This window comes from Arvicola amphibius, chromosome 6 (genome assembly GCF_903992535.2).
Source record: "Arvicola amphibius chromosome 6, mArvAmp1.2, whole genome shotgun sequence".
Classification (NCBI taxonomy): domain Eukaryota; kingdom Metazoa; phylum Chordata; class Mammalia; order Rodentia; family Cricetidae; genus Arvicola; species Arvicola amphibius.
Window position 1 is genome coordinate 154,050,713 of NC_052052.2, and position 266,233 is coordinate 154,316,945.

The 266,233-nt window shown below is 48.0% G+C and overlaps 4 protein-coding genes and 1 long non-coding RNA gene across 10 annotated transcripts in view; 2 read left to right on the forward strand and 3 right to left on the reverse strand.

Moving 5' to 3' along the window:
• The window catches only part of Spock1 (SPARC (osteonectin), cwcv and kazal like domains proteoglycan 1), a 454,175-nt gene extending 448,791 nt beyond the window's left edge, over nucleotides 1-5,384 (reverse strand). For all 3 annotated transcript variants that reach the window (XM_038334014.1, XM_038334016.1, XM_038334015.1), the window contains exon 1: nucleotides 5,196-5,384. In XM_038334014.1, the coding sequence (XP_038189942.1) occupies nucleotides 5,196-5,384 (189 nt within the window). The remainder of the gene's footprint in view (nucleotides 1-5,195) is intronic.
• Nucleotides 5,385-106,440: 101,056 nt separating this feature from the next.
• On the reverse strand, nucleotides 106,441-221,836 carry Klhl3 (kelch like family member 3). The gene is given in 19 exon segments (XM_038334485.1): nucleotides 106,441-110,887; nucleotides 117,564-117,707; nucleotides 119,772-119,912; nucleotides 123,587-123,715; nucleotides 123,974-124,039; nucleotides 127,214-127,315; nucleotides 129,162-129,359; nucleotides 129,743-129,860; nucleotides 139,985-140,053; nucleotides 140,055-140,072; nucleotides 140,074-140,136; nucleotides 142,685-142,801; nucleotides 156,060-156,169; nucleotides 169,465-169,627; nucleotides 177,063-177,184; nucleotides 193,683-193,789; nucleotides 202,056-202,175; nucleotides 210,946-211,014; nucleotides 221,381-221,836. Coding segments are annotated over 19 exon segments (1,941 nt in total). The 5' UTR covers nucleotides 221,437-221,836; the 3' UTR covers nucleotides 106,441-110,858.
• LOC119817320 lies at nucleotides 221,074-222,979 on the forward strand. The gene is made up of 2 exons (XR_005285889.1): nucleotides 221,074-221,216; nucleotides 221,896-222,979. It is a non-coding gene; the product is annotated as an uncharacterized LOC119817320 (long non-coding RNA).
• A 9,687-nt stretch (nucleotides 222,980-232,666) lies between these two features.
• Nucleotides 232,667-235,299, reverse strand: Hnrnpa0 (heterogeneous nuclear ribonucleoprotein A0). The gene has a single exon (XM_038333889.2). The coding sequence runs from the start codon at nucleotides 235,059-235,061 to the stop codon at nucleotides 234,159-234,161; it is 903 nt and encodes a 300-aa protein (XP_038189817.1). The 5' UTR covers nucleotides 235,062-235,299; the 3' UTR covers nucleotides 232,667-234,158.
• Nucleotides 235,300-249,398: 14,099 nt separating this feature from the next.
• Nucleotides 249,399-258,149, forward strand: Idnk (IDNK gluconokinase). Of its 4 annotated transcripts, none has more exons than XM_038335206.1 (5): nucleotides 249,399-249,485; nucleotides 254,334-254,364; nucleotides 255,167-255,253; nucleotides 257,084-257,127; nucleotides 257,495-258,149. In XM_038335206.1, the coding sequence occupies exons 1-5, from the start codon at nucleotides 249,436-249,438 to the stop codon at nucleotides 257,862-257,864; spliced, it is 582 nt and encodes a 193-aa protein (XP_038191134.1). In that variant the 5' UTR covers nucleotides 249,399-249,435; the 3' UTR covers nucleotides 257,865-258,149. The 4 variants fall into 4 exon arrangements, with proteins under 4 accessions (XP_038191134.1, XP_038191135.1, XP_038191133.1 ...); XM_038335207.1 differs by having other exon boundaries at nucleotides 249,407-249,485; nucleotides 254,334-254,468; XM_038335205.1 differs by lacking the exon at nucleotides 249,399-249,485 and adding an exon at nucleotides 249,955-250,045 and having other exon boundaries at nucleotides 254,334-254,468.
• Nucleotides 258,150-266,233: the final 8,084 nt, after the last annotated feature.

Here is a 266,233-nt window from a genome sequence, read left to right on the forward strand (position 1 = left end):
CAGATCCGACGCTCTATTTGGAGCAGCTTCTTGGCTTGGGAAATAGCTTTGCTAGCATGTCCCAAGGTGCCTGGACTCCCAGAAATACCTTCCAGTCCTGTCCTGTGTAGCAGGGCTGCGAAGATCAGCGAGAGGTGGGAAACTCAGTTCACAAGGTTAGAAGAGACAAGAAGTTCTACCTCATATGCAAAGAAAGACCTAGCCTCTCTTTTCCAAGGACAGACCAAAAGGAAGGCCAGAGAAGACAGGATGTGCTTAGGCCTGTCCACCTTTGAGCTATTCCAGGGAAGTGATTATATCTACCAGTGGTCCTGGAGTTTAGGGGATTTAAGGCAGTGGGTTCATTAAAGGAGTTAGGGCCATGACTCACTGACAGCTCCTTGAGCCTGTTTAATCAAAAATGACTTTCTGCTACACTCCACCACAAATCAACCTGTGTGGTCACAAATGAATGGCCCATCTGCTAAGCCACACCACCTCTGGTCACCAACACGACCAACAAAGTCAACCCCTGTGCTAGCTGGAAGCCCCAGTGGTCCTTGAAACTCATTGTAAGTGAGATGTCACCATCAGACGGTCACTGCCCCCCATTTCTGCCTAAGAGACTGTCACATCCCACGGAGTGTGGTCCATACGCTCTCATTAGAATTATAAACCCTGGTCACTCTGTAGTAAGATAAATGCCAGCAAAAGCAACACTTCTGACACCCTGGGCTTAGCAGAGGTAATTATCCTGGAGTTAAATGTCAAGGCTGGTTTCGTGTGTGCAGAAGAAAGGAAATGTCATGTTTAGTGTAAGCAACAATATTATTTTAATCAAATCAGAAGCTCATTATTAGAAGATAAAGCCTGACACGACCCCGCCAATAAGCTGTGTCTACCTGGCTTCCCACTGCTCAAGTTCCTGGCTGAGTACCCTCAGACATGAAGTACGGGGAGACTTGCACCATGGTATGGATGGAGCTACGGACAGGGCACACACCTGAGAGCCACTCAGCCCTCTTGGTTGCGAGATCCAGGTCCCTCCACACCCTGGTATCTCTGGAAGCCTGGCGAAGAAGCTCGGCTCTCAATAAACAGGCATGGATAGTAGTAATTTTTTCATTGGATTGCTATATTAAATAATGCACAGGAAGTGCCTTGAACAATGCCCGACACACCGAATGCTCCTTAAGTGTTTGCTATTATCTATTTATGCAATGCCAAATTTTTTCCTTACAGCCAGTGGGCATTATCTCCATGAGAAAAAAAAGACTTACTAGTTTTTAAAGAATGTAGAATAAGAAAGAACTGTGAAGAGCCCAAGCTAGCGGCACGCCAGAGGTTGTAGGAGAGAAAGAATTACATTAAACCTGCGCGCTTTTATAGGTCAGAGCCTCATACGCACGAAGCAGTCAAACATTTACAAGGATGAATGAAATGTAGGATTGAATAGAAGGAACTTGGACAAAGCCAAATCAGATTTGTGGCCATTCTGATGTCTCAAACTCAAGCCGTGGGGAAGCAGGACCAGGGCAGCTGGAGATGGGAAAGGGCTGTGCGGCTCAAGACAAATGCTTGCCTTCTGCACTTCCTCCTCCTGTTGGTGTTGTTTATCAGACTTGCCCCATTCCCCATCCACCAAGCCCACTATGTTTGCTTTTAATCCTTCAAGACAAACTTGTGCTGCTGAAACACCCTTGACTATGCCATCCTCAGCTAGAGAAGCTGACTTCCCAGGGACTACACTAACGGTCTCCCCTTCTCCCAGCAGCTAGAGAGAAGCTGACTTCCCAGGGACTACACTAACGGTCTCCCCTTCTCCCAGCAGCTAACAATAGCCCCTAACTCCGAGGCTTGGAGTGGGGCTGTGTGCCTGGTTACTCTCTGCATGCTGAGGTCTGGTCTGATTTGGGCATGCTCAGGTTTTGGACATGTCGTCACAACCACTGTGAGCTCACATGTGCAGGGGCCTTGCTCACAGCTTCCTTCTTGATGCTGTCTTTGTTCAAAAGCCTAGGTCTCACTGAGTTCAAGACCAGCCTGGTCTACAAAAGGAGTTGCAGGGACAGCCATGACTGTTACACAGAGAAGCCCTGTCTCAAAAAAGGGGGGGGGGGAATAACAGCCAAGAATCTAAGGTTTTTGTCAACCTGGAGTGAGACCTAGTTCACTGAAAGTGAACAGGCTGACCAAGCCATTGCCACTCTAGCTAGGCTTTCTATATTATCTCCAGAGTGGCCTGTTTCTAGAGAAAGCGACCTTTTTCTCCCTGGCGTCTGAGGGTCCAGGCTTTTCCACATAAATGACCCAACTAAAGATACTTAGACTTGCCCCCAAAGGACATTGAGTTCATGCCACTTAAAGAGGTTAATGGCATTCAATTATTCCTGAGTCACTGTGGGGGTCAGACGACTCCAAACGAAGCATAGAAAATGCTTGATGACTGATGATGTTGGCCAATATTTTAACATCACGGGATGTTTTTAACGGCTTGCTGAACCAAATTGTCGTTCTTACAAATGGCACACTGCTAAAAGCACTAGCTTAGCACCAAACTCTGCTCCGGGGGCCTTCTTCTTCCACGCTTAAGCCTTGGACTTTTCTTCCAAACAACCATCAAGGCAGTGTCCCTAGTCACTCTGAGGACTGTCTAGTCCTTCTGTTTAAGGGATGAACCACCTGTCCTCGGAAAGGTGCCTCACCCAAATGTTATCAGAGAGGCTTCATCCAGTAACTGATGGAGACAGATGCTAATCCACGGTCAAACATTAGGCAGAGCTTGGGGAATCCTGCAGAACAGAGGGAAGGAGGGTTGTAGGAGCCAGAGGGATCAAGGACATCACAAGAAAAACCATGGAATCAACTAACTTGGGTTCATAGGGGATCACAGAGTCTGGACCAACAACCAGAGAGCCTGCAGAGGACCAACGTAGGCCCTCCACATAATGTCGACAGTTGTGTAGCTTGGTCTGCTTGTGGGATTCCTAACAGTGGGAGCAGAGGCACTTAAGCTGGCTTTTGGGAACCTATTCCTCATACTGGGTTGCCTTGTCCAACATTAATACAAAGGAAGGTGCTTAGTCCTACAGCAACTTGATATGCCATGCTTTGTTGATATCAGGAGGAGGCCTGCCCCTTTCTGAACAGAAACAGAGGAGAAGATGGGGGACAGAGGGGGTGGGAGAGGGAATGGGAGGAAAGGAGCAAAGGAAAAATGTGGTCAGGATGTAAAATAAATATATAATTCAATTAGTAAAAACAAAACAAAAAGCCTGGATGCTGTAGTTCAGCAAGTAACCTGGGTTTCACCGTCAGTCATGGTTGGAGGCGGGGAAGAATTTAACCTACTTTCTAAAAGTCAGGACCATCCAAAAAAAGAAAAAGAAAAGAAAGAAGGAAGAAGGAAGGAAGGAAGGAAAGAAGGAGGAAGGAAGGAAAGAAGACATTCATTTTCTTAAAATGCGAAGCTAAATGGGAATCAGGACTTTAGTATTCATGACAAAGTGAGGATACAGACCCACACACACCCCAAAGACCCAGCAGGCATAAGTATCTCCACTGCACCCACTCCCTGTTCCAAGGTACCCACCCAGTAACGGTGGCCCATCCTCTAAACCAAGCCCAATTTGCCCAGGTCTCTGAGAGTCCATCACGTGCCTGGCTCCTCAACTCTAGCCAAATGTAATAATTAAAAACAAAAACAAACTACGTCTATACTTCCCCCATGCTGCACTCCAACCTGGTTAGGAATGGAAGAAGTATGACGGTCTGGTCATCAAAACCATCAAGGGGCCAGAGGTGGCTAAGAGAACTTAGTGAGAGAGAGCCGTAAGCTGCCTGGTGAGGTTCAGCAGGAGGCAGATCTGCTGCGAACAGCCCCAAATAACCAGGGATACTCCGTGTATGTTTGAAAAACTCTTCCCAGAAGCTGCCCACCATCCACTCCAGAGAGGAGAGGGGGCTGAGAGAGCATATAAGCAAGTCCCCCACTCAAGGCTAAAGCTGCTTCTGCCTCTCTGGGAGGGAGCCCTGGAGTGGCTGCCATTTAGGGAGCACAGGCAAACAGGAGCCATTCAGGTCCTCAGAGACCTGCTCCCTGCAAGGCTGGAGATACTGCGAATGGGCTCTGAGAACCCAGCGGAGACAAGTGTGCAGCCAACTCTCTCCACCTCCACCTCTGTATTAAGCCATGCCCTGTGTGAGAACAAGGGGTTTGGTGGTATGGGTCCTCATATACTGCAATTTTTAAATGCCCTAACAGCTAAACAGCTAATATATATATATATATATATATATATATATATATATATATATATATATATATATATCAGCAAAGCATTTGAAGATAAAAGCTTTACTCATTATATGTCTTGGACATTCTTGCAATATTGAAAGTATCTTGGGGACAGGGATTCCTAACGTCCCCAGGAAAAGCTTGACCCCTGCCACCCAACAGTCTCTGAAGAAGCTGTGAACTGTTTCTGCTGGGGGGGGGGGGGGTGGGAGCTGTCTGCTGGAATGACTGTACCAGGCACTTCTTGCCCCATCTTCTAGGGGCACAGAGGTCCGTGGGAGCCAGGACTGGGGCGGAAGCAAACAAGAGAGGTGCCCCCCCCCCCATGCCCAAGTCTCCCCTCCATACCCCAGCACTCTCGTCTGAAAAGGGACAGATTCCCTGGGCTGCCTGCTCCTTTTTCCCCTCCACTAAAGTCCGGAAGACTCCAAACCACTGCACTGTTCCCTAACATCTCAAGCTCATTGCCATGAGAGCCCCCCAAAACCTCCCCCTCATGCCTGCCACATCTGGCTCCCTAATAAATGAGCTACACTCATCCAGTGGGGATTATTTTCTGGCACACCCGAAAGACGTCCAAATCAAGGCCGCTCCTGGGAGCTTCTCTCTGGGGCTCGGTAAAGTCAGTCTGCCATCGGGAGCTCTCAGACACATCGGGAGCCCCTCTCCCCACGCTGCTTAAGGTTCGCGCCCTGTTTCCTTGCAGACCGCTGCATCAATCCTACAAGTGTACACACCGGGACCACAGGTAGCACGCAAGAGCATCCAGCCTTCCAAGTTCTCTTTAAAGTTCCTCTCAAGCTAGACCTATGGACTGTGGACCTCCGTGGGAGGTTTGAATCTACCACCCCCTACCCCCTCACCAGCCTCCTAGCTACCCCTATTTTCCACTCCCGGGGCGGGTGGCAGCCGTACTCACGTCTCGGAAACGGTTCCAGTACTTATCACGGTCATACTGGGAGACGGTGCTCAGCCACTGGTCATTGTCTAGGAAATTGGCGTTGTTGAGGGCCGCGCCGCCTGCGAGAGCGTCCAGGTGCCGGCTGTCCACTTGGAGGAAGAAGCACCACGCCGCGGCGGCCGCGGCGAGCACCGCGATCGCTGGCATCTGGGGGCAGGGAACACGGGCGTGAGTCGGCGACAACAGGACGACCTCGAGCCCCTCGCTCCCACCGGGGTAGTCCGGGCGCCTGGGGAGCGCACCAACTGCAACGCCTGGGATCAGGGTGGCCCCTCGCACACCTGGGACGGAGGCTGTACCTGGAGAGCCCTCATGAATAGAGACAGCTACAAACGCAGAGGCCGAGTCACGGATTCGGATTCGGGGCTGCTGTCAAACTATCGAGGACCCTCTCACCTGCGTCAGTACCCCTCCCCAAACCCCGGAGGCTCAATGTGCCAGCCGCACTCCCACAGACGGGGCCCACAGCTGTGAGGCAGGGATAGGGATAACGGGGCTCTGAGCATTATCCCAGGTTTTGGTAGATGGGGGCTTTGAGGGTGCCCTCAAGCCGGGCCTCTCATTCCCAGCTAAGGCAAAGGTCTCCCTGAGCCCGGCCCGCTGCTTCTGTGCAACAGGGGCGCGCGCAGAGATGCCCCCAGGCCCTGACCCTGCCGGCCCCGGGGATGGCCTCAGGAAGGTCCCAACTACGCCAATACGCCAAGTTGGGGCTCAGGGTTCTGCGGACACGTACCTTGGGGGCCCGCTCGAGTCCCGGCGACCGAGTTGCTGGCGCTACTGTGCCGCGGTGACTGGGAAGGCTGCTGCCCGGCTCGTTCCCCTGCGCACCTGCCGCCTCCGCGCGTCCGGCCGCTTTGTGAGCCCGCAGCGCTCTGGCTCGGCTCGGGCGCGGCGTCCGCGGGCGGAGAAGCCCGAGCTCGTAGCCGAGGCCTCTGGCGCCCCCTGGCGGCTGCGCGACGCTGCGCGGACTTATCCCGGAGCATGATTCATTCCCAGGCTCTCTGCAGGACTGACACAGATTTCAGGCTGAGCGGAAGGAGGTTATAAGGCCAAGAAGTCACTAGGGTTGAGGGACTCTCAAACGGTAGGTGGTCGGGACACCTGGCTCAGAATTACTTTGGTGGAGAGGGGAGGGAACCCCACCCCGCAACTTTCTGAATCAGCATCGCTAAAGAGGGTCTCCAAGAGTCTACATTTTAAACGAGTCCCGGGTGCTTCTTGTGCACGGAATTGAGTGACTTACTCCACTCCCTCGTCCAAGCCATGCACCTAGCATCTCTGAAGTCTGGTCCTCACCCACGACCACCCGTGGGAGTCCTGCATAACCATCCTCCAGCTTCAGGGACAGGGTAGAGGTCAGAAGTAGGAGGCTGGCCTGCTCCGGCCCTCGCACCCCTTCCCAAATACTCAGCCAAGTTTTATTAAATCGGTCGGGGGGGGGGGGGGGGGGGGGGACTTAACACGTTGCCCTGCCTGAAAACCAGTACCTCCCCCGCCTGCTTTTCTGTACAGCTGCAGTCGATGCCCGTGACTGTGAGAAATATATATATATATATATATATTTATATTTATAATCTATATATTTATATTTTTATGTTTATATATATTTATATTTCTATATGTTTATATTTATATATATATATATATATATATTCCAAGTTTGTCCTCCTGTGTGCTAGACCTGCATATTGGCACTGGTTGTCTCACTCTTGACTGCCCTTTGGTGCCCAGGGTACCATTCGCGACACAGAAGCACTTAGTATCAGATGAAATCACACTTTCCAATGTGTCACCACAACGATGCGGTCAGTTGTGAACTGTGCTGTAATAGTCTGGCTATGGATGACATAGTTTAAGTTGAACTGTGGTTTGTTTTGAGCGTAGGCTCAATTGCCCCAACTGTGCACTCTGAAAAGCCGTAATAGGAGAGACGTCGGGGAAGCCCTTCACCACAGGGGTATAGTGAGTGTCTGGTATCATAGCCTGAGTGAGGTGGGCTTGGGATGGCAAGGCGAATGAACTTTACCTCGAGATGTCATTTATGCCTTCTCACATCCAGCTCTTTTATCAAGCCATCTTAATCTGCCTTTGAGCCAGCTACCTGAAGTGATTTGTCACGTCCACAGCCTTTCCTGCTCGACCCTGGGCTGCTGCTATGCACTCCTGGCTTTCTGGTCCTCAGTGCCACTCCTGCACCCGACGGGAGCGCCCTGGACTCAGTTCTATCACCATAATAGCATCCTTATCCTAGACGTCAGTATCCCCTGTGGTCTCATGCTGAGAGTCTGTAAGTCAACCCCAGGCCACGGTGGTTTGAAGGCTTGCCCCTATACGCCCTGCTTCATGCTCAGCATCTCACGGTGCCCACGGGGCTCACTGCTTCATACCTACATTCCCAGGCTTATCTCAGACTTTAACATTCATTGGACGCTCAATAAATCTGGTGATTGGATGGATGGAGCACGCAATTTCCATAGTCCTAATGTGTCTCAAAGTTTTAACCTCCCATCCCCAACCTTTGGTTCTGTGGCGCAAATCTGTGTCTTTTCTGGGAAGACCTGTCCCTGGTTTAATTAGAGGACATCTGCTCTTGGCCTGGTGCCAGCGTCACAACTGGAATTGTCCCTGTAACCACGGTGTGTAGGAAGGGCAGCCAGTACCGCACAGGCAGGAGACGGGGTGTCAGAGCTGGCCTGAGCCAAGAACGGACTTAACCTTGTAGTAGGTGAGGAGGCTGGCAGCTGGACTCCTGCCATCCGCTCGGCTGGCACTCGTGGGGAGGAATGTCAGATTCATTCGGCTGTGAGAAGCACCCAGGACCAAATCAATACTGTGCCTTGGGGCTGTATTTCTGCTCTTCACTGACGCGCGCACAGGTATGATAACTCCTTGTTTCAACACAGTCCTCACTTCCGAGGAGCCCACGTGTGTTATTCTCAGTTTAGTGGATCCTCAAACATGTGCTCCTGGCCAGACCGAAGCAGACAGAACTATCGCCACTTTCTGCTGAGAACTGTGGAGGTCGCAGAGTGACAGCCATGCCTGCAAAGTCTAGGGGTAGCACCCCCCAAGATGCTCTGCTGGCCAGGACGGGCTCCACCTGATGGAAGGGGGCACCACTCTGCTGGCAGCCTGGATCTCTTTTAACGACATCATATGTCTCTCTGACGTGGCATCTCCACTTCATTGCCTCTGCTGCTCGGCATTCAAAATGACAGTGGGGATGCCTGAGTCTCATCTCTGGCCAAGCCTGCTCCCCAGCCTGCGTCCCCACCCCGCCCCTGCCCTGCCTCAGCATCAACTTTGACCTTCTCTGCCCCCACCTTGAATGACCTCATTGTCTAGGACTCACGAATTCTGACCAGTCACCACACACACACACACACACACACACACACACACACACACAGAGAGAGAGAGAGAGAGAGAGCTGCCTCCCGGCACCTCTCAGCTGTACGGCACACTTGCCCAGGGCCTCCATCTTTCGACCACCACAGAAAATTCACCCTACACAGGCACTTCAGAGGACTCTCTCCATGTTAATGGGACCAGCTTTTCCATAGTCACAAGTGTTTGTTCCTTCAGGACAAACACTTGGCACCTCAGCTTGAGGTCCTATGCCTCCTGCTGCCCCCACCTCACCCATTCCTGCCTTCTGCTATGATCATCCGCCCTATACTCTGCAGAACCTCTCCTGCGGATGCTCTCCTCTCTGCCCACCCTTCTGCTAACAGCCTGACCTTCCCCTCAGGCCACAGCATCAGCCCTGGTCCTCAGACACAGCTTCCCTGAGCTCCCATGACCTCAAGGGCCTCAGAACTACTTCCCATCATCTTTCACCGGGCGCTCTGCAGAATGAAGTCATGGTCTCTTTCGAATCCATTCTACTTACTACTGAGTCCGTAGTGCTTTCCAAAGCCCCACCCACATAGTAGGTGCACAAGAAAGGCCGACTTAATCAGAACTGCATGCTCAAAGTTCTGCACATAGTAGGGAAACAGCCAATGCTAACTGCGTGAGCAAAGGCTCAAGTCTTAGTGGTTTTTATTTCCTTCGCATCTGAGAAACAAAGAAGCTCTCAGGTTTATGTTGGAAATTTTAGACCACAAAAACCCCTTTGGGGGAGGCTGGGCACAGTGAGAGAGACCTGGCCTTGCATTCCTGGGCCACTCTGTGGTAAAAGTGAAGCTGTAGTCTATCCTGCCCTGGGAAAGGAGGAGTGAAATAAATGCATTTCATCCATGGAAAACAGCTCACCCAGCAGGGCCTGTAATTTCTATGAACACATCGATTTCCCCTATTGATTATATGTGTTCGCAGAGTCAGGCTCACTCCATCTCCCACATCCCCACGGCCACCGCCCCCCCCACACACACACACACACGTCTTCTTGCTTTCGTCTCGTCTGAGCCACAGTGAATGGGGGACCTAGCACAGGGATGCCTGACCTCAGGCAAATGGGGATAGCACAAAGAAAAGAGGAGATGTGCCAGAACTCTAGTAGCTGATCTACACGGGTCAAAGCAGAGGGGTCCAAAATCATAATGAAAGAGGAAAATAATCCTGCCAGTAGCAGACAACGCGGCATGTCAAAGCCACCCTCATGCCATCTGATGCCAGCCTCATAGCAAGCCACTGTGAAGTGGGCATGGTAGTAGGTCTCCTTAATTGGATGAAAACATTGAGTCCCAAGTTGTATAAACCATTGTATTAGCCCATTCTACCTGAGACTGGGCAATATATAAAGAAAATGAGTTTCGTTAACTTCGTTTTGAAGGGTGAAAGTAGAAAGTGCAGAACTGAGCGCCCACGTCCGTCTGGTTTCTGGTGAGGGCTCCCATCTATGTCAAAATACAGGGGACACATGGAAAAGGAAATACGTAGTGCACAAAATCCATGTGCAGAGGGTGACCTTACTTTTTGACAACCCATTTGCTCGAGCATTCATCCATTAAAAGGGTTTTCTTTTTTTTTTCTTTTCTTTTTATTTTTACCCCAATAACCTAGTTACCTCCCAGTAGGCCCTGCCTCTTACAGCTGTGCCCTCTCAAAATTACTTCAGTGGGCACCAGACTTCCAGCACTCAAACTTTTGGGGAGATGGTCCAAACCACAGTATCACTCATCCCAAGTCACCAGGTCAAGGAAAAAAGTCAGGATTTGAACTAAGAACCACCTCATGCTGTGGCACCTGGCTGCACCTGTGCCATTTCTCACCGAGATTTGCGGTGCCCCTCACTTGCCTCAACTTGTCCACATCATAGTAGAAAGTTATTTGATATAAATTTTTGCTAATGCATAGACATGTGTGCGTGTGTGTGTGTTCTTTCTTCTCCAGGGGTTCAGTATCTGTTCCTATAAAGCATATGATCTACTGGGCAGGGTACTCGGCTGCTCTCAATGACTGTGCACAGCAAAGGACCCAGGCAACTGTGGCTCAGAAACTGAGATGTACCAGCTTACTGTGACTCACACTCATGAAGATCGTGAAGCCTGTCATCCTGGAAGAATAAAATAAGGTTTGCTTCCAGGACCAGCGTCTGATCCTCTCCCCTCTGAGAACTGGGGCTCCCCTCATCTCTAATGGTGATAACTCTCGCAAGGTGTCTGTTGAGGTCCTGTGAGGTTGCGTCTCAGTCCAGTATCTCTGCCCTCCAGCCAACTAACAAGGTGGCCAGAAATCCTGGGAGAATTTCTTCCTGGGACAAATGACTGGTAAGAGGTGACAATGGCTGGGGAGGGGAGAACCAGGCTGCACTGGGAGAAGGGACCTCAGGATCGTCCCCTAACCATTAGACCAGGAGCTACTAAGCTGGCTCATTGTGTCCAGCCAGACGCTGCTGGGGATACATCAGGGACTGAGTCAGGCATGCTCTTTGAAGGATATTTCAACAGGAAACATCTCAGTGTGTCTGCAGTACTAGAGCCAGGCTGTTCCACACAGCAAGCAAAAATTCATCTTGGTTTGACTCCTCTGGGCTGCAGCTGGTTCCCAATAAATTCCAATATCCTTGTTTCTGAAATGTTCTGACCTCCCATTCCCCAAAGGCTGAAGCAGTCATTGTCGGTTATCAAATGCATAACAATTTCAGAGAAGCTAAAGTAGCATCGGAGAATATCTGAAACAGCCTGTACCCCGGGATCATCCAGAGGGTTAAACAAGTCCACATCTGTACCGTGCTTAGAACCGTCTCCCTCACAACACATGCAGTTCAAGAGCTCCTGAAGGGATGTAAAGTCCCTGGCCTAGACCCCACAGAAGAGGCCACCATTGCCCCTTTCTGAGGAGAGACCCTGAAGTTTGCAGAGAGTAAATCACCTGCTCAGTATTTTAAGGCATCAGAACTCAAAACAATATATCCCTCCACCATGGGTCTATGCCTTGATGCTATCTTCCCCTCCCACAATAACCCAAGATGGACAATAAAGACATCACACCTCTGTAGCTAAGCCACAGGGCTCTCCAATCTCTCTCTCTCTCTCTCTCTCTCTCTCTCTCTCTCTCTCTCTCTCTCTCTCTCTCTCTCTCGCTCTCACTCCTACCCCACTTGGAAAAGCTATCCAGATCCTTTTTCTTCGTTTCGTAAGCTTTGTGTTTATTTCAAGAGAAGAAACACAGCCACATTCTCCACAGCCTCTGGGTGCCTGACCAAGCTTGGGAGGAGCTCCGTTCTCTCTCAGGGTCAGTGCCATAAGATCAGCTACAGTTTGTATGTGCACAGGTTCACACCTTAAGGCCTCAGACTCCAGGATGTAGAGTCAACAGGGAGCTTGGTCAATGCCTGAAAGGCATCACGCTGCAGGAGCCCAGCTCTACAAGGATCCCAAGACCGAGAGCAACATAGAACTGCCCAGCGGCCGCACCGTTCTGCCTCCCCACCTTCTCCGTACTCCCCGCAGTCCCCAGCACTCAGTGTTTTGTTGATAACAGCCATGCTAGAGCTGTGAGGGGATATCTCGTTATGGTTTTCATCTTCGTTGCCGAAATAACTGGGACACTGACCATTCTTTACACCCACTGGCCGTTTATATGTGTTATCTGGGGATATGTCCGCTCGTGTTCCTTCTCACATTACTAATCTTTTGCTCTCGAGTTACAGGAGTTACTTATGTATTCAAGAAGGACATTTCAGGACTAAGTCATCTGGGGTACCCTTGGAAGACTGTGGGAAGATATAAACCACCAGGACGGGGTTCTCATGGAACCCTAACTCGTCTCCTACTATCTATGGAGTTGAAAACAAGTTGAGTCAACACTCTGCCCATCTGTTTCTCTGTGTGATGGGAATGAAAGTGACATGCCTTTTTTTCTGTGACTTTGGGAAAAATAGCTAAGCGTAGCTCATAGCACCTGTACCTATACCTCAGAAGTCCTGTGCATGACGCAGTGCTCTCAATGCTGCTCTTATTTAATGCTTTTCAGCTTACTGTGTAAATCATAAGTCATGTGGATGAAGCTTACAAGGCAGGTCGGTTCATCCCTGTGTAGACAAAGACACCGAGGCCCAGGGAACAAGTTTTAAGCACTTACCCAGGCGTCCCCACTAGAATTTTTTTTAGGGTCAAAATGTTAAGAAGAATTTTTCTGGTGACACACACGTTCACATAATTTACAGATGCCTACAACTATGAAAGGCATCTGAGGCAATCTGCAAGTTCAATCTGCACCATTCACTCAAAGCATGAAGTGAGAAGGGAATTACCCATCCAGGGAGAATTGCAGGGGAGTCAGCAGGGGTCCGCAGACATTCTCCCAACATCCTCAGTGAGAGAACACTAAATCCCGGAATTTAGCATCTGCCCAACCAAGGAATATTATGCAGAGCATTAAAATGACTGCTATGAAATCCACGAAGCAACATGAGGAGATGTAGATCGAAATGATCATGTTAGAGAAGAGAACTAGGCCTACAGAGTTCTGCATAGAGTGGAGGTGAGAAAACACCTGGGGATGAGTGGCGGGTGCTGGAGCACAACTGTGGGTAATGACTTCTAGTTCTTCCAGCAGGGCCGCAATGTCGGTATTAGCCCTAGATTTGAGGACAGGGGATATCTGGAACTCGGCTGCATCACCGAGGTACTGTGTGGACCTCAAAAGATTTTATCCTGATGGTGCTGTGCTTTCTAGCTGAAAAACGAGACGTCCGTGATACGTAGCCATCAGGACAAGGGATGATGAGATGCCACAGCTGATATGTGCTGCGTCTTTATGTGTTAGCGGAGTATCCGCGAGAGGAAGGGAACCTCGTGCCTTCTGGCCAGCGTTGGGTGGACCTCTGGCTGCTTTTCTGTGGAGTCTTCTCCCATCTCACATCCTTTGATTCGCAATGCACACCCTTGTTTTGGTTTTTCTCTTCCTGTGATAAAAACACTGACTAAAGTGACGTAGGAGATGGGTCTCTTTTCAGTTCCTCCAGGATCACGAGTCCATCATCAGGGGACGCCACAGAGGCGCACTGCATCAGCAGGACAGAAGCCGAGAGTCAGGGCTGCTCCTCAGCTCCATCATACTGTCAGGACCCAGCCAGGGAGTGGTGCCGCCCTCAGCGGACAGGTCCTACCATCTCAATATAACAAGCTAATGCCCCACAGGCATGCCTAGAGGACCATCTCCTAGACTCTGCCAAGTCGACACTAAGCCACCATACCCCTTATGTCTAGATTCTGCAAATGAGGGAAGCCGTGTGATGTATTTCTTTCTGAGTCTGGCTTACTTTGCTTAATATGAAAATCTCCGGTTTCATTTATTATCCTGCAATACCCTTATTTCAGGTCTCAGCCTCAGTCTGAGGAGCTGTGGAGGCAGGATCTTGCCCATTTAATCTGAGGTAGAGGTAATAGCCTGTGGATGACCACTTTGCTTTTCTGGTCTTCACCTTGAACCCCAATATCTGTCTCTGGGTTTTTATTATTTGTGCTACACCCATGCCTTTTGGCCACCCCTCCTCTGACTACAGTGGAGGGAAGGATGATTTTGAGAGTCAGAGGCCTGAGCTCCATTAGGGCTGTTGTCCTGGTTATGTCTGGCTCAGTTTCTTCTCCTTTAAGGGGAGGGGAGAGAACCATGGTAGTGGTACTCTCCAATTCTAACACACACACACATACACACACACACACACACACACACACACACGTCTACAAGACCCTCTGCTCCTACAGTGAAAAGTTCTGTGTGCCTTGAATCAGCAGCGAAGAAAGCTCAGACAAATTGATGGGGGAAAAGAATACATCAATGTGCAAACAGCCAAATACCCTGAAAAGGCAATTTACCAAAGAAATATAAATGGTCAAACTATAAATGTGACAGCTGCCTAGCAACCATAATAAACAATTAAAATAAAATGTAATCTATCAAATTTTCAGAGTTTTAAAAATCCTAATGCCCTGGCTGACTTATATGAAGAGTTTCTCTCTTGTGCTGCCTGTGGGGACTGCTTGGTGTGACCCAGAGTTCAGATTCTTGACAGTTTTGTTAAGAGCCATAAAAATGTTGGTAACCTTTGGCTTCGTGATTTCCCCCATAGGAATGTAATCTAAAATACAATTAAGAATTTTCACAAAGCTTTATCAGCAGTGGAAACCATCTCAGTGTCTAGAAGCAGCAGACTGGCTCAGTGAACTCTAGCTCTGTAATACCACGTGGTCATCGGAAGTCATTCTGTTTAGGAAAGTGACATGTATGGAATGCAAATGACTGATCAGTATTATCGTAAGCTGGTTCTCTAGAAGCAGAGGCTGGGGTGAGGACTCATGAGGAAGTGACTCAATAGGAATGGTGGGAAGAGGGGTACAGGAGGAGAAAATCAAGCAAGAGCCACTGACACTGGTACACGCCTGTAATGCCAGCAGTGGGAAGCCTGAGACAAGGTCACACGTTAAGACCACACTAGGTTAGGTAATGAGACCCTACACCAAATACCCTCCCCCCAAGAAAAGTGAAAAAAAGAGAGCCAAGCAAGACTGTGTTCTCCACTGGACATCAGTTTCAGGGTAGTCCCCAGGGAGGTCTGAAACAGAATGGGAACCCTAATTAGTGTCCCCTGAGAGATTTGTCTCTTAGTCCCCACTAGATGCTTAGTGGCAGGTGGGAAGATGTGGGGCGAATATGATCCTTCAGGCCTGTGCATCAAGAACAAGGCTTCCGAGGATGGGTACCACTCACACCTACATCCTATCACATCCAGGTCCTGCTGTGGACCACTAGCTCAAGATGTGTTACATTTGGGCCACGCAGTGGTGGCGTACCCCTCTCGTCCCAGCACTTGGGAGGCAAAGGCAGGTGGAACTCTATGAGTTTGTAGACCTGGTCTACAAAGAGAGTTCCTGGACAACCAGGGCTCTTACACAGAGAAACCCTGTCTCAAAGAAACATAAAGGGGAGACGACGGGGTATGTTACATTTGTTTGTGCTGTGGAACATTTGCTTTAATGATGCAAAGATCTGTTGCATTCTTTTACACTGCATTTGTTTAACTCTGTGGAGCTGTGTTACTTTGCTTATCTAAAACACCTGACTGGTCTAGTAAAGAGCTGAACGGCCAGTAGCTAGGCAGGAGAGAGATAGGCAGGGCCGCCAGACAGAAGGAATAAATAGGAGGAGAAATCTGGGTTCAGAGAGAGAAGAGCTAGGAGAAAGGGAGAAGGAGAGGAGGACACCAGGGGATAGTCACCCAACTACACAACCAGCCAGAGTAAGAAGGAAAGAAAGACATTTAGAATAAAGAAAGGTAAAAAGCCCAGAGGCAAAACATAGAAGAAATTTAATTTAGTTTAAGTTAGAAAACCTGGCTGGAAACAAGCCAAGCTACAGCCAGGCATTTATAAGAATAAGTCTCCATGTATTTATTTGAGAACTGGGCGTTGGGGCCCCCAGAGAGTACTAGAAACCAACTACAAGGTCCCTCTGTCCACTCAACTTCTAATGCTTGGGTGTTTGTGTAAGGAGATGGTTACACAGCTGCTGTGTACGGTTTGTGTAAGAAGGTTACACAGCTGCTGTGTACGGTTTGTGTAAGGAAGTTACACACTGTTGTGTACAGTTTGTGTAAGGAGATGGTTACACACTGTTGCATACAGTTTGTGTAAGGAGAAGGGTACACAGTTGCTGGTACAGTTTGTGTAAGGAGGTTACACACTGCTGGTAGTTTGTGTAAGGAGGTTACACACTGCTGTGTGTGGTTCATGTAAGGAGATGGCTACACACTGCTGGTACAGTTAGTTTCAAGGTAATAAAGATTCTTGACTCCTCCCCCACGCTGTGACTACATTATTTACTTTTCCGTTTGTCCTGTTAAATTGGCCTAGAGCCATACTTTTGGAGCTCTGGGGCTGATTGCCATGCCTTTCCCAGGCTATGGTTGCTATCTGTCCACTCAGGCACACAACTGCTTACAGAAGTCCTCGGGTACAGGGACAATAGAGTGCAAGGCCTTTGTCTCCTCGCTACCATTGTGCATCAGTACCACCTCCTCCTGATGACAAGAGTCGGTTGTTCCTCTCTGCCCGTGGTCTTCTGGCACAAAAAGCCAAACTAGAAAGCAGCCATAACTGAGCTTAGAGGAACAACCCTCTACTGTGAAAGTATCCTCCTCGGGCCTGAGATCTCTAAACAGAGATAGGAACAGTACGAATGGAGAGGACAAATCCACCAAGTGGATCCTGGGAGCCAGAGCAGGCAGGACGCTGGTTCAGAGATCTGTACGTTCTGTCTCCTGTGGTCACACCACCTATTGGTTTTCAGGTGCAGACCCAGCGTACAGATAGCATCCTAAACTGGTACCTCACTACATCTCCAAAAGGCTATTTCCACTGTCATCCAGCCAGGAACATGGGGGATGTGCAGGATAAAGAAGGACCAGCAAGTACCATATGTGACCACTGACATGTGCCCCTTGACACGGACCTTGGTCCAAGGTGAGGTCATGTTGGTAGCCCACACAGGCTATGCCTTGAGCCCTGTGTTGTGCTGCTCCTGGGACCCTGCAGGCTGCATGTGGTGGCAGCAGCCAGAATGTGACATGACCTACAGGTGAGAAGCATAAGGTGTGAAAGACTCAGCAATGAAAGACTCATTTGGCCAAAGGTGGGGTGGGTTGGTGATGACAGGACCACCCACAGTTTTCAACTCGGTTTCTGTGGCTCCATCACCTGTCAGTCAATGTACAAGAGTCAGATGGGTGTTGGCCCATAGATTAGCACATGGCCACATATGCCCTAGTTTGGTCCTTGGCGTATCTAGAACATCACATGGACGGCAACGTGCATGCCTGGTGCCAACAGCTTGAACTCTAAATGAAATTATGCAACACAGAGACTCAGCACCACTTGGAAGATGGTTGACTTGGTGATGAGAGAGAAAACCCAAAATGACTTGGTTCCCGACATCTTGTTCTGTCAGTAGGCAGGAAAGTTCTCACAGAGGATAGATATGGCTCGTCAAAAGAATGAGGCTTTTGATAAATAAACTGCAGTCGGGCCAGACAGCAGACTATTACACAGACCAAAAAGATAAGCCGTATCAGTCAAATGAAAGAAGACAATCTGAAAAGCCAATCTATTGCATGACTCAAACTGAATGGCATTCTGGGAAAGATCAATCTGTGAAAATTTTTTTAATCAATGGATGGGCTGGAGAGATAGATCAGCAGTTAAGAGCACTGGCTGCTCTTGCAGAGGACCCAGGTTCAATTCCCATGCCCAAGAATTTGATGCCCTCTTCTGGCCTCCTTGAGTAATACACGCATATGGTACACAGACATGTGTAGGTAAAACACAATAAAAACAAGTATTTTTCCAATCAGTGGCTTCCAGAAAATAGGAGGAACGAGATAAATTAGTATGGAGAATTTTTATGGCAATGAGACTGACTATTCATGCTCTACTGTAGGGGACATGCCATGACACCTCTGCCCAAACCCAGAAAGACACATCAGGAGGGACCCCTGTAATAATTGGATGTGATAATTGGATGCAATACAGCTTCCTGACAGAGTGCAGGTGCCGCTCTGGCAGGCGGCACTCATGGTGGGAGCAGGCAGTCCATGCGTGAGGGAAGTGGAGTGGATGCAGGGCTTCTGTGTGCCCTGCTCACCTCTGCTCTCTCTGTAGAGCTCTCTCCACATACAATCTACCGGAAAGGTGTTTCAACCTGGGAGGACCCTAGTGTCAACACCAGAAAAACTTTTGGGAACAAAATAATGACAGCATTGCATTTAATCGGGGGAGGGAGGCAGTAAATGAATAAATATGGCGGGAAGGTCGGATGGATAACAGAACAGTAGTTAATGCTGGAGAGGGGAAGTGGATAGAAAACCAGCATTAGGTAACATGTCCTGCTTTGGTTTCTCTGTGATGAAAAATCATGACCAAAAGCAACTCAGAGAGGAAAGACTTTGCTTGGCTTACATTTTGAGATCGCTGTTCATCACTGGAGGAAGTCAAGGCAGGAACTCAAGACAGAAACCAATGCAGAGGCCATGGAGGGGTGCTGCTTACTGGCTTGCTCCCCATGGGTTCCTCTGTTGTTCTCTCTTCTTTGTTCTTCGCCCCGGAGGTTAAAAGAAAACTCAGGATGCAACAAGCCACGTGCAACCGGCTTTATTGCAGGAAGGGTGGAGCGTCTTGCACCGTGAAGGGTGGAAAGGAGAAAGAGGGTGAACACACGGCATTTTGGGTTTTTAAAGGGGACCCCCCCATGCACGTGCGTCAAACGTAACGTTATGTTACGTCACATTACGTTCTGCGCCTGCGCGCAGGATCTCTTGCGTCGGACGCTGGAAGCGTGTGCTCCTGGGAAATATAGTTCCCTAGGCAAGCGACGCTCACCTAGAGAATAACATCCTCTGCCTGCTTTCTCATAGACTCCAGGACCTCCAGACCAGAGGCAGCACCATCTGCAGCGAGTCTGGCCCTCCCACATCAGTCATTAACCAAGAAAAGGCCCCCACGGACAGGCCAATCTGATGGAGACATTTTCTCAATTGAGGCTGCCTTCTCCCAGATGTCCTAGTCAGCCTCAAGTTCATAAAAACTAACCAGCACACCACACTAATTGGAAGGGCGAGGTCTGTCTGTCAGTGAGTGATCAAATTAGCAGCTGCAGTTTGAAGAGACATGGGATTTACACAGCCTCAAAAAGTGTCTCCCCCGATATTTGATTAATGCAAAAGGAAACCCAGATGCCTTCCAGAGGATAAACTGCAGGAAGAACCTTTGCCTTGTGCTGCAGGCCAGCGTCACTTCTAACAAGACACACTGATGTCACTACGATGCCTGGAGGATGTCACTCACGTCTCTGGTGTCCTGGACGAAAACTTCATCCCAAGCATGAGACGTCATCACACAAACTAAAACTGTGGGGGGGGGGGGGGGAAAAAAAAACATCTGGCCCATAGTCCTCAGGAACGTCAAGATCATGAAGAACTGGGAAAATGGAGAAATCTGAAGGTAAGTAGCAGCTGGCAGGATGTGGGGACAGGGCAACAACCCCTGAGGTAACTTATTTCTGTCCACGGTGCTGTACAAATGGTAGTTCCTCTACAGTTAGCTATCTGTGATGCTAATATTAAAGAGAACTCAGCAAGGAAGGCAAGGGGACTCTTCTGCAAGTTAACTGTAGTGTGACATTTTAGTCTATTGGCTTTTGGGGGACCCACCACCCAGCTCCCGGATAAATCACACCTGAAGGCCTATTCTTCATTATAAACTCGTAGCCTTAGCTCAGCTTGTTTCTGGCCAGCTTTTCTCAACTTAAATTATCCCGACTACCTTTTGCCTCTAGGCTTTTATCTCTATTTCTGCATACCTTTCTTCTTTCTCTGTGGCTGGCTGTGTAGCTGGGTGGCTGGCCCTGATATCCTCCTCTCCTTGTTCTCTTGCTCCTTGTTCTCCTCCTCCCAGAGTTCTCCTCCTATTTATCCTCTCCGTCTGCCAGCCCCGCCTATCCTTGCTCCTCCCTCGCTATTGGCCGTTCATCTCTTTATTAGACCACCAGGTGTTTTAGACAGGCAAAGAATCACAGCTTCACAGAGTTAAACAAATGCAGCATAAACAAAAGTCACACCCCTGAAAATAATATTCCCCAACAGATAAAAATTAATTTTAAAAAATCCAGAAATGAAATAAAGCACACGTCATTCTGAAAGCCGAGGAGGAGGAAACAAAAGGCAAGCACTGGCCCCGAATAACAGTGACTCCTGTGAGTGTTACGTAAGCCGGCAGGACAGATAACTCAGGTAGGAAATGGAAAAAGCACAGCCTCTCCTTAAGCCAGACGGAAGCTGTACTTAGAGCCTCCGTATAAGTGCTCTTCTATTTGCACGGATAACTGGAAGTTGACAGCATTTAGAAATGATGCCGACTTTTCTCTCTCTGGGCGCAGCCCAAGATAAATTCCCCGGGCAACGGCCTATGATATTGAATCCAACGGTAATTAAGTTAACGTGCCCTGTCTTGTGTGTAAAGGTGTAATGCAGGTGGTACAAATCTTTTATTGAACTCAAACTCAATAGCTGTGTTCAATCCCTCTGTCTGTGGTGTGCGTGGAGGTGGCAGGAAATTGCGCGAGGTGATTCATTATAATTATATTCCCATGAAGGCCGGGTGTTTTCACTCCACATGAGCCTTTCACAGGGCACCTTTCATGTCACAAAGGAAATTGTCAGCGGAGTAAACAGCTGCTCAGAATAAACGCTGCGGACACACGTGGCTTTTGCTGCCCAGAATTCGTTTGCTTGCACTAAACAGGCTTTGGGGATCTCCTACCCCTGTCTCAGCCACAGGACCCAGGACACCAGTGCCTCTAAAACTTGGCACATGAGCCCGGCTGAACGCGTAGTCACCCATTTCTATAGGATCTGCATCTGTGGACTCAAAGAAAACACTTAAGGAAAAATGTACTAACCCGAGTGCATGTAGTCAACGCTAATTTGACTCAGTAAGTGTGTGTGTGTGTGCATGTAATAATTATAAACATGAATTTAAGAGGGGTGTCATGGTGTTAGAGGAGGAGAGAGAAGAGCCGTGATGAAATTACATTCATGTCTGAAATTCTTGAGAAAAAAAATAATGTTATGTACATGGGTGTTTGCCTCTATGGCTGTTTGCCGTACACACGCAGTACCTACGGAGGCCAGAAGAGGGCATCAGATCCTCTGACGTGGGAGTTATAGCGGGTTATGAGCCACCATGTGGATGCTGGGAAGCAAAGCGAGGGCTCTGCAAGAGCAGCAGGTGCTTGTAACTGCCCAGCCAGCCCTCCAGTTCCCCAAAAATACTTAAGGGGGACCTCACTTTTTTCCAAAAAGTAAAACCCAAATGTGCATACAAAGTACAACATTGAATTTGTGCAAATGAAGGGCCACACGGGCTCCCCACTGTGACCACCACCAGTCCACAGGTCCTCAGGTTCCCCACTGTGACCACCACCATCCCACAAGTCCTCAGGTTCCCCACTGTGACCACCACCAGCCCACAAGTCCTCAGGTTCCCCACTGTGACCACCACCAGTCCACAGGTCCTCAGGTTCCCCACTGTGACCACCACCATCCCACAGGTCCTCAGGTTCCCCACTGTGACCACCACCAGCCCACAAGTCCTCAGGTTCCCCACTGTGACCACCACCAGTCCACAGGTCCTCAGGTTCCCCACTGTGACCACCACCAGCCCACAGGTCCTCAGGTTCCCCACTGTGACCACCACCAGCCCACAGGTCCTCAGGTTCCCCACTGTGACCACCACCAGCCCACAGGTCCTCAGGTTCCCCACTGTGACCACCACCAGCCCACAGGTCCTCAGGTTCCCCAGCACTCCTGTGGGCACTAGTGGCTCCAAGTGCTGTGGTTGCAAAAAAAGCCTCTGTTTTGCCATACTTAAGATGTAGCTGTTATTTTGTAAGCAGTACAACATGGTGGCTTACACAGAGCATTTCTACCAACAGGCATTTTAAAGAATCTGTCGGTATCTAGGAGTGTGTGCCTATAGACATTGTGCCACTTTAGATAAGCAACATGAGCCATGAGCGTGTGTGGACTTGGATACTGAGAGACACTAGAACCAAAGATCCCCGGATGCTGAGGGATGCTGTATCCTTCTTTCCGGGGCCTTCTTGGTTCAGCCTGGGCATGGGGTTCAGTTGTGAGACTCCTGTTAGAATTACCCAAGAAATGACGGTTCTGCTCCCATTGAGGACACTAAGACAAGGGTCACAGCCAGGCTGGCTTCGCGGCCATTCTTGGAAGGGATGTCCAGCGAGGCCCTCAAGTGGGTACGGCTGAGACGTAGCATCTGGGAATACCTACAAACTTCCCTTGTTTTCTTCTTTTCTTCAAGCCAGCTTTAGTTTGGTTTCTAACACTTGAACAGGAGTAAACATTGCAAGTAAAGAGTCTTGCCCAAAAAAATCTCATTTGAAGTCTCAAACCCCGTATTTGTCTGTAAATCCACCCGCTCTGTTATGCCACCAGAGAGACAATCTCTGAGATTCTTTTAGTTCTCATACCCACCCCTCACCTCAGATCTCTAAGATCTCACTGCTTCTGAGAAGAGACAGGGTTCCCAGCTGGTCCTTCCCCAGGCATCACATATGTAAAAACTGCTCCTCACACTGAATGTCCCACCCCCAGAGCATCAGGAAACAGGAGGAAAAACACCCTGCATGGTTAGGGTTAAACCTGCTCATCCTAGCAGACATGGTAGCCGGGGTAGAGTGGCCATGATCTGGGTGTTGGTACCAGGCACCATGGCATCTGGGGCTCAGGGATCTTGGGTGGAACACTGATCTCATGCCCTGTTATGAGGGCCCATGCTATTTGGGAAAGGAGGTTTCTTCGCTCCTATAGAATTTGAATCAAGGTCATCCTCCAACAAAGGGAAGTGTGTGGGGGAAGCCTGTCTGCCCTGTAGACATCAGACAAACTCACATTTCCAAGATCAAGTATAATGTTCTGATTGGACCTTAGCCATGTACCCCCCCTTCCCCTGAGTCTCCCGAAGGCCGACACTGTCTGGCCGCAAACTAAGAGCAATAGTAACAGAGACAGTAGTATTTCCTGTGTGCCTACTACACTACTTGGCACTCATCCAGCATCTGTCAACCTCACAGCAACCCTCTTCCATGGCACCTAGGCCTTCTTTATTCAACACTGGCCCTGAAGTCCAGAGAGTTAAGGAACTTGATTGGGATCTTCCAGCCGGGAAGGGCATCATCGTCATTCTCCCAGGTCTGTCCAGCCATAGCTCCTGTCCCTTCACTCTGTGCCCTGCTCTGGATCAACTTCACCTTTAACTAGAAAAGCAAAAACAGGACCCTGGTGCTCAGTGGGTCACTGAAGGATGCTGGGGACCCTGGCTCAGCCACACATGGAGAAGCCAGACACCACCATGCCTCTTATCCAGTATTCCAAGGAAACACTGATTGCAAACACTCTGTGTCTAACCAGGTACTGCTTTGCAGTGTGCAGAAGGACCTGTCATAGCATGGTATGCAATGAAGAAAACAACGTGGATTTTATACCCTAGAAGGACAATTTTCAGGATGGAGATCATGCCTCAAAATTGGTATTTTCTTTGTTTATAAAACAGGATTGGTGGAAATAAAATGCATAAATAAAAAAATAGTCTCAGTTTCAACAAAATGACTTTTCCAAGTCTTCTTGCTGAGTGTAGGGTTTGACCAACAGACCTCCCAGCTGGGCTCCCTGAACCCTCATCTGCAACGTAATGAGCAGGTTCTAGTGTTCACCCCCATTTTTCAGATGAGGAAAATGAAGTTTGGGCCAAGGACAACACCAAAGGAACAAAACTGGGACCTGTTGGGGGAGATTTATTTAAAGAATGTGAACGTGTGTGTGTGTGTGTGTGTGTGTGTGTGTGTGTGTGTGTGTGACTATGTGTATTTGTCTGTGTGTGTCTGTCTATGTGTGTCTGTGTGTCTGTCTATGTGTGTCTGTGTGTGTGTAGGTAAGTGGGTATATACATTTCATGCCCTTCCCTTGGAGGGCAGAGACATCAGATCCCCTAGAGAGTTACAAGCAGCTGTGAGCCACCCAATGTGTGTGCTGGGAGCCGAACTGAGAGCCTCCTGAAAAACCAGTACATGCCCTGGGTTCCACTTTAGAAGGTAGGAAATTCACCTGGAAACCCTTCTTCTTTAAGAGTTTACGGTTACTGTGTGAACACACAGCTATAAACAGAATCCCACAGTGATGTAGAAGCGTGTACATGTGCCAGGTTCTTTAGAATATGGGCTGTAAATAGCAGGAGGTTTGGGTGGCTAGATTAAGATGATGCTTGAAGTTTCATTTCTCCATGACTGTTTATGTGTCTCAGAGAGACATGTGACAGAGAGCCCTCGTATATGGCGTGTTGTTCAAATATCTATTCGGGGAACAAATGGTGGGTTTTATTCCAATCTAATAAGGCAGAGCTCATGAAGCCCATCTCAGGCTGTGAAATACCCTTCCCACTGCTGGCTCCCCAGGAGGCTGCAGAATAGATGGACGTTAATATCTGAAGATTAAATAACAGATAACAGATTTGATTTGTTTGACCTAGTTTTTGAAAAAAAAAAAAGAAAAATTTTTTTTATTCATTGCTTTGTAGTAAACAGCTGAATGTCAACAGTAAGCCCACTGGAACAAGCACGGTGGCACCAGAAGCACAAAATGTGTGGGTGTTCACTTATTACAAGCTGGGCCCTCTTGAGGGGGTGTACACTGCAGAGAACCTGATAGAACTTGGCAAGGAAACAGAGTGTCCACCACTCCATCTTCAGACCTCAGCAGGGACATGGGCCCCGCTCACCACCATGCAGCTGGAGAAGACAACTCATAAAGAGAGGTGAGGGCTCCAACCACAGCCTGCTTCTTGTGGTCACAAAAGGGGGTGGGGGCTGAAGCAATGGCTCCGCAGTTAAGGACACTGACTGCTCTTCCAGAAGCCTTGGACTCAGTTCTTAGAACCACATCACAGCTCTTAGCTTTCCATGACTCCAGCTCCAGGGGATCTGATGCCCTCTTCTACCTTCTGTAGGAACCATACACACGCGTAGTATACATACATGCATGCATGCAAAACACTCATACACATAAAAATAAATATTTTAAAGGGGTAGGGATAACAAAGTGAGAATTCTGAACTCAGATACATGAAGTCCTCACAACCTTTTGAGGGAGCCTCATTTGTCCAGAGAGGGGAAATTGTCATGAAACTGACTGACCTACAGTTGTCTAGCTAATGCTGGTCAAACAAATGGTTCCCCTGACTCCCTGTGCAGCTTTGGGCAAAAGAAAGGAATGTTGGCCAGGCGGTGGTGGCATTTACCTTTAATTCCATCAGTGACAAGCAGATCTCTGTGAGTTCAAGGCCAGTCTAGTCCACAGAGCAAGTTCCAGGACAGCCAGGGCTACACAGAGAAACTGTTTTAAAACCTCAAGGTTGTCATCAAAAGGAGTAAGGCTTGGAGGATGGAGCCCTGGCTCCATGGTTAAGAGTGTGTGCCGCTCTTGCAAAGGACCAAAGGACCAAAGTTCCGTTCCCAGTACCCATGTCTGCCTGCTCACAGCCGCTCCAGCTCCAGGGCCAGCCAATGCCTCTCACTTCTGCAGGTACCACACTCATGTGCATCGACACACACTGACACACACACACACACACACACACACACGATTCAAAATGAAAAATAAATCTTTGAAAAAGGAGTAAGTTTCTCTTCAGACACAAGGTCACAAGAAGCTCTGGAATCGCTCCCTCCCTGTGCTCCTGTGTATAAATGGGGAGGAGATTCTACTTCACAGTCTGTATAGGAAAATAACCCATGCTCATCTCTGTGATGGAAGGATTGTGAATGCAGCACACTGTGGTCCCCACCAGAGAGATGTCAGCCGCTTTCCTCTGTCTCCTGGGTAGAACCCAAGTGCCTAGCAGGCAAATCGAATTCATAGACCACATATGCTTACCCCAGCCCTTGTTCACCTATTTCCTTTCAAGCTTCATCTGGTCCACCCACCCCAGCCTCTCTACCCCATCTTCACAGTGCACCTCACTGATTTGCCTATTTGTCCACCGGCCTCCCTCACCATGTCTGCTCAGTTCTTCAGGCCGGATGTTACTTAGTGTAGTCCTCTGGACTTGTTAACCGGCTTGTCTTGAAATTTAAGACCTTATACGAGACCTCTTGAGAAAACAAGGAGAGAGACTTTGTTATACCCTTTTCCATGTAGAATGGCTTATGCATAATTCTTTCAGTTGGCAGGTTTGGCGCAAGAGACCTCTCAAGTCCCCTTTTCCTCTGCAGAATTGTCTGACCTCCCCGTGTCGGTTTGTCCCTGGGAAAGCCCATCGTTTGCGAGAATAGATGACGAGACAGTGGCAGCGTGCTCCACTTCACAGCAAAGCCAGAAGCCTACAAACCTGCACAGTCTGTTCCCGCAGTCGAGCTCAACCCTTGGAAAGGAAGGGAAGAGAGAGCTTTTTACACTCGAGAGCTCAAACGAAAATATGTAAAGAAAAATAATGCCACTAGCAAGTAAGTATTGGCAGTTTCTCTGATGACAAAATTCAATTTAAGAGGCGGGGGGGGGGGCTAGACGGTTCATCAAAATAGAGCTAGGCTTCAGGAAATTAGAAGTGCTCTTCAAGCGGGTACATTACAATTTCAGAAGAAATTGTCTCCGCTATTTCTCTGCTGTGGACTTTGGGAGATAATGACGAACTTAATGTTTCTGATTGTGTTGCTAGGCAAATCAGGGACCACAGAATAATTGCAAAAGAAGGAACTAAACTCACTGAGAAAAAGATAAATCCAGCCCAGGAGATAGGTCACGAACTCTGAGGCTGGGCCAAGCCTCACACCAACCCCCACATCTCACTTCGACTTAAGATCCTTTCAGTCCAGTTCAACCCAAGCCCACAGAAGGCCCAGGTTCATCCTTAGCAAGGACTATTCCATTTTCAATAAGGTGTTGTCAAAGGAGGGAGACTTCCTGCTGTGTGACAGATGTTGTGATGGGGTAAAGCAGCAGGGAGGCCCCTTCTCTGTGAGCCAAGGGTCACTGTGCCTTCCATACGAAAATCATTTCAAGTCAAGAAAAAGGATGTTAAGCAAAAGAGTTTGTGTTTTGTCTCCTAGCAGGGAGACCCCATTAGTGTAAGTCCAGGACACCAGCATAGAGAAATCAGGTCTCATGAGCGTAAAAATAGCTGGAGGAAAGCCTAAATACACTCTATCTCATTTCACGCAAGAGGAAACTGAGGCTCTCAGACAGCAAAGGTTTTGCTCAAAGTGGCTCACCAAGCAAAGGCAGAACCTCTGCCTTCCTAGCAGGGCGACCAACTCCCCTTCCTTCCCCAGAACAGTGCCTGCCCTTCATGCAAGGTTCTTCTCTAACTTCCTATAATTCCAGTGCTTGCCAGGCAGAATCAGGGAGCTCAAGATCAGCATACTCTATGTAACAAGTTCTACCCAAACCAGCCAGGATAGACCAGATGGACCAGACAGAGGAGGAGGAGAAGGAGGAGGAGGAGGAGGAGGAGGAGGAGGAGGAGGAGGAGGAGGAGGAGGAGGAGGAGGAGGAGAAGCGGAAGAAGCGGAAGAAGCAGAAGCAGAAGCAGAAGCAGAAGCAGAAGAAGAAGAAGAAGAAGAAGAAGAAGAAGAAGAAGAAGAAGAAGAAGAAGAAGAAGAAGAAGAAGAAGAAGAGAGAAAGAAAAAGAAAGAAAGAAAGAAAGAAAGAAAGAAAGAAAGAAAGAAAGAAAGAAAGAAAGAAAAAAAGAAAATTAAATGAGAGGGAGAGATAGCTCAGTGAGTATCCTAAATTAAATGAGATGGAGAGAGAGAGCTCAGTAAATATCCCAAATGGGTGGATATGTTTGATAAATTTTATGTCAATTTGACACAAGCTAAAGTCATTTGGGAGGAGGGAGCCTCAATTAAGAAAATGAAGACAATGCATTTATAAGAGCGGGCTACTGGCAAACCTGTATGGCATTTTCTTAATTAGTAATTAATGTGGAAGGGCCCAGCCCACGGCAGGTGGTGCTCTCCATGGGCTGGTAGTCCTGGGTTCTATAAGAAAGCAAACTGAGCAAGTCATGATAAGAAAGCCAGTAAGCATACCTCTCCATGACCTCTGCATCAGCTCCTGCCTCCAGATTCCTGCCCTGTTTCAGTTCCTGTTCGGGCTTCCTTCAGTGATGGACTACAGTGCAGAAGTGTAAGCCAAGCCGGGCGGTGGTGGCGCACGCCTTTAATCCCAGCACTCGGGAGGCAGAGGCAGGCGGATCTCTGTGAGTTCGAGACCAGCCTGGTCTACAAGAGCTAGCTCCAGGACAGGCTCTAAAAAAAAAAGCTGCAGAGAAACCCTGTCTCGAAAAAACCAAAAAAAAAAAAAAAAAAAAAAAAAAAAAAAAAAAAAGTGTAAGCCAAATAAACCATTTCCTCCACAACTTCCTTTTTGGTTGTAGTGCTATATTGCAGCAAACTTAAAAAAGAAACTGACTCATACAGCGAACAATGCTAGTCTCAGAAGGCATTGCTTATTACATGAAAAATTCAGAACCAGACATGGGATACCTCCCTGTGAATTACTGGCCAAGAAGGCCCCAGAGGTGCCCTCATAACACCAGCTTGTGACATTGGTTGTCCACCATAAGTAGATGATAAGACCATATTCCTCAAGATGCCACAGACTTTGGTTGTGGACATAGAGAAATCAATCCTGAACAGACTTAGAAACTCTCTCTCTCTCTTCTGGATAGCTTCATGGTGACAGAAGGCGCTCTGTCTCCTGGCAAGAGAAGACATCAGTGATATTGCCCAGTGCTGAATCTAAATGCTGGAGTATCAAGCTGCTAGGCAAGACGTGTTTACTTGTACAGTAGTGGTAATCAATCCATCTTGACTGAATCTGAGACCTGTTTCCCCAAGAGGGAATCCATGCCTGGTACCTTAAATACTACTGTGGGATAATTCTCTTGTACACTGTAAAGATTTGTCACTTGTGTTGGCTTTAATAAAACACTGATTGGTCAGTAACCAGGCAGAAAGTATAGGCAGGGCAACCAGACTAGGAGAATTCTGGGAAGAAGAAAGGCATGATACAGTCATCAATCAGTCAGATGCAAAAGAAGCAAGATAAGAATCCCTCACTGAGAAAAGGTGCCAAGCCATGTGGCTAAACATAAACAAGAATTATGGGGACTGCAACCTCAAGGAAACTCTGAAACACAGCCTGCTACTACACAGAGAGGACCAAGAGGTGAATGACCACCCACCCAGCAGAACATCCCACTCTCTGGGCCCTTCATTCCAGGGCAAAACCCCAGACCCCTCCTCCTCCTGCCTCAACTTCTCTAGTCAGCCAACTAGTAAGTTTCCTGTAGGTAGGCTGCTCCAAAACCCCCATCCCATACATCAGACCCTGACAGCTACAAGTTCCACTCCACCCCCAAACCCTCCTATCCCAGCCCCCACCCCTGCAACCTCAGAGGAATGCTGAAACACAAGCTGCAGCCACATAGAAAGGACCAAGAGAGGAACTCCGAAGCACAGGCAGTGACTGCACAGAGCGAGCAAACCAAGACAGCAAGCCAAGAGAGGAGACCTCAGTGGCTCCCTAAAGTGAACCACAGTGACAGTACAGAGCAGACCAAGAACAGTTCCCAAAGACAGAGACAGCCACTGCAAGTATTGGACCACAAGGCAAAGACACAGCTGGCACCAACTGAAGGAAGAGATGAAAGATGCAATGAATTCATCCAAAGACCTAAAAGGCAACATGGTGACACCAGAACCCAGTGATCATACAACAGGAATACTTGATCATTCTTACTCAGAAAAAGCAGAAGAAAACAATTTTAAATGTAACTTTATGAGGATGATAGAGAGCTCTAAAGAGCAAATAAAAAATTTCCTTAAAGAAATGGAGGAAAAAACAAACAAAAAATTAGAATAAATCAATAAATCTCTCAAAGAAACCAAGAAAAAAACCAAAGAGGTGAAGCAAACAGTTCAAGACTAGAAAACTGAAATAGAGGCAATAAAGAAAACACAAAACAAGGGAATTCTAGATATGGAAAAATCCGGGTAAATGAACAGCAACTATAGAGGCAAGCATAATCAACAAAGTACAAAAGATGGAAGAGAGAATCTCAGGTGTTGAGGATACTATGCAGGAAATAGATTCACTGGTCAAAGAAAACATTAAATCCAAAAAATTCTTAACACAAAACATTCAGGAAATCTGGGACACCATGAAAAGACCAAAGCTAAGAATAACAGGGATAGAAGAAGGAGAACTTCAGTTCAAAGGCACAGAAAATATATTCAACAAAATTATAGACAAAAACTTTCCCAACCTAAAGAAGGATGTGCCTATGAAGGTACAAGAAGCTTACAGAACACCAAAAAGGCTGGACCAAAAAAAAATGTCTCCTCATCATATAATAATCAAAACGCAAAACATACGGAATAAAGAAAGAATATGAAGAACTGTAAGGAAAAACATCAAATAACATATAAAGGCAGACCTATCAGAATCACACCAGACTTCTCAATGGAAACCATGAAATCCAGAAGGTCAGATGTGCTGCAGATGCTAAGAGACCATGATGCAAGCCCAGACGACTATACACAGCAAAGCTTTCAATCATCATCAATGAAAAAAACAAGATGTTTCATAACAAAACCAGATTTAAACAATATCTATCCACAAATCCAGCCCTACAGAAAGTACTAGAGAAAAACCCCAACCCAAAGAAGCTAATTGCACCCACAAAAACACAGTCAACATATAACCTCACACCAGCAAACCCCAAAGAAGGGAAACACACAAATACTACCAATGAAAAATAACAATCACTGGTCATTAATATCTCTTAATATCAATGGACTCAATTCACCTATAAAAAGACACAGGCTAAGAGAATGGATACGAAAGCAGAATCCATTCTTCTGATGTATATAAGGAACACACCTCAACCTAAAAGACAGACATTACCTCAGAGTAAAAGGTTGGCAAAAGATTTTCCAATCAAATGGACCTAAGAAACAAGCAGGTGTAGCTATTCTAATATCTAACAAAATAGATTTCAAACTAAAATTAATCAGAAGAGATGGAGAAGGACATTTTATACTCATAACAGGAACAATCCATCAAGATGAAGTCTCAATCCTGAACATCTGTGCCCCAAATACAAGAATACCCACATATGTAAAAGAAACATTACTAAAGCTTAAATCACACATCGAACCCTACACACTAATAGTAGGATGAATATGGCATGTACTCACTCATAAGTGAATACTAGCTGTAAAGCAAAAGATAGTGAGCCTATAGTTCATGATCCTAGAGAAGCCATGTAACAAGGTAAACCCTATGTATGTAAGGAAAACATACATAGATCCACCTGGAAAGGATAAATAAACAAGATTGCCTGACAAAATTGTGAGCATAGGGGTAGGAGGAGAAGGGAAGGCAGAAGGAAAGAGTAGAGGGAGGAAGGGAGGGGGAGGATAACTTGGGGGAATGGGGAAGTCGAAATGGAAGAAGGACAGAGATGAGAGCAAGAAAAGAGATAATTTTTGATTGAGGGAGTCATGATGGGGCTATCAAGAAACCTGACACTAGAGAAATTCCCAGGAATCCACAAGGATAACAACAGTTAGGACCCTAAGCAATAGAGGAGAGAGTACCCGAACTGCTCTTGTGCCCTGTAGTCAGACTGATAAATATCTTAAATGTCACCATAGAACCTTCATCCAGAAACTGATGGAAACAGAGGCAGAGACCTACATCAGAGCACTGGGCTGAGTTCCCAAAGTCCTGTTGAAGAGTGGAAGGAGTGAGAATATGAGCAAAGAGGTCAAGACCATGATGGGTACACACACTGAAACAGTCTGCCTGAGCCAATGGGAGCTCACCAACACCAGTCAGACAGAAAAGGAACCAGCATAGATCCAAACTAGCCCCTCTGAATGTGGATGACAGTTGTATGGCTGGTCAGACTGCAGGACCACTGGTAGTGGCACCAGGACTTACCCTCTACTGCTTGTACTGGCTTTTGGGGAACCTATTCTCTTTGGATAGATATCTTGCTCAGCCTAGGGAGGGCCTTGAACCGTCTCCAAAGCAATGTGCCTTACTTACCCTCTCTGGGGAGTGAGTGAGGGTGGGGTCAGAAGGTGGGTGGAGGAAATGGGAGGAGGGGAAGGAATGGGAACTGTGATTGGTATGTAAAATGAAAAAAAAATATAGTTTGTTTTCTTTAAATAAAATAAAATAAATGATAAAAAAGAATTATAGGTTAATTTAAGTTGTAAGAGCTAGTTAATAATGAGCTTGAGCTAATAAACCAAACAGTTTATTATTAATATAAGGCTCTGTGTGTTTCTTTGGGACTGAATGACTGTGGGACCAGACAGGATAGAAACATCCGTCTACAGAATACAGCCAAAGCCCATGACTGGGGAAGTCACAGACACAAAGAGAGAACCTGCTGTTGTTGTTTTCTAAATGGTCACCTTATCAAGCTGCATCCCAAATATTCACGTTTATATCCATAGACTTGCAGTGCCGTCTACTGCGGTCAGGAAAGCTTCTTCTATGGCAGTTGGTGGTGGACAATGCAGAGACTCCTGACTGGTCACAGAGCTGAGAGTATGTGAGTTCTCAGCTGCAGCCGTAGATGGGACTTTACCCCAACCGGCGTTTACTACAACAGGTGCAAAACTCACACCCACACAAAACCCTGCGGGGGAATGCTGGGAACTATATTCATATCTGCCAGAATGTGGAAGCAGTTACGATGGCTTAAAGGTGAATGAATAAATCTACTGTGGAATCTCAAAAAAATAAATAAAAGGATCATTATTCAGCACTAAAAATAAATGAGCGAGATGCTTCATGCCTGCAATCCCGGCATTCAAGAAGCCAAGGCAGGAAGGGTGTGAGGAGTCAAGGCAGTCTGGACTAGGTGCTGAGTCCCAAACCAGCATGGACTAAGAGTAAGATCCATCTTAAAGGATCAAAAGTGTGTGTGTGTGTGTGTGTGTGTGTGTCTGTGTCTGTGTGTGTGTGTGTGTGTGTGTGTGTGTTGGTCACACAGAAGTAGAAAACTTGAGGTGAGGTATGAGAGGGAAGAGCTGGAAGGGGGGTAGGCAGGGATGGACAGTGATCACCGAAGCACAAGTGTGCAGCTGTGATTTTAACGTCCCGTAGCTTACAATTACCCCTGCATTTCAAGACAACTACAGAAGAACTTGAGGGCTCCCAACACGTGAAAACGATATTTAAAGAGAAGAAAACGCTAACTACTGCCATTCAATCGCTCTCTGCCATGTACATGTGTCAAATTATAGCACTGCAGCTCATGAGTAAGCATAAATATTAAATGTCAATTAAAATGTCTAAAAGACATAACATTTTGAAAAGAAGTGCTTCAAAGGCACGGAGGAACCTTAGACTCCTGGTAGCAAGAGAAAGAAGCCAAAGTAAGAAGTGGCATGCTGGAGAATGCAGAGATTCTGGGGACCCTAGAAAGGTCAGTGTCACCCAGGAAGAGGGAAAGCAGGGGAGGGAGGGCAGAGGGGAGGAGGCGGAGCACACGGCACTCCTAGGGTAATGAGATAACTGCGTGGTACAGCTGTGGTGGACTGTCTCATCCATTTGTCAGAACTCACAGAAGAGGTGAACCCCAATCAAACTGGGGACATGGGGACATCTGTCTACTCAGAAAATGTAGACATTCCTCACTCGGGAGCAAATGTCAACATCTAGGGAGGGTGCCACCTTCTCTCCTGAAAGCAGTGTTCTCATGAAGCTGGTGGACTTGCCCGGACACCTGCAGGGAAACACTTGAGCGTGACACAGGGAGAGAGACCTAGGTGCTGCTAGCTGCTAAGGTCCCGTAGGTAGATAGATCATCTCCTGTTTCTTTGGCCCTAACAGCCTTGTGAGAGAATTCTGAGAAAACCCCATGAATGTCTAACAGTTACGCCTACTCCACAGGTTCTGCCTTGAGGGGTCATGGGAACAGTTGGCGGACTGGGGCATGTTTTGGGATCCTACACATCTGAAGCCTATGCCAGTAATGCCAATGTTCTGGGAATAACCAGGACTGGCATACTTCTGTCTCAACTCTCTCCCTGCAGTCTTCTCCTGACCTCTAACACATATGCCCTGAACTGACCCTCTTCACAGCTGAGCTCCAGACCTGTTCCCTACCAAAAGAGAAGAAAGCACTGATCAGCCAAAGAAAAGCATCCTCCACCACCAGCCTTTCCCACCCATCCTTCAAGCCTGTTCCATAAAAACCTCCAGGTGATCCCTGATACCTCTCCCGTGTCCTATGTAATCCGCCATCAGTCTTTTCACGACTTCTGCTGTGGCTGCTGCTCTGGACTGAGCCCTTCTCATCCCCTGGCTGTGTTTCTGCATGACTCTCGTCCAGTCTCCTTGATTCTGCCCCAGGTTACATATCACAGACTCTATACCCACCCAAATCCCTGTGCCTATGAACGTGACTGTCAAGTCTTTGTAGATGTCACAGCTAATTTAAGGACCCAAGATAAGATCCCAAGTATGTTCTAAAGATCTGAGTATTTTCTAAATCCAGAGACAATTGTCCACACTATGAGAACCCAGAAGTCGGGGATCTGAGAAGAGAGCCTCGGAAGCCAGGGAAGCAGCTGGCGGGCAAAGAAGGGACCCCCAGGGCTGTGCTGGTGATGACTCCGGGCCAGTTTGTTTAGGTCACCAGTGTAAAATTGTTAGTTCCTGGCTCCATGAGGGGAAATTTGAGTGAGACGCTGCCCCCCGGACATTCTTTCTCTCCTTCCGAAGTCGTCTCTCGAGGCAAAGCTCTGGGCAAGACAGGACAGAGCTGCATGGAGCAACACAATGTCCTGCTGAACTCTGGCGTGAAGAAAGCAGGAGGTGCAGATAAGCCCCATCACTTTTTACTGCTGGAGGTTTGCCTTACTGTGGCAGAATCCCTGGTAAAGCCAAGGGGAGGGGCTTGTTTTGACTGGCAGTTTGAGATATAGCTCCCTATGGTAAAACAGTTAGGACAGCAGAGCTTGAGACAGCTGGCCACATCATGATCACAGTCAGGAAGAGAGAAATGGAGCTCACACCCTGCTCATTCTGTCCTTTGTTTGCAGCCCAGGGAATAGTGCCGCCCACAGCGGGCAGGTCTTCCAGCTTAAACAAGCCAATTCGAGACAGTCCTGTACAGGCATGCTCAGAGGCCCAGTGATTCTAGATCTTGTAAGTTGATGGTTGATAGTAGCCACCACAATTAGTTGATGGTTGATAGTAGCCACCACAATTAGTTGATGGTTGATAGTAGCCACCACAATTAGTTGATGGTTGATAGTAACCACCACAATTAGTTGATGGTTGATAGTAGCCACCACAATTAGTTGATGGTTGATAGTAGCCACCACAATTAGTTGAGGGTTGATAGTAGCCACCACAATTAGGCCATTTTGTCACTACTACCAAGTCAATAAAATAGAAACTGTCCATTTTCGAGACTTCTTTCTACAAATGTTCTCCATCCTGCTAGTCCCCCTGGATGGGGTTTTCTCTGTCCACCTGTTCTCAAAGTCATTCATAAAAATAACCACTCTGAGGCTTAATATTAATTATATACTCTTTGGCCTATTAGCTCAGGATTCTTATTAACTAACTCATACATAATATATTAACCTACTTCTATTATTTTATATTTTACCACAACACTTGTGGCTTGTTACCTGACATTTTGCTTCTTGGGTGGCTGCATGGCATCTGCCTGACTCCACCATCTTTCTCCCTGTATCCAGTTTAGTTTTCCTGCCTAGCTAGATTCTGCCTGCCATAAGTCAAAGCAGCTTCTTTCTGAACCAATGGTAATAAAACATATCATCAGCATACAGAGGGGAATCTCACATCAGAGACTGTCTGTGCTTTTGAGAAATTTGGAATTTGTAGACTTTTTCCTCCTTCTTTTGGAAGAACTTTTGGGTGGGAAGCAAATTGGATTCTTTGCAGATGTATTGGGGTGGACACATGCTCTTGTGTGTGAGTACATTCGCATGGAAGCAAGAGGTCATCTTCAGGTGTCGGTTCATAAGGAGCCATCCATCTTGGTTTGAGATAGTCTCTCACCAATTATGTGAGGCTGTGTGGTCAGAAGGCCCCAGAAACTCATGAAGAATCACTACTATGCCCAGCTTTTCACATGGATGCTAGACAATCAAACTTGGGTCCTCATGTCTATGCATCGTGCCCTTTACCAACTAAGGCATCTTCATATCACTTACCCATCTCCCAGTCTCCCATGAGAGCAATGCTGGTCTCTTCCATGTGTACAGCCACCTCTGGTCACATAGGTTCCATCTAGTCACAAGGGTTCCATGCCACAATGGAGACTCCAATGGCCAAGAATAGCATCAGCTGACCACTAAGGTCAGAGGTAACTCTGATTGAAAGCAGACCTCTTGGGGATTCTCTCACTGAAACCGCGGGAGACACTCATGCTCTGGTTGCCCAACTGCCTTGATACGCTGAAGCCAGTGTGCCTCTCCACCAGCCACCCTGTTCCCCGTGTGAATGCACAGATGCAGGACTCGGGACTGCAGGCCTATGCTGAGAGGTTCGGCTCCAAAGACATGTGCCCCAAATGAATAGACAGAGATGGGCTCAGAGTCTTGATATGTGAGAATGTGAGCTTCCAGCCAGTTGCCCAGGTAAAATTTGCTATTCATGAGTTTTATATTTGTCTGTTTAAGGATGCTCAGACATAAATGACTCTTTAATTACATGAGTCTAAATATAATCCCATCTCCTTGCACACAAATCCCACCTTTTGCCTAACATATCATTTGCTCCTGCTAATGTTAGTTTCAGAGAAAAGGCTGGGATGAGTCAGAAAGAAACTTGTGGTGCGCAAAGGGAAGACCCCTCCCCAACAAGGGAGCCCCCCGTCTTTCCTCTGAGTCTGCTCCTTTCTAAGAAAGCGGAGTGTAAGGAGACAGCAGCTGCCTAATTACAGTCTGCCCATCTGCTATTTGTGAATGCCAATGTTTTTCAGGCCGAGCAGCTTTGCCTTAAAGGGGGACTGTCACTAAGTGCAGAAGGCTCCCTATGGGGTCCTGAACTGCACAGAGCTGCACGCTTGGGTCTGAGATGGGAGTCACTAGGCAAGGCAAGACCATCAGGGCACCTGCCACTAAACCCTGGGAATGGCTCCAAGGCGTCCTCAGTAGCTTGCTCCATGTGATAAAGCGTGTCTATTTCTGTCGACGCTGGAGTGGACTGTTTACTCTGAGTCCCTGTTTGCACGTAGAGCGGATCCTGGACTCACTGGGAAGCAAGAAGAACACTATGCAGCTGAGACGGGGAAGGGCAGAAGCTGTCTAGGCAGAGGGATCTGCCTGAGGTAGCCACTAGGCTTGCTGCCACGAATTTCTTCCCAGCCACGCCCTGAGGACTCTGAGCATCCCCTCCTCCAACTACAGCAGTCTCCACATCCACCTTTGGACCCTCTCCTTGAACCTCTGCTTCTCTTCCTTCCCCTTCCTCAGATCAACACACATCACCCGAGAGAGTCGGGGAAAGGAAAGATTTCTAATTTATTTCCCTGAGCTTCAAACCTGAGACTTGCTCGTCCCTGGAATGGGAAGCACTGGTAGTCTGTGCCATCACAACCACCCAGAGGCAGCAGAGGCAATTTGCGTTTCAAAAGTAATAGAGAGGAAATTGCAGAGGAAATATTTTATGCAAATTAGCCAAGCTTAACATTTTGATAAAGGGCTTTTTAAAAAAAATGAACCAAGCAATCTAATACTCCACTGCAAATCTAAAACAAAAGAAAATTTCCAAAAGCCTGTTCTAAAGTATTGACAGCAAGAGAGATTTAGCTAGAGACATTAACCACCCCGGAAGATGGAACACTTTGGGAGCCAAAGTGCATAAGACTATTAGCTCAAAACAGCATCCATAGAGGTTTACGGATTAAGGTATTTCAATAACTTAACCAGGTCTCCCCCTCCTGGGAGGGAACACATTCCTAGGCCAGTCCACAGTCGCTGTGGCTCTCATGCTATGCTGGCAAGTGAGTTTGGAATCTGCAACCCCACAAAAGAAAGGGGGAAAGAAAAATTTTGTTGAGCATGGACTATAGGCCAAGTCACCTACGATGTGTTCCACATGGGTTGTCTCCTTTAGAAGGTGTCTTTCGGGTCCCCTAAGAGGAACAGCAAAGCGACTTAGGAAAGACACACGCTGACTATATAGTGGTCAAAGAACATTTCCCTTCAGGAAGGAAATGGCTAAGAAGAACGTGGTTAAAACTGTCCTTCAAAACTGCAGAGGGTTGGCAGGAGACTCTTGGTCAGTGTTCTAATACTGTGAAGAGACACTATGACCATGGTAACTCTTATAAAAAGGAAACATCTAATTGGGGTTGGCTTATAGTTCAGAGGTTTAATCCATTCTCATCAAGGCGGGGAGCCTGGCAGCATGCAGGCAGACGTGGTGCTGGAGAAGGAGCTGAGAGTTCTACATCCACATCTGCAGGCAGCATGAAGAGGGAGACTCTGGGCTTGGAATGGGCCTTGTGAAACCTCAGAGCCCACCCCCAGTGATACACTTCCTCTAAGAAGGTCATCGTAATCCTTTGAAATAGTTCCACTCTGTAGTGACCAGCTATGCAAATCAAAGAAGTTATAGAGGCTACTCTCGTTCAAGCCACCCCAGAAACGTTTGTAGAAGTCCATTAATACCCTTATTTATCCCAAATTCAGACTTCTGAAAAGCCCCAAGTCCACATCCCTGCAGTTCCCAACTGAAAACCGCTTAGAGGAAGGAACAACACAGGCAGCATACCTGAGTCTCTGCTCCCCCTGTAAAGGCCTAGGGGGAGGGCTCCCCAGTCCACAGGGCTTTGAGGTTACTGTGAGCTCAAGCATCCAAGTTCATGTCAAGCTTTCCCTGTAAGCGGAATACACGCTTTATACTGCGTCTCAAAACAGACAAGTGTTATGGTAATTGATGCATTGCCAATTCTCTTTGGGGTAACTGAATGCATGGGAAATTTGAGTGTTATATATTTTCTATAGATATATATATTTTCTATCACGCAGTGGATGTTAAAATCTCCTTACCATAATAAGCACAGAAAACAATCATTCTGAAAGGACGGAAACGGCCATTACCCAGCTCACATCAGATGCCCAGAAATCCCACGGGATCACACTACAGGCTCGCTCACTCATTCTTGTTCAAAAGGGAATTTTATTCTGGATACATCCATTCCATGTATGGCTGTAACCGCAGCACATGGGATCTTCACAAGAGGATGGGAAGAGCTCAAGGCCATCGTGGGTGACACAGTGAGACTCTGTCTCAAAACAGCCATTTTTACACAATCAAAAGCTGCAGATTAGGAACGTCTGATGTCATAAAAAAAAAAAAAAAAAAAAAAAAAGCACTCAACCATCTTGACCCTTTCACTTTTTCCCGGTTCCTGTGTAGCAACATAAAAGCAGAAGCAATGGACTGGGAATACCAAGAGGGGGTGAGGAATGGTGCAGGAGGGGTGGTAAATTAGGTCAAAGTACACAACATATTTATATCAAAATATCTCCACGAACCCTGTCACTGTGAACAATAAAAATATACTAATATAAGTTATATTAAAATATTCTCCATAGAAGCTAAAATGATGAACTTGGAAAATGTTGAGATAAGCATAAACCAATTGGTTCATAGCCTTAATGTATAAAGAACTTATATAGAGAGGCCTACAAGTAAGGAGCACATTTAAAGTGAGGGAGCAGTGGCAGAGCATAACCAGGGACCTGCTCAGCCTTGGCTGCTGCAGAGATTCGGGACCGAATGACTAAGGCCACGGTAACGCTGCAGCAATACCAGCAGCAAGGACAGCAGCAGAAGCACCGACTGGCAGCGTCTCTACAGATCCTCGGGAACTGCAGCTGACGACACGCTGCAGACAGGAACTTATCAGTCTGCACTACCTCTCAGGGGCCAGAACTGGGGCTCCATTTTGCAGATGAGGAAAGTGATGTTTTAACTCTTCAGTTACTTTCCTTCCAAAGACGAAGATTTTGAGTTTGTTCGAGGTGCTAAGTACTAGAAGGCTGTCTTCCCTGGGGTTTCTGTTGCTGGGATGAAACACCACAACCCCGAGGAAAGGGTTTCCTTCAGCTTGCTCCCAGGTCACACTCCACCACTAAGGGAAGTCAGGGCAGGAACCTGGAGGCAGGAGCTGATGCAGAGGCCGTGGAGGAGTGCTGCTTACTGGATTGCTCTTCAAAGCTTGCTCAGCCTGTTTTCTTATAGAACCCAGGACCTCCTGCCCAAGAGTGGCACCACCCACAAAGGGTGGGCCCTGCCACGTTAATTATCAATTAGTCAAATGCCCTCCAGACTTGCCCTGCCACAGCCTACAGATTGGCCTACATAGGTCACTCCTGTGAAAGCATTTTCTCAGTGGAGATTCCTTCTTCTCAAATGACCCTACCTTGTGTCAAGTTGACACAAAACTAGGCAGCACAGGGGCTGTGACAATAACTAAGGACACAGAGAAGGCTTGGAACAGAAGCCGAACATCCTTCCCTCCCCCCGAAACAAGTGACCAGTATTTAATTTCTTTTCATCTAATATCTTATAGGCAGTTAAGTTTTGTTTACATCTTTCCTTTGGTTCATATTCCTTACTGGAGATAAAGGACTAAGGTATCCTGCCTAGAACTCTGAAAGATAGAAGGGTCATCACCCCTGCTGTCACCCCACAAATACCCCACAAAAAGCCAGCCCCCATTTTCCTAGATTTAAAAAGGCCTCTCTCCCAGTCTTTGTGGGTTCAGAAGACATGAGCAGGTGAGAGGCTGTCGCTGCCCTCAAAGCAGCCCATGGGCTCAGGAAACCAAGGACTTTTCTTCGGGAAGATCATGAATTAATTCTTCTTCGTAGAACAGGGATTTAAAGTCACCGCACTGAGAACACTGCAACTGTCAGCTGTAAAATCACTACAGTGCCCTCGCCAGCCCTGGGTTAATGAACTGTCCTTCAAAACATAGGTGTAGCCAGAAACAATCCACAGCACCAATGAAGCAGTAACTTACCCGTCTGTGTGTGTGAACATTTATTGGGTGCCCACTGTTTGCCTGTGGGCTTTAGATATGTCCCTGTATTCAATGAGCACACAGCCTAGACAGAGACGGGTGATTAAATGGATAATTTTGCTTCTGAATGAATGTGGATGAATGTGGATTGTAAGAGACAGGTTAAATTAATCACGGGATGGCCACACAATAGAGTCCTATGTAGCCATTAGAAAGAATGATGGCGCTCCATATTCACTGACATGGGAAGAATCTCTACAGTCTGTCAAAATGGAAGAGGCCAATGGTATTGCAAAGAAATGTCTACAGGGCTTTTCTCTCTGGAAAACTGTACTATACACACACTCTCGAAGAATGTTCACCAACTTACCTATCAGTTAACTTCAGGTGAGGGCTTTCAGACAGATTTTACCTTATCTTTTATTTTCTTCTATTTTGTTTCTATAAACAGATTTCCATGGTGAAAATGAGAAGCAGTCGTTCAGCATGTTGGACTCAGGGGTGGAGATACACACACACACACACACACACACACACACACACACACACGTGCACATGCACACACCCGTTCCCGTGGGAAACACTTTCTCTATTGGTTTCCCGGAGGTGAAAGCCGGTGCCCAGGTGCCGCTCCACTTGGGTTCGCCAACAACTGTGAACCAGGCTGAACTTGTGTGAAAGCTGAAGATTTGGGAAAATAAGAAAAGATACGGGATGGTCTATGGTTGCCACCTTCAACCCCAGCGGATTTCCTCTGTTCAAAAGCAAGCTTCTTTGGACAAATGGACACATTTGTGTCAGGCACTACAATAGCGTCGTCAGGCTCCACAGCTTGCCCCCAACCCCGGATGCAGACCATCCCTCCAGACAGCACAGCACACGAAGGGGATACGAGAGGGCCACCCCAGTCCAGGGGTCCTGCCTGCTCTTACAGCCGCACAAGATTTGGGTTTTAGTTTCATTCCTCCCCTTAGGCTCTGCAGGACTATCCGCTATGTGCTCCTCTTCCGTTGGGAACTGTACCGAGGACAGCAAGAGTAGCCTCTGTCCCCTGCCACTTAGGATCTGCTGGGGCAGAAGGACAAAGACGTTCCGAAGTCAAACCCTGTGTGTTCGAGTCCTGGCTGTCCACGTTCTAGGTGGATAACCCGCTACCGTGTAGTTCGCCATACGGGGTTTCAGCCTCCCTGTCAATAAACTCAGGAGGGCGTGTGAAAATACAAGATGATGTGTGCGTGGCAAAGGGCCTGGAGCACAGCCCGAGTGAAGGCTAATTCATATTGTCATCGGCAGTCACACTCTGGAGTAGCCGTCACCGGAGACGGAAGTGCAGACCAGACCGGAGCTCACAGCAGCTCAGCCACGGAGCCTTCCCCAGCTTCACCACCTCCCTCCGCAGGACACGGCGGTCCAGGGAGACGGAGAGACAACACGCCAGACATCTCTTATGGAAATCACAGGCGCCAAGAATCCACATTGTTGATTAATTCGTGGACCACGTGGCTCAACTTGGGCAATAACAAAAGGGGCACGGAAGCAGAATGTTAATGCCCACTCCTTCTGCTGGAATATATGTAGAGGCCTGTACGTGTTGACCTTTTCCACACAGAATAGTTTATTAACTGGCCACTGGTTCCTCCCCTGCGGGGCTAGGAGGCTTTAAACAGAGAGCAGGGAGAGTGGTCGGCCGATCCAGTTTTGGGTTTGCTGAAAAGGTTGAGAGAATGTAGGAAAGCACCGGAGGACGGGGGAGCAGCTCCCACAGTGGCAGGGGGAGGATGTGAGGAGGTAGAACTACGGGGGCTTGATGCTGGTGGAGACGGATGCCTTCGCTCCTGGTCCTGAGCCAAGCGAGGCCTTCCCGAGGGCCAATTAATTGCAGGCACCAGCATCTGCCGTCAGTTCTTCAAGGTAATTAGCTCCACATGTTATCAACAGGAAGTTGGTGCCCACGGGCTCTTGAGATAATTGTTTCAGTGTTGGCACACAGTCTGCCCGCCGTGAAAGGTCACTGCACCCGATAGGTATCCACTACCCCCATCCTTCTCGTTAAATGAAGAAAGCTGTCCTTTGCCATTGTGGTTCTGTCAAGGCGTCGGGTGCAGGGCTCGGGTCACCGTGCACAGGCTTTTTTAGCTCTCCATGTTCGCTAACCCACGTCCTGTGATTTCTGGCATCGTACCATGCCTTCGTGTGGGCAACAGCTGAGAAATAGATAGGTGGACATGGTGAGAGAGGGTGTTTGTGCACAGAAGGAGAAGATAATGTAATTATATTGGGTGATCACGACCAAAACCGTTTAGGAACACACACGCATGCATGCCTGTGTGCGTGTGTGCACGCGCCACAGAAAGTTCTTCCAGCAAAGGTGGAGGATAAGGAGATCTTCCGAGTCCCTTTGCCAGGACCTGTATCTGTGTTATGACTGTGCAGGCTGGGCTGATGCTGTTCCCTCCCCTCCACGACTGTCTCCACCCAGACCTTCTCTGGAACAGTCCTCATCACCCTTACCTGCTAAACTACCTCCCCACAGCGAGCAGCATGCCTCCCTAAAGCCTGTGACTGGGATGAGGACTCAGACCCCTCAGACACGTCTGTCTGTCCTCCTACCCACCCCCTACCTTGTAGCGAGCTTCCTCTTCTTGTTCACCCCCTGTCTTCCAGACCTGGCAAGATCTGTGGTAAATGCTGATGAATGAGTTTTGAACACATGGAAGGTATGAATTTTGAACACATGGAAGGTATTTGATGATCCCTGGCTGGTAATGCGGAATTCAGGAATTGCTGCTCCCCTGAGGTGCAATTATCAAATTCCTGATTCCAAAGCAATCAAGACTGTGATTGGTTCCCAGCACCAGAGTCCCAGCCAGCAATAACACCCTTCCCAGCATGCATTGCCATCTGCATGGAAAACTACCTGTACCCACATGGCAATACAGGCTGGCACTGCAACAGGAAACTCAGACTGCAGTACTGGCTTCCACAACAGGAGCTTCTCCACCCGAATACACCCATGATCTCATCATACCAACCTGTAAATTAAGGAGGCCTCAGTACCCACACACACACTAGTTCTCCTTTCTGGGCACGCTAGTGCACGACTATAACTACCAGCACTGGGGGAGGGGGACCTCACAGGTGTCAAAGCTGCCTTGGGCTGCAGAGCAACACTTTAAGTCAAGAAAACAAAACAAAACCCCAAAATAGCAAAATAGGTGGCCTTGATCTGCCCCCTCCTTCCAAAAAGAGACTCTGGAGATCTCACCAACCTCTGAATGAATGACCAAGCAGACCACCTCTCCACCCCTCCCACCTGTCCCAGAACTCCCACCTGTCCCAGCCCTCCCACCTGTTCCCTACCCTCCCACCTGTCCACCCCTCCCACCTGTCCCAGCCCTTCCCACCTGCCCCAAATCTCACTACCCAGCCTCTGGTCACACAGGCCTCAGCCCACTTCTGAAAGGCACATAGATCCTGGATCCCAGCTCTCCTCTCCAATGTGCCTCACACCTTGTGCCACGGCACCCTTCAAAGCAGCCCTAGTCTGCCCTCACTCCAGTCCCTCTTGGATGCCAAACCCCCAAGCCACCAATGTCATTCCAGCCTGGCCTTCTCCTGCCCGGTTTTATGCTGGGTGTGAACTTTCTCCAGTTGTGCTGCCAGCTCTGACTCGCCTAACTGTCAAGGTCATGAGGTCAGGGCTGAGAGGTGGTGTGTTCGGGCTCCCTATTGTCCCAGGGTTGGCGCTCGGCAACAATAAACAAAGATCTGCAGAGAGAACAAATGATTGGGAGGCCTGGCTCCATATGACCTTGTCAGGAAATAGCAATGTTTCAGTAAGACTGCGCTCACTTCATAATGAGCACAAGCCTACTTAAAATAAGCAACTGGGAGAAGCGAGCCCTACAAGGAAGAGGCTGTTTACAGCAATGTTTCCCAACGAGTCTGAAATCTCTCATTCCTTCCCACAGAGCTCCTGGGTGCTGGCTTGGAAACCCTACTCAGAAGCATGCCTCTGTTTAAACCTTCTGTAGAGAGAAACCGACGTCTTGAAGAACACTGGGAAAACATGGGGTGGGACCCCAGCTGCCACCGGGTGCACGCCTACCCCGCCCTCAGGGCGTGGTGGGTGTGGACAAAAGCTCTAGCCTTCCTGCAGCTCGACAACTTCACAGTTCTTTAACACAGGAGGGGGAAGAGCACACTCTGTCTTCACTATTCCCATCAGGTGGCTTACACCATCCTTTTATCTCTAAGGAAGCCTAGTAGATGGGCTCAGACACCATTTCCGAGCTTAAAGGAATACATGTGTGTGTGTTTCGTGCATGAAACTACCCAGGGACGCACGAGAGGGGAGGGGGAGATCTTGAGGGAGGTGAGTATCTGCCCCCAGGAGAGCAGACGTTGGGATTAATTGGAGGAAGAAAGGGAAGCAGCTGGAGGTGGGGAAGGGGAATGTGGGACGGCAGTCTGGGATGAGAACACGCTATAAAGACATGTATGTGAAGCTCCCATGATGACACCCTGTGCTTTGCACGGTAACCTCAGATACTGACTTAACATAAGAAAGACTAGAACTGAGCAAGGTGGCCCTCGCCTCTAATCCCAATACTCAGAAGGCTGAGGCAAATGATCATGAGTCTGAGGTCAGCGTGGGCTACAGAGGAGGAGGGGACAGAGGAAAGGAAGGCCTGCAGGGCTCACACAGCTTACTCAGGTGGCCAGAAGTGCAGAACATGAGTGTTGTGGACACTGTCTCTCTGGATAAGCCTGTCCCTGCTGTGTGACAAGGACGCTATTTCAAACTAAAACAAACCTGAAAGAAGCTGCTTGCCACCAAGCCTTGAACCTGGGGAGACCCCCCTCCCATTAACAGCTCAGCTCCTCGTGGCTGGAAGAGCCTGGGGCATCCACAGCAGAGACTGCTGACAGCCCACAGCAGAGTCTGGCGGACTTTATTCTACCCCACGGGGCGACTGGGCTTCAGTTGTGTGCATTTAAGAATCAAAATCTTTTACCTGAAAACCTGGAGCTGGCTTCTTTGAAAGCCCAGAGGCCTGGCCATCGTGCATGTGCATGCCCTTCCCGACCTGCACACCCACCAATGCGCATCCCAGACCCCGCAGCCTGGATCACCTACGTGTGCACCTGCTGGGCCAGCAGGCGTTACAGTCCGGCCTTCTGTTTTGTAGACTACACACACTTTGTTCCCGGGACTACCAGAGACAGAAGAGGATCAGACAGACAGCAGAGGGATTGCTAAAGAAAGCCTGAGAACACAACAAAAAAGGTATCTTGTGGAGTCTGGGACAAGGCTTTACCACCAAAAATAAAAAGCAAGTTCCAGCAACAGAGAGAAACTAGAGACATAAATTCCCTCTAACCAGCAGCCAAATGTTTTAATATTTATGCCTAGACTTTCCCAGGCAATTTTAATTCACATTTACGATTTTCCTATGGAAAATAAAAGGAAGACAGGGGGTGCTGAATGTGAAAAAAATATATTCAAAATACCATCATTTAAATGGAACTGACTCCCTTTCAAAACAGTCTGTCCAGAGGAGCCACTGCCTCAGAGTGCTTTGTCAGTTCTGGGCTTTTCTGGCAGCCACTGAAAGCCATAAAAAGCACCTGCCGTCTTCACTCAGCTCCGTATCCATTTTCTCTGGGGTCGGAATCTAACGTGCCTCTTTGCAGGAGCAGCAGAGCTGGGGGCGACAATGGAGGAACCGCTCAGGCCGGTGACAGGTGAACTTGTTACATTATACTTCAAAGCCATGCACTGTTACAAAGAGGAGCTGTGCCACCGGGACTACAGCAGGTGAAGCCCGAAGCCCACGCTCTCCAGTCAGGCCAGCAGCAGGGGGTAGGCAGCCTACAGAAATAGCCTAGCACAGTTTTTAAAGTCCTTCAGAATTCAGCGGCTCAAGTTGGCGCTTTCTCCTATTGACAGCGGGGTTGACTGCCTAGGCTTTGTATGGAATCAGGATTAGTTTCTCACCAGAGTGAGCTCTCAAATGAGTCCACATTCCAGACAGGGGGTTACCAAACTCCCCTCTGCCCTAGATGGCCTCCAGCCTCATTCAGCACGCCTGCCTCCGCTCTTTCCCAACGGCCAGAGTTCTTGGTCTACCTGACATTTGGTCTTCTCGATGGGTGAGATTGCTTACTCTTTTACATAACGATCCCTGTGACCAAGCAGGCTAGACAAGCTGGTCTCTTAGGACAGACACAGAGGGTCCAGTTTCTCTTTGTAAGCAAGCACCTAAGTGGTCAGTGCTCACTGGGAACAAACATTTCAGTACGGCAGAGGATCTGTTAGGCTTGGGAGTCTCAAATGTGGTGAAGGAACTGTACACAGCAGGCCTACAGGAGTGGAGGGATGGAAATCAGCTTCCCAGCTGCAAGGATGGAAGACCGGGGGGCAGAACCCTCCCAAGCCCTTGGCACTGTCTGAAACCTAGCATCTGGTACTTACGGGAGGATGGTCAGGGAGACAAGACCCAAGACGCGGGTCCCGGTAGGATGAGGATGACTGTGGGCAGTGAGACAGTTGCACCTTGGAATTTGTGACCTGAGCCTCCCAACAGCCTCAAATCTAGCTGACAGAAAGACAAAGAGGGCAAAAAAATGAGGTAGGGTTTCTCAGCCCCCACACAGAGGAGGAAGCCTTGAGAACATACAGGAGGCAGCGAGTAGAGAATCCGATGTGTCCTGAGTCCTAGGGCCAGGACATCAGCGGCTACCGGATGGAACTCACATATTAACCTCAGTTGGTAACTGGACCACCACTCAAAGGCTCCAGAACAAACCACCACAGTTACCTGAGAGCCACCAAAGAAGCAGGGTGCCTTCCAAGAAGAAAGCATGAGCCGCGGGGAAAATGCTGTGATTGCTTACAGTCCACAAACACTGCCATACAAAACCAGTAAGGAGCACGTCTGAGAGAAGAACTAGCAAGTGAGCTGGCCCATCAGTGTGGCCCACATGCACCAATCACTCATTAAAGAAATGCTTTTCCAAGCCAGAACTCTCTCAGCATCCCCTTCAGGTCCCAGCATTTACGTTTGATATCAGCTAAAAGGAAATTTTCTCCCGGAGGATTAGACACATCTGCTCTGCTATTTTCGCATCAAGGGGAACAGGAAACCCAAACGGTGCCTTGATTTAGAGAAAGATTCCGGAGGCTTCTCTTTCCTGGGCTTGAGTCATTTAACTGATGCTGAGCTTCCAGATGGAAACACCAAGCAGGTAGATATGGAGGAGATGCTGCCGAGAGCTATGAACTAGCTCCTGTAGCTGGTCCCCTGTGAGGGAGGACCTGTCACAGACAGAGCATGTGAGAGAGAAGCTGAGGGCAGAGGCCAAGGTGCATGGTCAGCTCTGGTGTGGTCCTTCCATGTGCTCCCGACTCATTGCTGGAGCTATGTCACCTCTCACATGACCCTCACTGCAGCAGCGCAACCTCTGCCTGCTGCAGACCTCCTATGCTGCAACGGAGAGATGGGTCACTCTGCAATGCATTGCTTTTTCCCTACTGAAAATGCTTTAAACTCACCCCACTGTCGGAGGGCAGAGCCTGGGTGTGTTTCACTGCCCCGTGTGCCCACCATCTCTCCATCACCCCCCTGATCTAGGTCCTGTGAGCTAACATTTCTCAGAAACATCCATGTTCCTGTAAACATTGGCCCTTAACACATGAAGCATACCCTCATGTCTTCAATTCCCTTTTCCCCTTTTCTTCTACTGGGCCCATGCTGTAGGGTAAAAGGGTCAGTCAAAGAAACACACCCTGACCCTGAAACCAGAACCAATTCACTGGCTCTGAAACCAGAGCCAAACAAACACACTCTGCCCCTGACCAACTCAGCATAAAAACCATACAGTCCCTGAGCATGAACACTGGCCAATCTCTGAGCTTATTGAAGCTCAGGGATTGAAATTTGAGCAGTTCCCACACTGGAAACATTCCACCCCCTAAGAAATCCTGTATCTGTAGGTTGGGAGCTGCCTTTTCTACCATGGCAGAGGCAGTCACTCTCCTGGATTCCGCCCTCTCAATAAATCTCTTGAATGACGTTTACATAAAGACAGTCTTTCACCAGAGTGGAGCAGGGCAGAGAAGTAACAACTTTAGCAGGAGCAGACTGCTACCTTTCTGCACGGAACCCCTTAGGAGATGCAGCAGAGCTGAGCAGGGAGGAGCAGGGTTGCCACATTCCTGTGGGGAAACCATGCCCCATCAGAGCTGTAACACTCACACGTGCCCCACATTCGCTTCCTGCTCAGAGTTTGGTTTAATCAGTCAGTATAGACCAGGGCTCCCCAGAGATTCTCCAGAATGAAGAAGCCCAAACATGTTCCCACTCAACCTCAGAATTAACCTGCCACATCCCCTCCACAAAAGCCAAAACTTGCCCTCCCCCAGGACCCAGGAGCATCCCGAGCCCCTGACCCTGGTCCAGCCTCTAGCACCAGCCACATTTTGTTCATTAGTTTGTATTCGTCTGTCTTCCCTCTAGGGGAAGAAGGCAGGGATGGATCAGTTCTAGAAAACTGCTGTGCTTGGCACCAAAAGTGCTCGTTGTTGGCCGAATGGACCCACAAAGCCAGTCCGGCTGTCACCTGATTTTACTGATTAAAGAAAGTGACAGAGGGTGAGAGAAACCAGCCAGCGTCACCCATGGGGTTAGATCTGCCTCATTCTCCAGTCAGAGCCCCCAGCTCCAGGACAGAGCGTTCCTCTCACAATGACAGCCCAGAGCGCTCTGATGCATACACAGCCTCCATCCACTGTTCCTATGATGAAGATCCATAGACAGGATGTGTGGAGCAGGTCCTGTACCCAGAGCTTCTTCCCAGCATTGCCCTGCTTAGCCCTGATACTCCTAATGCTTGCTGGACACCCACATAGATATTCTCCCATATTCTCCCAAAAACCAAGAGTTACCCCCAAGAAAGTGTGCTCTCTCTCTCTCTCTCTCTCTCTCTCTCTCTCTCTCTCTCTCTCTCTCTCTCTCTCTCTCTCTCTCTCTCTCCATATAAAAAAAGCCAAACAGCCAAGCCACTAGAGAAGTCTCACCTCTACTGAGGCTGGGTGACTGCAGACTGAGCCCTGAGCCTCTCTCTCCTCCCATTTTATATTCCCCTCTAGTGCTGGGATTAAAGGCGTGTGAATCCCTAGTACTGGGATTAAAGGTGTGAGCCACCACCTGGATCTGTTTCTGCATTGATGTTGGGTGGCCTTGAATTTACAGAGATCCATCTGTCTCTGTCTCCCAAATCCTGGGATTAAGGGTGTGAGATATCACTGCCTGGCCTCTAGTGGCTTAGTTTTACCCTCTAATTCTCAGGCAAGCTTTATTTATTAAAACATAAATAAAATACCACTAATAAAATCCCTCTTTTTCTCGTCTTCTTCTAGTCTTCTGATAGTTTTCTAATTTCCAAATCTTGTATTCTAACCCCAACATTGCTGACCCAGTCCCTTCTCCTCCCCCTCATTCCCCTGTACTGTATCACCTCTATAGGCACCTGGGCCCCTCTGCTGGTCATCAGTCTCCTGGCCACGGTTAGCTTGCTTCCCAGTTCACCACCGTTCTCCCTTGACCTACAGGAGTGGATACCAGTACATCTTCCTGTTCCCAAGCTCCCCCGCCTGTCAATACCCACTATCAGAATATCTAATGTATCTTCCAAAGGGCAACTCTGGCCAGGCCTTTTCCTCATTCAGTCTTCCAGTGGGCTCCTATGAGCCCACACTGCTAGCTGAAATACAAGCGTCAAAATCCACTGCTGTGAACTGATTTTAAGGGACCTTTCCAACCACATTCCGTGGCGGCTCTGCCACATGTGATGTGCCTCCAGCCAGTAGGTCTTCCGGGCACACAGTAGGTCTTCTACTCCCACACTGATCCAAGCATTACTATTACTCCATTGCAGGCAAAAGGTTCAGCAGGAAGCAATACTACCAGGGGAACCATCCCCACATGGCACACATCACAGGCATTGACAACCATCCTGGGGGTTAGACTGAGTTCACTCATGAGGAACCTAAAACCCCAGTCAGACTGTGAAAATGGGTAATAAAGGATTCTGTTAGAATCTGAAGAACTGGGGAATGAAGTAGAACAAAACTGTAGGAACTGGTAGGCTAGAATCCTGGGTCCCATGAGCTCTAGGAGGAGGACTGACCCCTGACTAGCCCTCGGGGAAACCTCACTACATGGGAGGAATCAGTTCTTCAGGGAGCTGCCTGCTGCTCTCCGAAGTCTCCAGGGAAACAGCTTCCTGTGGGCCAGATTTCTTTTTAAGCAAAAGAAATTGGGCCTTCCCTCCATGATTCAACCGCAAGTAAGGGCCAGTCACTTCAAGGGCTTCAAATGGATCGCCCCTGTCTGTGTCTCCCCCTGCCCCCCCCCGTGGTTGGCTCTAGTCTTTAGCCTGATCCTCCCCTGCCTGGCTGGACTGGACTGGGGTTCCGAAGCTGGCATTCCAAATGCCTAATTGGGAATAATTGCAGCTCTTAATTACAGTTCACCCATTACACACCACTACCACATCTGCTTTGAGTTTTATTTTATTAAAGCAACATTTTCGAAAGCCAAAAAAAAAAAAAAAAAGGAGAAAACCGATTGGATAATCACTTGTAATTTACAGGTAAGCACTCCTACAGTGTGGTTATGTTTATGAACAAGATGTTTCTTCGATCCACTTAGTCATGAACATGCAAATGTCTTTAGAGGACCTGGGGCTTCAGGGTTCCTACACTGAGCTCAGAATTTGTCCCCCAGTAACTGAATCCTGTAACCAAAGCTGTGGTCACCTGGAAAGAATGGTGACAGCAAAACTTGGTGACGCCAGACCAGGTATTCTAAAGCGCAGGACTCCTGAAGACGGTAATAATCCCGAAGACAGGAAAAACAGCCCCACCCCCACCCTTGCTCAGACAGCACCTCCTACCTTACAGTGCATCTGTTGACAGCCCAGGCTCGCTTAATTCAGTGACTCTCGAGCTTTTGATGGTACACGAGATTTCTCACATGCATGATTTCAAACAGTTGACAAATTCAATAAATCCATCTGTGAACTCCTTAGGATTTGTGGTTCACAGGGTTTTCAGTGTTTATTTGTTTGTTTTTAATAAATAACTAAAGCGTGGAGCTCTTGCAAAGTCTCCATGCTGCGAAACTGCCAAGACAGATTCTGTGCTACTCGGCTTGGGTCTACGGACTGATGCCTGCAGCAGCTGCACTGGGCTGGACTCCAGAGAAGGAGGTAATGGCGACTCAAACTGTCCCTTAACGAGTTTAAAGCTGGACTTTCCTAATTGATGGGGAAATATTTCCGGCTGTTGGTAGGGCCCTCCTCACCAGCAATTGTTTGATATTCGTTAGCTTTGCTACACTTAGGTGTAATTCCCTGCTTTTACAATACTTGACTACAAGAGTACAGCAAAAGAAGTAAGCCATGCTACTGTGGGAAAAGTGTGCAGTGTGTGCAGTTTAGAGGGAAAAGGTGTGACTTATTTGGTGAGCCAAAAGCACATGTTTCAGGTCCTGACATGGACTTAGGCCAATCATGTATATGTTCAGTTTTTAAAAAGAGCAACAACATAAACACTTTCTTATGTTTATGTGTGACTATTAGCTAGATATAACTAATTGATAATGTATTTACCACCTCTCCCTCAGAAAAATGTACTTAAATACTAGTAAGGATTTTTATGTTTTCAACCAGTGAGAAGGGGATGCTTCCACAACTGTTAGGAAGAGACATGGATAGAGGACAGGTAACATCCAGATCCAAGCAGGAGAGGCCACCATCCCTACACCCTCAAGATGGAGACAGCTACAATTTAAACAAGCCAATTCCTTTCTTTTAGTCTCCCATTTACAGAGAATCCCAGGAAAGCTCATGTTTTAGGGCTCTCAGTGCATTGAAAGGCAAAAGAGCGGGAGGGGGGGGGAAGGGAGGATATGAGGCTGGAATAACTGGAAATGGGGATTTACTGAAAACTGTCACAGAGAAATGTTGTGCCTAAGCTTCTCTCCCCAGCCCACACAGCCAGGTGACTCACTCCACCCACTTATTTCCAAGGAAACCAAAGGTTTTTTCTCTGAACATGTACGTAAGACTAGAGAGACCGGAACTGAAATAATGTTAGTATATTTAGGTATAAAGGATTATATTAGTATCTGCAGTCCTCATCTTCTTTCTCAGTTCCCAAAACGCTGCAAGGAGTCATTCTCCTCCCAGACAGCAGATGAGGCCATTGTTACTTATAACAAAGACAGCAGATACATCTGTTTATAGTCATTACAGGGAAGCAAACTACTTGATCAAGCTAGCAGCTCTTACCCTCTCCCATCATCCCCCCACACACATCACTTCTAACACCTTTTTAACAGCTAACAGATGACCAACTAACATTTGACAAAATTCTCCAGTATGAAAAGCAGAAAAAAAAAACAGAGAAAAAGAAGTACACCTTAGTTTATTCATAAAATCTAAGATACAGCAGTCAAGAAACAAGAATAAAGTTCTGACAATTTTTAAGAGAACAGAGTTCGAGAAAGACCTTTGAGATGCATGAAAAAAAGATATATATTGAAAATTCAATGGAATTGTTGGAAGAAAAAAAGAATTTACCCTGAAAGTATTTTTCAACCTATGTTCCTCTTTTATAGATAGACTAAGGAAATGTAGTGAATTGAAGATGCAGTGCAAAGGATTTTAATGGAGTATTTAGATTTTATAGTCAGCTAAACTATCATTTGTGTGCCATGCATTGAATATGCAATGCAAAATGCTTCAAGAGAGTACTTAGCTTTTATAGCCAGCTAAGCTGACATCTGTGTGGCAAAAATTGAAGATGCAGTGTAAAAGCCATTTCAATGGAGTACTTCAATTTTATAACCATCTAAATTATTGTTTGAGTGAGCGTAAATACATTTCAGACTTGAAAGAACTCAAAACATAAACAGAGAATCTAAATCAGAAGAGCTACACTGTCCACTAGTGATTCTGTGTTAAAGCCCTGAAAAATGCACAATCAGTCCAAACTAGAAGCTGGAAGATGAAAAGTATCTAAGGAAGAGAACTCTAAGAGAAAAACATCACCACCAAATGGATATCTATGTATAATGGCTAATCATAGCTGTAAACTTGACACAGCTGGAAACACAGAACTTCAGTTGAAGAATTGCCTCTGTCAGACTGGCCCCTGAGCATGTCCACAAGACATCTTTTTTTCTGATTACTAATTGATATAGGAAGACCCAGCTCACTGTGGGCAGTACCATCCCTAGGCAGGTGAGCCTGGGTTTTATAAGAATCATAGCTGAGCCTGAGCCAGGGAGGGAGTGAGAGCCAGTGAAGAGTGTTCTCTATGTTTTCTACTGCAAGCTCCTTCTTTGACTTCCTGTCTTGGCTTCCCTTGGCAAAGAGCTATAACTTAGCAAATGAGATAAACCCTCTCCTCCCCGAGTCACTTTTGGTCACAGTGTTTATCATGGCGATAGGAAAGTAAACTAAAATACTACGTATGTGCAACTTTTACAGATTTGATAAAACTATGGAGATATCCAATAAAAACAAATAAGTTAGTAGTAGAAAATGAAGAGACCGAAATATATGTACTCTATGAGAAACATCATAAGCCTCCCGGAAGAAAGAAAAAGTGGTGATGATTGCCGTATCCCTGAGCTACATCCTACAATCATAATGAGACGACCACAGAGTCATCAACCCAAGCACAGCACCACTGTAATTTACTAGATGATAAGGAAGCAGTAATGAGGCTGGGAATGGAAGGTAAGCAAGAAAGAGTATATAATCAGCCACACCTGCTCATCTCTAAGAAAATTCAGTGATGTCCAGAATGAATGAAGAAATGAGGACGTATTAAAATATAATCTATAAATACAAGGACAATGTTTTTAAAAATTAAAGATGTTGAAAACCAGTTAACTATTTTGAGGGATTTGTGATGTTGTCTGTTCTATGAACAGATTCTTCTTTATAACACATAAACCTATCGTCCAGCTTGGACCCATTCAGCTTTCGCCTGAAGCCCAAGACATTGTGCTATGTTTCAAAGCCGGGTTCCCTTGCTACTTTTCTTACTTCACCATCACTAAGAGCTGCCAGCTCTTTGCAGCCTGAATCCAGCCAGGCCTGGCCCACAAATGAATGACCCCTTTGTTGCTCCCTATCGTAACAGGTTGAGCCATGATTTTCAACAGTAGGAGCCTTGAACAAACCACCAACTCAGACTGATCCTCATGTCTGGCCCTCAACAGGGGCTGGGAAGCCAGGCTGCTAGCTTTTTCCCCTGGCTCAACACTGAGGGCCAACTTCCTCTCCAACATAGCCTCACTGAGGATATGAAGCACTTTACAGAGTAACAATCTCATAATGGTAGTGATTAATAATTTCTCCAGAATGAACGTCACATCTTCCTTAAGCAGCCAGCAGTTAGACACTGTAAGCCTTGGGCTGGGACCCGGAATAGCCACAGCATCTCATCTCTTCCCCAGAGGTGCCAAAGGCAGTGCCATCAGTGTGGGCACCAGCTTACAGAAACAGTCCTCATGTAGAAGAGACCAGCAAGTGGACCAGGTTTGGTGTGGAAAGCCTGAGCCCAAATCCAGTCACGTCAGGATCAGGTCTAATTGAGATTAATGACCTCTCACAAGTGGCTCCAGCTATTTTATCAACAGATACCCTGCTGAGAAAACTGTTCACCGGCCTCCAGTTTGGCCAAACAGGTCCTTAGTCTTCCATCCTGACAGCTCCAGACACCAGCCCTGCGTGGGCAGAAGAAAACACCATGATGTTTTCAGAACTCTGAGAGGATGAGGAAGGAAGGGCCCAATCATCGATTCAAAGGATCCCAAGATCATAGACCTCTTTGCCCAAATGCACGGCTTCTGGGGAAAAGAAGCAATAAAGTTCTAGAAGCATCACAATCATGATTTCTGGGATTGGCTATACTTAGGCGTACCTCAGCTGCAGGAGATGGCCCAGCTCTGCCCTCCTCAACTGCCAGTGTAAAGTAACGGTCAGTGAGGGAGTCCCAGACCAGCTGGATGGGAAGAAAAGACCACCCGAGTCCAGTGCAGGTGGCGCTGTATCCTTGGGGTGGGACTGTGACCAGCCGTGAGTGCTGCTTAACCAGGGCCAGCGATAGGGGTGGCAGAGCCCTGTGCCAGACCACGGAAGTCATGGTGAGGGAGTTGGCACACGGAGGTTAGCTATGCAGGAAAGCAGAGCCCTATGCCAGACCATGTAAGTCTTGGTGAGGGAGTTGGCACACGGAGGTTAGCTATGCAGGAAAGCAGAGCCCTGTGCCAGACCACGGAAGTCACGGTGAGGGAGTTGGCACATGGAGGTTAGCTATGCAGGAAAGTTCATTCTACAGTCTGGAGAAGGTGGTGGAAGATACACTTTGTAGCAGACTTATTATCAAAGGAAGTGACCCTGGATATATAGGCTTATAAAATAGAGAGATGAATCATTTGTGAAATCATTTATTAAATATGAACCATTTTACAAACATAATTCATACACAACTTTATTTTAAAACAAACCTTGGGCTTAGGACAGAAAGATGGCTCAGTCAATAAGGTGTTCCTTAGGCAAACGTGGGGCCTGAGTTCAGGTCCCCAGCACATGCATAAAAAGTCAGGCATGGTGGCATGGTGGAATGTGCCTCTCATTCCAACACCAGGAAGGGACACAGAGATAGGAAGATACGAGGGGCACTAGTCAAAATGACAAGTGCTAAGTACAGGGAGAGCACCTGTCTCAAAAAGAAGTGGAGAAAAACTGAGGAAGACACCCAACAACAACCTCTGGTGCACCCACACACATGTGCACACCCCCACACATGTGTACACCCACACACATGTGCACACCCCCACACATGTGTACACCCCCACACATGTGTACACCCACACACATGTGCACACCCACACACACTTGTACACCCACACCTATGTGCACACACACACAATAAATAAATAGACACATAAGTAAATATTTTTAAACTTCCCCAGACCAAGTCCTTGGTATACATATAATTTTACTGCTTACTCAGAATGAAAGCATAATTGCATACTAATGATATGAACATTTGTATACTAGTGAGTTGGACATGCTTACTTATTTTTACATAAAGAACAAAATCCCAGCTGAATATTTGATACAGCAGGACACAGAGCAACTTCAGTGTTTTCCAGAGCTGGCTGGTATTTTTGTTTTATAGTTGTCAGAGCTGAGAATATTGCTTCATATACACACCTGGTACCAAATGGCAGAAGTATGTTTAGAGCCAGTGCGGTGGTTTGAATGAGAATGGCCCCACAGGCTCACGTGTTTGAATGCTTGGTCCCCTGCTGGTGGAGCTGTTTAGGAAGGATGAGGTGTGACGTTGTTGGAGGTGTGTCACTGGGCTTTGAAGTTTCAAAAGCCCACGTGATTCCTAGTTAGCTCTTTAGTTTATGTTTGTGACTGGGATGTAATCTCTCAGCTACTGCTCCCACGCCATGCCTGGTTGCCTGCTGCCATGCTCCCCACCATGATGGTCATGGACTCTAGCCCTCTGGAACTGTGGGCCCCAAATTAAACATGATAAGTTGCCTTGATCATGGTGTTTTGCCACATCATTGAAAAGTAACTAAGACAACCAGTTCAGAAATTGTTGGAAAGTCTGTCCCAATTTTAAGCCAAAAAGTCAGCAATTCAAATGGTAATTTTTAAAACCAAATATCCTAACACCAGACAACCCAGCGAGAGATTAATTTGATATTCGCATGTGAAGGATGACAGCAGGAAAATACTAAAAGGCTTTTTTTCCATAATTAAACCATTATGCTTCTATCAGGAGAGAAAATTTTTATGCACGCAATATTAATAGTGCAATTTATAGGATGTAGTCACAAATCTGAGCCGAGGTGATCCAGGCATGGCTCACTGGCATTGCATGACATGGTGGTGTGCACACTGCAAAGCACACGTGTTGTGTGCCTAGAACCAAGGCTACAGTGAAGTCACACCACACAATGAAGGTGAGTGCTGCCGGAAGCACCCAGGATTCATTTCGTGTTCAGTTGTGAATTCAGTTTTGGTCATTGCATGCTCAGAACCTTTTACCATCTGCCAAAGTGTTCACGATCCCTACATTCAGCTGTGACACCCCGTATGGCTTCATAACCCATAGATTTGAAAACTATGCTTTGTGACACAAGTCCCACTTCCTCTCTGGGGGAACCCTTCCCGGAAATAAAGTCCACGTGCTCATCCACCCACCTGAGGTGTACCAAGGTAACAGCGCCAATTCTTGCACACGGCTGGGGAAATTTGTCTCGGTGGTAAAGTTGGCACCAGGGAGTGGCTCATGCTTCACTCCTCACAGAGACACCGAGGCCAGGGGAGGAAACAGCTCCTGCCCTAGAGGCCACTTGGAAAAAAGCAGTGGCTCTGAAAAAGACCCTTCCAGACCCCTGTCTTTCTCCAGTAGGACTTTGAAAGGAAACCAAATGAGTTGGAAGGAACTGAACTCGAACTTTAGAATGACAATTCTGAGAACATTTCCAGAAGCCCCTCGTGTGGATACCGGCATGTTTCAATGTCAGCCTAAGGCCCTTTCTGCTGAGGGATGGCTCAGAATTAGTGCCACGAGGACTCAGAGAGGAGCACTGTTGAAAGTTTTAGGAAGAAAATCAAGAGGCTTCCCATCTAGTTGACCTTGACCACATGGACCAATCCTCTGCAAAGTAGCTGTTCACAGAAGCACACTACAGGGAATAAGAGCTGAGCACTCCAACAGACTTCAACACTGAAGATGCTTTTGATAGGGTAGACGGAGTAGGTTCAGTCCCAAGGCTCTGCATTGGCACCAGCAGCTGGTACTGACCCAACTTTGGGGAACAGCATTTCAGAAAAGACTGGAATTGGAACCCTACTTGACCCATTCATTGCACATGAATCCTGTGCCTGTCACCCAAACCACAAGGAGAGGAGAGCATATGACAAGGTTGTCACAGAGAAAGCCATAATCACCCATGCTCCAACTCACCTTGATCTCCCAGCCTGGCTGCTGTTCAATCCTGCGACCTCTCAAAGTGAAAACTGGAGTACCAGGCTGACTTCCTCTCTGTCACCAGGCTGGTTTCCTGTCTGTCACCAGAGCTCTCTCCCCTTAGCCTCCTCAAGAAGCTGAAGATCCCAAATCCTTGTTCCATTTCACCCTGATTGTCAGGGAACATGGGGTGTGAGTCTCGGGACACCCCCAGGGATTCCATTGAAATGTCACAACCCCGAGGAGCCTATCTGCACATTGAGAGATGAGAGGAGGTGAAGAAAGGTGACAAAGGACCACTGGCTCTCAGAGCAGCAGGGGTTGTGGTGAAGCTTTGGCAGAGGCCTCAGAAGCCACTATGTCAGACAAGCAACCCCTGCTGCATACCCAAACTGAAACTGTCCTTCTTTGGTTCTCCCTGCCTTTGCCTGAGCTCAGGGACTTGTCACCTGTCATTGGGACTATCTAAGCAGCCAGCATCCCTTCTCTTTTGCTCCCAGCCTAGTATGACACTTCTCACTCCATCCAGTCACTGTCATGCTAAGCCCTGCTTGGCAGCCATATACTTGCTGGTTACAGAAGAACCCAACAAGCTCCCTGAAGAAATGCCCATGGCTTCTGAGTCCCCTGTCCTGTGTAACGTAGATTGTTATGACTCTGCTCCACTCTACTCCAGAGAAATGTTACAGCTCTGCACAGCTTCTCCAGAGTGTAGCAATACAACTCTCTCAAGGGCAAGTTTCCCCAGCCAAAGTATTACACTAGGAACACATATCAAGTATAAGATTAGAATTACAACCAGCATAAACAATATTAAACAAGGAACATATCCTAATGTTTTAATAAACAGTCTACCTTAAGGAGTCTAAGTCTTGTATTGGAAATGGCTTGGCTAGATCATAAGACAATGGTAACTATGACTATCTAATCTTCAACCCCATCAAAGGCCTGAGAAGGGGGATAATATTACTTGAGAAGGCAGGAAGAGCAATCAAGCAGCTTCCAAAATGTGCAGTAGATGACAGAGACAACTGGCTACCAGAGAAATCACTCAAAAACTTAAAGATTATTCATATAGACATATATTCAATGAAAGAATTCCAACATTTGGGAGGCAGAGGCAGGAGGATCTCTGTGAGTTCAAGGACAACCTGGTCTACAGAGTACGTGCCAGGACAAACAAGGATACACAGAGAAACCTGGTGTCAAAAAATTAAAAATAAAAATAAAAGAAATAGAGTTTAAAATAAAGTCATGTAAAGATGAAAAACACAGAGAGAGTCTGGATACTGTATGTTATTATGTTGTCTTTAAATGATTTGATGGCTGAGGAAGGAACAACAGCTGCTAAAAGACATTTGATTACAAATGCTGCTGGATTAATACAATGTATGTATTTTAAAAATGGTTTGACTTCAAATTTTAAGTCAAAAGATATGTTACTTTGGAAAAGAGGTTTTGCTTTTGTTTCCACAGGAAATGAGAGGTTGTAGATTCATTCTGGGTTAAGAAAAATCAGGTTTGATCAAGGAAGACCACTGAGAAATCTCTGGTAGGAGCAGATGGCCCAGATGTCTGAGTTCTACATCCAGGACAGCCTCAAGACTGCTGGCTGAGATGATCAAGCCTCACAGAATAATTATGGTTAGAACTTGACCATAATTCAAATTTTTCTTTAGTCCCCATAAGATTATCAGTGCCCCAATCAGCAAGGAAGTCAGGACCACAAGGGGTTGGTCCACCCACTGAGGCAGTGTACCTGTTCTAAAGGGAGCTCATCAAATCTAGCTGGACCCAGTGTTGTGCCCATATAACTCATTTAACAATGTAATGCAAATTTCTAGTCCTTGAAAATTATTATTACCAACTGTTTAGGATAAAGAAATGCAGGTTAGTAGTTAATCACGTAGTACAATCAAACTTGTAGTCACATTAGGTATGTTTTCAAGGTCAAACTAACATATTTTAGATAGGCAGGTCATCTTCAAACTGTTGAAAGGAGAGAGCCGCTTGTTGGTTCCCCGCAACTTAGCTCCGAAATAATCACACAGAAACTGTATTAATTAAATCACTGCTTTGTCCATTAGCTCTAGCTTCTTATTGGCAAACTCTTACATCTTAATTTAACCCATCTCCATTAATCTGTGCATCACCACAAGGTCGTGGCCTACCAGCAAAGTCTCAGCACATCTGTCTCCGGCTGTAGCTCCCTGGCTTCTTTCTGACTCCGCCTCCTTTCTCCCAGCATTCAGTTTAAATTTCCCCACCTAGCTCTGTTTTTCTATAACTCTTCCATAGGCCAAAAGGAGTTCCTTTATTAACCAATGGTATTCACAGCATACAGAGGGGAATCCCACATCAAATACTTCAGAGATCTATAGAATATGGCATTTAAGGTATTTTAATAACACAAGCTCTTTTTTTGCCAATGAGACATGTCTGTTCCTGGCAGCATCAATCTACTTCAGAGAAGATAACAGACATCGAAGAAATTTCACATGAAGTTTACTTTCTTTGTGATAAAAGTAAGCCACTGGGCAAGAAAATGACCCTGTCTCAACTGCTGACAGTAAGCTGTCCTAATTAGACAACCAGGACACAAAAGAAAGTGATTGCCAAACATTGTCAAGACAAGGAACAACCACCCTTCAGAACATCCTGCTTCACAGAGAAGTCTGTCGGATATGCTAAAAATGGATGCTCCAATGTTGCAGAGAAACTCTGGGTGTCTGTCCAGGCTACCGGCTCTTTCTATCATTACTCACATTTTGTGGGAGTTGCTTGTTTGCAGTTCCTGTTTATTCAGTTAATATTATTTCCTTCTTGTGCCTCTGAGGGAGTCAAAGACTAGATAGTTATAGCTATAGTTTTCCTTATTTACCTGATATAGAAAGCAAATTATAGAAAGTAAATTAGTTACAAGACTTTGAACTCACCAAGTTAAGATAGATATGGAGTATTTTCTATGAATTCATCAAACACAAATGGACTAGACATTTTTAATGTATTTATTGCCTGTATATATTGTATTATTGTACTTATTGTATATAGTTTTTCTTATATTAGTTATAGCCTTGTTTTTATTTTAGAGAAAAAAAAGGGAAATGCAGTGACATTGCATTTGTATTTTAATAAAGCTTGCCTGAAGATCAGAAAAGTAAAACAGCCGCACTGGCCAGCCTTACAGAAAAGGCAGCAATGATTAAACACACCTTTAATCCCTGTAACCACACTAATTTGCCATAGAAACCAGGCGGTAGTGGTGTACACCCTTAATCCCAGAACTAGAGAAGATTATAAAACAGGAGGAGACAACTCTCAGTCTCAGTCTTATTCGGAGGTTTCCTGGAGGCAGGATCACCATTTTCAGTCTGAGGTCAAGGTAAGAGCCAGTGACTGGCTGCTTTGCTTTTCTGGTCTTCAGGTTGAACCCTAATATCTGTCCCTGAGCTTTTATTGGTCGTACTTCAAAGCTCCACTCCTAAGAAACCCCATATAATTAACTCTGTACCGTCCAGTTTGGAGTTGCCCCTTTTCCACCCTGGCAGAGGCAACCACTAAAGCATGTCTATAAGGCTGTCCAGTGTGGCTGTTATGCTTTTCTGATCTTTAGGCAAGCTTTACTTATTAAATACAAATGAAATGTCACTTCAGAAATTTCCAGGGTGAAGATTTTCAAGGTAGAGACTGGTAGGATCTCAATTCCTGAGCTTGGAGAAGTTCAGAGATTGGTTGGATTTCATGCTTAGGGATTGGTTGGATTTTATGCTTAGGGATTGGTTGAATTTCATGCTCAGGGGTTGGTTGGATTTTATGCTTAGGGATTGGTTGGATTTCATGCTCAGGGGTTGGTTGGATTTCATGCTTAGGGATTGGTTAGAGTTCAGTTCCTGAGTTGGTTAGGGCAGGATGTATTTCCTTAGCTTTGGTCTCAGGGCCAGGGTGTTCTTTCACTGGTCCTCTATAACCCTACAGCCTCTGTGGTCCCAAACCCAAAGCACTTCTCTTTCCCCACACTTCCCCATAGGAAGACATGCCAGCAAGAACTCCCAGGACATTCTAGAGTCTCTCCACCTGGCACTCTTCCTCCCTCTGCCTAGGCAGCACGACATGGCTTCCCGATAAACTGTCCTCGGTGTCACCTCTCTCCAGAGTGAGCTCCTCTTTGCCAGGAGGATCCACAGCACAAAACACCCTCCTGTCCCACTGGGCTAAGGCAAAAGGACCATGAATTTACACCTAACCTGAGTGAGCTGCTGTCACCAAAACCAATCCACCTTCCCCGCCTCACACCCAGAGAGAAAGGCCCCGCTAGTGGCTCATAGTCCAGTACTGTGTCCCCTTGTATCTTGTAAGGGATTATAGTCATCCCCATTTGAGGGACAGAGTTGAGGAAACTGGGGCTTAGGGAAGAGATGAGAGTCACAATCCCAGCTCCAGATGGGAAGCAGAAATCCATATTTCCTGGCAACCCAGAACATTTTCTGAGGTCTCCCATACTGGAGCAGGGCACCTCTCACTGTGGAAAGTGCCATCTGCCCCAGTCCCTCGCATGCAGGACCTTATGGTACAGTGGTCGCCTGGGCCAGGGACTCCTTAGATGCTGTCCTCTTACCCCTCCTAGCCTAGTCTCAAACTTGCTCTATAACTAGGGCCAGCTCTGGACCCCTGCCCTCCTGCTTCACACTCTCTGAACTGTGAGATCACACATGACCACACCCAACCTTCTCTTCCTGTTCCTCCCCTTTCCTGTGAGCCCATGAGTCGCCCCAAGAGCAGCTCGGATCCAGAGATCTTAACTCACCAAGGCTCCCTGGTCTGTGGAGGACATCGCTCTAAGAACCATACGCCAAAGGCCAGAAAGGAAGACTTCGTTGAGTCCGGACAGAGAGCCTGAGAATGCCTGGATCCATGGCATTGCCTTAGCCTCCCAGAGCCAGAAGCCGGGAAGGCCACTGGGAGAGAGCTTTTAATTACCTGCAGGTGTCCCAATTAAGCAACATTGCCTCCCCAATTAGCAGTCCTTTCCATTGGAAATCATTAGGCTTAATTCCATTTCCCAAGAAACATCTTAATCAAGCAAGCTCTGTCCCCAGCTCCTGAGGCAGCTGGGCTCCATCAAGAAGGCCTGCCCTGTCTGGTGGGGGAGGGGGATGCTAAATGGGGCTTTGGATCAATTTTCCAATTAAACCCATTCTTTTAATTATGCTGTTTTCTGATGTTTATCCAGACCAAGGGATAACTTGCTTCTTAACTCCTGTCTGAAGGGAGAGTATATGTTACAAAGGAGACAAATCTGTGTGTGTAATATCAAAAACATCTCTTCTATTAAAAATATGTGTGATGGAGTTGGGGAGACGGCTCAGTGGTTAAGAGTTGGTAAGTGGCTGCTCTTGCAGAGGACCTGGGCTCAGTTCCCAGCACCCACATGGTGGCTCACAACCATAGATCAAGTACTCATACACATAAAAATAAAACTTCATAAATCTAAAAAAGAATGAATATGTCCAAAACACCATGCTGTGCCAAGCACAGCCACTTACCAAGACATAGTGACTTCACTGTCAGTCTGGCAGAGCTCCAGACCCCCCACAATGGTTTGGTTTGTTTTCCTGAGTTCAAAATTCGTTAAAATTGAGAGGAGAAACTGGAAAGGGATCCTTCCAGATGCTGGTGGCCAAGTTCTCAGTGTTGGGATCCAAACCTGTTCCGTAGGGGGAAGAGGAGGACAAAGTCCCCCATGTGGGAATGGAACTATGCTCTGCTGTGAGTCACCCCTCAGTGTCCTGCTGACAAAGGCTGCATGGCTAATAAGAGCTCCCTTCCCCCTGTGTACAACCAGCCTGAAATCTTTCACTCTTCTATGTTGACCGTGCGACTCTCCTCTTCATCCCAGGCATGGCATCCTCACCATGGGTCGTCTCCTCTCCTTTGGCTTCCTTCTGGTAAACTCACTCCTCCGGGAGAGAACCAAGGAGAGGAAAACGGACAGGATGGAACTGCTTCAGTGGCAACCTAGAGAGCCCCTGGGAAATGTACGTGCTCGTACCCTACAAATACATCTTAATTTTCGTCCGAGACACACCATGAATTTCAAATCTAATTCTGTTTCTTTTTGCTTTTTTCATATCCATGTTAATTGCATTCCCATAAAATTGAGGAGAGAGAAGAACCTCTCTCCTTGGTACTAAATTTAATACGGGCACGATTAGAGGTGTATCTGTCCCTGTCGCTTGGAGAGCATCGTGCATTAGCCCTCCCAAAATCAGATTAGCACTGCCCCACCCCCGCTGCTCCTCCAGTCTTGCGTGCATGGCTGGGCCCGTGCAATTGCCCTCCGCTGACTTTCCCAAGTCATTTACTCCTCTAACTTCGTAATTCATTACTGTATATTTTTAAACTTTCCAATCAATTTAATTCATTATTATTCAGCTGTCAGTGACAAACATCAGGTCCCCAGGACTGTCACTCTGACCCATCAGAGGCTGGAATGTTTCCTTACACTGTCCCCACAGCTCGAAAGACTCAAGTCAACTCTTTCACGTTGGCTTTCACCATTCCGTCCATCTTTTCACCTGGCCAGTCCTGCGGCTTGTTAAAATAGTCTCTCTTTTCTCTGTGTAGGAGTCCAGATGGGAAACATTTCCCACCAACAAGCCACAATTCACCGCTGAGTTCAGTATTAAAGCTTTCAGGTTGGGGGAAGTAAGATTCTTTATCCTTCACAAAGGTCAGCCCTTGGAGCCCACCACAGAAGACCAGAGGCCACACCTTACAGCCCACCACACCACAGAAGACCAGAGGCCACGCCTTACAGCCCACCACACCACAGAAGACCAGAGGCCACACCTTACAGCCCACCACACCACAGATGACCAGAGGCCACGCGTTACAGCCCACCACACCACAGATGACCAGAGGCAGCATCATGCAACCCAGCCCTGCTTGGGCCTCTGTGCTGGCTCCAGAGGCCGAGCCAGGGAAGAACTCCAGTAGTAACTGTGGAGTCGTCTTAACCTGAAGGCTTCTTTACTGTACTCCAGAGACAGCTGCAAGGCGTTCTTGCATTATCGTCTTATCTCTGAGAGGATGCTGCCCAAAATTCACAGAAAACTAAAATTTAAAAGAAGCAAGTTTTCTTAAAGTGCACACTGCTAGTAAGTGACAATGTCCAGGGCACACATCCAATTGGTCCTATCCTAATGTCCTCAGAAAACTCAGAGAATACAAGAGAGGAAATTAACATCGAACTGTGGTTTGGTTCGTGTGTACTATACCTCCAATAAACAACTACCTCATTAGTTCGGCCTGACTCAATGAAAGTTCTGGTTTGGGATGAATCTATTTCCCTCTGTTTCTTAGATTTCTAATTTGAGCATTGAGGCAGTTGACTGGATTACAACATGGAAAATCTCCAACTCTTAAAGCCCAGGATTCTAGAAATAGGTCTTATATATTGTGGCATGAATGGAGATTTAAAAACAGAGAAGCCTTGAATATATATATATATAAAGTCCACAGCATACATGTTCTCTCTTCCCTTGCTGGACCTGTGGTAGACATTACTAATGAGTACAACCTCCATCCTTGCCAAACACACGTGTTGCTTCCAACACATTTACAGTAGGAAGCAACTGGCTGAGGCAGTGGCGCCAGGGCCAACCTGCTTACCAGCTCCAGTGCTAATGGTATTGTTTTAAATAGGAAATGGCCCCACAGGCTCAGATGCCTCAACACGTGGTCCCCAGTTGGAGCCTTGTTTAGAAGTACATCACTGGAGACAGGCTTTAAGTAGCCATAGCTTAGTGCTCTTTCTCTCTCTCCCTCCACCCCCTCCCCCCATGCTTATGGTTGAAAATGTAATCTTTCAGCTCCCTGCTCCAGCCTCCTGCTGCCATGCCTCCCCTGCTATTACGGACTCTCCCTCTGTGGAATCACCAGCCACCGTAAACAATTCTTCCTGTAAGTTGCCCTGGTACGGTGTCTTGTCACAGCATCAGAAAAGTAACTCATCCATTAGCCAACATCCACAAAAAGTAACTGATCCATTAGCCAACAGTCACAAAACAAAAGGTAACTGATCATTATCCAACATTTACAAAGGAGGAAACTGAGACAGAAAGGGGAAGAGGCTCAGTAGCCATCTGCTAAACCACTAATAAGCCCAAGATCTTGGGTGTAGGTCCTGAGGATCTAAACACTGAACAAGACATAGCCTTGCCCAGGGATGGTACCACCCACAATGGGCTGGGCTCTCCCTCACTGATCACTAATTGAGAAAATGCCTTACAACTGAATCTCGTGGAGGCATCTCATCAACTGAGGCTCCTCCCTCTCTAATGACTCCACCTTGTGTCAGGTTGACCACAAAAACAGCCAGTACAACTGACCCCTTGTCAATTTGACACACAAACACACCACTATTAAACCACAACCCTTTGTTTCTTATTCATCCCCAAGATCTCACTTTAAAGTCATAAATAATTAGGGGGGAGCTTTTTCCGAGACGGGGTTTCTCTGTAGCTTTGGAACCTGTCCTGGAATTCACTCTGTAGACCAGGCTGGCCTCAAACTCATGGAGATCTGCCTGTCTCCGCCTTAAAAGGATAAATAATTTTAAGAGTCTCACAGTCTTTACAAATTCAAACACATCAAAATTTCAGTCTTTAAAATATCCACTCTCTTTTAAAACTTCAAGTCTTTCATCTGTGAGCTCCTTTAAAAATCAAAATTAAATCAAACATCTTCTTCAAGAGGGGAAGAATCAGGCATCACAATCTGAACTAAGCAAAACCAAAGTCCAACAGTAGAAATAGCTCAATGTCCAATTATATAGGATTCACTTATGATCTTCTGGACTCCTGCAAAGGGCTTGGCTCGCTTCTCCCCTCTGCCCTCTGCAGCACCACACCAGCTTGTCTTCTAGGCTCCAGCGGGGCTCCACTGCTGCCTGATGATCTTGGTGGTCTTCCCATGGCACTGGATCTCCAAGACGCTGGGGTCCCTTAACTACAACTGGGCTGCCTCCACCTATAGCCTCTCATAGGCTCTCTTCATGGTGCTAAGCCAACTTCTTTGCACTACCCCTTTCGTCCTGGGCCTTCAGCTGCTACTGAGGCTGCCTCTTCACCAATGGCCTCTCCTGGGCTCTCATCATGCCAAGCCTCAGCTGCTCTCCATGACCCCTTCCTGCCTTCAAAACCAGTACCACCTAGGTGATATTTACATATCACCAAGTCCTGCTGCCAACACAAGTTACAACCATGGCTGCCTCTGAAACACAGCTTCTCTGTGCTCTCAGGAAAGACGTCCCAGAAGACTTCTCCTCAGTGATGCTGGTCTCTTCGTATTCACCACTAATTTCCTAGCTCCAGTCGACCAGCAGCCATTGTCCCAGTATCATAAGGTTTCACTTTAGTAGTTATGTATTAATATCTGTGTATTAATATTAATTACTGATTCTTCAGCCTCAGCTAACTAGAACCACAGATACTTTTTTTTAGTTGTTTTTGTTGAGCTATATATTTTTCTCCACTCCCCTTCCCTTCTTCTCCCCTCCCCCTTTCTACCCTCTTCCATGATCCTCATTCTCCCAATCTACTCAGGAGATCTTGTCTTTTTCTACTTCCCATGTAGATTAAATCTATGTATATCTCTCTTAGGGTCCTCTTTGTTGTCTAGGTTCTCTGGGATTGTAATTTGTAGGCTAGTTTTTCTTTGCTTTATGTCTAAAAGCCACTTAGGAGTGAGTACATATTTGTCTTTCTGGGTTACCTCACTCAATGTGATGCAGAACCACAGATTCTTAATTCAAAATAACAAATGGCTGTAATAGTCTTTAATCTTCCCTCTGAAACTTCACAAGCCACAAGTGCTCTGCACTGCTCTCAGAATTTTTATCTTCCAAGTTCCCACAGAACATCCCACGGAGCTCTTAACACTCGATGGCTCTTCTAGCCCAAATTTTCAAAGTCCTCCCTCATCCTTCCCAGAACATGGTTAGGCCTGTCCCAGCAAAAACCCCCACACCAGACCGAAAGGCAGTTGGGGAGCGTGGTAGTTTAAATATAATTATCCCCTCATCTCATAGGGAGTGGCTCTATTAAGAGATGTGGCTTTGTTGGAGTGGGTGTGGTCTTGTCAGAGAAAGTGTGTCACTGTGGGGCCAGCCTTTGAGGTTTCCTATGTTCAGGATACTCCCCCAGTGTCTCTGTCCACTTCCCTATTGCCGCAAGCAAGAGGTACATGGACTCCCAGCTACTCCTCCGTACCAACGTCCTGTCTTGCCTGTACCATGCTTCCCGCCTGTGATGATAATGGACCTGACCTCTGAAACCGTAAGTCAGCCCCCTCGATAGGTTGTTTCCCTTGTATGAGTTGCCATGGTGATGGCGTCTTTTCACAGCTGTAGAGACCTTAACTAAGACAGGGATTTATTTAACTTACACTTCTAGATCAAAGTCCATCACCGGAAGAAGTCAGAACAGGAATTCAAGCAGGCCTGGAACCTGGAGGCAGGAGCGGATGCAGAGGCCATGGAAGAGAGCTTCTTACTACTTGCTCAGTAGGCTTTTTTATAGAACCCAGAACCACCAGGCCAAGGATGCACCACCCACCATGCGCTGGGCCCTCCCCCAATGAGCACTAACTGGGAAAATGCCTTGCAGCTGGATCTCATGGTGGTGGGGGAGGTCTCCTCCACTGAGGCTCCTTACAGCTGGCTCTCATGGTGGGGGTGTCTCCTCAACTGAGGCTCCTTCCACTCTGGTGGCTCTTGCTTCTGTCAAGTTGACAGAAAACCAGCCAGTAGAGAAGCCATGTGAAGGATAGAAGGCCCAGGGAATTCAGTGTAAGAGGTGATGAGAAGAAAGGAGAGAGAGAAGCCGTAGGAAGTGGCAGAGGGGAGTTAAGGCAAGGCATAACCCCCAGAATCTCCTTGGTAATCTCCCAGAAATGGCTTCACACCCTGCTTCTCTTACCAACTGTCTTGCAGGAACCTACAGAGTTTTGTACATGGCCGGGACTGGGGCTGGGGAAACCACGGGACTGGGCTACCTCCTGTCACTCCTCCGATGCTTTCGCTGCCTCGTGCCAATTTTTCAAATGTTTGAAATGCTCTGCTTGGTCTCCCCCAGTCCCTCCAGCCTGATTGTTTTCTTTTAAAGCGCTCATTTCTTTCCCATTTCATTTTCTTTCATCTGCAGCCCGCTATTAAGGTTGTTTTCCCCACAGCTATTTTGACACCAAAGCAGCTTAAGCTGTTCTCCTAATTAGCTGTGATATATACACAGCGCCCAACACGCCCCACACCATGGCCTTCATTCCACTTATCCCCCTGGCTCCCCACACAGAAGAGGGAGTGCTCCCTCTACATGCCCTTCTCTTTCTTCCTTCTGGTTCCCACAGCGCCTCCTATCAGATCTTTCTCTCCATGGTCAGGACCTGCACCGCTGAGCTGCCCAGTGATGGCAAGGCCAGAGCTACTACTTCCGCAGAGTGAGGCACTGCCTCCATGAAGGCCCCAGGAGATGATACTCCACAGTGTTCATAGGCTGTGCCTAGCCCAGTTGTCATCAGAGAAGCTTCAGCCAGCAACCAGTAGAAACAGATGCAGATCACAGGCAAACAGTAGGCCAAGCTTGGGAAAACACTGCGTAGATGGGGAAAAGGATTGTAGGAGCCAGAGGGGTCAAGAGCACCACAAAAGAAAAACCCACAGAATCAACTAACCTGGGCTCATAGGGGCTCACAGAGACTGACCCACAACCAGGGAGCCTGCATGGCTCTGATCTAGGCACTCTGCATATATGTGACAGTTATGTAGCTTGTTCTTCTTGTGGGACCCCTAACAGTGGGAGCAGGGGCTGTCCCTGACTCTGTTGCCTGCCTTTGGAACTATATTCTCACCCACTGGGTTACCTCATCCAGGCTTCATAGGAGAGGAAGTGCCTTGTCTCACTGTGACCTGATATGCCGTCACTGGCCGATATCCATGGGAGGCCTGCTCTTTTCTAAATAGAAATGGAGGCTGGAGAAGACAAGGGGAGGCAGGGAGAAGGGCCGGGGGGGGGGGGGGCAGGTGCAATGTAGAAAAATAATAATAATAACAAAATACAAAAAGTCCCTATTAGAGTGCACACAGATGTGTAGCTGTCAGGAACAGTTGTTACCATTAGAACGCACACAGGGACGTTAAGCAGTGGTAAGCAGTTGTCACAGAGTTCGAGTTGGGCTTTCTTTGAGAGTTAACAACCTCAGATGAACTAAGAAACCTCATACACAGGAGACACAGAACTAAGACAGCAAATGCAAGCCCCATCCCAGCTCGATTTAAAAAAAAAAAAAAGGCGAGTTGGAAGAGTCAACACCTGGCCGGGGGTAGTTGGGAAGGCGAGGGTCCCTAACAATGAGCAGCTCAGAATTAAGACAAAATTCCAGTGTGTGTGTAAGCCATGTGGAGGCAGAGTGTTGACCTCACGGAATCTGAGGGTCTTAGATTCTTCTACTGCCTCCTAAACACACATACACATGTACGCATGCGCGTGCGCGCACACACACACACACACACACACACACACACACGCACGCACGCACGCACGCACGCACAAGCACACACCAGTAAACCCCTCCACGGGCTGGACAATTAACTTGGGATTTTTGTAACAGGCTGGCACAGCCCCAGTATCAGGGAAAAGAAGAAGCAGAAAGAGACACCAAGATGCCATGCTGTCTCCATGTCCCACCTCCTTTCTTGAACTTGGTGGTAACAGATCACAAGAACTCCTCATTGCCTTATTCCAAGCACCCCCTACCCTAAAACAGACAGCAGGCAGATAGTGGCTTTGCCTTCCCTCGTGAAAAGGTTGGTTTGGAATCACCTAAGAGATATTCCATCCCACCCTGCCCTTTTGTCCTGGCGGCATCCCTGGGCTGCCAGGAATCCCTGATCCGGTGCAGTGGAGTTCCATCTGGACTGAACCTTCATCTGGCGATGGATGGAGCTAGAGACGGAATCACCTAGGAGACATGCCTCAATGTGTGTCTGTGAGGGTCCCCAGAGAGGTTGAACTGAGTTGGATAACCCAACCTAAATGATTCAGGACCCCATGGGCTGGGGATCTGGATTGAATTAAAAGGAGAGATAAAGAGAGGCAGAAGGAGAGAGGCAGGAAGACAGACACGGGGGTGGGGAAGAAGAGAGAGAGAGAGCAGCAGCAGCATCTTTCTCTGCTTCTTGACTACAGATACAGTGTGAGAAGCTGCCTGCTGTTCTCGACAGGTGATGGACAGTATCCTCTGAAACCCTGATAAACTAACCCCTCCTTTGGTTAATTCCTCTCTAGACCCAAACAAACCTGAGGCGCTTCTGAGGTTAACACTGCTACAAGATCCTGCGTGCTGTGCAGGGTGACACCCGGCCTATTTAGTTTCAAATTGCCACAACTCTCTACCCGGTGCTCCACCGTGTGCACAAACGTGGTGTCTCACAGCACCACGGGGCATCAAACCACTGCCCTTTAACACGCTAAGGAGTCAGCACATGGTTCACAGTGTGACCAGATGTGGCTTGTGGAATTGCCTGTCCCTTATCCTAAGAACGGTTCCTATAGGTCACGGCTCCGGCCCCATCTGCTCCTCAAAAGCACCAGTTCCCACAGGGGCAACCATCAATCTCGCATGGAACAATCAGGGTACCAGAAATTCACACTCCACATCCTGGTGGCCCTGATTCTCACGCTCTGCCACACCCTCTGCCCTTTCCAACAGAACCTGGACAAAACCCAGCTCTCTCCTCAAACATGCTTTGGGCTTTTCTCCAAAGTTACTGATTTAGAAAAACATGTCTCAGATGAGTTGCTCTAGTTAGGAAGACAAACATAAAGAAACACATTAGTGAGTGGCAAGGGTTCAAAAAGGAAACAGGTTGAAGTGAAAGGGAGTAGGGGTGAGAAGAGGCTCCCCTGCTTCTGCAGGGCTCAGGGAAGGCCTTGCTCCGGGGTCTGGAGAGATGCCAGCTTGATTGTTTGATTGACACCTAGCAAACAACATTCCAGAAAGAGAAAAACTCACCTGCAGAGGCTCCAGGTAGAAATGCAGTTACAGATTAGCAAGAAAACCAGAAGGCCATGTGCAGAGATGCTGTCAAGAGGGACAGAAGGTACGTGGAGCTGCTATCCAAAGGGACACTGTAGGAAGTTCAGAGAGCTGGAGACCACATCTGGTAGGAAGATATGAGCCATGCATCAGACGGGGCTTTAACTCTGGGATGGTGGCAATCAACGTGAGCTATAAGCAACAGAGAATGACGGGCGGGGAAGTTAGGAGGCTCCCGCCAGGAGAAAGTGAACAATGATGAAGACCAAAGATGCCAGTGGATGAGGGAAGAGAAAGCCCAGACAGGGAGCCTCATCCTCTGCCCTTTTCTCCATGGGTGCCCCAGAGCTTTCACTTCGATCTCCAGCGCGCTCGCGCTCTCTCTCTCTCTCTCTCTCTCTCTCTCTCTCTCTCTCTCTCTCTCTCTCTCTCTCTCTCTCTCTCTCTTTCTGTCTCTCTCTGTCTCTCTCTGTCTCTCTCTCTGTCTCTCTCTCTCTTCTCTCTCTGTCTCTCTCTCTCTCTCTCTCTCTCTCTCTCTCTCTCTCTCTCCTCTCTGATTCTGCACTTCTTAAGGCAATGAGCCCATTTCATGTATGTCTGTGGCCCCAGAATCTAACCCAGTGCTTAGGCAGGAAACACATTCCCATAAAATGAACATTTCCATTCTTACAGTGTGTGCTAGGTGCTACAGAGGTGACCATGGTAGCCCATGCCCTAGAGAACATAGCCCTGGAAAATTGTGCCACTCTAGGGTGGTTATGAAGTCTGTACTTGCCATTTTGCTGGGGCTCGAATCTAAGTTTCATGTGTAGACAGGTAGGTAAGAAAACAACACTTCCCTGATGATTGAGCACAATCCAAGATAAACACTTAATTTTTCTCTTTTTCCTCTCATTTATGCCCACTCACATAGTTGGGTGTCCACACTGAAAGTCAATAATTAATTATAAGATAAAATCTGTGCCTTCATCAGACTTATGTTTTAGGAGGGAGACACCAACTATCATAAAATGCAAGCAAGGGAAATATAAAAACAAGATATCCATAAAGATAGGATAAGGAGACTACACAGTTACTGAAGCTGTCAATGTAGGATAACGTTTAAATCATAAATTTACATATTTTTAATTTAAGAATAAATATCACACGATTATCTCAACGGATATAAAACCTAGACTTGGCAAAATACAACACTGCAATTTTTTAAAAAAAATTAACTGATTAGGAATAGAAAAAGACTTCCTGAACATAGTAATAAAAAGCCTCTGTAAAACAAAACTACTTACATCATATTTAATGGTCCAGCAAATGGGTGTTTTCCTCCTAAGGTGAGAAGTAACGGAAGGATGCCCACTCCTGCCAGTTTTATACAGTATTATATCAGATTGCTAAACAGGACAGAAAAGGAAACAAGAGTGGCCCAGACTGTGAAGGAAGAGCTGAAACTGTGTTTGCAGACAGAATGGTCTTCCTGTGTAGAAATCCCTGAGGAGCCCACCACCAGCAACAACAAACACTAGTAAGCCAGCTCAGCCATGTTACAGAGCCTAAGATCAGTGTTAGAAAGCAGTTCTGTTTCTACACACTGGTAATGAACAACCCAAAACTTGAAAAGTTAAGAATACAAGTTTATGTTAGCATCAAAAGAGACAAAAGTGGCATTGAGAAGAACAAAATACTTAGAGATAAGTTTAATAAGTACAAAACTTTCACTCTGAAATTTTTATTTGAAAGAAATGAAGACCTAACTCCACCAAAAGGCACGCCCTGTTCATGAATCAGATGGTATTTTTATGATGGTGAGACTCCCCCCAGCCATGTACAGATTTTGATGCAGTTTCTTCACACTCCCAGCTGGTTTCATTTTAGAAACTGACAGGTTGATCTTAAAAATCCCCCATGAAAATGGAAAACACCCAGAATCTCCTAAGTTTTTGAAGCATGAGAGTCAATTTAGAAGAAACACTTCCTGATTCCAAAACTTGCCACCAACGTTATCAAGACAAATCGTTTATGCCCAAGAATGTGCACATAGTTTGGAAGAGATCTGAGATCCAAAAATAAATCCATGCATTCATGGTCAAATAATTCTCAATAAGATTCTAAGACAGCCCAATCGGGAGAAAAAAGCTGTCATTTCAACAAATAGCGTGTCAGTACTGGGGCACACAATAGCCCTGTGATGGCCCGGTTCAAGGAGTGGAATTTGAGTCTTCCTCACACCATATGAAAAAATTAAATCAAAAGGATAGAATATCTACACACAAGAGACAGAGACCTATATAACCCGTAGGAGAGAATGCAAGAATATTCACGATATTGCATTATGACATTAAATGCCATTAAATTATGACATAAAATACACAAGCAATAAAAGAAAAGGTCAGTTTTGGACTTCCGTAAACTCTTTTGGCTCCAAAGGACACGAGAGACAACCCTAAAAGGGATTAAATATTTGTGAACATCTTCTCATGCAGAATTTACATTTTAAATATATAAAAATGTGCTAAATTTCTTGGAAACCAGAAAACGTAATTCCAGAAAGAGCTGAAATCCAGGTGAGTATGGCAATGTGAATGCCTGAGGGTTTGAGGCCAGCCTGATCTACAGAGTAAGTTCCAGGCCAGCCAGGGCTACCAGGGAGAGCCTGTAAAACAGACTAAACAGATCTGCACAAACAAGCAAAGAAGATAAGCCATCGGCTGATTGACGTGTTACACGATGACTAGACATGAGGAAAATGGGCAGACAGATGCCGCTCACATGGCATCTTGGGCCTGAATGGCTGGTAGTCAAAAAGTTAGCTGATAAACGTCAGAATAGGAGTAAAACTATCAGGCGATTCATGCTGGCTGGCACAGCTGCTTTGGAAAATCATCAATAACTTCCTCAGAAGGTCAGATGTAGAGTCACCATTTGACCCTAACAATTCTCTTCTTCAATAGATGCCCAAGAGAAATGAAGTATATGTTCATTCGAAGATGTATAGAGGATTTTTTAGAGCTTTATTATTCTTAATTTCCAAAATGTAGGAACAACTTACATAGCTATTCTACTGACGAAGGCACAGATAACCTGTGGCCTATCTAGTCAACGAAACAGTATTTAGGTTACATCGTCACAAAGATGAATCTTGGCAATACTAGCAGAAGAAGCCACACGCAAAAGACCATGTATTACATGAAGTGTCCCGAAGATGCAAGCAAGTGCGAGGTTGGTGTGTCTCCGTTATTATCTATGCTGTGAACAGACACCATGACCAAAGCAGCTCTTGCAAGGAACCATTTTAACTGGGGGCTTGTTTACAATTTCAGAGGATTCACCTATGAGCCGCATGGCAGGACAAAGGTTACGGTGGCAGGCATGGTGCTGGAACGTAGCTGAGAATTGACATCCTGGTCCACAAGCAGCAGGCAGACTGAGAGACACACGGGTCCTAGCATGGGCTTTTGAAACCTCAAAGCCCACCCCTAGGACACACTTCCTCCAACAAAGCCACTTTCTAATCCTTCCAAAACAGTCCAGTCGCTGTGATAAGCCTTCAAATATAGGAGCCTCTGGGCCGTTCTCATTCAACCCACAAAAGCTAAGAGCATGGAGTTTCTTTCTTTGGGGTGATTAAAACTTCTAAGACTAACTGCAGTGATTCTTTCTCAGTTCTGGATTATACTAAGAAATCATGAATTGCACACTTTAAATTGACTGATTGTGTTTTATGCAAATTATATTTCAATGAAATTTATTACAAAAACAAAGGAACAAGGAAGTGAAGAGATCTAATGGTATCAGAATCCGAAAAGCAGAAGGAAATTCAGCCAGAGCAGACTTGAGAGGATAAGTCTCCCAATCTTACAAACAGTTTCAATCTACGGGCTCAGGAAACTCAAGCAAACCCAAGAAGGAACAGTGCACAAACAAACCCCCCTCAAGTCGTGACTTAGTAAAGACACCACAAGACCAAAGACAGGACGCAAAACAAGAAAAACTGTCAAAGGGAAATGACAAAGAAAATGAGTGCAGCAGACAGCTGAGTTGTGGGCAGAATGGCAAGGGCCCATGCACACACCAAAGGCAGCTCCTGTAGTCTAGATCTGAAGAACTCAAAAAAATGAAAATCAGGTTTTCCCCCTAATTGAACAAGGAGCAGTGAGCTTCGTGGGGGGAAATCTAGTAAATGTTGTGTGCCTGTAAGAGAGATTTGGGCACTGAAATCAAGGCCTGAATTTTGTTGTTGCTGTTTTGTTTGTTTGTTTTTCAAGACCAGGTTTCTCCGTGTATCCCTGGCTGTCCTGGAACTCACTCTGTAGACAAGGCTGGCCTTGGACTCACAGAGATCTGCCTGCCTCTGCCTACCAAGTGCTGAGATTAAAGGTGTGCGCCACCTCTGCCAGGCTCTGAAATTTTTTTTTTTTTTTTTTGGTTTTTCGAGACAGGGTTTCTCTGTAGCTTTGGAGCCTGTCCTGGACCTATCTCTTGTAGACCAGGCTGGTCTCGAACTCACAGAGATCTGCCTGCCTCTGCCTCCCGAGTGCTGGGATTAAAGGCGTGCGCCACCGCTGACCGGCTAGGCTCTGAAATTTTTAAAGATTTATTTTGTGTATATTAGTCTTTCTTTGCATATACAGGTGCCTACAGAAGCCAAAAGAGGGCATCAGAACTCTGGCAACTGAGGTTACAGAGTGTTGTGCCATGTGGGTGCTGGGAACTGAGCCCAGGTCCTCCACAATAAGCAGCCAGTGTCTTTAACACATGCACATCTGCACATACACACACCTGCACTCACCACACACATGCCCACACACCCTCATACACAGAAGGCCTGAATTGCATGCTTGCTTATTACCACCCAGTAAGATGAACTCTGGGCCACTAAGTTCTCATTTGTACCGCAGGGATGTCTGCCTGCTTCCCCGACAGCGTGGCACTAAAGGTCTTCACTGCCTGCAAGGAACGATGAGAGCTTGTTTACGACCTCTTTCCCAGCTACCTTACTGAACAGTTAAGGGTGGTCTGAAGGACAAGGCAGGCTTGGTGTGGGTACGAAGAAGGGGACGCGGGGGTAGGCATATGCGCTGTTTGTGTGGACTGCCTTTGGAAGAATTTATAAGAGATTGGTAATAACCCATCACCTCTGGGGGAAGACAGAAGTGTGTAGCTATAAAACAGGGACAATCTGAAATGTTTAGAACATTCAAATCTAAACAACAAAAGTTCTAGAGAAAAAATATGTCACAATACATTTTTTTAATTTGCAGTTTTCATTATCCTAAAGCATCTTTAAAGCATGGCACAATATGAAATATCATAAAAGAACAAATTGGAAAATGTAAATAGCCAAACATTTAAGGACTCTGTATAATATATAAATATATAACTCTACCTTTTATACATTTTAAGTGTTATAATATGTTTTTTATATATTCCATATACTCAAAAAAATAAAGTTATATACTTTTACCCTCTGAGGCTACAGGATCCTCAAAACACCCTCACCACTCCCTGCTTTACCAAGCACTGGAACCAGTTAGTTCCTCTGGCTGCAGAGCATCTCAGCCTGCCGGCCCACTGCAGGGACTTTTGGGAGGAAGGTCTCAGGGGTGGAGCCTGATGTTCATTCATGTAACTCCCAGACTCCTAAAACCATGGGGAACATGCCCATCACCCACTCTGGCTGGGCTCTATGTCTTCTGAGTGTGAGACTGTCCACAGTTTGGGGGTTCACCCTAAAGTGATGTGAGTGAGAACATTTTAATTAAACACACCTGAGCAGCCCCACGGGCAGACAACTGTGTGTGGTGCTGCCGGTGGTTCTGGACCAGCTCAGCAAACAGCTCGTGGGGATTGTCTAGCCTTACCAGCAGCCTCTTTCGGGATTCTAGAAGAACATAAGGGGCTGGAGAGATGGCTCAGTGGTCAAGAGCGCTGACTGCTCTTCCAGATGGACCTGGGTTCAATTCGGTCCCAGCATCCATGTGGCAGCTCACATCTGTCTGTAACTCCAAGATCTGACACCCTGGCACAGACATATATGCCAGCAGAACCCCAATGTACATAAGATAAGAATAAATAAATTATTTTTAAAAGAAGAGGGGGAAAAGCTATTGGGGAGAGCACAGGGTGGAGGAAATGGGAAAAGGGAGGAGAGAGAGAGAGAGTGTGTGTATGTGTGTGTCTCAGGAGCACAGGACGTTACCAAAGGGGAAGAAAGACTTCATAATTTGATCTTATTGTTTAAATAATGGCTACCCAGAAGCCACAGTCCGTCATGACTACACAAATCCCACGGTTGGGGAGGACGGGAAGAGATGTTCACCGACATGTGAGTCTCTTTGGGGTGGACTGAGGCAGCAGGCAGGCCGAGCAGACATGACTGAAATAAGCCCAGGTTTTCTTGGTTTTTCTTGTGTATTTTGATTCAAATTTGGGCTTCTGTTCACACTTTGCATAGCCGCTTTCAGATCCGTGTGAGAGCCTCCATTCAGCTCCAATGGCTAAGTTATTTTTCTCTTCAGAGGCTGTGGGGCGCTCCCTCCCTGCCACCTTCCTCCCTTGCGCAAGCAAGCACGCAGGCACATATCCCCAAGGCCAGCCCTTCTGGCACGTGCTGCAGAGCACACCCAAGCACTCAGACTCTGACAGCTGATAAACTGCCAGCTCTCCCCACAGATAACAATTCTTCACAGCTTATTTTCAAAACACTTGAACTCTATAATGTATGCTCAGCCGGCTACAAGGAATTACAGAAAATTGATATACTCTTCAATACCAAGAAGCGGCCATTGTTCTTGGTCTGGTTGTTTATGTGCCATTGCAGCTGAAGGGCACGGGAGGAGAAGCTGCAAAATTGAGGGCAATGTTCAAGGGGCTTGGAGCACCAGACAGTTGAGGAGTGCTCCGAGCTGCATAAAGACCGGCCCGCAATGTAAATCGCCGGCACCAGCATGGAGGTGTCATGGCTGGAAATGAAGGCCAGAATGCACATTCTGCGTGGGAGATGAGGGCCATTCAATCCACTTGGCGCCTCTCTTTCTTCTGAATATAATTTCTCAGATCCCAGAATGCCAGACTAGAAGGAGTCAAATCAAGTTCGTCTTTTTCTAATTTTCTCGCTTACAAGCAAACCACAAAAACAATTTTTAGGAAAGACTAAGACCCAGAAAGGTGAGGGAGACAACAGAGGCTGAGGCGTCAGTTTCTGGCCCTAATCAGGACTTGTTTTGTTTGGACACCCACACCCCGCCTCCCCCAGTGCTTGCTTTAATATCCTCTGCTTGTTCCAGCTCCACCAGTGTCTGTGTGGCCTCGAATAGTCTAAGTGAAGAGAGAGGAGTGGCTAATACCTCTGTCTGGCAGTCCACGAAGGAATCGAATGAGGTTCCTATAGAGTGCTTCACACCGTGCCTGGCTCACGGCATCCTAGTCATGGAAAACCTTGGCATTGTTGCTAGCGCCACCATCGCTGTATCTCCGCCACCTGTGCAGAGCCTTGGCATTAGAGTCTCGAGATAGCCCGGAAAGATAACGCTCTAAAGCAGCTGTGCCCCTTGGAACTTCTGGGGACACTGACCTCGCCACCCTTAGGGTGCGCATGTGCGGAAGCCAACACAAGTACCTCTCCCACACAGGCTGAGACCCCAAACACCCAGGAAGGAAACTAAACACTCTCGTCTTCCACAAAATCCAGACTGAGTAATGAAGCCATCAGCACACTAAAATTATGCATCTTGCAGTTCCAACCTGCCTGTTGGTTATAATTGCTTTTAAAAAGAAATCCCAATTTTTGCTAATCCTCTAACCTGATTAATGAAGCACAATAAATGTTTTAGGATTAATGAACATATTCCTATGAAAGAAGAGACAAATTTTACCAAAAATGCCTGGGAGATAAAAGAATAAAAGCCTTTGAAGGAAAAATACTGAAAGGCAAGATTAACTGAACACAAGAAAGACACTGTCTTAAACGGCCGCGTCCCAGGCAGCAGCCTAGGCTGTCCTCTCTCCTGGGGACAAACCAGAGGCTTGACTCCTCTGCAACACGATCAGCCCTTCATGCTTATGAATTAGGATCAGATTGTCACTCTCAGTCATTAAGTCTGGAATTACAGCCAATTCAAAAGCTCTTGGTTAAAAAGCTCATTACAGGAGTGAGATATAAGGTAGCGTGCCCAGCTTTTACAGAAATCAGAGGAGGTCCAAAGAGATGAAAACCTGTAGGTGGGAACCAGGCCACCCCACACCCATCATTCCGCATGTACCCTGAGACCCACACCAAACTCCCACCCCAACTCTCACTGTTACCTTTTCTGGAGACATTATTCCTCTAGAAGCAAATCTTCCCGTGGGCTCACAAGAGGCCACACAGAGAGAGGGAAGAGGGCATTTGTACCTTGCCGTGAATGCACGTGGTTCTACCAAAGCTTCGCACCAGTGAGATCATTGGGTAGGCATTCTGGATTAAAGATGAAGAAATCGGCTCCCCAAAAGCCCTAAAATCTGCCCCAGGTTTCTCTTCTCCTCCCCAGACACCACAGCTCAGAGTTCCTTGCACACAGCCTGTGGATTCCCGTGGAAAAGGCAGCACCCGGCCAAGTAGTCCCATATGCTGAGTGGGAGCCCCATGTACACAACCAGAACAAACATCCTGAGAGCCCCACAGGGTCGCCAGATTTCTGCGCAGCTTCCTCAGCCCACTTACCTCAGCCCTCCATACCTCCTAGAAGGAACCTACAGTACAGAGAACAAGCCACACGTCAGAGGATTTAGGGATGTGTCTGGCCCCACTGTTAACTTCCTCTTCCCGACATCAATACCAACAGAGACAGCAGCCACCATCTGGGGACCTCACAGCCTGTGAAGTAGCATCCTCGGGCTCCCCAGGCCCTGCCTTTTGCAGTCCCCTGCACAGCACTCTGCTCTGGGGTACCACGCTGTCCCAGTTTTCCAGATTAGAGACCTGGATGTCAGAGCCCGAGTCTCTGGCCTGATGGTCCATCGCGGTCAAGCAATGAGAATCAACTCGGAGCCCTTCCGACCCAACAGCTTGCACTGTTAACGGTTTGCCCCAGGACCTGGCGCTGTGCCTGCTGTTCACAACGTGGATGTTGATAAGTTATTGCGTCCATATGGCACAAGGACAGGAAGCCCTTCAAGGGCAGCGTGGCTCTGAAAAGAAATGTGTGCCTTCAGCCATCCTGCTATGAAGGAGGCAGGTCCTGAACAACTCACTGGGAAAGGGGCCACCGCCCTTGCCAAGTGCAGGAAGTGACAGGAAACACGGGGTGGGGAGAACTTGCTAGTTAATCTGTGGTTTGTTTGTTTGTTTGTCTTTGTGAGTGTCAGTTTAGCACAGGATGAAATTTTACATTTCAAAAATTACAAGGAAACACTCCCCAGACAAGCCCTTTTAAAGAAGACTAGGATGGGGGTCCCAGCCAAGGGACAAACTTCTGTCCATCCTACTCAGCAGACAGCTTTGCAAACCTACTGTGTGACCGTCTCTTGAGGAAATATTATCCTGGAGACTCCATGCTATAGAAGCGGAGAAACTCCAAAACACGCTTGTGCAGCTAACAGCCGCAGCTGCAGCACGAGGGAAAGGTGAACTCGTTCCTGTAACAAATTCACATTTAATAAAGCAAATGGAGCCGGGCGGCGGTGGCACTCGCCTTTAATTCCAGCATTCAGGAGGCAGAGACAGGAGGATCTCTGAGTTCAAGACCAGCCTGCTCTAAAGAGTGAGCTCCAAGACAGCCAGGGTGGTACACAGAGAAACCCTGCCTCAAAAAACAAACAAACCAAACAAATAAATAAAGCGGCGAGGTGTCGTTTGCTGGGGTCATTGCAGGCCTGACTGGGGACTCTTAAGCAGAACCATTAACCACGTGCAGGAATTCACCAAGCCAGCAGAGGGCAGAGGTGGGAAGGTATTGTAGGGCATTGTCCCTGACACACTTTCTCACTCCCTTGTCAGTGTCCCAGTCTCCTTTCAGGCCACCTAATGCCACAGCGGCCTGACTGTGCTCAGCTTCTGACCCTGGCTAGGGAAACCAACAAGGCTTAGGCAGACTGTTTTCAAGTTAACTCGAACTTTGACCTTGTGTCTCCCTCCAGGGCTACTTCTGGGCTGGGAACTGGCACCCTGGTACCACTGGACCTGGTGGCATCAATCACCTGAGATCAGCCCCTACCCCCACTCCTCTCCCCCTATTCCAGCTCCAGGGTTCTCCCCAGGCTGCGCCAAGACAGCAGTCCAACTGTCTGGTTAGCGGCGGCCACTTTTTACCCTGACAAAGTTAAATCTCCAGGGCACAAACTGGGTAAAGCAGCTCCTGTAGCCAGGGTCTGCATCTCATCACAGTGCATGCATAACTGCGTGAAAGCCAGCAGAGCCTCTCCGGCGGGGCGGGGCAGGGCGGGGTTCAGCTCTTGCCCAGCTGAGAACACTTCCCTTCGGAGGAGTGAAGCAGCCCAGGGCCCCCCTTTCAAAAACGCACAAGTATCTTGGGCTTATTTCGGGGACTAAATGACTCTGAGCAAGAATCTACTTCCTCCTGCTCCCAGTGGGGCCCTGAAGAGTAAAATGATAGAACAGTTTGCTCCAGCAATCCGAAAAGGCTGCAGCAATACACCCCCAAAGCACCCCCAGAGATAAAAGAGGAAGATTAAATAATTCAAAGATAATTTCTTCCATGAAAAGAATAATGTCGCCATCAAAATGAAAACCCTTGTAATAAAACCAAATTATTTTGAGACCGTAGGAGTGTTCTGCCTCTCCTGTCCCTTGCAGGCGGCTCTTCTGTGGGACCCGTGCTGGGTTCATCAGCACCCAGAGGTGGAGCCCTGGGCCTGTAGGTGCCCCGAATGCTGTCTGCAGTCCTGACCAGGTAACCTGGTCTGAAGTCAAGCACCAGTCCAGTGGCCCAGCACAGGTATTTGCTCCAGGGTCCAGATCTAATATCATGTGCCACAGTTGTGTACAGGGGTCTAATATTAATAACCACAGAGAACCTGGACAAGGCCAAGGAAGTCAGAGCCAATCTCTGGGGCTCCAAGGAAATCAGACATCCAGAGTCATGAACAGCGGCATCGCTTCCTCTTTCTCCCATCTGGGTTCTGCTCTGGATGGCAGCCCTTTTTCATTTGACCTGTAGTCTACACAAAAATAGGACCAGAGGAAAATCTCTATGTCGTGGGGGCCCAGAGAACCGAGAGCAGAAAAAGACATCACCAGATTTAGAGAGGTGGGGAGAAAGAGCTCAAACACACACAGCTAAAAATCTGCTAAGCCAGGGGCTCAAGAAAACACCAGGTCCCCCCACAGCTGGACAGAAGTGAGCAGAGGGGACGTGGCCACACAGAGAAACACAGGTTCTCTTAGTGCAGCAAATCATAAAGGCCGGCACGTGGGCTTTGTTCTTCTCTCTGCCCAAGGGTACCCTTGAGACAACCTGCGCTACCGCACAGGCACGTACAGTAGATGCTTTTCTGTTTGCTCGTGGCACTAGGGAACAGATCCAGACATCTGTCTGCACACAGAAGTAAGTGCTCTACCACCGAGCTACACCGCACTGTGTAGAATTTGAAACTCTCAAGAAAAGACAACCCTAAGTGGAACTATTGACTCGGGCCATCCTCCCAGAGCAAGGTCTGCAGGCAGAAGAAACCAGCAAGTATGGGCAGCGCCAGGATCCAGGATGCTCGGCTCAGGGGCATCTCTCCTCTAGGCACTGAGCAGGACACCAATTTCCTTATTTCAAAATATTCACTCATTTACATAACCCTACCCCTGCTCTTTGAAGATACCAGTCAGCCCTGGATTCAAACCCTAACATCGTCTTTGACTAGCAGCACAATTATCAGAAGGTCGCCTGACCACTGCGGGAGCAAATGAATTAACCCAGATAAATACGTCATCGTCCAGAAGGATGGAAGCTTCACATCAGGAATGCAAGAACCAGGGATCGTGGGGTTTGCATATTGAAGTCACATGGCGGAGTTGGCTCTGGTGGACAAGTAAGAAATGTCTTTAAACCCAGAGTCAGCACTCCCATTAAATATCTTTATGAACCTTTTTGCATAAAGAGGGGGAAGCTTCTAGAATCTCTTTGAGAGATTCCTTTTTATGTGAAAAAAACAAAAGCTTGAGGAAAGACAGGTTGGCAGTAAGTCTCCCCGTAATACGCTCATGCTACTTTTACAGACTTGAAAACAAACTGCAGATTTTACACTCTTCTAGGGAAGGCACAGATTATCTCACTTTTCACACTTTGGACAGCTGTGGAATGCTACTACCCTCTGCCCAACTCACCAATCAGGAGTACCAGACAAACACATTGTGTTATATTTGCGGCAGACAAAGGAGCCCCAGGGCAAATGCGTAACACCAATTCAGTGAATCGGCTTAGTCTCTGAAGCCAATTCTAGCGGAGTGGCGGGGGTTTACCTTGTGCCTTGTCTTACAGGAGCCAGTGGCCCAATGCTACAAGTTCATTAGTGGTGTCTGCCTGGGACCCAGGATAGGGTACAGAACCAATGTTGGTAACCGGTTCTGCTCTGTAGTAAAGGAAGAAGGATGGGGGTCCTGGAGAGAGACGCTGCTGGCAGGAGTCGGCTTGTCCAGTATAGACTGCTCAGAAGGGAACCAAACTGCAGCATCCATGCGACACCATAACAAACGAGCTACCTTGGATCCAGTCCTCCTTGGGGGAAACTCCTCGGAAACACAGCAGATACTGCAACAGGTTATACTAGCGAGAACGAAGCATTGTTAATTGGCAGACTTCCAGAATGTTCTTGTGAGGAAAGGAAAGACCCGATGGGGCTGATGTAAAATAAGGGCAGGGAACTGTCAGAGGGAACTGTTAAGAATGTGCCTTGCTCTTGCTGAGGACCTGGGTTCGTTTTCCAGCGTTTGCAATGGCGGCTCACAAGCATCCATCTCTGAGAACGGCCTAAGACGATTACTTCAGCTTTTGAATACGACTAAATTTACCAGACTGGACTAAAATTGAAGTGTTTTTCCTCCCACTAGGCTGCAAGTGGGAGGCCTGTGAGGAGAATCATCACATCTAGAGAGCCCCAGACAGCATTCTGTTCCCTCATACCACTCCACCCATTTCCATGCCTGCCATCCATGCATGACATCAGCAGTATTCTCAAACCCAGAGAACTGGAAACTACTCTGTCCTCATCCCAAAGACAAGGCAATGGAGGCAGGAAGGCCATGCCCAGAGCCACAACAGCAGGGCAGCTGTGGGCTGCACAGACAGATCCCCAGAACCCGCCGACTGGCTACTCCTTGGTCCTCCCCCATGAAGCTATAGCTCTCTCGCTGACGCTCTGGTACCCTTTGCTTCCCCCCACCCCTTTGAACTGCACCTGGGCACTCAGCCTAGGACAGGTGCAGCTGCTGGGGCTGTTGACTTTGACAGACAGGGACATTCTGCGTGGCTGGCACTGACGGCCTCTTTGGCTGAGGGTGACCCTTCAGACATAAGCAAACATAAGCAAAGTCACTCAAGGGGTGGGATTTTCTAAAGCCTGACAGAACACAGCACAGTGTGTCTTTCTAGGAATTCGTTCTGTCCCCTGCTAAATGACCCCCATCCAAGCATCTCCCACCACTCTCCCTGTGGAGGAAAATCTGCCAAAGGCAACAAGACAAATACCCCTGGCAACCTTGGGCGTGGGGCATCAGGGAAACACAGACACGGGGCCTTGGGAACAACAAGCCTGGGGAGCAGACGACATTGATGTCAACAACAGTGTGCTGGCTTCTCCATCACCGACAGCAAAGCTGCTTCATGTGGAGGCTTAGAGGTAAACAGCCATTAGACAGAGTCACCATCAACCCCGGCTTCCGTTTATTGAAATCCATAACTCTCTTCCTGCCATCAGGGAATGTGTTTAGGTGTGGGAACAGTTGACAGGAAACTGAAATATTGATGTCTACAATTCTTTTATAAATAAGATGCCTTCTGATACTAGATTTTTAGTACAAATGAGTTGTCAATGCATAAGCAAAAAATATGTATCTGAAAACAAAATTCTGTTAATCCATTAGCTCCCTGCAACCGCAGGAGAGGATTGCTGCCCAAAGTTCCTGGTGTTATGGAGCCTTCAGTAGGTGCAATGGGAACCCCTTACTTGAGTGTGACACTTTCTTTTCTTTATATTTAGGCATGTTATGTGTGTGTATGGTGTGGTGTGTGTGTACACATGTGTGGGCATATGTGTGTGGTGCATGTGTCTGTGTACATGTAAACATATGTGTGTGTATGGCGAGGCATGAAGTTGCTATTGGGTATCTTCCTCAATTACCCTCTTCCCTTAGTTTTTGAGACAGGGTCTCTCATCAGACCTGAAGCTCATCGATTTGATAATCTCTGGGAATCCCCTTATCCCCACCACTCCCCAGATCTGGGAATTACAGATGTGAGTTGCCACACCCGTTTTTTGGCATGAGGATCCAAACTCAGGTCCTGATGCTTGTGCAGCAGGCACTTTATGGACTGAGCCATCTTCTCTTGCCCCTGGCAACCACAAGTCTACCTTCTGTCTCTATGGCCTTGCCCACTAAGACTTTTCATGTAAACAGAATCATACAGTATGGCTTCTTTCGCTTAGCACAGTTACAAACTTAACCTATAGCCATAATCCATTTGTGTAACTATAACCAAGACCACATGAGGAGGTTGTGATGGCTATTCTTGGTTGTCAACTTGGCCACATCTGGAATTATTAAAAACACAAGTGGCTGGGTACACCTTTGTACTTTTTTTTTTCTCAAATCATCTGAAGTGGGAAGACCCACTTCTAATCCAGATCTTTTGAGGGGGCGAAATCCGCCTTTAATCTGGACCACACCTTCTGCTAGCAGCCTCTGTAAAGGACACGGAAGAAAGGAGCGTGCTGTCTGCTTACTCTTGCTCTAGTAGCAAACCCATTTCTTCACTGGTACTGGAGCCTACCTCTTCAGGATTCTGGCATCTACTGCAGACCAGCAGAGACATCCAGCCTCCTGGACTGAGCAGCAACTAGATTCTTGGCCCTTCCGTTAGTGAACAACTACTAAATTCTTGGCCCTTCGGTGGATAAACAGATATTGTTGGGCTAACTGAACTACCCCAACTGGAATCCATTCTAATAAATTCATCCATGCATGTATGGTGTGTGTGTGTGTGTGTGTGTGTGTGTGTGTGTGTGTGTGTGATTATATAATCAGTTTTGTTTCTCTAGAGAACCCTAACTGGTACAGATTTGGGAACAGAAGCAGTTCTAGATCAACAAAGTACAATGATGAAAGTTTTTTCTTTTTTTAATTGGTTTTATTGAGTTCTACATTTTTCTCTGTTCCCCTCCCTTCCTCTCTCCTCTCCTTCAACCCTCTCCCATGGTCCCCATGTTCCCAATTTACTCAGGAGATCTTGTCTTTTTCGACTACCCATGTAGATTAGATCCATGTATGTATCTCTTAGGGTCCTCATTGTTGTCTAGGTTCTCTGGGGATTTGTGGGCTGATTTTCTTTGCTTTATGTCTAAAAGCCACTTAGGAGTGAGTGCATATGATAATTGTCTTTCTGGGTCTGGGTTACCTCCATAGACTTTCTAATTTGCCAACCCCTAAGGTTACTGAAATTTCTCCAGTTGCTGAAGCCTCTCCTGGAGCTTGGAGAACACTGAGAGCCCACGGTGGGAACTGTGTTACAGACTTAAGGAGACGGAAGCACTTGATCATCCTGACTCACCCATCGGAGAGGCCACAGATTCAGTGACTCTATGTACAGAACTTTGAACAGTCTGTGGGAAAGGGACGATGTCGGCTGGCTCCTCCAAGCATCTCTAGGCAAACTGACCAAGGAAAAGATGAGCACAGTGGCAACATTAACCAAGTTCTAGCATCTCAGAGAGCAGAGAAGGACAATAACCCAGCAATAAAACTGACCAGCTCCAAATGAGCATAAACAGTCTAAAGTTTTTCTTCCTTCTTTTTTTTTTTTTTTTTTGAGACAGGTTTCTCTGTGTAGCCCTGGCTGTTCTGGAACTCACTCCATAGATCAGGTTGGCCTTGGACTCAGACATCCACCTGCCTCTGCCTGCTGAGTGCTGGGACTAAAGGTGTGTACCACCACCACCAGGCTCAGACTAAAGCTTTTTTTTTTTTTTTTTTTTTTGGTTTTTCGAGACAGGGTTTCTCTGTGGCTTTGGAGCCTGTCCTGGAACTAGCTCTTGTAGACCAGGCTGGTCTCGAACTCACAGAGATCCGCCTGCCTCTGCCTCCCGAGTGCTGGGATTAAAGGCGTGCGCCACCACCGCCCGGCTCAGACTAAAGCTTTTTAAGTATGCCCTGGAAGACAATCTTCTCTCCAGCAGTCACAGAGCTCAGGGTTCAGAAAATCAAACCAAAATCCTCCTTATAAGGTTGGCTGAATTACAGCAAAAATTCAAATCTTTGCCTTGGAGGTTGTCAGCGGTTAAAGTAGGAGGATGCATTGGTAAAGGATGGGCTCCTCTAACGGGATGGGGATGTGGGGAGGACGCTACTAGAACTGATGACTCTGAGCCTGGAGATTCTCCAGGGGTCACCACAGCTGAGGAAGCAGCCTTTCCACCCTCAGCAGATGCACTCACACCCAATATCTGGAATGTTACGTTTTTTTCATCTTTAACTAAGGGAATTCACCCTTTATTGTCTACTAAATCAGCAATGACTTTTTCTGAAGGCAATGCCAGGTAAGACATTACTGATGTCCCCTAGGGTCCAGCAATGGTCACCTCTCGACCTATTACTAGACTTAAGGCCAAGCAGGGTGCTAGAGGAAAGGTAGGAAGCATAGCTCATGAGGAGGTATTCGACGCTACTAAAGAGTTTAATGAGTTTGCTAATTCATTCAAGCGGAAGTCAGGAATGTGTGTCGAATGGGTCTTAAGGGTATGAGATTACGGTGGGAGGGACATAAAACTAGATCGGGCTGAGTTTATTGATACGGGACACCACTGAGTAGAGATTCTAAGTTTAATATGGAAACTCTCGCGGTTTTAAATTAAAAAAAAAAGTTTGGCTCAGTGGGATTTTAATGCTCAGGAAAATTGCAACACTAGGGTGGGCATGCTGGGTAAAGCCTAATCCCCCACGATGGGAAGGCCCTGAAGACACGGCCTTCACTAACCCTGCAAGATGCAGAATGGTGAGGGGCACCAGCACATCTGAGAGCTTTGTTGTCACCCTCTTTGTGCCCGTCCTTAGGGCTGGAGACACGGCTGCTTGGTTGGACGAACTGAATGCAATGGGTTTAATTGGGCCCCAAGCAGCAAGGGCCAGGTGTCAGCACTGAAATCACAAAGGCAAGGTGATTGGAGTTATTGTGATAGGCGCATAGACTAAGCAATGTCCATAATGGCCTGACCCATAATGGGCAGCACAGGCAAAGTGGTTTCTATAGTGGCGAGACTCGTACAAACCTTTGGTGCTGGCTAATCAATCACCGTGTTTCCAGGCATGAAATCGATAAAAAAAAAAAAAAAACCAAAAACACTGCATTTTTGTTTGATCTGTATAAGTGGGAAAAGTCTCAAAGAAATAAGAGAACGGCTACATTGGGTCATGGCAAAAGGGAATCTTGGCCTATGAGCCAATTTCAGGACGAGCCAGTTTTCAGACCCAGAATGGCCAAGTTCCCTTGAGGAAGAGCCTTGATAAAATAAATACCTAGAAGTTTTGCTGTTTGCCTTTCTCCGGTCCTTCCTCAGAGGTAACTGTACGCTGGAGGAAAGGAAACTATCAGGCTTTCCAAGGTCTGTTCGATACTCCTGAATCTACAGTGATTCTGGGAGATCCCAAGAAACACTGCGGCCCTCCAGTTAAAGGAGGGGCTTATCGAGTTTAGGTGATTAACGGGGTATTTCTTGAAGTCCATCTCACAGTAAATCCAGTGTGTCCTCAAACTCATCCTCTGGTTATTTCCCCCATCCCAGAATGTATAATTGGGGTAGACATACTTAGAACTTGGCAGAATTCTCACACTGGTTCCCTGACCCGTGAAGTATGGGCTATTATGGTTGGAAAGGCTAAATGGAAGCCTTTAGGGTTGCTTCTTCCAGGGAAATTAGTGAATCAAAACCAGTATAGCATCCCTGGAGGAACTGCAGAAATTACTGCCACTATTAAGCATCTGAAAGATTTAGGGGGTGGTGGTTCCCACCACGTCTCCCTTTAACTCTCCTCTCTGGTCAGAGCAGAAGACAGGTGGATGGTGGAGAATGACAGTGGACTATCAAAAGCTCAACCAAGCAGTGACTCCAATTGCAGCTGCTGTACCAGATATGATGTCTTTACTTGAACAGATTAGCACATCTCCTGGTGCATGGTATACAGCAACTGATCTAGAAAGTCCCCTTTCCTTTGGTATCTGTCCATAAGGACCATCAGAAGCAGTTTGCTTTTTGTTCACAAGGCCAGCATCACAGCTTTACGGTTTTACCCTACACATATATTAACTCTCCAGCCTAGTGCCATCACTTGGTTTGAAGGGATCATTATCTGACATCTCTCCCACCTAATATCAGTTGATTGGACCAAGTGAGCAGAAGGTAGCAATCACTTTGGACTTGTTGGTTACCCATAAGTGCATCAGAGGTTGGGAAATGAATCCAACCAAAATTCAAGGGCCTTCTTAGGAGTCCAGTGGTGTGGGGCATGCAGAGGTATTTCCTTCTAAGGTGAAGGATAAGTTTTATCACCTGGTCCCTCCCTCCAACAAGAAAGAAGCCCACTGTTTAGCAGACCTGTCTATTCTTGAAAAGGCAGCATCTGGAGAGGACCTTCACCTGTGTCCTCCCAGGCGGGACCGAAAGAACACGACAACCTTCAGTCTTTCCATGACAGCCACACTAACGCATCCATGAGGGTGGAGCACAAATGGCCTTCCTGTTGGCCTCACATCCCACACCCTTGCCCTGAGGCTAAGTTTATACTTCTAAGTGTGTGTGTGCATGTACACATGTGTGTGAGACTACATGCCTGTCCCTGCATGCATGTGCGGAATGAAGCCAGAGGAAGGCTCATGCTTCCTCCTTTATCACGCTCTGCTCAGTCCCTTCTGATAGGTTGTCTTGCTGAACCTGGAACTCACCATTTTTAACATAATTTTTTATGGATTCTTTGAGAATTTCACATCATGTACCCCAATCCCACTATATATGCCCTTCACCGCTGCGATGTTCTCCCACAAAAGAAAGTTTAATAATAATAACAACAATAATAAAAACAACAACAATTAAAAATTCTTTCCTCCTCTGGGCTGTTGTCTGAGTTTCTGTCCTGCCCAGTTCCTGCAGTCGTTATATTCCAAAGAAAATCACACAGAAATCTATATAAGTTATAAACTGATTGGCCCATTAGCTTGGGCTTCTTATTAACTCTTATAACTTATATTAGCCCATTATTCTACTATATGTAAGCCACATGGCCTGGTACCTTTTTCAGCGGGGTAGGTCATATCTTTCTTCTTCGGTGTCTGAACAGGACTGGAGAGGAATGGGCTTCCTCCTTCCCAGAATTCTCGTTCTCTTTGACCCACCTCTACTTCCTGTCTGGTTGTCCCACCTATACTTCCTGCCTGGCTACTGGCCAATCAGCATTTATTTAAAACATAATTGACAGAATACAGAATTGACCCACACCACTGGGCTTCATATTCCAGTCCACAGCCCAGACAGCTTTACCAGTGGCCAAGCTGGTCCTAGGAACCCCAGGTAAGACTGCCTACTGCCCACCAACAAACCCAGAATACATGCCCTTCCCTGGGTTCCAAATTCCTGTTGTGGAATAGAATATTTGTTTAACTATGTAAAGATGTGTTACATTTGTTTATTTTGAAGAATAATTGACTATGCAAAGATATATTGCATTTCTTCAGTTATGTAAACGTGTGTTACTTTTGTTTATGCTGCATTTACTTAACTATGTAAAGATGTGTTGTTGTTTCACCTTGCCTGCCTAAGGTACCTAATTAGTCTAATAAAAAGCTTAACAGACCATAGCTAGGTACAGGAGGGATAGTAAGGTCTGGCAGCCAGAGAGAAAATGAGAACCAGCTAGGCAGCCCCGGGCCAGACAGGAGGGAAGCAGGAAAGCAGGGTGGGCATTATTTAGATGAGGTAAATGGGCCTTGGGGCAACACATATATTACTAGCAATGGATAATTTTAAGTTTAAAAAAATGTTAGCTAGAAACAAGTCTAAGCTAAGGCCAAACATTCATGATTAATAATAAGTTTCCATGTCATGATTTGAGGCCTAGAACTCCAAGAAAGCCAGTTACATATTCCTACAACTTTGGAAGAAGACTTAGGGTTTACCTGAGGTCAGGCCAGATCTTGGAACCTAAGGCTTCAAAACCCCAGTGAAGACACCTTACTAGATCTGAAGACTTGCTAGTCACCAGACCCCTTGACTACTTAGGCTAGAAGACCAGAGCAGAAACAGAAACCAAGGACCAAACACCCATCCAACAAAAACAAATGCAGGAATCAACATCTAGTCTTAAAATCACCCCAAACCCAGATGTCTAAACACCAGTGGAAGAATACAACCAATAACAGAAAAAGCAATATGGTACCACCAGAACCCAGATATCCTACAACAGCAAGACAAGAACTTTCCAATGCAGATGAAGTAAAAGAAACAACCTTAAAAATAACTTTATGAAGATGATAGAGATCCTTAAAGAGGAAGTGTAAAAAATCCCTTAAAGAAATTGAGGGAAAGACAAGCAAAAAATTTAAGAAAATCAATAAATCCCTCAAAGAATGCCAAAAAATCCAGGGGAAAAAAACACAAACAGGTGAAGGAAATGGTGAAAGACCTGAAAATGGAAATAAAAGCAATAAACACACACATACACATGCGCACACACACACACACACAAATTGAGGAACCTTTGGAAATGGAAAATCTGGGAAGCAAACAGGAACTACAGATGCATGATGTGGGATGTCCTATATATGTGTTGCTTTTATTGGTTGATGAATAAAGCTGTTTCAGCCAATGACTTAGCAGAGTAAAGTTAGGTGGGAAATCTGGACAGAAAAATAGAGCGAGCAGGCAGAGTCAGGGAGACACCATGTAGTTGCCAAAGGAGATAGACTCCAGAACCTACTGGTAAGTCACAGCCTTATGCTGATACACAGATTAATAGAAATGGGTTAATTTAATATCTAAGATTTAGTTAATAAGACACCTAGGCTAATAGGCCAAGCAGTATTATAATTAATATATTTTCTGTGTGATTATTCAGGTCTGGGCAGCTGAAAACAAATGAGCAGTCTCTGCTTACAAACTGGCATGCCGTGGGTCAACTACATCCACATAAAACCTGAGAGCTTGGGAAATAATTCTAGACACAAAAGAACAGAATTAAGCACGGCTTCTTGGTAGCAGCATTTTCTCAGGTGTGCTCTGTTTGCTAGGGGCAAGCAGAGGCATGATTCCTTTAAAAGAAGGCTTTCTGACTCAGCATTAGCAACAAAAACTGCACAGCTTCCTGGTTCATGCTGGTGCAGTTCTGGGGCACTTAAATGGGGTCTGTGAGCAGCATGCTGCAAATTGCTTAATGGTGTTATAGACCCAGTGTATCCCTGGGGCTGGGGCAGTGAGTGTGGCTCCCAGAGGCAGTGACCACGCCTCTGCCGTGTTGGACTGGGTGGAGCAAACAGGTAGGGATTTGGAGCTGGTCCCATTTGGCATTTAAAAAAATAAAAAAAGTGCTCCTGGCCAGAAAATGATTCCAGATATGCAATAAATGTTTATAAATGTTTGTTTTCATTTAAAGGGGGTTATGGTATAGAGATGAATACTTTGCATTGGTGTAAGTCATCCCGGGGTCTGGCACATACTGATAAGGCTGAATTCTGTCCTTGTACCTTTTGTCCCTGCTCACCAATTTCAATAAATTCCTCAATCTTTTCAATTCTTTCTACCACTGCCTTTTATAAAGTCTGAATCTCCTGTCCAGTGTTCTGTTCTACTACCCTCACTGAGGATTCCAAGGTATGAAACTTGTCCAGTAAACATAATGTCTCATCCTTGGACATAATTTTGATGGTGTGCATATTATCTTCCTGGAGAAATACCCCATCCATTAATCTATCATAACTTTTCAACAGATTTCGATTATTAAATTCAACAGCACAAATTCTTTCAGATAATTCTGTCAAATTGATGCTATCCCTCTCCATAGAATTGATCTTCTCAACTAACTGTCCATTATTAGTCTGTAAAGATTATTTCTAAAAGTGCCTCATTCTTGGCCCTGTTATCAAACAATTTTTTTAAATAACCCATTCATTTCATACATTTTATTGGCCCAAACTAAAATCTTAATTTTTAAAAGCTTTAAAGGGGAACTAATCTTTATTTTTTCTTGATTTTCTTCTTTTTCTATTAACATAGTCCATGGCACCCTTCTACAAACAGATGTGTGCAAACAATTATCAAACAATTTTTAACGAGTTAATATGAAAAACAAAACTAATTCCTAGAATCAAATAAAGGGATGTAGAAGGAAAATCACATAAGCCTTGTAGAATACCATCTATAGTATAAGCAAAATAATTATTGAACTCCTGGATAGTTGTGCTATCCGTAATTTTCGTAGTTTTTCAGATCTTAAGGCAGTTACAATGAATTAGAGTAGGTGTAATAATCGTTATTAGCCAGCAGGTGTCTCAGTTGCAGCCGTGTGGCCGAGAGATGCTAGCAGCAGCAAACAGCAGTACCTAACTAAGTGTTGCTTAGGTACTGAAAAATAAGCTTTGTTTAACAAATTACGACAGTTATTAAGGTGATCAAATGATTCTGAGAGTTGGGGCCCAGGATAAAGAGAAAACACAAAGTTTCCCATCGGTGAGAGTTGCATAGTGTGTGTACTGTGGGGATTGCAAGCAGCAGTGTGTGGACTCACATGTAACACATAGAGAGGCAGCGTGTGGGTTGCGAGCCTGGGAATGCTGAGCAGCAGCCTGTTGCATCTGTGTGCCAGCTAGAGCCACGGGCAGGACAGTCAGTGTCCAATGCGCCACACAGCTGGTGAACTGACCCCAAAAACCCATGAGGGTGGAGCACAAATGGCTCCAGCTGGTAACAGACATCAACATAGACTCTAGCTGCAGCAGGTCCACAGATCCAGACATGGCCCTCAGCAGCAACTTAGGCCTAGACATCAACATGGCCCCAGACAACAACACAGACCACTAGATCTGCCTGGCCCCAGTGGCGTCATGGCCCTTGGATACCAACATGGCCACAGGAGACAGCCCAGCCCCCGGGCATCCATGTGATCTTTGGTGGTAACAAGGGCCACAGATGTTAATGCATATCCAGCTGTGGTAGGACCACAGACCCAGACGTGGTCCTCAGAAGCAGCCTGGACCTGGATGTCAACATGGCCCCAGGTGGCATTGGCATGACTCCAGCAGCAACATGTCCCTCGGCACCAACATGGCCCCAGGGGGTAGGCCAGACCCCAGGCATCCTCATGGTCATCAGTAGAAACAGAAGCCACAGACATCAACGCAGAGCCTAGCTATGACAGGGCCACAGAGCCAGACGCGGCTCTCAGAGCTTGCCGTTTTTAAGTTAGGCTGGCAGCCAGCAAGACCCTGGGATCCTCCTGTCTCCACCCTGACCCCACCCCTGCTTCATACTGGAGTTACAGACATGTGTGGTCATACCTGATTTTTTATGTGGGTGTATGAACTCAGGTGCTAGTGTTTGCACAGTCCCAGCCCCTGGGGATTGTATTTCTAATACATGTTTTTGCCACACCCAGATCATAGATTGCATCAATGAAATGAAGCATTTCACAATATTATTCAATATGTTTAAAAAATAGTCCATATGGCTGAGCAAAAAAATTGCTTATATTCATCTGCTGATGTGCATGTAGTCAGTTTTTACAACTCTCTTGAGCTATTAGAAGTAATGGGGTGCACACCTTTACTCCCAGGGGCACAGTGGGGGCACACCTTTACTCCCAGGGGCACAGTGGGTGCACACCTTTACTCCCAGGGGCATGGTGGCACACACCTTTAATCCCAGCAATCCAGAGGCAGAAAGAGGCAAATCTCTGAGCTCTAGGCCACCTGGTCTGCGTAGTGAGTTCCAGAACAATCAGGGCTTCATAGACCCAATTTCAAAAAAGTAAAAAAATTTTAAAAAGTAAAAAAAATTTAATAGTTACTATGAAAATTCATATGCAAGTTTTTGTTTATATGTGTATGTTATTTTCTTAAGTTTTTTGTTTTGTTTTGTTTTAAGATAAGGTCTCACTGTGTGGCCCTGGCTAACCTGTAACTAGATTCCCGGAGCTCCACCTGCCTCTGCTCCCAGGTGCTGATAATTAAGAAATGCACCACAACACCCAGCCTTCTAGACAATCTTTTGTGTGGTTGTGTCTTCTGTCCCCGGAAGCAGGACTGCTGGGCAATATTGTAATTCTATGCTTAAATTTCGAGGAACAGCCAGGCTGGTCCCAGAGGTTCTGTTTAACTGAAGCAATGGTTTTATACAATGATAGTATCAGTTTAAATAAGATTTTGATGATTGAGGATTTTTAATAAATAGAGTAAGAAATTATGATAGAGGTTAGTTTAGTGGGAAAATTAACACAGGTAAAGGTCAGATAAAATGTTGCCCCAGCCTCTGATAAAGCAAAGACTGCAGAGGATACACAATGAGGAAGCCACAGCTGGTACACAGGGGTTTCTCTGGAGGAGCCAGACAAACTGTGACTCATGCTAATGATTAAGAAAACAATTGAGTCCCAGTAACCCAGCTGGCTTAAATTCTTTTCATCTTAATGTTGGGAGATGTGTTCACAGGTTCCAGGAGCATCATAGCTGAAACGAAGCTTTGAAAATAAGGTTAGACTAATTTGTTTTTGTCAAATAGCTTTGAGGTGAAAAACCCAAGAAGACAATCTAAAGTTTTTGAAAGGCACAGCTGAGTGAGGGACTCGTTAAGGTCAGAGAAGAAAAACAAAGCAACCCAATTATTATCCGCTGACGTGCCTTTCTTTCTCGCTAGGAAGGGATGGCGATTAATTCCTTGTGTCCATTTCTGCCCTCAGCTTCCTGATATAAAACTATTGATGAGCAGGTGTGCATCCCGAGGATTTAAAATAGAGCTGGCTGATTCTTTTCATATATAAAAGTTAGATTTGTGATTCTTCTAAGATTTCTTATAAGGTTACCTTTTGAAATAAGTAATAAAATGATTGGTCCTTTCTTTGTAACTGCAAAATGCAGCCTGCCAGCAAAAGAACTGGCTGAGAAAAATGCCTGGCTTGCTCACACTCTGTTCATCTATCACAAGTTGCTTGGCCGTGAATGCATGTGGGTTCTTGGGACAACTTTTCACCTGTAAGATGTAAAATATTTAATCATGTGAGGGATACAGAAAACATGCTGTTTTACTTGTGCTCAATGTAATCATTCACTTGAAAAATAGAATGTAACCACATTGTAATTTTTATATTTCTTGAAATATTTTGCTAGGGTACATAAGCTGTAAGGACAAAAAAATAAAGTTAGTTAGAAGACAAGAGTGAGAGAGGAAAAACACCAGGATAGACGTAGAGGAAAAATAAGGAGAATAAAAACAGAAGTCAGAAGGAAATCATCAAGAATATGTGTGTGTGCATATGTGTTTGTGTGTGTGTGCATGTGTGTGCATGTATGCGTGTGTGTCTGTGTGTTGTGTGTTTCCCCTCATTCCCTCGGATGAAGTCTTAGTTTGCTGACTCCATGGGTCCCCCCCCTCCACCAAGCCCTGTGCTGCTGCAGGCTGGTACTCTCGGTAACGATAACCCTGTCTATTATGTGGGTTCGTTCTATCAGCTCTGTTCCTCTAGAGTGCCCTGACTAACGCAAACTCTTGGGACCTCACCATTAGCCACTCGTGTTTCCCACAGCCCTCAGAGCACCCCCTGCTCGTGGTTTCACAGACTACCCTGACATAACCCTTGTCTAGCTTCCTTTCTCTGCACATCCCCTTAGACCTCAAGAGTCAGCCGGGCTGAACTAGATCTTATTTCTCACAGCTCGCCAGCCTTTGGGCCTTTGTATTTGCCATTTCTTCCTCCTCTCTACTCAGAATTCCATCCTCCTCTTCCCTTAGGACACACCCACCCTGCAAACTCCATAGACTGCCCTCCTTCTCCCTTCCCAGAATTCCACCCTCATCTTCTCCAGGACTCCCACCATCATCACTTGCACACACACCCTGCTTACCCCCACAGATCGCCTTCCTCCCCAACCTCACGCTCATCATGCAGCTTCAATGCCTTATTTACGACGTTATCTCCGCAGCTCCACTAAGCCTAGGACAACGCGGACTCTGCCATTTAAGTCTCATTCCCAGAGCAGGCACTTCACGGCGCATACACATCACAAAAGTAGCCCAGAGAAGGCAGAGGCTGACTGCAGATTGCTGTTCTTCACGGGCCTTCAGAGTGGCCCAGAGTCTTCAGGCCCGGTGGGAGAGTTCCGCTGGAGTCATGCAGATCTCCAGTGTAGCGCACCATGCCGGTCTGCGCTCTATGCGCTACCATACAGTTCGTGAGCCAGGCAAGGGGCTGGAGATTGAAACACACAAAGACAGACAGACAGAGACACAAGTCATCCTTGATACAAGAATGCCCCCTTTATTATGTCCAAGGGCAGCTTATATAGGAATCCTTAACTGATAGCCACGCCCCAGTCAAACCCACCAGAAACCACTCCCCAGCCATCAGGAACTCCTGAGGGTCTCGTGCTCAGAGTAGCTGCAAGCATTACAAGTTGTTTACCAGAAATTCAGGATATGGGGGGTTCACAGCTCCCAACACTCCAGGGTCCTTCACCCACCCAACTCTCTTCTCCTCAAAGCTCGGCAGTCTTCCCAGAGACAGCTGTTTCAGGCAAATTCAGACAGAAGATGTCACGAGGAGCCACTAGAAACCGAGCCACCTTTGCAGGACACGTGTATGGCCTCATTTGGCTGCTTAGAGATGGTTTTATGGGCTTCCTTATCAGAATTTTGCAGCAGCAGCCAGCACCAGGACAGAGGGTCCCTTAGTTAATCATCCTAACGGGAGGCCAGGTCACATTAAAGTGATGGATCCTGTGGCTAGAAAATGCATTTGGAATCCCCTGTGGGGCCTCAGCCCTGCCCTCTGTCCCCTTATCTCAGACCTAAGCCACCGCAGGAAGAAGGATTGTGGGAAGAAGGACAGTGGGAAGGCCCTCGAGGAAACTGAGCATTCCTTGGTGTGGCTCCCTCCCCGGGGTGACGCTGTGCCGAGCTGTCCACCTAGGGTGCGCTGCTCTTCTGCCCAGGTAGCACTGACATCTTGGTGAGCCAGAATGAGCACCTGCATGAGTAATGTCATGGGACCTCACTAGAATACTACTAAACCTTTCAGCTGCCTCCTCCCTGCAGGATACGAAGCAAAGCCCGACGGCTTCACTGAGACACTCCTTCCTCCCTGCTCCCTGTCTGGAGAAGAGGCCTCATCTGGGAGCCCTGGAAAGAGGCTCTATTGTGACTGGCTTCAGTTTAGCTTGGCACAGGACACCCATCAAGGGCTACCATTAAATGCAAGGGTGTTCTAGAAGGCTGGAGGACCAATAACTGGAGAAAATTGCCTCCAAGAGGCCAACATCAAACCTCAGCCACCTCCACCTTCCAGTTGTGACTCAGATTTATGGTGCCACACAGATGGGTCATTCTTGAGATAAAGGTCCTAGATCTTGCTGCTGACAGGGCTCCTCAATCAGAGCTTCAGGGAAACTTCCAGAGCTGATAAATGAGCTGTCTCCAAGCTCCAGCCTCAGGCCCAAAAGGTCTCTATTGCTCAGGGTTTCTCATTTATCCCACAAAAGGGACACACTCTCTTGATGCCAAGAAGAGCCAGCGAGACGGCAGAATCGGGGCTCTGAGAAGTCCCCCCGCCTCACCTTCCTGTGCTGCGTCCCTTCAGCCAAGAACACGGGGAGCATCATTCTCACTAGTGACAAGGAGCCCAGGATTTACTCGGTGCCCAGACAGAATAACCTCAGGGAGGACGCCAGAGGCCAAGACAGCAAAGTCCAAGGGGGTCAGTAGAGAGGAAACCAGAGTTTTAAGAGGCAGGTGGCCAGCAGGTCTGTTGACTGTGCTAAATGCCCACCTAATACCAATTCTCTCTCCCAGGCTGAATTCTGGGTTGCATGTGCGACAGTGCAGGAGCTATCCGCGCTAGTCCACTGGGGATGTCTAGGGAAGTGCTCCCGCCATAGACCCTGCCCCTTCCACCTCTCGGACCGCTTCTTCTCTATGCCTGTTTTCTAATATGAAAACAGCCATAGGGCATCTACCCTGCAACATGCTAAACATGGAAAAACGAAGAAAAGGATCTGGGAAGTGATGGCAGAATGGAATGACTGTTCCAGCCCCGGAATTGAACCCCTGGGCTTGTGGTTATACGAGCAAAATAACCCACTCCTTAGTTAAGCCCCTGGAGTGCTTTCGCAAAGAGCCAAGCACAATCCTGTTTGGTGGTGAAGGCTCTTCTGAGAATCCAAGCAATCCGTGTTGCCTCTCAAAGCTGTATTCCATTTATATAAAGGAGACAACAAAGAATAAATGCCAGTAGCGAATCACACACTGCGCGCAGGCGCCTTGAGGCACTTGTCATCCACCGCATCAAGAATGCAACCACCATATACAGCAAGCAGAGACAGTACATGCAAGAATATCTATGCCCACTGCCTCACAAGATGTCCATGAGGATCAAGTGAGCCCTGGCCTTGATGTAACCCCGTCCCTCAAGTGCTTCCAAAGCCCTGTTTCTGAATTACCAGTCAGAAGGATGAAGATGAGCACATGAATACTTGATCCTAGCCAAAAGGACTGGAAACCATGAGAAGTTTCCTGTGAGGGTAGGAACTTCATGCCTACTCAGAAGGAAGAATTACAACACGGCAGGATGAATAGAGAAGCCAAGCGGGGCCAGGTGGCAGCCAGCTGTCAGGTGCCTGGCAAGCAGCATCTCCAGAAAGCCCATTTGTGCCCACACGTCAGTGAGGTCAAGCCTGGTGCTCTAGTCCCACCATGCCTCATATTGGGAGTGTAAAATGCTGTATACTTGCCCCAGATGGATATCACTGAGAACAGCCTGTGAAGAATGCTCACATCACGGCCTCCAGGCTGGGTGATCTCATGGCCTTGAAGGGAGGTGCAGAACTGGAGGAAGCAGTGGGCACATAACTGAGCCACTCTGCCACAAAAGAGAAACACCAGGGCCACAGGATTGCCTGTCAAATCTGCACTGGCCATGACCCAGAGAATCACAGGGTGGAAGGATGTGTGTTCATAGCTAACCACTTTAGAGTACTAATAAACTCATCGGATGCCTTACATTTTGTTTACTTAACATGCATGGGTATTTTGCCTGCATGTGTGTATATGCACCACGTGCAGTACCCAAGGAGGCCAAAGAGGGCATAAATCCCCTGGGTCTGTAGTTAGAGTTGTGAGCCTCCACATGAGTTCCCAGAATCCAACCCTGGTCCTCCAGAAGAGCACCCAGTGTTTTTAACCACTGAGTCATCTCTCCAGCCCCTTGAAAAAAAGTTTAAAAAAAATCCAGTGGTTCCAGGTGAAACCAAGTCTTTCCAGATGGCCTCACTGGGCCTCCCACAAAATTGAAGCCTGGCCGGCCAAGGTGCAGAGATAGACAACTTGTCCCCTTCTGTGTGCCTCACCCCTCCTGCACACCCCCAGCACCTCAGGCTCACGCACAGCATACATGGGCACACACAACCATCCTGCAGGAGACTCTGCCTCCTAGTCCAAAGGTTGTGCTGCCACAGCTGCTCCTAAGGCTGAAGAGTCTGCCTTCTCTACTTCAGAGAACTTTGTTTCTCCAAGGTCACCAGCAGGTGTTTCCCCTGCATCTCACTGACTGAGGGCTGACTGAGAAGCAAGAGACTGACCCAAAGGTACCCAACCTCTTTGTAGACAAAAGGCTTTGAATGTAGCTCTGCTGCTCCGAAAGCTTCTATCCACATCATCACACTGGTCAATCTCCAGGATTTTAAGAAATGGTTCTAGCTCCCTCTGGTCCCCTTCTCCCTGAACCCTCAGTCCTGCTGGACCTTATCTTAGTTTGGGTTTCTATTGCTATGAAGAGACACTATGACAACAGCAACTCATATAAAGGAAAACATTCATTTGGGCTGGCTTACAGTTTCAGTGGTTTAGTCCATTATCATCATGGCAGGACATGGCAGCGTGCAGACAGACATGGTCCTGGAGAAGGAGCTGAGAGTTCTACATCTTGATCTGCAGGCAACAGGAAGTGAATTGTGTGCCACACTGGGCATAGATTGAGCATATGAGATCTCAAAGCCTGCCTCCACAGTAACATACTTCCTCCAACAAGGCCACACCTACTCCAACAAGGCCACACCTACTTCAACAAGGTTGTACCTCCTAATAGTGTCACTCCCTATAGGCCAAACACTCAAACACATGAGTCTATGGGGGTCATACCTGTTGAAGGAGGCTGCTTGTTGGTTCCCGGCAGCTCGGACCCAAAATAATTACACAGAAACTATATTATTTACAATACTGTTTAGCCAATAGCTTAAGTATATTTCTAACTAACTCTTACATACTAATTTAACCCATCTCCATTAATCTGTGCATCACCACAAGGTCATGGCCTACCAGCAAGATTTCAGTGCGTCTGTCTCCAGCAGGGCTACATGGTTTCTCTCTGACTCTGCCCTTCTTTCTCCCAGCATTCATTTTAGTTTTCCCCACCTACCTCTATTCCCTGTGCAGGCCCAAGACAGTTTCTTTAACCAATGCTTTAACCACAGCATACAGAGGGAAATCCCACATCACAAACCTATTCAAACCACCACAGTCCCCTTCTCCCATATTTTTAGGGAAGTGGTAACTCCTCTCTGGTTCTGTGTGTGTCTTTCTCTCTGTTTTGTGTCTTCAGAAAAAAACACAGGAAACTCATTTTACAAGCAAGAAGACAGAGAGGGCATGTGAATTCCTACAAATTCCTAACAAAGCCATAGCAGGGCCTCCTTCTAGCTGGGGACAGTGAGCGAGAACTCAATGTCTCTCTGGGAGTTTGGAGAAGTTTCTGAGGTCCAGACATTGATGAACCCCACTTCTCCAAAGAGCACCTACTGAACACAGCCACCAGCCTTATGACAGAACTCAGCAGGCAGCCTCGGGAGGATGGGGGCTAGGTATCCTCTTCAAGGGTCTAATAATTAACCCTTGTGGTGCTGTGAATTAGCAGAGCAATACAAAGTCACCTGCCTCTTCAAAGTGGGCACGGCACACAGTGACTGTATCATAAACGCTAACTGCCGTTATGTTCAAAGCAACTGCATCCTGGGGCCTCTCCTCAGACTGAGTCCCAAACTCAAACAAAGGTTCAAATTTCAGGGTCTTTTATGTGGGTCTCCTCCACCCCTGCCTTATGATTCCCCTTCAGACACGTGTATTCCCGTCTGGGACCTTAACTTCCTGCTCATGACTTGGAGGGCTGTGGTGAGACTCAGCTTCCTAACTTCCACTCATCCTCCAGGGGTAGAAGGGAGACCAGAGCAGAAGCCAGGGGGAAGGAGTATGGGGTAAAGGGCCAGCCGTCACCCAAGTCCAACTTGCTGGCTTTCCCTCCATCCTTACAGCCTTTCCAAGTGCCAAGGAAGCACTGGACCCCAGGTGTCTATTTGATACCTCTTATGAGACAGAGCCCCTGGCAATCTGGAGAGCTTAGAACCGTGTGGTCTTTATCCAGAGGGCCATCCATGTCAGCAGGCAGATGGCTATGAGAGACCGCCACCAAGCTAAGCATTCCACATGCCTGGGATACATACAGCTCAGCTTTCGGGAGTGATGTCAAAACAGTCAGCCACCGCCTCCTCCAGCCCCAGATCCCAGCAACTACCTCGTCTGTTGGGACCATTTGGAGTCCTGGCCTCCAGCTGCTCTTCCCTGCTAGAGATCTTCACTTTCCTTCTGATTTGAGTTACTGAAAGCTGTGTCAAAGTTGTTTACCAGCTCTGCTTCACGAGCACGTGTTGCCTTGGCCTTGAGGATCAGAGGATGAGGTTTTCACCTGTTGGCCCACCTGACTGTTGGGTAGATAAGCCTCCATGGGGCTATTGAATAAAGGGCTTCTTACCAGTAACTAGAGGTCCGTGTCCCTGTCTCTCTGTCTGTGTGTCTTTGTGTGTTTCAACCTCCAGCCCCTTGCCCGAAGCTCGCAACTGTATGGTAGCACATAGAGCGCAGCAGGTGCTGTGCGCTGCACTTGTCATTGCCCTACCAAGACCTTCTAGAGGGACCACCTCCTCTATCTAGACCTCTCGAAAGGGCTCTGTGGGCCTACACTGTGCTGGGGCCAGGTGACAGAAGTTAGAGAGTTCGAGGCCTTGTGCAGCAGGTTCTGAAGGGAAACTCTTCCACCTGATTGTGTGTGGGGAGGAGTCTCCCCTTTACGTACTGGAGACAGAAGAGATGTTACACAGAGGAAATGAAGCCGAGGATGTCTGCGCAGTTCTGCTTTTATTGAAATGCCATGTACAGTTGTACAATGTGGGAAACTGGAATGGGATCCTATTAAAGTAAGACATTGGGGGGAATGTTTCTCGGCTTTCGCTGTATTGATCACGTGACCAGTGTTCTTTTACAAGATATACAGTCCCTGACATTCATGCAGAAAACAGCAGATCAGACCATCAGCCTGTGCCAGTGACTCATGTCAAGCCCAGGCCAGGACATCCACACAGATATACACAGTCTGTGTCTTGAGTTTTCTTTCAAAGAAAGTATTTTACACATCATATACAAATTAAACAAGTTCAACAAAAGTCCTTTATTACCACCAAAAGGAGGGAAATCATTTACAATCTAATAACCAAAGGCAAGAACAGCACAGGGCCCATTTATCCCTGCAAATGCCACAGCCCCATGCATTCCTGCCATGGCTGCCACTACATCCAGGAGTTGCTGAATCTCATGGTAAAGGCTGTGCAGGGCCTCTAAGGCTGTGATTGTTCACACAGAAGAAGCCTCTTCCATCCCTGTATGTTGGAAGTGCTGCTGGATCCTCTGCTTGGTCAGTAGATAAACAATGTAACTGAACATGGGGGCCTAAGTAGTGCAAACACACACACATGGGGGGGGGGGAACCTACTGAAACCGCTCTGACTTCCTTGCTTCTGTGCATCAGAGCCTTGGACACTCTGCCCAGCCGAATGAGTTTGCTCAGCCTCCCAGCTTGATCCAACCAGGTGCAAACAGGAAGAAGGCAGTTTAAATGGCACCTATCCCAAAAATAATAAATTAAGATTTTAAAAAAGAGAAAGAAGAGTCCTAGGACAGATAAATGCACAAAACAGAGCCTGGAAAGGAGACAGCTCAGGAAAAAAAATCAGTGTGAGCATCTGTTAAGCACATTTTTCCCAGAGGTCATGAGGGACTCCCTCTTCCTAAGAGACCCCCTCTTCCTAAGTACAGAGAACACAAGCTTCCCGAAGAGACAGGACCCAGCTGCAGAGGCCTCGAGCACTAGAAACCTCCAAAAACCAGGAGACAGTCGAGAATAAGCAAGGTCTGTAGGGCCCGGGCAGCCTAGGGAATGTAGGCCGGAGGACAGGCTCAGTGCCAGGGGATAAGGGCCACCACTGTGTGGGCCAACCCAGCCCCAGCCCTGCAGATTCAGAAACACAGAGGGAGGAGATATAGACAGACAAGCACTGAGTCAAGTTCTCCATTAGTCCTAGAAATTGAAAGGCAGAGCCCCATGGCTGTGCCTTGGAATCCCACGGTCTCCCTAAAACGCTAGGAACCTGGAGCTACGGAGGCGTCTGAGAGGCGAGAAACCAAACAAGGAGCACTACAGGTGCACACTGTCAGGGTGAGTGACACACAGAATAGCATCTCGTTATTGTGGACAATAGAAAGCGATTCAAATATCATGAAAAATTATCTATAAAAAATATCTACAGTAAAGCTTTAGCTTGAAAAAGCTGCAGCTTCGATTTTACAAAATAAAAAGGCAATCTTTGAAAGGATCTGGCTCAGAGATATACAAACATTACACAACAGATATCAAAGTAGAGCAGCTCGAAGAAAGCGTCTGAGGGGATATTGCAACTGGTTTGTCATGAGATAGAATTAAGAATTCTTATTGCATAGCAGAAAAATGAGGTCACTTCATTTGCATAATACTGCCATGTTTTTAGATGGAGATGTTATTGGGTACTTAGGAGAAGTAACTTCGGGATTCAGAAACTGACTTCTACATTGTCTGAGTTAGCATCCAAGTGGTGTCTGAGCTGCTTCTGACCTTGGGTCTCGATTCCATTTGGCCACTGTAGTCAGATTTTAGATGTGCCCCTAGCACGGCTGTGCTCACTAGCAATGGCAGCTGCTCTGATGGGGGTGGTGGGAGGTTACCCGCCACGTGACTAACACCGACTTGAAAGTGAGTCTGAATTGCCCACTGTGGGGAGACATCGACCTGATGCCTGAGGATGGAGACTCGGGGTGGCATCTGTGGGCAGCTAGGGCAGGTTAGCTTTTTGGTGATGACGTACCAGTGTTCTAGTCCCCAGGAGAAAGGACGCACGAGGGTGAAATGAGTGGAACCCTTAGCAGCTTTGCCTGCAAAAGCAGCGCTCTGCAGGAAGGGAGACGGAAGGTGGGGCCAACAGCGAAAACAGCAGAAACCGCAGCTGGCCAGCTTCCATGGAAGGAGGGATTCTCTCCAGGAAGAGACTCATCTTGACCCCTAAGTATAAAAGTCTAAGTTCTTGGTGGGAGCGGGGGAGGAGGTGGGGTTACCTTTCACCTGAAATGGAGTGCTGGTACAATCAGCACATTTGACTCTGGTCCCCAACCTTATCTTCACCACTTGTACCTCAAACAAGTCCCCAGACTTCCCTGGAGAGGGAGGAAGGGGATCAGGGGTGTATTCCACCTCCTTTCTAGCAGGGGGCCAGGCAGAGTTTCCTGGGAACCAGGGCATTTGCCAAGAAACGTTTGCATCCCTTGGGAGACATTTCTTCTGGAACCCCCAAAGCTGGGTATTCTAGCTACTGACTATCCCTAAAGCTACTAACTATCTGGGTGTTGTGGAGCCTAACTTCTGCTTAACATTGGAAAGGAAGATTTTACTCTTGTGGAAGAGCGCACAGGAAAGGCTCAGTAAATACGCAGTGGTCGCCTCGCTGGGAGAAGCCGGCTTCGGAACGCAAAGGGCAGGAGGTGCCATCCCCTGTACGTGTGCTTTGAAGAGCCTACTTATATAGCAGAAGCCCAGCATGTGAGTTCACAAAGTCCCGTGGTCTCCTTCCTCTACATGGATTCTGACTTCAGGAGGCCAAATCTCCACGCCCCGGGTGTGAGACTGCTCTCTAAACACAAAGTCTCCCCTCCTCCGAGAGCAAAATCCCTGAAACAAGCAATTTGCTAGCTTAGGAAGAGTTCAAACGACTTTGAGGTTCTTTGTGTGTAAGGGGAGGGTGGGTGTGTGCAGAGACCCGAGATTAGCCTTTGATGTCAGTCCTCAGGAGTCACACAACCTGTTTTGAGACACACTCTCCCTGGGACCTGAGACTTGCTGGTCACCCTAGGCTGGCTGTCCCCAAGCCTCGGATACCAGCCTTTGTCCAGCTTCCCAGCTTTGAGACCGTAGGTGCATGTTGCTGTACCCGGATTTTTTTTTTTTTTACATCAGTGCTAGAGACCAAACTCATGCTTGTGCAGCAAACATGTCCTCCCAACCCTTACTGTGTGCTTCCATGAGCCTCCAAACACCACCCCAGGGGCTTGGCATTACACTCTGAGACATTCTGCTCTGCGGCTGAGCAAAGCTTTCATAAGTTGCTTTCATTTTTTAAAAAAAACAAGTGTCTTTGAGGAATATCTCTAGTCCTGGGCCCACTACCAGCTCCTCCACAAAGGGGAGAATAAGAAGGGGTGTTGGGGAGGCTGAGGAACAGATATGGACCTTGAAGCACGAGAAAGGGAAGACAGATATAAACATCTCTGACCATCATCACAAAGTGCCGATGGCCAGATACAGCCATTCACGTCCCTCTGAGTTACATGTGACCCCACCTAACATGGGGGCAAGCCTACCTCTGGGTTTAGTGGCAGGGTGACCTTTTACTTAGCGTCCGCATGAGAACTGATACCATGAATAAGTAAGCCTACATACTAAGCATAAGAAATAGGATTGGTGCCCTGTGAACACTCAGAAGCAGGATCCCTGTCTGAGACCTCTCTGGGTGGGAACAAATCCATACAACTTTGGTTTTTCTGGGTTTTGTCTTGCTTTTTTTTTTTTTTTTTTTTTTGTCTATTTCTCCCCAGCGTTCTACTTGGGGCTTCTCTGAAGAGTTTGTTTTCCCTGCTGAAAAGACACAAAATCTTCCAAACCTGGAATCCATGACATCAAAGACTAGAGGCCAAGATGTGAAGACAAAACAGTTCTCATCTGCTTCCTGGAGTGCAGCCAACAGGGAGTGACTAGCAATGGCTGGAAGAGGCTGCACCCCAGAGGTGCATGGAGGATGCAGGGCAGCTCTGGGGAAGCCCCAGTTCGTCCACATGGCTGCAGTAGTCAAGGCATGATCCCAGACATGGTTGAAGGGCTGCTTCTGCCTAGTTCTGCCTGGACCCCAAAAGGCAGCAGCTTCAGTAGTCGAGGGCCCTCATGGGACGAGTCCAGAAGACATTGGTAGGTGTTTTAGCATCGTGAAAGATCAGTAGTAAAGAAATCCAGTAGACACTCATACAGCCCCAGCCCTCACTGAAATGGTTCCTACACACACAAACACAAACACATGGATGCGTGTGCACACACGCACACACACACTTCAAGGTTCTCCATTGTCTTGTAGAAACACACACACACACATACTTCAAGGTTCTCTCCATTGTCCAGTAGAAACACACACACGCACATGGACACACACACACACACACACATGCAAAAAGCCCAAGGAGTTTTTGTGGGACTGTCAGAAAGACAGCTCTTTAGGGCAGAAACCAAAGCACCTCGGAGCAGAAGGTGGACCATCAGTGTCCACACTGAGAGGGACAAAGCTGGCCTGCTAAGACAGCAAGGGCGGTTCTCAAATCACTGCAGAGCCTCCCAGTTAATCTCATCGGTTGTCACGGTCCCGCCCCTCGGTGCTCCGGTCACAGGTAGTGCCCGCTCCTTCCTCCGCCTCCTGGCAGTGGGAGTCTTGGTCACAAGGATCTGTGAATCACAGCCACACCTGACATGGAAGGGAAACAAAGTCACCATCTTCGCTTCTCCCAAGTTAATCAGAGACCCAGCGGGTCCAGGAATCTGCCATGCCCTGTCACAGCCCGTGGAAGGGTCACACACTATCGCTGCCAGGAGCTGGCTGTTTCCACTCTGACAGCCACATCCTGGTGGGACATTGAATCCACAAGCATGATCTCAAACAGCGCATGCCAGTAAACATACCCCCACTCCTCTTCCTGGCCACAGCACCCAGATTAACACCCCTGCACCCCTCACTGAGGACCCAAAGGCATCTGTTCCAAATCGGTATCGTTTTCCGGAGAAGCAATGGCTGATGCAGGTCGACTTTGCTGCTTTTTGAAGTCACTGGGATGAACTATGAAGAACGATACACCAACTCCGTGGGAGGCAGGACAGAAAGAAACTCTAGCCCAAGCCTTGCCCACAGGTGATCTGTACCGTGGTCTTCAGTGACTTTCGTCACATCTGCAGGCTCCTTCTCACGTTTCTCGCTGTCACGGAACTGAGACCCTCATCCAGTGTTCAGTTCCCAACTGGATAAACTTTCCAAACATGCCCTGTGTGTCACTGCTTTTGCTAAACTTAACCACACTGAGGCCCTAACTCTGTAAGTCCATGTGTCACCCAAGTTTCGCCGTAATCCACTGAGGCCATCTGGAAGATGTTAGAGACTAAAGAAGCCAACATTCTTTCTGCACACTGTTCTCCACTATAGACACCAGTTAGTGATGCACTCGGCCTGCTAGACTGCTTCCCAAATGCCCTGTCGCCCGGTCCTAGCCAATGAGACTGGAAGGCAAGCCTTCTGGGGTATGAGGGCAGCTTGTCCACCGCTGTCTGCCTGGGACCATGCATCTCCTTCCTGGTGGAAATCAGCACCAGGCAGGGTTCTGGAACCTGCTACTAAATAATAGCTCAAAAGGTGTCATACAAATGGATGGAATTAGAAAACGCTATCCTGAGTGAGGTAACCCAGACCCAAAAAGATGAATATGGTATGTACTCACTCACAACTGGATACTAGCTATAATCAAAGGGCTTATAGTTCATGATCCTAGAGTAGCTAAGTAATAAGGTGAACCCTAAGAAAAACATATATAGATCCACCTGGAAAGTGGAAACAGATAAAATTGCCTGAAAAAAAATGGGAGTATGGGGGTGGGGGGAGAAGAGAGGGTGGAAGGGAAAGAGGAGGGGAGAAGGGGAGGGGTGAGGAGAACTTGAGGGAATGGGATAGTCGAGAAGGAGGAAGGACAGAGATGAGAGCAAGGAAAGAGATATCTTGATTGAGGGAGCCATTATGGGGCTAGCAGAAACCTGACTCTAGAGAAATTCCCAGGAATCCACAAGGATGACCCCAGCTAAGACCCTAAGCAATAGAGGAGAGGGGGCCCAATCTTGACTTGCCCTGTAGTTAAACTGATGAATATCTTAAGTATCATCATAGAACCTTCATCCAGCAACTGATGGAAACAGAGGCAGAGACCCACATCGGAGCACTGGACTGAGCTCCTAAAGTCCTGTTGAAGAGTGGGAGGACTGAGAATATGAGCAAAGAGGTCAAGACCATGATGGGTACACCCGCTGAAACAGTCTACTGTGCTCATGGGAGCTCATTAACTCCAGCCAGACTGGGAAGGAACAAGCATAGGACCAAAATAGTCCCTCTGAATGTGGTTGACAGTTGCATGGCTGAGGCAGACTGAGGGTCCACTGGCAGTGGCACCAGGATTTATCCCTGCTGCATGTACTGGCTTTTTGGGAACCTGTTCTCTTTGGATGATACCTTGCTCAGCCTATATACAGTAGGGAGGGCCTTGGACCTTTCCCAAAACAATGTGCCTTACCCTCTCTGAGGAGTGGATGGGGTGGGGTGGGAGGGTATGTGGGGGGAATGGGAGGAGAGGAGGGAGTGGGAACTTGGATTGGTATGTATAATAAAAAAATATAGTTTGTTTTCTTTTAAAAAAAAATAAAAATAAAAAATGAAGTGCCCACAAGTGAACACGTTTGCTAGAGGTTTTTTGTTTTTCTGGGTTTTTTTTTGGGGGGGGGGGGGGTATTTTGTTTTTCAAGACTGAGTTTCTCTATGTAGTACTGGCTGTCCTGGAACTCACTCTGTAGACCAGGCTGGCCTCAAGCTCAGAGGCCCATGAAGCACACTAATAAAAACTCAGAGAGAGAAATTGGAGTTCAACTTGAAGATCCAAAAACCAAAGCAGCTAGCCACCGGCTCTTAACCTCAACCTCTGTCTGAAATGCCAATCCTGCCTTCAGGAATCTGAGAATGAGACTGTGTCTGAGAGCTGTCTTCTCCCATTTTATAATCCTCTCTAGGGCTGGGATTAAAAGCGTGTACCAAAGCCGGGCGGTGATGGCGCACGCCTTTAATCCCAGCACTCGGGAGGCAGAGGCAGGCGGATCTCTGTGAGTTCGAGACCAGCCTGGTCTACAAGAGCTAGTTCCAGGACAGGCTCCAAAGCCACAGAGAAACCCTGTCTCAAAAAACCAAAAAAAAAAAAAAAAAAGCGTGTACCACTGGGATTAAAGGCAGGCACTGCCTGGTTTCTATGACAAGTAGTGTGGCTACTGGGATTAAAGGTGTGTACTACCACTGCCTGGCCTGTAAGGCTGACCAGTGGAGCTGGCTTACTCTCTGATCTTCAAGCAAGCTTTATTTATTAAAATACAGATAAAATGCCACTACAGGCCCACCTGTCTCTGCTTCCCGAGGGCTGGGATTAAAAGCGTACGCCACCACTGCCTGGCTTGGAGATTTATTTTAACATGTTCCTATAGCCATAAAATACTCTGACTGAAGGTGAGGTTAAAGAAACATGAACTAAAGAATAGGAGAACACGCCATCATAGACACTTTGCTTGAGATACCCATTCCCTGTTCATCCCTGGCTAAAGAGCCTGGAGGCAGGCGGAGCTTGACTCCAGACCAAAAGGTACCACCTGGCCTTGGCAGTCTCTCCAGTGCCTCAGATACCTCTCTCACTGAGAATACCTGCTAAAAAGCAGGCTCTCGTAGTGTTTTCAGGTAGTGTTTTTCATATGAGCCTTTTTTATTAAAAAAGCAATATGCTTTCATTATGGAAAATGCAGAAGAAAAAAAGGAGAAACCTTTATTCCCTCAAAGAGAACCACCACCATCTCTTTAGTCCTCCCAAGCCTCTAATAATAATCGGAACGTGCTAACTCGTGGTGGCTCACACCGGGCAGGCACCGTGCCACAAAGCATACACACGGTATCACGTTGCAGTCTCTGAAAGGTCCTCGGAGGCCCAATCTAATTTTATCCCCATTTTCCAACTGAGCCAATGGAGGTTCGGTCAGGCTGAATGCCTAGCCCAGAGACCCAAGGCTCGTGGCAGATCTGAGACTCTAACCTCCACTTCAAGAATAACAGCCCTCCAAGCTCCCTCTCCTCTGGGATAGGACCTGAGCATTCGGCACCCTCGGGCACACAGTCTGAGTCCTCCTCAAACCCAGCATGTCAAGCACAAGCATTTTCTCCAGACATTAAAAACAAAGGAGGTAGGGATGAGCTGGGAGGGGTAGGGGAAGGGAAAATCAGAATCAGAATATACCTACTGTATGAAAAAAAATCTATTTTCAATTTTTAAAAAGAAAAATATACCCACTGAATAAATATTCCATAGACTATTTAATTATTTAATTATTTCTCTAATGTCAATCATTAAGTATTATCATTTTCAGGGGGAGAGCAAGATTCTAGCCGGGCGGCGGTGGCGCACGCCTTTAATCCCAGCACTCGGGAGGCAGAGGCAGGCGGATCTCTGTGAGTTCGAGGCCAGCCTGGTCTACAAGAGCTAGTTCCAGGACAGGCTCTAAAAAAGCTAGAGAGAAACCCTGTCTCGAAAAACCAAAAAAAGGAAAAAAAAATTCTATTATAAGCAATACCCTGATAAGTTATGTCTGCCTTAATAACACATTACTTGGTCCGTTGGTTTGAGCACAAAATGGCCTGATTGTCTCCTTCCCACCGGTTCTGAGTAGGCAGTGAAGCAAGGCTTTGAAGTATTCAGCAGATACGTGAATTCCTGATGGGTCCTACTCAACCCACCCACTTCTCATTAACAGGGAAGTGGAGCCGGAGGAGCCCGCCCACTTCCCTGTCCTACAAAATGACCTGTTCCCCCTGCAGTTTCAGAAACAAAAGGTGCTGATATTCAGGAGACTGTTCTAGCCTCAAATGCTTCCAAAGTCTTAGTGGAGGAAAACGTAACAGGGTGAGAAAGACTTAGAAGGAGGGACAGCAAAAGAGATGCAGGGCAGTGGGGAAAGGTGACAGGGAGCCCTTGGCACCCACAGGACACAATCATCCCCTGCTGAAACCTGAAGATGGAATAGCGGACGGCTGACCTTTCTCGGGGGCCAAGGTATATGGGACACGAGATAATGAGTTTTAAATACTTGGGGTAACTAGCGGATGGCACACTGTGTGTGCTCAGTAAATAAACATTAAGTCCACATGGATCTGAATGTTCAGGCCAGACATAAGAAGCTGGGCTTCTATTTCTCCTCTTCAGAGGATCCCTGACCAATAGCAACTCATGGCTCTGCACTGCACTGAACTTAGTACCGCCCCCTACAAGAAAGAGCCTCTACACCAGCCTGCCCATTACCCCCCAATCTGCCCATTACCCCCAGTCTGCCCATTACCCCCAGTCTGCCCATTACCCCTCAGTCTGCCCATTACCCCCCAGTCTACCCATTACCCCCAGTCTACCCATTACCCCCCAGTCTACCCATTACCCCCCAGTCTGCCCATTACCCCCCAGTCTACCCATTACCCCCCCAGTCTACCCATTACCCCCAGTCTACCCATTACCCCCCAGTCTACCCATTACCCCCCAGTCTACCCATTACCCCCCAGTCTGCCCATTACCCCCCAGTCTGCCCATTACCCCCCAGTCTACCCATTACCCCCCAGTCTACCCATTACCCCCCAGTCTACCCATTACCCCCCAGTCTGCCCATTACCCCCCAGTCTGCCCATTACTCCCCCAGCCCTTTTACTCAGCCTGAGCTGGGACAGTAGAAGGGGTGTGGCTTAGCTAGAAGTCAGACCTACATTTGAACTCTGACTTTGGTGCATCCTTGTTAGCAATGTGGCTGACCTTTGGTGATCGCTTACAGTCCCCACAACTCAGGTGCAAAATCGAGGATGAAGTCCCACTCAGCCAGAGGGCTGTTGGGAAGGTGAGAGGGAATACTCACACTGTACCTACTGCGCTGGCTCACAGCTCAGGGAGGGGTTAGAGTCGGAACAGGACACAGCCCCTGCAGGGTCTCCTGTAAAGATTTGGAGCCCAGCTGGTGTAGATATTATGGGAAGTGCTAGAAGCTCTAGAAGGTGGAGGGAGCAAGTGGCAGGAAGTATGCTACCAAAGGGGTCTCAGACCAGACCCTCTCCGGTCTCTCTGCCGAGCTGCCCAGGGAATGGAGGCCCCATTGTCCCGCATGCTGTCCATATCATCTCTACATGCTGAGCCTCACCCAGAAACAAAGTAGCCAAGAGACAGTAGACTGAAATCCCTGAAACTAGGAGACAAGACAACCCCCTCCTTCCCCCCAATCCTCCACACATACACATACCCACACACAAATACACACACATACATACACATACACACACAGACACATATAAATACATACAAACACACATATACACATACGCACACACACAGACACACACATAGACATACATACACACATACACACATATATACACATATACATACACATACACACACACACACATACACACATGTAGTCCCTCTCAGGAAGTTGTCACAACAAGAAGATAATACCTAACATCAAAAGTACACAACAGGGACTGGAGAGATGGCTCAGGGGTTAAGAGCACTGACTGCTCTTCCAGAGGTCCTGAGTTCAATTCCCAGCAACCACATGGTGGCTCACCACCATCTGTAATGAGATCTGGCGCCCTCTTCTGGCATGCGGGCATATATGCAGGCAGAATGTTGTAAACATAACTAAATAAATCTTAAAAAAAAAAAAAAAGTACACAACAGTCGGTGGTGATAGCGCACGCCTTTAATCCCAGCACAGCCTGGTCTACAAGAGCTAGTTCTGGGACAGGCACCAAAGCTACAGGGAAACCTTGTCTTTTTTTTAAAAAAAAAAGTACGCAATAAAGGGCAGCTCGTGTTTGAGACTGTGACCCATCTCCTGAGAACACATCACTGATGGCTGTTTTTCCAGCCTTTCTGTCCTGAAGCGCCCCATTCCCCCATTCACAGTTCACAGGAATCTTGTATAAGCATCTGGTGTTTCCCATCTGTGCAGACCGGTCTACCAAACCTAATGTCTAATGAACAAGAACGGTGCTCTCCCGCCCATATGTCTGGCACAAAGTGAGTCAGGCATGGCCAAGGCAGGTCACGGTTCAGAATCATGGAAAATGACCCCCTGGAATATGACATGAAGTTTTTCTGCACAGCTACATCCAGGTTCATGGGGGAAGTGCTAATTAGCAGCATCTATCCTGGGCACACAGTGAAGACACAATTGCCTGCAGCCCTGCAGGGGGTACCGGCTAAGCCAGCTCATCCCCCATACTGTTCCTACCCTTGGTGTGGTAGTCCCTGGAACAGGACCTCACTGACCTGCGTAGCTCCTTCCGGTGCTCATGTTGGCTGGCAGCAGCGTCCACTTGTCGGTGACCGGGTTGTAGTACTCCACGGAAGCCAGGTTGCAGGACCCATCATCCCCTCCAACCACGTACAGGAGCCCGTTCACTGCACAGACCCCTGGAAACCAAGCAGAAGTCACAGGATCAGTGGGAGTACCCAAGACCAGGACCCACGGGCAGCTGGTCCCCGAGCCCTGCAGGCTCTTTCCCATTTCCTGTTGCCCAGCAGAGATGCCACTTGGAGGTCTGAGTCCACTCAATGGAGGAGCATGCTGGGCACAGCCACTGGGCTCTGAGGGTCCCCTTTCTATGGAGGCCACTGCTCTCACTGGGGAGCTTTGATTACTACGTGGTTCTACAGATGCTCCCACTGTGCCCCCTCCCCCAGCTGCTGCCACATTATAGAGTGAGCATTGCGGGTTCTCCCTGTGGGAACATTATAGAGAGATGGCACAGGTCTCCCTGCGGGAACATTTCCTGTGGGTCATGCAGCCCTCCCCATCAGCCTGAACTAGGGAATAGACAAGATTCCACACACTCCCATTTATCTGCACCTTCAGTCTTCCCAGCTGAGACACATGTTGTGTCCACCCCATATGCTGCTAATGGCTGTGCCCGTAACCCCTCTTAAGATGAGCATCTGAATCCATACACATCTGGATTCAACTCAGGTTGGGGCTCCTTTCTCATTCTTAACTCAGAGTGAGCTTTTTTGATGGCAAGGTCTCATGAAGCAGGACAAAGGAGCAGGGAGATGTAATTCTTATTCAAGACCTTAAAACACATAGTCCAGTAGATAGTGTTTGTTTCTGTTTTTGTTTTTTATATAAACATGTTTATTGTTGATGCTTTTAAGAGTAGTAATCAGCAATGCTGATTAAAGATACTCTCAATACTGCTGCGAGCAGAAAGTGTGCTGCCTTCCTGCCCGGGTGTGCACAGATGTACATGTACAGAAAACGTATAGGTTCTTCCCCTGTCTCAAGATTCTACTTTTGACTATTTCTTCTAGAGAAATCATTTTAAATGTGTACATTGACTCAACTATAAGGATCATTTATAGTAAGTAACTACAGCATTACGAGTAGCATGGAAAATGAAGTATTCAATAATTAATTGTGTAAACTATGATATAGCCATGTTAAATGAGAACGTGAAGATACAAGATACATTTAGTGTTGTGATTAGGCATGGATGAGGAATGGAAAAGCAAGTTTTAAAGTAGTACTGTGGTAAGATCCACATATTATTATATAAATAACATCTGTGTGAGTGTTTATACATGTCCATGTCTATAACTGAATTCATAGACTGCAGGCAGACTTGCCTTACAGGCTCTGTAATTCCTTGTTCATGTGGCTGAAGGCCAAATGCCAGCGCGCATCACAACAGGTTCAGGAAGAGAGCCAAGTGGCAATGCCCCTCTGTTTAAGCCTCCGACAAGTCGGCCACACTGAGTTTAGCAAACAGGTAACGTGGGAATAAAGGAGCAAGTCTACCTGGCAGCGCCTTCCTGTCAGTCCGGCTGGGAACACGGGTGAAGCTAACCTACCCTTTCCCAGAGCAAAGGAACCCAGAGCAAGGTCAGCAGTGCAGGGCACAACTCAAACAAGGTCATAGGAGGAAACAGCTTGGCCGGGCTGTCAGGCCCCAGGACACGTGACCCTGAGTACGCTGGGACAGGTTGTTCCTATAGGAAGGATTCAAAGAGCAAAGGGACACAGGGATAGGGAACACAAGGACGACAGTAAAGGAAGAAGGACACCAGAGGGTTAGGTAGGGTCTGGTGCCCCTGCCGGGAAGGAACTTGAACTCTGTGAAGTACAAGGCCATTTCAGTCTGGCACTGGCCCAGAAAACACAGTATAGCACCACCGTCTGGCTTGGGCCCATGCAGCTACAAGGCTACAGGCCTAGCCAACGGACAGGGCCCTGGGGAATCTAGGCATCCACCTCCACCAGGGAGAAGAGACTGTTCTGAGTCTCAGGGAGAGGGGGGGTTATGGCCAGCCTTTCGGGTCCAGGTTCTCCCTCCTCCTAATGCTGAGCCTATGGGGCAAATGGCCACTCTTACGTTCAGGACAGAGGCTCAGCTCCAAATTCTGGCAACCCTGCCCCTTTCCTGCCATCCAGAGTAATCACCCCCGGGAAGGAAAGGGCCGAGAGGAGAGAACTCGTGTTACCTGCGTTACGACGGCACATGTTCATGTCTGCCACCTGCTTCCAGGTATTTGTCCCGGGATCGTAAACCTCGACACTCTTCCTCACCAAGGGTCCGTCGTGTCCCCCAGTGGCATACAGCTGTCCGCTGAGCACCCCAACGCCTGAAAGACAGAGCACAGTGTCCCAGCCTCAGGCCCACTAGAAGAACCAGAAACCAAGAGGCCTGGTGCCCAGCCCTGGACAGCCATCACCAGCAGGGTGACTTGAGGAGCAAGTTCTCTCTCCCTGGACTTCAGTCCTAATGTGCAAAACAACACAATGAGATGCTTCCCGGCTCTTTATAGGACAGGCAGCCTGGAAACACTGAGATCCAAAGCCAACATGACTCAATTTCTGTAAATATGTGTGTGTGTACACGTATATGGGGTAACAAAGAGATAAGAGTCAAGGAAACCTGCTAAGATGTGCAAAGTGGCTGTTTCTCAACAGTAAAATGACACCCGTTTGCCCCACCCACGCTGCCTTGTTTTCCTTCAACACCTTATTATTCCGCCTCAGCCACAGAGCAGGGTCACTGAGGTCATCACTGGGGAGACATCGCTGCCAGCCTGATCCCTCAGCCCCTCTTCTCCTTGATGGCAGAAGGCGTCAGACCTCTCCAGGGGAGGAGCTGCCCAAGATGAGCAGTGCATTGCTAGGAGACAAGGAGACACAGGCCACAGAGGAGGAAAGGGGCACCTCGTGAGAGCAGCTGACCGGGGGACTGGGATGCCTAGACCTGCACTCTGCCATCCCCTCTGGGTGACCCTTTCTCTCTCCCATTCCTGGAGGGAGGGAGTTGGGATGATTCAGAGGTCCCATGGGGACAGGCTGCATCCCTTCTGCTGGGAACTTTCTGGAAAGCTGGGGCCTTAGTCCCAGAGACACTGGTCAGAAGTCCAAAAGAGTGTCTCAGTGAATGGGATGTGCAGCCAGGTTGTGGGTCCAGGGCTGGATCTGGAGACCACAGACTTCATGAGGCCGAGAATGGCTGATGTCTCCCCTGGCCTGTGCTGGAGGCTGTGGATGCTGGTGGTCTCTCAGCAGATAACCACCTACGCGTGCAAAATGTCAGATCCAGCCAGTGGTTGTTTATGCAGGTCAGCCGGTGGTTCCTAGCAGTTGCCCTAAACTAGCAGCAGATGGTGCTGCTGAGCCAGCAATGGCCGGCATCAGGTTGTGGGATTCGGAAAAATCAGTAGGCGCCAAGCTGCTTCGCTTTCCCTTCCTCCGGGGTCAGCAGTGGCTGGCACCTCCAGGACCCTGAGGTGCCCAGTTCCACCACCATATCGGTCTCTCTGCTCATGCTGTCCACTGCGGAGGGAGGCAGCGGTTGCCCCGGCACGCCCCAGCAGCTCTTCCACCGCCCTCACCCCTTGGCAGCCTGCTCATAGACACCACGGAGAGCCACACTGGTCTCAGGCAGCTGCAGCACAGAGCCTTCGGTCTCTAGATCCTTGGCTCTCACAAGCACCCACCATGACAAGCACACGGGCTCCCAGCCCTAGAGATGACATGCCCCCAACTGTTGGTATAGTGAAGGTTTGAACAAAAGAATCCGGGACAGGCTCCACAGAGAAGGGAATTTGAGGACAGGGCTCCACAGAGCTCCTAACACAAAGCTCATCTCAAGTCAAGGTCACTGGCCCTCCCAGAAACTCAAGCAGCTGTTAATGACGTCATCTAGGGCCTCTAGCCAAGGATGGGCCAGGTGACTTCTGCCCCAGTCACCTTCTGAGCAACTGGTGGGGAAAAGACATAGCCACAGGCATGGCCGACGCTGCAGGGCTCCACCATGGGCTGTCTCAGTGCACGATGTCAGGCTGTCCCTGGCTCCACTGTGGGTTATCTCGGTACACTGTGTCAAGCTGTCCCTGGCTCTACCATGGGTTGTCTCGGGGCACGGTGTCAGGCTATTGTCTCTGGCTCCACCATGGGTGGCCTCAGTACACTGAGCTAGGCTGTCCATGGCTCCACCATGGGTTGTCTCGGGGCATGGTGTCAGGTTGTCATCCCTGGCTCCGCTGTGGATTGCCTCAGTGCCCTCTGTCGGCCTGTTTCTATATACATAGGCCTTTAGCATTTGCTGCCATGCCCCAAGTCACCATACGGATTTTTAGAAGGTACAAAGAAGATGCTAGAAGCTATAATTACTAAATGATCGGGAAAGGGGGGAAATCACAGGATTTATGAATGGAACTGGTCCTTTGAGAATGTAAGCAGCCCATGCATGGCATGGCTGAGGTATTAAATGACAAAGATGGCGAAGGGGGTTGCCCAAGATGAGGTCAAGCACACTCAGCTCTAAAGCTCAGGTTTCTGACTTCATTCATGGGGGGGGGGGCAAGTTGTCAGGATTAGCAGAGACAGCTTCCCAAAAGAACTCCAAAAACATGCTTCTAAAATCATTCAGACTTTCCACTTCACAGCCCACCAATGTGTACGCAAAACTTCTCTTTGAAAAAAAATGTAAACAGCCTAATTTTTACAGAATGCTAAGAATGGAGATATATGATGTCATAACCCAGTCTCCAAGAGTAGATGGGGCAGAGGAGAAAGAACGAACACAGGTAACTCTATGGAGAGAGAGTATGTGTGTGGTTTCTCGTCTCGCCCCAGAATCAGCTCCGTCTCCAGGAGCCCCAGGAACTGTGGCCAAGGCCTTGCTTGCTCCCCGAGACGGTGAGCCCCTGGGACAGTGGAGGAGACAAAGGAGAGAGGAAGGGGCTGCTGAGCAGCTCCTGAGCTCCTGGACTCCCCACACAGCAGAAGCAGAAGTCATTTGGGAAGTCTTTCTCTCACCACGTTGGAGAGGGAGGAACAAAGCAAGGAAAAGTAGGGAAAGGGTGCAGGCTTAGCTCCAGCCGTAAACGCTGTGATGCTGGCTTTTAATTCCCAAGACACCAGCTTCAGGCCGGCAAGCTGGGCTTATCATCCCTCCTGGGATAATGCTCATTGGTTGAGGACTAAAAAGCCTCACCCTGGAAAGAGAATTCTAACCAAAAGTTCCTAATTCTACACTTGGACAAAGTGATCCACCTGAGGTGGAATCAGTATCAGGAGGCTTTTTAGGGAAGGACGGCCTCGGCCAGGTGCACCCTGTCATCCCAGCACACGGAGGCTGAAGCAGGAGGTTCTAAGCCTGAGGTCAGCCTGGGCTGCAGAGTGAGCGTCAGAGGAAGGAGGGGAATATTTGTATCATGACAGCACCTGGCTCACAGAGGCCTGGACTTTCCAGAGATGTAGGTCCATGTACAAACAGAAGGGATGCCCTGGTATGGCCTGGGCTATTGGTGAGCTTGAGGTCTGCCTGGGCCATAGAACAGTTGTCTAAAAAAAAAAAAAAAAAAAAAAAAAAAAAACCAGCAGTAATAGAAAGACACAGAAGACAGCACCCCTTCTGTACTGATCAAGGAGTCCCTGGGAAAGGCAGATCCCTGTGTGAGCACAGCTGTAGGTGTAGGGGTGAGGTTACCAAAGGAAAAGAGATGTGGGAAAGTAAGGTGCAGTTCCGTTGTCTGTCTCTAGTCCCAGCCATGAGGAAAGTAGACACCGCATATACTCCAGTGGTCTCCTGTACCCCAATGGTCTCCTGTGCTCCAATGGCCTCCTGTACCCCAAGGCTCTCCTGTACCCCAATGGTCTCTTGTACCCCAATGCTCTCTTGTGCCCCAAGGTTCTCCTGTACCACAATGGTCTCTTGTACCCCAAGGCTCTCCTGTACCCCAATGCTCCCCTGTACCCCAATGGTCTCCTGTACCCCAGGGCTCTCCCGAACCCCAAGGTCCTCACGTACCAGCGCCACTGCGTCGGGTGCTCATGTCTGCCACATATATCCACTCATTGGTGGCGGGGTTGTACTGCTCCACGGTGCTCAGGCACTGCCTGGAAGCCCCATCGTAACCCCCGACAGCATACAGCTTCCCTGGAATAGACAAAGTGACTGAGGATGGTGGCGGTGGCACTGACTTGGAGCAGTGGCTCGGCTGGCACTCCGTGTTTAACCCACTGAGGTACCTTTGCCTCATTCAGAGTTCTCGGTGGACCGAGCTTATTCTCCAAACACGGGGCGTATCTCCCTCACGTTTCTACCTTCTCTCTGCTCTGAAGCCCTGAGATACTTAGAAGCAACGCTGAAACTCTTTCTAAAAAGGGGCCCAGATACCCAGCACAGAACACTCACCTGGCATCACTGAGGTCCAAAGTAGTCTTGCTTGGAGAACTAGGTTAAAGCACATGGCGCTGAAAACTATAAGGTTCTCAGTCATGATCACACACCCAACTGTCTGGCTCACAATGACAAGCAAGAAGAATATGGGAGAATATTCTTTTGTGAGAATTCGAGCCCAGCCCTGGTCACACCACCAGAAACTCCGGCTGGTAGCACAGGCGAAAGAAGGGTTCTGTGCACTCTGGGTGAGGAAGTGGGGATCTTTCTCCAGTCACCTCTGTTCTCTGAGCCATATCAGAACCCTGAAGCATCATAAAATACTTTTTCTATGTGCATTGGAGCTTTGCCTGCATGTCTGTGAGGGTGCCAGATACCCTGGAAGAGGCAGGGATGAGCTGCCATGTGCGTGCTGGGAACTGAATGCAGGTCCTCTGGAAGATCAGTCAGTGCTCTTAGCCACTGAGCCACCTCTCCAGCCCTTAGCAACTATTTTTAAATGAAAATAAAATAGCATTAAGCTCCTGTGGGAGAGTCATCCCAGCTGAGGCTGGAGGATAGAAGTGGGGTGCAAACAGGAAGGGGAATTCTGACCTATGTGAGAACAAGGATTCGAACACACGAGGCTTAAATCTTACCATCTTAGATATAACAGGAGACAGGAGAGAGGCCCTACTTCTTCTATGGACATCCGATCTACAGGACACCATAACACTAGCTTCAGGGTAAATAAACACAGACATGGGCAAATCTATTTAAGAGAATTACTCAATCAAGGATTTGGGGGTCAATATATCAGTCTCTAATATGGTGGGTACAACTAAGATTCAAAAATCCATGATTGTGCTGTTAGCTCCTCAGGTCCAAACAATGCCGTAGCATCAGGGCTATTGATCCAGCAATCCCGCTATCGCTGGATCTTTTCTCTCTGAGTCTTTTCAATTGACCTTTCTCAAAAAGATCTCATCCACAGCCCCTCCCCCACAAAGTCAAAGCTGACAAAGAAATACACTCAGTAACCTCTCCGGAATCCAGGCGGCTTGACACTGTGTGCTGGCTCGGGTGGTCTGGGCCCACAGACACTGTGCTAGCTTTGATGGTCCCCAGCCAGTGACACTGTGTACTGGCTCAGATGATCCCAGGCCACTGACACTGTGTGCTGGCTCAGGTGGTCCCATCTCTGTAACACGCTATCTCCTCTGTTGAGCACATCCGTCTACACTCCAGCCCACACTGTACCTTGTCTTATGAGTGGTTCTTCCAGGCAGTGAGTTAGTAAATTATCCTGCAATTCTTATGGGTCACTCAGACTGCGTAATCTCGGTAGTGAGGTAACAAGACAGAGGGGAAAGCTGAATCTTCAAACCCTTGTGAGGCACAGCCCGCTCCAGTTTCTCCTCCACATTCTTAGAAACACTTTCTGCTGCCCTGAGGCAGCCCACGGCCAACAGAGCTTCTGACGTAGGAGGCGAGTGTGAGAAACAAACTCAGCTCCACTCTACACCTGCAGGGCAAGCTATTGGACTGTACTTCCACAAGCAGGCACAGCAGCAAAAGCCCTGGTTCCCCAGCAGTATTTTAAATCTCCACCATCAAGGCACCTCCTCTAACCTTCAGCCTTGTCCCAGCTAAAGCAAAGGGCCACTCAAGGTCTCTCCTGGAGTGCATTCCTGAGGGCCTGCTATTTTTAACCTCTGGTCAATTGTTTGATGTTCCTGGCTAAAGAACAAGAAGGGAAAGGAGAAGGTGACCGGACAGAGCTCTTGGATCTGGCTGGCGGATCAGTTTCTGTCCCACCAAGAGAATGAGACCTTGAGAAGCAGTTCATCCTGGGAGAGGGACAGGATCCTGGCCTCGCCAAGATGGCTATGCTGGGATATTATACCTTCAAGTGAAAATCTCAACCTAATAACAGTGTACAGACTGAGAAACACTGGGAGAAAAGGCAGTCATTGTCTATGCTAGTCAGCTCTTGTCAGCTTGAAAGAGGGACCCTCAGTGGAAGAACTGCCTGCTTCAGATTGGCCTATAGGCATGTCTGTGGATCATTTTCTTGATGGCAAACTGAGGCAGGAGGGCCCAGCCCACCGTGGGTGGTGCGTCCCTAGGAAGATGGTGCCTGAGCATGCCATGGAGAGCAAGCCAGTAAGCAGCACCCCTCCATGGTCTCAGCTTCAGTTCTTGCCTTGGGTTCCTGCTTTGGCTTTCTTTGATGGTGGACTGTGACCTATAAACCAAATAAACCCTTCCTTCCCCCAGTTGCTTGTGTCCAGTGTTTTATCAGAGCCACAGAAAACAAGCTAAGACACCACTTCACTGCATGTTAGGCTCATGTGTGCATACGTGCATGTGTACGCATGTGTACCTGTGTATGCGTGTGCGTGTATATGTGTGTTGGTGTATATGTGTACGCCTTCATGGGTGCATATGAAGCATCCATGCATATCTGGATGAGCAGACATCAGTGCAGACTAATAAATCTTCATTGGTCCATCATCTCTAACATTTTAAATCAACTCATACTCTCCGCATTGGTACTGAGCTCACACATGCACACCCATCAGCATTTGAGGATGGTTTCCTGATCTAGATTAGGAGTCAGAAGACCCGTGTTGAGGCCTGCTCTGCTGTTTACTGTCATAACACAAGTGCTTTATTGGCTCTCTCCAGGACTGTTTTACCAGTTGAGACCTATCTATGGTTTTCCAGAGGGCTTGGGAGAATAAGGAAGAGAAAGATGTCTTATAGATTTCTGAGTATTGTCTGGCCAGGCCTCGGGTCTCACCACTCCCTCACGCCTGAGCCACACCCCACACCAAGTCTATCCTGCGACCTGAGATGTGTCAGACCTGAAGAAAAGGAGCCTGCCTTCCCCACTGCCCTGTAAGCATGCAGCACATGAAGGTGAGCAGGGAATTAACAAGCATAATTAACTCACCTGACTTTATATGTTAACTCTGGGCTCCTTACTTCCTTCCCATCCCCCACTGTTAGCAAAGATACTGACAGATGGCCAAGGGACAGATGTCACTCTCCCCTGCATCTCTGCTTTCTCTCCTGACCTCCTGAAGCCCTTCTTAGCCCTCTTGAGTCCCAGTCCTCCTTGTCTGTTAATTAGAGACAGTGGGACCGAACTCAGACCAGTGACCTGGATAACGGAGCCACAATAGAGGGAGCATCAAATACAATGCTGGACTCAGGACAGGACCCACAGGTTAGGGCAGGACCTGCCACCACCTTCTGCTGCCTCCTTACCCTCCACAACACCCACTCCCACGCTGCTCCGCCGTGTGTTCATTGGGGCCACGAAGAACCACTCATTGGTCTTGTAGCTGTAGGCTTCTACTGACGCCAGACCTAGGGAGAAGAGAATCATGAAATTCCTACAGCCGTGGGCCTCACCCTGCTGTATGAGGAACAGTGAGGCCAGGAAGGGGCCAAGCCGGGACTACAGACTCGATGTTCAGCCTGGTATGCCTATCATGTGACTATGATAACTCCTCAGGCTACATAAGGCGACCACTGACCACCAAGGTATGACATATCAGGAATGTGGTGACAGCAAGGGGTACGTCTGAAGTGTGCTGTAGATGCACACAGTAAACTTACAGAATGGAACCTTCGGTCCCAAGTAAATGCCTGAGGATGTCTCACTGAGCACCAGTCCCATCCCTTTTCCCATGTCTTCTCCCACTTTACAAGCTGGATGGCTAAAAATGTACCTCCCGAGATCCCCTGCAGCTAGGCGTCCCTGAGCCCTAAGTAGAAATCTGGGGGGATTTCTGGGATGGCTTTCTCATTTCTGATACAACGTGACCCCTTCCTGCTTCTTGCTACCAAGGACACAAATGTCCTATCTGGAGTTATAGCCACTCTAAGGTTATCATGGGGGAAGCCAAGAGGATCTTAGAGAATTTGGCCCCGTATCCATATGCAGTCAGACCAAGTTGGGAACAGTGGCCTCTGGACTCCATTGTTTCCTCTCTGGATACAACAAAACCCCCTTCACAGGCACCGTAAGCAAGTCCTGCCGAAATAATCACCAGTGCCCATCCTAGACCACAGTCATTAAAGAGCCTTCAGAGAGGTGTTCGATAAATAAACTTTTCCCTCCCGGGGACAAAGACTATCATGGTAGTTCGGGTCGCCATCGTTGGTCATCCGCCTGACCACGTCAGTACAGATAACAAGGTCTCTCCAAAGTCACACCCCACTAACAGTTCAGACTGAACGTGTATGGGTGTTCGCCTCCATGTCTGTCTATGCACCACATATGTGTGGGGTCCATGCAGGCCGGAAGAGGGCATCAGATGCCCTGCAGCTGATGCAAGGTTACACATGGCTGTAAGCCGCCTGCCACATGGACGCTTGGAAAAGAACCTGTGTCCTAGGGAAGAGCAGCCGGTGCTCTCTCCAGACCCCCAGGTTGAAATTTTGAAGGGAGATAAAATCTAGGAGTGAGGTGCCCTCTGGGGGGCAATAGAGTGAGGTGCCCTCGGGGGGCAATAGAAAGAGCAGTGGCCAGTCCGGCAACTGTGCCTGCTTAGAGCCAGGTGTCTTCCCCTTAAGTCACAGGTTCTTCAACGGCTCAGTAAGGTGCTCAGTCTAGACTCCTGAGGCTCTTCCAGCGGGACACACTCTCCCTTTCTCTGTCCGATCCTCTGAGGAAACAGGCTACTAGGCATGGGAGAGGTGAGAAGGGGCCCTTCTGAGTGTGGACCCCCTCAGAACCCATCACATCACGAAGCAGGACTCGGTCCACACGAAGTTCTGGCAGACGGCAGTTAGAAGTTTGGCTCCTGAAGGTCCTAGAGGCCCACGTTTATGCTGAAGTCTTGCCCTTGGGTAGTGGTGCCAGGGAAATGGTAGGACCATTGGGAGAGGGTCCTTAGCCACTGGGGTAACCCTTGAGGCCTTCCTGTTGCTTCCTGGCTAGTGATGTGAGTAGTTCCATGAGGCCACACGGTACCATGATGAATGGCCTCACCACAGGTCCACACAGGTCTGTGGACTTGAACCTGCACCACTGTAAGTCACAAGGTATCTTTTCTGTGAAGATTACATCAGTATTTCCTGACAGTGAAGGAGTCCGACGGGTTCATGTCAGGGGCATTGCTGCAAATGCCCGAGGCTAGCCCAAGAACTGACCGAGCAAAGCAAAACAGCCCAGAGAAGAGAGTACAGCAACACTCCCTGGACCTACCGGTGCTGCCGTCAAAGCCTCCGACTGCGTAGAGGAGGTCATTGAGCACAGCTGCACCCAGCGTGCTCCGGCGCTCCTGCATGCTGGCAATGGATGTCCACTGGTCCTTCACGCCGTCATATACGTCCACCGTCCGCACCCGCAGAGAACCGTTAAAGCCGCCCACGGCATATACGTGGCCAGCCATGAACACCACACCTGAAACGGGAGGAAACAAAGCGTGAGAGTCAGGAAGGGGGTCGCCTGTCCAAGCTGATGTCTGACGTCAAGGAAGCAAGGTGGGCATACGACCCACTCCCGATGGAAGGCCTCCTCCGGCTCCGGTATCTGCCAGGAACTATGGACTCCGATTTCTTCTCCTATCTGTTTCTCTAACTTTGCCTGGTTTGAGTAAACTCATGAATTGGCTTAAACCCACAAGCACGTAAGAACTGACCTCAGAGTAAGCAGTTGCGATGTGCTGAGCGCGCCTGCGGGTGGGAGGGGCAGGGAGTCTGCAGAAGGAACCACACACAAGGCAGAGAGCAGCTGAGGAGAGGCTGGTTGGAGCCCAGGTGTGGCAGGGGGCTGGGGCCGCTTACCTGCTCTGCATCTTCTGGAAGGAAGCTCAGCTATCTGGTCCCAGCGGCCCTCCTCAAAGTCATAGCACTCCACACTGCGGATCGCCTTCGGCGCCTGGCCACCAACCACAATCATGACCTCCAGAAAGACAAGCACACGTTAACTAGGTCTGCCCAGCACGCGCGGGACTGGATAACCAATCTGTGGCCCATCCACGTGCTGCCTGCCAGTTGGCATAGTTACACACTGAAAGATGCCTGCCCTCGTCACTGAGGGGGTCACATATTCAAGGAAAGACAGCCAAGCACCACAGACAGGCCCACAAACGCGCCCTCTCTGGGTGATGCCGCAGTAAGGAATGCATCTAATACAACCTCAGTATGCACAAGGTGGAGGCGGAGGAGCACAATTTTTACACTGAGACAAACATATAAATTTGGGGTGGGAAGCCCAGATTCTGGGTACATTTTTAGGATACTATTATTACTCATAAGTTTCTCTGAGTATCTATCTGGACTGCAGAGGGTACCCAGTACCTGCGTAAAGAAAAAAAATAATATTTTTTTAAGCACTGCTTCGTGGCGGTTATCAAGTTAGGTGACTGACAGCTCTGGAAAACGGTACTCAAAGGGCTTTCATTTCCCCTCCAAGGGGAAGGCCGTAGCTAGCACAGCCAGGCACACGAAGTGTGTTGTCATTTGCTTGTCAGTGTGATTGACAGCTGAGGGATGTAAAGAAGTTCAGAAACACATGTAAACAACCAGAGGTCACTCAGCAAGGGGAGGCAGAGCAGGCGGGGAACCCACGGCCATCTGACCCAGAGGGGAGGCTGCCATGGCTTCTCTTCCCCATCAGCACTGCCCCCTGCATGCTGCCCTTCATTTGGGAGTCACAGAAACTAATTCAGTGGGTTGTGACCAGAACACATCAAATTGAACAATACACAGCCAGGGTATTGGTTTATGAAATATTTGTTCTAACTATACACATTTGGGCGTATATTTTGAAGAGCAATTCATATGTATTTCTGCTGCAGGGTGTGTTAAACCAAAGGAAAGCCATGTTCTCGCTGAGTTAATGAACTGTACTGACTCGGGGCATCCACGCTTTCAAGCCATTATTCATGCTATTAAATAAATACGAATCAAAATGGCAAAGATAACAGTAGCCTGGATATTTTGATAAACTTGAGCAAACTCACACTTCCCCCATCATGATAGTACTCCTTCCTGGCATTTCCACACCCTTCTTAAGAGGTGGGGACATGTGGAAGTCTCCGCTAGCCAATGTAAGCCACAGGGTTGAGCACAACTCAAAGCCTGTCTTATTCACCTGCCAGTCCTCACACAAACTGCTGGGCCCCACCCTGTTTCCAGTTTAGCAAGTCCAGGATTTGTCTGAGGATCTGTTTCCAAAACAGCCTGGGAGATGCCAAGGCCCTGCTCTACAGAACTCAGGCAGTGAGAAGCACAGTTTTGACCCCTGGCCTGTGGGAATTTCTTGATGGCATGCCGTTAACAATGTCTGCCACGCTGAACTATCACAGTGCTTTCTACTGCCTCACAACATGTTACTGAAGAGAGGAGGGGTCATCTATGTGGCCATGAGCACTGACAGGAGTGCAAACCTCAGGGACAGGAAAAACCCAGATGACAAGCATTACACATTACAAGCGTGACACCGACTCCCTGTCATTGGTCAGTGCTCGTTAGAATTGGTTCATGGGGTCTGTGACCCAAATATAGGTCACAAACTCTTCAAGATCTGGAGTCACTGACCTCTAATCCCTTCCAAAGCAACCCAAAAGACACAGGCCTGGCCTCACTGCGGTGCTCCCAGACCAGGACACAGGCCTCACTGCCGTGCTCCCAGACCAGGACACAGGCCTCACTGCCGTGCTCCCAGACCAGGACACAGGCCTCACTGCCGTGCTCCCAGACCAGGACACAGGCCTCACTGCCGTGCTCCCAGACCAGGACACAGGCCTCACTGCCGTGCTCCCAGACCAAGTCTTCATGCCCCTGTCCTGCAAGCCTCAGCTTAGAATCTTCAGTTGGAGACAGCAGCACCCTTTGCAGAGAAAAGTTAGGTTGTCCATCTCTTCCCACCACATATTATTTAAATGGCAGCCAAGGGCAGGTCCATGGGGTTGCAGGGTAGGTAGGGGATGTTAACGTTAATGGACTCAGCTTCTTGGCAAACTCCAGACAATGCCATCTCCCTCCTCCAGGGCGACTCTAAAGACTATGTGCCCTGAACCTCCCTAAAACTTGCCTAAAGTATCTCACAGTCATCTAGGTTAGCCCCAAACTCTTAGACTCAAGCAATCCTCCTGCCTCAGCCTTGTGAAACTGCAGCCACATGCCATCCCATTCTGTCCATGGGATGAGCCTGGGTAAGGATGGGGATGCAGAACTCATAAGGAGTTGAAGAGCAGGTTCTAGGCTAACAATAACGCTTGCTGACCAGCGTGTAATCCTAAAAACTGCCATGTACTTGAACGTCTTGCAGGTGCCCGGGGGTCTTGATCCCAGGTCTCAGTTGTTACTATGTTGAAGGTTACAGTTCTGCTCACTGGAGATTGCTGGTTGATTGAACATGGGCAAGCTGAACTCCACCACGGCAGGGATGGTTATTAGGCACCTCCCAAGGAGAACACTACCACTATGGAAGGTCAAAGGGCCATTTATTTTAGTGTGGTTTCTTAGAACATGAACTGCCGACATAATGAGTTTTTAAAACATGCAATGTTCTTTCATCCCTACCATCCTGCTTCCAGGAGAATCACAACAGGAATGAACACACTGGAGCAACTGGCAAACAGGACCAAGCTTTCCGGCCCATGTACGGATCAAGACTCTAACCCTGGCCACAGGGAATGTCCACTTGGGTCAGAGGAACTACCTGGGCTGTGCACACTTTCTTCATGGGGTAAGAGTAGAGTGTGTCCAAACTCTCTTCCATGACAGGTGAGCTGGGCAGAAGGCAGGCCCAGCCAGTCGGTCCCTCGGGCCAGGGCAGGAAGCGAGTCTCTCTTACCCTGGTGCGTGGGGCCGCAGGGCTAACACCAAATCATTCATCCGAAGGAAGTGTGTCCAGTAGAGTAGAAGACTGGTCCATGCAGGCTCCTAAGCAACAGGTGCCCCTGACAACAAGATGCGGAAGCAATAGGGGTCTGACAGGCAGACAGCGTGAGAGCAAGGGCCCAGAGAGAGAGAGAGAGTAAAAGACTGGAGAGCCAACGGGCACTGGGGTCAGACACATCTCGGCTCAGCTATGAGCCCATCGCTAGTCAGCTGAGGACCACAGGCAAGTCTTTCCGCCTTGCTAGGCCTTGTTTTCATTATCTGAAAACTGGGCTGTTTCTCTCACAGTGTCTGTAGGCCTGAGGATGTCATGCGTGTCTTACAAGGCTTAGGGAACAGCCGGCAGTGTTGATTGATAGGCAAACACTGCGTTTCATCATTGACGCCTGGAGACTTCGCTAAAAGAGACAACTGAAAACGTAGAAAAGAAATACATACGAGCCTTGAATGAGAGAGGGAGGTACATGGGCCCCAGGGGTCATGGCGAGGGCTCTCAGGATCCCAGGGTGTTTGATGGGGCATGGAATAAGATGGAAGAGAGGCAGTGCCAATCAAGGGACGTGGGCCAGGTGTGAGGTCACCCTAACCACCTGCCAGCAGCCTCTGCTTCTAACAGCTTTTATCTGAAAGCAGGGCAGTTCAATTCAGGAGCAGGCTGCCCTTGTCCATCCCGAATGGCTTCTGTATCATTTCTAAAGGGGTGGACGGAGGCATCCACCCGAGTCACAGCAAAGTCTCATGTTCAGCACACTTCCAAAGGTCTCCTTTGCACCTCCTAGTGGCTGATATTTTTTTCTGCTGCCATCTGTGGAGTTGGGCAATGCAGGCAGGCTCTGAGACTGAGAGACAGCCCCTGGTTGTCCATAGCAACCCAGGCTCAGGGAGTGTGCTGGGTGCCAAAGGTATGGGAGCCAAGAACACGCCATTCGCTGTTCCTGCTGGAGGGTGTCAGGATGATCGCCTGTCCCCAGCTCAGGAACACTCTCCTGTCACCTCGGCAGCTGTCTCCAGGAGTTCCATTCCTTTCAGGGACAGGACTTGGCTAGCAGACAGAGCCATTGCTGGGAAGTGCCAGGGAGAGTGCGAATTGCTCTCCATCACTCCTTTTCTCCAAGTTCGGTGTATCAGAAGCCTGTCTGAGCTGAAATCCTGACAGCCCAAGCCGGTCTGCCCTCAGAGGAACTCCCACAGAGGACTAAGGTAAAAGAGCATAGGGGCCATGCCATAGAGCGGTTTGGAGCTACTCTCCCTCAGCTTAAATCTCAGCCCAACCATCAACTGGCTGTACCTCACAAAAGGGCAGACACCTTCTGACCCTTCTGCAAGTCCCCTGCTCTTTATGTGTGTGTTATCTTAGGGATTTATGTTTATCAAAGAAAGTAGCAAGTGCCACGGGGTGCAGCAAGCCAAGGCTCCTGTCTGAAGTATGCCCCCTCACTTCCATGTGGTAGAGCCCCTCACTGGAGAAGTGAGTTACCTTGCACCGAGGCCCATGAGGCAAGAAACCAAGTCTGCCAACGGCTGTGTGAGTGAGGTCTTCCCCAGACTAGCCTTTGGATGGCTGTCACCATGACCTCCGGCTTGGCTTTACGAGAGACCAGAGCCTGCACATTCCAGCTAAGCTCCCCTGGGACACCTGCCCACAGAAATTGAAAGACAATCGATATTTGTTGTGTTGAGGCAGCAAGGAATATGGGAACAGATAACATATAAATCCATGGTGAGTTGGCAACGTATTCCAAGAGTCGGTTTTCCTTATCTTCAGAATGGATGGCTTACAACTGTGAAAATTCTCTGCGCAGAAACCAGAGCACCTAGCCCAGCACTCGGCACCTTTGCTCGGTAACTGAGATCCAATGGAGGGACCTCGCGCTGCCATGGACAGTCACTCAACCCTACAGAATCTCTGTGTTCTCCACCAGCATCCAGACCCATTACAAAGACAAAATAAAATAACAAGTGCTTAGCGCTCAGCAGAAAACACGGAGAGGCTGCCTAGCAACTGCCATGCAAGCAATCTTCTGTGTCATCGTAGACACTTTGTGCGACCAGGACAGTGACCCAGAAAGAAGTAAGGTATAAAGTACCCATCACCCTGAGTTGCCATCAGAGAGTGGGAGCAGTGTCCAGACATGAGCTCCATAGACAGTCTGCATTAACTCTGGGCACTCAGCCTGGGTGCCAGCCCAGAAATAAATAAATAAATTCCTCTTATTCTACTCCACGGTACTAGAGCATCTTGGGCATCCTTTATTATGGCACTGAGATAACATAACTGTCCTGCACATCTGTCTCCCCTCCCTCTACCTGGGAGTCTCTTGAAGAGTGGGCAGCTACCAGTCTATGCACATCCGCAACCTACCCCCGTGCTGGGCCACCGTGGAAGGGCACTGAATGAATTGATTTCCACATGACAGCTGACAGCCGAGAGCAGACTAGAGTCTGAGATCTGTTTATTTCATCTAGGTGTCTTCTAGTCTCCCAGGAATGGTGGCTAGGTTCCCTCAGTGTTGGATGGTTTTGTGGGCTGTGCCGAATATTCTATAATGTGGGGTATACATTCTTACTACACCTGTGTAAAAACACGTGTGGGCACCGAATGCAATAGGAAACAAATGAGAGGCAGAAAAAGTGGTCAGTGCTAAATCCCATACCATGACTGCTTTTTTAGAAAATATCATTCACGAGAACCTTCACTATCGGCCACCCTGTGCCAGGATCTGGGCCGTGTGCCAAGGACACCAGCAGATACTGTCTGCTGCACCAAACATACAGCTTAGTGCAGAGTTCACACTGCAGAAGGGAGCCCTAAATAGTTGACAAAGCCTCAATCTTGGGTACACACATGCTCCCAAAGCCAACATCCCTGTTCTTTACAGACAAACGTTTACATCACCAACACAGCCATTAAATATCCTTCCCCATCAACTGTATTTCCATACACGAGTGATAAACTAACAAAAGTCAGATTTCAGAAGGAAGACATTGTGGTATGAAGGATTGGCACTAAGTCTCCTAAGCACACTGCTTGTGTGAGGCCCTAGGCTACTCCCAGTACTGCCAAAAGAAGGAGAACAAAATACCCATAAATAAAACTGACAACAAGCAAGCAAAAACCATGTGTGGACAAGAGAAAACATCACTGAGAGAAGTCACCGAGCCAATAAACAGGGACAGTCGTGTGGCAGACTGCAGATATTCCTGCATTGACCTAAAGATGGACTCCAACCCCGGTGAAAAGGAGCCAACTCTGAAATTAGCAGACACCACGCGCAAGAACAAAACTGAGGCATCAGTAGGACCTCGGGACTTATGGTCCACGAGCAAGGTCACGTGACTCACACAGGGCAGACAGAGCACGCAAGACACAGAGTATAAACCCAGAAACGGGCCAGGACGTGAGCAGCTAAAGGGGAAAGGACTGAAGGGGAAGGTCCTCCCAACCTGTGGCGTGAACATATTCTTAGCAGAATAAATGAAACCTGATCCTTACTTCATATAACATTTTTTTCATCCTCCGAGAAAGAGCCATAGATTTAAATGTATGGGTTCCAACTTACAGGGGAAAAAAGTGTAAGTTTGGGGAAGGGCTGTTTGTTTTCAGCTTAAACTCAAAATAAACCACCACAGGAAGAATTTGAAATTTTGTCGGCACTTGCTATTCAGAGCATACTTTGGGAGACAGTGTGGCGGCTCCACAGAAAGTTAAAAATAGCTCCAACATATGATCCAGCAATCACACTGCCACGCATGTATCCAAGGAGCATGAAGCCAGCTTGTCAAGAAGACACTGTCACCATCGTGAGGACTACAGCCGTGTCCGCAGTGGCTAAGCGGCGGCCTCAGCTGTCACTGTAGTGAGGACTACAGCCGTGTCCGCAGTGCCTAAGCAACGGCCTCAGCCTGTCCTCATGACGAGACAAACAGAAAGCAGGACACAATTGGTGGGGATAGTAGTCAGCCTGAGAGAAGAAGGAAATCTCATCATTTGCAGCATGTTTGAAGTCAGAGGGCCTAGCACTAGGATAACCCAGGCACAGAAGGACAGACAGGACAGCTCTCACCTGCAGGCAGAGTCCAAAACAGGCAAACTCAGAGACAGAGTTACAGCCATTACAACAGGCAGGGGGGAGGGAAGGTGGCTGGGGAGCTGTTAATTAAAGGGTACAAAGCTTCTGTTCCATGTAGAAAGGCTAATTCCAGAGCTCTGTTCTACAGCATGGTGCCCACAGTAATAAAATGTTACATTGTTGAAAATCAATAAGGGTAAAATTTAAATGTTCTCGCCACAAAAAAATAAGCATATGTGGTCATAATATATGTTGGTTTGCTCAGTTTTACGATTCTATAATGTATACATACTTCAAAATATTTTAAATCACAATGTATATGATAAACATATATAATTTTTATTGCCAACTGAAATGGCTAATTTTTACGAATTCTACTCTTCCAATATACTACTGAGAAAAACAAAAAAGACAAGCATGGGCTAGGAGAAAATACCATGAACAGCTTAAAACATCAAACTAAGAAACTATGACCATACCAAGGCATGATGCCTTTAATATAGAAAAGGCCCTTGAGATCTACCAGTGAAAATAAGCAATCTGTTAGGGACAGAGAGTTCCCCCCAAGAAATACAAATAATGACACGAAACCGAGATTAATATTGCTCAAGATCAAAGAGACACAAACAAAACTACGTCATTTAATAAAGAAATATTTAACACAGATACGTTTACAATACAAAAACAGAAATTGCTTCACAGACTATCAGTGGAGAGTTGTGAGGATCACGTGGTACAGACATAAGCAAAGCACATGTGCCCATTACAGTTCAAACGCTGGCTTTCGCTCACACGTGCCAGAGGAGACGCAGTTCGCGGCATTTAGTTAAGCAGGGGCAGAGAAACATAGTTCAGTCCATAGAGAAGATCCCACAGATGTAAAAATGTACATTTTCAGTTATTCATGAATAAATGATCAGAAATATTTCTGAAAAGAAAACTTGGCAGAGCAGTGGCCGCAGTGGAGGGAATCCAGGTGGCTTCCACACTCCTAGCTGTGTGTATTCTTAATAATCTGAAGTAAGTTTATATTTGTGTAACTCAGGAAATATACATTTCTCCATTTAAAAAATACAGGATGGGCCAGCAAGATGGCTCAGTGGGTCAAAGTACTTGTCTCCAAGTTTAAGACCAGGGTCCCACATTGTGGAAGGGAGAACAGACTCCTACCAGATGTACACACACACACACACACACACACACACAGACAGAGGTGGGGAAAGGAGAACGGACTCCCACCAGATGTACCCACACACACGCAAGCACACACACACACACAGACACGAGAGGTGGGGAGAGGAAAACGGACTCCCACCAGATGTACACACACACACACACACACACGCATACACACACGCAAGCACACACAGACACAGAGAGGTGAGGAGAGCGGAGAAAGAGGAATAATCAGATATAATAAAATAAGTTTCAGTTTAATGTTTCAACAAAACAAAAGACACTGAGGGACGTAAGGCAGATGGCCAGCGAGTCCAAGTCTCTAAGCCTGTTCTTGCACCTTCTAAGTGGACATGGGGTGGCAGGAGCAGCCAGCAAGCGCACACCCAGGTTTGCACAGGAGTGGTTCGGAGAGCGGGTTGTGGGGGAGTGGGCCACCACACTGGCTGGGCTCACACTTGGACAACTCATCCAACTTCTGCGAACCTCAGTTTCCTCTGTAGAACTCGGGCTCTGTAGGGACCAGTGTTTAGGGTTGTAGAGACTATTACATAAAACACGCCCATGCTGGGCTAGTCTAATGTCACCTTGACACAGTTGAAGACATCTGAGAGGAGGGAACCTACAGTGGAGAAAACGCCTCCATAAGGTTGGCTGTAGGCAAGCCTGCAGGGGCATTCTCTGAATTAGTAGTTGTGGAGGAGAACCCAGCCCATTGTGGTGATATATTCCTCAACTGGCGGTCCTGGGTCCTGGGTGCTTAGGAAAGCAGGCTGAGCAAACCATGAGGAGCAAGTCTGTAGCCCCCCTCCATGGCTTCTGCATCAGATCCTACCTCCAAGTCCCTGTCCTACTCCTTCAGTGACGCACAGAGCTGTGCAAGCGTAAGTCAAACAAACCTCTTCCTCCCCACTCTGTAGTTGGTCATGGTGTTTCATCACGGCCATGGTAACCTTGCCTAAGACAAGAACTTCATAAGACCGAGCTGCTTTGTACCAGTTGATATGTTTGTGACATATGAACAACCCTGCATCTACATATCCTTCGCGGTCCAGATGGATGGGGGCTGCGGTGGGATGGTGGGGCTGCCAATCTCAGAGAAACCAAGTAGTTAGTGTTGGGGCAATGTTAGCATTAGCTGGTTAGTGTTAGCCAGGCAGGGCAAGAGGAGAGCCAGCAGTTAGCTGAGAAGAAGAGGAGGAGGATCATTGGCACGTAGGAGTCCTAAAACACTTTCCCTTGTAACACCCTGCTGTGTCTGTGGCTAAAAGTGATTCATTCCTGCCTCCCTTCCTGCTGGTTGACTGAGACCCATCACCCCACCCCACCCCATCATATTGTTACCATGGTTGGTGGGAAGATTACTGCCAAGCCTGGGGACTCTAGGGACCACCTGTGCCACTCCCTCATCCCACAGATGAGAAACATGAGACCAGAGAGAGAGAGCACCAAGCCACTCAGCACCCCACTGACTACTCTGAACCTCAGGATCCCCTAGCACCTTCCTGTCCACAGGTTCTCAGCCAGCTTCCTGCCCTGCTCCACTGTCTGTCAGTCCTAGCTGTCCTTCTATGGGTTCCCAGGATGAGGAAGGCACCAGACTGGGAGTGCCCTGACTCCCACAGTGCAGCACGCCCAGTCCCCTGCTTCTCTTGGAGCAGCACACACAGCGTGACGTGGAATGGGGGAGATGGGGCGGGGCATCCACCTTATGTTCAGATCTCCTGATGCCACTATGGCCAACTTGGAACTCTAAGCAAACGCAAGTTCCTAAGCAAAGCAGAGAGAAGTACCGGCAATTCAAGAGAGCCAACAGACTCCATCTCTTGGGCCACAAACACATCCTGAGCCAGAAAGAAACTACAAGAGAGTGGAGGTCTCTCCCCCTGGACAGTCCCTGAGTATCGGCATAGGCTGGACCGGGGCTTACCTTGGGCAGGCTGACCGGAGTCCGGGGCTTGGTCCTGGGGTTCTTGATCAAGAGCCTTTGGTCAAGGGGTTAGTAGATGGTACTTCAATGGCTTCGATGAGGAAATCCTTACAGGTATTATTATTCTTTATCAGAGCCTCCTCCTCGACTGTCTGGGGATAACAGTCCACAGGTGACCCTCCAGCATAGTGGGACCATGCGTCCCTAGCCTCTCCCAGGCTGGTCTATCCCAAACACTCACTCATTCCCTTCTCTACCACCACCCACCCAGACGCCACCCTCTAATCCCTGTTTCCACCACATAGAATTCCTGATCCTTCGATTTCCTCATCTATAAAATGGGCATATCATGGGTACAGACTCAATAGCATCTATTTGAGGAGCTAGCCCTAAGGAAGACACTGATAACATGACAAGGCTCCTAACCTGAGCAGCTCAAATGGAGGAAGTGGATTCACTTAGCCCTCAAAGCAGTCATGTACAAAGAAGGCCTGGCCAAGTCTGCCTGGCCCCATCAGCAGCGATGAGTGGACAGAAGGCCAGGGCCACCGTCTTCTGGCAGCTTTGGAGACGGATTGAAGAAGCAAGGCCCTCACCTCCAGAGACCTCTTTTTCCCAGACGTAACCTAGGTTACCTTCTCCTTCCCAGTAGGGGATGGAACTGGGCTGGGGCAAACCATAAAGGGTTAGGATTAAAGAAAGTAGGTGGAGGGCACCAATGCTCAGGCAGCTGGTCCCAAAGAGCCGCTTTGGCTTGAGGCAGAAGCCCCCCTGGGGAGTTGACATTTGTGTTAAGCTACAGGACAGGGTGAGAAGTAGGCTTTAGACCACAATGGTGGATGTGTACAGAGGTCACCAATGCCACGAGCTGCACACTTAACAATGATTAGAATGGGGGCTGGAGAGGTGGCTTAGCGGTTAGAGCACTGGCTGCTCCCCCAGAGGACCTGGGTTCCATTCCCAGCACTCACAAGGTGGCTCACAGCTGTCCGTAACCCCAGGGAATTCAGTGACCTCTTCTGGCTCCACTAGCACCAGACACACATGGGAGCACAAGCCACATGCAGGCAAAATCCTTCATATACATAAAACAAAAACTTTGATAAGAATGATAAAGTTATGATGCTTATGCTGCGTGTTTTTGTCACAGAACAGCACAGTATCCATTTGAAGGCTGCTTTAAAATGCCTGGGAGAAGCTGAGTAACTGTTTGCAACCGAGAAGCCTGAAGGCTGTGCACTGTTGAGTTCCAGGCTGACTTTCCCCCACCTCCTCCTGAACCACCATCAGGTTAAACTACTTTAAGTTTCAGGGTCAAATAATGTTAGTGATGCATCCTTTCCTAGAGCTCACCTCATGAGGCCGGATAAAAGTCCCTTTTAAGGGGGGGGGGGTCCACATAACCTTTCTCAGGCCATTGCCTCTGGCCCTCTTTCTATAACAAACCTGACCTTCTGTGCTAACTGGAATAAGATAGTGTCTTTGGTAAGTCTCTGACGCGGGGCCTCGGCAGCTTCCTTAGCTCTCTGTGGAAACTGAGTCTGTGCTGGAAGCCACTTCCCCCAGGCAGTTTCCAGGGGACAGAGTGGGGTTGACAGTAACATTGGCAACTCAGGCCAACTGGGGGGTGGCGTGCAGCCACTAGGTGGCAGCACTGTAGGGGCTCCCGGCACACTTCTAAGTACCTGCAAAGACATCACACAAGAAGACAGAGAGGGCATTTCACTGACCCCTCAGGCCTGAACAACAGGGGCATGTGCACAGCACTGCACAAGTACCCAAGGAATAAACCGCCCTACAGCCCCAGACTCCAGTTATCCGCTAGCAGTCGCCAAACACTCACGGGTCTTACGTGGATTTGTCCCCACACTACCCTATCATGGCAGCTGTTATTTTGACCAGAGACTGAGGTTCTAGCCATTAAGGGTGGCCGGGAGTGACGCCGGCAGGGTGGTGCTGCTGGCCCGCTCAGCCTTCTCTCTCACACTTGTATATGAGCGAGCGTTCCTCTGGAACTACTGAGGGCTGGCCTACTGCCTCGACAGCCTTAGAGTCACGTTCAGAGGTTTGCAAGAGAGTCTAACACCATTTACAAAATAAGTCACCCTGTGTGTAAACGCTATCAAAGAGGCTATCAAAGGTGAAGCTCGTGGAAGTGTGTGCTTCAGAGCCGTGTGGACGTGAATCTCAACCATGACTCCCTGGTGCCAGAGACCTTAGATCCATCTCAGTCTCCAGGCTTCAAGGCCCAAAATTGAAAGGAAAAAAAAAGGGGGGGGTGTAATCAAGAGGTCTGTAACCACTGCCTCAAAGGGTTGTTACACAGACTAAATGAGAACACTCAAGTGCACCCGAGATTGCTTAATTCTCCTTCTTCTCTTGGAGGAAACAGAACTCTGTGCATCTATGAAGAGCCAGTTTTCATAGTCCTGCCCTGGACCCCAGGTTGCCTAAGAGCACAGCAGAGGCAGAACGCGGGGGCCTCACGAAATGATGCTTCTGAGAGAGAACCAGCCCGTATAGAGCGGGTTACAGGCTCCGTGCTGACCGCCTGCCCGGACCCTCACAGTTGCTTAGTCCTTAAGACAGCCCTCCACACTTAGCCCAGGGGGTTGCCGCCCTCCGTCCACACAGAGACTCAGGACACGCCACAGGCACGCCACACAGCCAGCGTTGCCTCCGCTCTCCTCCAGCACTGACCTGAACTAGGTAATCCCTAGGTAAGAGAGGGAGCCGGACATGCTCCATCAGCTTTGCCATGTGGTCTAAGCGAGTCTCCTTCTCATAATTGATCCATGAAATCACGGCTTCGAACACCTAGGAAGAAAAGAGAAAACTTACAAAGAGCTGCCTCCATTCAGACACCTGGAAAGAAAACAAAATTGCCAGGCATCCACATGGGCGGTTAGTCTAAGACTTGATGTTTAGGACACAAGTCAAAAAAGCTGTGAATAAACCGGGTGGTGGTGGTGCACGCCTTTAATCTCAGCACTCAGGAGGCAGAGGCAGGAGGATCTCTGAGTTCGAGGCCAGCCTGGTCTACAAGATCTAGTTCCAGGACAGGCTCCAAAGCTACAGAGAAACCCTGTCTCGAAAAAAAAAAAAAAAAAAAGCTGTGAATACTAGCTGGCCTATCAGAGAGCACACGTGTAGAATGCTAAGCCTGCTACCCCAGGTGGCTCACACTAAAGTCGGTTCTGACCGTCACTGACGGGTACAGCTTCACAGGGCAAACTGTAAACTATGATATGGAAAGAGTCGCATAGGACCAGAAGCCTTCAATACATGGTTCCTTTCCTCCTCGCATTTATTTCCCAGGTAATACAGAATGATGGCAGTAAGATCACCCTCTGCCTAACGCTGGCCGTGGTGACGAAAGGGACACAGAATGCCAGAGAACAGAACACCCTCCTTGGACTTCTCCTTTGAGGAGAGACTTCACTTCTGTGCAAATCAAAGCTGGGGAACCTAGAACGGAAAGGAGAGACTATGATTCGCTTTGCACAGGGGTTGAGTCCAAATCCAAACTCCACGCCATCACGCACACACGGACTGGCAAAATCCAGACCTGATGAGGATGAACCAACCAGCAATCTTGAAATGAAGAAGTACAGCTTTGGGGGAAGGAGGGGATGTGGTGAGGCCAACAAAAATGAAAATATGCACAAAGTCTTTGGTCAAAAAATAAAACCTAAGCTGGGCGGTGGTGGCGCACACCTTTAATCCCAGCACTCGGGAGGCACAGGCAGGCGGATCTCTGTGAGTTCGAGAACAACCTGGTCTACAAGAGCTAGCTCCAGGACAGGCTCTAAAGCTGCAGAGAAACCCTGTCTCGAAAAACCAAATAAATAAATAAATAAATAAATAAATATAAAACCTACCCCTTCTTGAGTGAAAGCTAAAAGGCTCACTTAAATGGGCAAGAACACATGTCCAAGTGTCAGCCGCAACACTTGTAGTGGGATTTTTTTAAAAGAAGGACCTGAAGACCATTGAGGAAATGGGCTTTTGCTGTTAAGGAGACTAAAACATGGGCTGGAGAGATGGCTCAGCAGTTAAGAGCGCTTGTTCTCGCAAAGGACCCAGGCAGGTTCAATGCTTAGCACCCACATGGCAGCTCACAGCCCTCTATAACTCTAGCTCCCAGGATCTGATACCCTCTCTATAATTAATCAAATTCTACACTTACCGTGTTTATTTCACTGTTTTGCACACTCTACCTCAATAGCAAACAGTGTTACTTACAAAATACAGTCACAAATCATAGCAGAGTAAATAGAAACCAGAGCCAAGAGCATGTGGCTACTGTAGGGAGCGCAAGACAGGCTCTTCTGTAAAGAATCCACTGCCTGGTTAAGTGTGGGAGAACGACAGAATGGAGAAAGCTATTTTTGCCAGCACCACCAGTAACTGACTCAGTGGGTGCTAACATCAAAAGTTGTCTAGGAACAAGAATTTTATTCTCAGCAATCGTGCCACAGGGACAGTACTCACCAAGCATGCAGCACTCCTTCTGACAGATGCAACCTTAGACAAGGATCTAGTTTATTAAATTTACTACCAGTAACACAACAAACCTATGGGGTTTTTTGTTTGCTTGTTTGCTTGCTTTTGTTTTTTGAGGCAGGGTCTCTCTGTGCAGTCCTGGCTGTCCAGAGTAGACTAGGCTGGCCTTGAACTACAGAGATCCTGCCACCTCTGCCTCCCGAGTGCTGGAATTAAAGGTGTGCACCACCACACCCAGTCATTAAACCTGTATTGTTTTTTTAAAGTTTATTATTTGTGTGTCATTCTCACAATGCAGTAACCACAGAGGCCAGAGGAGGGCATCTTCTCCCCGGGACTGTAGTTACAGATGGTTATGAGACACCAGCTGGATGCTGGAATTTGAAACTGGGTCCTCTGCAAGAGCAGTCAGTGCTCTTAACCACTGAGCCATCTCTCCAGTCAAGAACTTCATTTTTAAAAAACAAATCAGAGCAGGAACTAAAGGGCAGCATACATGTGCAGTTGTTTTCATTTCTGAATGCCATAAGCCATATATTAATTCACCATAAACACACGAAGACCCTAGAAATCCTCCTTGCATATCTTCAAAAACATGAGCTCCGTGGAGTTTTGTCCCTTAGACACAGCAGTGTTTCCTGCTACATAATAGTCGCTAAAACCTCCTGTCAGCGAAGGGCCGGATGACTGAGTTCAGAGGAAGCTATGACGAGGCTGTGACACTTGGCCGACTGAAGTGGAAAGCCAGGCCGGGGAGGAGGGGGCTGTAATCTTGCTGGATGGCAGAGAGCCTGGCTTGTCCGGGGATGTGGTGGGCTGTCGCCGTGCTGCCTGACTTACACGCTGTCCACACCTCCTCCTTCCCGTGTTATCTGACTATGAATCCCTACAGGACTGAGAAGTCTGCGGTCTGACTCCTTCCCCCATGGGGTGTGATAGCAAGTGACTGGGTGACAGAGCTTGGCTGAGAACCGACTGTGAGGCCTTGGTGGGTAGAGCTGGCGACGGATCACCGTTTTCCCCCACCAACCAGCCTAACCTTTGCTTTAAAGGTGAAAACGCAAGGGCTGCTCATCCAACGCTGGGATATTTTACTTTAGCTCTCCTTTGGTTGGACCAGCCTAACCGGCTCTGCTCAGTTGCGCTGTTAACCTGCTCAGCTGTGAAAGCCACAGCACCGACCTCCACAGGGCCTACCCAAGACCACACGCCTCTTCCACTTGGGCTTCATGCTTGAAAACAAACAAGCAAGTGGACGTGCAGAGAGCTTCAGCCCTGAGTGGACTGGAAGTCGTCCCCCGACAGCTCTTCCCACGGAGGCCTCAGGGACACATTTTCCTGACTGACCTCTCACGACAAGCCAGTGAGTCAAGGCTCCTGAGCGCTATAGACTTAGCCAAGCCAGAACTGGAAAGAGGCAAAAGTGTGCTCCCCTCAAACCCACCTGTGATTTCCCATTTGTTTTTCCCATTAGTCCCAGCTGCCTCTCAAGTGTCTACTAGGCCTGGGTTGGCAAAGTACAGCCCACAGGCCAAATCCAGCCTGCACCTGTTTTGCAAATGAAATTTCGCTGGAACAGCGCCACGCTGGCTCAGACTCTCCAGGCTGCTTCCTACCCAGCAGCAGAGATGAGAAACAACACAGCACAGGCCCTGAAATGCCAGGAACTTGTACTCAGGGGAATCTACAGCTCTCCCAGGGCTCCAGCCATGGGACGGGGTAACGCTTACTCGGTGACAACATTTCCACGGGTTCCTCTGCTGCTCATACTTGGGGTCTCACTCTCACTTGGGGTCACTCCCTCACTGATGTATGCTGCTGAACCAGTCTCTTGGATACTATAAGGGCAAAAGAAATGAGGCCAAGTTTTTACTGTTCTGGGCCCTCAATCCTTGCACGTAAGCCGTGACTAGAGAGCACTGGGTAAACGGCCACCCACACGCTGGTCACACAGGCTGCCAAGTCCGGCTGGATCTCAAGTAAAAGGGGCTGGAGGACTGAGCACCGATGTGTTATGTGTAGCTTGAAAATCAAGAAGGGGGACTCAACAGCAATGGGTAGGACGGGACTTTGGAAAAGTGACCCTTGCAACAGGAATCGGAGGCGAAGCTCACTAAACAATGCCAAAGAAAAGCTAGGCTCCTGCCCATGGACCCGGTTGCTAATCAGGACTGGAGGATTCTGATCAGGGACGTCTTACAGGCATAATCTCATTTTAATCCACACAAAATTTCCAAAGGAGGGTGTCACGATTCACGTGTTACAGATGACCAAACAGCCTCGGAGAAGAGTCACAAATTAGCAGACACCACACTGCCAGGGAGGAGACCCAGATGCAAACTCACCTCAAACCCCAGACCCCTAGTTTGAGTGCTGGGCAAAGAGGTGCATCTCAGTCGCAGGTAGCTTAACCCTGTGTCGGCTGCAGAGCTAGAGGGCAGGTTCTTAAGTCTGGAATCCTAACTACAGCCATCCACATGGCCCTGGGACATCAGCCCAGGGGAGGGACGGGGCAATGGCATTTGCCAAGTCTACTGGCACACTTTTAAATTGGGGGCTTCTGTATACAAGAATGGTCAGGTTTTGTTTCTTTTCTTAATTTTTTTAATTTTTAAAATATTTTTAATGATTTATTTATTCTTATGTTAGTGCATTGCTGTTTTTTTTGCCTGCTGTTTTGCATGTATATCTGTGTAAGGGTGTCAGAACTGGAGTTACAGACAGTTGTCGGCTGCCATGTGGGTGCTAGGAATTGAACTTGGTCCTCTGAAAGAGCAGCCAGTGCTCTTAACTGCTGAGCCATCTCTCCAGTCCTTGATTTTTTTAATTAAAATATATTTACATCACTTTCCAGCTTTCCTTTCCTCCATTCAAACCCTCCCATGTTCCCATCCTACTTCTCAAAACTCAATGACCCCTTTTAAGTGCATGCACATACACACACACACATACCACAATCTAATGTGTCCCTTTAGTGTTGCTTGCGTGTATATGATTTCAGGGCTGACCTAAAGCATTACATAGAATATAGCAGGATTGCCAGGTACCTTACAGAGCTTGCTGACAATATACCACGAGACAGAGAGTGCAAGGGAATGGTTTGGGGAATGTAGTTTTTACGTCTTTGCAAACATCCAACCCCCTCCTTAACTCAGTGGCAAAGCCAGTGTGGATAACTGTGGGTGTTGGCAATCTTCCAGGTCCTGCGGCTCTCTCAATTGTTCGCCTTGCTTTTCTTCACGTTTTTTCTCATATGAAGGCGTTAGACAGCCCTTAAAGTCACTCTGCCCCATTAGTAGTTCAAGATTAATTTCCTACAAATCAAAACGACTCTGAGATGTCACTTTACATCTGTCAGAAAGGCTAAGATCAAAAGCATTACTGATAGCTCATGCTGGCAAGAATGTGAAGCAAGGGGGGATGCTCCTCTCCTCTGCTGGTGGGAGTGCAAGCTTGTACAGCCACTCTGAAAATAAAAATCAATTTTCTCAGAAAACTGGGAATCAATCTACCTCAAGACCCACTGATATCACTCTTGGGCATACACCCAAAGGACACAGACCTCAGAGTACAGCAGGGATCCCAACAGCTCACCCTAGGCAGGGAAGTTCACTGGCTCACTCACCATGAAATAAGGCTTTCATGGAGATCAAGCCCAGCCTTCCAGCCCCTGCATCCCGAGTCCCATGCCTGAGCCCAGGTCCTAAGAATTCAGATGGTAGAGCATCTAGCATTGATGCCCCTGGGAGACAGCTCCAGTTTCTCCCAGGAAACAAAGTATCACAATTAGACACTTTAAATGTATAATACAGAGAAAATATAACCTGGAGTACATGAAAACATAAGTTTTAAGAAACCTAATCAATTTCTTTCTGATCCATGACTGAAATGAAAGCCACTCCCCCCTCAGTGTCCGTTCAGGGCGCCTACGAAAAGCCTCCGTCTTCGGGTTTCCACTGTTGAGCTCATACACCACCAAGAGCTTCGGGAAGGGAAGGGTTAACTGCAATTTATAGCTGGTAGGTCTAGCATCCAGGGAAGCCAGGGCAGGAACTCCAGGTAGGACCCCGTAGGGTCACTGCTTACTGGCTTGCTCCGCATAACTTGCTTAGTATGCTTTCTTATAGAACCCATGACCACCTGCCGAGGGACGGCATCACCCACAGTGAGCTGGGCCCTCCCACATCCATCATCAGTCAAGATAATATGCTACAGCCTTGCCCACAGGCCAATCTAGTGGGGCATTTTCTCAATTGGGGATATCTCCTATTGCTCCCTACCTTACTTTTGGAGACAGGATCAATATTGTATTGAACCAGGAACTGCCAGCTTCAGCTAGAACGCTCAGCTAGTGAGTCCCCTGGATCCTTCAGTCTCCCCTCTCCTCAGCACCAGGGTTATAAACATGCACTGATGCCCGGCCCAGCTCCGACACAGGTGTTTTGATATCCGAACACATGCCTGGACATGAGCATTTTACCCACTAAGCCATTTCTCTAGCCTCAAGCAGCAGGAATTTTTAAAACAAAAACCAAATAAAGAAGAGAGAGAGAGAGAGGAGAGATTAATACCTGCCTGCCCACTAGTACCCCTGCCCCCACCTCCCCCTACTCCCCCCACCTCCATCCGGCTCCTCTCCTCCACCCTACCCCCCACTTTCACACGCCTGCTCTTTTCTCTGAAGGAGTATTAAAATGAGTCCAGTCATCTGGCCTAGGGCAGGTCCAGCCTCAGCCTGCCTCCCTCACTCCTACGGGGAACATCATTTGAGCATCCTCATGGCGTCAAGAACTGTGCACAGCCCTGAGATCACTATGGTGCCCTTGTCTCAAGGCCACACCCATAAGTGGAACCAGTGTGGGTATTGGGAGAGCATCCCTGAACGGGCCCTGGGCCAGCACCACCAACGCTACCAGTGGCCACACTGGGAGTCACAGCAGGATTCCTAACTGCGGCACTGATGGGATCTTCCAGTAAAACGGTATTTTCTGTGTTCTTGGCAATTCCATGCATGGTTCACTCCTTCCAAGAATACCGCTGCAGGGTAAATCCTGCGCCACCGCTACCCACTTGTACAGGGTCTCTTCCAGTCTCTTATTCAGCAAATTCTTTGTCTCCCAAGAGCCTGGCATCAATCTAGAAAACAGCCCACACCTCTGACCACGTGGTGGACACATTCTAGCAGGACAGAAGTTGCTTGTGTTAGCAATTTATCAGCTCTGAAGAAGCAAGCTGTCTCAACCTGGCCCGTGCTGCATATATTGGTCATTAACAGTAAAGCACCCATCTCCTCAGCTTCAGGAAGGGCAAGTGAAGTTTTTCCAACTTTAATGTCTGAAACCTGGCTGCACTTTATAATACATTCACAAGAACCCTGTGAACTATAGGCAGAAAAGTAAGTGTAAAGTATAGCTAGCTACCTTAACTGTTTAAATGCGGATTTAGACAAGCCCAGATTATGTAATTATGAACCCAGTTAAATTTCAACTGAATATCCCTAACATTACTTCAAATACATTTTTAAAAAAACCCAACTATGAAACAAAATTGAAAGGAAAAGCTATTGTGTATGTCAGGCTTCACATCACATCCAGTGTAATTACAGGAAGTAGGAGCCATGAAATCTGGGGCACAATTTCCAAAGCACAAAGGATGGCAAACACTTGTCAGATGTTTTTGAACTATTTAGCTCCCAGCAATATTTGATGTACTAAGAAAAAATAAAAATATGAATTTTAGGGGCTGGAGAGGTGGCTCAATGGTTTAAGAAGCACATTCGCTCTTGCGTAAGACCTGGGCTGGTTTCTCAGCATCCACATGGCAGCTCACGACCATCTGTAACCCCAATTCCAGGGGACCTAAGCTTTCTTCTGGCTTCCATAGGCACTGTATGCACGTGGCACGCAGACATGTGTATGGATCTCTGAGTTTGAGACCAGCCTGGTTTACTCCAGGCCAGTCGGGGCCACACAGTGAGAGACCTTGCCAGAAAAGGGGTGTGGAGGTGGAGGGCTAGTTAATAAGAAAATGTAGCTACTATATTTTAAAACCCTACTATTTAAAAAAATATATGGGCAGGGGAGCTTTACCTGCATGTGTATCTGCCTGCCACGTGTGTCCCTGGAGCCTGTAAAGGCCAGAAGAGGACAACAGACTTCTTGGAACTGGCATTACGGATGGTTGTAAGCCACCATGTGGGTAATGGGAACCAAACCTGGGTCCTCAGAAGAAACAGCCAGTGCTCTCAACTACAGAGCCCCCACACCCTCCTTTTTGATAAGCCTCACTCTCCAACACATTAGAGCAATTAAAGGATCGATAATATTTGTATTAGTAACTTTTCATGTCACTGTGGCCCGATTCCTGAGAAGAAATGACTTAGTGGAGGAATAACCTAGCTGGCTTGCGGTCTGAGAGTAGGTCTGTCATGGAGGGGAAGGCACAGCAGTAGGAACAGTGTGAAGCCGCCGTGGCAGGAGCGTGGAGCTCCTCGTGGACATCTTTGTGGACCAGGAAGCAGAGGGAAATGAAGACTGGCACTCGGCTGGCATTCCCTCCTCCCCTTTGTGGTCAGTCTGGGATCCCAGCCCACAGGAAGATGTCACCCATAGTCAGGGTGTGTCTTCCCGCTCAACTAATCCTCGGGGGGGGGGGACCCTCCCAGATACATCCGCATATCTGCCTCACTAATGCCCTGGGACTAGGTGTTCCTCCTCCTCCTCCTCCTCTTCCTCCTCCTCCTCCTCCTCCTCTTCCTCCTCCTCCTCCTCTTCCTCCTCCTCCTCCTCCTGCTCTCACTCCTCTTTCCTTCTCTCCTCCTCTCCTCTTCTCCTCCTCCTTCTCCTTCTCCTCCTCCTTCTCCTTTGGTTTTTCAAGATAGGGTTTCTCAGTAGCTAAGGAACCAGTCCTGGAACTAGCTCTGTAGACCAGGCTGACCTCGAACTCACAGAGATCTGCCTGCCTCTGCCTCCCCAGTGCTAGGATTAAAGATGTGTGCCACCATTACCGTCACCAGCCCACCCCTTGCCAACTCAACACCCAAACATATCAGCTTTCTACCCATGGTTCCAAAAGTCTCCTATCATCCCATATATAAAGTCACAGAGTAAACAATCCCAGCCCAAAAGAGAGGAACAGGAGGCTAGGAAAGAAGCTGGGACCAAAGTAACGTAAAACCCAACAGGGAAAAGACAGCCGCTTGGGGCCTCTGGCATCACGGCTGACATGAGCAGCCCATGCCCTGCAACACTGTTGCTGCTACAGCTGTGGCCTCTCTCCAGGGTCAGCTCCACTCAGTATCTGCAGCTTCCCTCAGCCAGCGTCCTGCTTCTGGCATCTACAGTTGGGGATCCCCATTGCAACCTTCTCAGCTTCCATTTGAAGCCTTCCCAGGTGTTCCCCGTGCTGGGAATCTGATCCTGCTATTGGTGGCCTGGCCTTGGTAGCTTTCCGGAACTTTCCTCACTTTGATGTCTTGGATATTGCCAAGACCGGCCCCATGCAAGTGATGTCAAGGTCTGCTGCTGGCCCATGGTGCCACCTGGCCCCTTGGAGCCACAGACACAGCCCACTGCACCTCTGTTGCAGAACCTGGGAAATGCCTCTTCAGGTCGCCCTACTTGATTGGGTTGTCTTGGTTCAGGCATTCTCTTTCTGACATATTTTGCTTTCAAACGCATTTTTACTGTTATACCCTGAAGCTTCCAATGGGTGGAGTATTGCTCTTAAGTCAATTTCCTACTGCCCCAATTGCAAAGTACGGGAGGCGTGTCCTAAATGACACTAATCTTTTCTACAGTTAGAGCTGCTATGCCCACCCCTGCCTACGTGTTCAGCTGCGCTCATATTCCTTTCCCGCCGAGCTACACATTTTCCACATATTTCTGCTCTCTCTCTCTCTCTCTCTCTCTCTCTCTCTCTCTCTCTCTCTCACACACACACACACACACACACACACACACTAAACCTAACTAAAAGCAGCGAGCAGCAGCCATGCCACAGCCACATCCTGAATGTTTTGCTGTCCCGGAACTGCCTCCTCCCAACAACTTAGTCCGTTTCCTGTAAACTTAGTCTCACTCCTACACAAGCAAAAATCAGCCAGATTCTTTGCCAGAATGGAACATGAATGTCTTACAACCTGATTCCTCATGCAGCCCTTTTGCCCCCTAAAATGTCAAGAGCACCATTTTTATTGTCTACATTTTCAGCATCAGCCTGATTTCCTAGATCCCCAAGAGAAAGGCGGCACGGCCCTCAGGGCACGCTGGGCTTAGCTCACAGTGTTCTAGGGTTATGCTAGCCTGAAGCTGTAATCTCTTTCACATCTCCCAGGCTGAGTAGTTCCAAAGCCCCGGCAACCCCGGGGGGTCAGATTTATTGCAAGAATGACAAGGTTCCTTAGTGCCAGTTTCTGTATTAACTGCTTCCTTCATTAGAGAACAAAATATCAGACCAGAGTCTATTTAAAGAGGAAAGAGGTTCATTTGGCTACAGTCTCCTGTCATGCGGGGAAGGCCGCTGGTTCACAGCTCCACGGAACAGGGAGCAGAGAGTGAGGAAGGCTGGCATAGCCTTTTCCACCCTCCTTTGTATTCAGTCTGGGACCCAGCCCCCAGGATGATGCCAGCCATATTCAGGGTGGATCCTCCTCTCAGCTATTCCTCCCGGGGAAGCCCTCACAGACATGCCCAAGGCATTAACACCCTAGGCACGCTTTAATCTACGCACATAAGACAAATCAACCGTCACAATTCACTTTAGGACAAGCGTCCCTAAATCTGAAAGCCCTTACAATTTCCAGGGATGGTTTCGTGAGCAGAATTTCATCAATGCAACCACACATATACACACGCTGAACTCGACTTTAAAAAAGAGCAACTCCTCCCTAAGTACATGAAGCAATGAGAGCCACTATTAATTCACGTCTCCCTGCCACGGGAAAGACGCAGCTGACTTAGGAGCACACCTTAGCAGGGCATCACCTGCCACTCAGCCACCTCATCCCACAAGAGCATATTTTAACATTACCACGACTTTTTCATATTGGTTGCATCATCGTTAACAATGGGGCCTCAAAATACAGAACCGCGCGGCCTGAGCTGGAGTGCCTGAAAAGGAAGCGGCCCCTGCACTGACACTGCGTATCCTCCAGGCCGATGGACGACGTCTTCGGCGATTAGGGAAAGGCTGAAACGTCACCGATGCAGAGCCAAACTAACTTGGGCTGTCTCAGCCTCTTCAGTTGCCGACTGGAGCTGGAGAGATGACACAGCAGTTAAAAGCACCGTGGTTCAATTCCCAGCGCCCACGTGGTAACTCGCAACTGTCTATAACTGCACTTCCAGTGACACCATTGCCCTCGCTGGCCTCCGCGGCCATTGCCTGCACACGGTGCACACACAGGAAGGCAACTAAACAAAACCAGCCACTCTGTGCACAGTTCTGTGTGTCACCTAACACCCTTGTGACTCTTGAGTAAATTCTTCTGGAATATATAGACAGACCCCGAGTGTCTACCAGCCCAAAGACTAAGGATATTATCCGCTAGCCTCTGAGGCCTACGGTAGAAGTCCTCCCGCCTTGCTCCAACCTGCCAACCTGATGTCCCCACCAATGCATTTGAGAAGTGTGGTGATTTATGGCTTTCTTTGTTTTGTTACTATATATATTTTAAAGACTTCAATAAATTCCTCTGTTAGAACACAGTATTTTGGGGCATGCGTTCCTGGGCCATGGCCGCTCATGTTTGGTGGAAGAAAACTGTCTTCTTCCTTTGTGGTCAGTGCTGTGCCGACAAACATCACTAACTGAGCACCTGGAGAATGGCGCTGGGTTTTTATCTGTCCCTTCCAGTCCTCCTGCCAACTCCCAGAGGGAGGTGCTCTCGGCATTATTTTATATTTAAGGAGAGTACCCAGGGTTGCACAGACAGCAAGCAGAGACTGAATCCCGAGCCCTGGTGGTTTCCAGGGTGCTGTGAAGCATCTGGCCCAGGCCTTTCACCCTGTCTCCACAAACAGACTCACTGTGCTTTCTGAGCAGAGCAAGCATGCATAGATCCTAGAAAGCCATGCCCCAGAAGCAAGTTGGGGAAGAACTGTTTTAAATAAATAAAGGCTTACACACGCTGTATCATCGTCCACTGAAGGACGCCAAGACAGGAACTCAAGCAGAGCAGGAACCTGGAGGCAGGAGCTGATGCAGAAGCCATGGAGGAGTACTGCTTACTGGCTTGCTCACCATGACTTGCTCAACCTGCTTTCTTATAGAACCCAGGACCACCACACCTGGGGTAGCCTCATCCACAATGGGCAGGGCCCTCCCATGTCAATCACTAATTAAGAAAATGCCCTACAGACCTGCCTACAGCCAGATCTTATGGAGGCGTTTTCCCTATTGGGGTTCCCTCCTCTCAGATGACTCTAGCTTGTGACAAGTTGGCATAAACCAGCCAGCACAGTTCATCTTTCAGCGGTGTCAATCTGGCAGCAAAAATCTAGCCAGGATGGTAAACAGGCTTAGCAAGAAGCACAAGTGTCCACCCAGCTTCTGGGGCTACAGCAGGGAGGAGCCTGCAGCCTGGCTGGAGGCAGTGCTCTGCCTGAAGGGGGTGTTTCTGCGGTGCTAATGGCATCAGAGGCCCCAAGCCAAGGGCAGCGTCTACTTTGCTGATGTCCGGAGGAGCCAGGGAGCCACGGTTCTAAGCACAGCTGTTCTCCTCAACCAAACTTTCCTCCAGACACGCACGCACCATCAGACAAACCACTGCAGCATAAACTCCTCTGTAAGTAAGTGTCTCTCCTTGAAAGTGTCCTTCTCAGGAAAGGGCTTGACACTTGAACACTGAGTGGACTGAGAGGATTTGGGAAGGAAACAATTTAAGACTCTCTGGGGATGAAGAAAATACCTGAGATGCGCTTCCCCAGCATCGAGAACTCGGCGCTGCATTGTGGGTAAGCCTCTCTCAGCGCTAAGCACAACGGAGAGGAGGAGGCACACGGTGAGTGTCCTGGGACACAGAAGGACCAACCAACCCCACAGACGGGGAGGGTGAAGAAAGCCTTGGCTAACTCCCTCCCATCGCTCCACTCATCCCCACAACCTCCCGGAGGAATGTGCTGATGCCATCGTCCCCAGGGACTGGGGCTGATGCAGACAGCCAAAGCAGCTCTCCCAAGATCACACACTGATTTGTTAATAAACTAGAGACGCGGTGTGTGTGGCCCCTGCTGGCTAACACCTGGGGTTCACGTGATCTTTACCGCCCTAGACGCAAACTCCGGGAGCAAAGAAATTCTTCCTGATGCAGAAAGAATCTGACCTGTGCTTCTCTTCTAGAACACGGAACAGCAGCAGTGCCTGTACCCAGGGCTACAGCGCAGGCAGAAAGAACTAAAAGACAGAAGGAGTTGGTGCTGGGCGTGGCCACCTGAGGGCTCAGTCATTGTCTTGGCACCTTGTCACTTCTTTAAAGGGGTCAGAGTGTAGCAGGCGTTCCTTTTGTTCAGGTTCAAAAGGATTTTTTTTTTTTAAGTAAGATTCATGTTTTCCCAGAAGGGCACAGTACCTTCTCTTCTGAAGAGACAGTCAGCTTGTCACTGGATATCAAGCTGCACACCTGGTCCAGACTCAAGCTCAGAAACTCCTCCCCCAGCATCACCTCCGGGAAGTGCTGCTCTGCTCCAAGACAAGAAGTTAGGACAACATTAGACCACGTCCAGGATCCATGAGCGTCGCCACAGCAGCCACTGCTCCAAGACAAGAAGTTAGGACAACAACATTAGGCCACGTACAAGGTCCGTGAGCGACGCCACAGCAACCAGCAGGAGTAGAGGCTGAGGGGAAAGCTAGAGGATGGGGAGAGACAGAGAAAAAGACAGCATCCCGGCTGTGGGGGGGAACTGGACTTTTAACTCAGAAGTGAAGGCATGGATCGTCCTGTGTTATCCTGGACAACAGGCGAAAGTGGGGCAGAGCCATCTGAGTTTGTGTTCCGTCCACGCTCTGGAGACTGACAGCCTCACAACAAAGCCTCACTGGGACCTGCTTACATAACGGAGCTCATTTGCTGTCCGCTCACAAGCACAGTGCTCCCTGCAGCTCAGCCACAAAAAAGTGGCTCAGAGTCTCGGGAGTTCTCACAGGACATCAGCATTAGGAAGTCAGGAGGCAGCATGGCTCTTTCCAACCCCAAACCTAGCCTGTTCTATCTAGTGAGTCTTTGACAGGGCTGTTTGGCTTAGTGTTCATCCAGGTAACAACAAGTTGGCTGCACGAACATGGGGAACTGTCCACTGCAGCCAGCCTGGGCAGCTGTCAAGAGAAGGACAATCTGGGAACAGCTAAAGCAAGACAAATTCCACAGGCTTGGTGTCCACAGAAGAAAAGCACAAGAGACAGTTCTGGGCTGTCATCCAGAGCGCTGTGTTCACTGAAAGGCTTGCTACCCACTTCGGAAAGAAGGACCTAGGTGCAGGCCTGGCTTCGCCGTTTATGAGTTGTATTCTTGGGCCAACGGCATCGTTTCTGGGGGTTTCACGATGAGCGTCAATGTGGAAGTGTTGTGCCAGCGTTTCCCACGTCAGCTTACCCAGACGACATTTTCCAGTTTAGGCAGCTCCGAGGCTCACGAGACCCTCCCATTAGCCCTAGGTCTCCTTCCACTCCTGCTCCCTCACCACCCCCTCACCCCGCTCCCCCAGACTGACAGTCTCTTGGATAACTCTAACAGGATGCACCCCCAGTTTCCCACTAGAGTTGCCCTGCCCAGTCTGGCAGATCTCTCAAATGAGATTTAGCATCCTCCAGCCCTAGAAGGCTACTAAAAGACCGGTAAAGCTTTGTAATGCAAAAGAAAATTAGAGCATAGTAAATCCCTCTCACGTTTGTTGCCTTTTAAAGAGTTGAAAAGGAACTTATTTGAATCATTAGTATATTTAATGTGTGTGTGTGTGCGTATGTGTATGTGTGCTTGTGTATGTGTGCGTGTGTGCGTGTGTGTGTGTGTGTGTGTGTGTGTGTGTGTGTGTGTGTGTGTGTACCATATGTATGCAGGAGCCCATAAAGGTCAAAAGAGGGCATCGGATCCCTGGGACTAGAATTACTATAAATCAGTTGTGAGTCGCCATGTGGGTGCTAACAGCCCACCGCAGGTCCTCCGCCAGAACAGTAAGTGCTCTTAACCACTGAGCTACCAAGCCCCTGCTCAAATCATATCTTACAAAACTTATTTCTAATTTTAGATTGAGAAAATGTCAGGCCTAGCAAGCTCCTAGCGAACTCCTCCCTTCGTCTGGGTTACCCAAAGGTTAATATTTTATTCTTAGGTAGGGACTTATGAACTTTTTTTCTCTTTTTCCTCCTGGGTAGAAGGTAGCGCTGGTCAGCCTGATGACATCACTGTGGGTGTGACTGTCTACCCTGGCACTCAGCGACGTTCCCCAGGACAAACCTGGACATCAGACTCTTGGCTGCTGATCTCGTTCCTCTGAGCCTTTGGCTCTTGGGTTCCAGGGAAGCCTTACAAGCCCACACAGCTGGCCTCTGGCTGTCCACGTTTAGCTCGGTTGCCAAAACATGACGGACGGAAAACGAAAAGCATGAAGAGAACAGGAGGTAAAGAAGCAAACGTATGCTGAGAAGAATTCCCTAGGGAACGTGAGGCCAGAAGTACCTGGGCTTGGGGGGCAGAGGGGTCCTACTGCGTGTTCCTCATGGCTGGGGAGACAAGCCAGAAGTCCCCGAGATCAATGAAGGCAGAAAACAGCCCCGAGGACTGCTGTGGGTTGTCAGCCTAGGTCCCTCCCTGCTGCAGTGGGCTGCTTTTTACACTCCGAAAACCCCCTTAGAAGGCCATGCGCCACGTGGTGTCTGGTGGGGAGGGGCACCAAGGGGAGTGAGGAACAGTGGCTTCTCATCCCAGGCTGGGATTCAGGGACCCAAGAGAAATGCAAAGGATGAGGAAAAGCCTCCAGGATGATGGCTACAACTGCTGTGGCCACGCCTGAGCCCCAGAGGACTGGACATGATGCCAATGCAAGGCCTTTATACTGGCTCTACGCAGAGTCTCAGGAGGCAGGTCAGCACAGACCTCTTCCCGAAACTGAAGGTGTTTATGCTCAAGATGAAACTGAATTCTCACGGAGCAAGAGATGCACTTGTGTTTACAGACCCAAGAGCAACACATGATTCCTGGAAGCAAACAAAGAACACTGGAGGGATCCAGAGGAAAGTGATTCGTGCCCGCGGTAACAGCACCGCATCTCGTGCCAAGATTGGAAGCAACTTTCTTCTAAGGGCCTGCGTGATGCTGCGCCCCTTGAGGCCTTAAAATAAGAAGAAATAAAGTACACTTGAAAGGGGAAAGGGAAGGGAGGGGAGGGGAGGGGAGGGGAGGGGAGGGGAGGGGAGGGAGGGGAGGGGAGGGGAGGGGAGGGGAGGGGAGGGGAGGGGAGGGGAGAGATAGAAGAAGGGAGACGGATGGGGAGTAAAGAAGGGGGAATAGGGAGTATCCTATTTCTCTATGCAGTCTGAGGAGACATTAACCACAGTCTTCCGCCCGGAGTCCCCTTTCTGTTAGCCACACTTTAGAAACAACGGGCTTAAGAGACATGAGGGCGGTTCAGAGGTTAGAGCGCTGACTTCTGCAGAGGACCCAGCACCCACAGGGTAGCTCACAACCATCTGTACCTCCAGTTCCAGGGGACCTGATGCCCTCTTGTGGCCGCTGTGGGCACTGCCTGCATTGCTGCACAGATGGACATGCAGGCAAACAGAGTCACAATCTGTTTTTTAATATTTAAAAAGAAACAAGATTTTAAAATAATCAAGAACAATTTGTGGCACCAAACTGAGCTTCCTGGGAAGAGGGACGTCCAAAGAAGATGTGGACCCGAGTTAACCCCCTCCGCATGCCCCCTAGAAGAAGGGCATCCCCAGAAAATGTGGACCCAAGTTAACCCCTCCACATGCCCCCAGAAGCACCCACTCTGCCTCCTGCAGTTGCTTGATTTTCCTTTGCTTTGTTTTGAATTGGGTATATTTTATATTTTTTTTATTTTAGTACTTTGTATATTTACTTCATTTGTAGATTTCATTGTGGCTGCTGCTCGTTGTTTTCTGATGTCATTTTGACACAGGTTCCTGCTATGTATCCCAGGTTGGCCATTCTCTCAATCCTCCTGTCTCAGGTTCCCAAGGGCAGGCATGCACAGCTACACCGGCCCCTTTGATGTATTGATGGAGGATGTAGCAAAGGGCCTCGGATAAGAGAAGGCCTCATGGTCACTTTTTTCCAGACTTTGAGCTCATCACTGATAAAATATAACCAAAACATTTGAACTAGGTCTTACTTGAGGCTCAAAAACAATAATGAATATTAGTCTACGCTGGATTCCCTAAGTTTATCGGCCTGTTCCTCATCACAGAGTCCGGCTGCGGACAGTCCGGCTCTGACAGGGATGCCTGTCCACAGCTGTGGGGCACCCTCTGAGACGGTGGGGTGGTGGTCCTGAAAGATCTCAGACATCCAACTTAATTCCACTGAATTCAGCAAACTCTATAGTCAGGCGAGCATTCAGTCTTCTGAGGCTACTATTCTCTCAGCTCTTAATAAAACGGCTCATAAAAGAGTTGTGAGCCTTAAAAGAAGCAAATATTTAAAACTTGCATTTGCTGAGAATCTAGCACTAGGTCAGCATATGATGTTCCAAACGCAGTTTCTTCAAACATCAAGCAGCCCAAGGTGATGCCTACAAACAGGCTTGCTGGTCCCAAATAATCCCAGCCTCAAGCTGGGAGCCATGACTGTTAGGTTTGCTTGATCTCTCCTGCTCCCCTCTGTTGATTCTAACGTCCTGATTACAGAGGACTCTGGGCTGAGGACTGAGGCTGAATGTTCCCTCTCGGAGAAGCACCTCAAGTATAGAAACAGCAGAATCATGGGGAAAAAAATAAAGAATTGTACAGAGAACACTGAGCACAGTCTAGTGGGGCCCCAGGCTCTGTTTCAATCATCCAGTAACACACACTACATGTGGCAGACCATGTTGTCCGAGAGAGATGCCACGCCACATACGGGGGCCCCATGTCATCCGAGGGAGATGCCAGAGAGAGCTAGGTCTTGGAGAGGTACTCATACAGAGATAGTGTCCTGTGACCATGGCCCAGCCCAGAGAGGGTGCCCTCCAATAATACATTACAACCTTGTCATTTTTTTCCTATTTCCCTAGAAGGAGTAACAGGAAGGAATTAACAAAATTAAGGGTCCTAGCCACCATTATAACGATGAAACCATTTGTGTGTGTCTGTCCATTTGCATGAGAATTTGTGGACAAGAGAGAGTCTCCATGTAACTTGCAGACTTCCCTCATGCCAAGCAACACATGGCGTTTACCTCAGGGTTGACAGGGCTTTCTCTGGGGGCATGGTTGGCCAGATAAAGTTGAGTGAGATGTTTCCTAATTCTAGCTAACACTGCACTGGGAAACATATATATATCATATTATGTGCAATATTGATAGATAGATAGATAGATAGATAGATATAGTAATTTAATTTTCTCCAAAGCCCTAACAAAGTGAATACCAATCTCTCCATATCAGAGACAGAAGAAACAGAAGAATAAAGCCTGTGTCTTCTACTCAAGTTCACACAACAGTAAATGTAAATCCAGACTGTGAAAGCAAGACTGTCTGATTACAGGAAAACACACTCTGGGAGGGCCTTGGCCTGGAGAGATGTCATGGAGGCGAAGAACCCTGGCTGCTCTTCCAGAAGGCCTGGTTGAGTTCCCAGCCCCCACATGGCAGCTCACAACCGTTCATAACTCCAGTTCCTGGGATCTGATGCCCTCTTCTGGCCCCCATGTGCACTGCTTTATCGTATGAGGTCTTTCCACAGTGCAGGGTCTGGGGAACCCACGAGGGCAACTGCAAATCTGCCTCGTCAGAGCTAACCTCTCAGGACCCAGCCCTCTTGCTGTATCTGCAGTTCCTATCATGATCCCATCGTGTCCTTTAGGATGGCTTAGGACTCTGGCTTGGAGCCACCTCCCCAGTGAGCTCCAGCCCAGCCTTTTCTCTTAATGGGATAAAATTAACCGAACCTTTGCTCTGGACCAACTAAGCCATGAGCTCAGGATAAAGGAACTCATGACCCCTCTATGACTTCTTTGACTTACAGAGGTGACATGAACCCGCAAGCTCCAGGACCCGTGAGGAAAGTTCATGAACTGAGATGCTGGACACAGTCTCTGGGAATCCTGGCTGACACCAAAGGGCTTGAGCAGAATCAAAGCACTCGGCGGGGAAAGGAAACTTTAAAAGAACTGCCTAGGTGCTCCCGACCCTGCCTGCCCCCCCACCCCCACCCTGCTCAGTTCCTTATGGTCCTGTTTTTGAAGAGCAGAGGTCAGCTTTCCTGAGTCAGGATTTGACTTTTCAGCCCTGTTGCACCTCTGCTCCAAGGAAAAACCGAGGCTTCCACAGGGAAGCAACGCAGCCCACCCTGACCTCTTCCCAGAAGAGGCAGAGAGTTACGACCTCTCAGACTCCAAATATTCTTCCGCCTTCCCCACGGATGGTAGGAAATCTCCATGTGGTCTAGGTTCCCTCCAAGTCATACATATATGTTCCTCTTACTCTTTCAAGTGTACACAGACAAGTACACACACATGCACACACACACACACACACACACACACACACACACTCACACACACAAACACACACACATTGCCATGGGTTCTTTAAAACTGCCCAGTCATCCACGCTATTGGGGTGCTGGGTCTGGGTCACAGCACATGTTCAGAACAGTAAAAGCCCCCGCCACCACCATCACCTTCTCTTCACACCACGTTGGGTGTAGCCAGTCACAAGAAGGGTCTCACTGGGCCAGGGATTCACTTTTTTCAATGCTTTGCAAAACTTTTCTGCCCTTGATTTAATTACTTCATTCCACCAAATGACCTAATCAATCAAATCTAGGGGGACATTTCTCTTCATGAGCACATGAAATTAAATGGCTTTTCCATCTTGTGGCTGGAGGGTTTCAGCCCAGCTTTGGCAGGTTGATGTAAACAACATACCGAAAGAATTTTAATTGCCATTGCCTTAATGAGGCCCCATTAAAATCCCCTAAACAGCTCTGCTGATGGCCCAGGCACATGGCCCTCTAACTCCCAAACAACAAAGTCCTCATAACCCGGCCCTGACCTCTGAGGTTAAAGATTAAGCAGTCAGCCACAATTATGAGGGATAAGAAACAGGGTGTGCAAAACTCGACCGTTTCCAGCCTCCAGCGAGCCACAAGGACTGGGGCGCTGTCAGCTGAGGGCAGAGATCTGAGCAGTCAACTTGTAAGTGTAGGCCTGCTCTCCTCCCACACAGAGCAAACGCGACAGCATCGGAGCAAAAGTCACAGCACATTACCCTGTGAGTAAAACCGGACCCGGAGGAAGCAGGAAAGACTGCCTCAGCTGCAAGAGCCGGGGACGTTCCAAACAGGAAACCAGACAGACTGCTGAATAGAGGCGATGCTCACAACACGTGTGCGCACGTGCATGCATACACACACACACACACACACACACACACACACACAGTTCTCCTATCACCTGGAAGGATGGAGACTAATCAGAAAGCAAGAGCTGGCTTTTTTCTTTTCCTTCTTTTTCTTTTAAAAGGAGAAAAACTTCACAGTATCTATCTGTCCATGTACATAGAATTGGAAATCACACACACACACTAGGCCAGCACTGCTATACTCAGGCCCACACACACTAGGCCAGCACTTACCGCTATGATCAGGGCCCATGCATACTAGGCCAGCACGGCTATACTCAGGTCCCACACAGACTAGACCAGCATGCTAGACACAGGCCCACACACAGTAGGCCAGCACCACTATACTATGGCCCACACACAATAGGCCAGCATCGCTATACACAGGCCCACACACAGTAGGCCAGCATGCTATACACAGACCCACACACAGTAGGCCAGCACGCTACACACAGGCCCACACACAGTAGGCCAGCATGCTATACACAGACCCACACACAGTAGGCCAGCACGCTACACACAGGCCCACACACAGTAGGCCAGCACCGCTGTGCTCTACCTCCAGCCACACCAGTCTAAATGTCCATTTTCTCTGATCCCATTAAGCTGCCGAGATTATATCCTTCCACGTACACTTTAAAAGACTAGGCATAAGAAATGCAGACAAGGCTGCAACCTGAGTTCAATCCCAAGACCACGCAGGGTCACAGAAGAAAACTGACTCCCATGACTTGCCCTCTAATCTCTGCATGACCATGAATCCAGGAACCCCCACCCAAAATAAAATAATTGTAAAAAGATTTAATGCTCCCTAAAGTATATTCTGTAAAAGTAAAACTGGAAGCATTAATATCCACCAACAGAATACTAGTCAAGTATGGCATACCCATAACACACACATACATACATACACATACACACATACATACATACATACATACATACACACACATACACACATCATACACACATACACATCATATAAGCACACACATATACACACATTAAAATGAACAGCCTTAAGAATCTAGACGTGATTCTCAGTTTTTCTATTAGGTCAAATAAAAGTATAATGGGTAGGGGCTGGTGTGGTGATTCATGAGTCAAGAGCACCGGATGCTCTTCCAGAGGACTTGGGTCAGTACCCGGTACCCACACGGTGGCCCACACCTGCCTGTAACTCCAGTTCCAGGAGATCTAATGCCCTCTTGTGGCCTCCACTGGCACCAGACACACATGGTACACAGACATACATCCAAACACATGAAAAATAAGATGTTAAAAATTTTAAGGTACAATGTGTGCAGAATGCATCTGTGTCTGTTAAAACACATATCCTTCCATCCTATAGCAATACCCAATGTTCTCCCCTGACCTCTTCAGAGAAGGCAGGAGACTGGCGAGCTTTCATACCTTCACTTCTGGGCAGACAGGAAGATAACTTGCTTCATATAATAGTATATATCTTACCAAGTTTAGTGCAATGGTATGGAAATATGACTGGATACAGGAAGCTGCCAGAAGCTACGAAGAAGGTTTATAACCTTGGGAACACTTTTTATGTGCATGAGTGTTCGCCAGCACGTATGTCAATGCACCATGTGAATGTCTCATGCCCTTGAAAGTCAAAGAGAAAGTGGCATCAGAGCTCCGGAACTGGAGGTAGAGGTGGCTGAGAGCCGCCATGTGGGTGCCAGTAACAGAACCTGGGTCCTCTGGAAGAACAGCCAGTGCTCTTAATCACTGAGCCATCTCTCCAGCCCATGAAACATATATGTCCAATGAAAGAGATCCTGCTGGATCCAAGAGGAGCACACGAAGGCCCTGCCTGGGCCTCGCTCTGAGTGGAACCGTTTGCTCTCATGGTCTTTCAGCCAGGCTATTTTTCCCAGAACGATCAGCAACGAGTTTTGTATTAAAGTTGAAATAGAAACAAAGTGTTGGGGGTAAAAAGCAGCATTTGATGTAAAAGCAAAAGTTTAGGGACAAACTGGGGGCGGCAGACCAATGAACGCAGAGCCCAGCTGGCTAAAGACTGGGGAGGGGAGAAGAGGGACCACAGACCCACCTGCCCGTGTTTCCAAATTAAAAAAAAAAAAAAAAAACAACTCAGGAGCCTTGAACTGGTCCCCTTCCCCAGCGTGCATATGGTTTGAAACCCAGCAGTCAGAAGCCATGGGTTCTAGTGTTTACAGCCTGGACCTGACTCTGGGGCTCCCTCAGGGCAGCAGATGGGTCTGTCATGGGGGACCCAGAGGATGGTCTTAGGGGTGTGTCATCTACAGGACATCTCCTCCTGCCCCTCATCCCCCACGATCCTGAAACCAGTACAGTGCATCATCCCCTCCACAGAGGAGACAGGCCAGAATCGCTCAGCCCCGAGCGTTTGACTCCTGGATCTGACCCAAAGGGTTTCCTAGAAATGTTGGCTTGGAAATATCTCGTAATGCAAGGCAGATTCCCTTCTAGAAGGCACATGACCGCAGGCCTGACACGGTTCCTAGTATGTGACCCTAGGAGGCACTACACATCCAAATTCACAGTGGAACAAAGAGAAGCAAAAGGCCTGGCTGGAGAAGCAGGGATATCTGAGCGTACCAAGCCCCACCCGAGGCCAGAGACGAAAGATCAATGAGATGAAGCAGGCCCACACAAGTCGAAGAGGACAGACACGGCCATGCTTCTCACCCCTCTCTAAGCTCGCGGCCTTCCTGCCCTTTCCCTGTCTTTCTGTTGTGCTTTGACGGCTGCATTATCTGCACCTGGAAAACGTGACCTCCCTGTTGTACGAAGCTGCAGCTGCTCAGAAGCCATCTGGAAGATAGTCACAGGCCTGCACCCCAGAAAGGAGAGCCCGTGTCTATCATCATGCTAACTGAGCCACGGAACATAGGAATGGTCGCTTGTGCCGTGACGGGACAACCTCTGTGTGGCTGGGAGGATATGGAGCAGCCAGAAAGAGAAGAAGACATTCGTATTGCATTTCCCCAAGCCCAAGATGGCTGTAAGTCTGTACTAGCATCAGCTGTCTTTCTGTCTGCCTGTCTGTCTACACTGTCTGATGCTGGAATTTGGTGACTCCGAGACACGGGCTACCAAGCACCGTTTCGACAGAATAGGCCCACTCCAGCTACCTGCATTCCTCCCTGGTGGCTCGCAGAGCTACCCTGACCTGCAAACCGGAGGCTGAGGACAGTAAGAGTTACAAACACCAGCTCTGGGTTTGAATTCTGCCTCTGCCCTCAAACCATCTCACCTCTTTGGACTTTGGTTTCCTCAACTGTTGTAGACCTTCCCCCAGGATGCTCATGGAGCGCTTAGCGTAGGAGAGGACCAAAGCAAAAGTCCAATAAATACTAGCAAAGGAAGTTCCCTAGGCTACTTACGGACGCATGCACCAGTCAATCACTTTGACAGACAGCATCAGGACCAGGGAGCACCAGCACGATGCATCGTCTCCATCCTCCCACAGATCTAGCTTTCCATCAGACAGGGGGAAGGGGGATGAAGAAAACACGGGGCTTGTATTCATGCACATGCTAGGTGGGCTAGCAGAAGATGGCGAAAGAGACACGGAAGAGGGAAAGAGATGCCCAAGCAGCTCAGCGTCATACCCTCGCCACACTGACGAGTGGGATAGTGGGATCCCACGGCACACACACATGTCTGTCCTGGCCCAGCTCCTGCTATGCAAAACCTCAACAACATCATTTGGGAAGGTGGCCTCTTCCACTCGGGGACCCTTGCTAGGAGAGAAAAGGCAGAGAAAGGAGAGCATAGGCAGACAGATGGCAAGCAGGGGTGTTGGGGCTCACAGACAACACGGGCCAACAGGCGTGAGAGCTGGGGCTATGAGAGAAGTCCTTCACAAAGGTCGGCTTCAAGGTCATCTTAACCATTGATCATGTGTGCCTGAACACGGAGACTCCACAGTCTGTGACCACTGATCATGTGTGCCTGAGCACAGAGGATCCACAGTCTGTGACCATTGGTCATGTGTGTCTCTGTACATTGAGGATCCACAGTCTGTGACCATTGGTCATGTGTGCCTCTGTGCCAGAGGTTTGGTTAGAGAACAAAAGCAAACAGGGCACTTGTCATCTCATGGACTCAGGGCTAACTCAGCACAGGGCAGACAGCAGGTCCTCGACTCGTTTCCAAGGCCCTGGCCAGACAGAAAGCAGAAGAGCAGAGCAGACCTGGCCGTGGTCAGCTGGGTGTGGGACAAGACAAAGCTTTTCACTGACAGGCAAGGAGGATGCTGTGCACAGGCCTAGTGATTAAAATGGCCAGACCATTTCCTAGTTAACTTTCTATTTGCTGCAAAGAATAGTGAGGGAGAGTGTGCATCCTGCTAACCATAGTGGGCTGCCTGCCTGGTGACTCTCATTTCTTCTGCCTCCCAAGACTCCATTCAAATACCAGGATGACAAGCTCTCTCAAAGGGACAGTGTTGCCCAGGAGACATGTCAGACTGAGGCTTGTCCTGCTGTGTCTGGTTGCACACACATGTAGTAAGCTCATCCTGCTGTGTGTGGTTGCACACACACATGTACTAAGCTCATTCTACTGTGTCTGGTTGCACACATACACATACTAAGCTCGTCCTGCTGTGTGTGGTTGCACACATACACATACTAAGCTCGTCCTGCTGTGTGTGGGTACACACACATGTAGTAAGCTCGTCCTGCTGTGTGTGGGTGCACACATGTACTAAGCTCGTCCTGCTGTGTCTGGTCACACACATACACATACTAAGCTCATCCTGCTATGTGTGGTTGCACACATACACATACTAAGCTTGTCTTGCTGTGTGTAGTTGCACACATACACATACTAAGCTCGTCCTGCCGTGTGTGGTTGCACACATACACATACTAAACTCGTCTTGCTGTGTGTGGGTGCACACATGTACTAAGCTTGTCCTGCTGTGTCTGGTCGCACACACATGTACTAAGCTCATCCTGCTTGTGTCTGGTTGCACATACACATACTAAGCTTGTCCTGCCTTGTCTGGTTGCATACACACGTACTAAAGAATAAGACAGTTTCTGCCTTTCTGATGTTTGTGAACATGTATTCTGGTTAAAGCACCTCACTGTGATAACTGAGTGGCTCCACTGGGAGGAAAACGGACTGAGGATGAAGCGTGGGTAAGACGGTGTGTGTGAGGGACAGAAAGCCTGTGGATGCCTGCTCTCATTCTCCCGGAGAGGTCAAAACATGAACCTAAAGCAAACTTAAATTAACAATGTTCATGGGGGCTGGAGAGATGGCTCAGAGGTTAAGAGCATTGCCTGCTCTTCCAAAGGTCCTGAGTTCAATTCCCAGCAACCACATGGTGGCTCACAACCATCTGTAATGAGGTCTGGTGCCCTCTTCTGGCCTGCAGGCACACACACAGACAGAATATTGTATACATAACAAATAAATATTTAAAAAAATTAACAATGTTCACAATTTTCAGAGGTAAATGGAGGAAGCCAACACATGAAATAGCTTTTTGTTTAGATGTTTTATTTATATCTAACTGTGTGTCTGTGTGTGGGTATGTGCATGTGGGTGCAAGCACACAAGGAGACCAGAAGAGGGCATTAGATCCCTCAACCTGAAGTTAAAGAATGTGAGATACCAACATGGTGTTTGACTCTGCAATCTCATTCTCGTTTGGGAGTTGGTTGATTATTTGCTTTGGTTTTGGTTTTGAGATGGGGTTTTTATCATGTAGGCCACACTGACCATGAACTTGTAGTGATCCTCCTGCCTCTGCAGGGCTGAATCATGGGTGCAATTAAAAATCAGTGAGTGTAAAAAGCAAAATAGTGTGTGCAGAGGATACCTGTTAATCACCAGGAGCCCAGAACGTATTTAACTTCCAATCATCTACATAGAATAATTTAACCAAAAGAAATTGGTCTTAAATGAAAAAGATCTATTTCAACCCTAAGCTCAGTTTATGCTACACATGCACACACAAATCATGCACAATCAAACACCTACATTCACACATACAAATTCACACATCCACACTCACATACTATTCTCACTCTCTCTCTCCCTCTCCCTCTCCCTCTCCCTCTCCCTCTCCCTCTCCCTCTCTCTCTCCCTCTCCCTCTCCCTCTCCTTCTCTCTCTCTCTCACACACACACACACACTGACACACACTCCCAAAACTGCTCAGACATTTCTCTGCTGGCTATTTCCCACAGACAAATCAGCCACATTCCACTCAGCAACCAGTGAAACTTGTCTACTGTTAATTGTGCTTTGTCTCCCTAACCAAATCATCACAGCTCTGCTGTAGGAACAGCTTCTCAAAACCGCGGCGGGTCCTCGACAGGCCAGGTGGCCAAACCCACCAGCCCTGAGGAAACGGGCCAGCCCTGAGGAACTGCGGGCCGCCGGCCTCACCTGCGTAGGCGTTGGCCTGCTGCAGGAGGTCGGTGCAAGTGTGCACGTCTGCGAACGCGCGGATGCCCAGGCAGTTGGTGGGGTGCAGCTGGGACTGCAGAAAGTCACAGCAGTTCTGCCGAACGTCCATGAGCTGCAGCAAGCTGGCTGCCGGGAGCAGCACCTGCAAGAGAAGGCCATAGTCTGAGACTCCGGGTCCCACCGCCGGGGCTCGTCCCCAGTAACCGCTCTTCCCGTACGTGTCTGTGATGGTATACTCAAGGTTTTCCCAGGGCTCTCCACGGCCTTCTCACTGGGTCGTCCAAACTTCCCAGTGTGCTTTGCAGCCTTGCTTTCTGCTACTCTGCCCTCAAGGCCACACCCACATGGGGTCTCAGTACCATCCTAACCTGTAAAGTCTCCCAGGGTGGTCTCCATGCCAGGACTTTAGTAAAATGCAGGTTTAGGTTCAGCAGGAAGCTGGGCTGAACCTATTTATTACTAAGAACTCAAGCGACCTTATACCTGTGGGACCAGGAACCTCACTCAGGGCGACAAAATGTGTACACATGTGCAGCACACACAGAGGCTCTGTGTACTTGGTTACATGCTGGTGTAACCTAGAGAATTGTAAATCCTGATGCTTGGGTGTCCCGTCTAAAGATTCTGATATGTATGAGCAGTCTGTACGGTTTCTTCTGATATCAAAACCCTCCATCTTGGAGGAAAGCTTGTTGAGCTACTGATGTCTACAGAGAGGTTAAACAGCAGACGGTCCATGGAGAGGAGAAACATCCCACCCTTCAGGGAGGCTCTCAAGCTAAGGAAGCAAACAACCCAACAGCTCCAGGAAGTCCCCGAAACTCACCGGATCCACTGGGCCCTCCCTCCCCAGGTTTGTCCAAGCAATAAGGACAAGGGAGAGACAGACAATCTGAGACCAGCTGAGCTTCCTCCTGAACTCTGCGCAAAGGATGCTCTCCAACCTACTGAGCTGACTAGACTATGCAGTGAGCTCCAGGTTCCCAGCTTTGCTGGGGTGAGCTTTGCTCTTGGAGTCATTTCTGCCCCTGTAAGTTCACCCCCGCCTATACTCCTTTAAGTGACTCCAATAGAACTGATCGGCTTTGCCATGTTAGACTTTGGCGGCATCTGCGCTTTGGCAGCATCTGCGCTGTTGGTTCCCTGTTTGGGGTTAATGGGTGTCGGTTTGCTTCTCCCCTGGAACAGTGCTACACAACAGGTCTGAGTTGGGCATAGCGAGATGTTTAAGGCTCTCTCCCATGCTTCTGCAGCCAGCCAAGTCTGAGAACCACTTCCCTGTGACCTTCAGTGCGCTGTCCTCACTCAGAAAGGTACTTGTTGCGTGGCTACTAGCTCATTCTCACTGTCGAGCGCCTGTGAGCCAGGCACTGGTCGAGGCTCTAGGATTTAGTCGTAAGCACAACAACCCGATCTTGCTTTTACGGTGCTTATCAACTGACAGAGAGGAAAGCCAAGTTTTCTTTTTAAAAGTCACAGGACACTTGCTTATTCTGCATCATGGAAAACAGAATAGTTCTTGCTTGGGTGTGTGCAAATGTTTTTACTAGGAACCAGGGGAGACTGGATTGAGCAGGTCTGCTGGGCACTCGCTGTCAAGCTTCCCAAGGCTGCCCAAACCTGTCCTCTAGATCATAAAACACAATAAAAGGCATACCCCCGCTACAGACTCTGCTGTCCCACTCACTCTGTGAAAGAGACAGGTAGCCAGATAATTTACCAAAAAGAAACTTAGGGGGAAACCACAGAGTGTTGAAAGATTCTGTAATTTGCAGAGCCCAGCACCAGTTCCTCCCAGCAATTCCCTGTTCTCAGGGAGAAAAGCTGAGCCAGACCAGCTCCAGCTGTTCCCATCCACAATGGCTCACCCAGGGAGGCACGGAAGCAGGCAGATATGTCTGTGTGCTTTCTTTATTCTGAGCATCACAGATTGTGTGTGTGTGTGTGTATGTGTGTGTGTGTGTGTGTGTAATTCTGGATGACAGATGGATAGATGATAGATAGATAGATAATTTAAATGCTGATCTTCTCCCAAAACATCTTTGCACCCCCCATATAGACTCCCATCACCTCTACATGCTTAGACCCAAGACAATGTCCCACTGATCATTCCTGGGCCTTGTCCTTCCACAGGGGTAACCAACTGTCCTGGTCCAACAGGACTGGGGGACATCACAGGACTTTCTGTGCTGTGGAAGGACAACTGTGTCCCATTCATCATCCCCTCCCAAAGGCATCAGCGGCCCACCCCAGACCCACTGTGTGTCGGGCAGACCAGGCATCTCCTCTCCACAGAGAGCTCTGCCCATCTGCAGCTAGCTTCACCTTCCCCCACCCCACTGCTGCCCTCCAGCCGCCTCCCGCCTGCTGTGTCCCCAGCAAGGCTGAGTTAAATTAGCACAATGTCCTTGGTGTTTGCTGGCCCACTGATTCATTCCTGAAGAAGAAGATAAAAATCTCCTTCACCTCAGAGTTTTAAAGCGTAGGTGAACCCAGCTCCAGCCCAGATCTGACTGCAGGAGCTCCATCCCCACTACACAGCCTCCGTCCACTAAGCAGTCATAAAACTGGAAAACTCAATTAACCTGTGGGCCGCTCAGCCTGGCCATACAGATTCCAAGATCAGATTAGTTTCTGCCTGCCGGTGAGCTGAAGGTCTGTTAGCCATTCTCCCTGAATACGCACTGGGAATAGAAGGCTGTAAACCAGGTGGCTTCCACAGCACCCTGGCCGTTCCTCCTGTCTGACCCAGCTAGTTTCAGGATAAGTCCTGGGGGACCCCTCAGTTCTAGGCAACCTGGGACATGTATTCATGCTAGGATGGGGTTCCATCTTAACCGGTGACTTTCAAGGTGGCTGAGACTCCTGTCTATCCCCAGACTGTGTTCCCTGCCAAGCCCCACTGGGACCTCGTCAGATACACAGATTCCTCCCTTCCCCTCATTCTCTCCGGGAAGAAAGCACAGTTTAGTGATTAAGTTTTCAAGCTTGTGACAACCAGCTCGAGAAATATAATAATAAATTATTTCCTGAGCACATGCCTTCACTTACATTCTCAGCACCTAACACCTCTGTGGGCAAGACTGAGACCCCATCAGACAGGGACCCACGCATGCACACACACACACACACACACACACACATTCCCGGGGTAAACACATATGAGGTGAGTGGTCAGCCCCATCTTCCACATTTGCAGGACTTGAGCGTTTCCTCTTCCCTACTTCCTGAGGCCAGCTCCATTCTCGGTTTTGAAGCAGACTGTGGGGGCAGAGCCATAGGATGGACCCCTTGGCCACTGAAGGGACGGAAGATGGATTCCTGGAAGGGAGTCAGCAGGAGCTCCCTCTCAGCATGGAAGATTATCCCAGGTCAAAAGCTCCCACTTGCCTTTCCCACCTCATTCCTAAAAGACCCTGAATGGTGAAGAGTTTACAGGTTCCCCTCGGGTTGTTGCAAACGGCCTGGTCTCCATTTCTCACATGCTGGGCCTGTCTTGTTTTCTCTCTCCCTCCAATAACATGAAAGCATGGCAAAGGATATCCCGTCGCAGGCTTTGCTTCCTTTTGCAAAAACAAGAGGAAATGCCCTGCCCCAGAAAGTACCTAGTCCTGGAACAGCATCCAGGGGGTGTGGGAGGGGGCAGGGCTAGACACTGGAGGGGGGGGGCGTGTGGAGCGCCAGGTGAAGGGCACCCAGAGAGCCTCGAAGCTGCACTCCACGCAGGCTGACGGAGCAATGGTGCCCATAGAGCCTGCGAGGGTAAGGGAGAACAGAAAAGCACACACAAGGTGCGGGTGACAGGTCAGCCCAGTCATCAAAGCGTCACTTTTAACTCTGCTGTCTCCACGTACTGGCCATGTGGCTGAGGACGACAGCCTGCATTTCTCTGTCTCAACAGCACAGTGGGCATGGTCACAGTCGTGCCATAACAGCTTGTGAGAATCAGCCAGGTGGCATGCTCATAGCGCGAACGTGGCCCTACACAGAGAGTACACAGCCGCTGTCGAGTTTGATTATAATTAAACCACGTGGAGCAGAAACCAAGGCTCCAGTCACTTGCTTAAGTTCAGCACAGCCACAAAAGGTTAGTAAGGTCCCCACTCCACTTACTCCCGTGTGACCCAGGTCGCTAAGTCCTTTTGTGCATCAGCTACAAATAGGGCTGGTATTGGTGTCCCACTAGGTGCTAATGAGGATGAAGTAAAGAGACCCAGTTCTAACAGCATTAGTGTCAGACAGAACTGTCCTCACCTCCGCCATGGGAGAGCCACATCTCCAAGAACCGGACTGAGAGGGAGTAAGATTTAACTCTCAGGGCCATTCAATCAAGCCCCAATCCCTGACAGCAGTCCCTGGGGGTACTCCCAGCCTGGGGGAGGGGAGGGGCACACAGACAACAAGCCAGACAACCTCCTCTTCCTTCAGAGTTTGGCCCAAACACTTCCTGAGTGTGGTCTGCTCTGCTTATCCCCACCAGGCAGCAGTGACTCCTTCCTCCTAGACGCCTCCACCCGGGCCCCCATCTGTGTCTGCCCACAGAGCAGCTGTTCCTTGGGGAAACAGCCTGTCACAGCGTCTTCTCTGTAGACACTGTCTGCCCACACGGGGCAGTAGCTCAGAAAACAAAAAAGGTGCTGAGTGGCCGATAAATGAAGGTGTACGGCCCAGCATTGAGTGAACAATCAAATGAAGGTGTACAGCCCAGCACTGAGTGGCCAATCAAATAAAGCTCTACAGCCCAGCACTGAGTGGCCAAATGAAGGTGTACGGCCCAGCACTGAGTGGCCAATAAAATGAAGGTCTACAGCCCAGCACGAGGGAGGCAGGCTTCAACAGCCGGCGGCCTTGGGCCTTCTACATGGTGCTTTCTACCCCTAACTACTGAGAAGATAGCTCAAAGGCCCTTCTCAGAAGAACAGCTGGTGCCTGGCCCAGACCTCTGTTCATGCCAAGCATTATGGGCACACCCCAGGAGGTATGCCAAACTATGCTCCTACTTGGGAGAGTTCCCAGACTCATCTAGATCAGATGGGGTTAGCCCCACCCCAACCCTTTACCATGGCTATCTGGCCATCCGGCTACCGGTCCTCAGTCCCCATCAGCACCCAGTGCCTCCTGCATGTAAGTTATGACATCACAGTTCTCTGTTCTAGGTACTAATATGCACCGCGTGCCAGGCCTCATTCTAAAGCCCGTGTCAACATGCTCACACAACTCCATCGGATTAAATGCTGTCATCATGCCCATATCGATGAAATACAAACACTAGAAAACAGGCTCAGAGAGATCAAGTAGCTTGGGTTGGAACACAGTGAGTTTATGAAGACCTCTAGAATGGGTGCCCACACCTCTGCTCTGTGGAGGAGACGAACCTCTAGAATGGGTGCCCACACCTCTGCTCTGTGGAGGAGACGAACCTCTAGAATGGGTGCCCACACCTCTGCTCTGTGGAGAAGACGGAACCTCTAGAATGGGTGCCCACACCTCTGCTCTGTGGAGGAGACGAACCTCTAGAATGGGTGCCCACACCTCTGCTCTGTGGAGGAGACGAACCTCTAGAATGGGTTCTCTACACCTCTGCTCTGTGGAGGAGACGGAACCCCTAGAATGGGCGCCCTACACCTCTGTTCTGTGGAGGGGACTGAACTTGACTCCAGGGTGTCAGGGCCAGGGACTGATAAGGCTCTGGGAAGTGGTCAGGAAGCGAAGGGCAGGCACACAGACTGAGTGGCTTCCCCAGCACACACAGATGGGGAAGGGCTGAAGTAAGGGGGCTAGGAACCAGTGGCCATGCTGAAGGGGACGGGAGCTGTCTCCCCACTATGCTCCCACTCCTCTCAACTGCACATCTTCACTCTGCCCTTCCCCCACCCCCTCCAGCCTGGCCAGAGTAGTTTTTAAAAATAATGACAAGGTCACTTTCTACAGCCTCTCTGGCTCTGGTGTCTCCTGCCATCCACCTTAGAATAACGTACCTGTGAGGCAAAGAGATCAGCCCTGGGCTAGACTAGACCTGTGAAGGTTGCCTTCTTGCTGATTGATCCCTTATTACTTTTTTTTTTTATAAATTAATACCTAATTTCTTAATTGATACCGTAATGATAAATTATTATTTATTACTACCTCCTTGCTGTTATCATATTCCCTGTCAGGAAGCAAGGACCACAACAGAACCTTTTCTAATGATTCAAATTACACATTTTATCATGTATAAATATATTTTGAGCCAAGCATGGTGGTGCATGCCTTTAATCCCAGCACTCAAGAGGCAGAGGCAGGCAGATCTCCATGGATTCAAGGCCAGGCTGGTATACACAGGGAGTTTCCGGACAGCCAAGATGGTGTGAAATCCATATTTACACATATGGGATTATTGTAATCATTATAGTAACTGTATAAGCCAGGAAACCTTCCTGTGGCGCAGCAGGCCCCTGCAGGGACAATTCAACGTGCCTCGCTCTCTCTGCTTACCTGCACCCTGACCTCCCCAGCAGCACCCTTCAGCCTGCCACTCAACTTGAACCTTAACCCTAAAAAAGGCCCTGCCCAAATCCCTTCCTTCATTCAGTGCCCCTTAGCATCCTCTTGCTGCAAGGGACTGTGCACAGATGTTGATTGTGTGCTTGCCTGAGGGATGTCTGTCCTTACCCCTACTCTGCAGACACCACAGGACCAGTGCTGTTATATCTACAGTGCCCAACAAAGGTGTGGCGGGTAATAGAAACACCGGGGCTGAGATGAAAGAACAATCAATTACCAATTCAGTCACTCAGACAGATCCAACCTGGAAGCGTGGTGTTTTTAATAAGGGAAATGGGCCTCTTGCTCACTACAGAGGTGTGAGCCTCAAGTACGTAAAGTGGCTGTGCAAAAACAAAACAACAACCAAAACTAAAACTAAATAACAACAACAACAACAACAAGAAAAATCTTCGGATCACACATACTCCATTGCTCTTGTTAAACAGTAAGAGCAGGAGAACGTATCCTTGTCTGTTTAGCCTCGTGATCTGTGGAGGTCAAGAGTGCCCCCCAGTTAGCTCCCCAACTGGAGCACAATATGGATGTCCTCTCTTGGGTCCTCTCTGTCTTCACTGACTCCTCTTTCCCAGGCTTCAGATGCCAGGCAGGGCTGAGAAAGGGGGAAAGGCACACACAGTATGCCATAACCGCACTGCCTGCGACTCCACCCTCTGCTCAGGGCCTTCACATGGCCAAAGCTAAAACATAAGAAACATTAACAGGCAGCCTGGAGAGAAGGGGTCACCAAGCTTCTGGCTCCCCCTTCATAAGCACAACATGAGCTAAAAACTCCTGACTGCAGGGTTGGGCTCATGCAAAGAAAGGTATTTATTATGTGACCCAATGCTGAAAAGCATAGCTTCTTACGCTAGACATAGACATTTAGGACCAGCTGGCCCATGGGTTGGTCATGTGACCCAGGTAAAGTGGCTTTATTCTCTGCAGCTTGGGTTCCTCTGTAGTGACCTCTGAGGAGCCGCGAGGGTTAAATGGCAGGATGCTGAAGTGACGGGGACTCAGTGAGTGGCTCATGGGCCAGCGGCAGAGCTTACCTGCACGTTCTCTTCGGTCACCTCGATTTCTGCTGTGTAGATGTAATCGATCAGCTTCCTGAGAGTCTGTCCATCCACGTCCTTGATTTCAATCTTCTTGGCTTTACTCTCAGACATGTCACCTAGAGTTCACAACAAAACAGAAAGGACACAAATTGGGTACCTGTGGCCAATTTGCTTCCCGTGTTGTCCTGGAAACCACCGGAGAGAGTCGAGCACAGAGACATCCATCCAGGTCATAATGACTTTGGGTCTCAGACCACTCATCACCAACCACAGGCATTCTGTGTTCTGCTGCCTGTTTCTGTAGACAAGGCTTGAGGCAACACTTCCTGAAAGCTGCATTCAGGACCAGATAGGCAAGCAAACTCTTCACCAGCCCTGAAGGTGGACAGGTCTTGGAAGAGGAATTTGCAAATGCCCAAACCACCGTGACAACATGGAAAAACTAGAACTTGCTGAGTGCTAACTATGGCCAAACACTGAAGGAAGCACTTCAAATTCTTGCCTCTTCCAAATGTCACAGAAATGTGTGGTATTTGCAATATCAGCCTCATCTTCTAGAGAAAAAAACAAGGCCCAGAAAGGCAGCCCCTCCCTCTTGTGCTCCTTCATCTGAAGGGCCAAGGTGGGTTGAAAGGGAGTCTGACTTGAGAATTCACAGCTTTAAACACCATGCGATCCTAAGTTCCAGAAACACAGAGAAGGAACAACAGATCATCCCTGGGCCTCCCAGGAGAGAGCACATTTATCTAGGGGTGATAGGATGAAGATATATTCCTGAGACAGCAAAGGTGGGAAGGAGGGGTGGATGTGGGCTAAGCGTACAGGAGAAAAGACCCAAGAGGATACTGTATCTGAGGGACAACAAGAGGCTGATGAAGGACTCTAAATTAAATCCCACACTAGCTCAGAACTGACTATGATAAAGGGTTATTTATTTAGGGGTAGACTCACAGATCACAATCGTCTGCATGAATGGGGAACAGGAACAGAATCATGCTGCCAGAAGAGAGGCCAGATGCGTGCTTTACATTGGCATATATAGTATAAGAGGCCATGCCCAAGTGGGCCGGTAACTTAAAGGCTACTGGCTGAAAGAATTCCTACAGCAGGCTGGTGTGGCTGGGCACAGGGTGAAGAAGGAAGCTAGAGAGGCACACAGAACCATAAATAGTAGAGCTCTATACATCACGCTAGAGAGGCACACAGGGCCATAGATAGTAGAGCTCTATACATCACGCTAGAGAGGCACACAGGGCCATAGATAGTAGAATCACGCTAGAGAGGCACACAGGGCCATAGAGAGTAGAGCTCTATACATCATGCTAGAGAGGCACACAGGGCCATAGATAGTAGAGCTCTATACATCGTGCTAGAGTGGTCCGCACTGCCATAGCTGGTAGAGTCCTATACTTGATACAAAGGAGCTTCATCCAAAGGGTGATGCCACTGAGAAGTTCTAAACAGGGAGTTACAAGAACAGGTGGAATGTTTTCCTTGAGAATTTCATACATAAGTACTGTATTTACATCAGCCCCACCCTTTCCTCCCCCCCTGCAACTCCTGAGTCCAGTTAGTGCTGGTCATACGTCTATGTTCTCAGGGCTGACCATTCAGGATTAGATAACCTCTCAGGGGGATTCTCTCTGGAGAAGACTGATTCTCTCTCATCAGTCACTAACTGCCTGTAGCTCTTCACCTAGGGGTGAGGCTCTGAGAGATGGCATGCCAACTGCGTTGTCATTTGGAGGTCTTGCCTCAGTGACTACAACGTTACGATGTCGTGGGTGCAGCTCCCTGTCCTAGGCAGAAGGCACTGTCTCTGCAGACTTGTACTGGTCCTCTGACTCTTACAATCCTTCTGCTTCCTCCTCCCTGATGCTCCTTGAGCCTGGGGAGTAGCACCTGTGTTCTAGATGGGTATTCTACGGTCAGTTGTTACCTGCATTTAGACCAGTTGTGGGTTTCACTGATGGGCTCCTGATGGAAATTTCTGAATGAAATTCTAGATACAGGGGTGGGAGAGAGATGCCCTGGAGGCAGAAAGAACACCTGGGAGACCCTGATAATAACCCAAGGAAGAATATGTAGCAAAGAAGCAAGAGTAATGTGTGTACCACATTCTCAGTCACAAGAGCAGACAATGCCCGTGCTGGCCTGAACCAGTCTCTTCAGCAAGGGTTGGGGACTTCAGGCAACAAAGACAGCAGAAGACAAAAACAGAGGTCAGCCGGGCGGTGGTGGCGCACGCCTTTAATCCCAGCACTCGGGAGGCAGAGGCAGGCAGATCTCTGTGAGTTCGAGACCAACCTGGTCTACAAGAGCTAGGTCCAGGACAGGCTCTAAAAAAGCTGCAGAGAAACCCTGTCTCGAAAAACCAAAAAAAAAAACAAAAAACAAAAAAAACAGAGGTCAATCTGACCACAGGAAAAACACAGCCAGAAGCTGGTGTGAGTATTGTTCTCTCTCAAACCCATGCCAGAGCCAAGAAAATCCAGTACAGCACAGCAGGCAGGCTTCTGCCGCCCACCTCCGGCTATAGGAACACGCCACCAGCCTACGGTACCCCATCCCGCCACAGCTCCAGAGCTGAGTGACTCTAGAACAGGGAACGGATGTGTTGGGCTTGTTAAATCCTCCTGCCAGTCTCCTTGTCAGACCAGCTCTGCCAGGAGCCCCTTTCCGTCTTTCCCCTCTCTGGGTACCAGGAAGGCCAATGGCTAGAACATGCTGAGTCTTGGCTGGGAGGCAGAGGTGAGGAGAAGCAGGGGAAGGTGGCCAACTTCTCCTGCCCTGAAGATGGGGGCCCTGATCCTCCTGAGCTTACGTTAAGTCACACAAACAAAACCAAGCTCAGGCAAAGAAATCAGAAGTTAATGTTTCTTCTTCCAAATGGCTTATAAGTTCACTAATTAGGGTTAAACTGCAAACTGTATCACAAAAGATGCTGGGTTTAAGAACTTAGGCCTAGAAATAGGATTCTGAAAGCGTAGCTGGCTGCAAGAACTCAGAGGCACGCAGTCAGGTCTGGGCTGACCGCCCTCCCTCTGGAAACTTCGTGTGGGAGTCAGGTCAGGGTTTTAGAACTTTAGATAAATAAATAGAAACTATTGAAATTGTACGAAAACCTCTGTGTGTGTGTTCATACACCCCTGGGCACAGGGTGAAGTGGAGTTTCACTTTCTGGAACGATAACAGTTTTAGCAGACTCTTTCAGGTTTCTGAAAAAAAGGCAAGCAGGCTTCTCTAGATGGGGCTTCCTGGGCTGTGGATATCATCCTGCATGGTGCTCAGAATCAAGCACATGGAGAATCCGCATAGTCCCTGGCGATGCTCGCTGGCGTGTGGCCATTCAGCTTTGCCGCAGCCTGAACACATACATGTACTGGACACTGCACATGCCATCACTGCCACACCAAGAAACTGCCTGAAACACACTGGCTCAGAGAATATGATATTTTACGGACCACGTTGTTTTTACTGTCATATAAGCTATCCTGCACCTATAGAAACATAACCATTCAAAGCTGGAAAACACAGAACTTTAAGTATTTCCTGACTGTCATTCATTCCCCAGCATACATTGAAGTAGTATATCTCTGTACTATGTTGCGTTAGAAATTTAGTTTTAAAAATTGCTGTCCGGAGCAAAGGAAACTATAGCAGAGGAAAATACAGAATGGGAGAGAGTGTTTGCTAGCCGTGCTTTAGACACAGGGTTAATACCTAGAACACACAGTACAAAGAACCAAAGATGGGGGAAGATGGCTCAGTGAGTAACACATTTGCCACGCAAGGCAGATGGCCTGAGCCTGGAACCGCAGAACCCACATAAAAGCTGTCCGCAATCCCAGACACCCCTACAGGAGATGGGAGTGGGGACGGGGAACCTCGAGAAGCTGAAGGCCAGCCTGAAGGGTTTCTGTCCCAAACAAGGTGAAAGTGAGGAACTAATGCTCAAAGGTTGTCCTAACCTCCATACATGTGGGTGCTTACACACACACACACACACACACACACACAAATCCTACAAAATTAAACACATATACACACACACTGTGAGTCAGTAAATAGGCTAACAGAATATTTATCTAAAGTAGAAACAAAAGTGGCCAATGTTTTTAAACTGTTTGATATCATTAACTATCAGGGAAATATGTATTAAAACTACTTTGAGATTCCGTCACAACCCAGTCAGAATGACGGTGACCAGGAAAACCAGTGGCAATAAACGCTTTTGAGGATGTGTAGGAGAAGTATATCCACAGATGGTAGAAGTGTGAACTGGTGGAGCCATTTTGGTAATCATATTCCCAAAACATTAACAACAGAAGTGCCTGTTGATCCAGCTGTATCAGTCTTGACCCCACACCGAACACATTCATGCTCACTGCTGCTCTGTTCACACTGAACACATCCATGTTCACTGCTGCTGTATTCACACCAAACACATCCATGCTCACTGCTGCTCTGTTCACACGGAACACATTCATAGTTACTGCTGCTCTGTTCATACCAAACACATCCATGTTCACTGTTGCTCTGTTCACTCCAAACACATCCATGTTCACCTCTGCTCTGTTCACACTGAACACATCCATGTTCACTGATGCTTTACTCACAATATAAAGGAAATGGAGTTGGTCCAGACGTCTACCAGCAAACAGACACGTGGAAAATGCAGATGTGGCTCCACATTCACAACAAAATTCTATTCTGATATAAAGCAAAATGAAGTCTACCAGAAAATACTCTACCTTGGAAAGCAACCCAGGTTCAGAAAGACAAATATTGTTTATTCTCTCTTAATATGTGTATCTTAGCTTCCCGTTTTTAAAATTTGTGTGTGTGTTTGTATGTGTGTGTTTGTGTATGTGTTTGTGTGTATATGTGTGTTTGTATGTGTATGCGTTTGTTTGTATGTGTGTGTTTGTATGCATGTGTGTGTTTGTGTGTATATATGTATGTGTGTGTTTATATGTGTGTGTGTTGTGTGCATGTGTATATGTGTGTATTTGCCTGTATGTGTATGTTTGTATGTGTGCATTTGTATGTGTGTGTGTGTAGAGGTTGGGTGTTTGTCATACCAACATAAAGGGGTCACCATAAAATGGGGGTGGGGAGATGTTGAAGACAGAACTAGGCAACTTGGAGGAAAAGGGGCTTCTGGGTAGAAACATAAAAGCATGGGGCAGGAGGTCGGGAGTGGGCAGAAGAAACAAGAACTGTTTTGTTTGAAATGCCATAATACTTTGTATACTGGTTAAAAAATGTGTATCTTTTTAAAATTTCTGTTTGAGTTTCTGACCTGAATGTTTCCTCAGGATTAACACCACCTCCCTGGAGGGCTGAGATTAAGGGAATGTGTCACCAAATCCTGTTTTTGAGCTGTGTGGGGTTGAATCCAGGGCTTCCTGTGTGATAGGTAAACACTCTTCCAGATGAACTACATCCTCGGGCCTATGAAGAAATTCTTTGGTATATATACAATTTTATCATTTATTAAAGATGAGAACAGATTTTTACATAAAAGAGTTGAATGAGCATACAGTTAATCCTGAGTTTTGCAATAGAAAAACCAGTTGAACAATTTTGAGCCAATTTGAAGCAAGCTTTAATTAGATACTGGCAGGAAGTTGAACTCTGACCAAGTCCACTCCTGGGTTCCCAGGAAATGGCTACAAGTCACATTTTGCAGAGACTTAAGGGACAAAACCACAAGGCTACTGTATTTCCTCTCGGATCCAATCAGGGGAATGCACACATCCTGATGTACTTCCTGCCCACATGCCTTCCACTATGTCCAATCAGAGGCAAGCTTACATCCTGACCTATTCCCAGCCCACAACCTCCCACCCACAGGTGATTAAGCACACCCAGTGCAGGTGGGTCAAACAAACAGGACAAACGGGAAGTTATTCTTACCTGTCCTAACTGCGAACGGGACTCTTAATCTACAAGGTCTATTTTTCCCAGTTTGGTCTCCCGTAACCTCCGTTCTGGTCTCACACTGGAGGTGGGGATTCACAGTTCAAGGTCATCCTTGGCTACATAGTGAGTATCTAGGCCAGGCCTCACTGTCTCAAAAAGTGAATAATAGGGGCTGGAGAGATGGCTCAGAGGTTAAGAGCACTGGATGCTCTTTCCAAAGGTCCCAAGTTCAAGTCCCAGCACAACCATCTATAATGAGATCTGGTGCCCTCTCTTCAGGCAGGCAGGCAGGACACTGCATGGATCTTTAAAAATTAAATCTTTAAAAATTAAATCTTTAAAAAGACTCTTTAAAGAAACAAATAAATAAACTTTTAAAAAGTAAATTTAATGTCTGTTTTATATAGCTACTTTACATTTTCAAATGATTCATGGTCATGAGCAGAAAGGGTTTAAGGAACCCTATGCCATGAACCTTTTCTTGCTTCTTTGGATAACTGTGAAATTTCAGTAAATAAGAAAATGACACTGTGAAAGCAAACGCCAGGCCTCCCAGCGACGGGACCTTCCTAAGTGCGCTCTGCAAAGGGTCCATGAGGCGGTTCAGGGAGCAAAGGCTCCTAACCCCAAGACTGGTCATGGGGTTCAACCCCCAGAGTCTGCAGGTGGAGAGCCAACTCTCACAGGTTTTCCTCTGCTCTCCACACACATGCTACGATGTGCACACACACACAAACATACATACACACCAAATAAATAAATAAATAAATAAATGTTTAAAAAGAAAGCTCCCTTGTAGTAAACGAAGAGATCTAACTGTGGACACATAACTGTAGAAAATAATCCTGCAATTTTCTAAAAATTTTCTAAGTTTACTTATCTCGTGTATGTGTGCAGTGCTGGCATGCACATGTGTTGGCATGTGTCTGTCACAGCACACATGTAAAGGTCAGAGGACAGTAGCTTCTCTCCTTTTACTAGTGGATTCCAGGGTTCGAACTCCTATCTTCAGGCTTGGCAACAAGTGCCTTCACCTGCTGAGCCATCTTATTGGCCCCAATCTTATCATTTTTTTATGAAACCGTAGAAATGCCTATACCAGGGCTGGAGAGATGGCTCAGTGGTTAAGAGCATTGCCTGCTCTTCCAAAGGTACTGAGTTCAATTCCTGGCAACCACATGGTGGCTTACAACCATCTGTAATGAGGTCTGGTGCCCTTTTCTACCCTTCAGGCATACACGCAGGAAGAATATTGTATACATAATAAATAAATAAATATTTAAAAAAAAGAAATGCCTATACCAAATTAAAACTTTAATCTAAATTGGCCCTGGAAAATGGCAGTGATACCAGTCACTTCCGTGTCTGAGGCCCTCTGCTAAACGATTATCCGCAGAACTCCATTTCATCCTTGTGACAATTTCCAGAGCTGGGCGACATTACTGCCATTTGGCAAATTATTGAGTAGTCATCTCAAGAGTTGTTTATATACAGATGAAAAAGGCAGGGCGAGGACTCGAAGTTGGCCCAGCTCTAGACTTAACCTCAACTCATGTCTAATAATAGACTCATAGCTAATAAATCCCTCCAGATTTTGAACCTGACTCTACTCAACAGCTTTGACAAATGAGTTGTAAAACTTAAAACTTGGGTTAAAAGTCTAAGGACTTAGCCACCATAATAGTTAGCAAGTGAGGACCAAGAGGGCTGAGATCTTGTTACGTGCTTGTTCCCCAGCAGCCTCGTCACATAGCAGAGGAGCTGGCAGGCAACAAACACCTCGGAAGTATCCTGCTGAGTGGGAGCTAAAGAAAGAGGTTTTCTCTTAGCAGCTCATGACGTCATGCAGTTATTCCTGTGGGAGAGAAGAGACTTGCTCATTCTTGTTTCATTCTGTTTCTTAAGACAGGGTCTCATTGTGTAGCCCAGGCTGGCCTCAAATTCATAATCCTCCTGCCTCAGCCTCCCAGGTACCAAGATAGCAGAGTGTGCTACCACATCAAGCTAGGAGCTTGGCCATTCGTGATTCTTCACTTATCTCTAAAAGCTTGACAAAATAGCTCTAGAAAATAGAAATACAAACCCGGTAGCTCTTTCCATCTCTGAGTGCAACCCGTAAAGAGCCTTCTCTGCTGGCTTCTCCCGGGGGGGCTCTGGCAGACACCCAGAGAAACTCACTTTGCATATCATTTTGGCTCTATCTCTGATGTTGTATGTTGACACTCGTGTCCATGAGGGACAGATATTTGCTCACTCAGCTAGCACATAGCGAAAGCACATGCTTGACCTACAGGACATGTGGTGACCAAGTCATCCTTCTGTCCTGGAGTGAACTTAGGGAAGACAGGACAGACCATCAACCCCACAATCACAAAGGGTAGTAAAGGCTAGAAGAAGGGACTCTGCTTAGAAAAACCCTGCACTGGACACTCTACGCACATGACGAACACACAAGAGCACACATTTGCTTCCCTGGTCATGGAGTCCACTGTTCCTATTGGATTGGCCCACTTTTAAAAGCCACTAACCCAGAGGCATCATGGCTATGCAGAAGGGAAGTATTCCAGGAAGAGAGAATAGTCTATAAAAAAAAAAAAAAAAAAGTCCAGAAGTGAGGAAGAAAGTGGCCTTGATGGAACCACAAGAAGCTCAGTCTAGGACTAGTGAGGTGGATCAGCAGAATAAGCACTGACAATACCAGCTTGGCAGCCTGGTTCTACCCTGTTACCCATGATGGAAGGAGAGAACCAACTTCCAAAACTGTCCTCCCTGCATGTTCTGTGGTGTGCGTGCGCGCACACACATACACACACACACTCATAACAAAAACAATAATGATAAAAACATTGAAATAAGTTTTAGTCTGGCTGAAGCATACACGCACAGGGAATACTGAGAGAGCTGGAGAGGCGGATAGGAGCTAGGCTGCCTGAGTGCTCACAGACAGTGTTGAGGCCTTCAGCCCTCATGTGGAGGGAGCAGAAAGCCACCCCCGCAGGTTTGAAGTAGCTGAGGGATGCCCCGTATGTTTGTTTGGAGAGGATCACTGTAGCTACACCAGGTCAAGTGGTCTGAAGATGAAGAAAGACTCTGGAAGATGGGCTACCAATGAGAAAGTCCCTGCAGCAAGCAGGGGAAAGAGTCTGGTGTCCCGCATTAAACGGTTTGACCTTGAAGTCTTCAGGCTCCACATTGAACTTTGAAGTCAGCCCTCAGAACCACAGACAGCCCCAAAGAACAACTTTACAGTCCATCAGATATTCACCCACATTCCAGATTCTACAAGCAAACTAAATGTGTACATGTCGCCGGGCGGTGGTGGCGCACGCCTTTAATCCCAGCACTCGGGAGGCAGAGGCAGGCGGATCTCTGAGTTCGAGGCCAGCCTGGTCTACAAGAGCTAGCTCCAGGACAGGCTCTAGAAACTACAGGGAAACCCTGTCTCGAAAAACCAAAAAAAAAAAAAAAATAAATAAATAAATAAATAAATAAATAAATAAATGTGTACATGTCCTGTTTGGCAGGTGAAAGACTGCCTGGCAGAACCAGGTGAGCAGAGACTCAACCAAGCAAGGAAGAGAAAAATCTTTAATTATCATACGAAATTCAAGAAGACTAGAAAAATCACGCCCATCTTCCAGACAAGTCCAATCCTATTATTAAGCAGATAAAGGCTTGATGATGAGAAAGAAATGATAGATTCGCAGCAGGTCTCTGAAGAGCACGCTCTTGGAGGGAAAGAAGGGCTACGTTCAAGAGTCCTTACATTGTAGAATTCCTCTTTCTCCTGTCTTGAGTGATCTCTGCTGTAGTTTAGTCCTGTGCGCTAGGCAGAAAGAGAACAGGAAAACGCTTACCCCTTACTCAATGATCCCTCACAAGAGTTAAGATGGTGTTTTTAGCCCTCACCCAAGTTCTAAGACCTGTCTTACCTACTCAGTAAATGACCTCAGGTCTAAGGCTCACTTCAGTTGTTAGCTTCACATGGCAAAAATAAATACCCTATCTGCTCCTTGAATCCTAGCTAAGCCTCTGGCAGTTGGTGGCCTGAGCCATTTTACTGCCAAAGTCTACTTTCCATCTCCTAGAAAATAAGGATATTTCCTGTTCTGCCTTTATCCCTAGGCTGGGTAAGAATCAAAGGAGGTGATTGCAGTGTGGAGGCTGAGATTCGGAATTCAGCAGCGCCAGAGAGAGAAAGATCACCCCACCTAACAGATTCCCCAGAATCCCATCCCTCCTCTACCTGCCTAGTTAATAACAGACGGAAATCCCTGGGTAGCCATATAGATCCTCACATTCTCCCTCACCACCCTTAGACACCACCACCACTGCCATCACCACCACCACCACCACCACCACCACCATCACCACCATCACCACCATCACCACCACCACCACCACCATCACCACCATCACCACCACCACCAACCACCACCATCACCACCACCACCATCACCACCATCACCACCATCACCACCACCACCACCACCACCACCACCTCCACCACCATCACCACCACCACCACCACCACCTCCACCACCATCACCACCACCATCACCACCATCACCACCACCACCATCACCACCATCACCACCACCACCATCACCACCATCACCACCACCACCATCACCACCACCACCACCTCCACCACCACCACCACCACCATCACCACCACCACCACCTCCACCACCATCACCACCACCATCACCACCACCACCATCATCACCATCATCACCACCATCACCACCACCACCATCACCACCACCACCACCTCCACCACCATCACCACCACCACCACCATCACCACCACCACCACCATCACCACCACCACCATCACCACCACCACCACCATCACCAATCATCACCACCATCATCATCACCACCATCACCACCACCACCCCCACCACCACCACCATCAATGACACACTAGGATCCAAAGAATGGAACCAGGTTATTCCAAAGGTTTTATTTGGGTTAAAACCCCGAATATGTTTTGTTTTAGCCATTATGGTAGGACTAAGACCCTGAGCTCACACAATCCTTAGGCCTCAGTTCCTTTAATACCATAAAATAAGGTGTTGGGCACTGAAGACACTCCACTTGGAGCTTATTTCCTTCTTGGCAAAACTGGTATTTGGGCAAAGAACTGCCCATGCCTCAACCACTGACAAAATGCATGGTGTCTGGACTAACAAGCAGGACACAAGGAAAAGGACTGCCAAACCTTGCCAAGACAGGGAAAGACGGATTTGAAATTTCCCTGCCTCTGAAAATGGTCTGTCAGTTACTCTAGGCCTTAGCCAATGTTGGTTGCTTCAGCATTGCAAATGAGACTCTGGGTAATTGCCCAGGTAGCCAGTTGTCTGTCATTTCTTACACATTTTGAAAGCTGCTTTGTAGTGTGGAGCTGTGGGCCGGCTTCCCGCCACCCAACTTCCGGCCACCGGCTAGCTTATGCCCCAAAACAACAACACACAAACTGTATTCATTTAAACACTGCCTGGCTCATTAGTTCCAGCCTCTTACTCACATCTTGACTAACCCATATCTAATAATCTTTGTAACACCACGAGCGGTGTCTTACCAGGAAAGATTCAGCATGTCTGACCTGGCAGCTAGCTTCATCGCATCTCTCTCTCTGAGGAGAGGCATGGCGGTCTATCTCACTTAGGAGAGGCATGTCATCTGACTGAGCCATCTACCTCACTTCCTTCTTCCTGTTCTGTCTACTCCACCCACCTAAGGGCTGGCCAATCAAATGGGCCAGGCAGTTTCTTTATTAGCCAATGAGAGTCCTCCATCACTGCTTGATTGCACTTCCTGTTTACTCAAGTAATATTATTTCCCTTCCCGAGTCTTTGATGGGGTTGAAGACTAAATAATCATAGCTACTTTCCTCTCATGACTTAGACAAGCCATTTCTAACATAAGACTTAGACTCCTTAGGATAGGATAACTATTTAAACATTTAGCATATATTTCTTGTTTGATATTGTTTGTGCTGGTTGTAATTCTAATTTTTATACTTGATATTTGTTCTCATTGTATATAGTTTTGTATTAGACTTAGAACTCTTCTATTTTAGACAAAAAGGGGGGAGATACAGTGGGAGCTCCTTCAGCCAATAGCCTTTAAGACACTGGCTCACTCTGGGCATGGCCACATGTACTATATATACAGATATAAAAACATGCACGGCCCCTTAACTGCTGGATTTGGTTCCTGTTCCTCGCTCATGCAGAGGACTGCTGATCTTTGAGTCTGCCCCTAAATAAAGAGACTTTTATTATACTCCATTCTGAGCTAGTGTGGGACTACTTTATTGTAATTAAGAACAATAAGGCTTGTTTTTTAATATATCTACATGACATGTACAACAAAGACCTCTGGATCAAAACAACAGAACACAGGTTAAAGGGCATAACAAAAAGAGAACAGGGGACTAGAGAAGTGGCTTGGCAGTTAAAAATACATATTGCTCCTACAAAGATCCCAAGTTCACTTCCCATATCCACACTGGGCAGCTTACAATTGCCTGTAGCTCAAACTCCAGGGATCTACTCCTATAGCCTCTGTGGGCACCTGAATTCATGTGTGCATATCACACAGAGACACGTAATTTGAAAAATAATGATGAATTAATTTCTTTTTAAAGAGAGAAAGAAAAGTTGGCCGGACTGTCAGTTGTCATAAGAACTTTGTGGCCCCTGAAGTAGATGGAATGCACGAGAAAGTCTTGGGCATCCCATATCCGCAACTAAAGAATGGGCAACCCATAGCCCTGTGGCCTCGCCACTCAATTTGTGCTAAAAGCAGTAGAAGCAATTAAGTTACTTGCCTACTCCAGACCTTTCTGCAGGCAGGAGGAACGTAGATACTCTAGGAAGCACTCAGACCTTTAGTTTACAACATGTCCCCGTTGCTACTGTGGGTAGGACATGGTCAGGGTGTGGATTCGCATTTGGAACCACCATGGGCAGGGGTGTGGGTTCGCGTTCGGAACCTTACCATGCCCAGGGGTGTGGATTCGCGTTCGGAACCACCATGGGATGAAAACCGGCAGCACTAAAGCCTGACTGGAAGGCCTCAGTTAAAAGAAGGCCACTTGCTCTTTCTTTTCCTCTGGACTTGAACATGCTGAGAGAAACAGACTCCACAGAAGCCACCTGGGCCTTTTCCTGGTGAATTTATACATTTTAAAGCCAAATCTGATAAGTAGGAACATTTTGTGGGGATTTTTTTTTAACCTCTACCAGGTTTTAAGCAGAGCCAAGAGGTCTCAAACACATACAAGGCTTCTGTAGAGCCAATAGGAGCATAGGCTGGGACAAGTGAAGGTCTGAATGACATCTCAACCAAGGCAAAGAGAGGAAAATCAGAAAAACGTGAACAAACAAATAGTAAACACTTATATGCAGTAGAGCATTCAGGTGCACGCCCTTCCCAATTGTACTCAGGGATATATGTTTATACAAAACACTTGAGTCTCCTGGGTCTTCAACATGAGTGTGGCTGGGCTGGAGCGACGGCCCAGCAGCTGAGAGCATCCATTGCTCTTGCAGAAGACCCAGGTGCAGACTCAGGTTCAGTGCCCAGCACCCACGTGGTGGCTCACCACCATCCATAACTCTAGTTCAAGGGATGTAAAGCCCCCTTCTACCTCTACGGGCACCAGGCACGCCATACATACATGGCGGTAAAACACCCATTTGCATAAAATAAAACAAATGGATCTAATAGTAGATTGCTTTTAATGCACACGGCCTTTAGCCAAGCGCTTCCCGTCACAGGACTCTACTAAGAAAATGATGAGCGGTGTAATTGGTGGCTAAGATGCAGGTTCCCATGGAAACACTATTTGTAACAGAAAATGCTGGAAAGAACTATAATCTCTAACACACAAGGGAATGAATTTTCACTTAGCATGGAATTTTATGAAGTTATGAAATCAGGATACAGACATGACTTCACGGGCAGAGGAACATGTGAAGGACGGATGCTAAGTGCCGTAATGTTCTGAGCACCTGTCCACGGCGGGTGGAGCTCGTTAACCAGACACAGGCTTTTTACCTCATAAAGCTGATGACTGACAAGCATCGTCAGCGGTTATGGAAGCATTGAGGGAAACTGTAGTACTGAAGAGAAGTGTAAGGTACCGGGCGTGGGTGGCAAAGGGATCTGAGTAAGTCTGGAGGAGCCACGCTAGACTCCACTAAGGTACCGATGCATGAGTCATAGTGAAGGATGGAGAGGAGCTGGGCAGAATGGAAAGGGGAAAGAAAAATATTCCAGATTAACAGCCATGTTTAAATACATATGTATTAAAGCATGGCTATTCAAGTATATGTGAACCCACTCATTTTGAAACATAGGTTGCATACGTACAATGTCTATCAACAGAACATCTGAAAGAATGGTCACCTAAATGCAGTAGTGCACGGGTTTATTCTACTTTTTTTACTTTATGCTTGCTCCCATTTTCTGATCTTTGTATCTGTAATCAATGCGTGTGGAAGGTATTCAGATGGGTAGGAGGAAGGGGATGGACAGTCACCGGGTCATGTGGAGGGCTTGGGCAGGGAGATTTGTTCCTCTTGGTTCTCTCCTCCCTTTAGTTACGGCCAAGACCTGTGCTAGGAGCACACGCGCCCACAACTGTGTCTGTTCTCTAAGGCATTTCTGCTACCCACAGACCTGTTTGTTGGAGTCAACAGTTCAATTCATTATATTTCTGAGCCGATTCCTCTGTCAATGCTGAACTTACAAAACCATGCATACAAAGAGTGCCTGGCTAGGCTGTATATTGAAACTGTGGCCAAATAACTATTGGAGAGAGATAAATTATTCCAAAATGACCAGCTGCAGGTGAAGGAAAGAGGAGGAAGGAAATAAGGCCCTTGTGGCTAGAGTTTGAGGCCACTCTAAAGGGAGGACGGTGAGAGCCCCAGGTGGTGAGCAGAGCTGCTCTGAAGGGAGGATGGTGAGAGACCCAGGTGGTGAACAGAGCTGCTCTGAAGGGAGGATGGTGAGAGACCCAGGTGGTGAGCACAGCTGCTCTGAAGGGAGGATGGTGAGAGACCCAGGTGGTGAGCACAGTTGGTTTCCCAGGCTATATGGTAAAACCCTGCCCTGACTCGAGTGAGACAGGACATCTGGCCAACTTCTCCAAACTGAGACAGACCCCTTTGTGCAATGTGCCAGGGCATGCACACACAGGGGATTCTTACAGGACAATACCAAGGTGCTGCCAACAACCCTGTCACTCCTGCCCAGCTGTGCACCACAGTAGGAAAAACAAGACATGACAGAAGAAAAAGGTTTGCATCTACCCCTCTGCAAGCTCAGGCTCTCTTCCTCCCTGCACTCGTCCACTGTCTTCTGTAGAGGGCAGGGTGGACCCAATGCTGACAAGATGGGTCTCCCAAGCACCTAAAGTTCACAATTAAGCAGGTGACACTTCAGTCGCACATTAACAAACTACTTGAGCCCTGTTATGAGCATTTAAGATAGGATGACAAACAGGTCAAACAAGAGTCCCATCTTCACAAGAAATGAGGAGACAGGTTAAAAAAAAAAAAACAGAATGCTATAGTTTAGTCTTTAAAAAAATAGTTACGCCATAGGATGGAAAGAGCCTTGGTGTGGAGCTAAGGCAATAACAAGAAGAGCCTCTTCTGAGGGGAATGCGCGTGCAGGATGAGAAGCAGCAGTTACATGAGGGTCAGCGCACAAGTGTCGCGGACACCAGGACACAGGCCAGATAGATGTAAGAGGATGAATGCCACACTCAGAGCAAGCCCAGCCCACATAGGAAGCATGTGGCAGGGACACCTGAGCAGGCTGGGTGTCTCACAAGTCCAGATGGCACCCTCTGACAGCAGTCATCAGAACGCTGCATGTATACAGAACAAGGGGGCATCTCAGACAGGCAGCTCAGCCTATGGGATTCAGGGACTCAGCCCAGGCGTAACTATGTGAGATCCTTAGGCAAGCCGACCTGTTCCCTGCAAACTTGGCAAAGGTGCTGGAGTTATAGCAGACCCTGGTTGTTCCTCTACCATCATATCTCCAGATGTCCACACTTTTATTTAAAAAAAAAATATTTATTTATTTATTTATTTATTTATTTATTATGTATACAATATTCTGTCTGTGTGTGTGCCTGCAGGCCAGAAGAGGGCACTAGATCTCATTACAGATGGTTGTGAGCCACTATGTGGTTGCTGGGAATTGAACTCAGGACCTTTGGAAGAGCAGGCAATGCTCTTAACCTCTGAGCCATCTCTCCAGCCCCTTTGTCCACACTTTTAGAGAGATTACACGAGACCCCTGATTCATGCCTGGGAGAAATGACCAAAACAGTCCCTGTGGGGGAGCACGGGGCCAGGTGTGAAGAAGCCAAGCCCTTTTCACTGGATGTTCTCTGCCTTGGCCCTCAGCAGGCCCAGCAGACAGCCAGAGGTCTCCACTGTGGACGCACATTCCCCCATGGCTGTGATGCCGACGCTCGAGACTCATGAGTCTCTATCTTTACATGTCCCGGTGGCCTGGCTGCGGCTGAGGCCCCCTCAGAACCCAGACGCTCTTCATGCCTCTCCTCCCGCCCCTCGTCCTGCTCCCCCACCTCCTGCAGCCACCCTCGGCGTCCTCCTTGGGTTGCTGCGCACCGCGCCCTCGCCATACCTGTAAACATCGCACAGAAGTAAGGGCTGCAGGCCGCCAGGACCACACGGTGGGCTTCTATCTCCACGTCTTCTGCCACAATCATCACGTCACACAGCAGCTGCTTACTGCAAGACACCAGTGAGGTGACAGAAAAGGTCACAGCATGGACACCCACCCCTGGCCCACCCGGTTCACACGCTGTCAGTATAGAGGGTGGGCACAGAGACTGTCTCTGTCTTGACACAGGCAGGGAGGAGGGCTCAATGATGTTGTCTCAGTGAAATGCCCAACACTGACCTCTTGGCCTCCACACATGTGCACACATGTGAACACACACACCAGAATCTTGCAACTATCTTCTTACGTGGCTGTCACCAATGTGCCACCATGAACTTGTAAACGGGCTTAGCATATTTAATATTATACCCTGGACACTAGGCTGCACACCTGCCACATAACAGATCCTACACCGTTTCAAACAAACAAGTATATGAAATTAATCAATCCACATTCATTGACAGGATGGGTAATTGAGAACTGGGCTTGGTGGCGCAAGCCTGTAATCCCGGCTACTCAGGAGACTGAGGCAGGAGGATCTCATGTTCAAGGCTACAGAGTAAGTTCAAGGCTAGCCTAGGCAATTTAATGAGACCCTGTCTCAAAACAAAAGGTAAAATAGGCCTTGGGGTATAGACAGTAGAGGAGAACCTGCCTAGGATATGTAAGATTCTGGGTTCAGTGGTGCTGGATCCCCAGTACCTCAAAAAAGACCAAAAAAGGTGATATTTGAGTGCCTTAGGGTGCCACAGGACCGAGCCAATCCCAGACCTTCTCTATCAGCCTTCCAGGTCCCTCCCTCACCTTTCCCTATTGTCACAGACAGCATTTGCTGAGTGAGGGATTGCCAACCACTTGCCTAAGTGCTCCCCGCAGCCTAACACGGGTTCATTTAATCCTCTCTACAACCAACTCACTGAAGTGAGGCTAATTGTTATGCCTGCATCCTGCAATGAGGGAACAGAGGCCCAGGGAAACCAATAAGATCCTCAAAGGTCCACAAGAAAGTAGAGATGGGATTCGAAGGCACGTAACTGAATCCCCAAGCTCCTTCTGTGGTACCCTGATCACCACTAGCCTCTTCCTTAAAATGCTAGCAACAGGTGAGAGGCAAGGAAGACAAGGGCATCTCAGTTTGCTCATGGGCAAGGAAGGCAAGGGCATCTCAGCTTGCTCATGGGCAAGGAAGGCAAGGGCATCTCAGCTTGCTCATGGGCAAGGAAGGCAAGGGCATCTCAGCTTGCTCATGTCCGGCTTCTGTCTGAGGATGCTGGGTCAATGAGTCTGTCATGGCTGAAGGATAGAAGAAAACTTGAGCACCTGCTTTCTCTGGAGCAGCACACTTAGTCATTGCCAATACCAATGCACTGTTTCCGTTTCTCTCAGAGAAACAGAACCATAAAGCCTGAGCCCACAGGATCTGCAGACGCTCTCCCAAGCCTTGGATAGCATCTGGCCTCTAAAACTCAAAGAAGGGAAGCGATGCCCAAATAAGAAGGCTGAACTCTGAATACAGTTCTCTAGACTAAATACAGTGCTTTCTCCGGAGTATCCCCAGGCTTCATCACTGGCTGGCACTTAGGGCCAGAAAAGACAAGGAATGGAGGGCTGGTGGTGGGGCTTCTGGGATGGGTAAGACCTTTGGGAACTAAGAAGCCAAGACCATTGGACCTCATTCTACAGCAGGTGGCACCAACGGGAACAGAACCAACTCTGCCCTAAGTAGCCACAAGAGCACGAGCAAACAAGCCTCCACTGTTTTCTTGACAGCCTTAGCTGGAAAAACACCGTGCGGCCCAGTTTTGAGACCACTTTGGGTAAAATGGTGAGACTCTTGTTTAAAAATACTGAGCAAGAACCAAGCCCCCGAAAGAATACACTAACATAGAAACAGCCACTGTGATGGTATCTCAATTGTCAAAGGCCCAGGATGGCCTGGGACATGGCTGTAGGCACACCTATGGAGGATTATCTTGGTTAGCTTAACTGAGATGGAAGAACCTGTTCTCTGTGAGCGGCGCCATTCCCTAGGCTGGGATTCTGGCCTGCATATACAGGAGGAAATGAGCTGAGCACCATCATCCATGGTTCCCCATTCTTGACAGAGAATACACTGTAACCATCTGCCTCAAGTTCCTGGAGCTGCAAACCCCACACACACACACTAGTGGGCATAGCCTCAGACTGAACCCAAATAGACCTGCTGTTCTTTAGCTGCTCTTGCCAGGCATTTTATCACAGCACAGAAACAGCCGCTCAGGCAGCTGTACAGATCCACAGAAAAGAGTTGGAAGGCCATAAAAACAGGCTTTTGCTACTGTTTAATGTATTTTATGACATTTACGGTCAATTAACTTATGAGAGGGTGCATGTTTGTATGTATGTACATGCGTGTACAGGTGCACACACGTGTGTGCATATGCATGTGGAGGCCTAAGGTCGATGTCAGGTGCCTTTTTTATTTTCCACCTCATTTTTCAAGTTTGTTACATTTCATGTCTTGCTGAGGTGGGGGGCACGCCAAGGCAAGTATATGTACATTTGAAGGTCATACCATGGCAAGCATGTGTGTGCATGTGAAGGTCATACCATGGTAAACATAGTTGTGTGAAGGTCATGCCATGACAAGCATTGTGTTGTCTAAGGTCATGCCAAGGCAAGCATGTGTATGCGTGTAAAGGTTATGCCATGGTAAGCATGTGTGTACGTGTGAAGGTCATACCATAGCAAGCATGTGTGTATGTGTGAAGATCATGCCATAGTAAGCATGTGTGTATATGTGGTCATGCCATAGTAAGCATGTGTGTACACATGAAGGTCATGCCATGGCAAACATGTGTGTGTAAAGGTCATGCCATGGCAAGCATGCACGTGCACATGAAGGTCAAAGAACAACTGACTGGAATCTGTTCTTTCCTACCACCACATGGGCTGCTACCCACTGAGACATCTTGTGAACTCTCCGCCTCGTTTCTGAGACAGGGTCCCTTACTGAAGCTGAAACTCAGCTCCCGATTGGCTAAGCTGCCCGTCTCTATCTGCCTGTCTCTGTCTCCCACCCCCGCCCTTGGCACTGAGTCTACAGATAGAAGCTGCTGCACCTGGCATCTTCCTGGTGCTGAACTCAGTTCCCTGCGCAGCGCAAGCCCTTTACCCAGTGTCCCGTCTCCCCAGACCTCTAATCGACCTTTCGTAAGTGTGCCCTGAGCAGTCGGCTGTGAAAGAGTTACAGGATGCCTGGAGAGAAAGTGGAGTGGAGTGGATCGCTCCCTTGCACTGTGCACAAAAATTACTTCTAAGTGAACCAAATAGCTAAGTGTAAGAGTCGAAATATCAGCCTAATAGAGGAAGACACAAGGAAGTCATGGCTTCAGATAAACAATGGCTTTAAAGCTATCACACCAATGTCAGGTGGTGGTGGCACACACCTTTAATCCCAGCACTCAGGAGGCAGAGACAGGTGGATCTCTGAGTTTGAGGCCAGCCTGGTCTACAAGAGCTAGTTCCAGGATATCAATAGCAAAAGAAAAAGATGCTAATTAGATGTCCATGCTTAAAACATTTGCAGTTTCAGGACATCATTGAGAAGCACAGATTTCCGACTCATAGAATGATTTCTTTTTTTGGCAAAACATTTATATGAAAACAGACCTATATCTAGAATATAAACCAACTCAAACTTACACCTAAATAACCAACAGAAAAATAGATTAATTTTAAAATGGAGACAAGGGATTTCAAAACATATCTTCCTAAATAAGACATTGAAACAGCCACTGGTCACAGTCACAACTGTCACAGAAGGTCAGAGTCCTCAGACATCACCTCACACCCAGAGAAAACCTACGAACGAAGCCACATCTAATAACAAATATCATGAGGAACCGGGGATTTGGAAAGGAGCAATCGCACTCCTACATGCACACCCGAGAAGTGAAGACACACACCACACAGACTAGAAGGCGGTGCACTAGAAGGCGGACAGCAAGCGGTGCTAGATGTGGGGCCTGGCCAGAGGTAAATACCATTGTCCAAAGAGAATAAAATGCTGAGATGCGCTGTGGCGTGGATGAACCGCCAGGGCGGCGTGGCCTCACACTCCCGGAATCCCAGTACTCTGGAGATGGAGGCAAGAGGTCCAGAAACTTGAGTCTAGCCAGCCTGGGCTACAAGAGTCAAAAACCCAAAAATAGGACCGGAAGATGGCTTAGTGGTTAAAGTGCTTATCTTATAAGCAGGTCCTCAGTCCCCCAAACCCACATCACAAAATTAAAAAAGAAAAAGACTAGGTGTGGGGGACACACATTTGTAATCCCAAGCAAATCTCTCTGGGGCCCACTGGCCAGCTAGCCTGGTCTACTAGGTGAATTCCAGGTCACTGGGATCCTATCTTTAAAAGAGCTGAGTGGCTTCTGAGGAAGGACAACCTGAAGTTGTCTTTTGGCCTCTAAATGCACATACACACATATGCATGTGCACCTTACACGCTTGCACCCACACACACATGCACACATGCAAGTAATAGTCTTTTTTTCAAGAAGGCATAGAGCGATCTGTAGCCATGCAGAGGGTGGTGAAAAACACCAAGGGGCTGGGGTACAGCTCACTGAAAGGACGCAACCCTCAGCAAGGCCAGCCAACCTTCAGCAGAGAGAGAGAGAGAGAGACAGAGAGAGAATTCTAAACGCTGGCTGGTGCCTCCACGCTTCCCGCTCCCCTCTCTCAAGCCTGGTCGGGAAGTGCATCTCCAGAAAGGTCTAGTCTCCACTACCTGCTCTAGGTCAGGAGCCAGAGTCCCCCACCAGAGCTCTGCCACCCAAAGGCACCACAGTCAGAACCACGCACTGAAATGGAAAGGAGGGGCAAGGCTGAGTGGTTGCCACGGCAACAGCTCCTTCTCTACCACAGAAGTAAAAAGAATAGGAAACTCAGGAGTTGTGTGATTCATAAATTGCAAAGAGCATGTGTGCTTGAACTAAAATAGTTCAAAAGTGAGGGAGGGGAACGTGGAGACAATGGGAGATGCAAGCCCAGGCCCCTGGGTACTCCGGAGCAGTCATTAGTGCCACCTCAGCAGAGTGAAGTCTGCCTATCAGCTCACCACTAAAGTCCCATTAAAGTCACCCGGATCAATAGCACAGGGATGCAGGCCCCATCTATAACACAGTGATGCAGGTACTTCTGCCTGCCTTACCCATCGACCCTACTTTCTAAAGACAGTCTTCGAATACCTTGGGGTTTGATATTGCCTCTCAGTACCGTAAGAACAGAAGCCTCCCTGAGGGCCAAGGCTTTGATTCTCTTACCCACTGCCCGACATCTGCAACCCAACACAAGCTAACCATGACAGAACGTAATGGGCCAGGCCTCAGCATTAGCTAAGGCCTGTGGCCATGGTCTTCCAGGCTGTTGAATCGACTCTCTTTCCAGGAATTAATCCTATGGAAGTAATTGCCACAGTGCATGTGTGTTTAACAACCACAAGACACGTGCTAGTACTATTCTGAGCAGGTCACTGACTAACCCTCAGCAATCCAGCAAGAGTGAGCCCGTCACTCACCAACCATTAACAATGTAGCAAGAGTGGTGTTATTAGCTGCCCTTCATGGCTGACAAAAGGGAGATCAGGGAGATTAAATTGCCCAGGGCCACGTGGTTAGTATAGGCTAGAACCGCACAGTACCGGAACCAAGTCTGTGCTTGTGAGAGAGACACGCCAATGGAAAGCTAACCACTGAGAGTGGGTTTTCCCCTGTGGCATGAGGAATGATGACATCCCCAAAAGGGGACTGACTTTTATAATATGCCAAAAGTGGGATACCATCTATCCATGTGATTCATGTTAGATACAGTAATGTAGGAAAAAAAATGTTCAACGATAGAACAGGGAGAGAAATCAATCTGTAAGTATGCCAAAGAAGAGAAAGCGATTCCCCAAAGCTCTATCAGTAGGTCATTGACAAAGTCATATGCGACTTTTTAAAACATTGAACCTTTATTCTTATTTTATGTATGTGGGTGTTTAGCTGGATGTACATCTTGCAGTATGCATGCAGTGAGTGCCTGTCATGGCCGAAAGAGGGTGTCAGACCCTGAAACTGGAATTACAAATGGTTGTGAGCTTGGATTTGCACTCTGGTCCTCTGCAAGAGCAGCCAGGGCTCTAAACCACTGAGCCACCTCTATTGGTGGTTCTTTGATCACCCTCCTTCTCTAGATGTTCTGCTGCAATAACTACAGCACAGAAAGGAAGACAGAGGCAGAGGGCAGGCACAACTCATGCCTACACCCAAAATAAAAATTTCAAACATAAACATCTGAACAAAGCAGAAAGGGGACAGACGAGAGTATTCATTTAAACCTCAGCAAAGGACTGTGGTTCTCAGACCCATGTTTTCCCAAACGCTAACAGGCGTCTAAGTCTCAAGTACGTGTGGGAATCTTTAGTCAGCCACAGCAGAGCCTTCAATATGCCTACGTGCATTCTCAAGACCAATCAAGTTTGAGTACAAGACTCCATTTTCCCACAGTGTCTAGAAGGAGCTAGCGTTCCTCAGGTGTCAGCAGTGCCAAGCCCTAAAAGGCAAAGAAACAGTACGACTTCTGGGCAGAGGTAGAGACCCAAGTCAAGCAGACGCTCCTGGAGAGAGACGTGAAATCCGGGAACCAACAGGCACACCAGGGTGACTTCTAAATCTAAAAGGAAGGAGGGTCATAGCTGGGGGTGAGGAGGGAGAATCTGCACAGGCAAACTCAGGTCCGGGAAGAAAACCCACTCTTGGATAACTGACATAATGTGTGCCCTGAGGGCTAAATGTGGAGCTCCAACAGTATCTAGGAAACACCGCAAAGATCCTTCAGTGATGGAAGATGTGCGTGTTCATGTGCATGGCCTCCAATCCTAGCACCTACGTTCCCAGACTTTCCAGGGAATCTGGCAGGAGGCCTAAACAAATTTAACAATATGCCATATGTTGCTTAATTTAATTTTGTGTGTGTGTGTGTGTGTGTGTGTGTGTGTGTGTGCATGTGCACGTGCTAAATACTGGCCATGCAGAAAGGAGAACTGAGAAAACAAACGGAGAATAACTTCAGGACTGGCAAGGTGGCTCACTGGTTACGGAGCTTGCCGTGTAACCCTGACAACCTGAGCTCAATCCCCAGAGCCCATCTAAAGGGGAAAGGAGAGAACTGGCTGAGAGTTGTCCTCTGCCTCCCAAATGCACACCGTGACACCCGCACACCCACACACAGACACACATATACACACAGATGCACACTGTAGCACAAACATGTTCCTGTACACAGACACATACGGACGCGTGATGTGACAAACACACGTGTACACACACACACATACAATGATAGTAAAGTTCAAAAGATTTCCTAAAGGAATCAAAGAGAGCATCTGTTTAAATATGATCCATCCCCCACGCGGCATACACTTCGGTCAGCCGTGTGTTGCTTTCTCTGCCTAGAGGTCTCCTCCCTACCCCCACCACCCTTTGTGTTTTTAACTCTTCCTTGGCCTTCAACACTCAGCTCAAGTGTCTCCTACACGCCCAAAGTTCATTTTCATGCTTGTCCTGCTCCACCCTTTAGAAAACAAATATAAGTTTGTGCACCTGCGACTGTCAGGCCTGGTACATCCTGTATCCGAGCACGCTTGCTCTGAGAGACTCTTTTAAAAAAAACTCTTCACACTCCTGACCTCGTGGCTCCTACCTACTCCTCCCAGGGCCTGGGCAGTAGCTGAGACAGGAGGAAATGCTCCCCATTGGCTTTGTACCAGAGAACACGTTCAGTGCCCAGAACCCATCTCAGAACATGCTTGCCAAACATGTACACTGGCCTTACAAATAGCCCTGCTGCCCTCACCACCCAACTTGGAGGGATTAGATGCCCTTTCACCCCACATCTTTACAGAGTAGACATACGTTTCAGGAGAGGTGCATTCTGCCACTTGTGTGGCAGCCTTCCCAAGCCAAACTCTGTCCGAGAGACGAGAGAAGGGGAGCTAAACAGTGTGTGCCATCTGCTATCTCATCTGCCCTGTGTGTCAGTACGCAGTCACCCCAATGTCAGCTCCCAGGCTTAGCCACTGACTTGCTCTACCCACAAATGAACGCCCCCTGTGATTAATCACTGAAATGTAGGCATTGAATAATTATAAAGGGGGAGGCTTCAGTCTCAGAATCTGAAGCGGGAGTGGAGCAAGAGCGGGCCACGAAGCTGGAACCCAGTAAGAGTGTGCCCCAACGTCTGTTCTCGGCCTCTAGTGGAGCTCACCCTTCGGGTTCCATCTCAAAGGGCACAGGGAGGGTAGGAAAGTACCTTCGAAGCTCATTCATGACCTTGAAGGCCTTTCCCATGTGGGCAGGGTTGACAGTGACTGTCCTCCGGCTCTCCTCATCATCCTGGGCCTGCACCGTGGACTGAGGGCTCAGCTTGACGCTGTGAGCAGAAGACAGAGGGAAAGAGAGGTCACGTATTAGCAAGCACAGTTGTACTTCCCCCACGAGTCGACGGACGTGAGCCACCCATGAGGGGTGACTCTGTCAGCCCATTGTCGTCACCCAAGACACCAGAGGAGGAAATACTGCCCCATTTCTGCAGGACCTTCCAGGGCACAGCGCTTTTCTCTGGAGGAAGCCGGGCTCCTGCTCAGATTCTCCCACCAGGCACTGTGACTTTGTGAGAAGTCTTTTCCCTCCACTCTGCCCTCCCTCCCTCCCTCCCTCCCTCCCTCCCTCCCTCCCTCCCAGAAAAGGAGCTGGTGTAAGCAGCATTCTAAACTCTCTGTGGAGACATGGATCCACTTAGCAGTTAATGGGGGCTAATATATGACAGGCATTATATTTCAGTTCACGGGAAACACGATGGTAAACAAAGGCCAGTCCCTCCCAACAAAAAGTTCCAAGTTCAGTGAGGGGGAAAACCAAGTAACAGTCAAGCATCATATTTTTTAAAGATTTATTTATTCATGTATTTTATGTATATGAGTACCCTGTCTTCATGCACACAAGAAGAAGGAATCTGATCCTATTACAGAAGGCTGTGAGCCACCATGTGGGTGCTGGGAATTGAACTCAGAACCTCTGGAAGAGGAGCCAGTGCTCTTAGCTGCTGAGCCATCTCTCCAGTCCCCAAACATCATATTTTAAGCATTACAACTCCATAGGAACTACAGAAGCACAAGGGACTGATTTGGTGATGCCAGGGTAGAAAACACCTCCCAAAAGTAAAGACCTGGCAGTGGAACTGGACTGGAGGAGGGCAGGAATGGGTTAGACAGGAAGCAAATGATCACACCTATAATCTAGAAAACCCACAATGGCTTAAGTTTAAAGAACAGGGTCTCACAAGTGAAAACATTTGGGAAACCACAATTCTATTGAAGGATAGACAGCATGGCTGGAGAGATGGCTCAGCCGATAAGAGAACTGGCTGCTCTTCCAGAGGACTTGAGTTTGATTCCCAGCACCCACATGGTGGCTCACAACTGTGTATAACTGCAGTTCTAAAGGATCAGAGCCCTCTTCTGGCCTCCGCAAGCATGCACAGCACACAGACATGCATGCAGGCAAAATACCCGTCTACACAAAGCAAAGTAAAAGTAAGAATTCTAAAAAGAGAAACAGGAGCCTGAAGTTGTTATGGGAAGCACAGACTGTAAGGCCTATGGGAACAGACACGACCTAATAACCCATTGTCTCAACACTGCTTGCACGAAAATCAAGGAATAAAACTTTTGAATATGTTGTAGTGTTCCAGGAGTAGGAAGGAGGAATCACAAGATGACTAAGGGAAGGATCTCTCCTCAGACAGGAGCTCGAGACTCAAATCCAGAACCTTGGAGGGAACTGCTTAGGCCAGACTCCACTCTGTGAGCGGGAAAACAGAAATGTCCCCCTTTGTGCAGAGTTGGGAGCCTACAGTTTATCCAGCCCCCAGACTTTGAAGGTGGTCCTTAGGATGTGACCTTGAAGGTAGTCCTTAGGACGTGACCTTGGAGGTGGTCCTTAGATGTGACTTTGAAGCTGGTCCTTAGACGTGGCCTTGAAGGTGGTCCTTAGACGTGACCTTGAAGGTGGTCCTTAGGATGTGACCTTGAAGGTGGTCCTTAGACGTGACCTTGAAGGTGGTCCTTAGGACGTCCCCCCATCAAGCATCCTCTATCTGCTGATGCCTCCCTCACCTTGCAAACAGCTGAAGACAGAGATGCTTTCTTTATATGAGCATTACCAAAGTCCTGGGAGTCTTAGAGTTCATGCTGATGCTCGTCACTACCTGAAATCCCAGACCCATGGCTTGTCTAACTGTAGCAGACCCTCGCCTTTGGCTCCCATCTTCCTGGCTTTCCTGCCCCTCCCCCTCCCTTCACTTGAACCTGTCCATGAGCTCTGGGGCTGTTTGGAGTCCTTGCACAAGGAAATCAATTCAACAGAGGAAGATAAACATGGAGATACACAAAGACGATTAGAAATACATATTTAAGCAAGTTAAAAAAAATTCCAAAAGACTGGAGAAATGGCTCTATGGTTAAGGCTGCTCCTTCAGAGGATGGGGGTTTGATTCCCTGAACCCATGTGGTAGCCACCTGTAACTTCAGTTCCAGGAGATCTGACACTCTCTTCTGGCCTCTGCCAGTATCAGGCACACATGTGGTACAGGAACGCATGCACACAAATGATGTGGGAGATCCTTCTGTATATGTGTTGCTTTTATTGGTTAATGAATAAAGCTGTTTTGGCCAATGGCTTAGCAGAGTAAAGTCAGGTGGGAAATTTGAACAGAGATATAGAGAGAGTAGGCGGAGTCAAGGAGATGCCATGTAGCTGCCAAAGGAGAGAGACATGAAGGAAACTTATCGGTATGCCACAGCTTCGTGGCAGTACACAGATTAATAGAAATGGGTTGGTTTAAGATGTAAGAGTTAGTTAATAAGAAGCCTGAGCTAATAGGCCAAATAATGTTGTAATTAATATAGTTTCTGTGTGATTATTCAGGTCTGAGTAGTAGGGAAATGAACAAGCAGTCTCTTTTTACACACGTGCACACACACATATATATTAAAATATATATAATTGTAATTATATAATCTAATATATAACATATATATTAGAATATCAAGGCAGAAAATGTGGCCAGAGAGTGGAAGCACCCACAAGGATAAAAAAGTTTGCATCCCAAGGTAGGAAGGTAAAATTGCAATCTTTTACTTTTGATACGTAAGCTCTTTGTCTATTAGCTACTGAGTTTTATAACACAATGTCAAAAGGAAATTCAAATTTTCCAATGAGTTCTACTTATTGATCCTTATTTTTCCCACTCCCTGTCATGCCACTGTAGTTCACGAGACTTCACATACACAGTGATCTATTTCTGTCTCTCTAGCCAATTACATAAGGTCAGTTTACACACATATATTACTTCTGCAGCTTCATGATGTCTGATTTCTGACGGGCTAAGTCCTCAAGCCTTTGGCTGTTCTTGAGAAATCACCTTGTATGTCCCATCTAGTCCTTTATTCTTTCTACAAACCAGCTTCTCGAGTTCCAGGGCACACCCCAGCAGGCCTTTGATAGAGACCTCATTATAGGTCAATTTAGGTTGAACCAACATTTCTTTTAAGTTATTTCTCCCTACCCATGGACATGGGCTATCTTCCGTTTATCTAGGCCCTTTAAATGTTTTATTATTTATTTATTTATGTGCATGTGTGTGTGTAACTGAATGTACATATGTGTATTACATGCATGCAGGAGCCAACAGAGGCCAGAAGAGGATTTCAGTCCCCAGAACTAGAAATACACAGGTACATGAGTGACATTAAAAGGACCAATGGAGCTGGAAAGATGACTCAGTGGCTAAGCGTGTTTACTGCTCTTGCAGAGGCCTGGAATTCAGTCCCTGGCACTCATGTAGCCTCTCATAACCAACTGCAATACAATCTGAAGATCTTACACACACACATCATGCTCGATTTTGTCCTAAGTATATTACAGTTTCTTATTATTTTATGATAGAAATTGTCCTTTATACCTGGGTGGTGGTGACACACATCTTTAGTCCTGGTACTCAGGAGGCAGAAATAGGCGAATCTCAGAGTTCAAGGCCAGCCTGGTCTACAGAGTGAGTTGCAGGGTAGCCAGGGCTATACAGAGAAACCTTGTCTCAGAAAGAAGAAAGGAAGGAAGGAAGGAAGGAAGGAAGGAAGGAAGGAAGGAAGGAAGGACAGAGAAAGATAGAGAGAATGTTCTTTTTAGAGTATATTTGCTGATTGTTGCAATTTGTGAAATATAATTACATTTACAAATTGATTTTTCTAGCCAGCATCCATACCAAATGATCTCATTGTATCAAATTATTTGCTATTGATTCAATTAAATGTTATTTATAGATAAACTTTATATTATTAGTGTATAATGCCAAAGATGATATTCCCATTCTCTCTCTCTCTCTGCCTTTCTGTCTGTCTGTCTATGTATTATGGGAACTCCTTCAGCCCAAAGCCTTTAAGATACCAGCCCACTTGGGCATGGTCTCTTATACTATAAATACAGATGTACGTGAGGTCTCTTGGCTGCTGGATTTGGGTCCTATTCCTGGCTCGTGCAGAGGACTGTTGATCTGAGTCTACCCCTAAATAAAGAACCCTTTATTACACTCCATTCTGAGCTAGTATGGGACTCTTTTATTATAATCATCTACATCTCTATGTGTGTGTGCATGTGTGTGTGTGTGTGTGTGTTTGTATATATGATTCTCCTGCCTCAACTTCCTGAGTAGCTGGGGGAATGGGCCTGTGCCACTAAGCCTAGCGTCTACTTTTTAAAATTATTTTAGACTTATGGGTAGAGCATTTTATCTGCATGTACATCTGTGTACTGCAAGCTTGTACGTGGTGCCTGTGGAGACCAGAAGAGGATACCTCATGCCCCAGAACTGGACTTACACACAGGATGCTGAAATCAAAACCCAGATTCTCTAGAAGAGCAGCCAGGGCTTTTAATTACTGAGCCGTCTCTCCAGCCCCTTGAGTTTTTTTTTAACCAGGTTGAATACATAATTCTAATCATCTTTGTGCACCTCCTTACGGAAAGACATTTTGTGCTGGCTAAGATGATAAACTAATGCCAAAGAGCGAGCAATCATGAATTCCTGCCATGGTCCTGATTTCAAAGATGCCCTAATGTTCCCTGTTGCATATGCTTATCACAGGATTTTACTACATGCATTTTATGGAGTTAAGCAAAGTCCCAAGTTGGGTGTGGTGGCAATTGTCCATAATCCCATCATATGCGGAAACAAGGAGATTGTGAGTTCAAGGTCAGCCTAGGCCACACAGTGAGTTCCAAGCCAGCCTGGACTAGATAGGGAGTGGAAGGGAAGAGGAGAGGACAGTGATGAGGTAGGGAGAAGAGTGGAGGGGGCGGGAGCGGAGGAGAGAGGAGGATTCGCTTCTGTTTTTATTTAGGCTTTTAAATCATATTTATATTGCATTTTACCAAATAACCTTTCATATATAATAAAATGATGATATACAGATTTTCAATGTGGAAAAGCCAAGATCAGAAGAGCTAATATGGAGCAAATCCAGGAACCACTGAAGGCCCTAGGCAGGGAACTCATAAGTCAGAGCTCAGGACAGCCGCTAGCTCCACTTCACAAGTATGCAAAAAGTATAAACCAAACGGGCGTGTTGGGGGAACCGACACATCCTCTGTGGTGACTCTGCCATTGCTCTTTTGCTTTCCAGCCTTCCAGAATCCATGTGCCTGCTAACGCCACACTGTTTACAAAGGGGCCTTCAATATGAAGTGCCCATGAAGTCCAACACAGCATTAACTAGCACGAGGCCTCCCTGAAAGGACAATGATGGGCAAATGTGCCCTGCCCGCCCCCAGGTGAGTCTGCTTCTTTTTGTTCTAGAGCTTTCATGTGTGCTGTTAAGTCACTAGTGTGAGATTTCTCCATAATCAATTTGAGGGCTGAAATCAATAAAATAGGAACAAAGAAAATAACAACACAGAAGAAACATTGCCAAACTCTTTTTATGAGGCTACAGTTGTCCTGACACCCAAACCATTCAAAGACCCATCTAAGAAAGAGAATTACAGACAATCTCCCTCATGAACATGTATGCTAAAATACTGGCAAACCAAATCCAAGAACGCATCAAAAAAAAATCATCCACCATGATCAAGTGGGCTTCATCCCAGAGATGCAAGGATGGATCAATATACAAAAATCTGTCAATGTAATTTACCATATAAATAAACTTTTTTTTAAAAAAAAATAAACCATAGGATCATCTCATTAGATGCTGAAAAAGCCTTTGGCAAAACCCAACACCCCTTCATGATAAAGGTCTTGGCGAGATCAGGGATACAAGGAATGTATCTAAAATAAAAGCAATATACAGCATGCCAACAGTCAGCATCAAATTAAATGAAGAGAAACTCAAAGCGATTCCACTAAAATCAGGAACAAGGCAAGGCTGTCCACTCTCTCCAATCAATTCAATATAGTCAAGACAGAACAATAAGACAACTGAAGGAGATCAAGGGGATACAAATTGGAAAAGAATAAGTCAAACTTTCACTATTTGCAAATAATATGATAGTATATATAAGTGACCCTAAAATTCTACCAGGGAACTCTTACAGCTGATAAATACCTTCAGCAATTTGGCAGGATACAAAATCAACTCAAAAACATTAGTAGCCCTCCTATATACATATGATAAGAGGGCTGAGAAAGAGATCAGAAAAACCTCTGATATTATTGTAGCCACAAATAATATAAAATATCTTAGGTAATGCCAACCAAAGAAGTAAAAGATCTATATGATAAGAACTTCAAGTCTTTGAAGAAAGAAATTGAAAAAGATACCAGAAAATGGAAAGATCTCCCATGCTCTTGGATATGTAGGATCAGAATAATAAAAATGGCAATCTTACCAAAAGCAATCTACAGATTCAATGCAGTCCCCATCAAACTCCCAACACAATTATTCACAGACCTCAAAAGAACAATACTCAACTTCATATGGAAAGACAAAAAAAAAAAAAAAACAGGGTAGCCCAAACAATCCTATACAATAAAGGAACTTCTGGAGGCATCACCATCCCTGACTTCAAGGTCTACTATAGAGATACAGTGATGAAAATCACTTGGTATCGGCATAAAAACAGATAGGTGGACCAATGAAATTGAATCGAAGACCATAATATTAATCCACACACCTATGAACACCTGATTTTTGATAAAAAAGCTAAAATTATACAATGGAAAAAAGAAAGCATCTTCAACTAATGAAGCTGGCATGACTGGATATCAACATGTAGAATAATGCAAATAGATTCATATCTATCCCCATGCACAAAACTCAAGTCCAAATGGATCAAAAACCTCAACATAAATCCATCCACACTGAACCTCAAAGAAGAGAAAGTGGAAAGCAGCTTTGAATGCATGGGCACAGGAGACCACTTCCTAAATGTAATACCAGTAGCACAGACACTGAGAAAGACAATTAATAAATGGGACCTCCTGAAACTGAGAAGCTTCTGTAAGGCAAAGGACATAGTCAATAAGACAAAACAGCAGCCTATAGAATGGGTAAAGATCTTTATCAAGCCCACATCTGACAGAGGACTGCTCTCCAAATATATAAAGAACTCAAGAAACTAGACATTAAAATACCAAATAATCCAATTAAAAATGAAGTACAGATCTAAACAGAGAATTTTCAACAGAAGAATCTCGATGGCCAAAAGACACTTAAGGAATTGCTCAACATCCTTAGCCATCAGGGAAATGCAAATCAAAATGACTCTAAGATACCATCTTACACAAGTCAGAATAACTAAGATCAAAAACACCAATGATAGTTTATGCTAGAGAGGATGTGGAGTAAGGGCAACACACCTCCATTGCTGGTAGGAGTGAAAATCTGTATGGTCACTTTGGAAATCAGTATGGTGATTTCTCAGAAAGTTGGGAATCAATCTACCTCAAGACCCAGCAATACCACTCTTGGGCATATACCCAAAGGATGCACACTCATATCACAAGGACATTTACTCAGTCGTGTTCATAGCAGCATTATTCCTAACAACCTGGAAACAACCTAGATGCCCCTCCACCGAAGAATGGATAAAAAATGTGGTACATTTACACTATGGAGTATTACTCAGTGGTAAAAAAAAAAAAAAAAAATCTTGAAATTTGCAAATGGAAGGAAGTAGAAAACAACATCCTGAGTGAGGTAACCCAGACCCAGAAAGACAAACATGGAATGTACTCACTCATAAGTAGATATTAGACATAAAGCAAAGAATAACCAACCTATAATACATGACATCAGGGAGGTTGGAACAAGGAAAACCCTGAGAGACATGCATGGATAACCCTGGAAAGGGGAAAGAGACAAGGTCTCCTGAAAAAATTGGGGTTGTGAGGTGGGGGGAGAAGGGAGGGCTGAAGGGGACGGGAGAAGGGGAGGGAAAAGGAGAACATGAGGGAACAGGATGGTTGAGATGGGGGAAGGACAGAGAGGGAGAGCAAGAAAAGAGACATCTTGACTGAGAGAGCCATTGTGGAGCTAGTGTGAAACCTAGCACCAGGGAAATTCTCAGGAATCCACAAGTATGACCCTAGCTAAGACCCTAAGCAATAGTGGAGAGGGCTCTTCACAGTGGCCAGCTGGTCTAATGTATTTACTGCCCATGTGAGATTGTCTCAAAAATGGCTATAGTGAAATAAATCTCAAAAATCCTCAACGTAAAGTCACGATTCTTGCATAGCATCCAGGTACCCCACAAACACGTCAACCTGAGCAGAACCTGAACCACCGGCCGGACCTTACTTACTCAGACATTTACTGAGGACTGTTATGTACTGAATGGATGAACGGCCCACTGTGAATGAAATTTCCCTCCCTTTCCCAGTATCACCTCCCATGAGTCTGTCCTGTCCCGTGAGGACCCTCAGCTTCACCTCCTCTAGGCAGCCCCTGGAATACTTCAGCCCCAACTCCTCTCTGTTTCCTAAATCCTTATTGTATTCCTAGCCTGTGACCCAACCGGTACATAGAACATGACTGTGCTTAAGTTTTTTTCATTTACTTATCTAGCCAACATATTGGCAGGCAAGGACCGTGTGTCCGTGGACTGTCTAGTGTAACAAGACCTCGAGCATTAGTAAGCCCCCAAACCTTAGCACAACTGACTCCATGATGGAAGTGCCATTCAGGTCACCAAACTCAGCATGTTGACGGCACCACCTGCCAAAGCAAAAACAAAGGCCTCATCCATCAAAGCCCATAGTTGTGCAAAGTCTCTCAATGTACTAACTTTGGTTTTTGGCTTCTGTAGCTAATTCTGCTTCTGGCTAACTGCTCTCGTTAACTGAAGTAGTGACAACCCATGCCTTAAAGCTCACCCTGAGAAAGGTTCAGGGTTACGCTGGGATCCCAAATAGCCAGTGTAGTTGCCCCTGGCTAATAAAGGCTTCCTATTGGCTGAAATTCTCGTCTGAGCAGTCTTCTCTGGTGGGTCCCCATGACACTGTAAGACAACTCAGCACACCCAGCACGGGATCGTGATGCAGCAGGCCCTTGTTGCATGTCATGATTGGTTCTGAGCGGTAAATCATCAGATGGGACTACATGATCTGACTCTATCTCTGCCAACTGTAGATACCGACAGCAGAGTAGGCCTCAGGATCGAACTAGGAACGAATACACAGAAGCCATCATTAAAATGTACATAAAAGACACACACTCGCCAGGCAGTGGTGGCGCACGCTTTTAACCCCAGCACTCGGGAGGCAGAGGCAGGCGGATCTCCGTGAGTTCGAGGCCAGCCTGGTCTACAGAGTGAGTTCAGGACAGCTAAGGCTGTTACACAGAGAAACCCTGTCTTGAAAAAACAAACAAATAAAAAAAGATATGCTCTGACTATGCCTCTCTGTAGTCCGCCGCTTCCCCTGCCCTCTGAATCCCAAATCCCATAGCAATGTCTTACCTTCTCCCCTACTGAAATTTCACATAAGTGAATCCACACATATTCCCGAATTGCCTCTCTCAAGCTAGTTCTTTCTGTATTCTCTACCTCACAAGACATAACCAGCAGGAACACTGCAAGCCCCTTGAGGACCCCCAGCCACCAAGTTCCGCCCACAGAACACTCTAACTGCCTTAACTGCTTGGCACAGACCCAGTCCTACGGAGAAAAAAGCCCGAGCTCAGGACCTGAAATCCTACCAATCCCTACCCTGGGAAGTTCCACCCCCAAGAAACTCTTATAAAAATCTGCCTGCTGCTCAGTCCTCTGCTGCTTCTCACCTGAGCAGAGGCGGCCACCCACCTGGGGTTTTCCCTCCCAATACATCTCTTGTGTAACATTTGCTGTGTAGTGTGACTTTGTGGTACCCCCTGCTTTCCTTCCCTTCAGAACTGTATACTGGGAAGCCTCCCTACACACACACACGCGCACACACACACACACACACACACACACACACACACACACCTGAGCAGAGCTATAACACTTAAGGTGGGGGACCCTTTCCCCTCAGAGCTGTAACACTTTACAAACACGCCAATCCCAGACAGAAACGGGGGCACTGTCCTCGATGGCTTGCTTCAGCGCACCCTCGTCACACACGTCCGCAAGTCTATTCCCTGTCCTCCATGTCTGCTAGCCATCTTCTCCTGGCTACTACGACCACAACCTCCCTTCTGCCTCGCTTATCACCATCACCTCCTTTCCAGTGTCAGCGTGGTCAAGGCATGAAGCCTCTTCCTGAGTCCTCACAGGACTCAGCATGAACCTCAGAGAGCTATCATGGTCTTTCGTACCCCACCGTTGCCCTGGAGACTCTTTTCTATCATAGAACTAACATACTTGCAACAACCGGAATACTCGATGCTCTTCGGTTTGGTGAAGTGTGTCTACACCACCACCTTGTCTCTCCCAGGTGTAGCTCAGCCCCAGATCTTCATGTGTCTACGCAGAAGCCTCTCCTACCACCTTCCACCATCCGCTTACCCCTTCTCTTCCATGCTCCCATCGTACTCCGACCTTCTCTATGTTGTCTTCGGAAGAGCTCTTGTCTGTTCCCCCACACACACACAGTGCACGCTGCTCAGTGGCTACAGTGTGACCAGGGGAAGGCGCCCAGACTAATTACGATTATTTATTCTTCCCTGTGTTATAAACTGTCCCTCCATGAGCAATAACCTTGTCTCTTGGGATTTGGAGACAGGTATGTGGCTCCTAGTGCACAGGTGTGGAGCCGTCTCCTGAGAGACACAGCAGACCTAAACGCAAAGGCTTCAGTGAGAGTGATATTGGCAAGCTGTGAGTTCTGAACATTTCATATGGTTTATTTACGTTATCTGATTTTCCTAATAGCTAAACTGAATAACTGAGCCATAGAATTCCTAAAAGTTTAGTAAAAGTGACTTCAGCAAGTTTGACTCTGTGAGACTTTCAGCTCCATGTGAACCAAGATGTCACCTCAGTTCCATCTTCTTAGTATGCAGCACATGACAGGTACTCAACACCGAGCCTTGGACAGGCACTCAACAGTGAGCCTTGGACAGGTGCTCAACAGCGAGCCTTGAACGGGTACTCAACAAGCCTTGGGCAAATGAAGGCTCCATGGGCTGAAACTACCGACAGCTGTGTTCTTCCTGACTCCTCCTCTCTAAAACTAAGCCTGGATTTATTGCCTTCCATCCAATGCTCCCCCGTCACTTTAGGGAGGAGGCACAGCCCAGACCCCTACATATAATGCAAAAGCAGGAAGACTGGGGGAGAGAAAAAGCCAGCAGAGGGACAAGCAGATAAGTCAGCGCTTACCTTGTGAGTCCTTGGTTCCCTTGTGGGGAAAAGCCAGGCAATGAGCCCAAAGGATATCTAGGAGGCAGGTAGAAGGAGCCCCTCCAAGCAAACTACCAAGCAGAGTGTTAGAGCCCTAGAGAGCAAGGACCTCCAAACCATGGACAGTGTGGAGGATCTCCCAGGGGATAAGGAGGTGAGGCAGCCAAAGCTTGTAGACTAATGATTCCCCTCCACAAATATTCACACAACAGAGCTCAAAAGTCTTGGCTCATGCCAGGCCCCATACGTGGGGCCCAAGAGCGTTCTTGTCAAGCTCACAATGAGACAATAAAGACAGGCGAAGTCGCCTAAGGAAGGCAGAGCTACGCTAAGGAAGGCAGAGCTACGCTAAGAAAGGCCAGCAGGACTAGACTCAATTCACTAAATTCTCTCAACAAAGAAAGGTCCTTTGGAAGGAAAAAAACAAAAACTAGAAATTAGCTATAGGTCCATCTCATCTCACACTATATAGAAAAGAAAGGGATTTAATTATCCTATGATACCACTTGGTTAAGCCATGAGACCTTGGATAAACTACATATCTAAAAAGTAACCCAATCCTAAAGTTCAAGATAAAAATTACCAAATTTTGGTATGGAATATTTTGATCACATTCTGACACTTCTGAGACTGCCGATAAATTTTACATTGAATCAGAGGATGGAGCTATATACAAGCTGACCAAAATTAGCCATAGAGGTTTTGGAAGGCAGAGGACATACAGAGAGACACAGGAAGAGGTAGGACGGAGCTTAGAAAGATTCTCCACCCTTTTGGATTGAGGAAGGAGAGAAAGAAGAGGTCACTGGTCTCTTCTCCGTCACTTCTTTAATCATTCAGGTTTTTGCCCTGAGTATTTATTGATAAAGGATAATTAGATAAACACTTCAAAATTTGGATGTCTACTTTTGGTTGATGAAGGACTGGGCAGTTGAGTATGTCCAGCCACCATAATCTAGACCTTAGTGAACCCTGCCGTCCAATAACAGCATTTACACACGAGCCACACACTCTTCCAGCAGGACCACCTTGAACGCCAGCATCAGATGCTGCTAGGAAACAGCCCACGGAGTCACACACCGGATACGCCTCAGAAAGCTCTGAGTCCCAGGAGACAGTTAATCACTGTCAGCATCTACTGGAAGTTGACTACACTAAAGGGTCTTACATCCATTATCTGGTGTCATCTTCAGAACAATAGTATGAAGCAGGAACTACCATCTCCTGATGCGCTGAGATAGAATTTGTCCAGACAGTCCTACATCATACTAATTTTCCTGAACTTAGCAGCCCTTCACGCCAGCCAGCCACGATTGATGAACGCTGTTCGTAGCTGCTGCCACTTGTACGACACCCTCCTCCCTGACCAACTTCAAGAACAGGTGTTACTAATCACATTCCTGAAGGCCTAATTCACGACTTGCCTTAAAGTCTGGATGAAAGACAAGTTATATCAAGATATAAAACACTTGAGTTCATACCGGTAGAATTAGCCAAGGAAAGCTCCCTGCCATGTGGTTTTCTGAAAGCCAAGCTTGTATGAGGCTAGAACAGGAGAGCTGAACTCATGGTGAATGCCAGTATGACAGAGGTCCTGGTGCGAATTCACACGTAAAAGGGAAAGTAGGGAGCTGGAGAGATGGCTCAGTGGTTAAGAGCACTGGTTACTCTTCCAGAGGACCCAGGTTCCATTCCCAGCACCCACATGGTGGCTCACGACCTCGATAATGCCAGTTGCAGATGTGATGGCCTCTCTAACCTCCAAGGGCAACAGGGACATACTTGGAAGCAAGACATGCAAGCAAATCTTCACACACACGCACACTGAAACTAAGCAAGGAAAGACAGCCTAAGATCTTCACAAATCATAGAAAGTCACATTCCATCCTGAGAGTCACTGAACTTACATAACAAGAGAAAAATCTTAGAACAAAGCATGTTCAAACTATTTTTTACATAGCTTCTCGCTGGTCTGTTCAATCTAACCTACTTCTGGGCTCATCTAGAAATTTTCTTTTTAAAAAATAGGTCATTTCCATAGTGGGATAGTATCAAATAAAACAGTCGATTTGGAACGCACACAGAAAATGTTCTTGCCTGGATATGCCTCAACCGTCTATCAAAAAAACTCTAAAAGGCCAAATCTTTTTTTTTTTTTTTTTTTTGGCCAAATCTTGATCTGGAAAAAATAAAATAAAATGTCCGCCTTTGCTGATTTTGTTCCCTTTCTACTTTAAAGAAAAAAAGTTCTATCTTCAGAGGGAACTTGACTTCCATTATCACCATTGTGATGATGTGCAGGGTTTCAGGGGGTGTGGGAAGACAGGCATTTCTGCACAAGGGTCTACTCGTGACTCTTAGGGCCAGGGAGAGGACGAAGTGCCTGGCCAGCAGGAACTGGAGTAGAAAACAAGGTTATGTTCCTGGGCATGCGCCCTGTGCTGTCTCAGCAGTGGTTAACCTGTTGATGCAACCTTCAGCCTTTGGAAGAGCAGCTTTCCAGGCTGTCTCTGCAAGGTTTCTACCCACTGCTGTCCAGAGCAAACACCCAACAAACACCTTCCTCTCAGGAGCTCCCTAAGGCACAACAGCAGGCTCCTGTCGATAAGAGCCAGCCAAGAAGACCGTCCCCTAAGGACACCTCACAGGTGGGCACAGCAGAGCTGTGCCTAAAAGACTTCTCAGGCAGGAGCGCCCAACCCTTCCCATGACAAAAATCATATAGCTTTAAGAAAAATGAGCAACCAGCTTCTCCTTTTGATGGCATCTCTACTAAAGAATGCTTTTCTCTGCAACCACTGAAGATCTGTCGGTTTTGGGCCTTCAGGATGTGTGTGTGTGTGTGTGTGTGTGTGTGTGTGTCTGCGTGAGTGCGCGCACGCACACACATGTCTGTCTGTGCCTGTGTGTATATGTCTCTGTCTGTCTGTCTGTATATCTCTCTCTCTCTCTCTCTCTCTCTCTCTCTCTGTGTGTGTGTGTGTGTGTGTGTGTCTGTATGTCTGTATATGTCTATGTCTGTGTGTGTCTGGTCTGTCTGTCTTTCTGTCTGTGTGTTTGTATATGTTTGTGTCTGTGTGTGGTGCCTGTGTGTCTGGATGTGTCTGTGTCTGTCTCTTTCTCTCTGTGTGTCTGATTGTCTGTCTGTACCTATATATTTATATGTCTATGTATGTGTGTGTCTGGTCTGTGTGTCTGTATATGTCTGTGTCTGTGTATGTGGTGTCTGTGTGTCTCTTTCTGTGTCTGTCTGTGCCTATGTATGTATATGTCTATGTGTTTGTCTGTCTGTCTCTGTCTGTGTGTCTGTATATGTCTGTGTCTGTGTGTATAATGTCTGTCTGTGTGTATTTGTGTGTATCTATGTGTGTATGTGTTTGTCGGTGTGTCTATGTATGTATTTGTGTGTCTGTCTATATCTGTGTGTGTGTAACATACACAACAAAATTTATGCTCTATCGTGGAGCCCATGGCATTGCCGCACAGCCATCCCCCACTACCCATCTCTGCAGCTCACCTCTCCATTTGAAATCCCACACCTGCGCGGCAATCCCTACTCCCCTTCCTCTACCCCCTGGCAACCACTTCACTTTCTGTTGCTATAAACTGAGTTTATCTTGGAAGTGGAAAATTTAATTCATTCATAAGGTTGGTTTTCAAATCTAAAATAAAACCCCAACAGCAAGGGCAGCTGCCATTTTCATGTCTGAGAGAAGTGGAAGAGGAAGGGAAGGAGGGGAGAGGACAAGTCACGAAGAGCTGATCAGAACCTCTAATCACCTTTCTCCACTCACCAAGCCTTGGTGATCACCCATAGAGGAAGATTTAGCATCAGAAGACCTAGCAGGGAGCTGATGAGCTCGGGATGTGGCAAAGGAAGTGTGACTCCACGGGCTCTTCTTGAGGTCTCAACCTGAACGAGGAATGCCCAGCTCATGCCCACTGGGGTATCTGTGTGCCACATGGCAATGTAAAGGGAGGTAAAAATAGATCTTGGCGAAACCTTAAAACATAAAATAAAACGCAAGCGGTGTGAGGCCTGGGAGGCACCTCACTGTGAAGAGATCGCGTAAGTTAGGAGACGCCTGCTACGTTTTCCCTCTGTGCTCCTGTGAGAACGGTCCCACATGATCTGCTCTGGATAACTGATAGAGGAAAATCCTAATGGCTTTGTTAGCATCCCGGGGCACAGCAAGCAACAGAGGGTCCAGGGACAACAGTAGCTGTCACACTCTAAGTGCTTACTCCATGCCAGAAAAAACAAAAGACAGAACTTGGTACTGTACACAAGCTGCCTCGTTTAATCTTCACAACAACCCACAAAGAACGGTGTTATTGTTCCCTTGCATATAAAAAATAGCTCAGTAAAAACACAATGCACACAAGGTCATATGGCTTGTGAAACACTTCACTTGGAATCTGTGTTATTCCCAAGCCCACACTTTCAATTAATAACGTTTCAAGGTAAAAAGTATTTTCGTACCCTCATAGCAAGGAAAGAAAATTATTCATAGAAATCTTTTGGCTGAAATGTTTTAATGCTTAAAAATAGCCCCAATTACGTTCAAGCAGGTTAAATGTGGAACAAGCATGAGACGCGGAATGCCTCCAGCCCCTGGGGGTCGGACTCGTGACCTGGGCCAATCACTCAGCTTCCACCCTTGGCTTCCAGGAAACTTATAAACCCAAGCTGCCTCCACCTCTTCTTTAATGTCAGGGCATTGCAAGTGGAGCTGGGACAATCAGCCTGATAGCCACGGAAGTTCAATCTTTTCTCCCACCTTTTTAGTTACCAGAGTTCCTCACAAAAGTCACCAGCTAAGGTCAGGATGCAGAGACTGAGAGAAAAGGGGATGTCTACATGGTAACCCCTCCCCCCAAGGCCCGTGGGTCTTTGTGGAAGAGTGGGGAGGAAAGGGTGCAGAGTCAATGATGGTGGAGGAATTCAAGGAAACTGTGTTTTACAAGGTATCAGGGCAACTGCACACGGGAACGCACGGCAGTTATGACAGCATACACAAGATCCGTGTAAGCTCAAGACATACAAACTCCCAATTGGGGGGGGGGGTTCACAAAGCCCCACCCGTAGCTGAGGAGACGCCAGCGCCAGCGTCTGAAGGCTGCTGGGAGGGGGAGAGTCAGGCATCCTTAGTGGTGTAATACCTGGTATACCAACCACACTCCAGGGCAGGCCTCACAACCAGTCGTGATCAGGAAACACAAACTAGACTCAGAAGGCTGGGGAGTGGGGGGTGATAGAGGAGAGGAGGTGAGTGGGGTGGGGACGCGGGGGGGGCTGTAATAAGAGAGAGGGAAAAGCAAGAACATGAAGGCTGGATGGGTTAAGAAGGTGGGGATGGATCGAGGAGGAGTTGGGGAAAGAGAGAATGTGATCAAAATACACTGTAAGAAATCCTCAAAGAATGAATAAGACTTGTTATATTATCAGTTAGACGCTCACTACCCAGCACCTACCACTGGCGGAGCTGTGTCAGTGAGAACTGCAAGGAGGAAGTACAAAGACGCCTTCCTTAGATGTGAGGACATGTTTCCAAGTTTGAGACTTGTCATTCATATGAAGCAGAAGCACAAAAAGACACTCTGGGCCTCTCATCCAGGTTTAAGACACAAGCAAGTGTGGCCAGGTAAAGTGTTACATGCCTTTAACCCTAGCACTTCGGGGGGATCAACAGGTGAATCTCTGTGAGTTCAAGGCCAACCTGGTCTACAGGAGTTCTAAGACAGCCAGGGGTGCGTAGAGAGACCCTGTCTCAACCCCTCACCCCACCCACTGAAAAAGAGGTTTGTAGGTTTGTCTGTAAGAACGTCTGCGAGGACTAAGACCGGAGGAGAAGTGTTATCAATAAGAGCTCTGGGAACGGGGCTCTGTGGCTGGGGAGCAGAAGGGGAGTGGCCATAAAAGACTCCAACAGAACTCTTGGTGGGAAATGGGTATGCTTTGCAAAGAGACAGGAGACAAATCGAAGAAGACTTATTTGTTTGGAAGGTAGGTTGTCCCCACAAGAGGGACAAAAAGTAATGACCTGGGCAGCCTGGTGAATGTTAGAAATCCTCAGCTGGGATTTCTTGCCTATGTGCAGCCTCCGAAAGATGAAAGCAAAGAGTACTCAGCCATAGGATCAGCTCCCCTCACTGACCACTGAAGAGCTCTTCACTATAAGGACTCTTGAGCACGAACTGAGGACGCCATCGCTGTCCCCAAATGCTCAGTGGGCAGCAGTCTCGCGCCCACCTCAGCCCAGATACGCTATGGGTGGTGCAAGCAGACTCAGTCCAGAACCTCACACCTCCAACCCATGACTTTCCTCTGCTAGCCACAGACCCATGAGAAAGGGCAAGGACCCCGTCCACCTCTGCCCCGAGGCCCCTGGATGTCCCACTGTTGTGGTGAAGGGAGCCCGGAAAGTGGCTATGAGGCAGCTAAGTCTCAGAAGTCCTAGGCTCGCAGTTCTCAACCTGAGTGTCACGACACTTTGGGGAGGTCAAACGACCTTTTCACGGGGGTTGAATATCAATCAGACATCCTGTATATCAGATTTTGCAGTGCGATTCATAACAGTAGCGAAATTACAGTTATGAAGTAGCAATGAAAATCATTTTCAGTTGGAGGTCACTACCGCAGGAGGAACTGTTAACGGGTCACCGCATTAGAAAGACTGACAGCCACTAGTCCTGACTTCCTGTGAGTGTGGACTGAAGAGGCGCTGGTCTCTACTGCTTTTTCAGACGGGAGAATGAAAGGAACAACAGCTGCTCTCACTGGGCCGAGTCAGGACACGCTAGGTGCTCCAAGGGTGTTGGCCTGATTGAGTGGTTCCCAGGGGACCAGCAACTCACAACTTAGATGAAAAGTCTTCCGGCTCTCCCTGTGGTCTTCTCTCCTCAAGGAAAATGGCAAAGCCTGTTTTCTGCACCAACCCACAGATGAGGAGGCGGCGGAGCTCAGACTTCTGATCCGTACTCTGCCAGATCCGGCCCTGCACTGTGGGAGGCTCAGCTCCTCAAAGTAAAACTGTACAAGCTCCCGCTGGCCAGGAGATGAACCCTGGTCAGCCTGTTCCTGCTCAGTACAAGCACCTGAATGCCTTCTGTTGGTTCCTACTTTGTGGAAAGTCTGTGGGTTTCCTCTAAGACAGACCTCACAGCATCTCTCAAACTTTTAGACACAGACAAAACCGGTTGTGAGCAAATGTCACTTGTCTGGGTTTTCCTCCACCCCTCCCCGGCACACAAGCCAGGGTCCGTAAACACACATCACAGGCTCCTTTTTGAGGAAAACCGTCCACTTGGCATGGTTCTTGAAGATTCAACCACCTCGGTGTGACTGAGGCAAGTGTCCCGCTCCAAGACCAGCCCTGCAGTGACATCAAAACACCCCACCGAAGAAAGACACCCTGGGGAGAGGGAACGCCTCCCCGAGGCAGCCTGAAAAGGGCAATCCTGATTCCAGCCGTGCTGAAACTATTCCCAACGCCAGCCAGGAAGTTCCTTCTTTCGGCGTGCTCTGCCGCTCAGCAAACCCAGACTTGCCTTAAGCAGGCACCGGGTCTCTATGTATCTCTGAGCCCTGGAAGAGGTAGGTTTCCAAAGGGACTTTCCTGTCCTCACTCTGTTTTGGGATCCCGCAGCGGCCAAGACTGGCAACCCTGCCTGGCTGATGCAAAAATGCCGGTGCTGACACCTTAGGCTCCCGGTTGCCTACACATGCATACTACACACACCACGCTTACACGTACGTACCTTTCGCCCTCCATTGTGGGAGGCCCGGTGGGGTTAGTAGCCGCCAAACTGTGCATGCACCCAGGAGCTAGCGCTGCTCTCGGGGTTCTCCCAGCAGCCCGGTGAGGGATTCTGGTCAGCAACAGTGATTCAGCATGGCTGCAATGGAGACCTCCTCCCTCCCCGTCCTCCTTCCTCTGACTTACTCGCGGCAGCTTCTACCGCAGAAGAGACAGAGGTAGAAAATGTCTTACCCAGAGCTCCCTACAGCCCTTTCAGCTGCTAAAAGCAGCAACCCACTCGCTCCCCTCCCCCGCAGGCTGGCTTCTCCTCTGTCTCCTAGGAACAGCCACAGCTTCGGCGGCAGCTACCCAAGGGCTATGCCACCTTTCCAACTGTTTCCTCATCTGCTCAGGCATCCCCAGCCCTAGCGCCTAGCCCACCCCACTGTCTCCTGCCTCCTCTGCAGTCGCAAAGTACCGGAGGAATTCTCACTAACAGAGAAAAGCTGACCCCTCCTTCTCTCCTCCTCCTAGGCTGTGTGAGTCTGTGTGCCTGGCCACATCGCTGGATTGAGGAGGCCCCTCTGTGGCCTGCGGTGGAGTTGACCCACCTGGGGAAATTCAGTTGTGACATCGGCTCTGCCTAATTTCCCTCACCAAATCCACAGTAGTTCCAAGAGGCGACAATGAGACACGTGGGATTGGGGCGGGTGGGTGTCACAGAACTGAAGCGATTAACTGGAGCAAGATGTGCATTGTTGTGGGGGCGGGGTTACAACTGAAACAAGCCCCTTGTACTACAAAAAAAGTCAAAGATCATTGCAGCCGTCAGTCGCCACAAGAACACTGCCACGCTGTCGTCCTGGGCCACGCTGAAAGGCCACCATAACAGAACAGCTGTCTAAGGTCTGCCAAGCTGAAACACCGCAAGCTGTAGCTCCGGCTCACAGGTCTACTACCAAGCCCCATGTCCAGCTGAAGTCCCTGTTCGCTCTGGCTGTTGGCCCTACCTGGAGTGGCTCCTCCAGCCTCGATCATAGAATCTTTATAGAACAGCAATAGATCACAGGTCTTCTAAATCCTTCCCTATGTGACACCAATGACAGCGGTGACCTCCAAAATAACTCCAACTGTTCATCGCCCCTAATGAACGTCTCGGGGAGCTCGTTGTTGGCATGCCTAGCTTCTCAGGCTAACAGACAATCTTGTGGAAAGCCGGAAGCTAGCTGTGTCTCCTAGACATAACCAACAGGCTCAGAGATAATTGGGTCAATTAGTGATAAAAATCAGCTCAGCAGCTTCCCCAATGGTGCAGAGAACACAGACATGTGTGCCCCTGTTCTAGGACTCCTCACCCACCGACACACCTGGCATCTCTGAGCCACTCAAGCACAGGCCGAGTGTGTGGCCTTCAGCTCGGTAGTCTTCCCCTGCTCCTGATGGATACTTGATCCCTCATTCACGAGACAATCCGTCCTGTCTTTGGGAATGTCCCACTTCCTTCTCAGTATGCCCTGAATATCTGCTTTCCTGGACTCTCATGTTTGTGTGGAATTTCTAGGGGGATACAATGATGTGTGTGAAAATATAAGAGACACTCACGTGTGTTACTGCTATAGTTCTGACCTGTGACGCTCACGCGTGTTACTGCTATAGTTCTGACCCGTGACGCTCACGCGTGTTACTGCTATAGTTCTGACCCGTGACGCTCACGCGTGTTACTGCTATAGTTCTGACCCGTGACGCTCACGTGTGTTACTGCTATAGTTCTGACCTGTGACGCTCAAGCGTGTTACTGCTATAGTTCTGACCTGTGACGCTCACGCGTGTTACTGCTATAGTTCTGATCTGTTAAATTTCTTCAGTGTTGCACAGACCTCCAGTCATCAAGCAAAGCAGGAACACAGGTACAGAAACTATATGGAAACCAGATGTATTAATGACTTGAACTTGACATAACGTTCTGACCTCAAACTGCCTAAGGTGTGAGTCTCAACGTTTATCTCCCCGACCTCCCCGTGTCCTCTTAGCTGGGACCACTACCCAAAGTCATATTCCCTCAGATGAGAGGAGCCCCGAGTGACAACTCACACCCAATGGCCCTGTATCTCCATTTTTTTCACAGCCAAACCCCTATCTTTCTCCCACCACTTCCCTTCCTCCTCTAATCAGCTCCGTGCTTCTGTTCCAGATATTTCCTCTGGCTGTCAATCACGGGGACCACGGAAGCTGAGCATCACAAATAAGGAAGTGCGATCCCAGAATCCGTGCCAGAGCGCAGGCACATAACTAGCATAGGAAGTCAACTGGGTGAGCCACAAGAGGGCAAAGCTGGCTTCCCTTTGTGCAAGCTTTCATTCACGTCTTCACCACGCAGGAAAGAGGAAGGGGAAACCAGTCTGAAAAGGAAATACTTACGGTTTTTAAACTTATTCACGTCCAAAATGAATTATTAGAGACTATATAAAGTCCCAAGTGGTTTCCTTGCAAGCTGCTCTTGCCACACTAGCCAGTGTCACTGGGTGTATCAGAGCCAGACCATGCCTGCACTTCCCCACCACCCATTACCCGGGAGCCAGGGTGGAGAAGGCCGTCCAGGAAAGCTGTCTACCAATACTGGGGGCAGAGCTGGGCCAAGAGCCTTCATCTGGGCCACAGCCTGACCTCCTCGGGCTAGGCTAATGCTCCTGACAGAACTCAGACAAAGAGAGGCTGCTTCAGTCTAGCAGGAGAAGCAAAAGGGCCCAAGTGGTGTCTGCCTGGAGGAAAACCCCAGTTGTGATCTGTCCCGAAGTATAGAAATAGAAGAGACACTCACCACATGTTACTGTTAAGTTTTGGCCTGTTAAATGTCAAGCAAAGACGGAACACGGGTTCTTCCCCACGCCTCAGGCTACCTCCCCAGTCAGCCAAACACACCTGGTAACCCCAGGTCTCCACCCCAAAGCAGTTTATGCAGTCAGCATTTCCAGTCATGATGCTATCCATCAGCTTCATCCAGAACCCTCCAGCTCTCGGTTGGCTTGAGAAGAATCAGTGTTGATTTGGTTTTTTTTTTTTGTTTGTTTTTTTGTTTTTTTTTTTTTTTTTTTTTTTTTGGTTTTTCGAGACAGGGTTTCCCTGTAGTTTCTAGAGCCTGTCCTGGAACTAGCTCTTGTAGACCAGGCTGGCCTCGAACTCAGAGATCCGCCTGCCTCTGCCTCCCGAGTGCTGGGATTAAAGGTGTGCACCACCACTGCCCGGCTAAGAATCAGTGTTGAAAGAAAAACTTCCTTTTTAGGTCTTGACTTGGTCTAGAAAGTTCTCTCTCCTGAGCGCTCCCTCAGCACAGGGAGCCAGAACGTCATCTGGAGACCATGCCTTCCCATAAGGCCCCTTTCTCTCTTTCCTGGCTCCCACAGTGCGTTGCTCTCTTACTCGGCAGGTGCCTAGCATAGCACCGTCTCAAGTCATACCATGCATCTGAACCATCTACCTAGCTCATTGAAGTGTAAGCATTGGGGGATCAAAGGCACAAAGGGACTTTTAGGGTGATGAAAATGTTCCTTGTCTTGATGGCTTAGGGGGTGCCAGAGAAATGGCTCTGTGGCTAAAATCATGGATTGCTCTTGCCAAGGATCTGAATTCAGTTCCCAACACCCATGTCAGGAGGCTCACAGCAACCTGGGGCTCCAGCTCCAAGGGTGCTTGCATTCACCCATGCACATATGCAAACATGGTCCCACACATATTTATATAATTAAATCTTATTTTAAAGAGAGACTGCTGCATTTTAAAAATTATACACTTAGAAAGGGAACATCTACCTAAGTCTGTATATTACAAAAAGAACACTGGACAGTTTGGCTCTACCTCACACCTGTGACAGAGCCCAGGATGAGGAATTCACGACCCCGTAGATGACTGAATGCACAGCTAGACAAGATCACATAGACTTTGATATGCTAATGGGCCACGGTGCAAACGTGCTCACCAGATAGACGACCCCATGCACGTTGCTTTAGGAGCATCATTTTTCCCTTCTAAAACTAGAGGCTAATATCACTAGCTATGTCTGAGAGTTCTTAGTTTAGATACAGACGTGAGCAGGCAGTGAAAACCCGGCCGATGACAAGTATCTAAAAGCCACCAGTGGCACCCAGTCCCACGGTCTTCCTCAAGGTTATTAAACAGCCTTGAGCCCCTGATCTTGGAACCAAGGAAAACGTTAGTCAGGTTGAGAGGGCCTTTGTGGAGTTAGCATCTGCTCCCAGTGGCCACAGCTGCTAACAAGTCAGCAAGGAGCAGCCAAGACTGGGGCTAGGGGTTGAGCCCACCTGCCTGTTGCCTCCCAAAGTCCCAGCAGACTCTGGGCCACTTGCTGGAAAAGCAGGAGGAAACTGAGAAAGAACCAAGGGCCCCCAACAGTCCGGCAGATCACTACTTGGTCCAGGGGGACACTTGCCTTCCTTCTCTTCTGCTCTGAGAACAGAGAACGCGTGTCCTGGGTCAGCCTTCTAAGGATGACCACGTGTGGATCGCTCCTGAGATCTGTGCTCCACCTTCACGATGCTTGCATCTCCTCTGCCTCCAATTAACATCGCAGTGAGCAACCGCGACAGCTCCCACTCCCTCTGTATTCTCAGAGCCGGCGACAGGCTCCACATTGCTGACTCACTTGTATCCTTTATTTTTATTCCCTCCAACCCATAGGGGAGGGGACACATATCAGATACCTGTATATCAGATATTGCATTGCAATTCATAAGAGTATCAAAATTATAGTTATGAAGAGGCAACAAATTGGAGGTCACCACAGCATGAGGAGCTGCACTAAAGCATTGGAAAGGTGGAGAACCCCTGGGCTAAGGATTGTAAACATGAGAGGGCTGAGGTTCTGAGGTAAATAACTTGACCAAGGCCTGACCAAGGGTGCCTGGCCCAGACAACTTTCAACCTCACTTCTGATTTAGGAACTCCTAAATCAGAGCTGGCACCCAAAACTTCCAAAGCCCTCTTTTAGGAATGACCTCTGGTCCCCAAGCAAGGTAGCCAGTGTGGAAAGCAGATGTGCAGCATCCCCGGGAAGGGAAGCAACCTCCACACACCTAAGGGATTTACAATGCTCAAGTTTTTCCCAAGAACTCTCTCCTTTCCCAGGTCTGCAGCTCACAACTGGCGCCCTCTGCTGGTCAACCTGTGGTTCTCTCCTAGCAAAAGTGAAACCGCTTTTCACGTCAGCCTGACGTCTAGAAAGAAAAGGAAAAGCCTGCTTCAGTCACAGACAGATTCGAGAACGAGCATTAGTTCAGCTTTGATGGTGTTGGCCTTTTATCTGCTCCCACCTCACCTTTCAGTTCTTTTCTGGATACAAAGAAAGTCTAACTGTTCTGCATAAAAAGGTTAAAAAAATGATGTATTCTCCCCCACCAATCTAGTATACCGCCATATGTGTGTGTGCTAAGGTACGGTGTGCACACCCAGGAGCTAGAGACTGTTTTTCTATAGTGCTAACAGCGAACTCCATGGCCTTGCACAGGGTGGGTGGACACCAACCAGCGGTCTACATGGGCCAAGCAGCACTACTGGTTTGGCCTCCAGAGCACGGGATGGCAGGTGTACGCCGCATGCCCAGCTAGGCACTGAGGGTGCACACATTTGAAATAATGTAAAACCCCACATGCAGCTGAGCATGGTAATAGAGGGCTAAACTCTCAGGTACTTCCTGCCTCAACCAGAGTTCGAGGTCAACCTGGATAACTTAGTAAAACTGTCTCAGAAAGGAAAGTCAAAAAGTGAGCCTGGGGATGAGCGCTCGCCTGGCGTGCAGAGGAGGAGTGGGGAGCTGGAGAATGTCTCTGGTCGCTTGATAGCTTATACTTCAGCCAAGGTCCACTGAACTCTGCCATGGGCTACAACGCGGCTATGGCATAAAGTTCTGTAAACCTGGCATGACTGGAAAACCCAAGCGTTCACAGGCTGACAGACAGGGTTACACACATAATGGCAGTACCTGAGGCACTCAAGAGACGTGCCCGTCAGAAGTCAGCTTGGAGAAAGTGGAAGCCAGAAGTAGAAATAGCATTTGGATCTTATGAAGTTTGTGGCAGGGTTTTGTTGTTACTCTTATGGCTCAGTGGTTATGAGCACTGGCTACTTTTACAGAGGACCAGAGTCCAATTCCCAGCAGCCACATGGTGGCTCACACCCATCTATAATGAGATCTGGTGCCCTCTTCTGGCGTGTAGGCATACATGCAGGCAGAACAGTGTATGCATGATAAATAATAAATATTTTTTTAAATTACACTTTATTTTGCTTTTTATTTTGACTTTTTTTGCTTTATTTACTCATATATATGTATCTATATGCACATGTGAATGCAGATCTGTTCTGACCACAGAGGTCAGGAGGTATCAGATCCCCTGGAGCTGGAGTTATAGGTGGTTGTGAGCCAATATGTTGAACATTGGAAAACAAACTCTGGTTCTCTACAAGAGCAATAAGAGCAATATGTATTCTTTACTACTGAGCTGTGTCTCCAGGCCACAATCTTGTTTCTTTAAAGCAGATCTCCATATGTGCAGCCCGGGCAACTCTCTGATGCACAATATTCTTGCTTCCAGAATTCCGGGTCTGTGACATTTCCAAACACCCCTGAGAGTGTTTGGAGAAAGATCTCCCGGGGCACGGGTGGCTGACTTGTGAGCACTTGCCCCATGGTGTCAATTACACACACACACACACACACACACACACACACACCTGTGTCAGAGCGCCCCAAGCCTAACTTCTACCTGCTGAACTCATAGTTGAAGTTCACTGTAATGACACAGTTAAGTATATGCTCCCAAAGGGGGGGGGGGTAGCGTAACACTGGTACACAGCCCTTGTACAGTAAACACCTTTGTAAGTTAGAGAATGGGGAGACAACTCCCTAAGCTCAAGTGCCTGGATAAAAGTCAAGATGACAAATAGGCCATCTGAAAGGATGGCACCATCAGGTGAGATACGCGAAGTTTCCTTGGCTGAAAACCATATAGCTATGGAGGAGACAGTCTGTTATACTTTAATCCAACTAGTTCCAAATGCCAGCCTCATGAACTATTATCAAAAACAGTTATACCAAAAGAATAGAAATTCTGTCAAAGTCAAAAAGCAGCTTTTAAAATTCAGGTCCTGCCATTCCTCCACTCAAAACCCTCACATTGCTGGCAGCACGCCTGTGGTCTCAGTCCTCAGGAGGCCGAGGAAGGAGACCCAGGCTAATCAGCTAGCACACCACCTGCCAGGCTACACACCAGACCCTGTCTCAAAAACAAAACAAAACAAAAAAACCCGAGTGGCTTTCTACTTGTTTGCTCAGAGGTGTTTTAGGTTGCTTTGCTGTTGCTGTGATAAATAAAATAAAAGTAAATTTAAAAAGGCAAAAAAACCCGACTTGGGGGAATAAAGAGCTTACTGGCCTACAGGTTACTTCAGACAGGAGCTGAAGCCATGGAGGAACACTGCTTACTGGCTAGCGGGAAGTTCAGGGTGTGTTCTTGATCTGTCCAGGCCACCAGAGACAGTGGGCTGGACTTTTCCCATATCAACATCAATCAAGACAGCCACACAGATTTACACACAGGCTGATCTAATGGAGGCAATTCCCCCAACAGAGGCACCCTGTCCCAGGCGTGTCGAGTTGACAACCAAATTAGCCATCACAGAGGCCTACAGAGGCCTACAGTGGCCTACAAATCCAAAGACAGGATCTGGTGCTCTCACACCTCAATGGGCACTTCTTTGCTCCTTTCTCCTCAACTGCAGCCACCCTAGTAAATCATTCTATTTAGTAAGAAACTGAATGTAAAACCCAACAGCAGCCATGGTGCACCAGACTCCGGCTGGCGCTACTAACCCCAGCCCGTCCATTACTTTCCGAACTATCTTGCTGCTTCCAAAGTCACATAACTTTCTCTTACAAAAGAAATTCCAAATATATACAGCAAATTGACTTTTCTTTTCGTCAGGAACTGGTGAAACAAATGGAAAACCTCTTCCTAGTAAAACGAGTCAACGAGAGCCGGAACAAGCTGTGGCTCGGAGGCTGCAGCTTCACGGGGCACCTCAAACTACGAATTACACTGTGGAATGCTTTCTAAATCTATGATGATTGTCATTTTTTTTAGACTTATTTTGTGTGTATGAGTATTTTGCCGGTATACACGTGTGTGCGCATACATGTGTGCACCGTGTGCAGGTCTGTGCCCTTCGGAGGTCAGAAGAGGGCTAGGACTAGGATTACAGCTATGAGCTACCATGTGGGTGCTGGGAACCTCGGCACCACCAAGTGCTCTCAGCTGTTGAGCCCATTCTCCAGGCCCTACGTCACTTTTTCACTAAATATCTCAGGTGACTGGTATTTCCAAAACTGTGTGCCACAGCTGTTTTGCTATTATTAGTGCTTGGCAGAAATAATAAAATTTAAATGGCTCTTTATTTAAAGGGTCTTTATGGCCTCATATTCAAAAGGGATGACATAAGGAACCCAGTACACCAGGCTTTGCATGTCAGCTAAGCAGCAGGAATGTCCTCTGTGGCTTGTCTTCCTAATCCAACGCTGACTCGTTCAAACACCGGTCACTTTCCTGCGACAGTCACTACTGCTCACAGTTCCAACTCAAATGCTGGCGGTGTCATACTTGTTTAAATCTCATCATCCTGACAAAATTGTGGGTACCTTAGGAGAAAAAGCTGGCCCCGAATCAGCTTAGAACTCATCAATTTTTCTGGTGAGTGTATCATAAAAATGAATCTCAGGGTCTCTCAAAGACTTATTACCAAGAATGATTTGAAAGCCATATTAAATCATAAGGGACCTAAACAACTGCATAGTCTAGAAAATAAACTGACTTTCCAGGTTAAATAGCAAACTGAAGTTATATCTCAATCTAGACATCCATTTTTGGAGATAATCACCTCTGACCCAGAGCAAACCTCACCTAGCACTTCCCAATTCCTCATTTTCTCCAACTTCTTGAGAATGCTTCATTCATGATAAAGGTATTCGGTAAATTATTTACAATTCAAGCAAAGCGACTGGAATGCTACGCCCTCAACTTCAAGTAGGGTGATACAGAAAAGTTACTACGTTCACTGCTGTGAGCTCAGAACTCACTGTGTAACCCGTCAGAAGAAGCTGAGCAAGGTCTACCTAAGTTAGAGCCTGTCCCTACCAAAAAATATATATATATTTTAAAGCTGCAAGATTCCTGGCTCCTATTTTCAATCCTTCATATTGCTTACAAGCTTGTAGCCAGCAGTAGACAACAGCATCTCTTCACAGAGTGACTGAGGACAGAAATAAACACACATCAACACTTACCTCCTTTTTAGTTTCTCTGGGAACTTTTTATGTGGGGGGGGGGGGACCACAAGCTTATCTCATTTTTAAGAGAGCAGGAAAAAGGCATGCCTCAAGCTCGTGTGCATCAGATGAGGAAAAACTGTCCCACTAAGCTCCTTAGTCTTGGCCGCTCCTTCCAAAATGGGGAAAGAGCACATGTCCATAATCCTAGCACTAGGAGGGGAGGGCGGGGAGCAGAAGGATGCCTGAAACAATTTCAAGCCAGCTAGGGACACACCGCAGAAGGTGGAGGGAGGGGGCGGACAAGGAGGCCAAAATGAGGCTGGTGGAGCTCTTCCCTTCACTGACTGCAGCGGGGCAGAGTCCCACAGGTAACACCTACACACTAGCTAGACAGATGATGCTCAGACCAACCCACACCCCCAAGTACACTTCCAACCACCAGACACGTCCAAATCCACCTAAATTAAATGCAAGTGATCCGATTTAGGGTGTGAACAACCAAGAGACAAATCAACTGACTCTCACTTGTGGTCCTGAGCAAGGAATCCTAAATTCCAAACTCTCAGGCATCTTGTTCCTAAAACTAAGATCCCGCACTAGGGTACAATAACCATGAGTATATTCAGGCTCGCAGCACTCTGTGAACCTAAATCACTTTTAGGCTTTAAAGGTTTGAAATTCTGGGGTCTGGAGAGCTCAGCTTTCGAAGAGGACCCCATCTGGCAACTCACCGTCACCCGCCATCCAACTCCAGCAGATTCTTCTGGAGCTGCAGGAACCTGCATCACTCGACCTACACCCACATACATGGGCCTTTTTAAAAAGACCCCCCCCAAAAAAAGGCTTTAAACTATTAGCATCCCTAAAGATCTTCCAAGTCCATCAAGATGACTCAGATGGTAAAAGCACTCGCAGCCGGTTTGATCCCCAACCCACCCATTCCATAGGAGCAGACATGCACAAAACATCCTGACCTCCACAGGTAGCGCTCTGTGAAAGGCAGACTTACACGCACACTCACACAAAATAAACGTAAAGCTCTCCCAAACTGTCTTTTAACTAATGACTACTTTAGAATTTACAGATTCTGAAATGCAAGGAACTGGGGCAATTTCAACTTGGAAGTTGGATTCTATTCAAACATGAAACATAACCACCACCTCCTGTCAACTGGCTTCAAGTACTCCCTTCAGAGTCTCACAGGTGACTCCAACAGCTGTCCACCCATTCTAGAGCTCCCCATGCAGCCAGGGGAACACAGGAAGTGCTTACAAATGTTTCCCTTTTCCTGGCATACTATTCAACTGTCACAGAGAGCTGTTAGTGTACCATGAGTCGTGGGTCCTTTTCCTTCCAACAGCAAATTTGTCCTCCACTACTTTACCTTTTCCAAGGTAAAAAAAAAAAATGACAATTTTGTGTGACAATCTTCCACAATTCCTACGGGCTAACTCAAGAATCTTTTCACCAAAAATAAGCAAACGTAGAGATAGCACATATCGATAGCTTTAAATCATTTCCTGTAACTTCGAGGCACCCCCCTCCCCCAAAAAAACTGCATTAAATCTTCAAGTAGTCTCGTGAGTGAAAAGTTCAAGCAGAAACTTACGGGCAGTATAGCTAAGCAAGCAAAGAATTTCATCCCATTTTTTACTTCCATGTGCAGACCCTTAGCCATTAGAGGTGCTAAATATTTGAACCAAGCAACGGCCATCATTCATTAGAGTAACTGAGCAAACTAATCTACCATCCACGTCCCTTTTTTACCTAAGAGCCTTGGTAATTACAGATCTTAGAAATTACACCATGACAAAATGTAGGGAGGGCTCTCAACGTTGAAATATTACCACCATACATAAGGCTTTGGGCTTTCAAATTCTGAGTCACAAAAGCTTACCATTCCATTAAACCCAGAAAGTTAACTGGTACTGAACCCACCCACCAGATTATACATACTCTCACTCAATCATGTAAAGAATTGAATTCTTTATTTGTGATATCCATAAACGTTGCTATTCTATGTTTCTATCCAGGAAGGCAATTTTCTCCTATTATCAGGTTTTTTTTTGTTTGTTTTTTTCTTGTTTATAAACAACAACTTGAACTCTATTGCATGAAGGGCTACAAATACACGTTAACCAAGCAGAATACATATATTTTGTTTTACAACTTGCACCTAAAACCCCAGTACACATAGCTGCTTCAGTAGCTGTCAGAGCAGTTTGGGGCTACTGCCCGAGCTATGCATAGCAGTTTACATTTTCAAATCTTATGTAGAAAGAGACTGATAAGGGCTATTGACTACATTCCTGTGAAGCCCATCTCAGTTACACGGAAATGTGGAACTTTCAAGTCTGCAGATTTCTGATGGCAAACTGCTAAATCTGATGAAATTGTCCTCAACAAATCATTTCTTTAACCAACTCTTGCAGCTATACTGCCACTCAACCAGTAGATGGTGCTACACAGGCTGGACTTAAAAGGACAAAGTTCAGATCTAGGAAAAAAACATTTTAAACCTGCTCCGAAAAAAAAAAAAAATCACCTAGTGTTCGGGTAAACATAACCCTTATTTGTAACCATTCATTACAGACAAACCAATAAGGATGAAACTAGGCCATCTAAAAAAGTTTTAAACAGTTTTATATGAATGAGAACACATGCTTAAACACAAACTATTTCTTTTAAAACTACACAGTACATATTCTGAAGAAAATTCTCATAGAAAGAAGTGACCAACCATGTCAAGATGATAAGCTTAATCGCTTATTACAAGGCGATGGATGGATGCACAGAAACTTTAAACAGCCACATCCACCACTTCAAAAAGTTTTGACTCTAAGGGGTAAATTCAACACATCACTAGCTGGGCAACGGGAAGAAAAAAAAAATAACCCACAAGACCTCCTTTAAGTTTCTCAAAGTACACATCAAAAACTAACAAAAATATCCGTGAAAACGGTAAGGGGTGGATCCTAGGAAAAAAAATGTTAGACATGTACGGTCAAACACAATGATTTATTAAAAATAAAACGTAAAAATGATTTTTTACATATGCTTCCAAATTCCAGGCATGGGATCCAAGTAGGTTTCATAGAAAACGCTGTAGCCAGGTATCAAGTCCTTACAACAAAGTAAACTACCCCCCGCCCAACCCCCACCCAGGTTTTGCTACAGAATCAGCAAGTTCACTCCCTCCCACCCCCCCCAAAAAAACACAAATTAAAACAAGACATTTTTGCTAGTATAAAAACGACCAAGGTCCAAGTAATAATAAAAAAATAGAGTCCATCAATGACTGTAACACAAAAATGTGTGTGTGGGGCCGAGTCCACCTTCAGGGGGAGACAGGCAGGCAGAGGGGGGGTGTCCCCCCCGGGTAAGCGGCTCCCCCGAGGGCACCTGGGGCGGGCGCGGAGGGGAGAAGCGCCGCCGCCGCCGCCCGGCATCCGCAAGCCGGCTTCTAGAACGAGCCTCCGCCGTAGCCGCCGCCGCCGCCGTAGCCGCCTCTGTACGGTCCACTGTTGCTGCGGCCGCCCCAGCTGCCGCCGCCGCCGCCGCTCTTCATCGGCCCGTACGAGGACTGGTGCTGGCTGTAGCTGCCGAAGCCGCCGAAGCCGTTGCCGTAGTCGCTGCCGCCGTACGAGCCGCCGCCGCCGCCGCCGCCCCCGTAGGCGCCGTAGCCCCCGTAACCGCCGTAGCTGTTGTAGCCGCCGCCGCCGCCGCTCTTGGCCAGCCCGTTCTGGTCTCGGCCGCCGCCGCCGCCGCCGCGGCCCCGGCCGCCGCCGCGCCCGCCCCGCGCCGCCCGCGCGCCCCCGCCGCCCGCGTGGATATCCTCCTTGGGCACCGCCTTCTTCACCTCCACGCGGTGGCCCTGGATCGGGTGGAACTTGACCACCGCCGCCTTGTCGGCCGCGTCGTGGCTCTGGAAGTAGACGAAGCCGAAGCCGCGCTTCTTGCCCGACTGCTTGTCGGCGATGATCTCCGCCTTCTCCACGGCGCCGAACTGCGAGAAGTGCTCGATCAGGTCGCCCTCCGCCACGTCGCCCTTGAGGCCGCCCACGAACAGCTTCTTCACCTTGGCGTGCGCGCCGGGCCGGGCCGAATCCTCCCGCGACACGGCGCGCTTCAGCTCCACCGTGTTGCCGTCCACCGCGTGCGGCGACGCGGCCATGGCGGCGTCCGCCTCCTCCACGTTCGAGTAGGTGACGAAGCCGAAGCAGCGGGAGCGCTTCGTCTGGGGGTTCACCACCACCACGCAGTCCGTCAGCGTCCCGAAGGCCTCGAAGTGGCCGCGCAGCCCCGACTCGCTCGTCTGCACGTTCAGGCCGCCGATGAAGAGCTTACAGAGCTGCGAGTTCTCCATGTCGGCCACCCGGGCCCTGCCCCCGCCCTGCGCGCTCCGCGGCGTCGCCGTCGCCGTTAGCGGTCGCCGAGGCCTCTGCCGTCAGAGCCCGGGCCCGGCCGCCGCCGTCGTCGCCGCCGCCGCCGCTGCCGGCGGGGAGAGGGGCGGGAGGGGGAGGGAAGGAGCGCGCTGGCGGCCCGAGGGCGAGCCGAGGACGCTGGAACCCCACCAGGGCAGCCGCGGCCGCCACCTCCGCTCCCCTGCCAGGGCACCACACAAAGAGGCCGCTGAAGGCGCGCGCACCCTCCCCGCGCGGCGCGTCACGCGCGACGTCGGGCCGCCAGCCAATCGGCTCCGCGCTCGCCTTCGTCCCGCCCCCCCGCGCCGCAGCGCCGCTCTAGGCCGCGGCCGCCCCGCCCTCCGCGGCCTCGTCCGGGCCTCGCGCCGCGGGGCGTCCGCCGGGCCTTCCGCCTCCGCGCTCGCGGTCGGCGCGAGGCCGCACGGCCCCGGGGCAGGCCCGCCCGAGCCCTCGGCGCGCAGCCGCCCAGCGTTTCCTCTCGGCCGCGCGGCTGTTCCCGCAGCCTCGCCTCCCTCCCCTCGCCGGAAGCCCCGGCCCGACTCCGCAGTGGCCTTCGCGCCAGCCCCTTGAGGGACGTGTCCGGCCAGCCAATCACCGCCGGGTTCTCGGACCCGCTTCCGCCTGCCGCGGGACGGGCGCGCTCCTCTTACGCGCTGGCCTGGCGCCGCCTGTGCGGAGCCGGCTGCCGCCGCCCGCACGCCTCGTCCTCGCGCGCCCTCGCGGGCCCTCGCGGCGCTGCTGGCCGTTCCCAACGGATCTGCCCCGGGTCCCCGCGCGGGCTTTTTGAAACCTTGACTGTTGGGACGGGCCCGCGCCTGGCGTCGGCTCCCCTCCCGGGGCGCAAAGATGGAGGGCCGAGGCCTGCCCCGAAGGCGGTTACTGGCCGTTTGGGGTGGGCTGGTGGCCCGGTTAAACTAGCGTGGCTCAGGCCCCGTGCCAGAAGCAAGCCTGAATGAAGTGACAACTCCAAAAGCCCTTCGGACCGGGGGACCCGGACAGAGCCCGAGCCCCGGCCCGCGGTGACCTTAGCGATGCTCTGCCCTGTCCCCCTGCTGCAGGCTCCTGCAGACATGCTCCGTGCACGCCAGCCAGTGCTCGTTTGTTTAATCTGCCTCATCTATGCGCTGCTCGCTCAAGTTTTTGAGCCGGGCTTTATCTAGCCCCTGCTGGCCTCGAACTCGCGGGACATTAGCCTCCCAAATGAAGAAGTTGATCATTTTTGCTCCATGCTCACCGCCTCCCCTGTTTGGGAATTAAACCCAATTTCACTAGAGCTGTGTTCCCAACACTTTCCTCCCCTTCGCCCCTGCCTCTCTCAACTGCGCTGCCAGCTTCATAAAGATGGACAGCTTCTAGCACATTACCCGTGTAACTCACTGTGCTAGGTGTCCACAGATAAGCTCTACCTACAACAAGGAAAATGTATTTTGCTTAAGTAGTGAAATGTTTTAAAGATATTGCCCAAAGGGCTGAAGAGATGGCTCAGAGGTTAAGAGCACTGACTGTGCCTCCAGAGATCTTGAGTTCAATTCCCAGCAACCACATGGTGGCTCACAACCATCTATAATGAGATCTGGTGCCTTCTGTCCTGCAGGCGTACATGCAAACAGAACACTGTATACATAATAAATCTTTTAAAAAAAGATATTGCCCAAAATTTGCATGCCAGGGTTTGATAGAAATGGGGGAGTGGGGGCTGGAGAGATGGCTCAGAGGTTAAGAGCATTGCCTGCTCTTCCAAAGGTCCTGAGTTCAATTCCCAGCAACCACATGGTGGCTCACATCCATCTGTAATGGGGTCTGGTTCCCTCTTCTGGCCTGCAGGCATACACACAGACAGAATATTGTATACATAATAAATAAATAAAAGAAAGGGGGGAGTGGGCTTGACAACGTTTGGAAACAGGAAGGCTAAAACATGGACGTAACAGAAGTAGGAAACTCGAGGGAGGGAGGAGTTGTGGTGCCCAGATTCCTGTAACTGGAGTTAGGGGATTGTGTCACGTGGGTCCTGGGACTCAAACCCAGGGCTTCTGCAGCCAGTACTCTTCTGAGTCATCTCTCCTTCCCCAGGTCTCTGTTTTTATGACATTTCTAATGACTCTCTCTCCCTTCCCTGCCAAGCCATCTCCCATCTCTTTCTTATTCCCTCCACCCCTTTTTGTGTTTGTTTGTTTTTTTTTCGAGACAGGGTTTCTCAGTGTAGCCCTGGCTGTCTTGGATCTCACTCTGTAAACCAGGCAGACTCACAGAGATCCGCCTGCCTCTGCCTCCCAAGTGCTGGCTTGAAGGCATGCACCACCACCACCACCCAGCTAGCCAGGCTGATCTTTTGACTACTGGATTGGAACTATCCGTTGGAGCCTGGTGGGTCACCAGGGGCACACAAGGCAACAGTTCTCTCTTCTTGAATCTGTTCGTAGCAAATCGGTCAAAAGTGAGAACCCGTGAGCTCCTGTGCCATCCGTGCCTGGCTGATGACGGGCTCATTCTTGTACAGACCTCTTAGAGGCCTCGATAGGTGTGTCAGTGTGTAGCTGTGGTGGCTATGTCTGAGAAGATGGCATTTCACCTTCTATCTCTGGCTCTTAGGTCCCCACACAGTGTTCCCTGAGCCATAGAGGGCATTATGCCAGACTTTATTACAGGCCTCAGTAAACTCTAGAAGACCCGCGACTATTTCCTCCTAGACCAGAAGGGCAGTACTTGCCATTGTAAGTGGGATGCTCAGGTTCACATGGTGTGTCAGCTGAGAGACACCCCCGTGTGACACCCCAGTAAAGTTTCTCTCGTTATCTTTCCTTACTCAGTTCTAGTGGTGGCCGACCTGGTATCAGGATGAAGGGGGCAGCAGTGACACCTGAGCAGTTAGTGGGCTGGTCTTTGAGAGCGAGCCTGCCAGCTGCTAGCAGCTGAAGCCTCAGATACTGGGCCTGCAAGGAGACGGTCGCTAGAGGGCGCCACCCGCTGAGGCTCCCACCTGTGTGCTGCCCAGGCTTCTCGGCTACCCACAATTCCTGTACTGTGTGGTGCCAAATGAGCCTCCAGCCGGCTAACTGGACACAGGTGGTGGAGATGGTCGACAGCAACAATCCTTATGTGAAAGCTGGGCTCCACACCCTAGTAATCAAAGCTAGAGCTGAACGCCAGGAGACAAACTCAAGAGTATCAAGGAGCTCCCTGGCTCTACCTGTCTTGAAGATGTCCACTGGAATCTTAACCCCTTAGACCAGTGGTTCTCAACTCGTGGGTCATAACCCCTTTAGGGTTGCCTAAGACCATCAGAAAACACAGGTATTTACATTTTTACATTACAATTCATAACTCTGGAAAATTACAGCTATGAAGTAGCAACAAAAATAATTGTATAGTTGGGGTCACCACAGCATGAATTGTATTAAAGGGCCACAACATCAGGAAGGTTGAGAACCACTGCCTTATCTTTCTGAATCTTTACAAGGATCGTGAAAAGTTCTTTGGATAACAATTTTCTCCAGGATAAAGCCTTCCACCTTTGAGGGAAGACCTTCAGACACAGGTGAAGCTTTCTGACCAGCAGGGAAGCCCCTTAAGCTCAGGAAGTAAACAACTCAGTAACTTCAGGAAGTCCCTGAAATCCACCCCATCCACCAGGTTCCCCAACATTCCTACCGCGACCCAGAATGTATGAGCAGTGAGTTCTGCTGAGAGAAGAGACCCGCAGAACTGTCCCGGGAAGACAGCCTCCAGAACCGCCTGCAACTGCACGTTATGTGATGAGCTCCGGGTTGCTGGCTTCCCTGAGCTGTCTCCCGTTCTGAGGTGGCCATTTGGTGATGCAGGTGTCAAGGCACGTCTGCTTCTATCAATAACCCCAATAAAACTCACCGGTTCACTAAGTTGGATCCCGATAATATCCTGAATTTGATTTGTTGTTGGTTCCTTGTGCAGGGTGTGGAGATGTCTTCTCAGAGGTAGTATCATGTGACACATATCATATGCCAGTCTTTCCACTGAAGAAACCAAGGCTACCACCACATTAAGTTGGCCAAGCTCCATCATCATCATCTGTACCATCCTGCTTTCTTGTACATAAAGGGTTAAGCCAAAGAATTACAATAGACTGGAAGTGGAATCAATCATGCCCACATCTTCATGAATTCCTTTGCTTTAAATATTTAAGAATCCAAAGAAGAGACTGTCACTTTGATATCATTAATGCGCCTAGCTAACTGCATCTGAGGATAATTGTAGTGTTTCTGTCAACCATTAGCATAAACAACAGCAGTCCCATAAGGTTTTACCCCCTAGTGACACTGGAGCTGTCAAGTGTTAATTAGTGTGAGTAACTCCGTGGTGTTTGCACACTGACATCACCTAATGAAGCACTTCTTGGAAAGTTACACATCCCTGTGGCTCAGCAATGCGTGACTGTAGATGCAGAGGAAACACCTACTGCTTGACCCCAGTTTGAATCTTTGTATTTGATAAAGGAAAAATCAAAACACAGAGTATCAACCTCAGTGTCTCGTTTGTGAGTGGCAGATATTATTACATCAAGTATTTTTCCATGTGCCTATTGGTCATTCTATCATCTCGTGAAAAGAATTCTATCAAAGTCTTTATCTATTTCGTTTGTTTGGTTTTGGTTTTTGAGACAGGATTTCTCTGTGTAGCCCTGGCTGTCCTGGAACTAGCTCTTGTAGACCAGGCTGACCTCAAACTCAGAGATCCACCTGCCTCTGCTTCTCAAGTGCTAGGATTAAAGGCGTGGCCACCACCACCCTCTTGGTGCCTTAGTCTTTTGTTTGTTTGTTTATTAGGTATACAGTGGTCTGCCTGCATGTATGCCTGCAGGCCAGAAGAGGGCACCAGATCTCATTTCAGGTGGTTGTGAACCACCATGTGGTTGCTGGGAATTGAACTCAGGACCTCTGGAAGAGCCAGCAGTGCTCTTAACCACTGAGCCATCTCTCCAGTCCGGTGCCTTATTCTTTAACATGAACACACAGCTGGGGATTACCAGACATTGGAAGAAATCCAGAATATGAGACTGAAATCACACAGGAAGTACATGGTAACACACAGGAAATAAAAGCAGCTGTAGGGAAACTATTTCTAATTTTTTTCTTTTATTCTATAGATAATATAATGACATCATTTCTGCTATCCCTTTCCTCCCTCCAACTTCCCCCATGTGCCCCTCACTCTGTCAAATTCATGGCCTCTTTTTCTCATTAACTGTCATGGCATACAGTCTAGGTATGGGAGCATGCGCATATAAATGTATATTCCTAACTATAACCTGCTCAGTCAGTGTAGCGTTCCTTGTGTGGATGTTTCCAGGACAACCACTCAATAACAAATAACCAGGTAGCCTGCTCTTCCCTGGGAAGACAACCTCCTCCCTCTCAGCATTCTCTGATGCCTGCAGTTCTCTGGGGGCTGAGGTCCGATGACTTAGGGAGACTAACAGGGACTAGTGAGGTAGTGGTTGAGAGAACTGGCTGCTCTTCCAGAGGACCCAGGTTCAATTCCCAGCAACCACATGGTAGCTCACACAGCCTCACAAAGACACACATGCAGGCAAAATGCTAATGTACATAAAGGTTTTTTTAAAAAAAAATTTAAAAAAAACCCTGAAAACAAGGGCCAGCAAGATGGCTCGGGGAGTAAAGGTGCTTGCTTCCAAGCCTGACAACTATAGTTCAATTCTTAGGACCCACAGATGGAAGGAAAGAACCGGCAACCACAAGCTGTCCTCAATCTGTGACATGTGCAAATTCCCATCTCCAAACAAATGTTCTAAACAATAAAAACCTGAAAGCAAATCAGTAGGAAGAAAAAGAGAGGGAAAGAGGAAGAAAAGGTTAGAGAAGGGGAGAATGAGAAAGACAAAAGAGAGAGACGGACGGGAGATATAAGTGGGATAGACAGCAGATTTCAGGGGGACCCTGAGATAATAACATCAGAACTCTGAAACCAAACAGACAGAGGAGGCAGCAGCAGGTGCAAATTCCTGGGATGGAGCTGAGGGAAGGTCACAGGCTGAGCCCACGTCCACATGGAACGGAGCATAAAGGCTTTTCACATACCCCAGCCCCGCACCCTCTTTCTGGTTACTATGGTAACAGCTTCTGGGGGAGCTGAGTAGCCACTGTGTGTCTCAGCACTGTCGACATGGAATGTGCTTTTACAGGGTCTGCAGCATGCCTCTGCAAGCAGGTGTTGTCCCACGCAGAATCAGGAAGGAACCCGAGGCACAAAAAGACATTCACCATACAGCTTCAGAGCTGTGGTCGGTGACATCCAGAGCAGAGCTGGGGGTCCAGACTCTGGCCTCTAGAGCACCTCCTGCTGCCTCCTGAGTAGAGGTGGGAGACAGGGAGCTAGACGCCAGCCGCAGCCAGGTTTGCCTGGAGGAGGATGAGGAAGCTGATAAGGTACAGCGGCCATGGAATGAGTAGGGGGGAGATTCTGGGACTGCCCAAGAAGGACAAGGAAATGAACTGAATTCAATCAAGACAAGAAGAAGCTTAAGCCACAGGGTGAAAGGGGCATCTAACTTCCAAGGACGGCAAGGCGGATGACACCAACCGTGCTGACAGCTGGCTTTCAGACTTCTGATATCCAAACTGGTGAGAAAATACAATTCTATTGTTGAGGCCCCAAGCCTGTGAGACTGTTGTGGGGGAGCTAACGCCATGCTCCCCCAGAAGAGCTCTCACAGTGGCCATGGCCAGGGGCCATGTTCGTTGATACCTGTCCATACAGCTCTTGTGGATTTCCCCAGGCCCATTGACAGAGGGAATGATACTTTGTGATTTACCTGTAAATTCTGGTTCTTAATTGGTTTAATTCATTTTATATGTGTGTAGGGGGGTTGCCTGCACATTTTGCCAGAAGAGGGTTCTGATCCCCTGGAACTGGAATTATTGCTGGTTGTGAGCCATTGTGTGGGTTCCCTGGTCCTCTGGAAGAGCGTCCATTGCTCTTAACTGTTGAGCCACCTCTCCAGGCCGTACCTGTGAATTTTTTTTTTCCTCAGGGGTTGGTTTTTTGAGACAGGGTTTCTCTGGGCAGCCCTGGCCATCTGGGAACTCGCTCTGTAGACCAGGCTGGCCTTGAACTCAGAGATCTGCCTGCTTCTGCCTCCCAAGTATTGGGATTAAAGGTGTGTATCAACATTGCCCAGCTACCTGTGAATTCTTTAAAGAGTTATAGATTACACATATCCCTTAAAATTATATAAATCACTTAACATTGGGCTTTGAATATTATTGCTTTTATCAAGAATGACTCACCAAGCTCATCTTTCTCAATGAGACAGACAACAGAAATATCCTATCTTGATCTGACTCCCGTCAACCTGACAAGAGTTGTGTCTCCTTCACCATACACATTGGAGCCCTGACGAATCTGTTCTTCCTCATTTCTAAGCACACACGGAAGGGGGCGGGGTGGCTCGGTGTGGCCAGGGCACCCTTCTATCATGTGGGAGGCTCTGCCTCCCAGCACCGCAGGAATAAAGGAATACACGCTGAACAGAAAGGGTTCCTCAGTTACAGTCAGACCTCGCGGATAATAAGCCTTCCCGGGACACTCAGGAGCTAAACGGTTTTTAGTTAAATGGTTTTTATTATCACACTTCCAGTACATTATTAATATTAGAGAAACAGAAAAGCCCAACACCTTGTTCAATTCAAAGTAGAGCGGTGGAGGAAATGAAAATAGCCAACACTTGGAGAGCAACAATGTCCTGGTGTGGGTGTCACTCATGCGACATGCTCTCCAAGGACTGAGTCCCCATGATGACACTGGACACACCCCCAAACAGTGGGCAGCCGACTTACCTGAAACCCATGTTTCCCTTCTGCCCCGGATTCTAATTTCCATCCCCTGTCTTCTGACACAGAGCAGAAAGCATTTTCGTTTATCAGTGTTAACAACTGGGTCCTCTGTCAATGACTAAAAGTATACCAAATTCACTTCCATCTCTAATAATTTGCTAATTTCCACCATTTGTTGCTCATTCAATGACCTTTGCACTCGATCAAAATTTATAGTAGCGCAGCTACATTTTATCTCAAGGTTCTGCTGGAGAAACCTCACCTGCTGTCAGGTCCCACTCGGTACCGGGTGCCCCTCCCTGCACCTCTCACCCCCCTTCTCTAAACTTCTCCAGTCCCGAGGCTTCCCTTCCCTTCCCCCAGCTTCTCTTCCCTGTATGACCCAGTCATTTGGCTACTGCTCTCTTGGTTCCCACAACTCTCGTGTCCTCTTCTTCTCTCTTCCTCTCTGCTGTCCCTGCCACTCTCTCCTCTCATGCCCGGTCAGTTCTGCTGGCCATGTTCACTTTGGGCTCTTCCAGAAGCCTCCGCTCTCTCCCTCCTATCGACAACGAAACCCTTCTTCTCAGCCATATCTAGGAGCAGGCATGTCCTCATTTTCTTTGTTTTGTTTTTGTTTTTTGAGACAGGGCTTCTCTGTGTAGCCCTGGCTGTCCTGGAACTCAGAGATTTGCCTGCCTCTACCTTCCAAGTTCTGGACCCAACCCATCCTCAATTTTCATTCAACTGCAACATTCAAATTTTCTATTAAAAATAATCCTTGGGGGCTGGAGAGATGGCTCAGAGGTTAAGAGCATTGCCTGCTCTTCCAAAGGTCCTGAGTTCAATTCCCAGCAACCACAGGGTGGCTCACAACCATCTGTAATGGAGTCTGGTGCCTTCTTCTGGCCTGAAGGCACACACACAGACAGAATATTGTATACATAATAAATAAATAAATATTTTTTTAAAAAAATAAAAATATTATTTTTATAATATCCTCCAAAGCTGCAGAGAAACCCTGTCTTGAAAAGCCTAATAATAATAATAATAATAATAATAATAATACATCTAGTCACCGTGCGACGCGTTCCTCCTGTCACTTTATATTGATCTTCACTCTGAAATGTTATGGATGGAGCAGGAGGCGGCCATGGTCACCCTGTCCACATCAGCAGTGCATGCAGAGCGATCCACAGTCACCGCTTTTCACGCGCAGCCGAATCTCTCATCCTCTCGTCTGTGCTTCCTGTGTCCTCTTTCAATGACTAAAATTACATCTAATAAAATTATTAGATTCATTTCTAATAATTTCTTAACAACCTCTGATATCTTGGGCACTCGAAGATTCCGTTATGAATAGCTCATTGATTTCTTTTTAAGATATAAAATCTAGGGGGCTGGAGAGATGGCTCAGAGGTTAAGAGCACTGGCTGCTCTTCCAGAGGTCCTGAGTTCAATTCCCAGCAACCACATGGTGGCTCACAACCATCTGCAATGAGATCTGGTGCCCTCTTCTGGCCTTCAGGCATACATGCAGGCAGAATATTGTAAGCATAATAAATCTTTTTTTTAATTTTTATTTTATGTACATTGGGGTTTTGCCTTCAGGTATGTCTGTATGAAAGTATCAGATCCCCTGGAATGGGAGCTACAGACATCAGTGAGTTGCTATGTTGGTGCTGGGAGTTGAACCCGGGTCCTCTGGAAGAGCAGCCAGTGCTTTCAACCACTCCAGTCCCAAATCTTTTTTTTTAAAGAACATCTATTTTTCTCTCAATACTATAGTCTTTTCCAAAAATTTATTTTATGTGTATGTGCTTTGCCCAAACGTGTGTCTATGCACTGCGTTTGTGTCTGGTGCCGGCAGAAGTCAGAGTTGTTATGGCCCCTGGGAATGAAGTTACAGATGGTTGTGAGCCATCATGGGGTTGCTAGGAACTGAATCCGGATCCTGTATGAGAGCAGTTAGTGCTCTTAACCTGGGGTGACATCCCTCCAGCCCTGATTTGATATAATTTTAAACAGAAAAACAATGGAGAAAGTTTTAGGTTATGAAATCCAAAACAAATTATTTTTTTAATTATTTTTTCTAAGTGGGTCAATGGACAGATGTGTCCAACCAGTGGCATCTGATTCCTACCATGCTGATGGTTCATGGACTTAGAAAGAATACCCAGAGCTGAGAATGGTGGGGCATGCCTTTTAATCCCAGAACTCAGGAGGTATAAGCATTCAGTTGATGAGTTCAAGGCTTGCCTGGTCTCCAGAACCAGCTCCAGGACAGCCAGGGCTACTCAGAGAAATCTTGTCGCAAACAAAGAACGCTCAGCTTCCACACTCACTGTCTCAGAGGATGGCACATGCTGCATCCACTTGGAATCCAGAAACTGTTCTTGCCACTTCAGCATCCAAAAACTGACTTCACATACCGAGCACAAACAAAACAAACAAAACCCCATCCTTCTGGAGTTAAAACTAGGGAGAAAAAGTGAGTTTATGTCCTCTTGCCCAATTCCTGTGTCCCTCTGCCCGCCTCACCCTTCCTCATGGTCTACACTATCCTCCTTCCCCATCATCTATACTACCCTCCTTCCTCATGGTCTACACTACCCTCTGTTGGGAAAAATTTTAGACCTAATTTAGAAAACAAAAATATCACTGAAGCACGAATCGAGTCTCTATTGTATCCTCTTTAAAAAACAAAATCAAGGGTTAGAGAGATGTCTGACTGTTTTTCTAGAGGACTCAGGTTCAAGTCCCAGCACCCACATGGCAGCTTACAGCTGTCTGTGAATCTAGCTCAGGGGACCTGATACCCACATACAGACATGCAGCAAAATGCCAATGCACATAAAAGTAAAAATAAACAAATCATTTAAAAATTATTTTAAAACAAACATGAAAGCAACAACAACAACAACAAAAACCCAACAGGGTCTTAGTATATAGCCCAGGCTGGTCTAGAATTTGAAGAGCTCTGCCTGCCTCTGCCTCCTGAGTCCAGGGATTGAAGGCGTCACTGAGGGCATTTGCCCATTGATCCACTTAGATAAAGGCCACCATGCCCCCATCCCTCTCTTTTTGCTGTGCTCTGAGCCCAGGCCCTTGTATGTACTAAGTAAATGTTTTACTATGAGTCACACTCCAGCCCTCAGCATGTCCTTGTGGTCAAAGTCCATCTATCTACAGTCTACTGTAGGGCCCGGGTCTGCCCTTATTCCTGGGGCTCATCTTGAGGACAGTTTTTGGGCAGATGACTAAGCATTCTGTTTGTTCCTGTGCTCCCTCTGCCCCACCTGGTGATTTGCTGTAGGGCATTGTTGACTCTATTGTTGGTATGGTAATTTCCCACCTGCCTAGGTGGGAGTCCTTGGGCAGCAGTTAGATATGGTAATTTCCCACCTGCCTGGGTGGAATTCCTTGGGCAGGAGTGGGGTATTTAAGATTTTCCCAAAGGCTAAATAAACGGCATTCGGCTGATCTCCTTTCGAATGACCCAGGTCTCTTTGTGTGTTCTTTCAATCTCCAGGCCCTTGTCCGACTCGCGTAAGGTACAGTGGCGCGCGAACTGTACCGAGGGGGTAACACAGAATCGGGTGTTACAGTCTACAGTGTGCCACAATGGAACAATGGAACTCTCAAGGCTTAAATTAAGATATATATATGTTGTTTTGTTTCTTGTTTTTCAAGGCAGGGTTTCTCTGTGTATCCCTGACTGTCCAGAAACTCAGGCTGTATACCAGGCTGGCCTAGAACTCACAGATCCACCTGCCTCTGCCTCTCGAGTTCTGGGATTAAAGTCGTGCTGGAGAGATGGCTCAGTGGTTAAGAGCATTGCCTGCTCTTCCAAAGGTCCTGAGTTCAATTCCCAGCAACCACATGGTGGCTCACAACTATCTGTAATGGGGTCTGGTGCCCTCTTCTGGCCTGCAGGCACACAGACAGAATATTGTATACATAATAAATAAATATTTAAAAAACGCATCTTGGGCAGTATCAAACAGATGTGTGTGCTTGCTAATGCTGTGCCCTTTGTGGTCAGCTTTATCACATGATAAAGGCTCCATTGTGGTAGACGTCTCTCCCCTTGACCATCACCCACCCTTCCAACCCTACTCTCTGCCTATCTGGAACTGCTTGGTTGTAAGTGTCATGCTTGTCCAAGCTCAACAGCTTTATATGGGTGCCTCTCCCGGCCTTAAATAAAGTTCCGTAGCCTTTTTAATGTCACGACTCACACAAATAAGGATAATACCCTTGACCTGGTGGTGGCAATGGTGGCGCATGACTTTAATCCCAGAACTCGAGAGGCAGAGGCAGGTGGATCTGTGAGTTCTAGGCCAGCCTGATCTACAGCCTGAGTTTCTGGACAGTCAGGGATACACAGAGAAACCCTGCCTTGAAAAACAAAAAACAAAACAAAACAAACAAACAAAAACAAACAAACTTAAAAACCTGCAGCTGAAGAAATGGCTAAGTAGGAAGGACCCACACTGGGCTCCCAGAACTGTACCCGTATGGAGTGGTTCACAGCTACACTCCAGTTTCAGGGACTCAACGCCCTCTTCTGGTCTCTATGCACTGCACTCATGTGCACACCCCCCCACACACACACGCATGCACAAACATAATTAAAAATAAATATTTATGCTGGGTGGTGATGGCACATGCCCTTAATCCCAGCATTTGGGAGGCTGAGGCAGGCAGATTTCAGTGAGTTCGGGGCCAGCCCGGTCTACCAAGAGAGTTCCAGGAGAGTCAGGACTGTTACACAGAGAAACCCTGTCTCGAAAAACCAAAAACAACAAAAAAATTATAAAAATGAAAATGAATGGCTTCTATGTGAATCTAGACAGTTGGGCAGATGCAAGAAGCAGTCTCCTTCAGCAGTGTGGGGAAGAGAGGAGGATGCTGGGAACCAAGCTTGGGGAGGAAGACAGGAGAAGTAACAATGAGTTCAAACACACTGGGTAAAGGAATTTGCTGATGGTCTCAATGAGGTGTAAGATAAAGCATGGTCAAGACTAGCTCATGCGGTCAGGCGACCAACTGCGGGGAAAGCAGGTTCGTTGTCTAAAGTGTGGAAGGCTCAGAGAGGAGAGCAGCATACTTATAGATTTTCTTTTGTTAATATTAAGTCACTAATTAGACAATCTAAGAGTTCAGTAAGCAAATGAATGTACGGAGATCAGAGATAAAGGTCTAATTACACATAGTACTTAAACACACAAGATAACATCACATAGCAAAAGCCTGTAATAGGGAAGCTGTCTTGAGACAAAGCCTGGGGTCATTTCAACATTTAGAACCTGAGAAAAAGAGATGGAGGAGGGGGACTGCAGAGATGGTTAAGAGCATTGGCAGCTCTTGCAGGTTCTGAGTTTAATTCCCAGCACCCACATAATGACTCACTGCTTCTATAGTGGCCTCTGAGGGACCCAGGCACACAAGTGGGGTGCACGCACTTAGATAACACACACACACACCACCACTACCACCACCACACCCCTTTTAAGAAGAAACTTGTTCGGAAGACTGATTTTACCTCTCGGAGTCAGTGACAAAGCTTTGCTCCTTGGTGACTCATTTATGTTTCTCCAGCACCTTCTGTTGTCCTTAGAGCGGCTCTGGCTGGTGGTCGCTGTGGGCGAAGCCTGTGGACTAAAGGAGAGTTCGAAAGCCCCAGACTGTCTTGGTTGTTCTCAGGAAGAAGTTCGTGTGAATGGACGGCGGCTCACTGCCAACTCTCACGCGCACCTGTTTCCATTGCCAACATTGCTGAAAGCCGCAGCTCAGTTATTAGTCATTAACGCAGCCCTAGCAGGGAAGGACAGCCACCTGGGTAGGGGTCTTTACTGAGGGGTCCCCTCTGGGAGAGCAGCGAGACGCCAGTGTGCGCAGAGCATTGGCCCAGCTGGGTTTAGTGAGAGCCCCCCTGCAGAGTTGGGGTTCTGTCACTTCCCGCACAAGACAACCACTGAGGCAGATTCGCTGCTTGCACGGGTGGAAGGGGTCCAGAGGAACTGGCTTTCAGGAAAGTGGGGACAGGAGAGACCTGCGGCCAGAAAGTGAAATAGGAGAGAGAGGGGAGGGAGCGAATGAGGAAGGTGGGGGGGACAACGGAGAGGAGGGAGAGAGAGACAGAGAGAGAGAGAGAGAGAGAGAGAGAGAGAGAGAGAGAGAGAGAGAGAGGGAGAGGGAGAGGGAGAGGGAGAGGGAGAGAGGGAGAGAGAGAGAGAGAGAGAGAGAGAGAGAGAGGGCGCGCTATCTCCCTGGCTCTACGTCCTTGTCCATCATTGTTGTCTTTGTAAGTAAAATGTTTCTGTCACTGTCCACGCGTCCCCGGTGGTCTTCTGGCTGCAGAGCACCAGCACCTGGAAATGCCACCGTCTGCCCTCTGCCTGCACCACCCAGCGGTCGGCACGGGAGCCGGCGGGGGCGGGGCCGGTGACGTCAGGGGCCAGGCGGGACCTGTCCCGGAAGCCGAGGACCGTCGAACTGGGAGATGGAGGCACCCGCGGTGCTGCTGGTGATGGGTGTGAGCGGCTCCGGGAAGTAGGTCGCGGAGGCCGCAGGCGGGCGGGAACTGGGAGGCGGTGGGCGCCCTGAGCCCTGGGAGCCCTGCCTTTGCCGCCCCTGCCGAGGTCCCCTGCTCTCCTGCCCCGCTAGCCGCTCCCCAGGGTCATCAAGGATGAAAGCCGAGGTCCTGTTGGTGGTGGCTAGCAGCCGGGGAATGAAGGTCGGGTGTAGGGAGGCTGCTGGAGTACAAAGCGGAAAGTTGTTATGAGAAAGACGCAGCCCGCCACAGCTTTTAGCTTCACCCTTACAAATCTGGACCTCGGGCATCTTGCCGAGCAAGTGGGAGGGTGCAAAGTCCGGAACCAAGAGGTGAACCTTGTCCTGGGTCTGTAAAGATTTGTCTGGTTGGGCAGACGGTTTCCCTCCTGGGTGAGTTTCTGGATTTTTCTGAATAGACATTGAAAAGTGAAGATCACCCTGCTAGGTATCGTCTTCCTTGATCGTGTTCCTGCTTAAGCTGGAATGTTCATATGGAACGTGCCCAGGACTCTGCAAACTATGCAGATTCTTCCCAGCCCGGTGCAGCCAGTTTAGAAGTAAGCCAGCAATGGGCATTTCGTTTGATACACACTGGACTGCACCAATATAACCCAAAGACACCAAACTGCAACACGCAACTACAGGCAACAAAATAGATGTTAACTGGTGAACCAGAGGTTCGTAGTCACACGTTGGGGCGCCTTCTGACTTTCAGTCAAGGTGGGGCGACCCACTTCAGTGGGCCCCCACACCAGAGTCTTTTAAGGGTTACTGTGTCCTATCAGAAACTTTCCAAACGGTAAGGTAAGGTAGCTCTTTAAAATTAAAAATTTATTTTTATTGCGTGTATGTGTTTGGGCCCGCACCTGCACACACACACACACACACACACACACACGAGTGCAGATGCCCGCACCTACACACACACACACACACACACACACACACGAGTGCAGATGCATTTTATCCTCTGCAGCTGGGCTCCAGGTGGCAGTGAGCCAGTCTACGTTGGTCCTGGGAACTGATCTCAAGCTCTGTGCAAGAGCAGGATGCACTCTTAACCAGTGAGACATCTCTCCAGCCCCAGAAGGTAGCTTTAGGCTTCCAAAATTAGTTTTATCCCCACAGCAGGCGTTCTAATTTATTAATTATTTAGCAGTATTTAATTTGAGCTAGGATTTTTGATATGCAGCCGAGGCTGGCCTTGCAAAGGCAGCGATCTGCCTCGGTTTTCTGGGTGCTGAGATCACAGACACAGTCCACCATTCTCAGCTTCAAATCAAGACTCAGACCTGAAAGTGAAATGGAGCAGAGCCCAGGGCCTAGGTGTGGTGTGCTTCTGTCCTGCCCTAGGGGAGCTCTGGGTGTGACTCCCTCCATGAGGATGTGCTTGGTTGTCCTGCCCTGGGGGAGCTGTAGGTGTGACTCTGTGGCTGTCTAGCCCTGGGTCCAGTCCCAGCACCACAAAACAAACAAATCCCTGCTGTTGTATAATTGGAAACCTGTTCTCTCTGTTCATTGTCTCTTCCCCTTTAGAGACCCTATCTCTCTCACCCAGAACAGCACCTATCCCATAATAAGTGCTCAGATTGTTCTTGTCATGGAGACTGGGAGGATGACCGAAGAACATTAGCAGGCTGTTTTATGTTGTAGTAAAGCCATCTCAGCTTCTACTAGAATAAACTTAAATCTGGATTTCTTCAGTCCTTCCCTCTCCCCCACTGGCCAACTGTCTTCTAAAGTATTGTTTAGAGCAATCTGCTGGGAGAGAGACATCTGGGCACTGAAGTTGGGTTGTAAGCTTAAATCCAGTCATTGCTTATGAGCCCCACGCTGCACCTTGTTCTGCAGTCCCTTGTGTGTGAACTGGCATCCGGGTCCTCTAGTTCAGATCTGGATGGAGCAGGGACAATGGATGTATCCTTTCTCCTCTACCTCCTTTCTGCCAGTTAACACATAACTTAGCTCTTCTTTTAGATTATAATTGGTGGGTAACGTTTATTCATAGTTAATCTAGCTTGATCGTAAGTATGATTTTTTTTTCTGTGAAAACTCTGGTTTGGCCAGGTGTGGTGGCACTTACCTTTAATCCCAGAACACCATGGTGGTCTCATCTTTGTCTTTTGGGAACTACTAGGAGATAAATATTCAATAAAAATTGACTGAATTGTGACTGGAAAGATAGCTCGGTGCTTAAGAGCATTGGCTGCTCTTGCAGAAGACCTGGGTTCAATTCCTAGCACTCACATGGTGGCTCACGATGGTCTGTAACCAAGTTCCAGACCCTCTTCTGGCCTCCACGGGCACTGCACACATGTGGTACACTGTAGCATGACTCTAACTCGTCTTAATAATAAAAACCTGGAGTCAGATACTGGGGTGAAAGCTGAAAGATCAGAGAAGCAGAGCAGCCAGCCATTAGTTCTTACTTCTTCTAACTCCTTAGACCAAATGGGGTAGCCTGTTCTACAAGTCTTTAGACTGGATACTGTCTCTCTGAAACCTCAGACTGAATCCTGAGCTCCCACCTTCTCCTGCCTTCTCTTCCTCTGTCTGCCCAGCCATACACTTCCTGTCTCCACTTCCTTAGTGCTGGGATTAAAGGTGTGAGCCACCACCACTTGATTCTGTTTCTCTTTTAAAGTGATTCAATCTCCTTGTAGCCCAGGGTGGCCTTGAACTCATAGAGATCCCATCTGCCTCTGTCTCTGGAGTGCTGGGATTAAAGGTGTGTGCCACTACTGCCTGGCCTCTGTGGCTAACTAGTGTGGCTAGCTCCACACTCTGATCTTCAGACAAGCTTTTATTATTATTTATTTATTTATTTATTTATTTATTTATTTATTTATTATGTATACAATATTCTGTCTGTGTGTGTGCCTGCAGGCCAGAAGAGGGCACCAGACCCCATTACAGATGGTTGTGAGTCACCATGTGGTCGCTGGGAATTGAACTCATGACCTTTGGAAGAGCAGGCAATGCTCTTAACCTCTGAGCCATCTCTCCAGCCCCAGACAAGCTTTATTTGTTAAAGCACAAACAAAATATCACCACAGTGTACTAACTTACATGGAAACCACAATATCACCACAGCGCACTAACTTACATGAAAACAAAATACTCCTATGTATAAAATAAAGTTCTTTTTTTTTTGATTTTTCGAGACAGGGTTTCTCTGTGGCTTTGGAGCCTGTCCTGGAACTAGCTCTTGTAGACCAGGCTGGCCTCGAACTCACAGAGATCCGTCTGCCTCTGCCTCCCGAGTGCTGGGGTGGGCCAAAGAAACTAGAGGCGAATGGGCACCTTGTGTGGTTCAGTTCCCCTGCACAAACTGAAGACTTGAGAAACCCAGTTGGCTATGGGATAATCATTTAATGACAGAAAGAGGACTGAAGCCTAGGTCTCCCCTTTTGAGGCCCCAGCACTCACTCGCGTGCACTGTGGGACACCCTGTCTTAACATTGGCCCTGACCATTCTTGAGTCACTGACCTTGTCTCCTTTATGTGTATGGATTGTTGTTTTATTATTATTTTTGCCTGCCTGTATGAGTACCACATGGGTGCAGTGTACGAGGGAGCCAGAAGAGGGCACCCGATCCCCTGCAACTGGAGTTGCAGATGTTTAGAACTGCCATGCTGGGAACCAAACCCAGGGCCGCTGGAAGAGCTGCCAGTGCTCTGATGAGCCACCTCTCCAGCCCCTTCTGCGTATCTAGTAAACTAGCAACGCTTTGATGCATTTATAGGCCCCCGAACTTTACACAATGCTGCAGGATATTAAATCTTATTAGACTCCCCGCTCACTCGGTGTATCAAATACACTTCAGGACGGACCCCGAGTAGTTGACCAACACAAAACAGAATAGTATTTTTTTTAAATAAATAAAACCAACTCTTTTGAATCTCTGATAAAACTACCATTTTATCCATTCAGAATTATCTCTCAAAAGATGAACATCTACATAATAGGATAAAGCAATGCTTCTCTGTTGTCATTTTGTGGCTTTTTTGAGTCAGCATCTTGGTGTGGCATCCAAACTAGCCTAGAACCAACTGTCTTCCTGCCTCTGTGTCTCATATCCTGAACTGCAGGTATGTGCCACCACACCCAGCTCAGTGCTCTAATTAGATCTGATACATTGCCTTCTGGGTGAAGGCCATCTCTAGACTTCAGGGTTAAGGGCATCTCTGCTTTAGGACCATACAGGGACCTGCATTTTAGTGTGACAGCTGTTCATCTCCCAAAACAGCTGGCACTTACATGCATTGGGCAGTGATGTAGGAGGTCCTTCTGCATATGTGTTGCTTTTTATTGGTTAATTTAAAAACTGGCTGGGCGGTGGTGGCACACGCCTTTAATCCCAGCACTCGGGAGCCAGAGGCAGGTGGATCTCTGTGAGTTTGAAGCCAGCCTGGTCTACAAGAGCTAGTTCCAGGACAGGCTCCAAAGCTACAGAGAAACCCTGTCTCAAAAAGAAAAAAAAAAAAAAAGAAAAAAAATTAAAAACTGCCTTGGCCTGTTGATAGGGCAGAGTAGAACTAGGCAGGGAAAACTAAACTGAATGCTGGGAGAAAGAAGGTGGAGTCAGGAGAAGCCATGTAGCCCCACCAGAGACACTCTGGAAAGAATCTTGCTGGTTAGCCACAGCCACGTGGCAATACAGATTAATGAGATGGGTCCATTTAAAATGTAAGAGTTAGCCAGAAATACGCTTAAGCCATTGGCCAAACAGTATTGCAAATAATATAGTTACTGGGTGGTTGTTTCGGGGCTGAGCAGCCGGGAACAAACAAGCGGCCTCCTCCTACAGGGCAGAAATGGAGATATCTCTGTTCCTTCCACAGATCTACCGTGGGCAAACTGCTGGCCTCCAAGGTAACGTCCCTCGTCCATTGTGCTCCTGCCCATTGCTTCCTCCCTTTCTTATGACCTATGGTTTGATGTCTTTGCATGGCAATCCAGGTTTCTTCTTGGTAATGGTAAGTGAGAGGGGCAGTGTACAACGCCCGTCTGCGCTCTATGCACTACCATGCAGTTAGCGAGCTTCGGGCAAGGGCCTGGAGGTTGAAACACACAAAGACACACAGACAGAGAGACACAGACACGGATCTCTAGTCCCTGGTAAGAAGCCCCTTATTGACTAGCACCATGGAGGCTTATATACCCAACAGTCAGGTGGGCCAACAGGTGAAAACCTTATCCTCTGATCCTCAAGGCCAAGGCAACACATGCTCGTGAAGCAGAGCTGGTAAACAACTTTGACACAGCTTTCAGTAACTCAAATCAGAAGGAAAGTAAAGATCTCTAGCAGGGAAGAGCAGCTGGAGGCCAGGACTCCAAACGGTCCCAACAGAGAGGGGCAGCCTCAGACCAGAGATAACGTCTTCCCTCCTTCCTTCAAGATTTATTCATTTTATGTATAAGGGTACTCTATCTGCATGTACACCTGCACACCAGAAGAGGGCATCCAATCTCACTACAGATGGTTGTGAGCCACCATGTGGTTGCTGGATATTGAACTCAGGTCCTCTGGAAGAACAGCCAGTGCTTGTAACCTCTGAGCCATCTCTCCAGCCCCCAGGCCAGTGATTTCTGTACCTGCCTGCCAGTAAGCTCCTGGTGACTGTCTCCATGGGCCTTGCTGATGTTATATATACTTTTTCCTTCATTCCTAAAGCTGGGATGGAAATTCTACGATGCCGATGATTACCACTCTGAAGAGAATCGGATGAAGATGGGGAGAGGGGTACCGCTGAGCGACCAGGTAACGTTGGCTATGGGCGTCCAAGATCTCTGTATCATGCCTCCTTTATTAGCCTGGAGCCTGGACTTTCCTGTGGACTCAGCCCCAAGAGTGAGCTACCTCCTGCCCTATCTCGTGCACAGCCAGCTACAGTTTGTTGCAGGATTTTAATCTCTAATCCCCGAGTGGGCTGAGGTTTCTCCCTTGCACTCATACAGGGAAGTTAGTGTCTCCCAGGCCCTCACCTCCCCAACACCATCAAGCTCTGGTGAACTCCAAGACCACAGCAACCGCGTGAATGTGTGATTGGGTGTGAGCAAGTGTGGCCGGATGTCTTAATTAAACACCATGACCATGGCATTTTATAAAAGCACTTAATTGAGTTTACAGGTTTTAGAGGGTTAGAGTCCATGATGGTGGAGCAAAGGCAGGACAGCGGGAACAGCTGAGATTTTCAGTTACTGATCTGAAACAGGAGTCAGAGAGCACACTGGGAAAGTGCAAATCGTTTAAAACCGCAAAGCCTGCCCCCCCCAACACTTCCTCCAGGGAGGCCACACCTCCTAATCTTCCCCCCAAAGTTCCATCAGCTGGGGTAGGGACCAAGCATCCTATGGAGGCGGGGCTCACTCAGGCAGCTGCACCAGGCACCATGTCGATGATCTCGTTTGTCCAGTCTCTTTAAGAAGTGTTAGGAGCCTCTCAGTCCCTGCCGTGGTCATATTCCTCCTCATGGGGCTTTTGTGTCTGCTGTCCTACTGCGCTTCTCCCCCCCGAGTGACTCATGTTCACCCTAATATCTCAGCACCTCTGCCAGTCCTTGGGGACACCCACTCAAAGGCCATCCTTTCCCGTCGAGCTGAAGGTCTTGATAATCCACCAAAGGAAGGCTTCCCCAGAACTAAATCTGAGTTGTTTAAAAGGGTATGGCGGTTGTGTGGTATGGCACAGGGCTGACAACACTTGTACGGAATCTCAGGCAAGGCGGTAGACCTTTCTTGGATGGCACTGGAACTTCAAGGCTGACCTGCACCTGAGCCTGGGAGCTGCTTTAGAGAATATACCCGAGAGGCTGGAGAAGTGGCTTGGTGCTTAGGAGCACTGGCTGCTCTCGCAGAGGTCTGGGTTCCGTTCCCAGCACCCACACGGCAGCTCACAGCTGCCTGTAACTCCAGTTCCAGGAGATTCCCCTGCCCTCTTCTAGCTCCTGTGGGCACTGCATGCACTCAGCACGCTTATATACACAGGCAAAACACATAAAACAAAATCATACTTGAAGAAATATATCCAAAAGTTTAAAAGCTCAATAATACCATCAGTGCTTGAATGTGGTAGGAAACCCTGGCTAACCAAGGCACTACAAGAGCCAATTTGAAAGACAAGTTCAAACGGTACATTAAGAAGTTAACTCAGTGGGGCAGTGGTGGCGCACACCTTTAACCCCAGGACTTCAGAGAGAGAGGCAGGAGGATCTCTGAGTTCAAGGCCAGCCTGATCTACAGAGCCAGGCCACATAGAGAAACCCTGTTGGGGGTGGTCAACTCAAGGGCTGGGGTAGAAAACTACAGACACGCCTAGCTGCGGGTTCTGATTAGGTGTACCTGGAGGATATATTAGCTACAGTAAGAGGTGTGTGAGCATCACAGACAGGGGAGACATTCACACAACAGGGAGGCTGCGGGTATAAAGGATGTAGCTTAAGAAGACTTACACTATTATGAAAGAGCCACTGACACCAGAGCCTCAGCCTGGCCATGCCCAGTTCCCACAACCACTAAGGTCTCTCTGGAGCTAACATTTGTACTATTGTTTCTTACCTGGGAAAGCTTCTAATTCTTGTTCTAATTTCAGGACAGGATTCCATGGCTCTGCAGTTTGCACGACATATTAGTAAGGTAAGAAATCATCTGGCCCCGGTATAATCCAGTCAGTTAAAAAAAAAAAATCACTTCTGCATCCATCAAGGTAGTCAAAGATGTGGGTAAACCTGGTCCTCAGTCAGCTCTGCCCTCCGAACAGCTCGGAAGGGGCCATTTAACAAGGGAGGAACCGAGGATGCCTGGAACCCGAGATCATTCAGATCACAGTGAAACCTCCACTTAAGGCTGAGTGCACTCAGGGCTCCATTTCCAAGTAACACTTTGTATTGGCAGGGACTACTCCACCACCTAGAATTGACACAAAGTACCCCCATTCTGCAGCCCTCATCTTTTTCTCCCTCTGGGGGTGTGGTGCATCTTGTTCCTTATATTTTGGAAACAGAGATGTGGCCTTGGGACAGCATGTCGTTCTAGCCTGTTCAGCCCTGAAGAAAATGTACAGAGACATCTTGATACAGGGAAGAAGCCATGGGCCCCTGAAAAGCGACAGGTCTGCAGAGGAAAGGCTGGCCGGCCAACAGCTCTTGGTGGTCTATCTCTGCGGCTCGTTTGAGATCATTTCCAGACGCCTGTCCCAACGAAAAGGACATTTTATGCCGCCTGAGTTACTGCAGTCCCAGTTCAGCATTCTGGAGCCTCCATCAGCTCCTGAAAACTTCATCCACGTCAGCGTGGACCAAAGTCTCTCGGAGATGGCCGATGCCGTTCTGGAAGCTCTGCCAATAAGTAATCATTCCACACCTGTGGGGTAGGGTGCACTCTAGTTCCAGGCTCCTCCTCGCCAGTGTATTCTAAGTTCCTAATTGAGAGCAAACTGCAGTACGTGGAAAGCACCGTTTGCCTGTATGGACAGGAGTCTGTGGAGTGCAGGTGTGCCGCAGGTGTCCTGCAGGTGTGCCACAGGTGTGCCAGGAGGAGGGGGGAAGGATGGTAAAAGTTAAGCTTAAACTTAAGTTTAAATTTGTGTATAATGGAACCAGATGGTCAGTGGAAATTGTGCGATCAATGTCAGAAATTACTCTGGTTTGAAAGAACAATGCCTTGTGTTTGTGTCTGCACAAATGGATGAAATATGCCACCCTGGAGGCCCGCTGGAATTGGTCTCAGCAACAGAAACCTGAACTCAAAGCAGCCACTCACTGCTGGCATTTCACTCCATGCTGCCGTTGGTTTTCAAACAGGGTTTCTCTGAGTAACAGCTCTAGCTGTCCTGGAACTCACTCTGTAGAGCATCCTGAAGCTCACTGAGATCCACCTGCCTCTGCCTCCTGAGTGCTGGGATTAAAGACATGCGCTGCCACCACCCCGCTGCTGTGACTGTTTTTTTTTAAAAAAATATTTATTTATTTTGTGTACAGCATTCCTTCCATGTGTGTCCGCAAGCCAGAAGGGGGCGCCAGGCCTCATTATAGATGGCTGTGAGCCACCATGTGGTTACTGGGAATTGAACTCAGGACCTCTGGAAGAGCAGTCTGTGCTCTTAACCACTGAGCCATCTCTCCAGCCCTGCTGTGACTGTTTTTAAATATTTAGATTAGCATACAAAATCAGATTTAAATTTTTTATTATTTATATCTTCATTATTACTATGATTATTATTTCTTTTGGGCCTCACTGTGTAGCCCTAGTAGGCCTTAAACTCAGAGATCTACCTGCTTCTGCCTCCCCAGTGCTGGGATTAAAGGTGTGCGTTGCGTTAACTGGCTTCATCTTCATACATACGTCATTATGTTCTATAATCTGCCATTACGCTTTGCTTTAATTAATCCCCCTTCACAGCCTTCCCCTGCCCTTGTCCCCTGCTCCTCCCTGGCAGGTTCCCTTCCTTTCCCCAAGTGTCCACCTTCCTGCATTCATGGTTTCTCAGTCTTTCTTAAGACCTCTTCCTGCCTGCTTGGTATACACATCATATATGTGTATAAAACTTTAAGTTCAGGTCCTGCTTGGAAGAGAATGTGGGCCTTTTCACAACTATATAAAATTCCATCGTGTATGTACATCACATTAAAAAAAATTTTTTTTAAAGCTGTGTAAGACATGTACACCAGGCTGGTCTAGAACTCACAGAGATCTGCCTGCCCCGAGTGCTGAAATTAAAGGCACGCACACAACCACCTGGCACACCCCATTTTCTTTAACTGTTTATTTTTTGAGTCAGTGTCCACGTAGTCCTGGCTGTCTTGTCTACGTCGACCAGGTTGACCTCAAACCCACAGAGCCAAGATTGAAGGTGTGTGCAACCATACCCGTGAGGGATTTTTTCAGCTGATAGGATGGGGAGGACCCATCCTGTCGGAGCCACTAGGTCCTGGCCTCAGCACTCCTTCAGGGTTCAGAATAGGACTTCTATGACCAGTGAAGACTGGGCTTGGAAAATGGACTCGAGGGGTAAAACAACCTGACTTAGGCATGTTTTTCCTGAAAGTTTCTTTATTCCTTGGGGGAAGATGAGAATAAGGGTGTAAGGGATACGGGGAAGGGTAAAGAAGGGAAAAGCAGCAGCGTAGGGGTATAGGGTATAAAGGGGCAAGAGTAAGGTATAGGGTATAAAGGGGTATAAGAGTAAGGTATAAGGTATAAAGGGGTATAGGGTATAAAGGGGCAAGAGTAAGGAGTGATCCACAAAGCTTTGTTTAGACAGACAGACACACACGCTAACAATCCCGTAGGCGGTATCAAGCACACATTTTCATGGTCATGGGTCGGTGGATCTGGCAAGCAGGTACCTTATGTCTCAGAGGGGGTGTGGTTGTGAAGCTCCCCTGGTAGCTACTGGCCTGTGGGCTTGATTTGCATCAGCACCTAGCTGGTTGACTTTAAAGGAATCTCTTATGGGGGCCCTGCTTGACTCCAGGAGAGTGCCCAGGTGAGAATTTTTCTCTCTGAAGCTAGTTTTAGCGACTCAGGCCTTTTCCCTGTATAAATAGTTAATCTCCTGGGCTATAATCCTATGTTAGTTGAAGTCAAGGTAATGGGTAATACAGAATATTAGTAGTCTGTTAAGTCAGAGCAGACCAGGAGATTACAGCTTCTGAGTCTCCTCTCTCATCAGTGAGTACTGTCAATAAAGAAAGCTCATGGGAGATTATTTTTATGTAGATTTTTGGCTGTGAGAACAAGGACTGGATTCTTTTCATGCCATGGCTTCGTGGTGTGGGGGGAGGGCTCCGGTTGCCCTCGAGGAAAAGTCAGGTTTATCCACGGATCCACGGCTGGGAGACTACAGAAGGGAGAAACGCCATGACGTCCAACGGACAGATGTTCCCGCAGCTTTGCAGAAATGAGTTCTCCAGATGGAGTGTACTTACTGTGGATAGTCCAGTAGTCAGCCAGCTGTGCACTTACTGTGTAACTCCTGAGGGCTCTCCAGCCCATGGGCTTTGTTCCCACTCTAAATAAAAAGCACTTGCGTGAGCAGCAGGTCTCATTACTCTGCTTCCTGACTGAATGCAATGTCAGGAAGCTCAAGCTCAAGCTGCCATGCTGTCCTTGCCGGTCAACTGTGAAGCCACATGAGCCTACCCTGATTGCCCCAAGGTGCCAGGTGCTTGGTCACAGCAGCAAGGAGAGCGACCGCACCTGGCACTCCTGTGGCCTTTCTGCTCTGCCTCTTTGCCAAGTTATTTGGGACATTGCCAGATGAGGCCAAGAGTTCTCTACATGGCCAGGCATGGTGATGCTCACCTTTAATCTTAGTAGTCTAGGGGCAGCTGAATTTGTTAGTTCAAGGCCAGCCTTGCCTACACACTCAGTTCCAGGCCAGCCAGAGCTACAGAATGAAACCTTGTCTCAAAACAGAACAACAAATAAACTGGGCTGTGGTGGTGCACACCTTTAATTCCAACACTTGGGAGGCAGATGGGCGGGTCTCTATGAGTTCAAGGCCAGCCTACGTAGCAAGTTCCAAGAAGGCTCTAACGCCACAGAGAAACCCTGTCTCAAAAACAAACAACAAACAAAAGCATGAGTTCCCTACACTGAGAAGTAGAGGAAGGAACTGTGAACCTGCTGTACTTGCTGGGCCACATCTGTGGTACGTCCTCTGGAAGCCTGGAGGATAACACAATGCTGTGGTTCTTACGTGGCTCCATTCAGAGGAAGAGGAAAAGAAGTGGTAGGAACCTTGGGACTTGGTCTAGATCTGCTGAACAATACAGTCCTTGGTAGACGGTTTCTGTGCTCAACTCCCTTTCCATGACAGCCCTGAAAACACCCCGGATAAGTCTTGTACCAGATCACCACAGATGTGCCACAGTTGGACCTGAGACTGTTATGGGACAAGAAAACGAAGAGAAAGACATTGGGTTCGCAACCTCCAATGCACCTTAGCATCGATGTCTCAGGGCTGCAGACGTGGCTCAGTGTACAACACTCACGGAGCATGTGCGAAGCTCCGGCTCTGATCCTCAGTGCTACAAATCTGCCCAGCAGGCATGCAAAGTCATTGCAACCAGGGTGTTCAGGCAGCTGGCCCGAGCCTGGTCTAGAGCCCCAGGCAAGGTCTGGCCAATCAGACCCCATTTGGATATAAATATGTAGACCCACACCTGGATGGAAGCTGGCAGGGTTCCGACCAAGCAAAAAACCCAGGGGACAGTTCAGGCAAATCTACAAAACTCCGGGTAAGAAGACGCCTCCACTATGATGCTTCTGGCTGGTGACCCGGTGAGAGCTGCAGAGTGTCATTCGGCCAGGACCAAAGGGAGAGTGGAGCACAGAAAGGGGTGGGGTGAACAGGGCTTAGAATACAGAATAGGCTGGGCAGTGGTGGCAGCACTCAGGGAGGCAGAGACAGGTGGATCTCGGTGAGTTCGAGGTCAGTCTGGTCTACAGAGCGAGTTTCAGGACAGCCAAGGCTACAGAGAAAATCTGTCTCAAAAAACCAAAAGACCAATGTAAACAGACTGTTCTTTGGTTTCCCAACTGCTCAGACCTCAATGATCACACAGAAATTAGATTAATTACAACACTGTACAGCCAATGACTCGGGCATATTTCTAGCTAGCTCTTATACCTTGAATTAACTTTTTTTTTTTTTTTTTTTTTTTTTTAAGACGGGAGGTTTCTCTGTGTAGTTTTGGTGTCTGTTCTGGAATTAGCTGTTGTAGACCAGGCTGGCCTTGAATTCCACCTACTTCTGCCTCCCAAAGGCGTGCACCACCACTGCCTGGCGAATTAATCTGTCTGTGTATTGCAATGAGGCTGTGGTTTATGGGAAAGGTTGAGGGGGAGCGAGCATCAGCAGCTATGTCATGTCTGCCTGACTCCACCTTCTCCTGCCTGGCTTTATTCTGGCTGTCCAGGCTGGAACTGTCCTACCCAGAAAAGACCACACTCTGACAGGCCTTAAACCTGGCTAGCAGGGAACCCCTCTCCCCCTTTCTGTCTCAGAGTGAGATACAGTCAGCCACCATCCGGAGACCCAGGACTCTGGGGCCAGAAAGCAAGCAGCAATCAGGAATCTTGGGGGCTCCCTGCCATTCAGTTGCCATGGAGACAGCCACAAAGGCATAGAAAGGGGGAGGGCCAGATGTAAACACAGTGAGAAGCTGGAACACACCGGAGGGGGCCTGGACTATAGAACACAGTGCTCACCCACTTCTGTGGTGGGGGGCAAGCCTTTAGTTTGCACATTACCATGGAAACAAAGCTCTGAGCACAGTCTAGGACTTCAGCCTCCTCCCCCACAGGGCAGCTTGCGGCTAAGTGCCCAACCAACACTTCAGCTGGGACATTTACTACCTTCAGGTGAACAAAGTGGTGGATGAGGTGCTCTGGGGGGATGGGAACCTGAACAGGTCACAGGTGACAGAGCCCACTGGAGCCAGCAGCAGCTCCTAAGGCACAAAAACTGGAAAAGTTCCACAATTCATTCGCATTGACCCTGGCAGCTTAACACTGACAGCCCAGGCCGCAGCCCAGTGGGAGCCAAGAGGAACTGCAGTGAAGCCCACCTACAGATGGAGACTCCCCCAGAGGGCTGGGGGACTGCGAGGACCTGGGAGGAGCTCCCACATTCAACTCTCTTACACACATACACACTCTCTCTTACTATTGTCTTTTTATTAATTTTTGTTTTGTTCTCAACACTCCAATAGCTGAATTCAATGATACTCAAATGACTGAAATGCTACGTGAAAGATAAGTGGGGGACAGGCACGGTGGTCCACGCCTCTAATCCCAGCGCTCAGGAGGCAGAAGCAGGCTGAGCTCTGTGAGTTTGAGGCCAGCCTGGGCTACACTGCAAGTTGCAGGTCACTGTCAGAGCTCAGAGCTACACAGTGAGATCCTGTCTCAATAAAAACAAAGTGGGCTGGGGGGAGGCGCGAAGGACTGGAGAGATGGCTCAGCGGTTAGAAGTGCCTACTGCTCTTGAGAGCCTGCATTTGGTTCCCAGTCCCCACATGGTGGTTCACAACATCTGTGCCTCCAGTTTCATAAGATCCAGTTCCTCTTCCTCTGCAGGCTTCTGCATACATGTAGTATGTAAACATACTTTCAGAAACACAACATACACATAAAATTATTTCGCTTTAATCATGAATGACAAGAGACTTCGGATAAAGTCAATTTACAATTTGGATAAAAAATTCAACTTCAATGAGAAATTTAGCAAAAAGCAATTCTAAGAAAATAAAATATTGGAACATAAAGTCCAATAAATCAGCTCAGTGGACAGCATCACCCACAGCCCTAGTTCTACACGAGGTCTGGTGGGCCTGTCATGAACATGGAGCAGCCAGATCTCGGAGTTCAAGACCATCCGAGAGACATGAATTCCAGGGTAGCCAGAGCTACAGACCACGCTTCCCCCCAAGAGGAAAAATGTGGAGCCACAAAAATGGCTATAGCAGTGGCAGGGGGACACTGTATTTAAAGACACATTGCTGAAAGGAATCTGCTGTATCTAGTTTGTATGTCCACACAATCAAGGTTGGTTCTGTGTTAGCACCCACCCCACCTTGCTTACAGCACAGATACCCAGGATGGATCCAAGGTTGGCACTGGTAGATGTTAGCTGGACTCAGGGTCCAAGAAGAGCCTGGGCCCCGACATGCAGAGAATGCCAGATGGTGACAGACAGACATCACCCGTCTCAGAGATCTGGCTGAGCCCCTAGAGCAAAGGCACAAAACTGGACTCAGGAATGACTGGCTTTATGGCCCACCCACCATAGCCCGACTGGCTGGCTGACTAGAGAGAAGGTACAAGACAGTTTTCACCAGTTAGACTCTATTAAAACTGCTGGTTTTGAATAGTCTAAGGGCTAGAGTAGGTGTGGCAGACAGGCCACTAATCGCAGGACTCCGGAGGCAGAGGCAGGCTGGTCTCTGCCTGAGTTTGAAGCCAGCCTGTTCTACATTGTGAGTTCCAGGCCAGTCAGGGCTATATTGTGAGACCTTGTCTCAAAAGACAAAAGCAAATCAGAACAAGGGTTTCACTTTGTCTCCACCCACTGGACTTTGTGACGACGGACATCATAAGTGCCAGTAACAGGCTTCTGGCATGCAGTAACCATAGATTCTGGCATGTTGAGAATCGCAGGTATCTCTGGCGCTCAGCTGTGTTGTAGTATGTTACATATAGCAGCTTGCTTCTGAGCATATACATGCACATTGCACTACAGTACCCACACCAGCAAACAATGCTGTGGCAGCCTACAGGACACAGTCCATATAGCCAGCGAGATTTCTGAGTGCTTGTGAAAAAACTCCAAGTATCCAAGACAGGAGGCTTGAGCCTCTTTTCCTCCGGAACACGGGTTGTTCCTGGAATGTGCTTTCGTGCCACTCCCATGTGTAGGAAATAAGACTGGGTTTGCTGCAGACTATACACGTGGCTTCAGAGAATGGGTTGTCCTTGTGACTGTATACAACATGACTTCACCTAGCCCTCAGAAGATAAACTGTCTGATGTCATGAATACAGCTCGTTATTGTCTGACTTTAGTCTCTCTGTGGGACACGTTGGATTACGGGTGTTTGCAAACTGCCTCTGAAACACCTCAGACAGGCGTGAGGCCATTATGTTCCAGATTGCTGGAGAAAAGGGAAATACACAGTGAGGAGAAGTTTCTAAACCTCACATGCTCCTTCAAGCTCTGGTGTCATTTCAAGTGTGCCCCCTGCGGCAATACCATCCTCAGGCAGGTGGTCCTGCCACCTGAGTGGGCCAGCAGTGTCTCCCCAGGGTTTCTGCTGCACATCCTTGGTCAGCACCAACACTGTGTGGAGCGGCTGGCAGGTCTTCCTCCAGATTCCCGCCTGGACTTCCCTCACTGATGGATCAGGACATTTTCTTCCCCTAAGTTGTTCTTTTTTTTAAAAAAAAGATTTATTTATTATTATTTATCATATATACAGTGTCCTGCCTGTATGTTTGTCTGCATGCTACAAGAGGGTATCGGATCTCTTTGTAGACGGTTGTGAACCACCGTGTGGTTGCTGTGAATTGAACTCAATCTCTGGAAGAGCAGGCAATGCCATTAACCTCTGAGCCATCTCTCCAGACCCCCCACCCCCCGCCCAGTTGTCCTTGATCACAGTCTCAGGAATGAACCTAGAACTAGCCAGTCCCAGGGCCCGTGGCCTCTCAACCTGAGTGCCACTTGCTAACACTCCCCTACTTCCACCCTGTTTTCTCTGGACCCTTGGTTTGCTGTCATGATTGGCAGATACAGGCTGAGGAGATGGCTTGGTTGCCATCATCAGGTGGCTGCCGCACAAGCGCGAGGACCTGAGTTCAGATCCACGCAAGAAGCCTGTTATGGCCCACAGGTCCGTGATTCCAGGCCTGGGAGTGTGGAGACTGTCAGACTAGCCTTATCAGTGAATTCCAGGTTCAGAACTGTCTCAACAGCAAATAAAGGAAGAGCATGACCAGGAAAAGCAATGTGACATTGGTCTTTGGTCTCTCCACACACTTACAGATACATTCCCACACTGATAAGCATGTTCACCACACATGAACACACGGGGGCGTGGGAGGAGAAGCCCAACCCTCTAACTCATTAATATGCACACTCTTGGTGGGACACAAGAATAACACCACTCCCAAGATAGTTAAGTGTCTGCTCTGATGTTACCTACCACCTGGCACGAGAATGCCACTCCCACCCGGCT

Bases quoted from the DNA above. Each gene is read 5' to 3' on its own strand.
- Hnrnpa0 (XM_038333889.2), bottom strand. From the start codon at position 235,061: ATGGAGAACTCGCAGCTCTGTAAGCTCTTCATCGGCGGCCTGAACGTG.
- Idnk (XM_038335205.1), top strand. From the start codon at position 249,980: ATGGAACGTGCCCAGGACTCTGCAAACTATGCAGATTCTTCCCAGCCC. The intron at 250,046-254,333 runs GTAAGCCAGCAA...TTCCTTCCACAG, and splicing joins CCGGTGCAGCCAGTTTAGAA to ATCTACCGTGGGCAAACTGC. The intron at 255,254-257,083 runs GTAACGTTGGCT...TTCTAATTTCAG, and splicing joins GGGTACCGCTGAGCGACCAG to GACAGGATTCCATGGCTCTG.